The following is a 223,223-nucleotide window of genomic DNA, read 5'->3' as shown; positions in this document are numbered from 1 at the left end:
GGGGTTCCTGGCAGTGGGATTCCCAGCAGATTCCCAGCAGTGGGATCCCCGGCAGATTCCCGGCAGTGGGATTCCCGGCAGTGGGATTCCCGGCAGTGGGATTCCTGGCAGATTCCCAGCAGTGGGATTCCCGGCAGATTCCCGGCAGTGGGATTCCCGGCAGTGGGATTCCTGGCAGATTCCCAGCAGTGGAATTCCCTGCAGTGGGATTCCCCGCAGTGGGATTTCTGGCAGTGGGGTTCCCGCAGTGGGGTTCCCGGCAGTGGGATTCCCGGCAGTGGGATTCCCGGCAGTGGGATTCCTGGCAGTGGGGTGGTGTGAAGCGGAGGAAGACAGAATCCCGCAGCCATAGAACGGCGCGCCGCCGAGAATCCCACGGCAGCGGGATCGAAAATGCCGCCCATTATTGACAGCTAGAATGGAATACATTAAAAATATATATAAATATAAATATATATAAATATACAAATAAATATATCAAGCATGTGTCCCCATCATGTTCTTATACTTATCTTTTCCAAATAAAGTTGAAACATTAGTTCTCACTTGGAGGCCTGCTGTAGCATTTCTGTTCTTGATGGTAAAAATGATGCCAGGCTAAGTCCATAATAAAAGGAGGCAAGAAGGGTGCTTTCGGGGGTGCTGCTGGGGGTATATTTCGGGGTATATCTCTCCGAAATATACTGGGAGATGAGAGAAGAGGGGGAGGAGCTGGTAGAAGAACTGAAGGGATAATGGGAAGAAGAGCTCGGGGAGGAGATTGAGGAGGGTTTGTGGGCTGATGCCCTAAGTAGGGTAAATTCCTCTTCCTCGTGTGCCAGGCTTAGCCTGGTCCAATTTAAGGTGCTACATAGAGCACACATAACGGGAGCGAGGTTGAGCAGGTTCTGCGGAGTGGAGGACAAATGCGGGAGGTGCGGGGGAAGCCCGGCGAACCACACACATATGTTTTGGTCGTGTCCGGCACTGGAGGGGTTTTGGAGGGGAGTGGCAGGAGTGATCTCGAAGGTGGTGAAGGTCCGGGTCAAGCCAAGCTGGGGGTTAGCTATATTTGGGGTAGCGGATGAGCTGGGAGTGCAGGAGGCGAAAGAGGCCGATATTGTGGCCTTTGCGTCCCTAGTAGCCCAGCGTAGGATTTTACTCGTGTGGAAGGAAGCGAAACCCCCTAGCGTGGAGGCCTGGATAAACGACATGGCAGGGTTCATAAAAGTGGAGCGGATGAAGTTTGCGCTGAGAGGATCGGCTCAGGGGTTCTCCAGGCGGTGGCAACCGTTCCTCGACTATCTAGCGGAATGTTAGGGGGGAAATAGATAGCCAGCAGCAGCCCGGGGGGGGGGGGGGGGGGGGGAGGGGGGAGAAGGGGGGGGGGTAAATTGTTTGTGTTCTAGATGGGGTGAGGGGACGGGGGGAGCATTATTTTGTGTTATTTGGTTAGTTTACTATATTATTTAAACAATGTCATATATCAGTTATCATGTTACCGTTTTTGTTGATTTGTAAGGGGGAAAAATAGTGTTTGAAAACTTTAATAAAATATATATTTTTTTAAAAAAGGAGGCAAGAAACTGTCAAAATTAGTTCAATGGTCTGGCAGAATGCACACGCCCAATTTCCTCTGATGCGGAATTCCCAGTTACACCGGGACTAGGAGCTGGAATATCAGCTGGATTCTAACTCACTGGAATTTGATCTCACTTGGATCAGCCATTTGAGCATATCTCTAACCGAGTGGGCCAATCAGCTCCTGGAGCCTGCTCCACCATTCAATATGGTGCTGGCTGATTGGGTTCTTTCAGCTCCAAACGGCCTTGCACGTCTCCTCTAAACTTTGCCCCACGGACCTTAAATCTATGCCCCCTGGTGACTGACCCCTCCATCCTGGAAAAGAGTGCCTGCCCATCCACTCTATCCATGCCTCTCATAATCTTGTTAACATCTGTCAGGTCACCCCTCAACCTCCGTCGTTCTAATGAAACGAGTCCGAGTCTATTCAGCCTCTCCACATAGCTAACACCCTCCAGATCAGGCAACATCCTGGTAAACCTCCCTCTGCACCCTCTCCAAAGCCTCCACATCCTTCTGGTAATGTGACGACCAGAATTGTGCACAATATTCCAAGTGCGGCCTTACCAAGGTTCTATACAACTGTAGCATGACTTGCCAGTTTTTATACTTGATGCCCCGGCCAATGAAGGCAAGCATTCCGTATGCTTTCTTGACTACCCTGTCCACTGGTGTTGACACTTTCAACGATCTGTGAACCTGAAGGCCCAGATCTTCCTGACTTTCTATATTCCCAAGAGTATAGCCATTTACTGTATATTTCCCCTCTGTAATAGACCTACCAAAATGCATTACCTCACGTTTGTCTGGATTAAACTTCTTTCGCCATTTCTCTGCCCAAGTCTCCAACCTATCTATGTCCTGCTGTATCCTCTGACAATCCTCAACACTATCTACCACTCCACCAACCTTTGTGTCATCTGCGAATTTACTGATCAGACCAGCTATATTTTCCTCCAAGTCATTTATGTATACTCCAAACAACAGAGGCCCAAGCACTGGTCACAACCTTCCATTCAGAAAAACACCCTCTACTGCTATCCTTTGCCTTCTGTGACTGAGCCAGTTCGGTATCCATCTTACCACCTCACCTGTGTGTGACCCATCTTTTGTACCAGTCTGCCATGAGGCACCTTGTCAAAGGCTTTGCTGAAGTCCACGTAAACAACATCCACCATCCTCCCGCATCAATCATCTTTGTCACCTCCTCAAAAAACTTGATCAAGGCTCACCGGCCTATAGCCTCCTGGATTATCCCTGCTTCCTTTCTTGAACAGCGGTATCACATTAGCTATTCTCCAGTCATGTCCAGTCCTCTGGGACCTCAGCTGTGCCTAATGAGGACAGAAAGATATCAGTCAATACCCCAGCAATTTCCTCCCTTGCTTCCCTCAGTATTCTAGGGTAAGCCCACCAGGCCCAGGAGACTTATCTACCTTAATGTCTTTTAAAAGACCCAATACCTCTTCCTTTTCGATGTCAACATGACCCAGACTACCCAAGAATCATCTTCCACAAAGCCCTTGGTAACACTGATGCAAAGTCCTCATTTAGTACCTCGCCCATTTCCTCAGGCTCAACACATAGATTTCCCCACTGCCCTTACGTGGTCCAATCCTTACCCTGGCCATCCTCTTGCTTTTTACACATGAATAAAAAGCTTTGGTATTCGCCTTAATCGTACTTACCAAGGACTTTTCATGACCCCCGGCCAGCCCGCCTAATTTCCCGCTTAAGTACCTTTGTTGCTCTCTTTGGTTGGCTTTGAATATGGTGGTCAATATGGTCACCTTCCTTAATCCTAATTACATTTGTTCTACAGTCGCCAGGTATCTCTCGATACCGCCACAAAGTTCAAACCCGAATACTGATCAAAGACTCGATACACCAGTTAGTTAGTTCAAAGTCAATGCTTATTTATTTACACACACAGTTAAATCTACTCATGCACAAACTCTACAGACTAAACTATCACTACTGCTAAAGCCTATACTTAGCTTCGGGCGCCCATTCAGTCAGAGGAACAATGGCCGTTGTTCGGTTCTGAGGCTGCTGGGGTCGATGTGGTGAAGGGGAACAGCTAAGGTCGTCCGTATGGTAGACAGCGTTGACCTTGGACTTACTTGTTTCTGGTGTAGCTGGTGGACGGGTCTCTCCGCTGTGAGAGCCAAGTCCAAGAGAGCGATTCTCTCTTGGGGCCTTCTTCTTATACCCAAAGGGGCTTCGCGCTCTTTTGGGCGGGCCTTGAACTTGGCCCCAATCAATTGGGCTGTTTCTTGATCACTGCAGTTTTGGTCTTGTCTGGGAGCTGCGGCTCCAATATACAGACAAGATCTGAACCTGCCTGCTTTCTCAGTACTGTGCATTTTCCCTGCAATCTTTGCAAAGTGTCCATTTTGTAATCGGGAAGTGGCCATCCCAGATGGCTACACCTTCCTACTTTTTTTATACTCCTCAAGGGCTTTGACTGTCCTCACCCTTCTAGACTGTGCAAAATGCTTCCACCCAAATGGATTCAACCTTTTTCTCCATAGAACCTATATAATCTCTCACTACCGCCCTTCTGTCATCCTTAAATATCCAGGATATGGTTGACAGACAGATGATAGGGCAAAGTTGAACTCAGTTGGATGGGTTAAAGTGTGTCTGTTTAAATGCAAGGAGTGTCAGGAATAAGGGAGATGAACTTAAGAGCATGGATCAGTACTTGGAACTACGATGTTGTGGCCATTACGGAGACATGGATTTCACAGGGGCAGGAATGGTTGTTAGATGTTCCGGGGTTTAGATGTTTTCAGAAGAATAGGGAGGGAGGTAAAAGAGGAGGGTGAGTGGCACTGTTAATTAGAGAGTGCATCACAGATGCAGAAAGGAGGTAATCAGAATTGTTGTCTAACGAGTCAGTATGGGTGGAAGTCAGAAACAAGAAAGGAGCAGTCACTTTATTGGGAATTTTCTATAGACTTCCCAATAGCAGCAGAGAGATGGAGAAACAGATTGGGCGGCAGATCTTGGAAAGGTGCAGATGTAACAGCGTTGTTGTCATGGGTGACTTCAACTTCCCTAATATTGACTGGAACCTCCTTACTGCAAATGGTTTGGATGGAGAAGATTTTGTCAGGTGTACAGGAAGGATTCCTGACTCAAAATGTAGATAGGCCGACTAGGAGGGAGGCCATATTGGATTTGGTGCTTGGCAACGAACCAGGCCAGGTGTCAGATGTCTCGGTGGGAGATCATTTCGGTGACAGTGACCACAACTCCTTGACCTTTACCATAGTAATGAAGAGGGATAGGAACAGACAGTATGGGAAGGTATTTAATTGGGGGGAGGGGAAATTATACTGCTATTAGACAGGAGCTGAGGAGCATAAAGTGGGAACAGTTCTTGGGGAAATGCACAACAGTAATGTGGGGGTTGTTTAAGGAGCACTTGCTGCGAGTGCTGAATAGTTTTGTCCCACTGAGACGAGGAAGGAATCGTAAGGTGAAGGAGCCTTGGATGACAAGAGAAGTGGAGCTTCTAGTCAAGAGGAAGAAGGAAGCTTACGCAAGGTTGAGGAAGCAAGGATCTGGCATGGCTCCAGAGGGTTACAAGGTAACCAGGAAGGAACTCAGAAATGGACTTAGGAGAGCTAGAAGGGGGCATGAAAACACCCTGGTGGAAAGGATTAGGGAAAACCTCAAGGCGTTCTCACTTATGTGAGAAATAAGAGGATGATCAGAGTGAGAGTAAGGCTGATCAAGGAGACTGGAGGGAACTTGTGCCTAGAGTCTGAGGAGATGGGGGAGGCCCTAAGTGAATATTTTCCTTCAGTATTCACTAGAGAGTGGGACCTTGTTGCTCATGAGAATAGCGTGAACTAGGTTAATAGACTCGAACAGGTTGATATTAAGAAGGAGGATGTGCTGGAAATTTTGAAAAGCATCAGGATAGATAAGTCCCCTGGGCCTGATAAGATATACCCAAGGTTACTGTGGGATTCGAGGGAGGAGATTGCTGCGCCGTTGGCGATGATCTTTGCATCCTAGCTCTCCACTGGAGTAGTATCAGATGATTGGACGGTGGCGAATGTTGTTCCCCTGTTCAAGAAAGGGGATAGGGAAATCCATGGGACTTACAGACCAGTCAGTCTTACGTCTGTGATGAGCAAAATATTGGAAAGGATTCTGAGAGATAGGATTTATGATTATTTAGAAAAACATAGTTTGATTTAAGATAGTCAGCATGGCCTTATGAGGGACAGGTCATGCCTCACAAGCCTCATTGAATTCTTTGAGGATGTGATGAGACGCATTGATGAAGGTCAGGCAGTGGATGTGGTGTATATGGATTTCAGCAAGGCATTTGATAAGATTCCCCATAGTAAGCTCATTTAGAAAGTTAGGGGGCATGGGATACAGGGAAATTTCGCTGTCTGGATACAGAATTGGCTCGCGAAAGAAGACAGTGTGTGGTAGTGGATGGAAAGTATTCCACCTGGAGGTCGGCGACCAGTGGTGTCCCACAGGGATCTGTTCTGGGACCTCTGCTCTTTGTGGTTTTTATAAATCACTTGGATGAGGAAGTGGAAGGGTGGTGTGATGAAGCCAGGGGAGTCCAACGAGCTTCTTAAATGTCCTTTACTTCAGCAACAGCATCATACATGCACAGGGCCTGGTTACCTTTCACCGGGTCCTCATTACTTTTTAGCTAGCTCTACAGCTGCCTGCTTTTTATGCTAGTGCTGGGTTAACTCAGTCCAATTGAGCACGGAGAACAATCATCCCCAGCTGGATGAGTCCTTTGCAGGTTACTACAGATTATTACAGGTGGTTAGTAAATTTGCCGATGACACAAACGTTGGTGCAGTTGTAGATATTGTTGAGGGCTGTTGCAGGTTACAAAAGGACATCGACAGGATGCAGAGCTGAGCTGAGAAGTGGCAGATGGAGTTCAACCTAGATAATTGTGAAGTGATTCATTTTGGGAGGTCGGATTTGAATGCTGAATACAGGGTTAAAGGGAGGATTCTTGGAAGTGTGGAAGAATAGAGGGATTTTGGGGTTCATGTACATAGATTCCTCAAAGTTGCCACTCAGGTTGATAGGGTTGTTAAGAAGGCATATGGTGTGTTGGATTTCATTAACGGGGGATTGAGTTTAAGAGCTGCGAGGTTTTGCTGCAGTTTTATAAAACCCTGGTTAGACCACACTTGGAATATTGTGTCCAGTTCTGGTTGCCTCATTATAGGAAGGATGTGGATGCTCTGGAGAGGGTACAGAGGAGATTTACCAGGATGCTGCCTGGACTGGAGGGCATGTCTTATGAAGAAAGGTTGAGGGAGCTAGGTCTTTTCTCACTGGAGCGAAGATGGAAGCGAGGGGACTTGATCGAGGTGTACAAGGTGATGAGAGGCATGGATAGAGTGGATAGCCAGAGACTTTTCCCCAGGGCTGAAATGGTTGGCACGAGGGAACATAATTTTAAGGTGATTGGAGGAAGGTATAGGGGAGATGTCAGAGGTAGGTTCTTTACACAGAGAGTGATGGGTGTGTGGAATGCACTGCCAGCGGAGGTGGTGGAGTCAGAGTCATTAGTCATTAGGGACATTTAAGCGACTCTTAGACAGGCACATGGACAGCAGTAAATTGAAGGGGTGTAGGTCAGGTTGATCTTAGATTAGGATAAATGGTCGGCACAACATTGTGGGCCGAAGGGCCTGGACTGTGCTGTACTGTTCTATGTGTCACAAATTAGAAGCTCATCAATTGCAGTAATAACCATACCTCCCACCTCCCCATTGTGCCCTATCATCATAGACCACCACAGTGCAGGAGGCCATTCAGCCCATCGAGTCTACACCGACCATCCGAAAGAGCCCCCTACCTAGGCCTGCTCCTCTGCTCTATCCCAGTAACCCCACCTAACATTTGGACCCTAGGGGGCAATTTATCATATCCAATCCACCTAACCTGCACATCTTTGGACTGTGGAAGGAAACCGGAGAACCCGGAGGAAACCCACGCAGACACAGGGAGAGACTCCGCACAGACAGTGACCCAAGGTTAGAATTGAACCCGGGTCCCTGGCGCTGTGAGGCCGCAGTACTAACCGCTGTGTCACCATGCCACTCAAGCATTAGTGTTTCATTATTGTTTGATACTGCACTGCGCAGAATAAAGTATTTGAATTGAAAGCTAAAACAACAGCGACAGATTCAGAATCAATGTGTATTGATCAAGGCCTTTGGTAAATACAGCACAAATACATTTTATGAAATTATATATTGTTAGATGCTGTTGACAATTTGGGGTCTTATCTTCAATGTTAAGACAAGATTAATGGTTAAACATGGCAGTAATCATTTTCAAAGTCAGGAAGCAGTCCTATTACTTTAAGCAGCTACCTGTAAAAGCTCGATTCAGAGCAATCAGCTGCATCATTTACACCTGGGTCATTGCATCAGAATCAGATATTTCTGGGATATTATCATTCAGTTGGTGCAGTGGTGTCATCAGGGGCTTCACCAGCCTCAGGTACCTCTTCAGTGGTGGCATCAGGGGCTTCACCAGCCTCAGGTACCTCTTCAGTGGTGTCATCAGGGGCTTCACCAGCCTCGGGTACCTCTTCAGTGGTGTCATCCGGTGCTTCACCAGCCTCAGGTACCTCTTCAGTGGTGGCATCAGGGGCTTCACCAGCCTCAGGTACCTCTTCAGTGGTGTCATCAGGGGCTTCACCAGCCTCGGGTACCTCTTCAGTGGTGTCATCAGGGGCTTCACCAGCCTCAGGTACCTCTTCAGTGGTGTCATCCGGGGCTTCACCAGCCTCAGGTACCTCTTCAGTGGTGGCATCAGGGGCTTCACCAGCCTCAGGTACCTCTTCAGTGGTGTCATCAGGGGCTTCACCAGCCTCGGGTACCTCTTCAGTGGTGTCATCAGGGGCTTCACCAGCCTCGGGTACCTCTTCAGTGGTGTCATCAGGGGCTTCACCAGCCTCGGGTACCTCTTCAGTGGTGTCATCAGGGGCTTCACCAGCCTCAGGTACCTCTTCAGTGGTGTCATCAGGGGCTTCACCAGTATCGGGTACATCTTCAGTGGTGGCATCAGGGGCTTCACCAGCCTCAGGTACCTCTTCAGTGGTGGCATCAGGGGCTTCACCAGCCTCAGGTACCTCTTCAGTGGTGGCATCCGGGGCTTCACCAGTATCGGGTACCTCTTCAGTGGTGGCATCCGGGGCTTCACCAGCCTCAGGTACCTCTTCAGTGGTGGCATCCGGGGCTTCACCAGTATCGGGTCCCTCTTCAGTGGTGGCATCCGGGGCTTCACCAGCCTCAGGTCCCTCTTCAGTGGTGGCATCCGGGGCTTCATCTGGAGCCTCAGTAGTGGTTATTTGTTGTTCATCTGTGGGAGCCTCCACATCCACCAAGTCAGAAGATTCAATAGCAGCGGTACTAGGCACAACAGATGGAGTTTCTGAAATAGGTAGTTCCTCTTCTGTAAATGGAAGTAAATTAATAATTACATTTGGAATTCAATATTCAAGGAAAATTGATTCTGCAAGACAAATAAGTATACCTTCTGGTTGTTTCTCACAGGGTTAGCCCTGTAAATCATAGAATCCCTACAGTGCACAAGGACGCCATTTGGCCCTTTGAGTCTATACTAACCCTCTGAAAGAGCACCTTACCCAGGCCCACTCCCCCACCATATCCCCGTAACCCCATCTAATCGTTGGACAATAAGGGGCAATTTATCATGGCCAATCCAACTAACCTGCACATCTTTGAACTGTGGGAGAAAACCGGAGCACCCGGAGGAAACCCACGCAGACACAGGGAGAACATGTAAACTCCACACACACAGTCACCCAAGGTTGGAATTGAACCCAAGTCCCTGGAGCTGTGAGGCAACAATGCTAACCACTGTGCCACTGTGCTGCCCACTGACATATTTTTACAACCCAGCCCTAGCAGTCCAACCACATGGATTTGTGAAAAGGAAGTCATGTTTGACAAATTTATTAGGGTCTTTGAGGATGTAACAAGCACAATGGGTAAAGGGGAACCGATAGATGTAGTGTACTTGGATTTTAAAAGGCATTCAGCAAGGTGCCACATAAAAGGTTACTGCCTAGGATAAGCGCTTATGGTGATATGGGTATAGATTAACTTGGATAGTGGAAATAATGGTCTGGATTGTCCGCCACCCACTGCCAGTAGTGTGGTTCCCGATGCAGCGGAGTACCGAGCTTTTGGCTAAAAATGGGATTGGTGCTGTTCCGATGCTCTGCCACCCCCCCCACCCCCATCCCCACCGGCGGTGGCAGCCAGCACCACGCCCCACTCTGACAGGAAGATGCAAATGGGTAATATCCGATTACAGAATAATAGTGCAGAAGAGGCCCTTCGGCCCATCAAGTCTGTGCCGACCCATGAAAAACAACTGACCTGTCCACCTGGAATCCCGATTTTCCATCCCCTCTGATGCTCCAGCCCTCTCAGCTGGGATTCACGCGGGCGTGGATTGGTGTAAGTGTGGCCCTGACACAGTGGACCCCGCAGTGCACCAAGAAGGTAAGTAAATAATGTAGGTGCCCCCTAAAGTCCATCGGAGTGCCCCCCTCTCCCACACAACACAAATTCTGCCCACCCCATCTCCTAGTCCCCTACCATATCCCCAGAGCCCTTCCATCAGACCCCCAACAGAGACCCTCTCATCAGACCGCCAAAGGAGACCCTGAACAGAGACTCCCCCATGAGACCCCCAACAAAGACCCCTCCATCAGACTCCCAAAAGAGATCCCCATCAGAATCCCATCAGAGACCCCTGCCTGAAGGAAGCACTTAGCTGCCTTTGATGTGGTGAGGGGCTGTCAATGTGAAAAGCCCCTTGTCGCCACATTCCGGCGTCTGTTCGGGTACACAGAGGGAGAATTCAGACAGACCAAAGCACCTAAAAGCACGGGCAGGATTCTCCGACACCCCGCTGGGTCGGAAAATTGCCGGGAGGCTGCGTGAATCCCACCCCCGCCGGCTGCCGAATTCTCCGGCACCGGAGATTCGGCGGGGGCAGGAATCGCGCCGGTCAGCGGCCCCCCCCCCGGCGATTCTCCGGCCCGCAATGGGCCGAAGTCCCGCTGCTTCTATGCCGGTCACGCTGGCGTAGTTTGAACCAGGTCCCTTACCGGTGGGACCTGGCGGCGCGGGTGGGCTCCGGGGTCCTGGGGGGGACGTGGGGCAATCTCGCCCCAGGAGGGGCCACCACGGTGGCCTGGCCCGTGATCGGGGCCCACCGATCTGCGGGAGGACCTGTGCCGTGGGGGCACTCTTTTCCTACGCGTCGGCCATGTAGGCCTCCGCGATGGCTGATGCGTGGTGACCCCTCCCTGCGCATGCGCGGGGATGACATCAGCAGCTGCTGGTGCTCCCGTGCATGCGCAGACTCCCGCCGGCCGGCAGAGTCTCTTCGGCCCCGGCTGGCGTCGTGCCAATGGCCTTCCATGCTAGCTGGCGGGGCGCCAACCACTCTGGGGCGGGCCTAGCCCCTAAAGGTGCGGAAGAATCCACACCTCTGGGGCAGCCCGACGCCGGAGTGGTTCACGCCACTCCGTCCCGCCGGGAGCCCCCACCCCGCCGGGTAGGGGAGAATCCCGCCCCACATCTTTCAGGACTTGTGAGAGGAAACCGGAGGACACAGAGGAAACCCATGCAGGCACGGGGAGAACGTGCAGACTCCGCACAGACGGTGACCCAATCCGGGAATCGAACCTGGGATCTTGGAGCTCTGAAGCAACAGTGCTAACCATTGTGCTACTGACGGCTGCCATGGGGGATCCTAAGGGTGGGAACTGCAGCAGGCCGCCTCCACCCCCGATATACCGCCTGGGGAACCATCTAGATGCACCTAGGGCCATAAGGCCAGGAAGGTAGACACCAGTTAAGTTGCCATGGGTGCAGCACATTGGATAGCGTTAGGGGCCAGGGCACAAAGCTGTATATAAATGTTGACTTGTTTACATTTTGAAAAATAAATTGAGAGTACCCAATTTTCTTTTTCCCAATTAAGGGCCAATTTAGCGTGGCCAATTCACCTACCCTGCACATCTTTGGGTTGTGGGGGTGAGAACCACGCAAACACAGGGAGAATGTGCAAACTCCACACGGACAGTGATCCGGGGCCGGGATCAACACCCGAGACCTCGGCGGCGTGAGGCAGCAGTGCTAACCACTGTGCCACTGTGCCGCCCCACACTTGTTCACATTAAACACATGCACAATGGTACATCCTGCCTCGGTACTCTGTCAGAAGGTTGTGTGGGATGGGCTGGTCTGGGCTGGCTGCTGAGGGGGCACTGGAGGGGTGACGGGTGGACGTTGGGTGTGGGCTTGGCCCAATGTCCCCAATTCAGCCAGTGCCCACCACTCTGGTGTGCCCCCCTCTCCCGCTCGTCCCCACCATGCCCCGGGCCCACCTCTGCCACCCCAAAGGTTCAGTGCGACCGTGTGATGGAATGGCCAGCTCACATGCATGAATCATCCAGGTGGACGGTGGGAAGTGCTCCGGTGGGCAGGAGACAGACATTGTCAAACAGTACGGAGCATCAGAGCTCACCCCAGAGAGAATTGTCACCATCCTCCATCCCATGGACTGGACCCGCTGTTACTGCTAACTGAGGGCCCACACCCCGTAATGCGGCAGGTAGGAATCTCAGATGGGGGGCGATGTCGGGGTGGATGCGATGTCCGTGCAAATGGCCAGGCCCCTAGTCGGTGAACCTGGAGGCAATTAGAGAGTCCCGTGTGCGTCGGCTCAGGCACACACATTGTGCAGCCTCCGGTGCTTGCCTGGGCCCCATGTCCTGCCCATCCTCCCCCTCCCCCTCATCCTCCTCGTCAGACGAGGCCTAGCGTTCATCCACCTCGTCCAGCACGCTGCCCCTCTGCTGCGCGATGCTGTGAAGGTCGCAGAAGGCCACCACGATCTGGGAGACTCTCCTTGCGCTATACTGGAGGGCCCCTCCAGAGTGGTCCAGGCACCTGAATCACATCATCAGGATGCCGAAACACCACTCAAGCACGCCGCGGGTCACTGATTGGCCATCGGTGTAACGGGTGTATGCATCTGTCTGATGCCTCCGCATAGGCGTCATCAGCCACGACTACAGCGGATAACCCCAATTGCCCAGGAGCCAACTCATCAGCCGGGGTACACCTTAAAGCTGTCAGGAATCATCGAGTGTGCCAAGATAAAGGTGTCGTGCACACAGCCCGGGTATCGGGGGCAGACGTGCATAATGCTCATCTGATGGTCACACACCAGCTGCACATTCATCGAGTGGAACCCTTTTCGGTTTGTGAAGACCGCTCCCTCATGGGCCGGTGCTCGTAGGGGGACATGCATCCCGTCGATCGCCCCCCTGGACCTGGGGCATCTCAGCAATGACGGCGAACCCCACTGCCAGGGCATCCTGGTAGGCCCAGTCATCATTTAATTTGATCTATTGTGCCAAGCGGGCAGCTAGGGCCCCTGTTACTATCATGGATACACCTGTGCACCGAGGTCTGTGGGATCCCGGACAGGTCCCCACTCGGCGCATGGATTAAAAGTTCAGGGCAACCGTCACACCGGGAGCGGGTGTCCCCCATTCCCCCGCGGTGACAGATGTGCCACGATCTGGCAGATATGTCTCACAATCCCTCTGCTCAGCCGGAGTCTTTGATGGTATGCCCGGTCCAGCAGGTCCTCGAATGACAGGCGCTGTCAGTACATTTGGAGCCTGATGCAGCGCCTCATGGCATGTTGGGCCGCTGGCTCTACATTCATCCTCATTGTCTGTCTCGTGTTCCTCTGGGGACAGTTCCGCAGCTGCAGGGTCCCCCTCGAGCAGCTGCTGATTTCACAGCCTCAATTCACCACTCGGGCGTGGCGACTATGATGAAGGCCACCATTCCTGGTTAAATTCCAAAGTCCAGTGTCTGCAGGGGGGAAAGTCAGGCATGTTAGCATGTTGAATACCTCCATGCCCAACCAGGTCCAACGGGCTACATGGTGGCCCATGGTCTGCACTCTGGACTCTCCCACCCGCATGTCCAACCCCCACCCCCGGCGTTCCCAGGCACCCTGCCCTTCGCACCATTAGTCTCGTCGGTGCCTGGAACTGCGGGGGCCCCTGGTCCTGGCACCTGTCCTTGCTTCCAAGGATACTGGTGGATATGCCAGAGGTACACTCTAAGGCACCCATCCGGCGCCCTCCTGCCGGGGCTACTGTGGACATTGTCCTTGGGGCCATGTGCTGCCCCACCAGGGGTGCCGCCCATTTGGAGACGGGGAGGAAGAGTTGGTGGGCTGGGGCATGGAGTGGTTGACTGGACGGTGGGAGCTGGGGTGCAAAGGCTGAATGCGGCAAGGGGGGGTGGGGGCACCCACAAGCCAGTATCACAACCACAGGGCATGGTGGGTGGTCAGTGGTGTAATGATATGCAGTAACAGTGTATATAACAGTGCACATAACGAGTGTATATGACAAGTGTGTATAGCCTCTGACCACCAGGTGGTGGAATCATGCAAGAGGAACAGGACACTGGAACCAGCCAAAACCCAGTCAGAGTTACAGGAGCTGTTAACAGCATGGTTAGAAGCTCCACAGTTTGGTTCGCAATCATTTAGTCTACTCATAATTTATTCAACATGAAATAACTAGTCTTGAACTAGATGTTCTGTCGCCATTGGTGTTGTGGTGCACTTTGAAAAGAAACGTGGGGCGGGATTCTCCACGAACCGTTGGGGCGGGCCACTCCAGCGCTGAGGACTGGCATGAACCACTCCGATGTCGGGCTAGGCCGGCGCTGGAGTGTTTGGTGCCATGCCAGCCGACACGGAAGGGCTTGGCGCCATGCCAGCCGACACGGAAGGGCTTGGCGCCATGCCAGCCGACACGGAAGGGCCTCTGCCGGCCAGCACGAGTTGGCGCATGCGCGGGAGGGCCAGCATGTGCTGGCGTCATCCCAGCGCATGCGCAGGGGGGTTCTTCTCCGCACCGGCCATGGCGGAGGTTGACAGCGGCCGGTGATGAGGGAAAGAGTGCCCCCACAGCACAGGCCAGTCCGCGGATCGGTGGGCCCAGATCGCGGTGCAGGCCACCGTGGGGGCACCCCACGGGGCCAGATCCGTCCGCACCCTCCCGAGGACTCTGCAGGCTGCCAGTGGAGCCAGGTCCCGCCGGTAAGGATATGTTGTGATTTACGCCGGCGGGACCCGCTAAAAACGGGTGGCCACTCGGCCCATTGCGTGCCGGAGGATCGCCGGGGGGGTGGGGGGCTGCTGCTAGCAGCCGCCGACCGGCGTGCCGCGATTCCCACTCCTGCCAAAATCCCGGCGCCGGAGAATTCTGCAGCCGGCGAGGGCGGGATTCATGCCAACCACCGGCGATTCTCCGACCCAGCGGGGGGGGGGGGGGGGTCGGAGAATCCCGACCGTGGTCTCAGCAGGCATTCTAAACGGTCTGAACATACAGCCATTGCATGTAAACGATGTGGTTACCAAGGCAATGTCCAGCTTTTGGCAAAATGTGCACAAAGTGCAAAGGGAAAAATCACTTTGTGAAACACTATTTCTCAAATAAGAAAATTAATGCAGGGCAGTCGATTAACGTGATCGATGACACTAAGTTAAGTGACGCATTTTTTGTTGGTCTGGTGTTGGATAAAGACACTACAAATGAAGCCATATCGAATAAAATGCCGCCCACAAGGATAAGGAGTGCTGAAAGTGATATTGCAGCAGTAACAAGAGACAAATGGACTGTACCTTTGATTATCAAACGATCGTTAAATACTGTTAAATTAAATATTGATGCGAAGGCAAACCTAATCAGTATAAGTGATATTAAGACCATGCAGCTAAAGCTGAGAATTCACAATAAGCCGATCTTACTTAAACATTTGTAAGAAGATTGACACTTTGAGTATATGCAAATTAAACGTGCAAGTAAAAAACAAAGTGCACAAGTTGAAGTTCTCAATTGTTGCTGAAGGTCATTAATCATTATTGGGTGATGAAGTGTGTGAGGCCCTGGAATTAGTGTGAAGAGTCTATCGCACTGACTGTGCATTCAGTACACACAGTGGTTTAGTGGAGTCCATTGTACAGGCCTTTCTGGAAATATTCAAGGTCTTTAGTGTCCTGCCTTCCACATATAAAATACAATTAAGAGAGCATGCACAACCGGTGATACGCGCTCCTCGAAGAGTTCCAGCACCATTGCGTGACCACCTCAAGGCAGAGTTAGACAGCATGACACAACTTGGATTCATAAGGAAAATAGATGAGCCTACAGAATGGGTCAACTCAATGGTCTATGTGAAAAACAAGAATAACAATCTCAGGATTTGAATGCAAACATCAAAATTATCAAATTCCAAAGGGGGATGAGATCACAAGCGAGATGTCTGGTGCAAAATTTTTTACCAAACTCGCTGCATCGCAGGGATTAGGCAGCTCAAGCTTGATGAAAAAAGTACCAAGTTCTGCACATTCAATATTCCTTTTGGCAGATATTTTCTTTGCATGCCCTTTGGCATTATATCTGTGTCCGAGATATTCCACAGAGCTATGGAACATATCATTGAGGGCATTGAGGGGGTTTGGGTCTATGTGGACGACATCATCGTATGGGGTTCCACCTCAGAGGAACACAATGATAGACTGATCAAGGTCTTACAAAGCATAAGGCAGACTGGACTGAGGCTTAATAAGGCCAAATACCAGTTTGGAGTACAAGCTTTCTGTTCACGCAATAGAGCCAGATGAAATGAAGATTAATGCCAGACTACACATATCCCGACCCACGGAAAAAAAGGATTAGTACGAATAATGGACAAGATCAACCTCATAGGGAAGTTCATTCCTAATCTCTCAGCCAAAACAGCTTGTCTCAGAGACATCCTATGAATGATTTCACTTGGGCAGAGCAGCTTGAGCAGGAGTGGCTCCAGCTAAAGAAAGTTCTTACACCCATGCCTGTGCTGATGTTTTTTGATCCAACAAGGAGCACCAAAATATCTACTGATACATCAAAGGATGGTATAGGTGCAGTATTGCTGCAACAGGAAGATAGAAACAGCTGGAAACTTGTGGCCTGTACTTCACGGTTAATGACGGAGTCTGAGTGCAGATATGCACAGATTGAAAAAGAATGCCTGGGACTGGTAGTTGGCTTGGGGAAATTCCGTATATATATATATGGCCTACCCACATTCACCATTGAGACGAATCATCAACCACTGGTTGCAATCATTAAAAATAATCTCAATGAAATGTCTCCACAAATACAGCGTCCCATGATGAAGCTTCAAAGGTATGACTTTGAGTTGATATACACGCCTGGCAAACATATAGCGGTAGCAGATGCGTTATCCAGAGCTCCAGCAGCACACAATGTAAGCTCTACTGCAGAAGATGTACAGGCTCATAGAGACATGATCACTGATGCACTGCCAGTATCAGACGCAAAGTTGAAATGAATTGTGGAAGAAACAGCAAAAGATGAGGCATTACAGATGGTAATACTAAACCTTAACAATGGTTGGCCTAAAGGTTCATGCACAAAATATCATGAAATCAGATCTGAGCTGGGTGTAGTAAATGGGCTACTATTAAGGCAAGAAAGAATTGCAATTCCGCAGTCTCTATGCAGCGATTTGCTAAAACAAATTCATGAAGGTCACCTCGGGATTAAGAAGTGCAAACGGAGAGCCAGAGATACTGGCTGGGATTCTCCGACCATCCCCGGGGGGAGGCGCACATCCCGCCCCGCTGCCCCGATGCCAGCTGCCCTATTCTCCGGCGCCGTTTTTCGGGGGCCCGTGGGATTCTCGCCACGCCAGTCGGGGGCCGTTGACAGCAGCCCCCCCGCCCAATGGGTCGAGTGGCCGTCCAGTTTTGGCCAGTCCCGCCGGCATGAATTACTCACCTCACGCAAGGCGGGACCTGGCAGGTAAGTGTGCGGAGGCTGTTCTGGGAGGGGGGGGATCCAACCCTGGGGGGGGGGGGGGGGGCCACGGTGGCCTGGCCCGCGATCGGGGCCTACCGATCCTGCGGGCGGGCAGTTTTCGTGGGGGCCTTCTTTCCTCCGCGCCTGTAGGGCTCCGCCATATTGCCCAGGGGGCGGCGCGGAGAAGAGAACCCCCGCGCATGCACGGAAATACGCCGGCCAATCCGCCGGCGTGGGGACAGTCCACAGAAGGGAGAACCCCGTCCACTGTGTATTCCCGTGGTATAAACAAGGATATACAAGACATAAGAACATAAGAACTAGGAGCAGGAGTAGGCCATCTGGCCCCTCGAGCCTGCTCCGTCATTCAATGAGATCATGGCTGACAGAGAAATGTGAAACATGTCAAAACTATCAGCACCGGCAAGCGAAAGAACCAATGAAGGTAGCTGAAATACATCAACTACGTGGAAAAAAGTTGGAATGGATTTATTCTATCTCAACGGCAGGGAATATCTGATAGTCGTTTCCAGCAATAGTCCTTCTGTCAAGCTCCGAGAGTAAGGAGAGGGTTCCTGGAATGCAGTAGGGACTGAGGAGGGTTGGCGCTGCCAAACCTGGGAAGCTACTATTGGGCAGCAAATGTGGCGATGATCCGCAAGTGGGTTATGGAGGGAGAGGGGTCGGCATGGAAGAGGATGGAGATGGCGTCCTGTAAAGGAACGAGCCTGGGGGCGTTAGTGACGGCACCGCTGCCGCTCTCGCCGACAAAGTATACCACGAGCCCGGTGGTGGCAGCAACGCTAAGGATCTGGGGCCAGTGGAGACGGCACCGGGGTGCAATGGGAGCATTGGTGTGGTCCCCGATCAGGGGTAACCACTGGTTTGTCCCGGGGAAGACGGATGGGGGGTTCCAGAGCTGGCATCGGGCGGGGATTGGCAGAATGGGGGACCTGTTCATCGACGGGACGTTTGCGAGCCTAGGGGCACTGGAGGAGAAGTTTGAGTTACCCCCGGGAAATGCCTTTAGATATATGCAGGTGAGGGCTTTTGTGAGGCGACAGGTGAGGGAATTCCCGTTGCTCCCGGCACAAGAAGTTCAAGATAGGGTGATCTTGGGTGTATGGGTCGGGGAGAGCAAGGTGTCGGAAATACACCAGGAGTTGAAAGAAGAGGGGGAAGCGCTGGTAGAAGAGTTGAAGGGTAAATGGGAGGAGGAGCTGGGGGAGGAGATCGAGGAAGGTCTGTGGGCTGATGCCCTAGGTAGGGTTAATTCCTCCTTCTCGTGTGCCAGGCTCAGCCTGATACAATTTAAGGTGGTCCACAGAGCGCACTTGACGGGGGCGAGGTTGAGTAGGTTCTTTGGGGTAGAGGACAGATGTGGGAGGTGCTCAGGGAGCCCGGCGAACCATGTCCATATGTTTTGGTCATGTCCCGGCACTGGAGGGGTTCTGGAGAGGAATGGCAGGAGCAATATCTCAGGTGGTGAAAGTCCGGGTCAAGCCAAGCTGGGGGCTAGCAATATTTGGAGTAGTGGACGAACCGGGAGTGCAGGAGGCGAAAGAGGCCGGCATTCTGGCCTTTGCGTCCCCAGTAGCCCGGCGAAGAATCTTGCTAATGTGGAAGGAGGCGAAGCCCCCCAGCCTGGAGGCCTGGATAAATGATATGGCTGGGTTCATAAAGTTGGAGAGGATTAAGTTCGCCTTGAGAGGGTCTGCGCAGGGGTTCTACAGGCGGTGGCAACCGTTCCTAGACTATCTCGTGGAGCTTTCGAGGAAGGTCGGTCAGCAGCAGCAGCAACCATGGGGGGGGGGACGTCCTGGCAGGGCGGGGGGGGAAAGGGGGGACGGCCTGGGAGGGTGGATGAGCAAGAGATAACATGAAGGATTGGGGAAACTGGCACGTACAGTGTACAAAGCTGTGTAAATATATAATTTTACCATGTATATATCTTGCTCTGCGCGATTTCTCGTTTTCTTTTGTTACGGGGGGGGTTATTGTTTGTAAGTGAGAAAAATTGTGTTAAAAAACTTTAATTAATATATTTTTAAAAAAAGAAGGCAAATGGAATTTTGTCCTTCATTGCTAGAGGGGTGGAGTTTAAGATTAGGGAGGTTATGCTGCAATTGTATAAGGTGTTAGTGAGGCCACACCTGGAGTATTGTGTTCAGTTTTGGTCTCCTTACCTGAGAAAGGACGTACTGGCACTGGAGGATGTGCAGAGGAGATTCACTAGGTTAATCCCAGAGCTGAAGGGATTGGATTACGATGAGAGGTTGAGTAGACTGGGACTGTACTCGTTGGAATTTCGAAGGATGAGGGGGGATCTTATAGAAACATATATTATTATGAAGGGAATAGACAGGATAGATGTGGGCAGGTTGTTTCCACTGGCGGGTGAAAGCAGAACTAGGGGGCATAGTCTCAAAATAAGGGGAAGTAGATTTAGGACTGAGTTTAGGAGGAACTTCTTCACCCAAAGGGTGTGAATCTATGGAATGCCTTGCCCAGTGAAGCAGTTGAGGCTCCTTCATTAAATGTTTTTAAGATAAAGATAGACAGTTTTTTGAAGAATAAAGGGATTAAGAGTTATGGTGTTCGGGCCGGAAAGTGGAGCTGAGTCCACAAAAGATCAGCCATGATCTCATTGAATGGTGGAGCAGGCTCGAGGGGCCAGATGGCCTACTCCTGCTCCTAGTTCTTATGTTCTTATGAACTTTCTCCAAAGGAATGCATAGCTAAGCAAGTAAACCTGTTTTGTTAACTTTATTTATAAGTTTTAACTACATTGGGTGGCTTAATTGGAGTTAGCAGCATGTATAGATAGTCAGTTTAAGTTTGTCCTTGTGTTTGAGAACTTTTTAACTGATTATTGTAAAACTATTTTTTTAGATGTTAATGTGGCTAATTCTGTGTTTAACTGAAAGATTGTTTTAACATAAAAAGATACCTATTGGTCTGAGTCATCACTCACAGTTATACAAGTTAAAAATTATTTAGGTCTCGTCCGGTATCCTAACACCTACTGAGTACAACATTTTCTGGTTAGAATAATGCAACACACATCCCCATTTTATCAGTTGTCAAATGGAAATAAGTGCAGGATACTTCATCACCTGACTGCAGATATCTGCAGAGTGGCGTTTAATTCCCTTTCCTTTTGTTTATTGTTTCTTGACCTGCTCCTCACTTCAGCCTGGACAAAGGAGCCCAAAGGGCTGAATTATCTTTTGAGCTAGGATTCTATCCCCCAATTCTGTTATGTGCCTTGACTTGCCTGCATCCCTGTAAATTTCACATGCACCTCCTTCTGCACTGTAAATTCTATATGATTCACACTGTTTTCTGGTCTCAATGGCATAAATCAGTGGTTACTAATCTGTCCCACCACTAGGGTGCCCCCTGGTACCTTGCGTGTAATTGGAGCTATGAATGAGTATATACAACAGATTGATTCTGGAAATTGAGTGCAGTGGTGCGTTCAGGCGATAATTGCAATTATTCTTACATTTTGAACTGACATACATGAAAATTGGCTGCTACGGTTTAGAAAGTTAGTGCAACAAATTCTTGAAAATGGATTATGCCTTGTTTTGGAATCGAGCGAAAACACAATAACAAATTTGACTTGGAAATATTATGGAATTACCTAGGTGAACTCCAAATGAATCCAGGAATGCATCTCCAAAAAATAACATAATGTGGTGCTTCGCAAGTTTTACAGTGGAGGGGCTGTGAAATCCATTCTGTGAAATACTGATGTCCAACTGAGCTCGAATGGAATTTGGAAAAGATGCCTTTGCCAACTCATGGTCCACAGGGCCCATCAATTCCATCCATTCCTTAACAGCATTCTCCTTAGTAAGAATCATCATCACTATTGGAGTCCTGAAATAACAGAAGGAAAATTGTGAACAATTATGTCTTCCAAAATGTTACATACGGCCTGATTGGAGCGGTGTTTGTGTTAGAGATTCGCACTGGATGATCTTTGTGAGGGGTTTCCAGGATAGAAGGCATAGTGATCACAAAGATACAGAAAGCTCTTTTGAAGAACTAAACTAATTTTATTAACACTACTAAATTTGGGTTCGACACTTATTCTGAAGAGCAAACATACATGTAACAATTAAACTACACTCACTAACACTATCTCTATCTACTAATTATAACTATTATATCTTAACTTTGCAAGACACTATGAATCTTGTCTTGTTCAGCTTCAAATCTAATTTCCTCCCCTTAGCTTAAGTGCCAGTGCAATTTATAGTACTGTTCCTTGGCTCAGTTTAGTGGCTCGGCTTAACAAAACAATAACTCTTCACATGCTGTACATTTGTATAATGTCACATGCACTGTAAACCAGTTGTGTTGGTTGGTCAAAAAGAAACCCTGTCATGATCTAAGAGAGAAGGTTTGTAGACATCCACCTTGTCTGTGGTAACGTCGCGCGCAATTCTAACAGCGCCCTCCAGCTATTCCTGGAAAATAGTGGAAAACCCCTAACAGAGCACGATGCTCACAGCCCCAGGCACCTGATACAATAATCAATTGAGTTTTAAACTCATTTAAATATGCTCAGCCCGTTCAAAGCCTCCGGGAATCATCGCACCTGCAGGCTCTGCATGAGGTCGGAGGCTCCAGTATTCACCGCTCCCCCAGGCACAGCGTAAGGTCGGAGTCTCCGGGATTCACCGAACCCGCACGTGCAGCGTGAGGTCAGAGTCTTCGGGATTCACCGCTCCCGCAGGCGCAGCGAGAGGCCGGAATCTCCGGGATTCACCGCTCCCGCAGCGAGAGGCTGGAGTCTCCGGGATTCCCCGCTCCCGCAGGCACAGCGAGAGGCCGGAGTTTCGGGGATTCATCGCTCCTGCAGACATAAACTTTATTCCCTCTATACTTGAGAATGCCCCTGGGCCTGAACCCCGGCAGTGCCAACATGGCACCTGGGCACCTTGGCATTGGTAGGGTGACAGGCTGGCAGTGCCAAGGTACCCAGGTGCCAGGGTGAGTGCCTGAGTTCCACCCTGCCATGCCCTGACCTCCCATGGGTCTCCTGTAGCCTGGGAACCCTCCCCCAGTTGCCGTTACACCCGGTCCATGTTTATGTGGACCAATATTAAACGTCAGCCTGGCGAGGCCTCTCCCAGGCGTGGCTGGTAACATCTGAGTGTCAGGTGAATCTGGCGTCCTGGTATTTAAATAAACTGTGAGGCTCATATAAATATTCAGATGAGGATCTCACCCAGCAAGGCGCCTGGCGCGGAGCCCAATTTGAGGCTTGTGCGCAATTCATCCGTTCTGCCCGGTGCACAATGGGATCACTGAATTGCCCCATCTTTATTTCTTGTGAACACCCTTTACTGAGCAAAGCAGAGCTGCAGCCTGTCTGCCCTCACTGAACAGAGCCATGCTGCAGCTTGTCTCTGGAAAGTCCATTTTATCCCATTTGAAGTTTCCACTTTGTTCTTGCTGTTTAAAGTCTAGTTCAGCTCCCTTGAAGTTTCAATAGGCTCTGTGGTTGCAATGTTAGTATGCCTTATTTTCTACCTATGTACTTGGTTCCATTTCACACCCCAGCGACTGTGACAAGCCTCTAGCTTGACAGCTGAAGGCTAACTCAAAGGAGGAATTGGACTTGTTAGCTGTGAAAGCATTTGATGGTCCCTGAACTCTGAAATGCCTCCTCGAAAGGTCAGGGGCATGATTCAGCAGCCTCGTGGCATGCAACATGGTGTCAGGACATGGCCATTGAATCTAACAAGAGGCCTCTCACAAGATTTGCAGTGCACAAAACATCTTAGGTGATCCAACAGAATCTAGCGAGACGTCGTGATCTGAATCTGACCCTCACTGGGCACAATGCAGATCAGTATATTTTGGCTTATTTAAATATACGTTCGCCAGATTCTCCTGGCTCCTGGTACTCAACAGCTGCCCGAGCGAGACCTCACCCAGGCTGCTGTTTAGTATTGGTCCACACAAACGTGGACCAGGCGTAATGGCACCTGGGGGGGGGGGGGGGCTCCCAGGCCATTAGAGACCCCCGGCTAGTCGAGGACAGGGCAGGGTGGCACCCTTTCACTCCCACAGGGACCTGGGCACCTTGGCACTGCCGGCTTGGCACCCTGCGCAGTGCCACCTTGGGTGTCAGGGATGGGCCCGTGGGGCCTCCCTATGGTTGGGGGTGAGGGGGTGGAATGATTGGGGCAGCCAGACAAAATGTCTCCCCCTGGCCAAAAGAAAAGGCAAGTGCCATTGAATGACAATGTTTGTTGGCACTGGAGCCACTGAGAAACACCCAGCTAAACGCAGCCGAACCCAGACACAGAAAGGTTTTGGGTGAATCGCACCCCAGGTGCCCTGCCTGAGAGAAAGTGTTCTAGACTGGGTGCCCTGCAACCTTTGATGATTGAACAGCATGGCTGCACTGTTGCTGCATCAATACCATCGAGGCAGCGAGCAGCACTCATGCATTAAAGAACAGGGCCTCATCACTGAGCATCGTCTCGTGGCCAAGGGGTAAGTACCTGGATGAGCGGAAGGCAGCTGAGCACAACCACCCTAATGTTGCGGGGCTTCAGGCGGCCACTGTAGCCCCTACGAGGGCACCGGGCAGGGGCTGCGGAGCGTACCGCTGGCAAGGGCAATGCCAGCCGACAATAGCCCTGGCATGAGGTCAGAGGCCCGCACGGTGCTGGGCAGCGACGGGGCCAGGGGTACGGAAATGGTGGGCTGGGGGGAGCAGCAATAGAGGGTGATTCAGAGTAACAGGAGGCAGTCAACCAGGTTGGAGAGACAGTCGCCCAATAGGCCGACGAGGAGGAGCTGCTGATAATAATAATGATCTTTATTGTCACAAGTAGGCTTACATTAACACTGCAATGACGTTACTGTGAAAAGCCCCTAGTCGCCACATTCCGGCGCCTATTCGGGTACACAGGGAGAATTCAGAAATCACCGCTCCTGCAGGCACAGCGAGAGACCTGAGTCTCCGGGATTCACCGCTCCCGCAAACACAGCGTGAGGTCGGAGTCTCCGGGATTCACTGCTCCCAAAGGCACAGCGTGAGGCCGGAGTCTCCGGGATTCACCGCTCCCACAGGCGCAGAGTGAGACCATGTCTCCGGGATTCCCCGCTCCTGCAGACACAGTGTGAGGCCGGAGTCTCCGGGATTCCCCGCTCCCACAGGCACAGTGTGAGGCCAGAGTCTCTGGGATTCCCCAATCCTGCAGGCACAGCGTGAGGCCGGAGACTCCTTCACAGCGCCAGGGACCCGGGTGCGATTCCCGGCTTGGGTCACTGTCTGTGCGGAGTCTGCACGTTCTCCCCGTGTTTGCGTGGGTTTCCTCCGGGTGCTCCAGTTTCCTCCCACAAGTCCAGAAAGATATGGGGCTCTATTCTCTGATTCTGAGGCTTTATCCTCACGCCAGAGTGGCAACGGTGGAGTTTTATGCCCGAAAATTCAGCGCGAAATGGCCACCGATCCTCCGTGTAGCTGGCGCCAGCATGCCGGCAGCGTAGAGTACCCAGCTCTAGCTGCCGATGCGGCCAAGAGAATTGGCGGGTCCGTGGCCGGGTTTGCGCAAGACTGCCCAAGTCCTTAATTTGCACAATCTCCCGGAAAGCAGCCTGGAGCCTCAGCTGGTGAGCTAAAAGACGACTGCCCTTCTCCCCATGCTCATAAAATGCCTCCCTCGAGTGCCCCAATTGTCTCACCACTCTATCTGAATCAAACTGAATCTGCAACATTTTCCTGCTCTCAAGTAACTTCGGGGTAGGGGCAAGCAAGTACTGATGGTCCACCTCCAGGAGGGGATCCACCAGGCTCTGCTGCTTCACCCTCACAGTGCTTTCCATGTGTGCCTTGTACAAAATTATCTCCCCCTACTGACCACATTAAGGGCCTACCACGCTGTAGAGGGTGGGATAGACTCACTTTTATTGAATTTGATATACTTCCCAATAGCGGAGGATATACGATCGCAAAAATCTTTGTCTGCCAACAGCGCCGTTGGGAGGGACTTGACTCTCGGGCCAAATCCATGATCCAAAATTACAATTTCTGAATACCTGAATACCAGGACACAGTTTAAGTCCCCCCCCAAGATTAGCTGATGCAAGTCCAATTCAATTGTTTATTGTCATGTGTACCGAGGTACAGTGAAAAGTATTTTTCTGAGACAGCTCAAACAGATCATTAAGTTCATGAAAAGAAAAGAAAATACATAATAGGGCAACACAAGGTACACAATGTAAATACATCAAAAAGATTAGTACGATTATACGAGATGTAAAAAGAGGATCTGTTTGGGAGAGCTCGCAGAGAGTCGTCACGCTCTGGCGCCATCTTGGTTTCTTGCAGGAGAAAGTCACACGTTGGGTGGCTCCTGCTCGAGGCTTGGTTTTTTTAGAACTTAATGGCCAGTTCCTGGGGCAGTTTTTCTACGAATAGGTGCAAGAAGAAATAAGGAAGGAGGGGGAGGTCCAAAATCAGAAGAAAACCGTTGTGAAGAAGGGGGCGAGTGAAGGTTCACCATCGAGTGAAATGGTCAGCCTGGCAACTGAAAGGAGTGGAGGAGGGGCGCTGAGTGTGGCCGCACCGTTCACGGCAGAAAAGATGACCGAGGTGACGGCCGTGGAGTTTGAAAAGCAGATTGCTAAGCACATGGAGGTGATAAGGAAGAAGATAATGGCGTCAATGAAGGTGCTGATGAAGGAGTGTAGCCACCTGGGTTGGCCACTTCCCGACTTAAAATGGAGGTCCGGAAAGAATGCAGGGAAATTCAGCTAACACAGGCAAAAACTAGCAGGTGCAAAGTTTCCTGTATCAGAACTTGCAGGAACCCAGACAGCACTGAAACTCACAGCCATCTGCATACTGATGAGTGATCCCCGGGAACAATTGAAACAAGTAAGGTGAATAAGGCCAAGCCAGACTCCTCGGCGCCAGCAGGAGCCAAGACAAAGGAAGGCCAACGGACACTCAGGGACTCCCCAGCGATCAGGGAACGGCTCCAGTATTGGAGAAATCGATCCAAGTGATCGGAACGCAGTCCAATTACTTGGAACCAGATACGGGGTCCGCCCCGAACGGCGCGAAGCCCCTGGGGACTATAAAGTAAAGCCCCCAAGTTCAAATCGTCCTTCTTGGCAGGGTCACTCAGCAGCGCGAAACAACCCTTGACAGTGACCTGCCTAGTAGCTACACCAACCAAGTAAGTCTCCAGTCAACACACGCTACAGGGCTATAATGTCAAACTGATAGATTTTGTTGCGAAAAACTGTCGGAAGTTTGTATTCCGGAAAATAGCGAACGCCATACCTGTGTTTACAGCACCGCCTTAGTACCCCTCGTTCCAAATTTTAAAAGAGCTTCCGACAGGAAAATGGCAATGAAGATCGAGAGAGAGAATATAGATTTGAGAAGGAGGTTGGCAGCAAAGGGTGGAGAGGTGGATGATGCTAAGGGAGCACACCAGTCTTGTCTAGCGCATCTGAGCAGCTTCCAAACCCAGTACGATAAGGCTTATCAGGACACGCTGGTAAGAGAAGAGACAGAGAAATAGGTAGAGCCATTGCAAAGGCAGTGCAGCGATCTAAAAGCAGCGTTGGCACTCCATACTGCCACCACGGAGCACAGACAAAGCTCAGTGGATCATGCAAAGTGCCGGAAGCAGATTGCGGAACTGCAGTCTTTGCTTTCAGTGCAAAATGGGTTTCAAAGCACCTTTTGATCCCAATTAGATGAAGAAGACGGCCCTGATTGGCAAGCACTAAACAAAACCGCGCATAGGTATGTACAGGGAACATGTGCGCAAGGAAAGCCCCAAAGGAGAAAAGCACCCCAAACCCCACAGAGCAGATAGATCAGGCACCCATGAATCCAGTCACTACCCACCGCACAGTCACATCGGAAGGAGACGCGGAATTCCTTTACACCACCCCCTTAACCGTGACCCAATTACGGGACGCGTGCGAGAAGATCACACCATTCCTCCCCACCTCAGACCCCCACCACTTCTTTGCTAGAGTGAAGCAGCAGGCGACCATGTATGGCCTGGATGAGCGACAGCAAGTGAAGCTCACAGTTTTAAGCTTTGACCCTTCTGTTGTAGCAGTCCTTCCCGACCCACAGAATGTAGGAGGAGGCACCCTTGCAGAGATGCACACGGCGATCCTAGATATGATCGGTAATAACAGAGTTGACCCAGTAGAAGGCCTGAATAAGTGCAGGCAGAAGAAAACAGAACACCTCACAGCGTTTGCTGGACACCTGTGGATCCATTTTACAGCCGTTTTCGGAAACTTAGACCGCGCCCATTTGTCCCCAGACAACGTGGCCAAATGGACCCGCACCCTTATCTCCCATGCCACAGAGGCAGGACAAAAAGCTTGTACTAACTATGACCCCTCGGAAGAAGCGCTCAACTAAAAGTGGGTTTTAAAAAGGTTGTCCCGCCCCTGGGGAGCAATCTGTCCAAAACAAACCCGCAATTAGAAAACCCGAAGAATAGCAGGCAGAGGCAGATATTCAAGCAGTTAAAGTGCACCAGAACCCCGCATGGGTGAACGAAGGCAGGAACAGCCCCCCACAGAAACCACAGGAGTGTTACAACTGTGGACAATTAGGTCACTTTGCACGAGAGTGCAATGCCCCACGAAAGCCACAGAGAGCCCAGTAGGCAGGCACTCTGAATAGAAACAGGACAGAGCCCATACACAGTGTAAGCACCCGTTCAGACCAGACAGACAAGAACGGAACTGACTGACGGTGTTCGGGCTTCCCCACTTGGGTCTGCGACACCCTTTGGGATAGGTCCGGCCGACCAGTCGATACAGCGAAAATACGGGGACAGCCCATCGAATTTCTCTGGGACACAATCACCCTCAGCGGCTTCACAGGCCACTCACAACAGGGACACATCACAGCCCCTGTACCCATTCAAATTGGCAATATTACCACAAAACACCCCATAGATTTGGTCGATCTGGACCACACAGCAGAACACATTTTGGGCATTGATTTCATGAACTCCCACAACCTTTCATTTGACCCAGTAAATCAATGTGTCTGGAAAATGACAAAGTCAGCAACGCTCACAGTAGGTGAGTATGCTAATAAGATTACCGCAGTCGGCGATTTTTGGTTTGACCCGACCACGATTAGTGCAGACAAACAGGTTAGGGCAGTCCTTCAGAAAAACAGGACCGCATTTGCAAGTAATAAACATGACTGTGGCAGGATGGCTGGTTCGGTTCAAATAATAGGACCTGACCCTAGACCCCAGAAGCAATATGGTTTTCCCCAAGAGGCAGAGGGAAAAATCTCAAAGGTTATTGATAGCTTATTAGAACAAGGTGTACTTAGATCAGTAGCCTCTACTAATAATGCCCCGATTTGGCCAGTGAGAAAGCCCGATGGAGCATGGCGACTGACCATCGATTACTGGGAACTCAACAAAGTCACCCCCGCAGCAGCCCCCACGGTAGCCACAAGTCCCGAGACCATGCTCAAACAGGGACTCAACTCACGATATTTTACGGTTTTGGACATCAGTAACAGATTCTGGTCCATTCCATTGGCAAAAGCGTGCCAGTACAAATTTGCCTTCACTTTTAAAAATCAGCAGTACACGTGGACATACCTTCCACAACTCCCCCTCATTTTCCACCGACAGCTGGCAAATGGATTATCAAAATGTTCTTGCCCTGAATGTCTGATCCAGTATGTGGACGACCTATTACTGCAGACAGACACCAAGGCAGAGCACATCGAGCTTCTGGCCGAACTCCTGGAACTCCTACAGCAGATAGGATGCAAAGTGAACCCCAAAAAGGCCCAACTTTTGAAAGACAAAGTGGTATATTTGGGAACGATTATCACGCATGGTAAACGCGAGATCGAGCATAAAAGTATTGACTCGATTGTCAAATTGCCCCTCCGGTCGTTTTTAGGACTGGTTGGCAACTGCCAAAACCATATTGACGGTTTCGCCACCAAAGCAGCACCCCTCTCGGAACTCATAAAGAAAGGAGCCCCTTGTGAATGGCTTCCGCAGCACACGGATGCCGTAGATACTTTAAAGCGTGCACTCATTGCAGCCCCCGCATTACAGGTTCCAGACCCGCTTTCCCCCTATGCTGTGGAGAAAGCTCGCACAGACCGCATCCTTTCGGCCGTGCTCCTCCAGGAACGGCACGAACAGTTAAGACCCTTGGCTTACACCTCCAGAGTTTTAGATTCTGTGGAGCAGGGATTTTCGGCCTGTGAAAGGCACCTGCTCGCAGTTTTCTGGCCAGTCCAATATTTTTCATACATCACCGGACTAAACCCCATCACAATCCTCACGGAACACACCCCCACCCAACTTTTACTAGACGGATGACTTTGGGACGGTACAGCAAGCCAGATTAAGGCAGCCAGATGGACCCTTCTTTTGCAGGGACGGGACATCACTGTTAAAAGGACCAAGACCCACACTTTCCTAGCCGACAACCTTCAGTACCCAGGCACCCCCCACGAATGTGAAATCATCTCACCGTACCACAACACAGGCCCCTTTATCGAACCCCCCCCCCCCCCCAGAAAGATAGGTAGTTCACCCCAGAGCCCCTAGCACACAGACATGTGTGCACCTTTGAGAATATATGTGGATGGTTCTTCCACTGTATTAGACGGGAAGCACATTACAGGATGCGGCATCTATGTTGAGGACATGCAGGGACGCGCCCTAGAAGAAATCTCCTTGAAACTACCAGGACACTTAGGCGCGCAGGCGGCAGAACTAGCAGCCATTGTGTACATTATAGATCACCCAGATTCCTTCCCCAGCCCAGCAGACATATACTCGGACAGCCTCTATGTCTGTAACAGCCTCACAGAATTCCTACCCCTGTGGAAAGCAAGAGGATTTGTTTCCGCGGACGGAAAACCTCCCTTCAGCCCCATTGCTCCGGCACATTTTGGACAAAGCACAGGACAAGATTTTTGGCATTATTAAAGTCCGAAGACACCACCGTTCCTTCCCACCTGGAAATGTAAAAGCCGATGTACTGGCTAAAGCAGGTTCCAGATTGTAATGACCTCCAATTGGCATTATTGGTTGGCCAATTGGAGTATGAGCTCCCTCAATGATAGCTCATTGAGGGGGCCCATATAAGCACCTGTGTAGGCTTTGTGAGGCAGTCTTAAGTTGACTGGAATGCTAGCAGCTCTGTTTGGTGCTGCTCTTGTATATAGTTATTGCAAATAAATACTGATGTAGTGACGGTACCCCAGCCTCCTGTAGATTATTACAGTGGCGACGAGGTAAACAAAGTACCTTGTGGAGACCAGCTGCCGCACTCGGAGGGTAATCCTTGCTATTTCAAAAATGCCATTTTGGGGGAAGTTAGATGCATTTGACCCGACTATTGAGGACTGTTCCCAGTATGTGGAGAGAATGTGTTACTTCTTCCAGGCCAATGAGATAATACAGGACGAAAGGAAACGGGTTATACTGCTGTCGGCGTGCGGACCCTCAGCCTTCGCCATTATACGTAGTCTAACTTATCCCGATACGCAGTACACGATACCTTTCCAAGAATTAACAAAATTGGTGGAAGAGCACTATGGCCCAAAACCACCCCTCATTTTGCGTAGGTACAGATTCTACACAACGAAGCGGGAAGACAGAGAGTCAGTCACAAATTTCTTGACCCGCCTGAGAAGGCTGGCGGAAAAATGTGAGTTCGGGCCGACGCTAAATGAAATGCTTCGGGACTGGTTAGTGTGTGGCATAAACAACCTCACAATACAGAAGCGCCTGTTGGCGGAAACGCAGCTAGACTGCAGGCAGGCGTTACAGCTCGCACTGTCCCTAGAAAAGGCAGCAAGTGGGGCACAGGAACTACAGGGCACGCCAATGGAGGTAGATACCTGTGAGAGGGACTACCACAACGGGTCCAGCTACCAGATAGCCACCCTCAGGAAAAGCCTGAGGAATAGAGGGTCAAAGGAAAACCCCAGAACTGCCCCCAAGTCTGCTAGGACTAACTGGAGACAGAGGGAACTACCGGCTGAGGCTCCCCCAACAGAGAAGGACCGTTTATGGCACCAGACAGAGTGGGGAAACAGCGACAGAAACCCTAGAAGGAGGTGGCAAAAGAGGAATAGCAAGTGGGGACGCAGGGAAGTACACAACCTAGACGCCCCATCCTCCTCCGAAGGGGAACAGTTATATAATATTACGACGAAGAAAGCAGAACCTATTAAGATTACCCCATGGGTGAACGGTCGGCCGACAATAATGGAAATAGATAAGGGTGCGGCCATATCAGTAATGGGAGTGGCAGAATTTTAAAAAAATCAAAGATGGACTCCAGCCACTAACCCTAACAAAAACATCGACAAAACTTAAAACCTACACGGGGGAACCCCTGGAAGTTCTAGGCACGACTCAGGTACCCGTGGAATATGACAAACAATTGCTCAGATTACCATTGACGATAGTCGAGGGCTCCGGACTGAACTTAATAGGACGGAACTGGCTGAAAGACCTAAAGGTAGCTTGGATGAAAATTTTCCAGAGTGGAAGTGGGCAGTTGAGTGGAGTACTCCAAAAATACCCAGAGGTCTTCCAAGAAGGTTTGGGGGAAATTATAGGCGCCAAAGCAACTTTGCATGTGGACCCAGAAGCCCTTCCGAAATTTTGTAAGGCCAAGCCGGTACCTTTTGCATTAAGGAAGAAAGTAGATAGAAAGGTTACGGCGCAACGGCATTATCAGACCAGTACAGTTCTCGGAATGGGCAGCGCCGGTGGTACCAATTTTGAAGCGAGACGGCTCGATACGTCTCTGTGGAGATTTCAAACAGACGGTAAACAAATACGCACTGCTGGACAAATACCCGATCCTGAAAATAGACGACCTATATGCCAAATAGGCAGGTGGGCTTTTGTTCATGAAACTGGACATGAGCCACGCCTATCTGCAGTTAAAACTGGACAAGGACTCCCAGAAGTTCGCTAAGATCAACACCCTGAAGGGACTTTTTCGTTATACGAGGCTACCTTTCGGAGTGTCATCAGCCTGCGCTATATTCCAGCGTACGATGGAAAATATTCTGCAGGGACGACCGCAGGTGGCAATTTATTTGGACGATGTCTTAATCACGGGTAGGACAAACAGGGAACACTTAAGGAACCTGGAGGAAGTGCTCAGGCGTTTCGCAAAGGCAGGCGTACGGCTGAAAAGAGAAAAATGTGTTTTTCTGGCCCCACAAGTGACGTACCTGGGATATAAAGTAGACGAGTCGGGCTTACACCCATTGGAAGACAGAGTAAGGGCAATAAAAGAAGCCCCAGCTCCCACCACGGTCCAGGAGCTACGATCATTTCTAGGGTTGGTAACCTATTATGGCACATTTATTGAAAATAGGGTGTCCATCCTAGAACCCGTCCACCAGCTACTAAAAAAGGGACAAGAATGGAAATGGTCCGCCCGCCAAAACCGAGCATTTAGGGACATTAAGGAACAGCTGTCATCCGAAAATGTCCTCGAGCATTATGACCCAAGGAAGGAGTTGGTGGTCACGTGTGATGCATCACCTTACGGGGTAGGAGCCGTCTTAGCCCATAGAGGAAGGAATGGGGAAGAACGGCTAATAGCCTATGCTGCGAGGACCTTGGCGATGGCTGAGAGAAAGTACGCCCAAATCGAGAAGGAAGGACTGGCGGTGATATTTGCAGTAAAAAAATTTCACCAGTATCTGTACGGGTGGAAATTCACCATAGCGACGGACCATAAGCCGTTATTAGGGTTATTAAAAGAAGACAAGTCAATACCCCCGATTGCATGAGCGAGAATCCAACGCTGGGCGTTGCTACTGGCGGCGTATAGGGACGTTCTGGAGCACAGACCGGGAACGCGAGTAGCAAATGCAGATGCTTTGAGCAGACTTCCCCTCCAAGATACCCCGCCGCTAATACCGAAAGTAGAGGAGACAGTAATGGTGTTTGCCCTGATGTATGACCCACAATCTCGCCGGCTGCAGCATCCCAAATTTGACTTTCTTCCTATGGAGCACCGCCTTGACCCGGTTGAAACTCGCCCTCCTTCTCGCCACCTCCGCACTCAAGTCTTGATACACGCGTATCACCGCATTCTCCCACTTGCTACTCTGTGTCTTCTTAGCCCAGCTCAGGACCATCTCCCTGTCCCTGTAGCGATGGAACTTCACCACTATTGCTCTTGGTGTTTCACCTGCCTTTGGTCTTCTCACGAGGACCCGGTACGCTCCCTCCACTTCCAGGGGGCCCGTTGGGGCCTCAGCTCCCATTAGAGTATGGAGCATCGTACTCACATACGCCCCAGCATCAGCTCCCTCTGCTCCTTCGGGGAGACCTAAAATCCGTAGGTTCTTCCTCCTCGAGCTGTTCTCCAGGGCTTCCAGCCTTTCTATGCACCTCTTGTGTAGTGCCTCGTGCGTCTCCGTTTTTACCACCAGGCCCTATATCTCGTCTTCGTTCTCGGCTGCCTTTGCCTTCTCTCCACAGAGCTCCATCGCCTGGACCTTCTGTGTTTCCTTTAGTCCCTCGATTGCCAGTAACATCGGCGCCAGCACCTCTTTCTTGAGCTCCTCCACACATCGTCGGAGGAACTCCTGCTGTTCCGGGCCCCATACCATCTGGGCTCCCTCGGCCGCCATCTTGCTTCTCTGCCGCTGCTCCAAAGGATCCTCCGCAATCTGGCCACTACTGTCGCTCCTTTCCATCCACACCTGGGGGAACTCCTTCCTTTGTCACCTCACACTGGGTTTGGCCGCAAAAAATTTCCGTTGGGGCTCCCGATAAGAGCCCAAAAGTCCGTTGAAACGGGAGGTGCCGAAACGTGCGGCTTAGCTGGTCATCGCCGCAACCAGAAACCTCTAGAGGAGACAGTAATGACTCTAAATTTTTTGGACACCCTACCAGTGGACGCACAACATATTCGGTTGTGGACGCGAAAAGACCCAGTTTTAGCCAAGGTGAAGCATTTACTGCTAACAGGGGAACTGGAGAGACCAGTGGAGCCCCAGATGCACCCATACTGGAGCAGAAGGGACCAAATAACCATAGAAGACGGTATCCTATTATGGGGAGCCCGGGTAATAGTCCCAGCTCAGGGCCGTCGGGCAATCTTAACCGAGTTACATCACGGACACCCAGAGGTGTCTAAAATGAAGATGCTAGCTCAAAGCTACGTTTGGTGGCCAGGATTGCACCTGTGGGAATGGCCAGGCAGACCGTGGACCCGCCTGCATATTGACCACGCCGGCCCTTTCATGGGCTCAATGTTTTTGGTGATAGTGGACGCCCACTCCAAATGGTTGGACGTCCACCGGGTAAACGCGGCAAGCACAGCATCGACAATTGAAAAGCTCAGGGCCTCGTTTGCAACACATGGACTTCCGGAGGTATTGGTGTCGGACAACGGAACGGCATTCACAAGTGAGGAATTTGAAAAATTCCTAAAGGGAAACGGAGTCCGCCACATCAAAACGGCCCCTTACCATCCAGCGTCCAACGGCCTGGCAGAGAGAGCGGTCCAGACACTAAAAGCGGGACTCAAGAAGCAGCCGGCAGCGTCAATGCACACAAAGCTCTCCCGCTGGCTGTTTGATTACAGGACCACACCGTGTTCCACAACGGGCATACCGCCAGCTGAACTCTTAATGGGAAGGCGGCTGCGAACGAGGCTGAGTCTCCTTTTCCCAAATTTAACGGGGAAAGTGGAGAAACAACAGGAGGCCATCGCAGGGGGCATGGTAATAATTGGCAGCAGAGACATTTCCTGGTGGGGGCACCGGTGTGGGTCAAGAATTACGGGAATGGACCAACGTGAGTCTAAGGCACGGTGGAATCCCAAACAGGGCCCATATCCTATAAAGTTTCAATAGGAGGTAAGGTGATGAAGAAACACCGAGACCAAATAAGGGCAGCAGAACCACACCTGGAGGCAGGCGAAGCAGGACCGCCTCAAGCTGGGATAGCCCAGATGGAAAAGATACCCACACCCCAGCCCTGAGCAATTTCTCCAGACCCCGTCATCCAGTCGTCAGAGTCGGAGATGGACACGTTTGACGAGGCCGCCACGACGCCTCTCCCCGAATAGCAGGAAGAACAACTTCCAAGGAGGTCATCAAGGAAAAGACGGGAACCTATAAGGTACACCCCACCCACGTCGGAGAATGACCCGGCGGACGACACAGAGGTGACAGACTCGGACATGAGGAGCAGGAAGAAGCTCAGAGGAATGCCAGCTGGCAGGAATTCCTCGGACCTTTGGGGGGGGGGGGGAGGGGTGTAATGACCTCTAATTGGCATTATTGGTTGGCCAATTGGAGTATGAGCTCCCTCAATGATAGCTCATTGAGGGGGCCCATATAAGGACCTGTGTAGGCTTTGTGAGACAGTCTTAAGTTGACTGGAATGCTAGCAGCTCTGTTTGGAGCTGCTCTTGTATATAGTTATTGCAAATAAATACTGATGTAGTGATGGTACCCCTGCCTCCTGTGGGTTATTACACAGGCATGGACATTTTTTGAACGCCCCCGAGAGCGCCCCAGTGCATGCAGTTCAGGTCTCACAGGCCAATATCAAAGATTTAGTGCAGGCCCAGAAGCAAGATAGTAATCTCAGGGAGATTTTAAAAGGAAAATTTCCAGCCCCATACAATAGGTTTAAAAATGCACTGACCACACATGACGGTGTGATCCTAAAAGACAACCTTTATGTGGTTCCTGAACAGGACAGGAATTAGCTTATTTGTTTGTTCCATGATAGTCATGGGCATCAGGGAATTGACCCCACTACAGCCCACCTCAGGCAGCTCTGTTGGTGGCCGAATTTAAAGGAAGACGTCACACACTATCTGTGCCCAAAACAATCCGGACAGATATGCAAAGAAAGCTCAGCTTAGCCACACCCGCCCTGTTAATGGCCCCTGGACTAACCTCCAGATTGATTTTATAGGACCATTGCCCCCTAGCAGGAATGGTCACAAGTATGTCTTAGTTGTGATCGACACATTTACAAAATGGGTAGAAGCATTCCCATCTAGAATGAACACGGCAAAGACTGCCGCTAAGATTTTAACCCACCACATCTTTACGAGATGGGGACTCCCCTGCAGCATTGAATCCGATCAAGGTTCCCATTTTACGGGACTTGTCATGAAGAACGTCCTCACGATATTTGGCATTACCCCAAAATCCCACATCGCATACCATCCCCAGTCAAGTGGTATCGCGGAGCGAATGAATCGGACCCTAAAAGCAACCCTCAGGAAAATGGTCCAACAACACAGCACCACTTGGGATTCAGTCCTCCCTTTTGCATTAATGTTTTTGCGTAACACTGTTTCAACATCCACAGGATACACCCCACACACTCTCATGACCGGACGACCCATGAAAGGCACAGAATTTTTATTAGGACTTGACTTGACCAGCCCCGAAGTGATGTCCCTCACACACGAGAACGCAGTCAAACAATTAGTGGAAAATGTAAAAACGTCTCAGCTAGCAGCCGCAGTAAAATTAGGCACCAGGAAGAAACAGAGCAAGGCCTGTTTCGACAAGACAGTGCATGCGACTGAGTTTGAAGTAGGACAGCAGGTCATGCTCTTCATTTACAACCCCAGCACGTTCCTGTCACCAATGTATTCGGGTCCGTACTCCGTTGCGGACAAAGTAAGCCCCTCAGTGTATAAAATTAAGTACCCCAACGGGAAGACCGCGTGGTTCCAAATTAACCAATTCAAGGCACATGGCTCGCAGTCTAACCACACACACGTCATGCTCGACGCAGCAGACCTCGCCCCGCCCACAGCCCACGTATCCCCACCCTCCCCCAACACGTCCACCCCATCCACGGACTCGACCTCGACTCCACCCCCGAACTCTAGACTCCGCCCCGGAACGCCCACAGACAGCAGCAGCAGAGACAGCGACTGTGACACAGGCAACAGCCACAGCACGCCTCCCTACTATCCCCATGCAACAGGACCCACACCCAGCGAATCTGAACACGATTCAAGTGATCCCTTCCTGATCATATTCCTCAACAAACCTCACCAAAGACCACCGCCCTACGATGACGACCCCGACTCCGTCCCCACAGAATTAGATACAACTTTTTGGCACTGTGACAATTCATACAGGCTCGTCCGAAACGACGAGATGGACCCTAAGTCACACCAAGCAGCTTTATCAACCCTCATCCATTCCAGAGTATGGCATCCGGGAGAAGAGGATGACTTTGAGTCTGACTCCCAAAACGAGAACCCCTTTGTGACCCTGTTCGCAACCGATAACTGAGGTGTCCAGATGATGTTTTAAATGGAACCGCTTGGGAGAAACGGTGTCCTTTCTGATGGAAGCTGCACGATATTCGTTGCATGTTTGTTTGTTTATGTTTGCCTAATGTTCTTTGTTTCAGTTTAAACCGCTTCCACGGCCACACGCCATATTTGTCGGCAGAAACCTGTGAAAACTTGCCAGCACGCTTATCGGCAGAAACCGCTGAGAGCTTGCCAGCCCCCGTTCATGACTGCTCTTCTGGTTCGACGGTAGAACCTTTACAGCAACCCCTCACGACGACCACATTCTTACCCGTCTTGCCGGTTGCTCAGGCAGTGGAGAAACGGCATTGGTCTCTGCCCTGCCTGAGGACCCCCCTCTGGTCAACTACGCTCGGGTAGAGCACATACGGCATTGATCACCGTCCTACCCGGGGATTCCATCCAAATCTTACCCACCGCGGCCCATACGCATCCCATTTTGGCTCATTATGTTCAAAATTCTTTTGTTTGGTTTTGGCAACCTATGGTTGCTTCCCTCTGCTATTTACATCCTCAAACACTGGGATGGTAAATCACACAGGCTGCGAGACGGCTCGCTGTACGGCAGTATTTTCTTAGATGTCTAGTCCAAATAAATAGTCCAAAAAAATAAATAAAAATGAGGGAGTCACACATGGTGACCAATTATAAAGGGAAATTGGCACTAAAAGACAGACATGCCAACATTCAAGATATTACACAAGATAGTAACAGATATTATACTTGTGCCCATAGAACTCCAGAACCTCAGGAACTCCAGAGGAAGGAAAAGAAGAGAAGAAAGAAGAGAACAATGAAGACGTCATATGTGTTTTTCGTTGTTATTGTAATTTGTATCCGGTTCCGCGCGGACGCGAACCCCCTGACCCCAAACCCCCCGGCAGTCAATGATTCACTTCCCCATAGCACCCAGAGCCCAGTGACAAGTAACAACACACCATCATGGTGTGATCAGTTTATAACATGGTACTCCCTTTCATACGTAATTGAATCATTTCTAGTACTGGCGATATTCTGCAGCATCGTGCAGACTATCCGCATGAGAAAATGGCAAAGGAGAGCCTACCGCTCTCGCACCCCGGTATACAGGATGAGATCCCCTATTTTCGGTTTTCACCAGGCCCCCGAACCCCGTGATCTACAATAAAAGGACATTCGTTCGCCGTCATTTTGTGAATAAAGACAACTGAGAGAATGTAAACCTCTGTGCTTGACTGCCAAGCCAGAGGAACTTGTGTTGCTGCTATTTGTACATTTAAAGTGTTGTAGATTATTTTTGATTGTTTGAGTGAGGATAGTTTATTGAGGATAGTTAGAGGTACCGTTTTTTTAATGTTGTAATGCATGCCCCTGTTGTGACATAGTGCTACTTAGAATTGTTAGTTAAAAATTTTCATACATAGTTATGGTCAGTGTAGAGGCCATGGAAGAGTGCTCGCTGGGTCAGGACATGAAGACGATGCAGTTATGTGATCCTTCACGCTTCGCGTTAGGGATCACAAGGAGGGAATGTAGCCACCTGGGTTGGCCACCTCCCGACTTAAAATGGAGGTCCGGAAAGAATGCAGGGAAATTCAGCCAAGCCAGGAAAAACTAGTAGGTGCAAAGTCTCCTGTGTATTAGAACTTGCAGAAAACCAGACAGCACTGAAACTCACAGCCATCTGCATACTAATGAGCGAATCCCAGAAACAATTGAAACATGTAAGGTGAATAAGGCCAAGCCAGACTCCTCGGCGCCAGCAGGAGCCAAGACAAAGGAAGGCCAACGGACACTCAGGGACCACCCAGCGATCAGGGAACGGCTCCAGTATTGGAGAAATCGATCCAAGTGATCGGAACATAGTCCAATCACTTGGAACCAGATACAGGGTCCGCCCCAAATGGGGCAAAGCCCCTGGGGACTATAAAGTAGAGTCCCCAAGTTCAATTCGTCCTTCTTGGCAGGGTCACTCAGCAGCGCGAAACAAGCCTTGACAGTGACCTGCCTAGCTGCCGCATCAACCAAGTAAGTCTCCAGTCAACGCATGGTACGAGATAGGCGCTCCTAGCTACCAATCTATACCAGCTTTTGAATCCTGCAGACTCAGAATCGAACGAAAGGCCATTTGTTCCCCGACCTGGTGGGCCAGTTCCGAAGGTAAGTATAGGCCTTTTAGTGTTAGAGATAGTCTAGTAAGTAGAGTTTTATGCATGAGTAGTGATTGACTGTGTATAATAAATGTGTTTTGATTCGAATCTTACTAATTGGTGTGTTGAGTTATTGATCAGCACTTGAACTTGAACCTCATGGCGGTATCATAAATGTACCTGGCGACTCTAGAGCAAAGGTTACAGAAACAGAGCTAATTCAGTAAAGACACAAGGAGCAACAAATTAAGAGCCAACCAAAGTTAGCAACAGGAGGCAATTGTCCCGGTAAAGGCGGCGGTGTCGAAAACATCGCCCGAGGTGCGGGAGCAGGGTGAGAAACTGAAGGGGGTGGAGGAGGCCTTATCGCTGCACAGCGAACTGCTCACCTTGATGGATGTGGAGCTGCAGAGGGTGGTGGAGGCCAACAAAGGTCTGAGAACGAAGGTGGAGGAATTGGAAAACCAAACTAGCCGGCAAAATTTCAGAATCGTGGGCCTGCCCGAAGAGGTGGAGGGCCCGAGGCCGACTGAGTATTTTGCAAAGATGTTGGCGGAGCTGTTACAGGAGGGGAAGACCCTTCTCGGTATGAACTGGATTGGGCTCATCGGTTGTTGAGGCCTAAACCGAAGGCAAATAAGCTGCCAAGAGCGGTGATTATTTGTTTTCACAGGTATCACGTGAAGGAGAAGGTCCTGAGTTAGACAAACCCGAAGCAGGCCATGCAGTGGGCTGGAGCTGGTAAAAGCATATACCAGGACGTAACCGTGGAGTTGTTGAGGAGGTGGGCAGCCTTCGGCCGAGTGAAGATGGGGGGCGTAGTGTATCCAGCTAAGTTGAGGGTGACCTACAATTCCAAAGACGTTTGCTTTGAGATAGTGGAATCAGCGGAGGTGTTTGTGAAGGCAGAAGGATTGGGGCAGAAATGAGAAATGGGACTTGAGGATTGGTCTTGGACTGAGGATAGGGGGGATGGAAGATTGTATATTGTTCTATTTTTATTTCATGTTATATGTGTCAAATGGGGTGAATCTGTTTGGGTGAGGTAGGAGTTGGGATTTTTTGCAATGACGGTTTTCTGGGGTTTGTGTGTTTGCATTGAGTTTGTTTGTTTGAAGGGGATTTATTTGTTTTCCTGGGACTGGGTAGTGGGGAGGGGATTGGAGGGGAGTGGGACCTGGGCAGGGGCTTCCACACTAGCAAGCTCAAGCTGGCTTGCGGACGGGGGGGTGGTGGGGGGTGCTGATCATTGGAGCCTGATCGAACAGGTTCGATGAGCCTAGGGGGTGTGAAAGGTGGGGGGAAGGGACCGATACTGGGAGAATGTTTTTGACAGGGAGTGGATGGGGGGATTCTGGGAAGGGGGGGGAAGGGATTTGACAGCACCAATGGGGGAGGGGCCAGGCCCAGTGGACAGGGCCCAGAGTTATGGTGATGGCAGCTAGGAGGGGAGGTGGGGTGAGAAACCACCGGTCAGAATGGTTGCGTGGAATGTGAGGAGCTTGGGGGTGCCAGTGAAGAGGTCGAGTGTTTGCGCATCTAAAGAGCTTAAAGGCCGATGTTGTCATGCTGCAAGAGACCCACCTGAAGGTGAAAGAACAGGTGAGGCTCAGGAAGGACTGGGTGAGCCAAGTATTTCATTTAGGACTCGACAGTAAGGTGCAGGCGGTAGCGGTCTTGGTGGGTAAGAGGGTGAGGTTCCACATGGAAAAGCTGGTGACGGATCAGGGGGGCAGATATGTGATAGTAACAGATGCATTGGAGGGGAGGTTGGTGGTGTTGGCAAGTGTGCATGGCCGTAACTGGAATGATGCAGGATTTGTGAGGGAGGTATTTGGAGCCATTCTGGACTTGGATTTGCACAAGCTAATAGTGGGAGGGGATTGGAATCTGCTACAAGTGCCAAGGATGAATAGATGACAGCCACGCTCGCTCATCCAGTAGGTGGGGGCGAAGGCGTTGACTGGGCTTATGAGGGAAATGGGAGGTTCCGTGGAGGTTTTTACACCCGAGGGAGCGGGAGTATTTTATTTTCTCCCTGGTTCACAAGGTTTATTCGAGGATAGACTTTTTCGTAGTAGAGAAGGTGTTGCTGGCTTGGTTAGGGGATCAGAGTATTCAGCTACAGCGATCTCTGATAACGTGTCGCACTGGGTAGACCTGGTCCTGGAAAAGGGGGTAGCGCGGAAGCTGGGGTGGAGAATGGATGAGGGCTGCTGGGGGACCAAAGTTTTTGTGAGAAGATGGGGAAAGTGATTGAGGAGTACTTGGGCTTTAACTGCACGGAGGAAGTATCGCAGGCGGTGGTATGGGAGGCCCTGAAGTCGTTAGTGAGGGGGGAAGGTGATATCATTTAAGGCCAAGGTGGATAAAGAGGAGAGGGAGGAGCATCAAAGCCTTATAGAGGAGATGTTGGAGGTGGACAGGACCTACGCGGGGTAGGCAGATCGGGCCCATTTGGATAGAAGGAGGGAGCTTCAGACTAACTGTGATCAGTTATCCACAGGGAAGGTGGTATGCCAACTGAGGCGGGGGAGGGGGATAATTTATGAATATGGGGAGAAGGCTGCATGCTGGCAGGCCAACTTCAGAGGGAGGCGGCGGCGAGGGAAATGGTCCAGGTGCGGGATAGGAGGGGAAATTGGTGGTGGTTCCGGACCAGATTAATGAGGTGTTTGAAGAGTTTTATGAAAAGCTGTATAGGTTGGAGCAACCCGGTGAGGATCAAGAGATGAGGGAGTTCCTGAGTGGATTGGAGGATCTGAGGCTGGAGGAGGAAGACAGGGCCAGACTGAATATGTCGGTTGGGGAACAGGAGGTGAAGGAGGCAATTAGGAGAATGCAATCGGGGAAGGTGGCAGGGCCAGGTGGGTTCCCAGTGGAGTATTACAAGAAATTTAAAGTCAAATTAGTGCTGCTGATGGTGGGGATGTTCGAGGAGGCGATAGGGAAAGGGTTGCTACTACAAACATTGGGACAGGCTTCGATTTCCCTTCTGTTAAAGAAAGACAAGGAACCGACGGAGTGTGGGTCGTATAGTCCTTTATCGCTACTGAATGTTGTTACGAAGGTACTGCCGAAGGTACTACCGGCTACGTTGGAGCGGTGGCTCCCGAAGGTGATAGAGGAAGACCAGAAAGGGTTTGTGAAAGGAAGGAAGCTATTTTTGAATATCAGGACGTTACTAAATGTAATCATGAAGCTGGCTGAGGGTATTTGCACTGGATGCAGAAAAGACATACAGATAGGTAATGGCACACTGTCGCAGCATCACTGGGTTCCCTAATCACCCCTGGTTATTGGCACTGTTCTGGTGTCACATTGCAATGATGTATCAGTACTTGAACCAAAAAATGGAACAAACATTTAGCTCAGATGCCTCAGGTAAGAAAAATCCAAGGGGAGGTCAGAAGCAACTTTGTATGTGGATGAATAAATATATCTGAAAAGCGAGGAAGCTGACAATACATTATGTAATCAAAGATTCAGCCATGTCTATAACATCCACATTAAAATGAAGAATAGGTAATTGTGTAGATATGAGGCTTTGTCTTTGGACTTAATTTTGAGGTAAGGTTAGAAGAAAACATAGAGTATGTTTTACTAATGTGCCTGCCCAGTCAGGGGTTTTGCACCCTGACAATGCGTATCAGAAACTTGGGCATGGAGGCGAGTAGACTCCACTCCTACGATTAATGAAGTCTTGTTCTGTCAGGGACAGATGAGAAACTAATTAAAACCATTGGTTTCCTGGTAGAAACCTGCTGGCAGTTAAAGCTCCTTCTCATCTCCATTGTTATGAAGGCATGTATAAGGACTATATTAAAATAACTGGCGACAGTCGTACAGGCAGTTTCAAAGTGCAACCAAAATAATTTTGCTTGATTTTGATAACTTCGCCCTCATTTTTGTGGCCTATTTACTGCAGAGGTTGATAGGGAGTATTCTTTTTGAGGACTTCAAATGCATGCTATTAAGGTGGTTGAGTTATAAATGAAGAACAACATTTCTATGGTACAATGCTCTGGATAATAGTGAAACATTCCTTGAATTTGGCTCTGCCAAACCCCCTAATTTATGAGATTCATATTTCTATGACCTAAAGTTTTTCTATGAGAAAGACTATTTACATCATGAATAGAGTTACCAAATCTACTTCATGTAGAACCCTTACACCTTGGAGAGTTAACTTTCAACAATTTTCATGAAGGGAGACGATTGTGTTCTCCAATCTCATGATGTGATTATGAAGGAAACACTAGAGGAGAGGCAAAAATGCTTATTTATGCTGTTCCTCTGGACTTCCTGGGTGCGGTTTTCTGGTCCAGAGATTAAGTGCTCCCACCATTGGGGAGGTGCAATTCCATCCATGCAAATGAGCTATCATGCTGCCCATGTGCATCCTGCCCAAGTCCCGATTCCCCAGCTGAGTGATTCACGGAGGTCGGGAATCCCATTGTTAGCTTGACAAGCTGGAGCAGATTTTAAGTGCTCCACTCACCCCAGCCAAGAAGATGGCTGCAAGAAGATCTGCACCACGCTTCTATGAAGCAGGCGTCCACAGGATGTTGGACGCCGTTGAGGAGAGGAGGGCCACCCTCTTCCCCAGGATAGGATGGTGACACCAACCAGCTGTAATGAATCAAGCCTGGAATGAGGTGACAGACGCAGTGAGTCCTGGCAGCCTCACCAGGAGGACCAGAATGCAATGCAGGAAGAAGGTAAATGACCTCCTTTGAGCTGCTGGGGTGAGGAACCACCTTTGTGACCCTAGCATCACACCCGTTCTTGACCCCTTATATCTGCCTGCAAACCATTATATGCGAGTAATACTCCACCTACTAGCATGTCCCTCAGAACCCACCCTCTTTGGCCAGGCAGATTGTCCACAAATGCTACCAGCTAGAACTGCACCCCTAAAACTGGCGTACCAGCATCTCACTACGTTCTTACTATGTCTCCAAGGATAAAGTGGACCATAATCGAAGAGAGTGTCAGGTGGGGCCATACTCGAGATATGGGTCCACGCCCCCGGAGACGGGGGGGTGGGGGGGGGGGGGCGGTCTGCTGCCTGGCGCTATCCTGTTTTTGGGCCAGCAAGGGATTCTCCACCTGATCAGAGGCCGATATCCGGCGGGCCGTACTGGTGACAAAGAGCGGCGTGAATCACTCCGGCGTCGAGCCGCCCAGAAGGTGCGGAATCCTCTGCACCTTCGGGGGCTAGGCCGACGCTGGACTGATTGGCGCCGCGCCAATCGACGGTGAAGGGCCCCCGCCGGCCAGTGCGAGTTGGCACAGGCGCAGGTGCGCCAGCGTGTTCCAAGAACCGCAGGTGTGATTCCTGCGCATGCGCAGTGGGTTTCTTCTCCGCTCTGGCCATGGCGGAGCTTTACAGCGGCCGGCGCGGAGGGAAAGAGTGCACAGGCCCACCCGCAGATCGGTGGGCCTCGATCGCGGGCCAGGCCACTGTGGGGGCAATCCCCCAGGGCCAAATCCCCCCGCTTCCCCCCCGAAGACTCTGCAGGCCACCCGCAGAGCCAGGTCCCGCTGGTACAAACCTTGTGTAATTTACGCTAGTGGGACTGGCTGAAAACGGGCACCCGCTCGGCCCATTGCGGAGTGGAAAATCGCCGGGGGGGCTGGCGCAGGAGAATTCGGCAGCCGGCGTCGGGTCTCCGGCCCGGCGGGGTCGGAGAATCCTGCCCTAAGTCCCCACGCCGTCGGGAAGACTGTGGTGCGGGATTCTCCCCTATCCGGCAGGGCGGGCCGTACCGGCACCGAGGAGTGGCGTGAGCCACTCCGGAGTTGGGCCGCCTGGAAGGTGCGGAATCCGCCGCATCTTCAGGAGCTAGGCCAGCGCCGGCAGGATTGGCTTGGCGCCGCGCCAACCGGCACCGAAGGGCCTCTGCCGGCCGGTGCGTGTTGGCGCATGCGCAGGAGCTGGTGTCATCCCAGCACATGCGGGTGGGGGTTCTTCTCCGCGCCGGTTATCGCGGAGGTTGACAGCAGCCGGCGCAAAGGGAAAGAGTGCCCCCACGGCACAGGCTTGCCCACGGATGGGTGGGCCCCGATCGCGGGCAAGGCCACCGTGGGGGCACCCCCCGGGGCCAGATCCCCCCCCCCCGAGGACTCTGCAGGCCGCCCGTAGAGCCTGGTCCCGCCGGTATGGACCTGGTTTGATTTACGCCGGCGGGACTGGCTGAAAACAGGCGGCCACAAGGCCCATTGCGGGCCAGAGAATCGGCGGGGGGGGCCGCTGCTAGCAGCCGCCGACCGGCGCGGCGCGATTACCGCCCCCGCCATAACTCCGGAGGATTCCACACCTACTGGGCGGCCCGACGGCGGGGTGGTTCACGCCACTCTTTGCCGCTGGTCGGCCCGCCCGCCGGATACTGGAGAATCCCACCCTCTCCAAAACGGAGAATCCAGCTCCTGGCCTTCGTGGCGGGGAGCGGAGAATACCACCCAATGATGCACTGAAGACAAGGCAGGAATATGGAAATCCCCCATGAAAACATTTTCACGATACTGGCCTACACTGGATTCCAATTAATATTCATTAGACCATGGCCTTCTCATTCATCTAATTATCTAACAATACTACATTTACCAAAGATGTACTGGAAAATTTTGGGAGTACTAAGGGTGTGCATCTTTTCAATAACATTTGGGATTTTTACTACCCACAGAAAGTGGGTGAATTCAGTTTCATCAGACAAGGACTATCTGCTTACTTAGACATATTTACTACGAGTTGGTTGAAGAATGGCTCTTCTTCATAATCTTTGTAGAACTCTGCTGCAGTCTCTTGGGACATCTCAACTGATTTAATTGCAGAGATTGTAAAGCTTGCTTGTTGAATCTTGATTATGATAGCATCTAGGGTTAAAAAGAGATCATTTGAGAGTTCTTTTCATGTTGTTCCTAATAAGTGTAATATATATGTGCCAATGTGTCAATGAACACAGCTCCAGATATTTCATTTGAAAAACAAAGGGCGGGAATCTGTGAAAACCGGCAGGGCGGGCAACTCTGGCGCGAAGGAGTGGCGTGAATCACTCTGGCGTTGGGCCGCCCCGAAGATGCCGAATCCTCCGCACCTTCAGGGGCTAGGCCGGCACCGGAGTGGTTTGCGCCCTGCCGGCCGGTGCGGAAGGGGCTTGGCGCCATGCCAACCGGCGTCGAAGGGCCTCCGCTGGCTGGCGTAGGTTGGCACATGCGTGGGAGCACCAGCGGGTGCTGGCGTCATCCCAGCGCATGCGCAGGAGGGGTTAGGCGTTTTAGTTGCTGTGAAATGAAGAGTCTAAAGTTCTTGTTCCTTTTCACCAAACACCATTTATTTCACTTCCACAGCCTTTGCACAAAACTCTTAACAACACACCACCTGACAGAGGCCACTTGAAGCCCCTTTACATATCAGTGTCAATTAATGGATACTTAACATAAATGAGACAACTAATTGCAATGTCTCTTAACCCATTACTTAACAGGGTTCATCTCCGCGTCGGCCATCGCGGACTGTTACAGCGGCCGACGTGGAGGAATAGAGTGCCCCCACGGCACAGGCCCGTCCGCGGATCGGTGGGCCCCGATCGCGCGCCAGGCCACCATGGGGGCACCCCCGAGGCCAGATCCCCCCGCGCCCCCCGGAGGCCGCCCGCGGAGGCAGGTCCCACCGGTAAGTACCTGTTGTAATTTACGCCGGCGCGACCAGCCGAAAACGACGGCCACTCGGCCCAATTGCAGGCCGGAGAATCGGCGGAGGGGCCACTGCCAACGGCCCCCGACCGGCGCGGCATGATTCCCCCCCCTCGCCAAATCCCCGGCGCCAGAGAATTCGGCAGCCGGCGGGGGCGGGATTCATCCGCCCCCCGACGATTCTCCGACCCGGCGGGGGATCGGGAAACCCGCCCAAGATTATGGATTTTAATTACACAATTTCTTAAGTTTCCTTAAATTAAATAGCTTAAACGATGTAGAGTCGAGAGGAGCAGACTCTCAGCTCAAGGTCAATTACAATGCCAAGATTGCAAATGGTCTGGTTTAGCCTCACTTCGCTGCCAGAGAGGGAGAGAGAGAGTGAGAAAGGGAACACAGTTGTGGTGGGTGAACATAAACAATTGGGCGGGGTTCTCCACCCCGCCACACAGATTTCTGTTGCGGCGCGCCCCCGGGACTCTCCGTCTTGCCAGCCAATGAGTTTCCCATTGTGGGCAGCCCCTAGCTGTTGGGAAATTCCCGGGTTGCCAGCGCAACAGAGATCCCGACAGCGGAGAATCCCGACAGCGGAGCATCCCGACAGCGGAAAAAGCCCGACAGCGGAGAATCGTGACAGCGGAGAATCCAGCTGGCTTTGGTCTTCCCATTATTTAATTTTAAAGAGCGGGATTCTCCCGTACCCGGCGGGGCGGGGGATCCCAGCGGGACAGGGTGGTTTGAACAACTCCGGCGTTGGGCCGCCCCAAAGGTGCGGAATCCTCTGCACCTTTAGGGGCTAGGCCCGCCCCGGAGTGGTTGGCGCCCCGCCAGCTGGCGTGGAAGGCCTTTGGCGCCACAACAGCAGGGGCCGAAGGGAGCAGACGTCATCCCCGCGCATGCGTAGGTGGGGTTCACCTACGCGTCGGCCATGGCGGAGGCTGATATGGCCGGCACGTAGGAAAAGAGTGCCGCCACGGCACAGGCCCGCCCGTGGATCGGTGGGCCCCGATCGCGGGCCAGGCCACCGTGGGGGCACCGCCCGGGGCCAGATCGACCCTCCAGGACCCCGGAGCTCGTCCACGCCGCCAGGTCCCTCCGGTAAGGGACCTAGTCCAATTTACGCCAGCGGGACTTCGGCCCATCGCGAGGCGGAGAATCGCTGGGGGGGGGGGGGGGGGGGGCCCGCCGACTGGCGCGGCATGATTCCCGCCCCCACCGAATTCGGTGGCCGAATCCTGCCCCCCGCTGATTCTCCGACCCGGCGGGGGGGGTCAGAGAATCCTGGCCAAAATATTCAGGGCTGGATTCTCTGATTTTGAGGCAATGTCCGGAGGAAGTGTCTAGTTTTGCAATGATAAAGTCGGTGCCACCCCTGCATCGATGGTCCGCCCAATGGGGAGCTAGCAGCCACGCCACGTAAAACTCCCGGTGTTCCCGACATAAACGGCCAGAGAATTGCTGGGTCCGTGGCTGCGCATGCGCACTGTAGCCATCTGGGATGGCCACTTCCAGAATACAAAATGGACATTTGCAAAGAATGCAGGGAAAAATGGACACTGTTAAGAAAGCAGGCACAGAGCCTGTCTGCATATTGGAGCCGCAGCTCCCAGACAAGACTGAAACTGTCGGCCCATTAGCATATGGATGGCCCATCTCCGGGAACAAAGGGAGATACTCAAGTAACCGATCTGGCTCCAGACCTCGCGGCACCAGTTCCCCAAACCAAAAGCAGAAAACAAAGCCAGGCCAACGGCCACCTAGGACACGCCCGGCCATCAGGGCACCCACCCCTTTATTGGTCAGGATCAATACGAGTGATCAAGATATGGACCAATTGATTGGGGCCAAGTTCAAGCCCAAAAGCCCACAAAATCCTTTCAGGTATAAGAAGAAGGCCCCGAGAGAGAATCGCTCTCTTGGACTCGGCTCTCACAGCGGAGAGACCCGTCCACCAGCTACACCAGAAGCAAGTAAGTCCAAGGTCAACGCTCGCTACCAGACGGACGACCTTAGCTGTTTCCCTTCACCACTTCGACCCCAGCAGCCTCAGAACCGAACAACGGCCATTGTTCCTTAGACTGAGTGGGCGCCCGAAGCTAAGTATAGGCTTTAGCAGTAGTGATAGTTTAGTCTGTAGTATTTCGTGCATGAGTAGATATTACTGTGTAAATAAATAAATAGTATTGACTTTGAACTAACTAACTGGTGTATTGGCTCTTTTGATCAGTATTCGGGTTTGAACCTTGTGGCGGTATCGAGAGATACCTGGCGACTCTAGAGCAAACATAATTAGGATTATGGAAGGCGATCATATTGACAGCCATATTCAGAGCCAACCAAAGAGAGCAACAGCACGGTACAACATGGCGCCAGACGTGTGCAGACTTGGCCGGCCAAATAGTGTTCCTCCAGCCAGCAGCACGGCTCCCACCTGACTGTGGCGCGCTGGACACTGTCCGCGCCGCCACACCGGGTTTACAAAAACTCAGACCACATGCGACTCGTGCATTCGGGAACTCGGTCCATCAGGAGTGGGCCTCAAAACGACACGCTGACGCCTCGATGATGCCGATTTTGAGGGATATTGAGGGAGCATCATAAAAACTGCGCCAGCCCCGATTTGGTCGCAAACGGGGGTTCTCCGCCCGATCGCCGAATGCGATTTTGGCGTTGGGCAACAGAGAATCCCTCCCTCAGCATTTTGACCAGGATTCTCCATTCTCCACCACTGTGATTGGGTCTCACGATTGGGTGGAGAATAGAGCCTCCCCAAAAACGGTTTTGGCACCAGGCACCAGATCCGTTGCCATTTTCATAGAATCATAGAATATTACAGTGCAAAGGTGGCCATTGGGCCCATCAAGTCTGCACCGGCCCTTGGAGAGAGCACCCTACTTAAGACTATGCCTCTACCCTATCCCCATAACCCCACCTAATCTTTGGACACTGAGGGACAATTCCACAGCCCTGCCGCTGACCGAAGAACGCTACCCACCCCACGCCAGGGAGATCAGGTAAATCAATGTCAAACATGCATATGCATGCAATTAAAGGGTTTCCAGCCTGAGTACCCCCTCCCCCCACCATGATGCTCCAACCCCCACATCGGGAACTCACCCGGGCAGGTTTTGGTGTGAGGTTGGCCAAGCGCTGCCCTGCCGCGGTGGAGCCTGAGGGAGTCAAGGCACTAATAAAGTGCCCCTCTGCCACTGCCAGGCTTCAGAAGGGGGGTCCTTCAAGGGTCCTGGGGGTTGGGTCCCGCCCAGACCCCCAATAACCTTCCCATTTGACACTCCCATCAGACCACCTGTCTGAAAGCTGAAGGGCAGTCCAGGCAGTAGCGTGAAAGGTTACTGCAGAAACACTTTGGGCGGGTTTCTCCGATCGCCGATGCCAAAATCGCGTTCGGCCTGAGAAACCATTACTATGCCGGAATCGGGGCAGCGCCATTTTTCCGATGTTCCGCCCCCTCAAAAACAGCGTACACGAGGAATACGCCCCCACGCCATTGAGACGGCCTCAGGACATCACCTGAGGCCCTCTCCTGATGCTCTGCCCCAGATGAGCAGAGTCCCCGGCGGCGTGGCAGCTTCAGACTGTGTCCACGCTGCCACAGTCGGGGGGAGCCATTCTGCTGGCAGGGGCGGCTTCAGCGGGGTGTGGGGAACTGGTGGGGGATGGTCCAGGGGTGGCGGGGCTGCTTACAGGGGGGCAGTTTTTGGCAGGCCGGGTCTGTGAGCAGCCGGCGCAATGTTGTACGGCGCGGCTGCCGCTGTGTGCTTGCACGGCCACGGACCTGGCAATTCTGCGTCCGTATCGGCAGGTAAAGGGGGGCTTTATGTGGTGCGGCTGCTAGCCCCCCACCAGGCAGAGTATTTGGTCGTAAGACCAGACGGATCCTGGTCGCAGAATTGGAGAATTGCAGCCCAGAACCTTTCTTAATATCTGCTACCACAGACAAAAGCCTTTAAACCAGCAGTTGTTACCAGTGTCAGAGGCTAAAGACCCTGAAAGGGCTTCAAAACCCCATAAAACCTTTGAAATTCAAAGCTCCCATTCAATTTCACTGAGACAAACCTTTCAGTAGCTTGTGATTGACACTTTCATAGGTCAGGCACAGCTGCTCGGGGGATTATTCCATTGATCTTTCCCTTCATACTTGAATGCATCTCGTATTGTTTTGATGCCAACAATGTTTAGAAACACTCTTGCTATGATTGACAGGTCCTCACCACATCAAAAGAAGCGAAGTGCTTTCTGCTGTGAGAAAAGAGGAAGTGAAAACTCTTAGCTCTATTTGATGCGGTTAGGAGCTACCAATCATAGCAAGAATGTTTATAAACATTGTGGGGGACATACAATAAGGCAGGTGGACACCCCATAAGATCATAAGACATAGGAGCAGAATTAGGCCACTCGGCCCATCGAGTCTGCTCCGCCATTCAATCATGGCTGATATTTTCTCATCTCCATTCTCCTGCCTTCTCCCCATAGCCCCTGATCCCTTATTAATCAAGAACCGATCTATCTCTGTCTTAAAGACACTCAGTGATTTGGCCTCCACAGCCTTCTGCGGCAAAGAGTTCCACAGATTCACCACCCTCTGGCTGAAGAAATTCCACCTCATCTCTGTTTTAAAGAATCATCCCTTTAGTCTGAGATTGTGTCCTCTGCTTCTAGTTTTTCCTACAAGTGTGATAGAAATTGACAATTCTAGTCAGATATAAGGGGCAGGATTCTCCGACGCCCGCCGGCTGCCAAATCCTCTGGCGCCGGAGATTTGGCGGGGGCAGGAATGGTTGGCGGCCCCCCCCCCCCCGGCGATTCTCCGGCCCACGGTGGGCTGAAGTCCCGCCCGTTCTATGCAGGTCCCGCCGGTGTAAATTGGAGTTGGTCCCTTACCGGCGGGACCTGGCGGCACGGGCGGTTTCCGGGGTCCTGGGGGGGCGGGCGTGGGGTGATCTGGTCCCGGGGGGTGCCCCCACGGTGGCTTGGCCCACGATCGGGGCCCACCGATCCACGGGCGGGCCATGTAATCCGCGGTGGCCGGCGCGAAGGTGAACCCCCACCCTGCGCATGCGCGGACCCCCGCCGGCCGGCGGAGTCCCTTTGGCCCCAGCGGGGCGCAAACCACTCCGGCGCCGGCCTAGCCGCTGAAGGTGCGGAGGATTCGGCACCTATGGGGTGGCCCGACGCCGGAGTGGTTCCCGCCACTCCACTGCACCGTTTCTGCCTGGCCCGCCGATTCCCGGAGAATCCCGCCCAAGAGGTTTATATGAGCTCATTCAGTGCAACTATAGCTGGGAACCAGCTAAGGGTTAATCCAGATAACACTCTCTGGATTCTTTCTCAGGTTTTAAATTTTGCAAACAGCCAGAGACTGAAGGTCAATGACGCCAACTAGCAAAAAGACCCTATTGTATGTTACTGCTTTCCCAGCCTGGACAGTTCCATTTCCATGGTAATACACAGTCTAAGGTCATAAAGCCCTGAAGGCTGTGTTGTTTTCTAAGTAATGTTGAGATGGAGGTGTCGATTATTTGGAAAATTGGCAAGCGATGGAATGGAAAATTCGCACCAACTTATTCAAATACGTATCTCTCTGAAAATTGACAGACAGACACTTTGGTCGAATTGAGTGAATTATAAATTAGTTAAAGTCAATTAGAGATGAAAAGAAGGTGAGACTTTAAGATAATAATCTCCTTAAAAATCACCTGTCGGGTTGGCAAAATCCATTCTGGAATCAATCTATCTCTTTCTGAAACCTATTTCCTTACTGCTGCTTTTGCCATTTTTCTTTTGTTTAAATCAATCAGTAATTTTGCACTGTGTATCATGATTTGAAGAATTACCAAGATTGGTAATTGTATTTTAAACTCAACTACTGTATTCGCTAAAGCCAATCAATCTGACCTAAGTTTGTATTTTAACCAAGTTCACCAAGGAACAAAGAACAAAGAACAGCACAGGAACAGGCCCTTCGGCCCTCCAAGCCTACGCCGACCATGCTGCCCGTCTAAACTAAAATCTTCTACATTTCCGGGGTCAGTATCCCTCTATTCCCATCCTATTCATGTATTTGTCAAGATGCCCCTTAAACGTCACTATCGTCCCTGCTTCCACCACCTCCTCAGGCAACGAGTTCCAGGCACCCACTACCCTCTGTGTAAAAAACTGTGTAAAAAACTTGCCTCGTGCATCTCCTCTAAACTTTGCCCCTCGCGCCTTAAACCTATCCACTCTGTCTATGCCCCTCATAATTTTGTAGATCTTTCTCAGGTCGCCCCTCAGCCTCCTTCGTTCCAGTGAGAACAAACCGAGTTTATTGAACCTCACCTCATAGTTAATGCCCTCCATACCAGGCAACATCCTGGTAAATCTCTTCTACACCCTCTCTAAAGCCTCCACAGTCTTCTGGTAGTGTGGCGACCAGAATTGAACACTATACTCCAAGTGTGGTCTAACTAAGGTTCAATATAGCTGCAACATGACTTGCCAATTTTTATACTCAATGCCCCGGCCAATGAAGGCAAGCATGCCGTATGCTTTCTTGACTACCTTCTCCACCTGTATTGCCCCTTTCAGTGGCCTGTGGACCTGTACACCTAGATCTCTCTGACTGTCAATACTCTTGAGGGTTCTAACATTCACTCTATATTCCCTACCTGCATTAGACCTTCCAAAATGCATTACCTCACATTTGTCCGGATTAAACTCCATCTGCAATCTCTCCGCCCAAGTCTCCAAACAATCTAAATCCTGCTGTATCCTCTGACAGTCCTCATCGCGATCCGCAATTCCACCAACGTTTGTGTCGTCCGCAAACTTACTAATCAGACCAGTTACATTTTCCTCCAAATCATTTATATATACTACAAACAGCAAAGGTTCCAGCGCTGATCCCTGCAGAACACCACTGGTCACAGCCCTCCAATCAGAAAAGCACCCTTCCATTGCTACTCTCTGTCTTCTATGACCTAGCAGTTCTGTATCCATCTTGCCAGCTCACCTCTGATCCCATGTGACTTCACCTTTTGTACCAGTCTGCCATGAGGGACCTTGTCAAAGGCCTTACTGAAGTCCATATAGACAACATCCACTGCCCTACCTGCATCAATCATCTTTGCGATCTCCTCAAAAAACTCTATCAAGTTAGTGAGACACGACCTCCCCTTCACAAAACCATGCTGCCTCTCGCTAATGCATCCACTTGCTTCCAGATGGGAGTAGATCCTGTCTCAAAGAATTCTCTCCAGTAATTTCCTTACCACTGACGTAAGGCTCACCGGCCTTACGGATTATCCTTGCAAACCAGTAGACACTAAAGCTGACAAATAAAGTTCAACAAACTTTGCAAAAAGAACAGCCCAAATCTCTGTTATTTGGGAACTAAGAAGGGATAACGCATATCCAGTGTTCCCCATTGACACAGAGATCCATCAAAGTGGAACATCCTCTATACGTCCACTCTATCCAGGTCACGCAGTATCCTGTAAGTTTCAATAAGATTTCCCCTCATCCTTCTAAACTCCAATGAGTACTGACCCAGAGTCCTCAACCGTTCTTCATACGACAAGCTCTTCATTCCTGGGATCATTCTTGTGAACCTGCTCTGGACCCTTTCCAAGGCCAGCATATCCTTCCTTAGATATGGTCACGATACTCCAAATGAAGTCTGATCAGAGCCTGATTGAGCCTCCGAAATACATAGAACATAGAACAATACAGCGCAGTACAGGCCCTGCGGCCCACGATGTTGCACCGAAACAAAAGCCATCTAACCTACACTATGCCATTATCATCCATATGTTTATCTAATAAACTTTTAAATGCCCTCAATGTTGGCGAGTTCACTACTGTAGCAGGTAGGGCATTCCACGGCCTCATTACTCTTTGCGTAAAGAACCTACCTCTGACCTCTGTCCTATATCTATTACCCCTCAGTTTAAAGTTATGTCCCCTCGTGCCAGCCATATCCATCCGCGGGAGAAGGCTCTCACTGTCCACCCTATCCAACCCCCTGATCATTTTGTATGCCTCTATTAAGTCTCCTCTTAACCTTCTTCTCTCCAACGAAAACAACCTCAAGTCCATCAGCCTTTCCTCATAAGATTTTCCCTCCATACCAGGCAACATCCTGGTAAATCTCCTCTGCACCCGCTCCAAAGTCTCCACGTCCTTCCTATAATGCGGTGACCAGAACTGTACGCAATACTCCAAATGCGGCCGTACCAGAGTTCTGTACAGCTGCAACATGACCTCCCGACTCCGGAACTCAATCCCTCTACCAATAAAGGCCAACACTCCATAGGCCTTCTTCACAACCCTATCAACCTGGGTGGCAACTTTCAGGGATCTATGTACATGGACACCTAGATCCCTCTGCTCATCCACACTTTCAAGAACTTTACCATTAGCCAAATATTCCGCATTCCTGTTATTCCTTCCAAAGTGAATCACCTCACACTTCTCTACATTAAACTCCATTTGCCACCTCTCAGCCCAGCTCTGCAGCTTATCTATATCCCTCTGTAACCTGCTACATCCTTCCACACTATCGACAACACCACCGACTTTAGTATCGTCTGCAAATTTACTCACCCACCCTTCTGCGCCTTCCTCTAGGTCATTGATAAAAATGACAAACAGCAACGGCCCCAGAACAGATCCTTGTGGTACTCCACTTGTGACTGTACTCCATTCTGAACATTTCCCATCAACCACCACCCTCTGTCTTCTTTCAGCTAGCCAATTTCTGATCCACATCTCTAAATCACCCTCAATCCCCAGCCTCCGTATTTTTTGCAATAGCCTACCGTGGGGAACCTTATCAAATGCTTTGCTGAAATCCATATACACCACATCAACTGCTCTACCCTCGTCTACCTGTTCAGTCACCTTCTCAAAGAACTCAATAAGGTTTGTGAGGCATGACCTACCCTTCACAAAGCCATGCTGACTATCCCTGATCATATTATTCCTATCTAGATGATTCTAAATCTTGTCTCTTATAATCCCCTCTAAGACTTTACCCACTACAGACGTGAGGCTCACCGGTCTATAGTTGCCGGGGTTGTCTCTGCTCCCCTTTTTGAACAAAGGGACCACATTTGCTGTCCTCCAGTCCTCTGGCACTATTCCTGTAGCCAATGATGACATAAAAATCAAAGCCAAAGGTCCAGCAATCTCTTCCCTGGCCTCCCAGAGAATCCTAGGATAAATCCCATCAGGTCCCGGGGACTTATCTATTTTCAGCCTGTCCAGAATTGCCAACACCTCTTCCCTACATACCTCAATGCCATCTATTCTATTAGCCTGGGGCTCAGCATTCTCCTCCACAACATTATCTTTTTCCTGAGTGAATACTGACGAAAAATATTCATTTAGTATCTCACCTATCTCTTCAGACTCCACACACAATTTCCCATCCCTGTCCTTGACTGGTCCTACTCTTTCCCTAGTCATTCGCTTATTCCTGACATACCTATAGAAAGCTTTTGGGTTTTCCTTGATCCTTCCTGCCAAATACCTCTCATGTCCCCTCCTTGCTCGTCTTAGCTCTCTCTTTAGATCCTTCCTCGCTACCTTGTAACTATCCATCGCCCCAACCTAAACTTCACACTTCATCTTCACATAGGCCTCCTTCTTCCTCTTAACAAGAGATTCCACTTCCTTGGTAAACCACGGTTCCCTCGCTCGACGCCTTCCTCCCTGTCTGACCGGTACATACTTATCAAGAACACGCAGTAGCTGATCCTTGATCAAGCCCCACTTATCCAGTGTGCCCAACACTTGCAGCCTACTTCTCCACCTTATCCCCCCCAAGTCACGTCTAATGGCATCATAATTGCCCTTCCCCCAGCTATAACTCTTGCCCTGCGGTGTATACTTATCCCTTTCCATCATTAACGTAAACGTCACCGAATTGTGGTCACTGTCCCCAAAGTGCTCTCCTACCTCCAAATCCAACACCTGGCCTGGTTCATTACCCAAAACCAAATCCAACGTGGCCTCGCCTCTTGTTGGCCTGTCAACATATTGTTTCAGGAAACCCTCCTGCACACACTGTACAAAAAACGACCCATCTATTGTACTCGAACTATATCTTTTCCAGTCAATATTTGGAAAGTTAAAGTCTCCCATAATAACTACCCTGTTACTTTCGCTCATATCCAGAATCATCTTCGCCATCCTTTCCTCTACATCCCTAGAACTATTAGGAGGCCTATAAAAAACTCCCAACAGGGTGACCTCTCCTTTCCTGTTTCTAACTTCAGCCCATACTACCTCGGAAGAAGAGTCCCCATCTAGCATCCTCTCCGCCACCGTAATACTGCTCTTGACTAGCAGCGCCACACCTCCCCCTCTTTTGCCTCCTTCTCTGAGCTTACTAAAACACCTAAACCCCGGAACCTGCAACATCCATTCCTGTCCCTGCTCTATCCATGTCTCCGAAATGGCCACAACATCGAAGTCCCAGGTACCAACCCATGCTGCCAGTACCCCTACCTTGTTTCGTATACTCCTGGCATTGAAGTAGACACACTTCAAACCACCTACCTGAACACTGGCCCCCTCCTGCGACGTCAAATCTGTGCTCCTGACCTCTATACTCTCATTCTCACTTACCCTAAAACTACAATCCAGGTTCCCATGCCCCTGCTGCATTAGTTTAAACCCCCCCAAAGAGCACTAACAAATCTCCCCCCCAGGATATTTGTGCCCCTCAGGTTCAGATGTAGACCATCCTGTCTGTAGAGGTCCCACCTTCCCCAGAAAGAGCCCCTGGTTCATCCCTGGTCTTGTATTCTCGCCCTCTCGACATGAATGCTAACATTGCATTTGCCTTCTTAACTGCCGACCGAACCTGCACGTTAACCTTAAGAGAATCTTGAACAAAGTCCCTTTGTGCTTCTGATTTCCTGAGCATCTTCCCATTTAGAAAATAGTCTATGCCTCCATTTCTCCTTCCAAAGTGCATAACCTCACACTTTTCCACATTGTATCCCATCTGCCACTTCTTTGCCCACTCTCCTAGCCTGACCAAGTCCTTCTGCAGCCCGCCTACTTCCTCAATACTCCCTGTCCCTCTACAGATCTTTGTATCATCTGCAAACTTGGCAACAGTGCCTTCAGTTCCTTCTTCCAGATCATTAATGTATATTGTGAAAAGTTGTGGTCCCAGCACAGACCCCTGAGGCACACCACTAGTCACCAGCTGCCATCCTGAAAAAGACCCCTTTATCCCCACTCTCTGCCTTCTGCCAGTCAGCCAATCCTCTATCCATGCCAGGATCTTACCCTTAACACCATGGGCTCTTAACTTATTTAACAGTCTCCTATGCGGTACCTTGTCAAAGGCCTTCTGGAAATCTAAATAAATCACGTCCACTGGTTCTCCTTTGTCTAACTTCCTCGTTACTTCCTCAAAGAACAGATTTGTCAGACATGACCTCCCCTTGACGAAGCCGTGCTGACTCAGTTCTATTTTATCATGCACTTCCAAGTACTCCGCGATCTCATCTTTAATAATGGACTCTACAATCTTACCAATGACCAAAGTCAGGCTAACCGACCTATAATTTCCCATCTTCTGCCGCCCTCCCTTCTTAAACAGCGGTGTTACATTCACCACTTTTCAGTCCTCTGGGATCCTTCCTGCCTCCAGTGATTTCTGAAAGATCATCACCAATGCCTCCACAATCTCCTCAGCTATCTCTTTTAAACCCTGGGTGCATTCCATCCGGTCCAGGTGATTTATCCACCTTCAGACCTTTCAGTTTTCCCAGAACCTTCTCCTTAGTAATGGTCACTGCACTCACCTCTGCCCCCTGATTCTCCTGGAGCTCTGGCATCCCACTGGTGTCTTCCACCATGAAGACTGATGCAAAGTAACTATTTAGTTCCTCTGCCATTTTTTTGTTTCCTATTATTACTTCTCCAGCCATATTTTCCAGTGGTCCAACGTCTCTGTTACCTTTTATATATTGAAAAAAACTCTTCCTATCTTCCTTTACTAGCTAGCTTGCACTCCTACTTCATCTTCTGCCCCTTATTGCTTTATTAGTTGTCCCCTGCTCGTTTTTAAAGGATTCCCTATCCTCTGTCCCCGATCAATTGGGATTTTTACTAAGCAAATGGGCCACTATAATATGTTGCCCAAGACATAAAAGGGGTGGCTTGGGGAGACAGATGAGGGTGTGCATCCAGATTTTTAAAATACATTTCAACGGGTGGGAAAGAAAACGGGGGGGGGGGGGGAGGTGGGCTGGTTTCGCACAGTGGGCTAAACAGCTGGCTTGTGATGCAGAACAAGGCAGCAGCGCAGGTTCAATTCCCGTACTGGCCTCCCCGAACAGGTGCCGAAATGTGGCGACCCCGGGCTTTTCACAGTAACTTCATTGAAGCCTACTTGTGACAACAAGCGATTATTATTATTATTATATCTTTGGGGCATGTGCTTTACGGGTCGGGAGGGCATGACCCCACCTAAGGAGGAATCCTTCCTCACTTCCTGCCGCCTTCGACATTAAACCCACCACCTCCATCAACCACCTCTCTCTAACATGCCTAAACCGTCTCTGTCCAAGACCCCAGACTTCCCCACCTCCGGGATCTATTGGGACATATTTCTTTGTTGCAATCCCAGCAGTGCCCACTAATGTGCTCTGCTGCTGGGACTGATGAAGCTGCCAACTTATTAGTTTGGTCATCAGCTCCCTCGGGCAGGACTTCATTCCCAGTTAGGAGTGGGAGTCCTACACTACCTTTTGGCTGCCCACTGTGCATCATGTCTGTGGGTTGACCTGGCGCCACACTGAATTTGCTGGTAAATCCCCATCCCGATAGACCAATGTCCCATTCGCCTGATTGATCCTCTCCCGGTTTAAACCCTGCTTTCCTCGTTACTCTCTTCCTGATTGCTTCCCTCTCCTGGTTGTTCCGCATCCTTCCACATTCCTTTATAACTAACCCACTACAATTAATGCAGCCACCCAAAGACCAAAGTCTTGTCACCAGCCAGGTGACAAGTTCATGAATCTTGTTTAAAAGAGACCCAAGACCTAATGTCGAGTCATTGGGTGTCGTCACATTTGGGGGGATTCTTCGCCACCAGCCGTGGAGTTCCTGATCAGCTGGAGAATATTGGGTTGTGAAAAGAACAGGGTTGGCGCCGGTGCCCCACGCCAGCAGGAGGATGCAAATTGGTCATTTGGAGTAATTTTCATCCTATTAATGGGCTGGACACTGCCTCCATGATGCTCCAGGCCTCTGGGCTGGGATTCACACAAGTGTAAATTGGTGCTAGTATTTGCCAGTGTGGCCCTGGCGCGGTGGATCACACGGTGGGCCAAGGGGGTAAGTATTTAAGGTAGGTGCTCCCAAAGTTCATCGGAAGGGCCCACCCCCACAACACAAATCCTACCCCACCCTCAGCCTCCCCCCACAGAACCACATCAGAGACCCCAACATCAGAGGCCCCCCATATTAAAAGCTGCCTCCATATCAGAGACCCACACTCCCCCATCAGTCACCCCTGCCTGGATGCCACAGAGCAGTCCTCACAGAGATAATGAGAAATCAATGCTTTCACTTACCTGTCCCTTACACCTCCTGCCTCTGACAGAGGTGTAGAAAGCTGCAACTATTATTTTGTAGAAAGTCCAAACACAGCACAAAGCATTAAACCCCCTCAGACCCTTTGATCTGCAAGGCTTCTATTCACTTTCAAAGATAAATAGCTGGATGTTTATAAACATTGTGGTTAGATTTACAGCGGGGCACTTAAGATTCATTCAAGTGTGAAGGGAGATGAAAATAAACAATCCAGACAGCTGGCTGTCTGGAAGCTAATACCCTGTCAAGGAACAGCCTAGGGCGTCATTCTCCGACCCCCTGCCGGGTTGGAGAATTGCCGGGGGCTGCCGTGAATCCCGCCCCCGCCGGTTGCCGAAGTCTCCGGCACCGGATATTCGGCGGGGGCGGGAATCGGGCCGCGCCGGTTGGCGGGCCCCCTCACTCGATTCTCCGGCCCGGATGGGCCGAAGTCCCGCCGATAAATTGCCTGTCCCGCCGGCGTGGATTAAACCAACTTTTGAACGGCGGGACAAGGCGGCATGGGCGGGCTCCGGGGGGGTATTGTATATCCTGGGCATGTATATCCCACCTAGCCATTCTAATCCCATTTATATCCCACTGAGCCATTCTAATCCCATTTATATCCCACCTAGCCATTCTAATCCCATTTATATCCCACCTAGCCATTCTAATCCCATTTATATCCCACTGAGCCATTCTAATCCCATTCATATCACACCTAGTTATTCTAATCCCATTTATATCCCACCGAGCCATTCGAATCCCATTTATATCCCACCGAGCCATTCTAATCCCATGTATATCCCACTGAGCCATTCTAATCCCATTTATATCCCACCTAGCCATTCTTATCCCATTTATATCCCACTGAGCCATCCTAATCCCATTTATATCCCACGTAGCCATTCGAATCCCATTTATATCCCACTGAGCCATTTGAATCCCATTTATATCCCACCGAGCCATTCTAATCCCATTTATATCCCACCGAGCCATTCGAATCCCATTTATATCCCACCGAGCCATTCTAATCCCATTTATATCCCACCTAGCCATTCTAATCCCATTTATATCCCACTGAGCCATTCTAATCCCATTTTTATCCCACTGAGCCATTCTAATCCCATTTATATCCCACTGAGCCATTCTAATCCCATTTATATCCCACCGAGCCATTCTAATCCCATTTATATCCCACTGAGCCATTCTAATCCCATTTATATCCCACTCAGCCATTCTAATCCCATTTATATCCCACCGAGCCATTCTAATCCCATTTTTATCCCACCAAGCCATTCTAATCCCATTTATATCCCACCTAGCCATTCTAATCCCATTTATATCCCACCGAGCCATTCTAATCCCATTTATATCCCACCTAGCCATTCTAATCCCATTTATATCCCACCTAGCCATTCTAATCCCATTTATATCCCACTGAGCCATTCTAATCCCATTCATATCACACCTAGTTATTCTAATCCCATTTATATCCCACCGAGCCATTCGAATCCCATTTATATCCCACCGAGCCATTCTAATCCCATGTATATCCCACTGAGCCATTCTAATCCCATTTATATCCCACCTAGCCATTCTTATCCCATTTATATCCCACTGAGCCATCCTAATCCCATTTATATCCCACGTAGCCATTCGAATCCCATTTATATCCCACTGAGCCATTTGAATCCCATTTATATCCCACCGAGCCATTCTAATCCCATTTATATCCCACCGAGCCATTCGAATCCCATTTATATCCCACCGAGCCATTCTAATCCCATTTATATCCCACCTAGCCATTCTAATCCCATTTATATCCCACTGAGCCATTCTAATCCCATTTTTATCCCACTGAGCCATTCTAATCCCATTTATATCCCACTGAGCCATTCTAATCCCATTTATATCCCACCGAGCCATTCTAATCCCATTTATATCCCACTGAGCCATTCTAATCCCATTTATATCCCACTCAGCCATTCTAATCCCATTTATATCCCACCGAGCCATTCTAATCCCATTTTTATCCCACCAAGCCATTCTAATCCCATTTATATCCCACCTAGCCATTCTAATCCCATTTATATCCCACCGAGCCATTCTAATCCCATGTATATCCCACTGAGCCATTCTAATCCCATTTATATCCCACCTAGCCATTCTTATCCCATTTATATCCCACTGAGCCATTCGAATCCCATTTATATCCCACTGAGCCATTTGAATCCCATTTATATCCCACCGAGCCATTCGAATCCCATTTATATCCCACCGAGCCATTCGATTCCCATTCATATCCCACTGAGCCATTCTAATCCCATTTATATCCCACCTACCCTTTCGAATCCCATTTATATCCTACTGAGCCATTCGAATCCCATTTATAGCCCACCGAGCCATTCGAATCCCATTTATATCCCACCGAGCCATTCGAATCCCATTTATATCCCACCTAGCCATTCGAATCCCATTTATATCCCACCGAGCCATTCGAATCCCATTTATATCCCACCGAGCCATTCGAATCCCATTTATATCCCACCGAGCCATTCGAATCCCATTTATATCCCACCGAGCCATTCGAATCCCATTTATATCCCACCGAGCCATTCGAATCCCATTTATATCCCACCTAGCCATTGGAATCCCATTTATATCCCACCGAGCCATTAGAATCCCATTTATATCCCACCGAGCCAATCGAATCCCATTTATATCCCACCGAGCCATTTGAATCCCATTTATATCCCACTGAGCCATTTTAATCCCATTTATATCCCACCTAGCCATTCGAATCCCATTTATATCCCACTGAGCCATTTGAATCCCATTAATATCCCACCGAGCCATTTGAATCCCATTTATATCCCACCGAGCCATTCTAATCCCATTTATATCCCACCGAGCCATTCGAATCCCATTTATATCCCACCTAGACATTCTAATCCCATGTATATCCCACTGGGCCATTCTAATCCCATTTATATCCCACCGAGCCATTCGAATTCCATTTATATCCCACTGAGCCATTTGAATCCCATTTATATCCCACCGAGCCATTCAAATCCCATTTATATCCCACCGAGCCATTCGAATCCCATTTATATCCCACCGAGCCATTCTAATCCCATTTATATCCCACTGAGCCATTTGAATCCCATTTATATCCCACCGAGCCATTCTAATCCCATTTATATCCCACTGAGCCATTTGAATCCCATTTATATCCCACTGAGCCATTCGAATCCCATTTATATCCCACCGAGCCATTCTAATCCCATTTGTATCCCACTGAGCCATTCGAATCCCATGTATATCCCACCTAGCCATTCTAATCCCATTTATATCCCACCGAGCCATTCTAATTCCGTTTATATCCCACCTAGCCATTCGAATCCCATGTATATCCCACCTAGCCATTCTAATCCCATTTATATCCCACCGAGCCATTCTAATCCCATTTATATCCCACCGAGCCATTCTAATCCCATGTATATCCCACCTAGCCATTCTAATCCCATTTATATCCCACTGAGCCATTCTACTCCCATGTATATCCCACCTAGCCATTCTAATCCCATTTATATCCTACTGAGCCATTCTAATCCCATTTATATCCCACCTAGCCATTCTAATCCCATTCATATCCCACCTAGCCATTCTAATCCCATTTATATCCCACCGAGCCATTCTAATCCCATTTATATACCACCGAGCCATTCTAATCCCATTTATATCCCACCGAGCCATTCTAATCCCATTTATATCCCACCGAGCCATTCGAATCCCATTTATATCCCACTGAGCCATTCTAATCCCATGTATATCCCACCGAGCCATTCTAATCCCTTTTATATCCCACTGAGCCATTCAAATCCCATTTATATCCCACCGAGCCATTCGAATCCCATTTATATCCCACCGAGCCATTCTAATCCCATGTATATCCCACTGAGCCATTCTAATCCCATTTATATCCCACCGAGCCATTCTAATCCCATGTACATCCCACCGAGCCATTCTAATCACATTTATATCCCACTGAGCCATTCTAATCCCATGTATATCCCACCGAGCCATTCTAATCCCATGTATATCCCACCTAGCCATTCTAATCCCATTTATATCCCACTGAGCCATTCTAATCCCATTTATATCCCACCTAGCCATTCTAATCCCATTTATATCCCACTGAGCCATTCTAATCCCATGTATATCCCACCGAGCCATTCTAATCCCATGTATATCCCACTGAGCCATTCGAATCCCATTTATATCCCACCGAGCCATTCTAATCCCATTTATATCCCACTGAGCCATTTGAATCCCATTTATATCCCACCGAGCCATTCTAATCCCATTTATATCCCACTGAGCCATTTAAATCCCATTTATATCCCACTGAGCCATTTGAATCCCATTTATATCCCACCGAGCCATTCGAAACCCATTTATATCCCACCGAGCCATTCGAATCCCATTTATATCCTACCGAGCCATTCTAATCCCATTTATATCCCACCGAGCCATTCGAAACCCATTTATATCCCACCGAGCCATTCGAATCCCATTTATATCCCACCGAGCCATTCGAATCCCATTTATATCCTACCGAGCCATTCAAATCCCATTTATATCCCACCGAGCCATTCTAATCCCATTTATATCCCACCGAGCCATTCTAATCCCATTTATAAACCACCGAGCCATTCTAATCCCATTTATATCCCACCGAGCCATTCGAAACCCATTTATATCCCACTGAGCCATTCGAATCCCATTTATATCCTACCGAGCCATTCAAATCCCATTTATATCCCACTGAGCCATTCTAATCCCATGTATATCCCACTGAGCCATTCTAATCCCATTTATATCCCACGGAGCCATTCTAATCCCATTTATATCCCACCGAGCCATTCTAATCCCATTTATATCCCACTGAGCCATTCTAATCCCATTTATATCCCACCGAGCCATTCTAATCCCATGTATATCCCTCCTAGTCATTCTAATCCCATGTATATCCCACCGAGCCATTCGAATCCCATTTATATCCCACCGAGCCATTCGAATCCCATGTATATCCCACCGAGCCATTCTAATCCCATTTATATCCCACCTAGCCATTCTAATCCCATTTATATCCCACTGAGCCATTCTAATCCCATGTATATCCCACTGAGCCATTCTAATCCCATTTATATCCGACCGAGCCATTCTAATCCCATTTATATCCCACTGAGCCATTCTAATCCCATTTATATCCCACTGAGCCATTCTAATCCCATTTATATCCCACCGAGCCATTCTAATCCCATTTATATCCCACTGAGCCATTCTAATCCCATTTATATCCCACTCAGCCATTCTAATCCCATTTATATCCCACCGAGCCATTCTAATCCCATTTTTATCCCACCAAGCCATTCTAATCCCATTTATATCCCACCTAGCCATTCTAATCCCATTTATATCCCACCGAGCTATTCTAATCCCATGTATATCCCACTGAGCCATTCTAATCCCATTTATATCCCACCTAGCCATTCTTATCCCATTTATATCCCACTGAGCCATTCGAATCCCATTTATATCCCACTGAGCCATTTGAATCCCATTTATATCCCACCGAGCCATTCGAATCCCATTTATATCCCACCGAGCCATTTGAATCCCATTTATATCCCACTGAGCCATTCTAATCCCATTTATATCCCACCTACCCTTTCGAATCCCATTTATAGCCCACCGAGCCATTCGAATCCCATTTATATCCCACCGAGCCATTCGAATCCCATTTATATCCCACCTAGCCATTTGAATCCCATTTATATCCCACCGAGCCATTCGAATCCCATTTATATCCCACCGAGCCATTCGAATCCCATTTATATCCCACCGAGCCATTCGAATCCCATTTATATCCCACCGAGCCATTCGAATCCCATTTATATCCCACCGAGCCATTCGAATCCCATTTATATCCCACCTAGCCATTGGAATCCCATTTATATCCCACCGAGCCATTAGAATCCCATTTATATCCCACCGAGCCATTCGAATCCCATTTATATCCCACCGAGCCATTTGAATCCCATTTATATCCCACTGAGCCATTGTAATCCCATTTATATCCCACCTAGCCATTCGAATCCCATTTATATCCCACTGAGCCATTTGAATCCCATTTATATCCCACCGAGCCATTTGAATCCCATTTATATCCCACCGAGCCATTCTAATCCCATTTATATCCCACCGAGCCATTCGAATCCCATTTATATCCCACCTAGACATTCTAATCCCATGTATATCCCACTGAGCCATTCTAATCCCATTTATATCCCACCGAGCCATTCGAATCCCATTTATATCCCACCTAGACATTCTAATCCCATGTATATCCCACTGAGCCATTCTAATTCCATTTATATCCCACCGAGCCATTCGAATCCCATTTATATCCCACCGAGCCCTTCTAATCCCATTTATATCCCACCGAGCCATTCTAATCCCATTTATATCCCACTGAGCCATTTGAATCCCATTTATATCCCACCGAGCCATTCTAATCCCATTTATATCCCACCGAGCCATTCGAAACCCATTTATATCCCACTGAGCCATTCGAATCCCATTTATATCCTACCGAGCCATTCAAATCCCATTTATATCCCACTGAGCCATTCTAATCCCATGTATATCCCACTGAGCCATTCTAATCCCATTTATATCCCACGGAGCCATTCTAATCCCATTTATATCCCACCGAGCCATTCTAATCCCATTTATATCCCACTGAGCCATTCTAATCCCATTTATATCCCACCGAGCCATTCTAATCACATGTATATCCCTCCTAGTCATTCTAATCCCATGTATATCCCACCGAGCCATTCGAATCCCATTTATATCCCACCGAGCCATTCGAATCCCATGTATATCCCACCGAGCCATTCTAATCCCATTTATATCCCACCTAGCCATTCTAATCCCATTTATATCCCACTGAGCCATTCTAATCCCATGTATATCCCACTGAGCCATTCTAATCCCATTTATATCCGACCGAGCCATTCTAATCCCATTTATATCCCACTGAGCCATTCTAATCCCATTTATATCCCACTGAGCCATTCTAATCCCATTTATATCCCACCGAGCCATTCTAATCCCATTTATATCCCACTGAGCCATTCTAATCCCATTTATATCCCACTCAGCCATTCTAATCCCATTTATATCCCACCGAGCCATTCTAATCCCATTTTTATCCCACCAAGCCATTCTAATCCCATTTATATCCCACCTAGCCATTCTAATCCCATTTATATCCCACCGAGCTATTCTAATCCCATGTATATCCCACTGAGCCATTCTAATCCCATTTATATCCCACCTAGCCATTCTTATCCCATTTATATCCCACTGAGCCATTCGAATCCCATTTATATCCCACTGAGCCATTTGAATCCCATTTATATCCCACCGAGCCATTCGAATCCCATTTATATCCCACCGAGCCATTTGAATCCCATTTATATCCCACTGAGCCATTCTAATCCCATTTATATCCCACCTACCCTTTCGAATCCCATTTATAGCCCACCGAGCCATTCGAATCCCATTTATATCCCACCGAGCCATTCGAATCCCATTTATATCCCACCTAGCCATTTGAATCCCATTTATATCCCACCGAGCCATTCGAATCCCATTTATATCCCACCGAGCCATTCGAATCCCATTTATATCCCACCGAGCCATTCGAATCCCATTTATATCCCACCGAGCCATTCGAATCCCATTTATATCCCACCGAGCCATTCGAATCCCATTTATATCCCACCTAGCCATTGGAATCCCATTTATATCCCACCGAGCCATTAGAATCCCATTTATATCCCACCGAGCCATTCGAATCCCATTTATATCCCACCGAGCCATTTGAATCCCATTTATATCCCACTGAGCCATTGTAATCCCATTTATATCCCACCTAGCCATTCGAATCCCATTTATATCCCACTGAGCCATTTGAATCCCATTTATATCCCACCGAGCCATTTGAATCCCATTTATATCCCACCGAGCCATTCTAATCCCATTTATATCCCACCGAGCCATTCGAATCCCATTTATATCCCACCTAGACATTCTAATCCCATGTATATCCCACTGAGCCATTCTAATCCCATTTATATCCCACCGAGCCATTCGAATCCCATTTATATCCCACCTATACATTCTAATCCCATGTATATCCCACTGAGCCATTCTAATTCCATTTATATCCCACCGAGCCATTCGAATCCCATTTATATCCCACCGAGCCATTCTAATCCCATTTATATCCCACCGAGCCATTCTAATCCCATTTATATCCCACTGAGCCATTTGAATCCCATTTATATCCCACCGAGCCATTCTAATCCCATTTATATCCCACTGAGCCATTTGAATCCCATTTATATCCCACTGAGCCATTCAAATCCCATTTATATCCCACCGAGCCATTCGAATCCCATTTATATCCCACCGAGCCATTCGAAACCCATTTATATCCCACCGAGCCATTCTAATCCCATTTATATCCCACCGAGCCATTCTAATCCCATTTATATCCCACTGAGCCATTCTAATCCCATTTATATCCCACCGAGCCATTCGAATCCCATTTATATCCCACCGAGCCATTCGAATCCCATTTATATCCCACCGAGCCATTCGAATCCCATTTATATCCCACCTAGCCATTGGAATCCCATTTATATCCCACCGAGCCATTAGAATCCCATTTATATCCCACCGAGCCATTCGAATCCCATTTATATCCCACCGAGCCATTTGAATCCCATTTATATCCCACTGAGCCATTGTAATCCCATTTATATCCCACCTAGCCATTCGAATCCCATTTATATCCCACTGAGCCATTTGAATCCCATTTATATCCCACCGAGCCATTTGAATCCCATTTATATCCCACCGTGCCATTCTAATCCCATTTATATCCCACCGAGCCATTCGAATCCCATTTATATCCCACCTAGACATTCTAATCCCATGTATATCCCACTGAGCCATTCTAATCCCATTTATATCCCACCGAGCCATTCGAATCCCATTTATATCCCACCTAGACATTCTAATCCCATGCATATCCCACTGAGCCATTCTAATTCCATTTATATCCCACCGAGCCATTCGAATCCCATTTATATCCCACCGAGCCATTCTAATCCCATTTATATCCCACCGAGCCATTCTAATCCCATTTATATCCCACTGAGCCATTTGAATCCCATTTATATCCCACCGAGCCATTCTAATCCCATTTATATCCCACTGAGCCATTTGAATCCCATTTATATCCCACTGAGCCATTCGAATCCCATTTATATCCCACCGAGCCATTCGAATCCCATTTATATCCCACCGAGCCATTCGAAACCCATTTATATCCCACCGAGCCATTCTAATCCCATTTATATCCCACCGAGCCATTCTAATCCCATTTATTTCCCACTGAGCCATTCTAATCCCATTTATATCCCACCTAGCCATTCGAATCCCATGTATTTCCCACCTAGCCATTCTAATCCCATTTATATCCCACCGAGCCATTCTAATCCCATTTGTATCCCACCGAGCCATTCTAATCCCATGTATATCCCACCTAGCCATTCTAATCCCATGTATATCCCACCTAGCCATTCTAATCCCATTTATATCCCACCGAGCCATTCGAAACCCATTTATATCCCACCGAGCCATTCGAATCCCATGTATATCCCACATAGCCATTCTAATCCCATTTATATCCCACCGAGCCATTCTAATTCCATTTATATCCCACCGAGCCATTCTAATCCCATGTATATCCCACCTAGCCATTCTAATCCCATGTATATCACACCGAGCCATTCTAATCCCATGTATATCCCACTGAGCCATTCTAATCCCATTTATATCCCACTGAGCCATTCTAATCCCATTTATATCCCACTGAGCCATTCTAATCCCATTTATATCCCACCGAGCCATTCTAATCCCATTTATATCCCACCGAGCCATTCTAATCCCATTTATATCCCACCGAGCCATTCTAATCCCATTTATATCCCACCGAGCCATTCTAATCCCATGTATATCCCACCTAGCCATTCTAATCCCATTTATATCCCACCTAGCCATTCTAATCCCATTCATATCCCACCTAGCCATTCTAATCCCATTTACATCCCACCTAGCCATTCTAATCCCATTTATATCCCACCGAGCCATTCAAATCCCATTTATATCCCACCGAGCCATTCTAATCCTATTTATATCCCACCGAGCCATTCTAATCCCATGTATATCCCACCTAGCCATTCTAATCCCATGTATATCCCACCTAGCCATTCTAATCCCATTTATATCCCACTGAGCCATTCTAATCCCATGTATATCCCACCGAGCCATTCTAATCCCATGTATATCCCAACTAGCCATTCTAATCCCATTTATATCCCACTGAGCCATTCTAATCCCATTTATATCCCACCGAGCCATTCTAATCCCATGTATATCCCACCGAGCCATTCTAATCCCATTTATATCCCACCGAGCCATTCTAATCCCATTTATATCCCACCGAGCCATTCTAATCCCATGTATATCCCAACTAGCCATTCTAATCCCATTTATATCCCACTGAGCCATTCTAATCCCATGTATATCCCACCGAGCCATTCTAATCCCATGTATATCCCACTGAGCCATTCGAATCCCATTTATATCCCACCGAGCCATTCTAATCCCATTTATATCCCACTGAGCCATTTGAATCCCATTTATATCCCACCGAGCCATTCTAATCCCATTTATATCCCACTGAGCCATTTGAATCCCATTTATATCCCACTGAGCCATTCGAATCCCATTTATATCCCACCGAGCCATTCAAATCCCATTTATATCCCACCGAGCCATTCGAATCCCATTTATATCCCACCGAGCCATTCTAATCCCATTTATATCCCACCGAGCCATTCTAATCCCATTTATATCCCACTGAGCCATTCGAATCCCATGTATATCCCACATAGCCATTCTAATCCCATGTATGTCCCACCTAGCCATTCTAATCCCATGTATATCCCACTGAGCCATTCTAATCCCATTTATATCCCACTGAGCCATTCTAATCCCATGTATATCCCACTGAGCCATTCTAATCCCATTTATATCCCACCGAGCCATTCTAATCCCATTTATATCCCACCGAGCCATTCTAATCCCATGTATATCCCTCCTAGCCATTCTAATCCCATGTATATCCCACCGAGCCATTCGAATCCCATTTATATCCCACCGAGCCATTCGAATCCCATGTATATCCCACCGAGCCATTCAAATCCCATTTATATCCCACCGAGCCATTCTAATCCCATGTATATCCCACCTAGCCAATCTAATCCCATGTATATCACACCTAGCCATTCTAATCCCATTTATATCCCACCGAGCCATTCTACTCCCATTTATATCCCACCTAGCCATTCTAATCCCATTTATATCCCACTGAGCCATTCTAATCCCATTTATATCCCACCGAGCCATTCTAATCCCATTTATATCCCACTGAGCCATTCTAATCCCATGTATAGCCCACCGAGCCATTCTAATCCCATTTATATTCCACCGAGCCATTCTAATCCCATTTATATCCCACCGAGCCATTCTAATCCCATTTATATCCCACTGAGCCATTCAAATCCCATTTATATCCCACCGAGCCATTCGAATCCCATTTATATCCAACTGAGCCATTCTAATCCCATGTATATCCCACTGAGCCATTCTAATCCCATTTATATCCCACCGAGCCATTCTAATCCCATGTATATCCCACCTAGCCATTCTAATCCCATGTATATCCCACCTAGCCATTCTAATCCCATGTATATCCCACCGAGCCATTCTAATCCCATTTATATCCCACTGAGCCATTCTAATCCCATGTATATCCCACCGAGCCATTCTAATCCCATGTATATCCCACCTAGCCATTCTAATCCCATTTGTATCCCACTGAGCCATTCTAATCCCATTTATATCCCACTGAGCCATTCTAATCCCATTTATATCCCACCGAGCCATTCTAATCCCATGTATATCCCACCTAGCCATTCTAATCCCATGTATATCCCACCTAGCCATTCTAATCCCATTTATATCCCACTGAGCCATTTTAATCCCATGTATATCCCACCGAGCCATTCTAATCCCATGTATATCCCACCTAGCCATTCTAATCCCATTTATATCCCACTGAGCCATTCGAATCCCATTTATATCCCACCGAGCCATTCTAATCCCATTTATATCCCACTGAGCCATTTGAATCCCATTTATATCCCACCGAGCCATTCTAATCCCATTTATATCCCACTGAGCCATTCTAATCCCATGTATATCCCACTGAGCCATTCTAATCCCATTTATATCCCACCGAGCCATTCTAATCCCATTTATATCCCACCGAGCCATTCTAATCCCATGTATATCCCTCCTAGCCATTCTAATCCCATGTATATCCCACCGAGCCATTCGAATCCCATTTATATCCCACCGAGCCATTTGAATCCCATGTATATCCCACCGAGCCATTCAAATCCCATTTATATCCCACCGAGCCATTCTAATCCCATGTATATCCCACCTAGCCAATCTAATCCCATGTATATCACACCTAGCCATTCTAATCCCATTTATATCCCACCGAGCCATTCTACTCCCATTTATATCCCACCTAGCCATTCTAATCCCATTTATATCCCACTGAGCCATTCTAATCCCATTTATATCCCACCGAGCCATTCTAATCCCATTTATATCCCACTGAGCCATTCTAATCCCATGTATAGCCCACCGAGCCATTCTAATCCCATTTATATTCCACCGAGCCATTCTAATCCCATTTATATCCCACCGAGCCATTCTAATCCCATTTATATCCCACTGAGCCATTCAAATCCCATTTATATCCCACCGAGCCATTCGAATCCCATTTATATCCAACTGAGCCATTCTAATCCCATGTATATCCCACTGAGCCATTCTAATCCCATTTATATCCCACCGAGCCATTCTAATCCCATGTATATCCCACCTAGCCATTCTAATCCCATGTATATCCCACCTAGCCATTCTAATCCCATGTATATCCCACCGAGCCATTCTAATCCCATTTATATCCCACTGAGCCATTCTAATCCCATGTATATCCCACCGAGCCATTCTAATCCCATGTATATCCCACCTAGCCATTCTAATCCCATTTGTATCCCACTGAGCCATTCTAATCCCATTTATATCCCACTGAGCCATTCTAATCCCATTTATATCCCACCGAGCCATTCTAATCCCATGTATATCCCACCTAGCCATTCTAATCCCTTGTATATCCCACCTAGCCATTCTAATCCCATTTATATCCCACTGAGCCATTTTAATCCCATGTATATCCCACCGAGCCATTCTAATCCCATGTATATCCCACCTAGCCATTCTAATCCCATTTATATCCCACTGAGCCATTCGAATCCCATTTATATCCCACCGAGCCATTCTAATCCCATTTATATCCCACTGAGCCATTTGAATCCCATTTATATCCCACCGAGCCATTCTAATCCCATTTATATCCCACTGAGCCATTTGAATCCCATTTATATCCCACTGAGCCATTCGAATCCCATTTATATCCCACCGAGCCATTCTAATCCCATGTATATCCCACCGAGCCATTCTAATCCCATGTATATCCCACCTAGCCATTCTAATCCCATGTATATCCCACCTAGCCATTCTAATCCCATTTATATCCCACTGAGCCATTCGAATCCCATTTATATTCCACCGAGCCATTCTAATCCCATTTATATCCCACTGAGCCATTTGAATCCCATTTATATCCCACCGAGCCATTCTAATCCCATTTATATCCCACTGAGCCATTTGAATCCCATTTATATCCCACTGAGCCATTCGAATCCCATTTATATCCCACCGAGCCATTCGAATCCCATTTATATCCGACCGAGCCATTCGAATCCCATTTATATCCCACCGAGCCATTCTAATCCCATTTATATCCCACTGAGCCATTCTAATCCCATTTATATCCCAACTAGCCATTCTAACCCCATGTATGTCCCACCTAGCCATTCTAATCCCATTTATATCCCACCGAGCCATTCTAATCCCATTTATATCCCACCGAGCCATTCTAATCCCATGAATATCCCACCTAGCCATCCTAATCCCATGTATATCCCACCTAGCCATTCTAATCCCATTTATATCCCACCGAGCCATTCTAATCCCATGTATATCACACCTAGCCATTCTAATCCCATTTATATCCCACTGAGCCATTCTAATCCCATGTATATCCCACCGAGCCATTCTAATCCCATGTATATCCCACTGAGCCATTCTAATCCCATTTATATCCCACTGAGCCATTCTAATCCCATTTATATCCAACTGAGCCATTCTAATCCCATGTATATCCCACCGAGCCATTCTAATCCCATTTATATCCCACTGAGCCATTCTAATCCCATTTATATCCCACTGAGCCATTCTAATCCCATTTATATCCCACCGAGCCATTCTAATCCCATGTATATCCCACCTAGCCATTCTAATCCCATTTATATCCCACTGAGCCATTCTAATCCCATTTATATCCCACCGAGCCATTCTAATCCCATGTATATCCCACCTAGCCATTCTAATCCCATTTATATCCCACTGAGCCATTCTAATCCCATTTATATCCCACCGAGCCATTCTAATCCCATGTATATCCCACCTAGCCATTCTAATCCCATTTATATCCCACCGAGCCATTCTAATCCCATTTATATCCCACCGAGCCATTCTAATCCCATTTATATCCCACTGAGCCATTCTAATCCCATGTATATCCCACCGAGCCATTCTAATCCCATTTATATCCCACCGAGCCATTCTAATCCCATTTATATCCCACCGAGCCATTCTAATCCCATTTATATCCCACTGAGCCATTCAAATCCCATTTATATCCCACCGAGCCGTTCGAATCCCATTTATATCCAACTGAGCCATTCTAATCCCATGTATATCCCACTGAGCCATTCTAATCCCATTTATATCCCACCGAGCCATTCTAATCCCATGTATATCCCACCGAGCCATTCTAATCCCATTTATATCCCACCGAGCCATTCTAATCCCATGTATATCCCACCGAGCCATTCTAATCCCATGTATATCCCACCTAGCCATTCTAATCCCATTTATATCCCACTGAGCCATTCTAATCCCATGTATATCCCACCGAGCCATTCTAATCCCATGTATATCCCACCTAGCCATTCTAATCCCATTTATATCCCACTGAGCCATTCTAATCCCATTTATATCCCACTGTGCCATTCTAATCCCATTTATATCCCACCGAGCCATTCTAATCCCATGTATATCCCACCGAGCCATTCTAATCCCATTTATATCCCACCGAGCCATTCTAATCCCATGTATATCCCATCTAGCCATTCTAATCCCATTTATATCCCACCGAGCCATTCTAATCCCATTTATATCCCACCGAGCCATTCTAATCCCATTTATATCCCACCGAGCCATTCTAATCCCATGTATATCCCACCTAGCCATTCTAATCCCATTTATATCCCACCAAGCCATTCTAATCCCATTTATATCCCACCGAGCCATTCTAATCCCATTTATATCCCACCGAGCCATTCTAATCCCATTTATATCCCACCGAGCCATTCTAATCCCATTTATATCCCACTGAGCCATTCTAATCCCATGTATATCCCACCTAGCCATTCTAATCCCATTTATATCCCACTGAGCCATTCAAATCCCATGTATATCCCACTGAGCCATTCTAATTCCATTTATATCCCACAGAGCCATTCAAATCCCTTTTATATCCCACTGAGCCATTCTAATTCCATTTATATCCCACTGAGCCATTCTAATCCCATGTATATCCCACTGAGCCATTCTAATCCCATTTATATCCCACCGAGCCATTCTAATCCCATGTATATCCCACTGAGCCATTCTAATCCCATTTATATCCCACCGAGCCATTCTAATCCCATTTATATCCCACCGAGCCATTCTAATCACATTTATATCCCACCGAGCCATTCTAATCCCATGTATATCCCACCGAGCCATTCTAATCCCATTTATATCCCACCTAGCCATTCTAATCCCATTTTCCAGCACGTGGCCCATAGCGCAGCCGGAGCGAGCTCTGAAGGCTCTGCCGTCACCTGGTGCTGCCAGTCCTGGAGGGCCGCTCTCATCTCTACCAGGGTCTCAATGCTCGCAGCCATGGAGCACAGGGACAAGGCCACGTCCCTCTGGGACTGCAGCACGTCATTCAGGAGCTGAGCCAGGACTGGCGCACATGGTTGGCATCACTTCCTGCGCCTGCAGGCAGTTGGACCAACAGGTGCTGGATGGTTGCTGACACCCGTCATGTGGTCCCAGCTCTGTGTCTGCATCTCCAACATGGATGGGACCGCCCTTTCCAGAAGCCTGAGACCCGCCTGGACCCTCGGGTCAGGCCGCCCTCTGACCGCCCGCCCGCTCGGGGGTTCCTACCTCCATATGATGTACCGCAGCACACATATGGTGCATACCAGTTACTGCCCAGGAGCCTGTTCACTGAATACAAGGTGAGTATCTCTGGCATTGTGACGGTGTCAGCAGGGACGGAAAGTCAGTGTCGTACCCGGACGTGCTCCGGGGTGTCGCGAGTTGCAGCGGTAAGTGCGCGTCACCAACAGTTCCAACCTTGTCACCAGGTGAGCTGTGGAGGCGAGGCATGCCAGATGGACGGTGGCACAGCGGTTAGCACTACTGCCTCACTGCTCCAGGGACCCGGGTTCAATTCCGGCCTTAGGTGACTGTCTGTGTGGGGTTTGCACTTTCTTCCCGTGACTGTGTGGGTTTCCTCCGGGTGCTCCGGTTTCCTCCCACACTCCAAAGATGTGCAGTGTCATGAGAATGCTGCTTTAAGAAATGTTTGGCTGCTCATATTACTGCAGTGATGTCAGAGTGTGGGTGGAGCTGGGCTGGTGTCAGCTTTTTACTTTTGTTTTAGGCTCTTTGCTGCAGTATGTGTTTCAGCTTTGTTTTCAGTGTGGGAGCTGAAGCCAGACAGAGCAGGTGTACTGTTGATCACTCTGCCATGAAAAGACTATCTCTTGATCATTTGGTGAATTCAGAATTATAAATGTTCTCAGTAGTGAATGTAAACCTGATGTATTTCTATTAAAAGGTGTTTTTTTTGTTTTCTGGATTTTGTTTGGGAAGTTATTAAGGATTACTTAGTGCTGTATACTTTGGGGGTTGTATTTGAATTAATAGTTGCTAAAATGTTCACTGTATGTTTTAAAAAGGTTAAACACTGTTTTGCTTCAAAACATAATTTTCATTTCTGCTGTCCCACACCTGTAGAGTGGGCCTTGTGCTCCCCATACCACAATCTATTGAAAGTTGTGGGTCAGGTGAACTCCATGATACACTTTGGGGTTCTCTAAACCCTGGCTCATAACAGCAGGTTTGGTGGATTGGCCATGATCAATTTCCTCTTAGTGTCCAAAAGGTTAGGTGGTGTTACTGGGTTACAGGGATGGGGTGGAGGCGAGGGCTTGGATAGGGTGCTCTTTCCAAGGGCTGGTGTAGACTTGATGGGCCAAATGGCCTCCTTCTGCATTGACAAATAGTACATTGACAAATAGTGATTGGTTACAATGCGGAACAAGGAGCCACGCAAAGCAAAAACATGGCAAGAGCAGCATAGGACACTGTAAACAGTGTTCCTACAGGGAACAGATCAGTATGAGGGAGAGTATTTGAGGAGTCTGGTAGCTGTGGGGATGAAGCTATTCCTATGTCTGGATGTGCAGGTCTTCCAACTTCTGTACCTTCTGCCTGATGGAAGGTTCTGGAAGAGGGCAAAGCCTGGGTGGGAGGGGTCTCTGACAATGCTGTCTGCCTTCCTGAGGCAGCGAGAGGTGTAGACAGAATCAATGTGCGGGTGGCAATCTTGTGTGATGTGTTGGGCTCAGTTCACCACACTCTGTAATTTCTTGCGAGCTTGGACTGAGCAGTTGCCATACCAAGCTGTGATGCAGCCGGATAGGATGCCCTCTATGGCACACCTGTAGAAGTTTGTGAGAGTCGATGCAGGCATGCCGAATTTCTTTAGCTTCCGGAGGAAGTAGAAACGTTGCTGGGCTTTTTTTGTGAGGGCCACGAAAGAATCCAGCACAAGTTTTAAGGATACAAAGAAATAACATTTATTTACAATAACGTATAGATACAACAGCAGCAGCAACTTTGCTTGCTGCTCACTCCTTCCTGGCTGGTTCCAAACTGGCCAGCTTTATTTATACAGGGAGTCTGCTAATGATTTCTCCGCCCCCCTCATTGGGGAAGCTCATACTCCCACAGGATTGTGGGATTGCAATTAGTCCCCAGCCAATGGTAAGAAGGCAGGTTACAACAGCTTTCTTGACTGTTGCATCAATGTGAGTGGACCAGGACATGCTGTTGGTGATGGTGACCCCCGGGAACGAAAGTCGATGATCAGTTCCTTTTGACATTTAGAGAGAGGGTGTTTTTGGTACACCATGCAACCAAGTGATCGATCTCCCTTGAATGAGACTGGCTTTCCCTGAATATCTCTTTTAAGTTACCAAAGCCGGTCGCCACAACCTGTTTACTTCTGGAACAGTTTTTAAAATGAAAATAGAGAGAGAGAGACAGGCCAAAACACTTCTTTCTCCTTGTCTGCAGTCCACAGCACTCAAAAACTGAAAGCGAAACCAAAAACCTCACACAGCCACAGCCCAGCTCCACCCACACAATGACATCACTGAAACCATGTGATAAGACAAACACCTTTCTTAAAGGGATACTCACATGACAATGTGTCATGGGGGCTCCCTGCTCCCCCCTGGCCCACCCAGCCACTGCACAACACCCAGCCCGCCCTCCACACCCGTCAGACAGAGGTTAGAGGCAAATTGGACTGGTGAAGAAAGTGTTTAATGGTGACTATCTATGAAATGTGTGCCCTTCCCCGTTACTATCTGCTCTCTACTACACCCGGGCCAACTTAAGCCATCTACTTTTCTTATCTTCTATGTGTTTCCCCAGACAGCACATCAGGAGTGGAATGACTTCCTATTTGTCTTGCCGTCTGCTCGGTCATGGCCTTGGCACTCATCCTCTGGATGGACTGGCCAAACGTTGGGTATCAAAGGTGAAGACGTGGCATTCTGTTGTGCCCACTGCCCAGCAGATACCCCGTGCCCTCCTCCTGCATTACTAGGTGCATTCCAATGCACTTGCCACTCTTTGATGTGGTTGATGTTGGTATACAATTGGGGTTTCAGCACTTAGAATTACTCATCCATGAAGTGAAATGAATGAATGAAGGCTGCGGCTGTTTTGTGGAAGCTGTCAATCACAGTCCACTACTGTAAACGAATGAATGGCTTACAGCTAATAATAATAATCTTTATTATTGTCACAAGTAGGCTTACATTGACACTGCAATGAAGTTACTGTGAAAAGCCCCTCGTTGTCACATTCCGGCGCCTGTTCGGGCACACGGGGAGAACTCAGAATGTCCAATTCACCTAACAGCTTTTCTACTGCCTCTGGCAGCTTGTTCCAGACACTCATCACCCTCTTGTGAGAGGAAACCGGAGCAACCGGAGGAAACCCACGCAGACACGGGAGAACGTGCAGACTCCGCACAGACAGTGACCCAAGCCGGAATCGAACCTGGGACCCTGGTGCTGTGAAGCACAGTGCTAACCACTGTGTTACCTTGATGCCCATACTACAGGATCACAGGTCACAGCTGTTCTCCTTCCAGAAATGGACACTTGGTGCTTCCAGGTTAGTGTTACACCTGTAATTTATTTCATGGCCCTCCCTGGACTACTCTCTAGCTTCCAGACAGGGTCTCATTTCTGGAGTGGGGGGCTGTGGAGGTCCCTCCAATCAGGAGGTCCCTGAGGGGGTCCTCCTATTAAAGGGGCCTGGGGGGTGGGGGGGGGTGGCCATAGAGTCATAGAGGTATACATCATGGAAACAGACCCGTCAGCCCAACTTGTCCATGCCACCCAGTTTTTACCACTAAGCCAGTCCCAACCGCCCGCATTTGGCCCATATCCCTCTATACCCAGCTTTCCCATATAGCTGTCTAAATTCTTTTTAAAAGACAAAATTGTACCCGCCTCTACTACTGCCTCTGGCAGCTCGTTCCAGACGCTCATCACCCTCTGTGTAAAACAAATAATAAGGGAGTCCCTGGGGTGTTGGGGTCTCCTTATTGAGGGGGTCCCGGGTGGTCTCCCTATTAAGGGGGTCCCCTGCTTTTGTGATTTTAAAAAGATCCTGTGCCTCCGGCCTCCCAGCCGCATGCTCTTGGCAGCGGGAGCTGGAGTGCCGTTGGCTGGGGGTGGGATTGTCTGCTTCCACTGGGAATTCGCATTGGAGCCATCCCGCGCTGCCTGGAAACCCGTCAGGGAAGCTGTGCTGGGGGCAGGACTAGTGAACCCCACCAGCATGAACGGCCAATTAATTCCAGCCATTGTATTTCATCTATGTTGTTATTATTCTACTTAACGTACCTTTGCATTCCCTTAAAGCAACAGCTTTTACTGCCACCAATGTGTGTTCAACCGGAAAGAAAAAGTGCAACTCTTTCCTTGCATTTTCATCATCATGACTCCCATGTAGCTGGTTAAATGGAACATCTTCTATTGCAAATCTTGCACGCAAGCTAAGAAATAGAACAAGGAGTATATATGTCAATATCTTAGCCCAGACTTTACAGAAACAGCCCAACTGAAATATTTTTTGCTTTGCTGAACTTGCACAAGGAAAGCTTTTAAACTCTGTGGTGCTCTTTGTGATTCTTGTTCTCAGGATGGATGTTGTAGTGTTCACAAAGACCACAGAAGCTAAGTTCATTAACCAAGCTAACATCTATTTACACTACTTATTAAAGCTCGACCACTTACTCCTATAGTAAACAATAATCTAGTGATCTACAATCTACACTCAATTAACACTAGTCTCTACACTCTATCTATAACTGTAGTCTGATCTCTCCTCACTGCTCCTATGCCCTCCTCTCGAGCCTTCTCCCAGAAGTCTGTGAGTCCGTGCTTTATATAGTTCTACATCTAGCTCCATCTAGTGGTTAATTCTGATACAACATTAACCCTTTGTATTCTGAACATTTCCCATAATGGCACATTCCCCCTTCCTTTGATAAAAATTTTGAAATTCTTTCTAACATTTTTTACATACATTGTCGAGAATGCTTTCATACTGTGCATGCTGAATGTTCTGTTACATGTCATAACTGGAATTACAGAGTTGCAGTCCTTAGTGTTTTACAAAATTTAGTCAATTAGGTGGTTTTCTTGTCCTTTTTGACCTTGCAGTGTCATTAGAATTTTCTGTTGACTGTTCCGTCTGTGTATTTGATAACAACGCTGGTCAGTCAATGTTGCAAAACATGGTGGGCGGGATTCTCCTTCTGCCAACGCTGAAATCGCGAAACGTGATTGGGCGGAGAATAGTCTCCGACGCCAAAATTGCGCTAGGCGCCGGTTTGGTGCCAAATCCCTGTCAGCAGGGACGGGCGCTAGGACCAGGGGCACCGATGGGGCTGGGGGTGGGGGACATGCGGAGGCAGAGCCCACACTGCCAACAGGGCCACAGTATAAACCATGGAACCTGGTTGGGCACGGGAGTATGCGCCATGCTAACATGTTGGCCTTTCACCTGCTGCAGACAATGGCATTTGGCATTGCACCAGCAATGGTGGCCATCCTGGTGATGGTCGCAGCTCTGTGAGATGCCCTGTGGCTGTGTGAGCAGGAACCGCTCGAAGAGGAGGGGGAAGCTGCAGCAGCGGAGCGGGCAGCAGCGGAGTGGGCGGCAGCGGAGTGGGCAGCAGCGGAGTGGGCGGCAGCGGAGTGGGCTGCAGCGGTGCGAGCAGCAGCGGAGTGGGCGGCAGCGGAGTGGGCGGCAGCTGAGCCGGCAGCAGCGGAGCGGGCAGCAGCGGAGCGGGCAGCAGCGGAGTGGGCAGCAGCGGAGCGGGCAGCAGCGGTGTGGGCAGCAGCGGAGCGGGCAGCAGGGGAGTGGGCAGCAGCGGAGTGGGCAGCAGCGGTGCGAGCAGCAGCGGAGTGGGCGGCAGCGGAGTGGGCAGCAGCAGAGTGGGCAGCAGCGGTGCGAGCAGCAGCGGAGTGGGCAGCAGCGGACTGGGCAGCAGCGGAGTGGGCAGCAGCGGAGTGGGCAGCAGCGGAGTGGGCAGCAGCGGTGCGAGCAGCAGCGGAGTGGGCGGCAGCGGACTGGGCAGCAGCGGAGTGGGCAGCAGCAGAGTGGGCAGCAGCAGTGCGAGCAGCAGCGGACTGGGCAGCAGCGGAGTGGGCAGCAGCGGAGTGGGCAGCAGCAGAGCGGGCAGCAGCGGTGCGAGCAGCAGCGGAGTGGGCAGCAGCGGAGTGGGCAGCAGCAGAGTGGGCAGCAGCAAAGTGGGCAGCAGCGGCATGGGCAGCAGCGGAGTGGGCAGCAGCAGAGCAGGCAGCAGCGGAGTGGGCAGCAGCGGAGTGGGCAGCAGCGGAGCAGGCAGCAGAGGAGTGGGCAGCAGCGGAGCGAGCAGCAGCGGAGTGGGCAGCAGCGGAGCGGGCAGCAGCAGAGTGGGCAGCAGCGGTGCGAGCAGCAGTGGAGTGGGCAGCAGCGGAGCAGGCAGCAGCGGAGCGGGCAGCAGCAAAGTGGGCAGCAGCGGTGCGAGCAGCAGTGGAGTGGGCAGCAGCGGCGTGAGCAGCTGCGGAGTGGGCAGAAGCGGAGCGAGCAGCAGCGGAGTGGGCAGCAGCGGAGTGGGCAGCAGCAGTGCGAGCAGCAGCAGTGCGAGCAGCAGCGGAGCGGGCAGCAGCAGAGCGGGCGGCAGCGGTGCGAGCAGCAGCAGAGCGAGCAGCAGCGGCGTGAGCAGCAGCGGAGCGGGCAGCAGCAGAGCGGGCGGCAGCGGTGCGAGCAGCAGCGGAGTGGGCAGCAGCAGAGCGAGCAGCAGCGGAGCGGGCAGCAGCAGTGCGAGCAGCAGCGGAGTGGGCAGCAGCGGAGCGGGCAGCAGCGGAGCGGGCAGCAGCAGTGCGAGCAGCCGCGGAGCGGGCAGCAGCAGCGTGAGCAGCAGCGGAGTGGGCAGCAGTGGCGTGGGCAGCGGTGGAGTGGGCAGCAGCGGTGTGGGCAGCAGCGGAGTGGGCAGCAGTGGAGGGGGCACCAGTGGAGGGGGCAGCAGTGGAGCGGGCAACAGCGGAGGGGGCAGCAGCGTAGCAGGAAGCAGCGGAGCGGGCAGCAGCGGAGGTGGCAGCAGTGGAGCGGGCAACAGCGGCGTGAGCAGCAGCAGAGTGGGCAGCAGCAGTGCGAGCAGCAGCGGAGCGGGCAGCAGCGGAGTGGGCAGCAGCAGTGCGAGCAGCAGCAGTGCGAGCAGCAGCGGAGCGGGCAGCAGCAGAGCGAGCAGCAGCGGAGTGGGCAGCAGCAGTGCGAGCAGCAGCGGAGTGGGCAGCAGCAGAGCGAGCTGCAGCGGAGCGGGCAGCAGCAGAGTGGGAAGCAGCAGAGCGGGCAGCAGCAGTGCGAGCAGCAGCGGAGTGGGCAGCAGCAGAGTGGGCAGCAGTGGAGTGGGCAGCAGCAGAGTGGGCAGCAGCAGAGCGGGTAGCAGCAGAGCGGGCAGCAGCAGTGCGAGCAGCAGCGGAGTGGGTAGCAGCGGAGTGGGCAGCAGTGGAATGGGCTGAGATGAACGGACTAAAGAGGGGCAGGAGGCAGCTGTAAAGGCTGGAGAAAGGGTCCAGAAGAGGTTCACAAGAATGATCCCTGGAATTAAGAACTTGTCATGTGAGGAACGGTTGAGGATTCTGGGTCTGTGCTCGTTGGAGTTTAGAAGGATGAGAGGGGATGTTATTGAAACTTACAGGATACTGCGAGGCCTGGATAGAGTGGACGTGGAGAGGATATTTCCACTTGTAGGAAAAACTAGAACCAGAGGACACCATCTCAGACTAAAGGGACGATCCTTTAAAACAGAGATGAGGAGGAATTTCTTCAGCCAGAGGGCGGCAAATCTGTGGAACTCTTTGCCGCAGAAGGCTGTGGAGGCCAATTCACTAAGTGTCTTTAAGGCACAGACAGATAGGTTCTTGATTAATAAGGGGATTGGGGTTATGGGGAGAAGGCAGGAGAATGGGGATGAGAAAAATATCAGCCATGATTGGATGGCGGAGCAGACTCGATGGGCCGAGTGGCCTAATTCTGCTCCTATGTCTTGTGGTCTTATGGAGGGCCGGCTGCCCAACAGGCTGAGGAGGAGGAGGTGCCAAGGAGGCGCTGCATGAGGCCTCGTGTATACCGGCAGCGCCTGTCATTCGAGGACCTGCATATGCCTTCGGAGACACCGGCCGAGCAGAGAGAAGCAGTGCGACACGTATGATGGCGTTCTGGGACCGCGGGCGTATGACCCGTGACTGTCAAGGTGATGGTCACCCTAAACATCTATGCAACCTTCCCCACCGAATGGGGACTTGCCTGGGATTTCACAGACCTCGGTGCACGGATGAATCCATGCCATCACCGAGACCCCACATGCCCAGGTACATAAATACATCCATTTCCATGTGGACGGAGCCCATCAGGATGCCCGGTTAGCGGGGTTCGCCGCGATTGCCGGGATGCCCCGGGTCCAGGGGCGAGCACCAGTGGAAAACAGGCCGCTGTACACAAACCAAAAGGGGTACCACTCAATGAACGTAAAGCTGGGCTGTGACTATCAGCTGCGCATTGTACACATCGGCGTCCGATACCCGGGCAGTGTGCATGATGCCTTCGTCCTGGCACACCCGGGATTACTGCCATGTACAAGCGGCACCTCCCCCGGCTGAGGGGTTCCCTCCTGGGCGACAGGGGTTACCCGCTGCGGCCGTGGCTGATGACGCCTATCCGAAGACCACAGACCGCCGCGGGCATCCGCTGCAACAACGCGCATACAGAGACTACGAATGTGATTGAGCAGAGCTTCGGCCTCCTGAAGATGCGGATCAGATGCCTGAACCTGACGCTGAGAGGGTCGCCTGCATTGTGGAGGCCTCCCGCATCCTTCACAACATCGCGCAGCAGAGGGCGATGTGCTTGTGGAGGAGGATGAGGAGGAAAGGCAGGCTTTGTCCGACAAGGAGGATGCAGGGGAGTGGGAGGATGAGCAGGACAGAGGAGGCCGCACGACGTGTGCGCGCACGGGACGCTCTGATCGCCTCCAGGTTCACCGACTAGGAAGGAGGTGGAGAGGGGGGGGGGGGGGTTGCTGGCCGGGGGACGGACACCACATCCCAACCCCACACCCCCTCACTTCCCACCCCGCCAAACTGCCTGCTTGGACACCCCTCCCTTATACATACCTGCAGCACTACGAGGTAGGGGCCCTGGGTTGGCAGTAACAGTGGGTCTGGTCCATGGGGTGGAGGATGATGACAGCCCGCTCTGCGATGTGCTCTGTTGCTCCGCATCGTCTGACAACGTCTGATTCCTGCCCACGGTAGCAACTTTCACCAGGGTGTTCCCTGCATGCAGGCTGGCCATTCCTGTCAAATCCCTGGGGTGGTGACGCTTGGGTTGGGTAGGGAAGAAGGGGGGAGCACAGTCCTACCTCAGTGCCCCCACCATGGAGCACAGGAAGTGGACCAACTCCGTCTGGGACTGCACCACATCATGCTGCGACTGTGCCACCACCCTGTGCATCTGTGCCACATCAGCCAGTGAGTGGGCCACCTTCCTCTGGGATTGGTCCACTTCCCTCTGGGACTGGGCCATGCTGAGGAGCGCCGCTGCAATGTCCAGCTGGCTCTGGCACATGGCTGCCTGTGAGTGGGCAGCCCTGTCCTGGGCCTCGGCCACTGCCTGCACAGATTAACTCAGGCCTTGGATACGCTGATCCATAGCTGAAACCGTCGCCCCAATGCCGTGCGGGGATGGCTTGGGTGGCACACATGGCTGGCACTGGCCTGCACTGCATAATGATGCAGTTGAATTTTGCTGTACGTCACAGAAGATGCGTTTCAGGTGCCTGGACCTCTCTGGGGGCGCCCTCCAGTATCGGTCAGATAGGGTCGGCCGCATCATTGTGGTGTGCTGCATCCTGCACAATATAGCCCAGCAGAGGGGCGATGTGCCGCAGGCAGAGGAGGGCAGAGTGGAGGAGCAGCAGGAAGAGGCCCAGTCCTCCCCAGATGAGTGGGATGGGGGCAATGGTCAGGGCAGACGGGGTAGACACAGGCGGGTGGCTGTCCACCGTTACCGGCTGGCCCAGCGGGCACGGGACAGACTGATAGCCGCCCGCTTCACTGACTAGATGGGCGTGGGAATCGGGTAGTATGGCCACAGACCGCACACCATGGCAACAGCCGACCACCCACACCCCCCACCCATCCACCCACCCAGCACCCTCACCCCCCTCCCCAACCCCACACACCCCACCCGCATGCACACCACCCCCGCATTGCCGATCCACCTGCGGCACAACAGGCTGGGCTCACACAGTTGCGGGTGGACGCGTGTCTATCGCAGGCCATGGAGGATGATGACAACCCGCCCTGTGGTGAGCTCCTGGCTCCACATCGTTGGACTATGTCTGACCCATGGCCACAGTACCACCATCCACCCGGACCATCCCTGCATGCGGCTGTGACACTGCAGCACACGGTCCCGTCCTCTGCCCGGGGGGATGTTGATGGCGGCCCAGGGGGAAGGGGGCAGACTCACCTGGGGCTGAGGTAAGACCACCCCTCACACACACACTTGCGCTCAACGTACATGACACCCCCACACGCTTTGGACAGAGCACAAAGGCAGCTTCTGTCGGTGTAACATTGACTTTAATAACGAAAGGAGTTCATGCACGTGTCCTAGCCCCTAAAACTCATCTGTGTCCTGCACCATTGCCAACTTACTCAGTGTCTAATTGTTTGGCCTTACGGACCCTATGACTACGTCTACGTGGTTCCCCAGACGGTACAGCAGAACTGGAGGTGGACTCCTGTGATTCCTGCCCTCAGACACGGGATCCCTTTGGTGGCCGTTTCCTGGGGCGTCCTGGCCTAGATGGGCCAGGCTGCGGCCCGGGCGACTGGGATGGCGAGCTGCCAGCCTGTCCTGCCCGTTGCCCACCCGATGCACCTGGGATGGAAGGGGGGGAGTCCGAGGTGTTGAGGTGTTCTGGGACCTCCCCTACAATGGGACCCGGAACAGGCCCCACCACCTCCTCCTCCCTCGGGGTGCCCGATGGCCCCCAGGCCTCTACATGGGTGGGGGATGCGAACGGACTGGCAATCCGACGCCCCCCCGACATCTGGCGCTGCCAGTCCTGGAGGCCTGTGCTGGTATCGACAAGGATCTGCAGGTTTGCAGTCATGGAGCTCAGGGAGTTGGCCATCCCTGTCTGTGTCTGGGCGATGCCGGCTAGCACATGGGCAATGGCACCGATGCCCTCAGCAATGGCCTGCTGAGACTGGGCCATGGCCTGCTGAGACTGGGCCATGGCCTGCTGAGACTGGGCCATGGCCTGCTGAGACTGGGCCATGGCCTGCTGAGACTGGGCTATGGCCTGCTGAGACTGGGCCATGGCCTGCAGGGATTGGGCCATTGCCTGCTGAGACTGGGCCATGGCCTGCTGAGACTGGGCCATGGCGTTGAGCGCCTCTGCCATCAGCCGCTGGCGCTGGCTCATGGCCTCCTGTGAGAGGGCAGCCATGTCCAGGGCCACAGACGCTGCCTGCACGGAAAGCCCCAGGCCTCGCAAATCGCTCCCCATGTCTGACACTGTCGCACCCATTGCCTCCACCGCGGACGCCACCCGTTCTGTGTCGGCCTGGGTGGCACGCATGACCGGCACCACTGCCAGCTCCTGGACGCGGGTGGACTCCTCCACCTGCGACTGCAGCCGCCGCAAGCTGGCCGTCACCCTCTTCGCTCGTCTCAGGTTCGGTGGTTGCATCGGACCTATGGGTGGGTGGGCTGGGCTGCCCTCCGACCGCCCTGCCCCTCTGCTGCTCCTACCTCCACCTGCTGTACCGGGACGGCTGTGTTGTGCGCACCAGTGAGTGTACCAGACGCCTCATCACTAAAGTGCACAACCGAGGTGAGTGTTTCTGCGATGGTGGAGGGTGTTGGTGACAGCAGTGGCGTTGTGTCGTGCTCTTCGTCCCACTCTGAGTCCATGGCACTTTGGGGTGGCGGTTCGTCTCCGTCCATCCAATCTGTGTCACTGTCCAGTATTTCAGTTTCCTGGGTAGTGGTGTCCTGGGTAGGGGAGTCCTGGGTAGGGGTGTCCTGGGTTGTGGTTTCGTGGCTCGGCCGTGACGAGGGCCTGTGGCTGCCCCTCTCGTCGCTGGGTGGCACGCGCCTGCGTCGTCGCACCCGCACGAGACGGGGGTGTTGTCTCTCTGTTGCTCCAGGTCTCTCCATCTCCAGTGGTCTCCGAGGGGCATCCTGCGGGCATTGCATGCCGGAGGGTCGGGGTCTCTCCGTCTCCAGTGGTCTCCGAGGGGCATCGTGCGGGCGTCGCATGCCGGGCGGTCGGGGTCTCTCCGTCTCCAGTGGTCTCCGAGGGGCATCGTGCGGGCGTCGCATGCCAGAGGGTCCGGGTCTCTCCGTCTCCCGTGGTCTCCAAGCGGCATCATGTGGGCGGTCTGCATCTGCGGGGATGGGTGCCTCGACGTTTGCTCCTGCGATACACAATGAAGCATGCATGGTTAGACACGCAGGCAGTGATCAGGTGATATGAGGGAGGGGGGATATGGGGGAGGGGGGATATGGGGGAGGGGGGGATATGGGGGACATGGGGGAGGGGGGATATGAGGGAAGGGGGATATGGGGAGGGGGATAAGGGGGAGGGGGGATATGGGGGAGGGGGATATGGGGTCGGGCTGTCGGTGGCTCACTTGCTGGTGGGCCCCCGACCTCTGCATCAGCAACCTCCCGTTCCTCAGGTCCGCCAGCCAGTTCCAGGGCCCTTCCCTCATGTTCGGTCAGTGGCCTCTCATCAGCGGGGCCTCCTCCAGTCCTCACATGCTCCCTGGTGTTGTGTGCGCGCTTCTCCTGTGGGGGGTGGTGGCAGGGATAAAAGGCAACAGTGTTAGGCAGGTATACGAATGCACGCCATCGGTTGCGCGTGTATTGCAGAGGTTAAGGTTCGGGCTGGATTCACTTGGGGAAATGGGGGAAGGCGGATATGGGGGAGGGGGGATATGGGGGAGGGGGGATATGGGGAGGGGGATATGGGAGAGGGGGGATATGGGGGAGGGCGGATATGGGGAGGGGGGATATGGGGAGCGGGATATGGGGGAGGGGGGATATGGGGGAGGGGGGATATGGGGAGGGGGTATATGGGGAGGGGGGATATGGGGGAGGGGGGATATGGGGAGGGGGATGTGGGGAGGGGGGATATGGGGGAGGGGGTTATGGGGAGGGGGATATGGTAGAGGGGGGATATGGGGAGGGGGGATATGGGATGGGGGATAAGGGGAGGGGGATATGGGGGATATGGGGGAGGGGGGATATGGGGGAGAGGGGATATGGGGGAGGGGGCATATGGGGGATATGGATATTGGGCAGGGGGGGAGGCTCACCCTGGCTGCTAGATGAGGTCGTTCACCTTCTTGTGGCACTGGGTGCCTGTCCGTGGTGTCAGGACCACAGCGGTGACGGCCTCTGCCACCTCCCTCCACAGACGCCGGCTGTGGCGTGGGGCGACTCTGCGGCCGTGACCGGGATACAGGGCCTCCCTCCTCTGCTCCACTGCGTCCAGGAGCGCACGGCGTGAACCACGTGAGCCAGCGCGGATAGTGTCACGTCGCTGCTAGCCCATTCCGGGCCGGAGACTTTGGGACGTTTGGGGCGATGCAATGCAGGTGGGATTTGCGCCGGTCGGCGGACATCGCGCCGATATCGGAGAATCCCGCCCAGGGTGTCCTTATATCCCGATGACTTGTCATTGTACATGTCGAAACCGAGTATATCAGTAGGGGGACTACTAGAGCTGCTTCGGGTGTTTGGGTCCTTCTCGGTACAAATTAAATCTAGACAAGAGTGAATATTTTGTGGTGCCTCGGCCAGCGGGGGAGCTGCCATTCCGTAAGGCAGTGACTCACTTTAGATACCTGGGGTTGCAGGTTGCTCGGGATTGGGGGGGCTCCGTAGGTGCAACATTTCTAGTTTGGTGGGGAGGGTGTAAGCTGACCTGGCAAGGTGGGATGGTCGCCCTCTGTCACTGGTGGGTCGGGTACAGGTGGTTAAAATTAGCCTGTTGCCGTGATTCCTGTTTATTTTCCAATGCCTGCCGAAGGCATTTTTTGAGAGATTGAAGGGATGATTACCTCGTTCATATGGGGAGGGAAGGTGGTCAGAATTAGAAAGGTGCTATTACAGAGAGGAAGGCAGAGAGGGGGTTTGGCTCTTCCAAATCTGATGTATTATTACTGGGCGGCGAATGTGGAGAAGGTGTGGAGCTGGGTCAGAGGGATTGACTCCCAATGGGTCAGAATGGAGAAGAGTTTGTGTAGGGGGTCGGGAATGGAGGCGCTAGCAACACCGCCGCTCCCGACGAGATACTCATCTCGTGAGCCACGTGAGCCAGCTGCTAGCCCATTCCGGGCCGGAGACTTTGCGATGTTTGGGGCGGCGTGATGCAGGTGGGATTTGCGCCGTTTTTGGCGCCGGTCGGTGGACATCGCGCCGATAACGGAATCGAACCTGGGACCCTGGAGCTGTGAAGCAATTGTGCTATCCACAATGCTACCGTGCTGCCCGATTCCGGCTTGGGTCACTGTCTGTGCTGAGTCTGCACATCCTCCCCGTGTGTGCGTGGGTTTCCTCCGGGTGCTCCGGTTTCCTCCCACAGTCCAAATCCTCCCACAATCCTCCGCATCATGGGGTCCGGGCCCTCACCTTGAGGGGCTAGGCCCGCGCCGGACTGATTTCCACCCCGCCAGCTGGCAGAAGTGTCCCGCCAGCTGGCGCGGAAATGACATTGCCGGGCGGCGCATGCGCAGGAGCGTTAGCGGCTGCTCACGGCATCCCCGCGCATGTGCAGTGGAGGGAGTCTCTTCCTCCTCCGCCATGGTGGAGACCGTGGCGAAGGCGGAAGGAAAAGAGTGCCCCCATGGCACAGGCCCGCTCTCGGATTGGTGGGCCCTGATCGCGGGCCAGGCCACCGAGGGGGCACCCCCAGGGGCCAGATCGCCCCGCAACCCCCCCCAGGACCCCGGAGCCCGCCCACGCCGCCTTGTCCCGCCGGTAAGGTAGGTAGTTGAATCCACGCCGGCGGGACAGGCATTCTAGCAGCGGGACTTCGGCCCATCCGGGCCGGAGAATCGCGGGGGGGGGGGGGGGCCCGCCAAGCGGCGCGCCGCGATTCCTGCCCCCGCCGAATCTCCGGTGCCGGAGAATTCGGCAACCGGCAGGGGCGGGATTCACACCAGCCCCCGCCGATTCTCTGACCCGGCGGGGGTCGGAGAATCTCGCCCCTGGTGCCTCATATAATTCAGCCCATTTGTCATTGGTACAAAACATAAAATCATCTGATCAAATATTCTACCTTAATGGATAAACCTCCTTTGCTGTCTCGAGATCATGAGGTCCCAGTAAGCTCCTCCAATGTTTTATTGCATTGTCTCTCGTCAAAACTAAGACCAATATTGGACCACTGTAATATAAACAAATTAAAAATGTCTACTTATTGACGTTGAGGAATATAAAAAACCTTAAAAAACAGCAACATGTTAACTCGTACTTTAAATTCACTAAGATGTCCATGTATTTACATTGTGTATTTATCGTATGTCCTATGATTTTTGATGTATGGACTGTACGCAGAACAATACTTTTCACTGTACCTTGGTACAAGTGACAATAAATCTAAATGATACCAGAAATAGCCTTTCATTACATTTTTAGATGAGAGAATTGGCATCCTTGTCATTAAGAAAAGATGTGGAGATGGCGGTGATCATCCGCTTCATTCAGGATCACAACGTCTTCACCTTCGACAACAAGTTCTTCATCCAGACACACGCAACAACCATAGGGACCAAATTCGCACCTCAATACGCCAACAGCTTCATACACAAGTTTGAACAAGACCTCCTCACCGCACAGGACCTTCAACTGATGTTATACACCAGATACATCGACGACATTTTTTCCTTTGGACCCATGACAAAGAATCACTGAAAGGACTACATGATGACATCAATGAGTTCCATCCCACCATCAGACTCACCATGGACTACTCTCCAGAATCAGTTACATTCTTGGACACACTCATCTCCACCAAGGACGGTCACCTCAGCATTTTGCTTTACCGCAAGCCCACGGATAACTCACGATGCTCCACTTCTCCAGCTTCCACCCGAAACACATTAAAGAAGCCATCCCCTATGGACAAGCCCTTCGTATACACAGGATCTGCTCAGACGAGGAGCATAACAGACATCTACAGACGCTGAAAGATGCCTTCGTACAAACAGGATATGGCGCTCGACTCATCGATCAACAGTTCCAACGCACCACAGCAAAAATACACACTGACCTCCTCAGAAGACAAACACGGAACACAACTGACAGAGTACCCTTCGTCGTCCAGTACTTCCCCGGAGCGGAGAAACTACGACACCTTCTTCGCAACCTTCAACACATCATCGATGAAGACGAACATCTTGCCAAGGCCATCCCCACACCCCCACTACTTGCCTTCAAACAACCGCGCAACCTCAAACAGACCATTGTTTGTAGCAAACTATCCAACCTTCAGGGGAACAGCGACCACAACACCACAACCCTGCCATGGCAATCTCTGCAAGACGTGCAAGATTAGCGACATGGGTACCACCATTACACGTGAGAACACCACCCACCAGGTACGCGGTCCATACTCGTGCGACTCGGCCAATGTTGTCTACCTCATACGCTGCAGGAAAGGATGTCCCGAGGCGTGGTGCATTGGCGAGTGTTATGGGCCAGAGTTTAGAGAACCCCAAAGTGTATCATGGAGTTCACCTGACCTACAACTTTTAATAAATTGTGGTATGGGGAGCACACGGCCCACTCTACAGGTGTGGTGCAGCAGAAAGGGAAAAATATTTTTTAAAGCAAAACAATGTTTATTCTATGAACTCTAGTTAACCTTTTTAAAACATACAGTGAACATCTTAGCAACCATCAATTCAAATACAATCCCCAAAGAATACAACACTAAGTAATCCTTAATAAATTCCCGAACAACATCCAGAAGACAAAAGAAACACCTTTTAACAGAAGCACATTAGGTTTAAATTCACTACTGAGAACATTTATAATTCTGAATTCACCAAATGATCAAGAGATAGTCTTTTCATGGCAGAGAGAACAACAGTACACCTGCTTGGTCTGGCTTCAGCTCCAACACTCAAATGAAACCAAAAAAACACAGACACAGTCAAGCTTTTCTCAAAGTGAAACTAAAAAGCAGAGCCAGAGCTCAGCTCCACCCACACTCTGACATCACTGCAGTAACATGAGCAGCCAAACATTTCTTAAAGCGACATTCTCATGACAAGAGACCATGCAGACTCTGCGCCAATGGATGAACGGACATCGCGCAGCAATCACCAGGCAGGAATGTTCCCTTCCAGTCAGGGAACACTTCAGCAGTCAAGGGCATTCAGCCTCTGATCTCCGGGTAAGCGTTCTCCAAGGCGGCCATCAGGACGCGCGACAATGCAAAATCGCTGAACATAAACTGATAGCCAAGTTTCGTACACATGAGTACAGCCCCAACCGGGTCCTTGGGTTCATGTCGCATTACATTCACCCCCCACCATCTGGCCTGGGTTTTCAAAATCCTACCAACTGCCCTGGCTTGAGACAATTCACACCTCTTTAACCTGCGATTATCACTCTCCAGTCACACCGTCTGGACCTGGGAAGACTTGATTACCTGCAAAGACGTGCATTCAAAGTATCGTGTTGCATCATTGACTTTGTCTATATATGTGTTTCTGGAACCCACCTCTTGATTCACCTGAGGAAGGAGCTGTGCTCCGAAAACTAGTGATTCAAAACAAACATGTTGGACTTCAACCTGGTGTTGTCAGACTTCTTACTGATTAAGAAAAGATTAATGGCAATTTGATAAAGACATTGAAAATGATGAAACATGTCAATAAAGTAAATAGGGACAGCAATTTTCTCTAGTAAAATAGGTAACTTTAAGAATACAGATTGAAGATCTTCCCGTGGGACTCGTCCAGGTCAGGGACGGAAGCCGCCCACCGGGAGTTCATTAAGACTACACATAAAAGCTGGCCTAAGGAGGGCCCAGTGTGGTTAGTTTTCCCAGGAAGGACTGGACTGAGAAAATTAATGCTGTGGGCAGAATATTGTATATAGTTCAATCAATCTTTGTTCCGCTGGCTTCCTCAAGTTACTAAACTGGCGACAAGGACAAATTAAACTCCAAACTCACATGTGGAACCACCTACCTACCCGGTCAATTACTATGACACAATGTGTGGGCAGAAAGGTTAAACATATGACTGTTGGGTAAGCTGGAGGCCCATATGGTGAATGCATGCGGCACTTCTTCAAAACAAACGGTATTTTGGGTGTAGGCAGTAAGAAGGTCATTCTCCTGACCACCTGCTGGACCCTGACTTTTGGAATCATAAGTGTAACTTACCCAGATGCAATGGACTCCATGTTGTTTGATGAGCTGGTCAAGCATTAGGGAATGTTATGACTTCCATGATGATGCAGTGATATAGATTTAATACAACAATGTGGTATCCAGGTGGATTGGTCACTGACTTCTTGACCCGCCTGAGGCATCTCGCTGAGCATTACGAGATTGGGCTGTCACTCTCCAAAATGTTGAGGGTTAGGCTGGTTTGTGGGAGATGACTGTGTTGGGGAATGCAGTGGCAGCCAATGTCATGGCACCATGGGTGGGTCTGCTGTAGAAGAGGTGAGGAGGAAGAATGTCAGGGCTATAGTGGTTGGGGATTCAATTGTACCGGGAACAGACAGGCGTTTCTGTGGCTCCAAAAGGGATTTGAGGATGCCTTCCTGGTGCCAGGTTCAGGGATGCAGTTCATACTGAAGGGGGAGGGCAAACAGACAGAAATTGTGATACAAATTGGTACCAAAGATATAGGCAGAAAAAGGGACAAGGTCGTGAAAGCAGAATTTAGGGAGCTAGGAGTGGATTTTCAAAAAAGGACCCAGAAGGTAGTAATCTCTGGATCACTTCTGGTGCCACGTGCTTGTGAGTATCGAAATAGGAGGTTAGTCAAGGTGAATGTGTGGCTGGAGAAATGTTGCAGGAGAGAGAGATTTTGATTTCTGGGACATTGGGACTGTTTTGGGGGATGGTGGGACCTGTACAAGGTGTACAGTTTGCACCTGAACCAAAATGGGACCAGTGTCCATGCAGGAAGGTTTGCTAGTGCTGTTGGGAGGGTTTAACTAACATGGTAGAGGCCTGCGATCCTGGGAGAAGGTTCAGCAGAGATAGATGCGCAGCCAAAATAGAGGAAACATCAAGTAAGTCAGGAAGGTATAGAATGTCTAGACCAGTTAAGTCACAAGGGCGGTTTGCAAATTGGATGGTGTTTATTTTAATGCGAGGAGTCTGACAAACAAGCCAGATGAATTGAGGGCACAAATTTAGAAATGGGGATATGATGTAATTGCTGTCACTGTGTCTTGGTTGCAAGAGGGGCAGGATTGGAAGCTCAATATTCCAGGATACAGAATCTTCAAGCAAGATAGGGAAGGAGGTAAAAGAGGGGGTTGACGCATTTTTGATCAGTGAATCAATTAGAGCAGTAAGGAAGGGCGACATATGTTTTTCATTTACAGGTTGCGGGTGTAGCTGGTTATGCCATCATTTATTGCCCATCCCTAGTTGCCCTTCAGAAGGTGGTGGTGAGCTACCTTCTTGAACCGCTGCAGTCCCTAAGATGTAGGTTCACCCACAGTGCTTTTGGGGAGGGAGTTCCAGGAATTTGCTTCCCAACAATGAAGTAATGGTGGTATATTTCCATGTCAAGGTGAAGAGTGACTTGGAGGGAAACCTACAAGTTGTGGGGTTCCCAGGCATCTGCTGCTCTTGTCCTTCTAGATGGTAGCAGTAGTGGGTTTGGAAGGCTTTTCAACTGAAGCCGTATGGGTAGAACTTAAAAACCAAAAAGGAGCAATCACATTGCTGGGAGTGTTCTCTATGCCCCCTAACAGTCCAAGAGAAATAGAAGAGCAGATATGTAGGCAAATTTCCGAGAAGTGTAAAAGTAATCGGGTAGTGATAGTGGGGGGCTTCAACTTCCCCAATATTAACTGGGGTAGCCATAATGTGAAAGTTTATAGGGAGCGGAATTCTTAAAATGCATCCAAGAGAACATTTTAAGTCAGTACGTAGAAGGACCAACAAGAGAGGGGACGGTCCTGGACTTAATTTTTGGGAACAAAGCTGGGCAAGTTGTTGAAGTATCAATGGGAGAGCATTTTTCAGACAGTGATCATAACTCCATTAGATTCAAGATTGTGATGGAAAAGGACAACAAACGGCCTGAGATCAATTCTTTTTAAAAATAAATTTAGTGTAGCCAATTATTTTTCTTTTCCAATTAAGGGGCAATTTAGCGCGGCCAATCCACCTAATCAGCACATTTTTGGGTTGTGGGGGTGAAACCCACGCAGACATGGGGACTGAGATCAATTCTAAGTTGGGGGATGTCTGATTTTGCCAGAGTGGACTGGGAGCACACGCATTTAGGTAAATCTGTGACAGAAGAATCACATATAGATCTTGGGGCTAAAGGGATCTGGAGGGAAGGCGGAATCAGGGTATTGAACTTGATGATCAGTCATAATCATAATGAATGGCGGAGCAGGCTCGAAGGGTTCCCTGGCCTTCTCCTGCTTCCATTTTCTATGTATGTTTCTATGGAGAACAATGGGATTAATTCAAGAAGGAAATAGGGAGAGTACCGGGCCAACATATTCCAATCAAGAAAAAGGATGGGACCAACAAATCCAGTGAACGCTGGATAGCGAGGGACATACAGAATTGGATCAGGAGAAAAAGGGAGGATTATGGCAGATATCGAGGGATCAAAACAGCAGCCCTGGGTACATATAGAATGTGCAAGAGGGAACTTAAAAAGGAAATTAGGAGAGCAAAAAGTGACATGAATGGATACTGGCAGGTAAAATAAAGGAAAAACCTCAGTTGTTTTTACAAGTACATTAAGGGTGAAAGGATAACTAGGGAAAGATTTGGGCCATTAAGGACCACAGGGGTAATTTGTGTGTGGAGCTGGAGGATGTAGGTAGGGTTCTAAATGAATACTTTGTGTCAGTGTTCACTCATGAGAGGAATGGTGTGGTTACAGAAATCAGGGAAAAGGACTGTAATAAAATTAAAGTGATTAACATAGACAGAGAGGTATAGTGCGGGGCAGATAGAGCATAGGGGGCAAGATTCTCCGACCCCCCACCGGGTCAGAGAATCGCTGTGGGCCGTCGTGAATTCCGCCCCCGCCGAATTCTCTGAAGGGAGAAAAGTCGGCGGGGCGTCAATCACGCCGCACGCCTCGGAGAATAGCATGGGTGGGCGCGAGGCAATGGATTTCGGGGCTGTCGATATTCTCCCGTCCGGATGAGCCAAAGTCCTGCCGACGTGACCACGGGTCACATCGGTGTAAATCAAAACACCTTTCAATCGGCGTCAACCAATGCTCAAGGTTGACGCCGACCAGCGTGGAGGTGGGTGACGGCCTGGGGGGTTGGCCGCTGAAGAGGTGATGGCGTGGCCGCAGTCTGTATGTGTGGGGGAGAGGTGTGTGTCGGGTTTTGTGTGTGTGTGTGTGTGCGGCGGGGGGGGGTTAGAGTGGGGTGGGCTCCGGGGGACTGCCGGGAGGGGGATGAGTGCCGGGGGGGGGGGGGGTCTGTGCCGGGGAAGGGGACGGGGGGGGGTCCGTGCCGGGGGGGGGGGGATCTGTGCTGGGGAGGGGGACGGGGAGGTTCGTGCCGGGGAGGGGGACAGGGGGTCCGTGCCGGGGAGGTGCGTGTCGGGGAGGGGGATGGGGGTCCGTGCCGGGGAGGAGTTCGGGGGGGGGGTCCGTGCCGGGGAGGTGCGGCCGGGGAGGGGAACGGGGAGGTGCATGCCGGGGAGGGGGACGGGGAGGTGCGTGCCGGGGAGGGGGCCGGGGGGTGGAGGGGTCCGTACTAGGGAGGGGGACAGGGAGGTGCGTGCCGGGGAGGTGGCCGGGGGGGGGTCCGTGCCGGGGAGGGGGACGGGGAGGTGCGTGCCGGGGAGGGGGGGCGGGGAGGTCCGTGCCGGGGAGGGGGGATGCGAGGGCAAGTGAGTTGGTCCATCTGGCCAGGTGCCAGCCTCCAACAGTCGGATCCATGCGGTCCATGCCACCTGGCTCGGGGGAGGAGGGGATATGGGCAATGATGACATGTCGTCGTTCCCCTCACCCCCCACCCACAGGCCGTCATGTTTTCCGGTCAGCCAGCGATGTTGGCCGCCGTGGCGGCAGCCGCTAATGTCCATGTTGCCCTGGATGAGGAGGAGGAGGAGCGTGCCAGAGAGCGGCGCAGGCTGCCGCAGAGGGGCAGGCGGCAGCCGCCCAGGCTGGAGGGACACCTGACCGACAGGACGAGGAGGGGGAGGAGGACGTCGCGGCCCCACGGCAACGGAGGCACCCAAGGACGCCCCGTGTGTACCGGCCCCGGCTGTCGTACCAGGACCTCACGGACCGGGAATGCAGGAGGTGACTCCGGATGAGCCAGGAAACCGTGGCACACATCTGCCACCTGCTGGCACACCTGTCACCGCATGGCACTGGCAGGGGACACCCTCTCCCCGTGTCCATCAAGGTTACGGTGGCCCTGAACTTTTATGCAACGGGGTCATTCCAGGCACCGAGTGGGGACCTGTCCAGCATATCACAGACATCGGTGCACCGGTGCATCCGGGCAGTGACAGATGCCCTATATGCCATGGCGCACCGCTACATCCGCTTCCCCGTGGACCGGGCCAGCCAAGATGCCCAGGCCGTGGGCTTCTCTGTCGTGGCCGGGTTCCCCATGGTCCAGGGCGCGATTGATGGGAAGCACGTCGCCGTGTGGCCACCTACAGATAACAGGGCCGTGTTCACCAATAGGAAGTGGACCTATTCGAACATGCAGGTGGTCTGCGACCACCGCATGATGATCCTGCACGTCTGCGCCCGTTACCCGGGCAGTGTACACGACTCATACGTGTTGTCGCGTTCATACATCCCCGGCATGTACGAGGGACGCCATCCCCGGCTGAGGGGCTGGTTGCTGGACGACAGGGGCTACCCATTGCGATCGTGGCTGATGACGCCTACACGGAGGCCACGCAATGAGGCGGAGAACCGCTTCAATGATGCCCATGTAGCGACAAGGGGAGTGATAGAGAGGTGCTTTGGCATGCTGAAGATGCGTTTCAGGTGGCTGGACCTCTCTGGGGGCGCCCTCCAGTATCGGTCAGATAGGGTCGGCCGCATCATTGTGGTGTGCTGCGTCCTGCACAACATAGCCCAGCAGAGGGGCGATGTGCCGCAGGCAGAGGAGGGCGGAGTGGAGGAGCAGCAGGAAGAGGCACAGTCCTCCCCAGATGAGTGGGATGGGGGCAATGGTCAGGGCAGACAGGCTAGACATGGGCGGGTGGCTGTCCACCATTACCGGCTGGGCCAGTGGGCACAGGACAGGCTGATAGACGCCCGCTTCACTGACTAGATGGGCGTGGGAATCGGGTAGTATGGCCACAGACCGCACACCATGGCAACAGCCGACCACCCACACCCCTCACCCATCCACCCACCCAGCACCCTCACCCCCCTCCCCAACCCCACCCACCCCACCCACATGCACACCACCCCCCCATTGCCGATCCACCTGCGGCACAACGGCCGGGCTCACACAGTTGCCGGTGGACGCATGTCTATTGCAGGCCATGGAGGATGATGACAACCCGCTCTGCGATGAGCTCCTGGCTCCACATCATTGGACGATGTCTGGCCCATGGCCACAGTACCACCATCCACCCGGACCATCCCTGCATGCGGCTGTGACACTGCAGCGCACGGTCCCGTCCACTGCACGGGGGGATCTTGATGGTGGCCCAGCGGGAAGGGGCAGACTCACCTGGGGCTGAGGTAAGACCACCCCTCACACACACACTTGCGCTCAACATACATGACACCGTGCACGCTTTGGACAGAACACAAAGGCAGCTTCTGTAGGTGTAACATTGACTTTAATAACGAAAGGAGTTCATGCACGTGCCCTAGCCCCTAAAACTCATCTGTGCTCTGCACCCGTGCCAACTTACTCAGTGTCTAATTGTTTGGCCTTACGGGCCCTTTGACTACGCCTAGGTGGTTCCCCAGACGGTACAGCAGAACTGGAGGTGGACTCCTGCGATTCCTGCCCTCTGACATGGGATCCCTTTGGCGGCCGTTTCTTGGGGCGTCCTGGCCTAGATGGGCCAGGCTGCGGCCCGGGCGACTGGGATGGCGAGCTGCCAGCCTGTCCTGCCCATTGCCCACCCGATGCACCTGGGACGGAAGGGGGGGAGCCCGAGGTGTTGAGGTGTTCCGGGACCTCCCCTACAATGGGACCCGGAACGGGACCCAGCACCTCCTCCTCCCTCGGGGTGCCCGATGGCCCCCAGGCCTCTACATGGGTGGGGGATGCGAACGGACTGGCCATGCGACGCCCCCCCCCCCCCCCCCCCCCCCCCCCGACATCTGGCGTTGACAGTCCTGGAGGCCCGTGCTGGTATCGACAGGGGTCTGCAAGTTTGCAGCCATGGAGCTCAGGGGGTTGGCAAACCCTGTCTGTGACTGTGCGACGCCGGCTCGCACATGAGCAATGGCGCCGATGCCCTCAGCGATGGCCTGCTGAGATTGGGCCATGGCCTGCTGAGACTGGGCCATGGCCTGCAGTGACTGGGCCATGGACTGCTGAGACTGGGCCATGGCCTGCAGTGACTGGGCCATGGACTGCTGAGACTGGGCCATGGACTGCTGAGACTGGGCCATGGCCTTCAGAGACTATGCCACGGAGTTGAGCCCCTCTGCCATCTGCCGCTGGCGCTGGCTCATGGCCTCCTGTGAGAGGGCAGCCATGTCCTGGGCCACAGACGCCGCCTGCACGGAAAGCCCCAGGCCTCGCAAACCGCTCCCCATGTCTGACACCGTCGCACCCATTGCCTCCACCGCGGACGCCACCCGTGCGGTGTCGGCCTGGGTGGCACGCATGACCGGCACCACTGCCAGCTCCTGGACACGGGTGGACTCCTCCACCTGCGACTGCAGCCGCCGCAAGCTGGCCGTCACCCTCTTCGCTCGTCCCAGGTTCGGTGGTTGCATCGGACCTAAGGGTGGGTGCGGTAACTCCAGGAACCCGGGATCCATCTGGGCGGCAGATGTTCGCATGCGCCGGGCTGCCCTCCGACCGCCCGGTCCCTCTGCTGCTCCTATCTCCACCTGCTGTACCGGGACAGCTGTGTTGTGCGCACCAGTGAGTGTACCAGACGTCTCATCACTAAAGTGCCCAACCGAGGTGAGCTGTTGGTGTTGGTGACAGCAGTGGCGTTGTGTCGTGCGCATCGTCCGACTCTGAGTCCATGGCACTTTGGGGTGGCGGTTCGTCTCCGCCCATCCAATCTGTGTCACTGTCCTGTATTTCAGTTTCCTGGGTAGTCCTGGGTAGGGGTGTCCTGGGTTGTGGTTTCGTGGCTCGGCTGTGACAGGGGCTTGTGGCTGCCCCTCTCGTCGCTGGGTGGCACACGCCTGCGTCGCCGCACTGCATGAGATGGGGGCGCCGTCTCCCTGTTGCTCCAGTTCTCTCCGTCTCCCGTGGTCTCCGAGGGGCATCGTGCGGGCGTCGCATGCCAGAGGGTCCGAGTCTCTCCGTCTCCCGTGGTCTCCGAGGGGCATCGTGCGGGCGGTCTGCATCTGCGGGGATGGGTGCCTCGACGTTTGCTCCTGCGATACACAATGAAGCATGCATGGTTAGACACGCAGGCAGTGATCAGGTGATATGGGGGAGGGGGGATATGGGGGAGGGGGGATATGGGGGGGGGGGGTTATGGGGACGGGCTGTCGGTGACTCACTTGCTGGTGGGCCCCCGACCTCTGCATCAGCAACCTCCCGGTCCTCAGGTCCGCCAGCCAGTTCCAGGGCCCTTTCCTCAAGTTCGGTCAGTGGCCTCTCATCAGCGGGGCCTCCTCCAGTCCTCACATGCTCCCTGGTGTTGTGTGCGCGCTTCTCCTGTGGGGGGTGGTGGCAGGGGTAACAGGCAACAGTGTTAGACAGGTATATGAATGCACGCCATCGGTTGTGCGTGTATTGCAGATGTTAAGGTTAGGGCTGGATTCACTTGGGGATATGGGGGAGGGGTGATATGGGGAGGGGGGATATGTGGGAGGGGGATATGGGGAGGTGGGGTATGGGGAGGGGGATATGGGGGAGGGGGGATATGGGGGAATATGGGGGAGGGGGATATGGGGACGGGGGATATGGGGAGGGGGGATATGGGGGAGGGGGGATATGGGGGAGGGGGGATTTGGGGGATATGGATATCGGGCGTGGGGGGCTCACCCTGGCTGCCCTGACGAGGTCGTTCACCTTCTTGTGGCACTGGGTGCCTGTCCGTGGTGTCAGGGCCACAGCGGTGACGGCCTCTGCCACCTCCCTCCACAGACGCCGGCTGTGGCGTGGGGCGACTCTGCGTCCGTGACCGGGATACAGGGCGTCCCTCCTCTGCTCCACTGCGTCCAGGAGCGCCTTAATGTCGCGGGACTGGAACCTCGGGGCTGAGCAGCGGGCGGCCATCCGATCGGGTCTTCTGGTCGGGTGGGGGGAGCAGCGCGTCTTATGAGCCGTCACGCCGCACGGCGTGAACCACGTGAGCCAGTGCGGATAGCGTCATGTTGCTGCTAGCCCATTCCGGGCCGGAGACTTTGGGACGTTTGGGGCGGCGCAATGCAGGTGGGATTTGCGCCGTTTTGGGCGCTGGTCGGCGGACATCGCGCCGATATCGGAGAATCCCGCCCAGGGTGTCCTTATATCCCGATGACTTGTCATTGTACATGTCGAAACCGAGTATATCAGTAGGGGGACTACTAGAGCTGCTTCGGGTGTTTGGGTCCTTCTCGGTACAAATTAAATCTAGACAAGAGTGAATATTTTGTGGTGCCTCGGCCAGCGGGGGAGCTGCCATTCCGTAAGGCAGTGACTCACTTTAGATACCTGGGGTTGCAGGTTGCTCGGGATTGGGGGGGCTCCGTAGGTGCAACATTTCTAGTTTGGTGGGGAGGGTGTAAGCTGACCTGGCAAGGTGGGATGGTCGCCCTCTGTCACTGGTGGGTCGGGTACAGGTGGTTAAAATTAGCCTGTTGCCGCGATTCCTGTTTATTTTCCAATGCCTGCCGAAGGCATTTTTTGAGAGATTGAAGGGATGATTACCTCGTTCATATGGGGAGGGAAGGTGGTCAGAATTAGAAAGGTGCTACTACAGAGAGGAAGGCAGAGAGGGGGTTTGGCTCTTCCAAATCTGATGTATTATTACTGGGCGGCAAATGTGGAGAAGGTGTGGAGCTGGGTCAGAGGGATTGACTCCCAATGGGTCAGAATGGAGGAGAGTTTGTGTAGGGGGTCGGGAATGGAGGCGCTAGCAACACCGCCGCTCCCGACGAAATACTCAGGGAGTCTGGTAGTAATAGCTTTGTTGAGAATTTGGAGGCAGTTTCACCAGCACTTTGGGTTGGGGGCAGGGTCAAGGGAAATGCCGATTCGGGGGAACCATAGATTTGAGCCAGGGAAGGGGAAGGAAATTTTCAGAAATGGGAGGAGAAAGGAATTAGGACACTAAAAGATTTGTTTCTTGCGGGACGGTTTGCAGGATTGAAGGAGCTGGGAGCGAAGTGTGGGCTGGAGCAGGGGGGGAATATTTAGATACATGCAGGTTCGAGACTTTGCCAGAAAGAAGGTACAGAACTTCCCAGTAGAACCAGCTTCCACATTGCTGGAGGAGGTGCTGACAACAGGGGGACTGCAGAAGGGGGTAGTGTCAGCGGTTTACGGAGCTATTTTGGAAGAGGAGAAGGCACCGCTGGAAGAGATCAAGGCAAAGTGGGAGGAAGAGTTAGGAGAGGGTATGAAGGAGGGGTTCTGGTGTGAGGTGCTCTGGAGGGTGAACACCGCCACCTCGTGCGCGAGGTTGGGGCTGATACAGCTGAAGGTGGTGTACAGAGCGCACCTTGCAAGGGCAAGGATAAGCCGGCTCTTTGAGGGGGTCGAAGATGTGTGTGAACATTGCGGGTTAGGTGTCCAAAAAGGTGGGGTGGGGTTACTGGGCTATGGTGATAGGGTGGAGGTGTGGGCTTGGGTAGGGTGCTCTTTCCAAGAGCTGGTGCAGACTCGATGGGCCGAATGGCCTCCTTCTGCACTGTAAATTCTATGATTCTGATTAAACCACGTTCATATGCTTTGGTCCTGTCCAAAGCTGGAAGATTACTGGAAGGAAGTTTTTAGGGTAATCTCTAAAGTGGTGCACGTGAAACTGGGCTCGGGAGGCCATATTCGGGGTGTCGGACCAGCCGGGGTTGGAAACGGGTGCGGAGGCAGATGTTGTAGCCTTCGCCTCGTTGATTGCCCGAAGGCGGATCCTGTTAGGGTGGAGCTCAACCTCTCCACCCTGTGCCTTGGTGTGGCGGGGGTGTAGCCACCTAAAATGGCTGATTCCCGATTAATTTGGCCAAAACCCGATTTAAAATGGCTAACCGAAAAGGCTGATGGGAAAAGCAGCCAACAGGACACAAACGGACAGCTGCAGACAGAATAGCGTATTCGGCTCTGGGGAAGTCGGCCCAGACAGATACCTGCGACCATTAGCAGCACATCAACCCAGACATCTGCAGTTTAATCGGCTATCCCCGGGAACAATTGCAACATATTAGCAATTGAATGCCGGGCCAGACCTGTCGGCGCCTGCAGTGGCCGAAACAAAGACAGGTGAACGACCACCCCCCGATCAAGGAGTCGCCCCATTATTGGAACATATCAAACCCAGTGATTGGGAACAAGTCCAATCACTTGGGACCAGGGTCAAGGTCCGCCCCGAGAGGCGGGAAGCCCCCGGGAACTATAAAAATAGGGGCCAAGTTCAGATCGACCCTTTTCTCCCTTCTTCTCCTGCTCGCAACCTTCGCAAGAACCATCGACCAGCAACCGTAAGTTTGACTCCAGCGATCGCTACCCGATAGAGACTCCTAGCCATCGACCCGTATCAGCCTTTTGAATCCCGCAGGCCAGACCCAATTCGATAAGCCAATCATTTCCCTGACCTGGTGGGCCTTTCCTAAAAGTTAAGTATTGGCCAGTAGTGGCAGGTAGTGATATAGAAAGTAGGATTATTGTGTAAGTATTTATTGCTGTATATAATAAATGACCGTTGATTCAATCTTACTAAGCGGTGTGCTGTCTTATTAATCATAACTAGAGCTTGAACCACGTGGCGGTATCAGAAAGATACCTGGCGACTCGTGAGCAAAGGTGACAGAATTAGAGCTAATAAAACTAAGGCTAATAAGAGCAACAGGGGGGCCTGCTCGAATTCTTGACTCTTGAGAAGGTCAAATTTGAACTGAGGGGAAGGATGGAGGGGTTCTACAATTCATGACGTTATTCATTATGCACTTTCAAGAATTGGATTACATCGAACATATGGGGAGGGGGCTGGGAGGGTTGGGGGGGGAGACCGTATGTATTAATGGTGACTATGGGTGATTCCTGATTCCTTTTAGTCATTTGTTTATGTTAACATGTGGGCCAATGTCTGGGGTTTGGTGGGAGGATGGGATTGTTGTTATTGATATGGGGATTGACATTACATTTGTTAATGATTGTTGTTTATTGTTGGGTGTAAATTTGGGAGAAAATGTGAAAAGGAGAATAAAAATATATTTTTTAAAAACATAGACAGAGAGGAGGTAGTGAGTGGTCTGACAGATATCAAGGGTCAGATGAAATGTATCCCAGGCTTTTGAGTTGGACAAAGGAGGAAATAGCGGGGCACTGGCAATAATTTTAATTTCCTCTCTGGTCACAGGAGAGGTGCTGGAGGACTGGAGGATAGTCAATGTGGTTCCATTATTCAAGAAAGGAGGAAGGGATGAACAAGGAAACAACAGGCCAGTCAGTCTAACCTCAGTGGTGGGGAAACTACTGGAAGTAATTCTGAGGGACAGAATTAATCTGCATTTGGAGGCAGGGATCAATCAAGAACAGTCAGCATGGTTTTGTTGAGGGGACGTCATGTCTGACCAACTGGATTGAATTTTTCAAAGAGGTGACCAGGTGTGTAGATGAGGAAAATGTACTTGTAGACTTGTAGTCTACTTCGACTTCAGCAAGGCTTTTGATAAGGTTCCCCATGGGAGGCTGTTAGCGAAGGTAAGATCCTATGGGACCCAAGGAAATTTGGCAAATACGATCGAAAATTGGCTGAGTGGCAAGAAGCAGAGGGTGATGGTCGAGGGGTGTTTTTCTGACTGGAAGCCTGAGACCAGTGGTGTCCCGCAGGGATCAGTGTTGGGGCCCTTGCTATTTGTGGTTTATATAAAAGATTTAGACATGAATGTAAGAGGGTTGATCAGTAGGGTAGTAGTCATGGGCGACTTTAACTTCCCAAATATTGAGTGGAAACTCTTTAGATCAAATAGTTTGGATGGGGTGGTGTTTGTGCAGTGTGTCCAGGAAGCTTTTCTAACACAGTATGTAGATTGTCCGACCAGAGGAGGGGCAATATTGGATTTAGTACTGGGTAATGAACCAGGGCAAGTGATAGATTTGTTAGTGGGGGAGCATTTTGGAGATAGTGACCACAATTCTGTGACTTTCACTTTAGTAATGGAGAGGGATAGGTACGTGCAACAGGGCAAGGTTTACAATTGGGGGAAGGGTAAATACGATGTTGTCAGACAAGAATTGAAGTGCATAAGTTGGGAACATAGGCTGGCAGGGAAGGACACAAGTGAAATGTGGAACTTGTTCAAGGAACAGGTGCTACGTGTTCTTGATATGTATGTCCCTGTCAGGCAGGGAAGAGATGGTCGAGTGAGGGAACCATGGTTGAAAAGAGAGGTTGAATGTCTTGTTAAAAGGAAAAAGGTGACTTATGTAAGGCTGAGGAAACAAGGTTCAGACAGGGCATTGGAGGGATACAAGATAGCCAGGAGGGAACTGAAGAAAGGGATTAGGAGAGCTAAGAGAGGGCATGAACAATCTTTGGTGGGTAGGATCAAGGAAAACCCCAAGGCCTTTTACACATATGTGAGAAATATGAGAATGACTAGAGCGAGGGTAGGTCCGATCAAGGACAGTAGCGGGAGATTGTGTATTGAGTCTGAAGAGATAGGAGAGGTCTTGAACGAGTATTTTTCTTCTGTATTTAAAAATGAGAGGGGCGATATTGTTGGAGAGGACAGTGTGAAACAGATTGGTAAGCTCGAGGAAATACTTGTCAGGAAGGAAGATGTGTTGGGCATTTTGAAAAACTTGAGGATAGACAAGTCCCCCGCGCCTGACGGGATATATCCAAGGATTCTATGGGAAGCAAGAGATGAAATTGCAGAGCCGTTGGCAATGATCTTTTCGTCCTCACTGTCAACAGGGGTGGTACCAGGGGATTGGAGAGTGGCGAATGTCGTGCCCCTGTTCAAAAAAGGAACTAGGGATAACCCTGGGAATTACAGGCCAGTTAGTCTTACTTCGGTGGTAGGCAAAGTAATGGAAAGGGTACTGAAGGATAGGATTTCGGAGCATCTGGAAAGACACTGCTTGATTAGGGATAGTCAGCACAGATTTGTGAGGGGTAGGTCTTGCCTTACAAATCTTATTGAATTCTTTGAGGAGGTGACCAAGCATGTGGATGAAGGTAAAGCAGTGGATGTAGTGTACATGGATTTTAGTAAGGCATTTGATAAAATTCCCCATGGTAGGCTTATGCAGAAAGTAAGGTGGCATGGGATAGTGGGAAATTTGGCCAGTTGGATAACGAACTGGCTAACCGATAGAAGTCAGAGAGTGGTGGTGGATGGCAAATATTCAGCCTGGATCCCAGTTACCAGTGGCGTACCGCAGGGATCAGTTCTGGGTCCTCTGCTGTTTGTGATTTTCATTAATGACTTGGATGAGGGAGTTGAAGGGTGGGTCAGTAAATTTGCAGACGATACGAAGATTGGTGGAGTTGTGGATAGTAAGGAGGGCTGTTGTCGGCTGCAAAGAGACATAGATAGGATGCAGAGGTTAACGGTAGAGTTCTTGGCAATGTGGAGGAGCAGAGAGATCTTGGGGTCTATGTTCATACATCTTTGAAAGTTGCCACTCAAGTGGATAGAGCTGTGAAGAAGGCCTATGGTGTGCTAGCGTTCATTAACAGAGGGATTGAATTTAAGAGCCGTGAGGTGATGATGCAGCTGTACAAAACTTTGGTAAGGCCACATTTGGAGTACTGTGTACAGTTCTGGTCGCCTCATTTTAGGAAGGATGTGGAAGCTCTGGAAAAGGTGCAAAGAAGATTTACCAGGATGTTGCCTGGAATGGAGAGTAGGTCTTACGAGGAAAGGTTGAGGGTGCTAGGCCTTTTCTCATTAGAGCGGAGAAGGATGAGGGGCGACTTGATAGAGGTTTATAAGATGATCAGGGGAATAGATAGAGTAGACAGTCAGAAACTTTTTCCCCGGGTGGAACACACCATTACAAGGGGACATAAATTTAAGGTGAAAGGTGGAAGATATAGGAGGGATATCGAGGTAGGTTCTTTACCCAGAGAGTAGTGGGGGCATGGAACGCACTGCCTGTGGAAGTAGTTGAGTCGGAAACATTAGGGACCTTCAAGCAGCTATTGGACAGGTACATGGATTACGGTAAAATGATATAGTGTAGATTTATTTGTTCTTAAGGGCAGCACGGTAGCATTGTGGATAGCGCAATTGCTTCACAGCTCCATGGTCCCACGTTCGATTCCGGCTTGGGTCATTGTCTGTGCGGAGTCTGCACGTCCTCCCCGTGTCTGCGTGGGTTTCCTCCGGGTGCTCCGGTTTCCTCCCACAGTCCAAAGATGTGCGGGTTAGGTGAATTGGCCAATGATAAATTGCCCTTAATGTCCAAATTGCCCTTGGTGTTGGGTGGAGGTGTTGAGTTTGGGTAGGGTGCTCTTTCCAAGAGCTGGTGCAGACTCAAAGGGCCGAATGGCCTCCTTCTGCACTGTAAATTCAATGATAATCTATGATTAATCTGGGACAAAGGTTCGGCACAACATCGTGGGCCGAAGGGCCTGTTCTGTGCTGTATTTTCTATGTTCTATGTTCTATGTACTGGCATGACACCATTCACGACAGCGTCACCTGTCACGGACACGCGTGGCGTCACTGCACAAAAGGCGCCCTCCCCTCCCGGAGACCTGGCAAAATGGCCGCCCGCCGCGCAGCACCAAGTGAGACCCCCCACTGCCTGACCACCTTTCCCCCTTATCCCCCCTTTCCCCATATTCCCCTTCCCTCATATCCCCTTCCCCCATATCCCCCTTCCCCCATATCCCCCAAATCCCCTTCTCCCATATCCCCCCTTCCCCCATATCCCCTTCCCCCATATCCCACCTTCCCCCATATCCCCCTTCCCCCATATCCCCCAAATCCCCTTCTCCCATATCCCCCCTTCCCCCATATCCCCTTCCCTCATATACCACCTTCCCCCATATCCGCCTTCCCCATATACCAAATTTCCCATATCCCCGTTCCCCCATATCCCCCCTTCACCATAACCCCCTTCCCCCATATCCCACCTTCCCATATCCTCCTTCCCCCATATACCCCCTTCCCCCATATACGCCCTTCCCCCATATCCCCCCTTCCCCTATATCCCCTTCCCCCATATCCCACCTTCCCCATATCCCCCTGCCCCATTCGTCCTTCCCCCATATCCCTCCGTCCCTCAAATGCCACCTTCCCCATATCCGCCTTCCCCCATATACCAAATTTCCCATATTTCAGTTCCCCCATATCCCCCCTTCCCCCATAACCCCCTTCCCCCCATATACCCCCTTCCCCCATATCCCCCCTTCCCCCATATCCACCTTCCCCCATATACCACCTTCCCCCATATCCCTGTTCCCCCATATCCCCCTTCCCCCATATCCCCCTTCCCCATACCCTCCTTCCCACATATCCTCCCTTCCCCCATATACCCCCTTCCCCATATCCCCTTTCCCCATATACCACCTTCCCCCATATCCCCGTTCCCCCATATCCCCCTCCCCATATCCTCCTTCCCCCATATCCCCCTCCCCATATCCCCCTTCTCCCATATCCCCCTTCCCCCATATCCCCCCTCCTCATATACCCCCTTGCCCCATATCGCCCATTCCCCCATATCTGCCTTCCCCTATATCACCCCGTATCCCCCCTCCTCACATCCCCCTTCCCCCACATCCTCTTCCCTGTATCCCCTTCCCCCATAATCCCCCATCCCCCCATATCCCCTTCCTCCATATCCCCTATCCCCTCATATTCCCCCTTCCCCCATATCCCCCTTCCCCCATATACCACCTTCCCAATATCCCCGTTCCCCCATATCCCCCTTCCCCCATATCCCCCTTCCCCCATATTCCCCCTTCCCCCTATCTTCCTTCCCACATATCGAGAGTCCCTGTTGAAGGACCTGCACAGTGGGTGCCTCTAAGATGAGGATGTTGGCCTGTAGATATGTCTGGTGGCCTGGTATTGATAGGAACATTGAGAGGGTCATACACAGTTGCCTGGCATGCCACGACGATTAGAAGTACCTGCCAGCGGCCTCCTTTCATTCATAGGAATGTCCAGGATGCCCATGGGTGCGACTGCATGCGGATATCGCAGAGCTGTTCATGGGGTCCATGTTCCTCAACGTCGTAGATGCCCATTCGAAGTGGCTTGACATGTACAAGATGGCCTTGATGACGTCCAGTGCCATGGTAGAAAAGCTCCCGTGCTCATTCAGCACTCATGTGATCCCTGAGGTCCTGGTGACAGATAATGCGATGACCTTCGATGAGGGTTTTCCACGTTTATAAAACGAACGATATATCAAAAACGCCCCATACCATACCTCATCCAATGGCCTGGGGGATAGGGTGATCCAGACTTTCAAAAGGTGTATAAAAAAAACAAGCCACGGGTTCCATTGACAATTGGCTGGCGCAGTTCCTTTTTAAATACCTCACGATGCCACATGTAACAGCGGGAATTGCCCCTGCAGAATGCTGGGCTGATGGCTTAGAACCTGGTTGAATCTCACATTTCCCAACCACGGCGTGAAAATGGAGGTGCAGCAGGAGGCGCAGAAGCGGCACCATGACTTGAGGATGCCAAGGCGGCAGTTCCACTCGGCAGTTGCATCTATGGCAGCAACTTTGGAAATGGGGCACTTTAGCTCTCAGGTGTTGGGACCGGTCTCCTACGAATTCAGGGGAGAATTCAGCGGAAGCATGTGGACGACCTCAAGAAGCGGGAGCCTGCCCTTCACAACGCCCAACCAGCAGCATTGGCATCCCCTCCGTGCCAGGAACCGTTCCTCATCCAGGGGATCCAGCCATCTGTATCCCAGCGCCCAGTCCAGCAGGAGGAGGATACCTCCAGCTCGGAAATGGGCACGAGAGTGTCCCTGTACATGTGTATTGTGTTTGGAACCGAGGTCCTGGCAATAACACTTTGGACGTCGGCCAGAAAAAGGTGGGTGACAAACTGATATACATCACCCGACTGAGAGCCACCACGAGGTGAAGGACAGCCTCAGGCAAAGCGGCGCAGAAGGTCCCCACCATTGGCAGCTGAAGGGGAGCTTTCAAGGGAAGGGTGTTATAACCCCCACGGGAAAACCATTGTTGATCTCCCAGTGGGACGTGTGGAGTACGAGCTTCCCAGGTAGGGGACGGAGGCCACCCAGCTGGAGCTCATTAAAGAATACACATAAAAGCGTCCCAAAGAGGGCCTGATGCGCTTAGTTGTCTCAGCAAGCATTGGACTGGGAGAGAATTACTGCCGTGGGCAGAATATGGTATATAGTTCAATAAATCTTAGTTCCAGCACCGCTGGCTTCCTCAAGTTACTAAACATTCCTACTCTGTTTCCTGTCTGCACTCCATAACAAGGCGCCCCAGTGCACTTTGAACCAGGAGGGGGGTGAGACCTTGGAAGGACACTGCTCACTGGAAAAGGAGGAATAGGACATGGAAGAGAAGAAGGAAGAGGTAGGAGAGATAAAGAAGATGCACAACACATGTGCCCCAGCTGCACAGGGAGGTGGCCACTGATGAAGTCGAAGGTCTCAGCAGAATGCCTTCAATGTCAGGGATCATCTTATTCAGGTATTTCTCACTTGAACCCTTCTAACCCAGGAAAACAGCTCATTTTGAGCTCACTGAGAATACTTCTATTGAAGATGCAGCCTGGAATAGACCCATATCTACCGCCAATGAAGAATGCACATCTGTCCAGACGTTACACAGACTTGAGAAATGTAGGGCTGAATTCTCCATTCTGGAGACTAAGGGCGGGATTCCCCGAGCCGCCGCCGGACCGGAGAATTGCTGGGGGGGCGGCATGAATCCCTTCCCGACGCTGGCTGCCGGATTTTCGGCGGGGGCGGGAATCGTGTTGCGCCAGTCGGGGGCCGTTGGTAGCACCCCCACCCCCCCCGGCGATTCTCTGCCCCGCGATGGGCCGAGTGGCCGCCCGTTTACGGCCAGTCCCGCCGGCGCTAATCAAACAAGGTCCTTACCAGCGAGACCCTGCTCTGCGGGCGGCCTGCGGAGTCCTCGGGGAGGCGCGGGGGGACGTGGCCCCGGGGGGAGGGGGGGGCACCGTGGCCTGGCCTGCGATCGGGGCCCACCAATCCATGGGCGGGCCTGTGCCATGGGGGCACTCTTTCCCTCCGCCCCGGCCGCTGTAACGGTCCGCCATGGCGGCACGGAGAAGAACCTGTCTGCGCATACGCTGAGATGACGCCAGTACACGCTGGCGCTCCTGCGCATGCCCCAACTCGCGCCGGCCCTTCAGCACCGGTTGGCCTGGCGCCAACCCTGCCGGCGCCAGCCTAGCCCCTGAAGGTGCGGAGGATTCCGCACCTTCCGGACGGCCCGCGCCGGAGTGGTTCACGCCACTTCTCGAAGACGATACGGCCCGCCCTACCAGATAGCTGTCGTGAAAACGTGGGAGTTTCATGATGGTGTCTTCAAGTCCACAGATGTGGTGATTCAACAGCTATCAAGGAGCTAGAACGTGCATAATGTGAAACACCTCACTCCGTTAACGAACCGGCGGCCAAAAAGCATATTCATAATTTGGATTAAGAAAGGCGACCTTATTAACCGCCACATTTATAGCAAGTAAACAGAGCAACATTACTGGTGACATCTGACGGGACTCGACCTAGAAGTGGCTTTGTCACTCCAAGAGAACCCAAATTTGAATTAGAAACCCAATTGGAAAAAGTAAAAACCACAAGCGTAAGACCAATATCGATCAAACCACCAAGATTCGGAAATGTGTTATTTGCATGCGTACTAACAAGGTATATGAGGTAACCTTGATAGATTTTGTTGCGTAAAACTGTCGGGAGTTTTGTAGACCGGAAAATAGCGTACGCTGTACCTGTGTTTACATCACCACTTTATTCCCCCCTGTTCCAAATTCGGTGGAAACCCATAGATAGCAGTAGAGATGGCAATGAAGGCAATGGAACGCCTTATGAACACCCAGGAATTCGAGGTCGCAGCGACCAATAGGGCACGGCAGTGTCCCATATGGGAAGAGGAAATTTGGAAATATCTAAAAGGGAAAGGATGGCCCCTTTGGAGCGAATTTTGTGCTAACGACAAAACAGGTTCCGGAAGTAGAGGGCATACTTGGTGGGAGAACCTGACCGAGATTCATAAGAAAAGCTTCGGGAAAGCTCGTAAGCCGATGGCAATCGTGTCCTGCTTGGCACCAGCAACGGTGCATTGGATAAAGCGTGCCAATATAAATTTGCTCTCACCAGCCAGGCTCAGCAATACACGTGGACGTACCTACCACAAGGCTTCCACAACTCCCCCTCCATTTTCCACCGACAGCTGGCGAATGGATTAGCCAAATTTTCCCGACTGATTGCCTTGTCCAGTATGTAGACGACTTACTTCTACAGACAGACACTAAGGGAGAGCACATTTAGCTCCTCAACGAATTATTAGGACTCCTTCACGAAATTGGATGTAAGGTAAACCCCAAAAAGGCCCAGATTCTACAAGAAAAAATAATTTATTTAGGCACAGTGATCACCCATGGCAAACGTGAGATTGTGCAGAAACGCATTGACTCCATTTTCAAATGACCCTTGCCCCAAATGTCACAGCCCTCCGGTCATTTCTAGGACTGGTTGGCTACTGCAGGAACCACACAGACAGTTTTGCCACAAAGGCAGCCGCCCCTCTTTCCGAACTCCTAAAAAAGCAAGCCCCATGGGAATGGCTTCCACAGCACACGGATGCCGTGGATGCATTAAAACAATCCCTCAGCACAGTTCCCGCATTACAGGTCCAAGACCCACTCTCCCCATACGCAATCGAGGTTGCAACCACTGACCCTTTCGGCCATGCCCCTCCAACAAAGACACAATCGTTTAGGCCCCATAACACGCCTCACGAGTTCTCGATCCAGTAGAGCAAGGATTTTCTGCCTGCGAAAGGCACCTGCTCGCAGTTTTTTGGGCTGTTCAGTACTTCGCCTACATAACAGGACTCAACCCCGTAACCATTTTAACAGAGCACACCCCAACCCAACTTCTTCTAGATGGTAGACTAAGGGACGGCACAGTCAGCCAAATTCGCGCAGCACGATGGACCCTACTCTTACAAGGACGGGACATTACAGTTAAACGGACTAAGGCACACACGTTTCGCGCAATTAATTTACATTACGCAGGCACCCCACGAGTGTGAAATCACCACCACCAGGCACAATACAGGACCCTTTGTACCCAAGTCAGCTCCCCGAAACCAGGTATTACACCCCAGAGACCCCAGCCCATAGGCACAGACACAGCTCTAAAGATTAATGTGGATGGCTCCTCCACAGTTTTGAACGGTAAACAAATCACTGGTTGTGACATTTATGTAGAGGACGCGCAGTTAGAGAAGATAGCATTGAAATTGCCCGGACATCTAGGTTCGCAGGCAGCAGAATTAGCAGCCGTGGCATATATTGTAGAGCACCCCGACTCGTTCCCGACCCCAGCCGACATATATACTCTGACAGCCTATATGTCTGCAATAGTTCAACGCAAATCCTACCCCTGTGTGAATCTAGAGGTTTTGTTTCCGCGGATGGAAAACCCCTACCCTCAGCCCCATTACTCCAGCATATTCTCAGGACAGCTAAAGATCGCAAATACGGTATCATTAAAGTTGGTAGCCGCCATCGTTCTTCCCCCCATGGTAACGTTAAGGCAGACGCCCTATCAAAGGCAGGTTCCAGACACGGTCACTTTTGGAATCCCCCCGAGAGTGCCCCAGTACACGCGGTCCAGGTCTCACAGACCAATATTCAAGATTTAGCTCAGGCCCAAAAGGAAGACGCACAGCTCAGAGAAGTTTTAAAAGGTAACTTCCCAGCACCCTACGATAAGTTCAGAAACACTTTAACGACACACGACGGCATAATTCTAAAAGATGGTATTTATGTGGTCCCCACCCAAGACAGAAAACAAATTATCTGCCAATTCCATGACAACCATGGACACCAAGGGATAGATGCAACCCTTGCCCACCTCAGACCTCTCTGCTGGTGGCCTGATTTGAAATCCAATGTAACGCATTACATTGAAAACTGTTTAATTTGCGCCCAGAACAATCCAGACAGGTATGCGAGGAAAGGTCAGCTCAGTCACACCCGCCCTGTTAATTTGCAGATTGATTACATAGGACCCCTACCCCCCCTGCAAGAATGGTTTTAAGTATGTGTTGGGAGAAATCGACACCATCACGAAATGGGGGAAGCTTTTCCATCTAGAACTAACATGGCAAAAACGACAGCCAAGATCCTAACGCAGCACATCTTCGCAAGATGGGGACTTCCCCGTAGTATAGAGTCAGACCAAGGCTCACATTTCACAGGACGCGTCATGAAAAATGTCCTCACAATTTCACATTGCCTTGCACACCCAATCAAGCAGAATCGAAGAGAGAATGAATAGAACCCTCAAGGCAACCCTCAGGAAAAAGGTGCAACAGCACAATACCACATGGAACATAGTTCTCCCCTTTGCACTAATGTTCATAAGGAACACGGTATCCACTTCAACAGTATACAACTCCCACACCCTCATGACCGGGCAACCCATGAAGGGAACAGAATACTTGTTAGGACTTGATTTGGCCAGCCCCACAGTCACCGCCCTCACGCATGAGAAATCAGTACAGCAGATTATCGATAATGTTAAAACAGCCCAGCTCACTGCAGCTGTTAGACTTGGGACACGAAAGAAGCAAAGTAAAGTTTGTTTTGACAAAACGGTACACGCCACAGAGTTTCAGTAGGGCAGCAGGTCACGCTCTCCCTATACAACCCCAGTTCATTTTTTCCCCCCAAAATTCGCAGGACCCTACTCCATTTCAGATGAAGTCAGCCCCTCCGTGTATAAGATCAATTATCCCAATGGCCAGTCAGGATGGTTTCACATAAACCAGCTTAAGGCTTATGGCACACAGAGCAACCACTCAGACCACATCTCCCTTGCAGCAGCAGACGAACACGCCCTGCCCACCAATGACCTATTCCTACCCTCCCCCAACCAATCCAGCCCATCCTCGGACACCACTTCGACTCCACCCCCAGAACATAGAACATAGAACATTACAGCGCAGTACAGGCCCTTCTGCCCTCGATGTTGCGCCGACCTGTGAAACCACTCTAAAGCCCATCTACACTATTCCTTTATCGTCCATATGTCTATCCAATGACCATTTGAATGCCCTTAGTGTTGGCGAGTCCACTACTGTTGCAGGCAGGGCATTCCACGGCCTTACTACTCTCTGAGTAAAGAACCTACCTCTGACATCTGTCTTATATCTATCTCCCCTCAATTTAAAGCTATGTCCCCTTGTGCTAGACATCACCATCCGAGGAAAAAGGCTCTCACTGTCCACCTTATCCAATTCTCTGATCATCTTGTATGCCTCAATTAAGTCACCTCTTAACCTTCTTCTCTCTAACGAAAACAGCCTCAAGTCCCTCAGCCTTTCCTCATAAGATCTTCCCTCCATACCAGGCAACATTCTGGTAAATTTCCTCTGCACCCTTTCCAATGCTTCCACATCCTTCCTACAATGCGGCGACCAGAATTGCACGCAATACTCCAAATGCGGCCACAGCAGAGTTTTGTACAGCTGCAACATGACCTCATGGCTCCAAAACTCAGTCCCTCTACCAATAAAAGCTAACACACTGTACGCCTTAACAACCCTCTCAACCTGGTCTCCTCCAGGTCATTTATAAAAATGACAAACAGCAGTAGCCCCAAAACAGATCCTTGTGGTACACCACTAGTAACTGGACTCCAGTCTGAACATTTCCCATCAACCACCACCCTTTGTCTTCTTCCAGCCAGCCAATTTCTGATCCAAACTGCTAAATCACCCTGAATCCCATGCCTCCGTATTTTCTGCAGTAGCCTACCGTGGGGAACTTTATCAAACGCTTTACTGAAATCCATATGCACCACATCAACTGCTTTACCCTCATCCACCTGTTTGGTCACCTTCTCAAAGAACTCTATAAGGTTTGTGAGGCACGCCCTCCCCTTCACAAAACCATGTTGACTATCTCTAATCAAATTATTCCTTTCCAGATGATTATACATCCTATCTCTTATAAACCTTTCCAAGATTTTGCCCACAACAGAAGTAAGGCTCACTGGTCTATAGTTACCGGGGTTGTCTCTACTCCCCTTCTTGAACAAGGGGACAACATTTGCTATCCTCCAGTCTTCTGGCACTATTCCTGTTGACAAAGATGACTTTAAGGTCAAAGCCAAAGGCTCAGCAATCTCCTCCCTAGCTTCCCAGAGAATCCGAGGATAAATCCATAAGATCATAAGACCATAAGACATAGGAGCGGAAGTAAGGCCATTCGGCCCATCGAGTCCACTCCACCATTCAATCATGGCTGATTTCAACTCTATTTACCCGCTCTCTCTCCATAGCCCTTAATTCCTCGAGAAATCAAGAATTTATCAACTTCTGTCTTAAAGACACCTTAAAGAAATCTTAAAAGAAATCTTTAAAGAAAGACGTCTTAAAGAAATCCCATCCGGCCCAAGGGACTTATCTGCGGAACCGGCATAGAAGCAGCGGGACTTCAGCCCATCGTGGGCCGGAGAATCGCCGGGGGGGTGGCCCCGCCGACTGGCGCGGCGCGATTCCCGCCCCAGCCGAATCTCCGTTGCCGGAGAATCCCGTCCCAGGTGACAATTCTAATGGGCAATTGATAATAAAAGGACAGACAGACAGACATACGAGATCTTATACAAGGTAATAACAGATATTACGCTTGTGTCCACAGGAAATCCAGAACAACAGAAGACAAAGGAAGACCAAGAAGGAAAATGAGAACATGAAGACAGACATCATGATCTACTTTTGGATCTTCGTGGGATCACTACAGTTGCGCGCAGACGCGACCCCCCTGGCCGTGAATGTTTCCCATCCCTGCCATTCACCACACCCAGATACAGCCACTAATACACCAACCTGGTGTGACAACTTTATCAAATGGTATTCCCTGTCATACATCGTAGAAGCACTGTTAGTCACAGCAATACTCTGCAGTGTCATCCCGACACTGAGACTTCTGAAATGGTGAAGGAAAGCGTCCCGCACTCCGGTATATACACTCAGACCCCCTATTTTTGGACTCCATCAAAACCCCACTCCCTCTAAGTAAATAAATTGCATCGCCTAATTTTTTTGTTTGTTCTAATAAAAGATGTGAAATTCTGTATTTGACTGCCAAGATACAGAGAAATGTAATACTGCTATTATGTAGTTTATACTGTTTGTAAATTCTTTTGATTGACTAAGGATAGTTTAGAGAAGAATAGTTAGAGCTTCCCGTGTTTTAAATGATAAAGAAATGTAATGCATGCTTGAATGTCATAGCGCCCCTTAGAATTTTATAATAATTTGATGTACATAAAGCAACTTAGGTAAAGGTTCCAATCAATAGGACAGAGTATAATAGAACCTGTCCTTGATTGCGGGTGCTCGACTTAGGCAGAGAACAAAAAATATTCAGTAATATGATCCTTCGCGCTTCGCGTTGAGGATCACAAGGAGGGAGTGTAGCCACCTGGGATGGCCACTTTCAGTATACAAAATGGACACTCGCAGAGCCTGTAGGGAAAAATGGACAATACAAAGCAACAAGCAGGCACAGAGCCTGAATGTATATTTGGAAGGCAGTTTGCAGATGGAATCGAAACTCTGGGTCGATTTACATATTGATGGCCCATCTCCAAGGAACAAGGACTAATGCTCAGGTAGCCAATACTGTCTCAGACATTCCGGCGTCACTACCCCAACAAAAGACACAAACAAAGCAAGGCCAACGGCCACCTGGGACACGCCCGGCCATCAAGGCACCCGCCCCTTTATTGGTTTAGATCGATGACAATGATCAAGAAGCTGCCCAATTAATTGGGACCAAGTTTAAGGCCCACCTAAAAGCGCGCAAAGCCCCTCCAAGTATAAGAAGGAACCCCCCCGAAAGGTTCAGCCTCTTGGATTCGGCTCTCAAAGGAGAGACCCTTCCACCAGCATCACCAGAAGCAAGTAAGTTCAAGGTCAACGCTCGCTACCAGACGGATGACCTTAGCTGTACTCCTGTCTCCTCTTCGAACCCAGCAGCCTCAGATCCAAACAACGGCCATTGTTCCTCTGACCTAAGTGGGCACCCGAAGTTAAGTATAGTTTAGCCTGTAGTATTATTGTGCATGAGTAAATCATACTGTGTGTAAATTAAGTAGTATTGACTTTGAACTAACTAACTGGTGTATTGGCTCTTTGATCGGTATTCGGGTTGAACCTTGTGGCGGTATCGAGAGATACCTGGCGACTCTGAAAGCATATTCATAATTAGGGTTAAGAAAGGCGACCTCATTAACCGCCATATTTATAGCAAGTAAACAGAGCAACAACGGTATGACCCAGGACAGTACGACCCAGGACAGTATGACCTTGGATACTACGACCCAGGACACTACGACCCAGGACAGTACGACCCAGGACAGTACGACCCAGGACAGTATGACCCAGGATACTACGACCCAGGACAGTATGACCCAGGACACTACGACCCAGGACAGTACGACCCAGGACAGTACGACCCAGGACAGTATGACCCAGGATACTACGACCCAGGACAGTACGACCCAGGACAGTACGACCCAGGATACTACGACCCAGGATACTACGACCCAGGACAGTACGACCCAGGACAGTATGACCCAGGATACTACGACCCAGGACAGTACGACCCAGGACAGTATGACCCAGGGTACTACGACCCAGGACAGTACGACCCAGGACAGTATGACCCAGGATACTACGACCCAGGACACTACAACCCAGGACAGTACGACCCAGGACAGTATGACCCAGGATACTACGACCCAGGATTCAATTCTGGTCGCCACACTACCAGAAGGATGTGGAGGCTTTAGAGAGGGTGCAGAAGAGATTTACCAGAATGTTGCCTGGTATGGAGGGCATAAGCTATGAGGAGCGATTGAATAAACTCGGTTTGTTCTCTCTGGAACGAAGGAGGTTGAGGGGCGACCTGATAGAGGTCTACAAAATTATGAGGGGCATAGACAGAGTGGATAGTCAGAGGCTTTTCCCCAGGGTAGAGGGGTCAATTACTAGGGGGCATAGGTTTAAGGTGAGAGGGGCAAGGTTTAGAGTAGATGTACGAGGCAAGTTTTTTACGCAGAGGGTAGTGGGTGCCTGGAACTCGCTACCGGAGGAGGTAGTGGAAGCAGGGACGATAGGGACATTTAAGGGGCATCTTGACAAATATATGAATAGGATGGGAATAGAAGGATACGGACCCAGGAAGTGTAGAAGATTGTAGTTTAGTCGGGCAGTATGGTCGGCGCGGGCTTGGAGGGCCGAAGGGCCTGTTCCTGTGCTGTACATTTCTTTGTTCTTTGTTCTTTGTTCAGGACAGTACGACCCAGGACAGTATGACCCAGGATACTACGACCCAGGACACTACGAACCAGGACAGTACGACCCAGGACAGTACGACCCAGGACAGTATTACCCAGGATACTACGACCCAGGGCACTACGACCCAGGACAGTACAACCCAGTGTTGCTAACTTTTGATTGGTTCAATTGGCTCTGTTTTATAACCTTTGCTCTTGAATCGCCAGGTATCTTTATGATACCGCCACGAGGTTCAAGTTCAAGTAATGATCAATAACCCAATACACCAATTAGTAAGATTCAAATCAAAGCACATTTATTTACACACAGTCAAATCTACTCATGCATAAATTCTACTTTCTAAGCTACTTCTGCAACTAACAAGCCTATACTTAGCTTCGGACTGGCCCACCAGATCAGGGGAACAAATGGCCTTTCGTTCTGGTTCTGAGTCTGTGGGATTCAAAAGCTGGTATGGACTGGTAGCGAGGAGCGCCTATCTCGTAGCGATCGTTGACTTGAGACTTATGGTCTTTTGGCGGCAGCTGAACAGGTCACTGTCAAGGGTTGGTTCGCGTTGTTGAGTGACCCTGTCAAGAAGGACGATTTGAACTTGGGGGTTTTACTTTATAGTCCCCAGGGGCTTCCCGCCTTTCGGGGCGGACCCCGTACCTGGTTCCAAATGATTGGACTTGGTTCCAATCGCTTGGTTCGATTTCTCCAATATTGGAGCGGTTCCCTGATTGATGGGCGGTCTTGAGGTGTCCGTTAACCTCTTTTCTGTTGGCTGCTGCTGGCGCCGAGGAGTCTGGTTTGGCTTTGTTTATCTCAAATGTTTTGATTGTTCCCGGGGATTGCTCATTAGTGTGTAGATGGCTTGTATCGATGCTGTCTGGGCTTTTGCAGAGTTTAAATCACAGTAAACTTGCACCTGCTAGTTTCTGCCTGTGTTGGCTGAATTTCCCTTCAGCCTTTGCTGTTCTCCCTTTTACGTTGGGAGTTGGCCAACCCAGGTGGCTACACCAGGACACTATGACCCAGGACACTACGACCCAGGACAGTACGATCCAGGACAGTACAACCCAGGACAGTATGACCCAGGATACCTCAACCCAGGATACTACGACCCAGGACACTACGACCCAGGACAGTACGACCCAGGACAGTACAACCCAGGATACTATGACCCAGGACACTATGGCCCAGGACAGTATGACCCAGGACAGTACAACCCAGGACAGTATGACCCAGGACACTACGACCCAGGACACCACGACCCAGGACACTACGACCCAGGACACTACGACCCAGGACACTACGACCCAGGACAGTACGACCCAGGACAGTACAACCCAGGACAGTATGACCCAGGATACTACGACCCAGGACACTATGACCCAGCTCACTACAACCCAGGACACCACGACCCAGGACACTACGACCCAGGACAGTACAACCAGGACACTACGACCCAGCTCACTACAACCCAGGACACTACGACCCAGGATACTATGCTCCAGGACACCACGACCCAGGGCACCTTGACCCAGGAGACCCCAGAGTTTGGGTCAGAGGAGGACACTGACTTTCTGTCACAGCTATCTCCAACACCCTCCACCATCTCAGAGACACCTCGGTTGGGCAATTTAGTGAAGAGGCTTCTGGGACACTCACTGGTGCGCACCACACAGTCGTTCCAGTACAGCAGGTGGAGAAAGGAGCAGCTGAGTTGCCGGACGGTCGGAGGGCAGGCCAGCCCCACCAACCAGCTGCCGCCCAGACGGGGTCCGGGCTCCTGGAACATCCAGTCCTACCCATAGTGCAGGTGCAGGCAGAAACCCAGGTACTAGAGGAGGCGATGACGGACGGCTTCCAGCACCTGCAGGGGCAGGTGGAGGAGTCCATCCACCTCCAGGAGCAAGGAGTGGTGCTGGTCATGCGTACCACCCAGGCTGAAACTGCATGGGTGGCGTCCGCGGTGGAGGCAACGGAGGCGACGGTGTCGGACATGGGTCAGCGCTTGCAAGACCTGGGGCAATCTGTGCAGTCGGGGGCCATGGCCCAGGTCAGGGCTGCCATCTCACAGGCAGCCATGTGCCAGAGCCACCTGGACATTGCAGCTGCGCTCCTCAGTGTGGCCTAGCCACAGTAGGCCATTTCTGAGAACATCGGTCACATTGCCCAGGCGCATGCCGGCGTCGCACAGACACGGAGGGTGGTGGCACAGTCCCAGATGGAGATGGCCCGCTCGTTGTACTCCATGAGCGCTAACGTTCATCCCTTGTCGATATCAGAGCGGGCAACCAGGACTGGCAGCGCCAGGTGTCATGGGGGCCTCGGGGGATGGTCCGCTCGCACCCCCATCCCATGGAGAAGCCCGGTGACCATCGGGCACCACATAGAGGAGGAAGTGCTGGGGCCCGTGCCGGTGACTCCTGCAGGGGAGGTCCCAGAACACTGCAGCACCTCGGACTCCCCCTCCCCCCTCGGGGCGCCCGAGGAGCAGCCCGGCCTATCCTGGTGGGGCCGCCCCAGGTGACGTTTGCCAACGGGAACCCTCGTCGCAGGGCAGGGGTCACAGCAGTCCACCTCCACTCCTGCTGTACCGTCTGGGAACCACAAAGACGTAGTGGTAGGGCCCGTAAGGCTAGAAAGTTAGACACCAGTTAAGTTGGCATGGGTGCAGGGCACAGCTTAGTTATAGTGGCTAGGGCACAGACTGTACATACCTCTTCACATTAAACACCTGCTAACACCGTTGAAAGCTGCCGCTGTGCTCTGTCTGATGGGTGAAGGGTAGGTGGTCAGCGATGGGCCACTGGGAGTGAGGGGTTGGTGGATGAGTGAGGCTCTGTGGGTGGACTGCACAGCACCCCCTCCCCTGACAGTCCCCATCATCCCCCTCCTCAGCTATTCAACAGGGCCGTGTGATGGACTGGCCAGCTCACATGCAGGGATCACCCAGGTGGAAGGTGCTACTGTGGGCATGAGTCAGACATTGCCTAATGATGTTGAGCATGGAGCTCATCGCAGAGCGGGCTGACATTATCCTCCATGCCATGGACCAGACCCGCTGTCACTGCCAACCCAGTGCCACTGGCATGTAGTGCCGCAGGTATATATAACGGAGGGGTGTGTGCATGGGGGATGGGGGGTGGGGGTGGGAGATGAGGGTGGTGTGGGTTTTCGGTGATGAGGGAGGTGAGGGTGGTATGGGTGGCGTGGGGGATGAGGGTGCTCGGTGGTGAGGGAGGTGAGGGTGGTGTGGGTGTTCAGTGATGAGGGAGGTGAGGGTGGTGTGGGTTTTTGGTGATGAGGGAGGTGAGGGTGGTGAGGGTGGCGTGGGAGATGAGGGTGCTCGGTGGTGGTGAGGTGAGGGTGGTTGGTGGTGGGGAGGTGAGGGTGGTTGGTGGTGGGGGAGGTGGGGGTGTTTGGTGGTGTGGGTGATGAGGGAGGTGAGGGTGTTCGGTGATGAGGGAGGTGAGGGTGCTTGGTGGTGTGGGGGGTGAGGGTGGTCGGTGGTGTGGGGGGTGAGGGTGGTCGGTGGTGTGGGAGGTGAGGGTGGTCGGTGGTGTGGGGGGTGAGGGTGGTCGGTGGTGTGGGGGGTGAGGGTGGTCGGTGGTGTGGGGGGTGAGGGTGGTCGGTGGTGTGGGGGGTGAGGGTGGTCGGTGGTGTGGGGGGTGAGGGTGCTTGGTGGTGTGGGGGGTGAGGGTGGTCGGTGGTGGGAGAGGTGAGGGTGGTCGGTGGTGTGGGGGATGAGAGTGTTTGGTGGTGAGGGAGGTGAGGGTGGTGTGGGAGGTGAGGGTTCTCGGTGGTGAGGGAGTATTGTGATGTCCGCGCCCCTGCCCAGCAGTGCCCCCCCCCCCCCCACCAACCCTCACCCCCAGCCCTATAGTACTAAACCAGCCACTTCAATTAGGTCTCCCTAAGCCTCCTCTGTTCCAAAGAAAACAACTCTATCCAATCTTTCCTCATAACTAAAATGTTCTAGTCCATGTTACATACTCCTCTGTACACCCTGTCAATGCAAGATCATTTTCTAAAATGCAGTGATCAAAACTGCATACTCTAACTGTAGCCTAAACACGGTTTTATACAGTTCCAGCATAATCCCCCATTTATTATATTCCATTGCTCAACTAATAAAGACAAGTATCATGTGTGTCTCCTTGACCAACTTATCTATCTTTTAGAGACTGAAGTGACCACAACTGCATTCTCTGGCTGTAGCCTAACCAGTGCTTCATACAGTTCCAGCACCATCACCAGGAAAGGTTCAGCAACTCGAGCAAGCAAAGAGTGACAGTTTTGTGATTTTTTTTGCATTGTCGCAGTGGGCATGAAACATGGGGTGAAAGCCGTATTATAGGGATCTTAGTTAAAAGAAAGTTAAGCGGCTGGCCCAATATCAGGATGCTTCCCGCGATCACCCCCTCTTCACAGAGTCCCTCCCCCATGAAATTCCCTCACCACAAAGCTCCCCACCTCCTCCACGGACATGGAACACCCCCCCCAACCACGGAACCCCTCCCCCCAAGCAGTGCCAGGGAGCAGTGCCGGGACAGTGCCAGGGCACTGCTCGGGCATGGCCATCTACCCCCGTGGGCTGTACTCACCTGTGCACTTCCAGCGGGTTCTGCTCACCAGTTGCACGTTATGGGGGAATTGTTGTGATCCACGTTGGTGTGAATGAACAACTTAACCGGGAGGGGGGGGACGGTGGTTAGGGTTGACATTCAATGTCGGGATATCCGTTATGCCATAACAGGAACCATGCCGGCATAAAATTGCATTTTGGGACTCTTGTGGGAATTTTGGCTCCCGCTGCCGATTTGGCCCCCAAAAACAGGAGTGGAAAATCCCCCTGGAAATAAGATTTCAAGTCAAATATGGGACTGGATTCTCCGCCGGCGGAATGCTCCGTTATGCCGGCCAGTCAATGGGGTTTCCCATTGTGGGGCAGCCCCACGCCGTCGGGAAACCCCCAGGCTGCCGGCGGGGTGAAACAGAAATGTGGTGGGGCGGAGAATCTTGCGCAGGATTCTTCTTCGGAACTGTTACTTTGGATTTCCAGCATCTGCCATATTTTACTTTTACTTATATTCTTATACTCCCAAAGCCTGTCCACCATCTACAAGGCACAAATCAGGAGTGTGATGGAATTCTCCCTGTGACAATATGTACATTATATAGTAAATGAAGGGTTAACAATTTGATGTGAATGCTTCCAACCACTAGATGGTGATCAAGAGCACAGGTGTAAATCACGTGATACCTTGATTCTGAGAATAGGTGATTCGGCGGGTTAGAGAGTGATCGTGTTTTCAGAAGCTTTGTAGATAGAAGCAAAGTCTTTGTGTATTTTCTAATATTTGTATCTTAGTAAGTTGGTTCGAATCTAGTTTAGTTGTAGTGTTAATAAATAAGCTTTGTTTGAAACATAGCTTGATCTTATTTGTAAGACAATACACTTCAAAGCCATCACCATCCACAAAGCAAAGAATATTGCCTAGATGAGCGCAGCTCCAACAACACTCAAGAAGCTCAACACCATTCAGGACAAATCAACCCGCTTGATATTCCACAAATATTCACTCCCTCCACCTCCGACGCACAGTATCAGCCGTGTGTACCATCTACAAGCTGCACTGCAGTAATTCACCAAGGCTCTTTAGGCAGAATCTTCCAAACCCACGACCACTGCCATCTAGAAGGAAAAGGGCAGCAGCTAAATTGGAACATCACCACCTGGAGGTACCCCTCCAAGTCGCTCACCATCCTGACTTATCGCCATTCCTTCAGTCTCTGGGTCAAAATTTTGGAACTACCTTCCTAACAGCACAGTGGGTGTACCTACACCACATGGACTGCAGCGGTTCAAGAAGGCAGCTCCCACCACCTTCCCAAGGACAATTAGGGATGGGCAACAAATGCTGGCCTAGCCCGTGACACCGACATCCCATACAAATGAATTAAAAAAATAAATTGTATTCCTCAGCTAATAAAGATAACTATCTCGAATGCCTTCTTGACCAATGTCCAATGTCCTGTCCAACTTTCAGGGATTTATGGATATGTACAATATGTTCCTTTACCCTTCTCAGGAACCTACCATTTATTGTGATTCCCTTGCATTGTTAGCCTTCCCCAAATGTAAAATCACACACTTCTCTCGATTGAACTCCATTTGTCTACCACTTCAGAGCCTTAGGAGGTTCAGTTTTTATAACACAAAATTACCTTATCATGTATTCGACAAATTCTCGGGGCAAGCTGATTTCCTCATTTAGTGAGTAAAATTTTGTCATTTGTTGTTCTGTGAGTTTTATTTCTTTTTGTCGTCCAATGGTAAATCTCGCATTCGTGATCTCCTCCAAAATTTCACCTAAAAACAAGAATGCATAAATCATTAAATAAAAAACATAATTGTACAAAAAGGCAGAGTACACTGGGCATATTTTACACACTTCTAGGTTCAGTATTAATGTTTCTCAAATATCAGTTGTATTCCAAGTGCTATAGATGAGGGTTTTAATTATAAAAATATTAAAGCAAGGTTCCTGCATTTCACCTTCGCTACATTTGATAATTCCTTTTGGTAATGCCAAGCTGGCAGGAGCACTGCCATGGTGACATTGCAAGGGTGCCTGGATGGCACTGCCATGCATCAGGTCCCGAGGGGGGTCATATCCATGAAAGGAGGGTGGAGGGGGGTATGGAGGTTGGGGGGGTGGGTGCAGGGCAGGTAATATTGAGGAAGCAGACGGGCTGCAGAAGGACTTGGACAGGCTAAGAGAGTGGGCTGCCATCTCGAAAAAGACCCCTTTATCCCCACTCTCTGCCTTCGGCCAGTCAGCCAATCCTCTATCCATGCCAGGATCTTACCCTGAACACCACACCATGGGCTCTTAACTTATTTAACAGTCTCCTGTGCGGCACCTTGACAAAGGCCTTCTGGAAATCTAAATAAATAACTGAAAAACAGTTGAGGACTCTGGGTATGTACTAGTTGGACTTTAGAAGGATGAGGGGAGATCTTATTGAAATTTACAAGATACTGCGAGGCCTGGATAGAGTGGCCGTGGAGAGGATGTTTCCACTTGTAGGAAAAACTAGAACCAGAGGACACCATCTCAGACTGAAGGGATGATCCTTTAAAACAGAGAAGAGGAGGAATTTCTTCAGCCAGAGGGTGGTGAATCTGTGGAACTCTTTGCCGCAGAAGGCTGTGGAGGCCAAATCACTGAGTGCCTTTGAGACAGAGATAGAACATAGAACATAGAACGATACAGCGCAGTACAGGCCCTTCGGCCCACGATGTTGCACCGACATGGGAAGTCAAAAAACAAAAGCCATCTAACCTACACTATGCCATTATCATCCATATGTTTATCCAATAAACTTTTAAATGCCCTCAATGTTGGCGAGTTCACTACTGTAGCAGGTAGGACATTCCACAGCCTCACCACTCTTTGCGTAAAGAACCTACCTCTGACCTCTGTCCTATATCTATTACCCCTCAGTTTAAGGCTATGTCCCCTCGTGCTAGCCATTTCCATCCGCGGGAGAAGGCTCTCACTGTCCACCCTATCTAACCCCCTGATCATTTTGTATGCCTCTATTAAGTCTCCTCTTAACCTTCTTCTCTCTAACGAAAACAACCTCAAGTCCATCAGCCTTTCCTCATAAGATTTCCCTCCATACCAGGCAACATCCTGGTAAATCTCCTCTGCACCCGTTCCAAAGCTTCCACATCCTTCCTATAATGAGGTGACCAGAACTGTACGCAATAGACAGATTCTTGATTAATAAGGGATCAGGGGTTATGGGGAGAAGGTAGGAGAATGGGGATGAGAAAATATCAGCCATGATTGAATGGCGGAGCAGACTCGATGGGCCGAGTGGTCTAATTGTGCTCCTATGTCTTATGGTCTTATGCAGCCAGATAGGATACTTTCTATTGTGCATCTGTAACAATTTGTAAGAGTCGTTGTGGACATGCTGAATTTCCTTAATTTCTTGAGGAAGGATAGGTGTTGTTGTGCTTTCTTGGTTGTAGCGTCAACGTTGGTGGACCAGGACAGATTGTTGGTAATGTGCACACCTAGGAACTTTAAGCGGTCAACCATCTCCACCTCGGCACCATTGATGCAGACGGGTGTGTACGATACTTTGCTCCCTGAAGTCAATGACCAGCTCTTTAGGTTTGCTGACATTGAGGGAGAGATCGTTGTTGTTACACCACTCCACTAGGTTCTCTATCTCCCTCCTGTACTCTGACTCATCGTTGTTTGAGATCCAACCCACTACGGTCGTGTCATCAGCAAACTTGTACATTGAGTTGGAGCCAATTTTTCCACACAATTGTGTGTGTATAGGGAGTATAGTAGGGGGCTAAGTACGCAGCCTTGTGGGGCCCAGGTATTGAGGGCTATCGTGGAGGAGGTGTTGTTGTTTATCATTACTGATTGCGGTCTGTGGGTCAGAAACTCGAGGATCCAGTTGCAGAGCAAGTCCTAGGTTTTGGAGTTTTGATATGAGCTTGGCTGGGATTATGGTGTTGAAGGCGGAGCTGTCGTCAATGAACAGGAGTCTGACATAGGTGTCCTTGTTGTCAAGATGCTCCATATATATAGGGCCAGGGAGATGGCATCTGCTGTGGATCGGTTGTGGCGGTCGGTGAATCCAGTGGATCAAAGCAATTGGAAGGTTGGAGTCGATGCATCTCATGGCTAACCTCTCGAAGCACTTCATAATAATAGATGTCAAGGCCACCGGTCATTAGGCATTGAGGCACGTTGCCTGGTTCATCTTTGGCACCGGTATGATCGTGGTTTTCTTGAAGCAGGTGGAAACCTCGGAACGGAGTGGGGGGAGGTTAAAGATGTCTGTGAATATACCTGCCAGTTAGTCCGCGCAGGGTTTGAGTGCACAACCAGGGACTCTGTCAAGACCCATTGCTATCCGTGGGTTCACTTTCGAAAAGACTAATCTAACTTCTGAGTCTATAATGGTAGGAATGGGTGTGTCCAGGGCTATTGGGTCAGGTGACATCGGTTTGTTAGCTTCCTGCTCAAAACAAGCATAGAATGCATTGAGTTCATCGGGGAGGGGTGCTCTGTTGCTGGAGATTCTACTCAGCTTTGCTTTGTAGCCAGTTATATTGTTTATTTTCTGGTGCCACCCTGGTCATGAGTACCTATAATGGGGGCAAACCCAGCCCCTGACTGTCTGTCCCACCAACCATTCATAACTCCCACTGACAGTGGCGGCCTCTGGGCACGTGGCTGAAGACTATTGCTAATAGTGAATTGGCAATCGCAGTTAAGTGAATACTTCACACACCACAGGTGGATTCCTGTGGATGGGCGAGCCATGTAGCATGTGGGAGTTATTGCCTAGCAACCCAATCAGGTTGGGATGCATGGACAGTGTACATGGACACTGCGGGCGGCAACATTACATGTGCAGCAGCCAAAATCCGAGCACCCAGGGGATGGGCCACAGCACCTTGGACATTTCAGTGATGAGAAGGTGGGTGAGTGCACCGGGAGGGGACTAGCACCCGGTCTAGGTACAGGATCTGTGGTCCGGTGACCAAGGGCCCCCTCTGCGGCCGGCGAGCGTGGGCAGGGACTGTTGGGTGGCAGGGGATGGGGGTGGGGGAAATATGGGAATGGAGGGTCCCGGGGTGGAAGACACCATTGGTTGTCAGTCTTTCACCTTCTCCAATTTCTTACACATATTACACGGGATGATGGATAATATCTTGGACCCTGCGGAGGCTGCCCTCGCGTTGCTGTTGGCAGGCCAGATGCGGCAGGAAGCAACTTGAGGCGGTGGCCCATGTGCAGGGCTGCGCCCCATGCCCTGAGGACCTGGCTGCCCATGAGACCAGGGAGGAACCCAGAAGGGGAGGTCGGCAGCAGCCCAAGCTGTCCAAACATCGCTGGTCTTTCAAACAGATGTCGAACAGCTTGTGCTGCAGGAGGCTTCGCCTCAACAAGTGTAGCACCTGTTCTTTAAATTTACTGATCACAGGCACTTTGAAAATGAAACAGAGGTTGTCAGCAACTTCTCTTTCAACCGAACTGTAGAAGCCGTACAGAGTGTGGATGCGTAGGATGTAAAAGTAAAGGTTTATTGATAGGTAAATTAATTACTCCTCTCCCTGAAGGGAGTCCCTGCCTCGAACTACACTATTCTCGGGGTTTTTATACTCAGTGGGCTCCTCGCGTTCAAGGGGAAGCCCTGCCCCATTACTGGGGAGGTTCGTACTCTGTTGAGGTCACAGGGAAATAGATGGTGCACACCCTGTGACCTCCGGGGGGACCTGTAACACTCGACCCTCGCCAAGTCATGAGCGACGTCTGTGTCTGCGGACTGGCGTGAGGACCCCCCTCATCCTCTTTGCCCGGGGAAGGTGCTCGGGGGTCGTCTGCTTGGAGAATGTCCTGCAGACTCTGATAGTCTGGCGCTGCCTCATCATCCTGTCCTCCTCCTTTCCTCCTTGGAGGTGGGCACATGTTCCTCATCCCCAATCTCCAGCACACCACCCCGTTCCTGCGCCAGGTTGTGGAGGACACAGCAGACTGCCACAAAGCAGGCGACCCTCCGGGTGGTGTATACAGAGCACCACCGGAACGGTTGAGGCATCAGAACCGCATTTTGAGCAGTCTGATGCACCACTCAATGATAGCCCGAGTGGCCACATGGACCTTGTTGTATTGGGTCTCCGCTTCGATGTCCGGCTTCTGTACAGGTGTCATTAGCCAGGTCTGTTGTGCCGGTGTTCGATGCCTAGCAAGGAATCCACAGACCTGCTTGTGACTTGTCCAAACCAGGATCTTTATTAATTCACACGCGGTAAGGTAACGATCAAATATAGAACAAATAATCATGTTGTTTCTTTACAGTCCCCTGGAACTACCCAGATGCACGACTGTCCTTATGTATGTCTTATCACCATCTGAGGATCACCGGATCTGCCCTGACTTATATCTGAGTGCCTTGTCACATGACCACTAACTTGTGACAGCATGGTGGATCTGCATCACCACCTGCTGGTTGGAGGTTGCACCACCAACTACATGCAATATTGTTTATCACAGATATCATAGAATTTGCAGTGCAGAAGGAGGCCATTCGGCCCATCGAGTCTGCACCAGCTCTTGGAAAGTGCACCCTACCCAAGGTCAACACCTCCACCCTATCCCCATAACCCAGTAACCCCACCCAACACTAAGGGCAATTTTGGACACTGAGGGCAATTTATCACGGCCAATCCACCTAACCTGCACATCTTTGGACTGTGGGAGGAAACCGGAGCACCCGGAGGAAACCCACGCGCACACGGGGAGGATGTGCAGACTCCACACAGACAGTGACCCAAGCCGGAATCGAACCTGGGACCCTGGAGCTGTGAAGCAATTGTGCTATCCACAATGCTACCGTGCTGCCCTTTACAGGCATATCAACACACGATTCTCAGCGGGTACCCTTTATCCCCCAAGAGTCAGCCGCCCATTCTGGGGTGGACCTCGAAGAGGCCATGGATGACCGACTGCCCCAGGATGTAGCTGTCGTGGACACTCCCTGGGAAGTATACACACACGTGAATGGTCATCATGTGATGGTCACACACGAGCTGTATATTCAGAGAATGTAACCCCTTTCTGCTAATGTAGGGCCCCACAGATGGCCCGGTGAGTGCAAGGCGATATGCGTGCAGTCTATCAGCCCCTCAATATGGGGCATCCCAGCGATGGTGGAGAATTCTGCTGGCGGGGCATTCTGTTCGGCTTGGTCCATTCAAAATTTATTTAGTTTTCCAACCGGGCAAACAAGGCATCCATGAGCTGCACTTGTGGGCTGAGGCCTGTGAGATGCCGCACTAGTTCCCGCTTGAGCACTGCAAGGATCCTGAGGCATAAAAGTTCAGGGATGCAGTGAGCGACCCCATATCCAATGGCCTCCCGTGATGAGGGCATTGATGAGGGGAGGGCAATGGATGTTGTTTACATGGACTTCAGTACAGCCTCTGACAAGGTGCCTCATGGCAAACTGGTACAAAAGGTGAAGTTACACAGGATCAGAGGGGAGGTGGCAAGATGGATACAGAATTGGCTCGGACACAGAAGGCAAGGGTAGCAGTAGAAGGGTGTTTTTCTGAATTGAAGGTTGTGACTAGTGGTGTTGCACAGGAATCTGTGCTGGGGCCTCTGCTGTTTGTTGTAAATGTGCATATTTCCTTGCAAAGTTCAGAACAAAAATTCCCAAATGTCAATAATTCTTCAGAAATTTACAGATAGATAAATAACTTTGTATACCTTTTTGTTGTTGAAGAAGTTGTGGTCTGATGATAGCTAGTGTCTTTTCAGTTTTCTTAAACTTTTCATAAACCGTGGGAAAGAAGAAGCTGAATAACCTGTAAGCTAGTTCTCTAATATCACTGGGGGAGAAACACATTTAAAGCTTTTTATTTTCCCGGAAAATTGTACAAATATCTTAACCCCAAATCTGCTGCTTCTTGGGGTGAAATTCTGGTGTACTGGAGGTGGAGGAAGTGGGAAGTGAAAGGAGCAGTTGAAACGAGGACCCAGAGGCAGGAACCACCACCTTGAAGAGCAAATGAATGAAGACACTCTGCCATGGGGTCCCTGGGGGCTCCAGAGTAGAGTGGCTGCATCCTGTGGCACAGTGGTTGGCACTGCTGCCTCACAGTGCCAGGGACCCGGCTTTGGGTGACTGTCTGTACGGAATTTGCATGTTCTCCCCATATCTGTGTGGGTTTCCTCCCACAGTCCAGAGATGTGCAGGTTAGGTGGGCTTTTGGGGATAGGGCGCGGCCGGTAGATTCCGGGTAAAGCCCACTGAGTCGAACGGTGATAGGTGGTTAGAACCACACCATCGGGAATTCGGCCGGTTGGGAGTAAAGGATTGCTGGGTGGGCCTCTGGCAATGGCCCCCCAGCCTCGTGGAGTACTCCGCGAACACGACGATTCTCGGGTCCCGGAGAATTGTTGGACCGGCGGTGGGCTGGATTCTCCTCCCCCGCACCAAACGTGATTTTGGCACGGAGCTGCGGAAAATCCAACCCGTTATCTTCTTCACATGTCGTTACAAAATTCTGTAGCTTAATTTGGATCCATTTCTACGGAAATAGCCATGATGTTGGACTGAGGTGGGCACAGTAAGAAGCCTTACAACACCAGGTTAAAGTCCAACAGGTTTATTTGGAATCACAAGCTTTTGGAGTGTAGCTCCTTCACCAGGTGAGTGATGAAGGAGTTTTGCTCTGAAAGCTAGTGATTCCAAATAAACCTGTTGGACTTTAACCTGGTGTTGTAAGACTTCTTACTGTACAGAAGTAGTGATAGTAGTGCGGTGAAAAGGTAGGTGACCATTAGACATTATGGTTGGTGGGTTGTTTCTTCTGACAATTGGTAAGCTGTCAAGGAAAAGAACAATATTGTAAAAGAATAAAAGTCTTCAGATGCATTTGAGAAGCTATCCATTGGATAAGGTGCTTTTCTGCTTTGTACAATATGGAAAGGCTAGGCCAGTTTGCAATCCAGAGCTGATTGTGTGAAATCTTTCCATGTTTTTACTTTTTGTTTGAAGCTCAGCTCATCACTTGTTTGGTTGTTTCAAAGTGTTGCCGGCTGTCTAAGTATTTGGCTGTCTTTAAAGGCAGCAATGGATTCTGTTCAGCAGGATTTATTGACTCAGTTGTGTTAATGGTACGTTAATTAGATCATGCACAGGTGAAAGTCATTGATCGATTAATTATCATGAGAAAATATAAAGAAAGACTAATCTCATAAACCAATGTTGTAAAAAGTCTAAGTTTCCTTCAGTAATTGGGCTTGTGTTTCAGTGCCCATTTAAGGGACTATCACCTCCCAACTTAGTTAATTTTATTTGGTTACTTTTGTTTTATTTGGTTAAATGTATTTAATCATTGCTTTAAGAGTATAAAGACTAACCCCTTTAAGGAGCTTAATAGTACAAAAAAAAGAAATGGTACTGTAATGATAATGGGCGAGATCTCCGGCTTTTCACACTGGCAGGACCTTCTGGTCCTGCCAATGGATGGAGGGTGAGAGGATTTGAAAGGCGTTAAGAGGATTGAGAGGGCATAGGGGAGTGAGCAAGTGGTGTTTAGGATGGCCTCACATTGATATGTAAAACTGGGCCAATGTCTCTGTGAACAGAGGTGGGTCCTTTACCCAGTTGCCTTGGCGTTGATCTGTTTCTGGCAGATGGCACCCCAACACCAGGTCATCCTAGCCTTCAGCACAGACAGAAGAAAAATATATCAACCAGTATTCCAGATAGGAGACGTGGTCACAATGTTGGCAAATATTCCTGACTCTAAATACCTTCTCAAACATGATAATTCATGGCGGAAAGAGTGAAGCTCTACACTGCCTTTTTAACAGTACAAAACCAGATGTTGGACTGCGTTTCCGGAGAAGATGGTGCTGGGCATGTCCAATCGTTAATGGACTTAGTGATTAGTCATTTTAAGCTAACATGCAGGTGAGGGTTGCAAGTAAGGAGCCAACAAGAAAATTAGGAAGAGGGCTTTAGGGCAGCACAGTAGCTCAGTGGTTAGCACTGTTGCATCACAGCACCAGGGTCCCAGGTTCGATTCCCGGCTTGGGTCACTGTCTATGTGGAGTGTGCACGTTCTCCCTGTGTCTGTGTGGGTTTCCTCCGGGTGCTCCGGTGTCTCCCCACAAATCCCAAAAGACGTGCTTTTCAGATGAATTGGGCATTCTGAATTCTCCCGTAGTGGCAAAAAGGGAGATTTTCACAGTAACTTCATTGCAGTGTTAATTGCAGTGTTAATGTCAGCCTTCTTGTGACACTAATAAAGATTATTATTATTGAATGTAAGATTTATGAGGTCTGAATGAAGCTCATAGATCATAGAATTTACAGTGCAGAAGGCCATTCGGTCCATCGAGTCTGCACCGGCCCTTCCAAAGAGCAACCCACTCAAGCCCACGTATCTACCCTATCCCCGCAACTCAGCAACCCCCACTTAGCCTTTTTGGGCACTAAGGACAATTTATCACGGCCAATCCACCGAACCCGCACATCTTTGGACTGTGGGAGGAAACCGGAGCACCCGGAGGAAACCCACGCAGACACGGGGAGGACGTGCATACTCCGCACAGACTTTGACCCAGCCAGGAATCAAACCTGGGACCATGGAGCTGTGAAGCAATTGTGCTATCCACTGTGCGACCGTGCTGCCCCTTGATTAAAGCCTTTGGCAGAACTCATGATCTGCTTGTATTAGTTTTCCAAAATCCCCTTGATTCAGTGATGGTTCCATTAGATTGAAAACTGGGCTGGATTCTCTGTTTGGGAGACTATGTCCCCCACGCCGGTGTGAAAACGGTGAGGGCGAGCAGCCAGGCAGCGTAGAGCTCCCAGCTCTAGTTGCCCATAGGGCCTGGAGCATTGCCGGACCGTGGCCGCACATGCGCATGGCGGCATCCTGCAGCGGCCGAGCCGTGATTCATGGCGGAAACAGCCGTGGACCCGGACCGCAAAAATAGTCCCCCCCTCCGTCGGCCGCTCATGCCCCTCAGGCCCCCCCCCCGCCCCCACTGCCTCCAACCCCGAATAAAGCCCCGCCCCTGCCTGCGGATTGGCCCTCCCCTGACTGTGGTGGCGCTGGACTGAGTCCGCAGCCACCACGCTGAGTTCCCGACGGGTGAGACCACGCCGTTGGGAACCTGGCCAGTCGGGGACGGAGCATCACGGGGCGGGCCTCAGACAATGGCCCGAGGCCGTGGATACAGCGTGCGGTACTCCTAGAGTATGCCGCTTTTCAGGGGGCGGAGCATCGCGAAAGCGGCGCCGCCCCCGATTTCGTCGTCAACACGATTTCGCCTTCGGGGATCGGAGAATCCAACCCACTGAGTGTAATTCCTTCATTCAAAAAGGGAAAAGCAGGTAACTACATGTCAATTAACAGAGATGATTTGGAGTTGGGGACCAAGGGCAATGTGTCCAAGCTTGCAGCCGACACTAAGGTGAGTGGTAAAGCAAAAAGTGCAGAGGATACTGGAAGTCTGCAGAGGGATTTGGACAGTTTAAGTGAATGGGTTAGGGTCTGGCAGAGGGAATAAAATGTTGACAAATGTGAGGTTATCCATTTTGGTCGGAATAACAGCAAAAGGGATTATTATTTAAATGATAAAATATTAAAACATGCTGCTGTACAGAGTGATCTGGGTGTGTTAGTGCATGAGTTGCAAAAAGTTGGTTTACAGGTGCAGCAGGTGATTAAGAAGGCAAATGGAATTTTGTCTTTCATTGCTAGAGGGATGGAGTTTAAGACTAGGGAGGTTATGTTGCAATTGTATAAGGTGTTAGTGAGGCCACACCTGGAGTATTGTGTTCAATTTTGGTCTCCTTACTTGAGAAAGGACATACTGGCACTGGAGGGTGTGCAGAGGAGATTCACTACGTTAATCCCAGAGCTGAAGGGGTTGGATTACAAGGAGAGGTTGAGTAGACTGGGACTGTACTCGTTGGAATTTAGAAGGATGAGGGGGGATCTTATAGAAACATATAAAATTATGAAGGGAATAGATAGGATAGATGCGGGCAGGTTGTTTCCACTGGCGGGTGAAAGAAGAACTAGGGGGCATAGCCTCAAAAAAAAAGGAAAGTAGGTTTACGACTGAGTTTAGGAGGAACTTCTTCACCCAAAGGATTGTGAATCTATGGAATTCCTTGCCCAGTGAAGCAGTAGAGGCTCCTTCATTAAATGTTTTTAAGATAAAGATAGTTAGTTTTTTGAAGAATAAAGGGATTAAGTGTTATGGTGTTCGGGCCGGAAAGTGGAGCTGAGTCCACAAAGGATCAGCCATGATCTCATTGAATGGTGGAGCAGGCTCGAGGGACCAGATGGCCTACTCCTGCACCTGTTCTTATGTAATTAGCTGAAAAGCTGTAATCGGGAATATATTAGAAACAATGATCAAAAACGTTAAGCAGGATACTTGGAAAATTCAGGGTATCAGGCAGAGGGTGCACGCTCGAATGAGAGAACAACGCGGCTGGAGAATCCGGGAGAGGCTTCCAGCCGACCACCTGACAGGCTCCGCGCTTTGCAGAACTCACCGAAGTCCCACGAGACGTCGGAGTCGGAACTCTGCCCAAAATGGGAGGGACAGAATCACGCTGGTGGAAGTAGGTCGTAAACCTATTTATGAGCTACTTGCCTGGGATCCACTGGCCCCGCTCGATTTTCCATCTTCCCCAGGGAGGCTGCAGCCAGGCGCCGATCAGTGCTGGTCCACACAAATGTGGACCAGGCGGAACAGCATCCTGCCAAGGTGCCCGGGTGACACTGCCAAACCGCCAGGAGCACTGCAGTGGGTGCCAGGGTGGCAATGCAAGGGTGCCTGAGAGCCAGGGTGGCGCTACCAAGAGTCAGGGGCCGAGGGAGGGCCACACCCATGAAATGAGGGTGGAGGGGTGGTTTCATGAGTGGGGGCGTGCAGGGCAGGTAAGTAGGGGCCTCCGGGAGGTTGGGGGCTTGACAGGTGGGAGTCCTGGAAGGGAGAGGGTGCTGTAAGTGTGCTTGAGGGGGACCTGAAGAGGCAAACCCCCAGGGAACCCATAGTGAGGTGTCCTCACTTGGGGGAGGGGGGGGTGGGGTAGTGTCCATGTGTGTTGGGGGGTGACATTGCCCATGGATAGGGGGTGTATACGCTCACTTAGAGATTGTGACATGCTTTCAAAGTGGCTGCACGATCTCTGAGTTCAACTCCCCAGTGCTAAACCGGTGAGAAACTCCCCAGCGCCCCCAAAAATGACTAAATGCCATTGAATAGAGGTGGGGAACTCGTCGAGAGAGCTGGCAGCAAACTCCCTAAAAAACGCAAAGAGGCATACAAAATGATCAGGGGGTTAGATAGGGTGGACAGTGAGAGTCTTCTCCCGCGGATGGAAATGGCTAGCACGAGGGGACATAGCCTTTAGCTGAGGGGTAATAGATATAGGACAGAGGTCAGAGGGGTAGGTTCTTTATGCAGAGTGGTGAGGCTGTGGAATGCCCTACCTGCAACAGTAGTGAACTCGCCAACATTGAGTGCATTTAAAAGTTTATTGGATAAGCAGATGGATGATAATGGCATAGTGTAGGTTAGATGGCTTTTGTTTTTTGACTTCCCATGTAGGTGCAACATCGTGGGCCGAAGGGCCTGTACTGCGCTGTATCGTTCTATGTTTTATATGGATTTAAGTAAAGCGTTTGATAAGGTTCCCCACGGTAGGCTACTGCAGAAAATACGGAGGCATGGGATTCAGGGAGATTTAGCAGTTTGGTTCAGAAGTTGGCTAGCTGGAAGAAGACAAAGGGTGGTGGTTGATGGGAAATGTTCAGACTCAAGTCCAGTTACTCGTGGTGTACCACAAGGATCTGTTTTGGGGCCACTGCTGTTTGTCATTTCTATAAATGACCGGGAGGAGGGCGTAGAAGGATGGGTGAGTAAATTTGCAGATGACACTAAAGTCGGTGGAGTTGTGGACAGTGCGGAAGGATGTTACAGAGGGACATAGATAAGCTGCAGCGCTGGGCTGAGAGGTGGCAAATGGAGTTTAATGCAGAAAAGTGTGAGGTGATTCATTTTGGAAGGAATAACAGGAAGACAGAGTACTGGGCTAATGGTAAGATTCTTAGCAGTGTGGATGAGCAGAGAGATCTCGGTGTCCATGTACATAGATCCCTGAAAGTTGCCACCCAGGTTGAGAGGGTTGTTAAGAAGGCGTACGGTGTGTTAGCTTTTATTGGTAGAGGGATTGAGATTCGGAGCCGTGACGTCATGTTGCAGCTGTACAGAACTCTGGTGCGGCCGCATTTGGAGTATTGCGTGCAATTCTGGTCGCCGCATTATAGGAAGGATGTGGAAGCATTGGAAAGGGCGCAGAGGAGATTTACCAGAATGTTGCCTGGTATGGAGGGAAGATCTTATGAGGGAAGGCTGAGGGACTTGAGACTGTTTTCGTTAGAGAGAAGAAGGTTCAGAGATGATTTAATTGAGGCATACAAGATGATCAGAGGATTGGATAGGGTGGACAGTGAGAGCCTTTTTCCTCGGATGGTGATGTCTAGCACGAGGGGACATAGCTTTAAATTGAGGGGAGATAGATATAGGACAGATGTCAGAGGTAGGTTCTTTACTCAGAGAGTAGTAAGGGTGTGGAATGCCCTGCCTGCAACAGTAGTGGACTCGCCAACACTAAGGACATTCAAATGGTCATTGGATAGACATATGGATGATAAGGGAATAGTGTAGATGGGCTTTAGAGTGGTTTCACAGGTCGGCGCAACATCGAGGGCCGAAGGGCCTGTACTGCGCTGTAATTTTCTATGTTCTAGGTGGTCAATCGAGTATCCTCCGCCATTCAATGAGATCATGAATGATCTGATCTGATAATTCTCAACTCTGCTTTCCTGCCTTATTCCCATAATTGTTGATTCCCTTACTGATTTTTCAAAGTACATTTATTCAACAAATTTTCAAGAGTTTTACAATATAAAACCCCATAAAACTCCCCAACCCACTCAAACCTCCCCCTCAACAGTCAATGGTAACCACCTTCTGAAAATGCATGATGAACAAACCCCAACAATTGTACAACCCATCACTTGCCCCCCTCAGAGCAAACCTCACCTTTTCCAGAGTCAAACACTCCAGCAAGAACCTGCCATGCCGATACACAGGGTGGAGAAGCTGACCTCCACCCCAACAGGACTAGCCTACAAGCAATCAGCAAGGCGAAAGCTAAAACATTTGCCCCCGCACTCGCCTGCAGCTCCGGCCAATCTGACACCCCCAAATATGGCTTCTAGGGGACCACCTCTAGCCCCACCCCAACTCCTCCTCCCACTTCACCTTACCCTTCCATGGATACCTCGTCCTCCTCCAAGATCCTCCCATACAACGTCGCGACAACCCCCCTCTCCGAACCTCCCGCTGACAGCACCGCCTCTGACAGCGAGGGTGCAGGCGCTATCGGCAAGGTTCCTCGCAAAGTCCCGCACCTGCACATCCCTGAAACATTCGCCCGCACCAGCCCGATTTTTTTGCCCAACTCCTCCAAACTCTCAAATTACCCTCCCAGAAACAAATCCTCCATTTCCTTAAGCCCCCTCTCTTCACCTTCCAAGAAACCTCGCATCCACCTTCCCCGGCTCAAACCCATGATTCCCCCTAATTAGCAACCCCCCGACCCTACTCCCAACATAAAATGCTGTCTCAACAGCCTCCAGATCTTCAATGTGAGCACCACTACCCGACTCACCATATATTTCCCTGGGGCCATCAGGAGCGGTGCCGTTGCCAGCACCAGCAACCCCCTGCAGGAGCCTGTTTCCATCCTCACCCACAAAGCCCCCCCTCCCTGCTCCAACCCTGAACCCACCCAATAATAATACAATAAATTTGGGAGGCCTAGCCCCCCGCCCTCTCCTCTGCAGTATCACTTTCTTAATCCTACCCGCTTTCCCTTCCCAAACAAACAAGACCTGCTCAGTTAATGTTAGTGTGTTGGGAGAGTAATAGAACAAAGAAATCCACGAGTACAGGTTCATAGCTCCTTGAAAGTGGAGTCACAGGTGGACAGGGTGGTGAAGAAGGCATTTGTCATGCTTGGTTTCATTGGTCAGAACATTGAATACAGGAGTTGGGACGTCTTGTTGAAATTGTACAAGACATTGGTAAGGCCACATTTGGAATACTATGTACAGTCCTGGTCACCCTATTATAGAAAGGATATTATGAAACTGGAAAGAGTGCAGAAAAGATTTACCAGGATGCTACCAGGACTTGATGGTTTGAGTTATAAGGAGAGGCTGGCTAGGCTGGGACTTTTTCCCTGGAGCGTGGGAGGTTTAGGGGTGAACTTATAGAGGGTCTATAAAATAATGAGGAGCATAGATAAGGTAGATAGTCAACATCTTTTCCTAAAGTTAGGGAAGTCTAAAATTAGAGGGCATAAGTTTAAGGTGAGAGATACAAAAGGGTCAAAGAACAAAGAACAAAGAACAAAGAAATGTACAGCACAGGAACAGGCCCTTCGGCCCTCCAAGCCCGTGCCGACCATACTGCCCGACTAAACTACAATCTTCTACACTTCCTGGGTCCGTATCCTTCTATTCCCATCCTATTCATATATTTGTCAAGATGCCCCTTAAATGTCCCTATCGTCCCTGCCTCCACTACCTCCTCCGGTAGTGAGTTCCAGGCACCCACTACCCTCTGCGTAAAAAACTTGCCTCGTACATCTACTCTAAACTTTGCCCCTCTCACCTTAAACCTATGCCCCCTAGTAATTGACCCCTCTACCCTGGGGAAAAGCCTCTGACTATCCACTCTGTCTATGCCCCTCATAATTTTGTATACCTCTATCAGGTCGCCCCTCCAGAGGGGCAATGCTTTCAGAGACGGTGGTGAAAAGCACTTACCTTTACAGGAGCAGCCCTTTGGATTTCGGCGGGAACCGGAAGTTCGACCTCTGGCAAGCCCCCCCCCCCCCCCCCAACCAATAAATTCTGGTGGAGAGGAAACCCGAGACACTACACGTGTAGTGTCTCCCACCCGCCCTCCTCCTCTAACCTAATAATAAGACCCATTGGTGTAAGGTAAGTGCCATATTATATTATTATATTATTAGCATTGTGCAGGTCAAGGATTGGAGGTGGAGGAGCAGTCTCTGTCAGCGAGAGAACCTGAGAACATCTCAGAAGGTAAGCAAGTGATTTTTACTTTTATACCTGTTTTTCAAATTGTGTGTGTCGGGGGGAAACTGAAGTGACATCACAGAAAAGCTGTGACCTGAGTGGCTGGTTGGGATTCTAACCTAAATTTTTTTGAGTATTTGGGAACTAATTAAACATAATAACTTAATTATAATTTAGAGGATATCTAAGCCAGAGATCGGAGAATATTATAGTTAGCTATCGCATTTCTATTAGAAATCTAGTGCTAGGAAACAGATAGTTGACAGTAACTTTGAAATTTAAAAAAAGTATTTATAAAAAAAAAAAAGACAAATTTTAATTTTAATTAATTGACGCAATGTCAGTTAGAGGGGTGCTGTGCTCTGACTGTGAGATGTGGCAGGTCCGGGAGGCTTCCAGCGTCCCGGATGGCTTCATCTGCAGAAAGTGCACCCAACTGCAGCTCCTCACAGACCGCATGGTTCGGTTGGAGCAGCAATTGGATGCACTTAGGAGCATGCAGGTGGCGGAAAGCGTCATAGATCGCAGTTATGTAAGTGTGGTCACACCCAAGGTGCAGGCAGAGAAATGGGTGACCACCAGAAAGGGCAGGCAGTCAGTGCAGGAATCCCCTGTGGTTGTCCCCCTCTCGAACAGATATACCCCTTTGGATACTGTCGGGGGGGGATAGCCTATCAGGGGAAAACAGCAGCAGCCAGAGCAGTGGCACCACGGCTGGCTCTGATGTTCAGAAGGGAGGGTCAAAGCGCAGAAGAGTAATAGTTATAGGGGACTCTATAGTCAGGGGCACAGATAGGCGCTTCTGTGGACGTGAAAGAGACTCCAGGATGGTATGTTGCCTCCCTGGTGCCAGGGTCCAGGATGTCTCCGAACGAGTAGAGGGAATCCTGAAGGGGGAGGGCAAACAGGCAGAGGTCGTTGTACATATTGGTACTAACGACATAGGCAGGAAGGGGCATGAGGTCCTGCAGCAGGAGTTCAGGGAGCTAGGCAGAAAGTTAAAAGACAGGACCTCGAGGGTTGTAATCTCGGGATTACTCCCTGTGCCACGTGCCAGTGAGGCTAGAAATAGGAAGATAGAGCAGACAAACACGTGGCTAAACAGCTGGTGTAGGAGGGAGGGTTTCTGTTATCTGGACCACTGGGAGCTCTTCCGGGGCAGGTGTGACCTGTATAAGATGGACGGGTTGCATCTAAACCGGAGAGGCATAAATATCCTGGCCGCGAGGTTTGCTAGTGTCACACGGGAGGGTTTAAACTAGTATGGCAGGGGGGTGGGCACGGGAGCAATAGGTCAGAAGGTGAGAGCATTGAGGGAGAACTAGGGAATAGGGACAGTGTGGCTCTGAGGCAGCGCAGACGGGGAGAAGTTGCTGAACACAGTGGGTCTGGTGGCCTGAAGTGCATATGTTTTAATGCAAGGAGCATTACGGGTAAGGCAGATGAACTTAGAGCTTGGATTACTACTTGGAACTATGATGTTGTTGCCATTACAGAGACCTGGTTGAGGGAAGGGCAGGATTGGCAGCTAAACGTTCCAGGATTTAGATGTTTCAGGCGGGATAGAGGGGGATGTAAAAGGGGAGGCGGAGTTGCGCTACTTGTTCAGGAGAGTATCACAGCTATACAGCGAGAGGACACCTCAGAGGGCAGTGAGGCTATATGGGTAGAGATCAGGAATAAGAAGGGTGCAGTCACAATGTTGGGGGTATACTACAGGCCTCCCAACAGCCAGCGGGAGATAGAGGAGCAGATAGGTAGACAGATTTTGGAAAAGAGTAAAAACAACAGGGTTGTGGTGATGGGAGACTTCAACTTCCCCAATATTGACTGGGACTCACTTAGTGCCAGGGGCTTAGACGGGGCAGAGTTTGTAAGGAGCATCCAGGAGGGCTTCTTAAAACAATATGTAAACAGTCCAACTAGGGAAGGGGCGGTACTGGACCTGGTATTGGGGAATGAGCCCGGCCAGGTGGTAGATGTTTCAGTAGGGGAGCATTTCGGTAACAGTGACCACAATTCAGTAAGTTTTAAAGTACTGGTGGACAAGGATAAGAGTGGTCCGAGGATGAATGTGCTAAACTGGGGGAAGGCTAATTATAACAATATTAGGCGGGAACTGAAGAACATAGATTGGGGGCGGATGTTTGAGGGCAAATCAACATCTGACATGTGGGAGGCTTTCAAGTGTCAGTTGAAAGGAATACAGGACAGGCATGTTCCTGTGAGGAAGAAAGATAAATACGGCAATTTTCGGGAACCTTGGATGACGAGTGATATTGTAGGCCTCGTCAAAAAGAAAAAGGAGGCATTTGTCAGGGCTAAAAGGCTGGGAACAGACGAAGCCTGTGTGGCATATAAGGAAAGTAGGAAGGAACTTAAGCAAGGAGTCAGGAGGGCTAGAAGGGGTCATGAAAAGTCATTGGCAAATAGGGTTAAGGAAAATCCCAAGGCTTTTTACACTTACATAAAAAGCAAGAGGGTAGCCAGGGAAAGGGTTGGCCCACTGAAGGATAGGCAAGGGAATCTATGTGTGGAGCCAGAGGAAATGGGCGAGGTACTAAATGAATACTTTGCATCAGTATTCACCAAAGAGAAGGAATTGGTAGATGTTGAGTCTGGAGAAGGGGGTGTAGATAGCCTGGGTCACATTGTGATCCAAAAAGACGAGGTGTTGGGTGTCTTAAAAAATATTAAGGTAGATAAGTCCCCAGGGCCGGATGGGATCTACCCCAGAATACTGAAGGAGGCTGGAGAGGAAATTGCTGAGGCCTTGACAGAAATCTTTGGATCCTCGCTGTCTTCAGGGGATGTCCCGGAGGACTGGAGAATAGCCAATGTTGTTCCTCTGTTTAAGAAGGGTGGCAGGGATAATCCCGGGAACTACAGGCCGGTGAGCCTTACTTCAGTGGTAGGGAAATTACTGGAGAGAATTCTTCGAGACAGGATCTACTCCCATTTGGAAGCAAATGGACGTATTAGTGAGAGGCAGCACGGTTTTGTGAAGGGGAGGTCGTGTCTCACTAACTTGATAGAGTTTTTCGAGGAGGTCACTAAGATGATTGATGCAGGTAGGGCAGTAGATGTTGTCTATATGGACTTCAGTAAGGCCTTTGACAAGGTCCCTCATGGTAGACTAGTACAAAAGGTGAAGTCACACGGGATCAGGGGTGAACTGGCAAGGTGGATACAGAACTGGCTAGGCCATAGAAGGCAGAGGGTAGCAATGGAGGGATGCTTTTCTAATTGGAGGGCTGTGACCAGTGGTGTTCCACAGGGATCAGTGCTGGGACCTTTGCTCTTTGTAGTATATATAAATGATTTGGAGGAAAATGTAACTGGTCTGATTAGTAAGTTTGCAGACGACACAAAGGTTGGTGGAATTGCGGATAGCGATGAGGACTGTCTGAGGATACAGCAGGATTTAGATTGTCTGGAGACTTGGGCGGAGAGATGGCAGATGGAGTTTAACCTGGACAAATGTGAGGTAATGCATTTTGGAAGGGCTAATGCAGGTAGGGAATATACAGTGAATGGTAGAACCCTCAAGAGTATTGAAAGTCAAAGAGATCTAGGAGTACAGGTCCACAGATCACTGAAAGGGGCTACACAGGTGGAGAAGGTAGTCAAGAAGGCATACGGCATGCTTGCCTTCATTGGCCGGGGCATTGAGTATAAGAATTGGCAAGTCATGTTGCAGCTGTATAGAACCTTAGTTAGGCCACACTTGGAGTATAGTGTTCAATTCTGGTCGCCACACTACCAGAAGGATGTGGAGGCTTTAGAGAGGGTGCAGAAGAGATTTACCAGAATGTTGCCTGGTATGGAGGGCATAAGCTATGAGGAGCGATTGAATAAACTCGGTTTGTTCTCACTGGAACGAAGGAGGTTGAGGGGCGACCTGATAGAGGTATACAAAATTATGAGGGGCATAGACAGAGTGGATAGTCAGAGGCTTTTCCCCAGGGTAGAGGGGTCAATTACTAGGGGGCATAGGTTTAAGGTGAGAGGGGCAAAGTTTAGAGTAGATGTACGAGGCAAGTTTTTTACGCAGAGGGTAGTGGGTGCCTGGAACTCACTACCGGAGGAGGTAGTGGAGGCAGGGACGATAGGGACATTTAAGGGGCATCTTGACAAATATATGAATAGGATGGGAATAGAAGGATACGGACCCAGGAAGTGTAGAAGATTGTAGTTTAGTCGGGCAGTATGGTCGGCACGGGCTTGGAGGGCCGAAGGGCCTGTTCCTGTGCTGTACATTTCTTTGTTCTTTGTTCTTTGAATGTCTGGAACGAGCTGCCAGGCACAGTTGTAGAGGCGGGAACACTTTTGGCATTTCAAAAGTATTTAGACAGTGATATGGTATAGATGGTAAGATGGGTATAGAGGGATCTGAGCCAAATGTGGGCAATTGGGACTGGCTTAATGATAAAAACTGGGCGCCATGGACAAGTTGGGCTGAAGGGCCTGTTTCCATGCTGTAAACCTCTATGAGTCTAAATTAGGAGATCAGCCTGTACACCCCCCTGTAAAACACCTTGGGCAAAAAGACCGGCAGACATTGAAATAAGAACAGGAATCGCGGCAAAACATTCATCTTTACTGCCTGCACCCGGCCTGCCAACGACAGCGGGAGATTGTCCCACCTCAGCAAATCAGCCTTCACCCTCCCCACCAAACTAGTGAAGTTAAACTTCTAAAGCCCTGCCCAATCCCAGGCCACCTGCTCCCCCAAATAATTAAAATGCAACGCTGCCAGGCAAAATGGCAGCCCCCCACCCCCAGAGGGGAGACCACAAAATATTCACTTTTCCCTAAATTCAATTTGTACCTGAAAATGTCCCAAATCACTGGAGCAACCCCATTACATTCCCCACCGAAGAGTTTGGCTCCAAAATATAAAGCAACAAGTCATCTGCATACGAGGACACTCTATGTTCCACCCCCACCCACCAACTATCCCCTTCCATCACCCCCAGCTGCTTAGTGCAATAGCCAAGGGCTCTATAGCCAATGCAAACAGAAGGGGGGAATGTGGGACATCCCTGCCTCGTACCCCGGTGCAATGCAAAATACCCTGAGTTCATACTGTTTGTGCGCACGCTTGCCATCGACTCCTTATATAGCAGCTGCACCCACCCCTCAAACTCTCGCCCAATCTCAAATTTCTTCACTACGGCCATCAAATAACTCCACTCCACCTGATCGAAGGCCTTCACCGCATCTAACGCCACCACCACCTCCGTCTCCCTCCCTTCAGCCGGAGAAAGCATCACATTCAGCAACCTCCTCACATTCAAGGACAACTGTCTTCCCTTTAAGAACCTCGTCTGATCTTCCCCAATCACCTTTGCGAGGCACCCTTCTAACCTTAATTCCAACACGTGGGCAGCACGGTAGCACAAGTGATTAGCACTGTGGCTTCACAGCGCCAGGGTCCCAGGTTCGATTCCCCGCTGGGTCACTGTCTGTGCGGAGTTTGCACGTTCTCCCCGTGTCCGCGTGGGTTTCCTCCGGGTGCTCCGGTTTCCTCCCACAGTCCAAAGACGTGCAGGTTAGGTGGATTGGCCATGCTAAATTACCCGTAGTGTCCATAAGGGTTGGGAGGGGTTATTGGGTTGCGGGGATAAGGTGGAAGTGAGGGATTAATGTGGGTCGGTGCAGACTCGATGGGCCGAATGGCCTCCTTCTGCACTGTATGTTCTATGTAATCTATGTAAACCTTTGCCAGTAAATTGGAGTCTACATTCAGCAGAGATATGGGCCTATAGGACTCAGACTCCACCGGATCATTGTCCTTCTTTAGCAACAGCGAGGTGGAAGCCTGCCCCATTGTTTGCAGCAAGACACCCCTAACCATCGCGTGCTCAAACATCCCCACCATCAACCTATCCTTAAATCTTTCAGAAAATTGGACCGGAAATCCGTCAGGTATCGCCGCCTTCCCTGCTTTCATCCTCCCAACCGCCAGCTTCACCTCCTCCTTCTCCTCTGACTCCTCCAACCCTGCTCCCTCCACCTCCCCCACCTCGGGCACTCCAGCACACCCAAAAATCCCCTCATCTCCCGCTCCTCCTTCAGTAACTGACTTATACAGGTCCCTATAGAACTCCTCGAACACCTCAATAATCCAGAGCCACCACCAACTCCCCCATCGTGCCCTGCGCCCAAACTACCTTCCTCTCCACAGCCTCACTCTGGAGTTGATCAGCCAATCTACGCCCTGCTCTGCCCCGGACTCATCGACGTGCCAACCCTCACCCTTCTCAACTGCCGCGCCACTTTCCCTGTGGACCATAGGTCTAACTTCGCCTGCAGCTCCGTCCTCTTTGCCAGGAGACCCGATCGGGTCTTCCGAGTACCTCCCATCAACTTCCAAAATCTGTTCTATCAGTCATCAGCAATCCTTCCTCTCCATCTTAGCCTTAAACAAAATCATCTCCCCCTCACCACTGCCTTCAGAGCCTTCCAGACCACTGATGGTGAGACCTCCACCGTGCAATTATACCCCACATACTCCTCAATCACCTTCCCTATATTGACAGAAAAGCTCCCGTCCGCCAGTAATCCCAAATTCTTTCGCCATCCCAGTCTCTGGACTGTCCCCTTCTCCAAAACCACATCCATCCAATACGGAGTTGATCCAAGGTTAAAATTGGCAAGTACTCCGACATCTTAACCCCAGCCAGCAGCGTCTTTCCCACCACAAGAAAGTCAATCCTCGAACACACCTTGTGCACCGGAGAGAAATACTCCCGATCCCTTGGGTGTATAAATCTCCACGGTCCACTCAGCCCATCTTCCTCAAGGGCCAGCCAACACCTCTGCCCCCACCCCTTGTCCACCTTTGGTTTCAGCACTAGGTTCCAATCCCCCCCTATCAGCTCTTGGGTATCCAGATCCGGGATGGCACCCAACGCTCTCTTCACAAGCCCCGTATCGTCCCATTTGGGGCCATATGTGCATGCCAACGCTACCAACCTCCACTCCAACGCACCCATCACTATCATGTACCTGCCCCCCGATCAGCCACAACCTTATGAAACCTCACCCTCTTACCCACCAATATCACTACACCCCTCCCCCTTGAGCCCTACTGTCGAACCCCGAATTAAACACCTGACTCACACACCCCTCCTAAGCGTCATCTGATCCTTCACCCTCAAATGCAGCCTCCTGCAGCATCACCATGTCAGCTTTTAAACTCTTCAAAAGCGCAAAATCACTCGCTCACTTCACTGGTCCCCCAACCCCCTCACGTTCCACGTCAGTATTCTGGCCGGGAATCTCTCAGACCACCACCTTACACCCCGCCCCTCCTATCCGGCATCACCGTTACTCCGGGCCCCACCCATCTAGTCAGGCCCGTGCTATCCTTTTGTTACTGTTGAACCCCTCCCCTCTGCCCCAGAATCCCCCCCATCCACTTACTCTTGCAAACACCTGACCCAGAATCGATCCCCTCCCCCCACCATTCACACCTCCCAGGTCCATCGAAACCTGCTCGACCAGGCTCCAGCTACCCCGGCCTCTCTTTCCACCACACTCCCGTTCACTAGCCCTCGTTTGCTAGTGCCAATGCAACTGACCATTCCTCTCCTCAGTAACGTGGTCCCACGTGGCTAAACACCCACCCCCCTTCAGCCAAAGAACAATACAGAACCACAGAACCACACCCAGAGAGAAACCCAGAGTAAAGAACAATACAGAACCACACTCTGAGAGAAACCCAGAGAGCAAAGAACAATACAGAACCACACCCTGAGAGAAGTAAGAAATCCAAAACAGAGAACATAAGAACTAGGAGCAGGAGTCGGCCACCTGGCCCCTCGAGCCTGCTTCCCCATTCAATGAGATCATGGCTGATCTTTTGTGGACTCAGCTCCACTTTCCCGCCCGAACACCATAACCCTTTATTCCTTTATTCTTCAAAAAACTATCTATCTTTATCTTGAAAACATTTCATGAAGGAGCCTTAACTGTTTCACTGCGCAAGGAATTCCATAGAGTCACAACCCTTTGGGTGAAGAAGTTCCTCCTAAACTCAGTCCTAAATCTACTTCCCCTTATTTTGACCCCTTAGTTCTGCTTTCACCCGTCAGTGGAAACAACCTCACTGCACCTATCCTATCTAGTCCCTTCATAATTTAATATATTTCTATAAGATCCCCCTGCATCCTTCTAAATTCCGAGTACAGTCCCAGTCTACTCAACCTCTCCTTGTAATCCAACCCCCTCAACTCTGGGATTAACCTAGTGAATCTCCTCTGCACACCCTCCAGCGCTAGTATGTCCTTTCTCAGGTAAGGATTCCAAAACTGAACACAATAATCCAGGTGTGGCCTCACTAACACCTTATAGAGTTGCAGCATAACCTCCCTGGTCTTAAATTCCATCCCTCTAGCAATGAAAGACAAAACTCCATTCATCTTCTTAAACACCTGTTGAACCTTTAATCCAACTTTTTGCGACTCATGCATGAGGACACCCAGGTCTCTCTGCACAGCAACATGTTTTAATATTTTATCATTTAAATAATAATCCCTTTTGCTGTTATTCCTACCAAAATGGATAACCTCACATTTCTCAACATTGTATTCCATCTGTCAGACCCTAGCCCATTCACTTAAACTGTCCAAATCCCTCTGCAGACTTCCAGTATCCTCTGTACTTTTTGCTTTACAACTTATCTTAGTGTCGTCTGCAAACTTAAGACACATTGCACTTGGTCCCCAACTCCAAATCATCAATATAAATTGTGAACAATTGTGGGCCAACCAGAGAAACAGCCATTAATCCCCACTCTCTATTAATTAGCCAATCCTCTGTCCATGCTACTGCTTTCCCCTTAATGCCATGCATCTTTATCTTATGCAGCAACCTTTTGTGTGGCACCACATCCATTGGCTCCCCGTTATCTACCGCACTGTTAATGTCATCAAAGAATTCCACTACATTAGTTAGGCACGACCTGCCCTTTATGAACCCATGCTGCGTCTGTCCAATGGGACAATTTCCATCCAGATGCCTCGCTATTTCTTCCTTGATGATAGATTCCAGCATCTTCCCTACTGGCCTAAAGCTAACTGGCCTATAATTACCCGCTTTCTGCCTACCTCCTTTTTCAACAGTGGTGTCACGTTTGCTATTTTCCAATCCGCCGGGACCATCCCAGAGTCTAGTGAATTTTGGTAAATTATCACGAGTGCATTTGCAATTTCCCTAGCCATCTCTTTTAGTACCCTTGGATGCATTCCATCAGGGCGAGGAGACTTGTCCACCTTTAGCCCCTTTAGCTTGCCCATCACTACCTCCTTAGTGATAACAATCGTCTCAAGGTCCTCACCTGTCATAGCCTCATTTCCATCAGTCACTGGCACGTTATTTGTGTCTTCCATTGTGAAGACCGACCCAAAAAACCTGTTCAGTTCCTCAGCCATTTCCTCATCTCCTATTATTAAATCTCCCTTCTCATCCCCTAAAGGACCAATATTAACTTAGCCACTCCTTTTTGTTTTATGTATTTGTAGAAACTTTTACTATTTGTTTTTATATTCTGAGCAAGTTTACTCTCACAGTCTATCTTACTCTTCTTTATAGCTTTTTTAGTAGCTTTCTGTTGCCCCCTAAAGATTTCCCAATCCTCTAGTCTCCCACGAATCTTTGCCACTTTGTACTGATTTATGCACAAGGACCCCCAAGTACCTCTGTGCTGTAGCTTTCTGCAGTCTTTCTCAATTTAAATAATATTTAGCTCCTTTATGCTTCCTAGCAATGTGCATAAGTTCACAGTTTCTTTTTTTCATAATCTTTATTGTCAAAAGTAGGCTTACATTAACACTGCAATGAAGTTCCTGTGAAAAGCCCCTAGTCATCACACTCCGGCGCCTGTTCGGGTTCACAGAGGGAGAATTCAGAATGTCCAAATTACCTAACAGCACGTCTTTCGGGACTTGTGGGAGGAAACCGGAGCACCCGGAGAAAACTCACGGAAACACTGGGAGAACGTGCAGACTCCGCACAGACAGTGACCCAAGCCGGGAATCGAACCTGGGACCCTGGCGCTGTTAAATTATAGTGCTAACCACTATGCTACCGTGCTGCCCACATTATACATTATATAATATTTTTTATTCCATCTGTCAAGTTTTTGCCCACTCACCTAACATGTCTACATCCCTCTGTTGACTCTTTATACCTCATCATCATTTGTCTTCCCACCCATTTTTGTGCCATCCGCAAACTTGTCAACAGTACATTAATTTCCCTAGTCCAAGTCAGTAATACATATTGTGAATAATTGTAATTAACACCTGTCATTGGGAAAAAGCTACAGCACAGATGTATTTGGGGGTCCTTGTGCATAAATCACAGAAAGCTAGCAGGTAATCGAGAATGTTGGCCTTTATTTCAAAGGAAATGGAGTGTAAATATAATAAGGAAATCCTGCTAACACTATGCAAGGCACTTGTTATCTACACCTTGAACACTGTGAACAGCTTTGGTCCCCTTATCTCAGCACTGATCTCTGTGGCACTCCGTTAGTTACAGGTGAAATCCTGAAAAAGTCCTTCTTATTCCAACTCTTTGCCTTTTATCAGTTAGCCAATCCTCCATCCATGCTAATACACTACCCCCAACACCATAGCCTCTTATCTTATTAAGTAGCCTTGTTTGTGGTACCTTATTGAATGCTTATTGACTCCAGCGTGCGATTCTCCGAGGTGCAGAAAATCAGCGGCATTTGCGCCGGCATGTTTGGCGCGGCACCGGTTGCGAGCCACTGTACGAGGCCGGGCCGCCGATTCTCGGTCCGGATGGGCCGAGCCATCACGCGGAAAAAGCAGAGTCCCGCCGGCGCCGTCCACATGTGGTCGCTGCCGGTGAGAACTCTGCGTGAAGGGTCGGGGGGCGGCCTGCGGGGAGGGAGGGGGTTCTGTCCCCAGGGGGGGCCTCCAATGGGGTCTGGCCCGTGATCGGAGGGCCGGCCTCTCCCCCTCCCTCCCCCAGGCCTACTTAGTTGCGCGTCTGGCCCCAGAAACCCCGCGCCATGTTGCGTCGGGGCCAGTGCATTCTGTAAAGCCACCACGCATGCACCGATTGGCGCGTCACCATCGCGCATGCGTGGGTTGGCGCGTCGTCACCGCGCATACGCGGGTTGGCGCCACCCCCAGTGCGCGCCAGGAAGTGAGGCTGGAGCGGCGTGACCGCTCCAGCACCGTGCTAGCCCCCTGTGGGGGACTGAATTGCTAGTGCCCGCGCCCGTTTCACGCTGTCGTGAAACGCGCCGCCGTTCACGACGGCACAGACACTCTGTCCCGCGATCGGAGAATCGTGCCCCACACCTGTACTGGTTCCTCTTTATCTATCCTGCTCATTGCCACCTCAAAGAATTCTAATAAATTTGTCAGACAATATTTACCCTTCGTGAAGCAATGCTGACTCTGCATGATTATATTATGTATTTCTAAATGCTCTGCTATTGCATCCTTTATAATGGATTCTAACATTTTCCCAGTGACAGGTGTTAAGCAAAATGGCCTACATTACCTTTTATTTGTCTCCCTCCCGTTTTGAATAAGGGTGCTACATTTGCAATTTTCCAATCCTCTAGGACTTTTCCAGAATTTAAAGATTCTTGGAAGATTACTACCAGTATGTCCAGTATGCCTGTTGCTATTTCGTTTAATATCCTCGGATGCAACCCATCAGGTCAAGGAGACTTATTGGTCTTTCGCCCCATCAGTTTCCCTAGTACTTTTTCTCAAGAGATAGTTGTTTACTTCCTCCCCATGAGCCCCCCACCCCACCCCGCCCTTGACTCTTGATGATTTAATATTTTGGGGATGTTATTAGTGTCTTCCACTGTGAAGACAGATGCAAAGCATTTGTTTAACTCCTCTGCCATTTCTTGGTTCCCCATTATCATTTCCCCAGTCTCATTCTCCAAGGGCCAATGTTTACTTTGGCCTCTCTCTTCCTTTTTATTTATTTAAAGATGCTCTTGCAGTCCATTTTTATATTATTTGCTAGTTTACCATCATAGTTATTTTTTCCTTCTTTATTTTTTTTGTTCATCTTTTCTTGGTGTTTAAAACTTTCTCAATCCCCTGATTTACCACTAATCTTTTGCCACATTATATGTTTTTTCTTTCAGTTTAACAATACCCTTCATTTCCCTAGTTAACCATTGTGGATTTATCCCCTTCCTAGAATCCTTCTTCCTCACTGGGATATATCTTGGTTGTAAGTCATGAACTATTTTTATAAAGGTCTACCATTTCTGACCAACCATCTTTTCTGCTATAAAAGCAAATTACTGCGGATGCTGGAATCTGAAACCAAAGAGAAAATGCTGAAAAATCTCAGGAGGTCTGGCAGCATCTGTAGGGAGAGAAAACAGCTAACGTTTCTAGTCCAATTACTCTTTGGACAAAGAGTCATTGGACTCGAAACGTTAGCTCTTTTCTCTCCCTACAGATGCTGCCAGACCTGCTGAGATTTTCCAGCATTTTCTCTTTGGCATCTTTTCTGCAACTCCTTTCCCAATCCACTATCCATCTCTGCCCTCATTACTTAAGTTTAGCACAGCTGTTTCTGATCCAAGTTTCTCACTCAAACTGAATGTTAAATTCTAAGATGTTATGGTCACTGTTTCCTAGGAGATCTATTACTCTGAGGCTGTTTATTAAAACTTCCTCATTACACATTACCAGATCCAAAATAGCCTGACAGAATAGGCTGGCACCTAAGCGGCACTGCCAGGGTGCCAGGCAGGCAGTACCAGGGTCCCAGGCTGGCAGTGCCAAGATGCCCAGGTGGCACCAGCAATTCCAGGGTGCCACCCTGCCTGGTGCCCAACCACCCAGGGCCTCCAATAGCTTGGGAGATCCCCCATGTGCCATTCACACCTCTTCCAAAGTTCAATGTCCTCCTTCTCCTGTCAATCCATTGCCCCTCAGAAATTCCGTCGCCTTCTCTGGCGTTCCAAAATAATGTTCCTGGTTCTGGAAGGTCAACATCCCGAACTTCACCCTCTTCTAAATAGGGCAGCCTTGACTGGTTAAACCCGGCCCTCCTCTTCGACAGTTCTGTGCCCAGGTCCTGGTACACGCACAGTTCGTTCCACTCCCAGATATACCTCCTTGTCTGCCTTGCCCATCGCAAAGCCTTTTCCTTGTCCATAAAACGGTGCAGCCACACTACCATTGCCCTCGGCGGCTCACCTGCCTATGGCTTCCTCATCAGCGTCCTGTGCGCTCTTTGACTTCCAGTGGCCAGTCGAAGGCCCCCTCCCCCCATCAGCTTTTCCAGGACCTTGGCCACATACTTGCCGGCGTCCGCTCCTTCGATGCCTCCGGGCAGTAGTCAAGTTCCTCCACCTTCTCCTTCAGCAGCTTTTAGGTCTCTTGCATCACCCCCATCTAGGCCGGCAACGAGGCAAGCTGCTCCTCGTGCTCACCCACTGTCTCCGCCACTCTTTGAATCGCCTGACCCTGGGACTCCAGCCTCTGTTCCACGTGGTCAATCCCCGCTTTCAGAGTTCCAACACCCTGGCCAGGTCCTTTTGGGTTTCCCTCCTCTGCTAGCTGAACTTCTCATTTCAGAAGGCTAGCGGCTGCTCTGTTGAGCACTAAACGGGCTAGACAGGCCATTTACCCTCCACCATCTTGACCTGTGGTGCATGAAGATTCTCCTGCTCCAACAGCTTCCTTCTTTTCAACTCACTTCTGGTCCTTGGATCCATCCACCAGCCCCACCAGTGGAGTCTCGATTTCTCCAATCGCTCCTGCACCCTTTTTCATCCAAACCTCCACCCAATAAACGTGGAAAAGATCCCAAAAATCCACCTTGAGCGGGAGCTGCCAAATGTGCGACCACTCACTCCATGGCTGCCACCGAAGTCCTCTGTGAACATTTACAGGACACAGTGAGCAGTCAGCAGAGTGAGCAGCCAGCAGAGTGAGCAGCCAGGAGCCTGCAACTTCTACCAAATGGGTGCATTTAAAACAATACTGCAGCAATGGCGGTCTGACCCTTTCTACCCCAATCCCGAGGGGGACATCCCAATCTACAGAGCTGTCATCAAGTTACTCCCCTCTACTCCCCCAGCCCTGGCAGCCACTCCCAACAAGAACCACAATTCTTTTTGTTTTATAAATTTAGAGTACCCAATTATTTATTTATTTTTTTCCAATTAAGGGGCAATTTAGCGTGGCCAATCCACCTATCCTGCACATCTTTGTGTTGTGGGGGCGAATCCCACGCAGACATGGGGAGAATGTGCAAACTCCACACGGACAGTGACCCAGAGCCGGGATTCGAACCTGGGTCCTCAGCGTCGCAGTCCCAGTACTAACCACTGTGCCATGTGCTACCCGGGCAAGCAGCGCAATTCTTAACAGATTTTAGAAATTTACTTACCTTCTCTCTCCCCCTCAGCATCCACAGTGCCCAGTCCTCACCTGTTAATACCTGTAGTAAATCATGCCGGTATGACTTCTGCCTGAGAGGGGTAGAGCGTCATGGAGGCCCGGAGTATACTGGGTCGAATGTGCTACTGACATGTAAATTAATGTAATTGCGGGTTTTGCATGCTGCTGCCACTGCAGGGCGCAAACCTCGTTATCGCCACCAGCGAGGGACCGGAGCACAGTGTTCAAATTGGCGGCAGGCACGAACCTTGACCTTGTCCGGACACCCGATTCTCTGGACAATTGTGATTAGCATTTCCAGCGTTGTGGGGCAGAGAATCCAAGCCATAGTGTTTAAATTTAAGTAAGTAAGTCATGAGATTTGAGTGGAATAAAGATGATGTAAGCAATGAGAAGAGGTAGGTCTGTTGTTTAGTTTCTGGAAGTTGTGTGCTGAACAACAGGTTATACAGAAGGCAGTCAGATTCGGGTTCTGCAGGCTGTTTACTGAAAGGATCTCTCTCTCTCTTCAAACAGTCTTTCAAATAACTTTCTATCCAGAACAGCAAGTAATCCTGTGTTTGCTAACTCTATTTAAAAGTGTTTTTTGACCTGTGATGGGTTTTGCTTGATCGGAGATAAAGGAGGTATCAGTTAGGCGCTAAAGTATTTCATTTTATTGTTAAGCATTATTTAACTGGTAATTGTAAGCTACATTTCTGTGATGTTAAGATAGTTTAATACTGTGTTGATAATAAAGTTTGTGAAAAGATATTTTAAACCATTTTACAGGGAGATTTAAAAGTTATAGCAATTACATTAAATAGAAAAAACATAAAAATAAAGCTTTAAATATAATTTTGAGAAGGAATGGGAAGAGAGAATAGAAGGATAGAAACAGATTACTCAAATTGTTGCTCATAGTTAATATTGCACTTTGAAGCATTTATTTTAGTACTTTAGGTTAATTAATTTACTCAGAGAATTTGAATAGTTTTATCATTGTAATATTTTAATACAATGTGCATGATAAAATCCTTTGAAATCAATAATTTATGGGAGGATGCTAGTAATGACCAATATTAGTAGTTAGCCAAATACATTTCTAAGTGTTAATAACTATTGAACAGCTCATACCTGTCTTCATCATTTGTTTTTACCATTTCGGCTTCTTGCACATCAAATTCATGCTCAAAATCTTTCATTTCGCCTTCTTCAGATAATAACAGTATATCACAAACACCACTCGACATTGTTTGCACGATTTCCTCAAAGTTACGCTAATTAACAAATTGATTTATTATGAGAATCGGTAAGATATCATTTCACATCTATCGACTGTCATAGAACTTTGATGTTTGAGATGATTAGACAATCTTGACTTTAACAGTGATAGTAAGGAAACTGAAAACCAATTGTCTACAATCCCTCTTGCCTCTTCTTCAAAATCCTCTTTGTTGGCCAGCCTCCTGCAGGTTTGATCACTGAAAACTCTCATCGATTTTTCTGGGCTCTGCAATGTAATTCCTCATCTGCAATGACTTCAAAAATGTCTAATGTTCCCTCTCCCTCTGATTTCTTTGTCCTCAGCTAATTCCATAAAAACCATTAAATACTTCTGTCGGTAATTTGATGTCACATGAATAGTTTCAGTGTATTGTAATGATATATCAACATACTATTATGATACCGATTAAACTTGTGGTGAGTTTTAGCATGTGTCTATTCTTAGCTTCACTTTATAGGATGTTGCATCTTGGGATTTTAGACAGAATAAAGCTAACTATGGAGAGCTAATCACAGATATGGCCTGAAGAGGGCCCTGTTGTAAATTACTGCCGGAGCGGGTTGCCTTCAAGGTTGAATGGGCAGCTCACATGGAACTTATGGGTGCAAGAGAAGGAAGTACAACAGCAGATGTTCTTTACATTAGTTTAGCTCATAGGTTTTCAGAAGAAGCAATTACCTTTAACTTTGTATCATAATTAAACTTAGTGACAGTATGTGATTAGTTGTAATTGTGCAATTCCTTACATCATTAATATTTAACAACAGGTATTGACTAAATGTATAAGGACACTGCTTTAGAACATCACATTTACACAGTGACTATTGCTATATTGTATATTCATTCTGTATACCTTTAAGAACAACGTGCATTGTAACTTTTCATATTAGTACTTTAGTATTCTGTACTATATATGCATAGTTTTAAGTTGTAAGCAACTTTACCACTTTAGTCTTTGTTCGGACATTGAAGTGACTCATTTCAAACCCCAACACCCTCAGAGTGAAGGACAGGACCTCTAAAACAGTCACTGATGAGGATTTAATTTAATGAGGAGCTTGCACCAATTCAGAAAATCCCAAAATGACACGCTCAAGGCATGAGTCATGAGGATAAGACAGCATACATCCTCTCACCCCAAACGAATGAGCAAGGAAGATACCATAAAACATCTTAGCAAGAAGCAAACTTTAATGAGTGATGGTCCCACAAGTAATTGATACTTTAGAAGGCCAGTCAGAGGACAATGGGAAATGACATCAATAGATGACCATCACCCTTGAGAAACCAATTAGAAACTGATCATGCCCGCCTAGACCAATCACAGATTGATCACGCAGTGGATTGTAGCGTGGAAAGGGTTAATAAACAGCAGCTTTCAGTGAGCAAGATGTGCACTAAGTTTGAAAGTAAAGCAGGGAAGCAGAAGACCCACAGAGGTTACGGGAGAGAAACAAAGCCGAGTGTTAGGGTTAGGGTTAGGGAAACAGGAAAGCGACAGCTGTAGTACGACATCAATTCACTGCCCGTCTTTGTTAAGTATTAATTCATAACTTAAGTAAAGTTTCATAGAATTTACAGTGAAGGAGGCCATTTGGCCCATCGAGTCTGCACCGGCTCTTGGAAAGAGCACCCTACCCAAGGTCAACACCTCCACCCTATCCCTGTAACCCAACCCAACACTAAGGGCAATTTTGGACACTAAGGGCAATTGATCATTGGCCAATCCACCTAACCTGCACACCTTTGGACCGTGGGAGGAAACCGGAGCACCCGGAGGAAACCCACGCACACACGGGGAGGATGTGCAGACTCCGCACAGACAGTGACCCAAGCCGGAATCAAACCCGGAACCCTGGAGCTGTGAAGCAATTGTGCTAACCACCATGCTACCGTGCTGCCCCAAGTTTCCTGAATTATTTCACTGGATTGGCTCCTGTTGCTATTTTTGGTTAAAGTCTCAAATGAACTAAATTGAGTTTGAGTTCAAATAATACCCAGACCTCGCACTACAAAATTCTGGAACTCCCGATTTAACAGCATTCTAGCAGTACCAACATCACATGGATTGCTGCAGTTCAATTAATCTTTGGAAATAAAATGGGTGAGCACACTTTCCAAGAGAAATTATGGATGAGCAATAAATGCCCTTGCCAGCAATGTCCATATCTTATAAACAAATACAAAATGGTAGAGTAGGAATCATATTGGTGTTGTTTTTCAATTACATGAGATTATGATGCATTTGTTAAATTAATTCTTGGGATGTGGGAGTCACTGACACAGCCAGCACTTTCTTCCCATCCTGAATTTCACTTGAGAAAGTGGTGAGCTGCCTTCTTGAACCAGTGCAGTCCATGTGGAAGGCTTTCTTTCTATACTGTCACGTTCCAGGATTTTGACCTGGTGATGATTAAAGAATGGTAGTACAGTTCAAAGTCTGGATGGCATATGATTTGAGGGTATAATGTTCCCAGAAGCTTGGATCCCTTATCCTTCTAATTGATGGAAGTTATGGGTTTGGGTGATTATGTTGAAGAATACTTGGTAAGTTGCTTTATTGCAGATATTACGTAGCCAGGGTACACCAGAGGTGGATATATGACCAATCAAGTGGATTGCTTTATCCTGGATGCCGTCCAGCTTCTTGAGTCTTGCTGTAACTGCACCCAACTGGGTAAGGGAAGAGTATTTCAACACACTGTTGTCTTGTAGGGTGTGGAGAGATTTGGAGAGTCAGGCGGTGAGCCATTAATCACAGAATATCCAGCATCTGATCTGCTCTAATAGCTTTAGCATTTATTTGGCTAGTCCAGTTGGATTTCTGGTCATTGGTTGCACCTAGGATGTCTGTAAATGGAGATTCCCCTTCTATAATTTAACCAAGGCAATTGATCCTGGGCGCGATTCTCCGCTCCCGCGCCGGTTGGGAGAATCTCCTGGCGCGCCATTGTTCCCCGCGACGCCGGTCCGACGCCCTCCCGCGATTCACCCAAGCGGCGTGAATGGCCCCGTCGAGTTCTGCGCGGCGCAGGCCGGAGAATCGCCCGGGACACACAAAATGCCGATTCTCCGCTACACCCGCTATTCTCGGGCCTTGATGAGCCGAGCGGCCTGCCCAAAATGATGGCTTCCGCCGGCGCCATCCACACCTGGTCGCTGCCGGCGGGAACAGCGCGGGGACGCTGGGGGGGGCGGCCTGTGGGGGGTTCTTTCCACCGGGCTAGGACTCAAAAGGGGTCTGGCCCGCGATAGGTGCCCACCGATCGGCGGGCCGGCCTCTCTGAAGGAGGACCTTCTTTCCTCCGTGCCCCGCAAGATCCATCCGACATCTTCTTGCAGGGCGGCCTCAGGGAGGATGGCAACCACGCATGCGCGGGTGACGGCAGTTACGCGGCGGATGACGCGCCGCCGCTTTTATGCGGCGCCAATGCCTGGCGCGCGCTGGCAATGCTGCTTTCGTGACACGCCCGAGTTTCTCGCGGCCCCGATCCTAGCCCATTTTCGGGCCCTGAATCGGTCGAGAACGGGGCCGTTTCGTGCCGTCGTGAACCTCAACGGCGTTCAAGACGGCGTGGGCACTTAGTCGCGGGAGCGGAGAATCGCGCCCGATCACATCCAGCAGTATGTGCAGAATGACTAATGGCAAATTCTCATATTTGAGACTGTGACAGGGGCAAGGACAGGGAGCGTTTTTCACTGCAGTGACCGACAGGAAGCCACAGCATATTTACCGGCCAGGAGTTTATTATGCATTCAGGTGTTTTGCGCCATGTTTCATGGTGCATAAGGTTGATGCGAAGCATCCTGCTGTCATATCTGGGTGACGTATTTAAAATGTGCCCTGACCTACTGTCAGCATTTACCTATTAAAAAGGAGAGGTGAATGTCCGGCACCCAAATTTAGTGATACCTCCCGACACATCCTCTTCGATCATGACATGGCCAGGAGGGATGTCCTGCGTCACAGCCTCAACTCAGCACATCCATACTGTGGTGGAGTGACCACTTTGTCTCCTTCACTCTTAAGCAGGCATGGGATGCCGCATGGAGCGGGGATGGGGAGGTGGGTGGTGAGTGGGTTGGGGGAAAGGAGGGACCCAGCAAAGGGACAGAGAGTATTGCTGAAAATAAAATGGTGTTGGGGTAATATTGGCGCATCTAGCTAACAGAAAACAGAGTTGGCATAACTGGGTCTTTTTCTGGTTGTCGGAATGTGACAAGTGGTGTGCCACAGTTATCAGTGCTGGGGCCTCAACCTTTTACAATTTACATAAATAACTTGGATGGAGGGACTGAAGGGATGGTTGCTAAACTTTCTGACAAAGGTAGGAAAGTAAATTTCAGAAGAGTCTACAAAGGGGCATTGATCGGTTAAATGAGTGGTCACAAATCTGGCAAATTGAGTATAATATGGGAAAATGTCCATTTTGGTGGGAAGAATAAAAAAGCTCATTATCTAAATGGCGTGAGACTCTGACATGTGTCCGAATATATGAAAAAAGCTAGTACACAGATACAGCAAGTAATTAGGAAAGCTAATAAAATGTTATTCTTTATTGTGAGGAGAATTGAATATAAAAGTTGAACAGGGCATTGGTGAGACTACAACTGGAGTGTTGTTTACACTGGTCTCCTCGTCTAAGGAAAGATGTAAATGCACTAGAAGCAGTTCATTGAAGGTTTACTAGACTAATAACAGGAATGGACAGTTTGTCTGATAAGGAAAGGTTGGACAGCCTAGGATTGTATCCACTAGAGAAGATTAAGAGGCAACTTTTTATTGGCGTTTTCTAGTTTAACAAAGTAACAGCTCATGTGTATCTGCTATTTACAAACAAATTTGTGTCTTATTTACACCGTTATTTACATGAGCCCCCCCCCCCTCGTTGGTGGTTAAATTCCCCTCATAGTGTTTTTATTGTTGAGGGGGAGAGCCTGACTGGCCCTTCCCCTCCTCCCCTTGTTTCGTTTTATGCTTCCATTAGGTTCCCTTATCCCCCCTCCTCTTGTGTGTGTTTTCCTTTGTCTTCCTCCCTCTCACCCCCCCCCCCCCCCCCCCCCCTCACCCTCATCTCTTCATCTCACCATTGGCCTCAACCAGGTCTAGGAACAGGCTGATGAATGGCCCCCACACTTTGTGGAAGCCCTCGTCCGACCCTCGGATGGTGTACGTGATCTTCTCCAGGTGGAGAAATTCCGTCAGGTCTGCCAGCCAGTCCGCAGCTGTGGGTGCTGCTGATCACCAACCGAGCAGGATTCTCCGGCGTGCGATCACGGATGCAAAGGCCAGTCGGTCCTCTTCCCCATATGAAGGTCTGGCTGGTCCAATACCTCAAAGACTGCCACTCTCAGGCATGACTCCACCCTCACCCCCACAATCCTGGACATTGCCTCGAAGAAGACTGGCCAAAATCCAACAAGTCTGGGGCATTCCCACAACATGTGGGCGTGGTTGGCCGGGCCTGGGCACCGTTCACATTTGTCCTCCACTTCCGGGGAAGAACCTGCTCATTCGGGTTCTAGTTAGGGGGGCTCTGTGCACCACTTTCAACTGCATGAGGCATAGCCTAGCGCAGGAGGAGGTGGAGTTGGCCCTGCTCAGTGCTTCGCTCGAGTCCCCAACCCATCTCCATCCCTAATTCGTCCTCCCATTTCCACCTAGCTTCGTCCAGTGGTAGTCTTGCCCTGTTCAGCAACTGTCAGTATTGTCATATTACGTTATCATAATATCTTGTTACTCATTTGCTTACGTCCAGAATGGTCTGATGGTTGACATTCAGTACAACTCTGTCTTCAAATTAAGCTAATACTGTTTATTGAGTAACGATTATAAATTAACTATGAGTTTGTTCACGATTCTACAACTATAACTGAAGATTAAATAAGATTAAGTACATACAATGTTTAACTACACCTGCTCACTAAGCTATATCTCTAACATTCTGTTTACTAGTCACTCGTGATACAAATTTTAATTCGCTTGAAGTTTGCAGTGGTCATCAAATTTGCTTAGTATTACGTCGAATTTGCTTTTGTCCTGACCTTCAGAATATAGAAATGAATTATATATTTCAATAGCAAGCTGTCCTGCCAGTGATAGAAGCAATGCAATTTTCCTAGCATTAGTAGCAGTGGTTAAATCAGTAGCTTCTAGGTAAATTTGAAATTGATGCTTGAACAATTTCCAATTAGAATTTAGATTACCGGTTGTCTTGAGTCGACGCGGAGCTTGTGTGTGGTCCATCGAGGTGGTTTTCTGTGAAGGATACGATAGCTGCGAAGCATCCCCAGTTGAATAGCTGCTACTAATTTCTTCTTTTCTTGATTTTCCTAATCTATCTAGTTAGTTTTTCCAAAGCCAAGACCTGGTACCATGTTATATTACAAATCCTGGTAGCCTGTTATATTACGTTATTGTAATATCTTGTTACTCATTTGCTTATGTCCAGAATGGTCTAATGGTTGATGTTCAGTAAAACACGCAATCTTCAAATTAAGCAAATACTGTTTATTGAGTAACGATTATAAATTAACTATGAGTTTGTTCACTCTTCTACAACTATAACTGAAGATTAGATAAATAAGATTAAGTATATATAATGTTTAACTACACCTGCTCACTAAGCTATATCTCTAACACTCTGATCACTAGTCACTCCTGATACGAAGAGGTGGGAATCTCCTCTGAGTGTAGCTTTTATACATAGATCTGGTGCTGCCATCTAATGGTTGTCTAGCACTTACTTACTGATGTTGACCCCTTACATACCAGCAAATATACAGATCACTACATCCCCTTTTTTTAACACATTTTCTATGCCATAGAGAAAATTGTATAACAAACAAGTAAAAATCATGAGATGTATATCTGTACAAACATAAATTGAATAATGACTATACACAGTATAATATTTATAAGTTCAGTCTGTTAGGTTTTCTTCGCCTTCGTGTCGACCTTCTTAACTGATGAAGTGGTGACTCTGAAACTTTGACAGTTTTGGGCATGTCATCTGATTTTCTGGTATGCAGTGAATCACTGAAGTTTAGGGTTGGAAATATTGGTTGTTGAAGCCTAATTTTCTGCAAAGCACGTCTGTCGCCTCGGAAAACCGTGCCTTCTGCAGATTTGACTATATAGGATCATGGAGCTGCTTGCCTAATGATTGTAGCTGGAGCAGATCATCCTCATTCTGGATTCGTGATTCTGACACAGTCATCCTTTGTCAGTGGTGCTAATTGAGCTGTATGTTGGTCATATACAATCTTTGTTTCGAACGTTGTTCTTTCATTTTCTTCATAACAGGCAGATAATCCGGATTTGCTGATCGCTGGTGAGGTAGTCCTGAGATCCCTGTTGAATAACATTTGAGCCGACGAGAGTCCTGAAGATAGCAGAGTAGCTCTGTATGACAGTAAAGCAAGATGAATGTCTGACATTGAGCCGTTTGCTTTACTTATCAACTGTTTAATTATGTGAACACCCTTCCCTACCTTGCCATTGGATTGAGGGTAGTGAGGACTGGATATCACATGCCTGAAATTATATCTCTTCGAGAATTCTGACCATTCCAAACTTGCAAAACATGGATCGTTGTCCGACATTACAATTCCAAGTCTTGAGAATGTTTCTTTACACGTTTTCATTACTGAATTCGATGTCAGGCCTGGAAGTTTCATAACTTCTGGGTAGTTAGAATAATCCATTATCAGAACGTAGTCTCGACCAGTTGCATGGAAAAGGTCGATCCCTACTTTTGTCCAAGGAGATGTGATCAGTTTGTGCTGTTGAAGGGTCTCCTTGCATTGTGCAGGTTGGTGTCTTTGACAGGTTTTGCAGATTATTATCATGTCAATGATGTCGCTGTTTATCCCCAGCCAGTAGACTGCCTATCTTGCTCTTCTTTTACATTTTTCGATACCGAGGTGTCCCTCGTGAATTCTCTCTAAAATGTCGGATCGAAGACTTTGCGGGATGACAATTTAGTCTTGTCTCAACAATAGACCATTAACTATTGTCAAATCTAATTGTATGTTGCGGTATTGAGGACAATGCCCCTTCGGGCCACCCATGCTGTAGATGGCGCATTGCCCTCTGAAGAGTTGCGTCCTTCTTCGTTTCTTGCTTTATAAATTGCAGTTTTTCATCTCAAAGTTCTCCATGCATAGTTGAGCTTGAGCTTCGATATCTCTTCTGAATTCCATCAGTGTGCTCTCTGTTGCAATGGAACATGTCTGTAATTATTAGCTCTTTCCCAGCTGTATAAATTAATTTCAAATCAGACCTTCGTAATTTCATCATTATACGCTGGAGTCACGCGTTTAGATTTTTTTCAATGATGTGGACCAACGGCATGTGATCCGTCTCCACAGTGAAGGTTGGAAGTCCGTAGACATAGTCATGGAAATTGAGTATTCCTGTAAATAAACCTAGACATTCCTTCTCTATCTGTGCCCATCTGCATTCAGTTGCTGTCATTGCTCTTGAAGCATATACTACAGGATCCAATCAGAATGTTCATCATGTTGTTCGAGAACTGCGCCTATTCCATCTGGACTTGCATCAGTGGATATTTTAGTTGCTCTTTTCGGATCGCAGAAAGCGAGTATCGTTGCAGTCATAAGTTGTGTTTTTAGATCTGTCCACTCTTTCTGATAACTCTGCGTCCATTCAAAAGTAGTTGATATTCTGATTAAATTTCTCAATGCAGTTGTCCTTGATGACAGGTTTGAGATAAACTTGCCAAGAAAACTGACAAAATCCAGAAACCTCCGAACAGCTTTCTTATCTTCTGGAATTTTCATGTCTTGTATTGCTGCTATCTTTGTGTCATCAGGTCTGCCACCTTGATGAGAAATAGTGGGCGGGATTCTCCGCAATTGGTGCGATGTCCGCCGACCGGCGCCAAAAACGGCACGAATCAGTCCGGTATCGCGCCGCCGCAAAGGTGCGGAATTCTACGCATCTTGAGGGGCCGAGCCCTCACCTTGAGGGGCTAGGCCCGCGCCGGACTGATTTCTGCCCGCCGGCTGGCAGGAAAGGCCTTTGGCGCCCCGCCAGCTGGCGCGGAAATGACTTTGCCGTGCGATGCATGCGTGGGAGCGTCAGCAGCCGTTCACGGCATCCCTGCGCATGCGCAGTGGAGGGGGTCTCTTCCGCCTCCGCCACAGTGAAGACCATGGCGAAGGCGGAAGGAAAAGAGTGCCCCCATGGCACAGGCCCGCTCACGGCTCGGTGGGCCCCGATCGCGGGCCGGGTCACCGTGGGGGCACCCCCCGGGGCCAGATCGCCCCGCGCCCCCCCCAGGACCCCGGAGCCTGCCCGCGCCGCCTTGTCCCGCCGTTCGAAAGGTGGTTCAATCCACGTCGGCTGGCGTGGGTTGACAGCGGCGGGATTTCGGCCCATCGCGGACCGGAGAATCGCCGGGGGTGGGCCCGCCGAACCGGCGCGATTTCCGCCGACCGGCGCTTTGGTATGGGATTGTGTTCCCTTCATATATGCTTATTGAGATCTTTAGGATCAATGCAGATGCCAAGATCGCCAGACGTTCTTTTAACGCAAACCAATGAGCTGACCCAATCAGTCAGTTCTGTGACTCCAGGGGCGAAATTCTCCCCCAACGGCGCGATGTGCGCCGACTGGCGCCAAAGACGGCGCCAATCAGACGGGCATCGCGCCGGCCCAAAGGTGCGGAATGGTCCGCATCTTTGGCGGCCTAGCCCCAACATTGAGGGGCTAGGCTGACGCCGGAGGGATTTCCACCCCGCCAGCTGGCGGAAATGGCGTTTGTTGCCCCGCCAGCTGGCGCAGAAATGCGGCGCATGCGTGGGAGCGTCAGCGGCCGCTGTCAGTTTCCCGTGCATGCGCAGTGGGGAGAGTCTCTTCCGCCTCCGCCATGGTGGAGGCCGTGGCGGAAGGGAAAGAGTGCCCCCATGGCACAGGCCACCCGCGGATCGGTGGGCCCCGATCGCGGGCCAGGCCACCGTGGGGGCACCCCCCGGGGTCAGATCGCCCCGGCCCCCCCCAGGACCCCGGAGCCCGCCCACGCCGCCTGGTCCCGCCAGTAAATACCAGGTTTGATTTATGCCGGCGGGCCGGGCAATTTCTGGGCGGGACTTTGGCCCATCCGGGCCGGAGAATTGAGTGGGGGGTCCCGCCAACCGGCGCGGCCCGATTCCCGCCCCCGCCCAATCTCCGGTACCGGAGACTTCGGCGGGGGCGGGATTCACGGCGGCCAACGGCCATTCTCCGACCCGGCGGGGGGTCGGAGAATGACGCCCGAGATATAATGGGCGGGATTCTCCCAGCCCTGGGCCAGGCCGGAGAATCCCCACGACTGGGCCACCTGGCCCGACGCCGGCACGTGATTCTCCGCAGAGCGCAGAATCGGCGCCATTGGCGACAGCGTGGTTGCCGCGGCGCCGGTCATGGGCTGCTCTACCCAGTCCCCCCCACGATTCTTCGGCCCGGATGGGCCAAACGGCATTAAAAAAAACGAGTCCCACCGGCGCCGTTCTAACCTGCTTTGAGCCAGCGGGACCTCAGCGTTGCAGGGTCTGACCCCGGGGGGGCGGGGGGGGGGGGGGGGGGGGGCTCCGATGTGGCCTGGCCCACGATCGGGGCCCACCTTTTGGCGGGCCAGCCTCTCTGGCTGGGGGCTTCCTTTCCTATGTGTCGGCTCCTGTGGTCCTGCGCCATGTTGCGTCAGGGCCAGCGCGTTGAAGGAGGCCACTGCGCACGTTGGCGCCAGCGCCACTGTGCATGCCCGGATCCCGCGGTGCAGAATTCGCGCCGGGATCGGCAGCTCGAGCGGCGCGAACCGCTCCAGCGCCCTGCTGGCCCCCTGTAGGGGCCAGAATTAGTCCTGGCAGCGGCCTATTGACGCCGTCGTAAAACGTGATGGCGTTTACGACGGCGTGGACACTCTGCCGCGGGATTAGAGAATCCCGCCCCGTACCTTGGGATTGATGTCGGTCAAGTTCTAGTCTTTTTTTATAAATGTTTTTTATTGGGTTTTTGAACAAAGTATATATACCGTTATGTACACAGAATAAGATATATATATAGAAGAGAAGGGCACACACAAACATACCAATAAATAGAGGGGGGGGGAGAGACTGGGGAGGTAGATATACATTTGGGTGCCGGAGAAACAATTACAGAGGGCAATACGTGAATGGGTCTGGTGTTGGTCAAGTTCTAGTTTTAACCTTTATCGCAAAGGAGCAGGAATTCTCCTCGGTGGATGAATAACTGGCTTGGCATCCTTCCTAAATAAACTTTTATACTTGAACGGTAATGTGCCCATACCTCTGAATACTTCAGGATACTGTTGTAAGATTTGTTGGATTTTTTCATCCATGTTTGGTGTAGCTTTAATTGCTATGTATAATCTTTGGACAAGCTGCAAGTCCTTGCATGCTTGTGTGCCTAACAATGAGGATTTTTCATTTGTAACAATCTCAAATCGTAGTGTCTTTTTTATTTGTATGTTGGTGACTTTCAAATGGCAAGATCCTGTTGAAGTGATCTGGTTGCCCTTGTAGTCCTTCAGTCTACATGCAGCTGGAAGTATCTCATGTTCCCCTGGAATGTTACTGAGATCCAATCTTGACAGTCGATTTGCTGAAGCTCGTGTGTCAAGTATAAACAGTATGAGATGATTGTTAACTCGAACTACAGAATTCCATTCATTGTTAGTGTTGATTAGATGAGGATTGCTTGCCGTTGCTTGAGGTTCCCTCACTTCTTTCAATCATTCCCACAAAAAATGTATTTTCAAGTGAAAAATTATCATGTCATGAAAGATTCTGTTTCCTTTTTTTCTCCGCTAAATCCACACTCCGAACGTTGATGTTCCTGTATTTTTGTTTAGGGGTTTGAAATTGGAATGAAGATCTACATTGTGAAGCATAATGATTTGAAGTATATGTTCCCACAGTTCCCCCACTCTTTACTGTCTGTGTTGATTTGTTCCTCCTGTAGTGTGTTTCTCGGGGCCCTGGGTTCTTTGCCGTTTCCTTGGGGAGAAAGTGTTTAATTTGGAGGTGGCTGAGATCTTGTCCGTCAGCAGGTCCAAGTCCTCCGTTAGCTCATCCAAGGTCGCGCGTCTGTCCCCTATGTAAAGGTCCCTGGGCGTCATTCTCCGCAGGCGGGAGTCTCCGTTTTGCCGGCGCCGGGGGGTTTCCTGACGGCGTGGGGCTGCCCCACAATGGGAAACCCCATTGACCGGCCGGTGTTACGGAGACTCCCGCCGGCCGGTCGGGGCAGAAATGTGGCGGGGCGGGTAGGAGAATTTCGCCCCCTAACTGCAAGCGTCCCTCCATCCTATATCCACTTTTTAAAGGTGGCGTCAAGCATTGCTGGTGGGAATTTGTGGTTACTGCAGATGGGGGCCATGGAAGACATCTTGGTTAGACCAAAATGCTGCCTCATGTGGTTCCATGTCTTCAGTGTGGCTACCATCACTGGGCTGGATGTGTACTTTGATGGGAGGGGGTGGGAGCGCTGCCATGGCGAGGGCTCGGAGGGTCATTCCCTTGCAGGAGGACTCCTCGAGTCTCACCCTTTCTGTGTTTGGCTCTCGTATCCACCTTCTCACCCTCTCAGCTGTGGTCGTCCAGTGGTAATACTGTAGATTTGGCAAGGCTAGACCGCCCATGTTTTACCTCCTTTGCAGTGTCAACTTGGGGACCCTCTGGTTCTTACCCACCCCACACAAAGAGGCAACTTGATTGAAACTTTAAGATCCTGAGGGTTTGACGGTAAATGTGAAGCAGACGTTTCCTCTTGTTGAATAGTCTAGGGGCGGAATTCTCCCCCTCCACGCCGGGTGGGAGAATCGCCCGGGCACCGCGCGAGTCCTGCCACGCCGCCCCGATGCGATTCTCCCCCCCCCCACCAAACCGTCGCGGCGAGAATCACGGCTGGCCGCTGGGAGAATCGGCGCTCGCCGTTGGTAATTGACGAGCGGCGCTTCTCCGGCCCGGATGGGCCGAGCGGCCTGCCCAACACGACAGGTTCCCACCAGCGCCATCCACACGTGGGGCGAAATTTTCCGGTATCGGCGCGATGTCCGCCGACTGGCGCCCAAAACGGCGCAAATCAGTCGGGCATCGCGCCGCCCCAAAGGTGCGGAATGCTCCGCATCTTTGGGGGCCGAGCCCCAACCTTAAGGGGCTAGGCTGGCGCCGGACGAATTTCCACCCGCCAGCTGGTGGAAAAGGCCTTTGGTGCCCCGCCAGCTGGCGCGGAAATGACATCTCCGGGCGGCGCATGCGCGGGAGCGTTAGCGGGTACTGACGGCATTCCCGCGCATGCGCAGTGGAGGGAGTCTCTTCCGCCTCCGCCATGGTGGAGACCGTGGCGAAGGCGGAAGGAAAAGAGTGTCCCCACGGCACAGGCCTGCCCGCGGATCAGTGGGCCCCGATCGTGGGCCAGACCCATTTTGAGCCCCCCCCCCCCCCGGTGCAGGAACCCCCCTTGCTCCCACACAGGTCGACCCCCCAGCGTTCCTGCTTAGGTGGGGACGGGAGAATAGGGGGCTGGGAACGGCCTCCGACACCCGAGTGAAACACTCCGGTTTTCACTCTGGCGTCGGGACTTAGTCTCCCGATGGGAGAATTGCACCCTAGATCTACTGGACACTGTTTATAAATAAGGGGATCGATCATTTCAGATGGAGATGAGGAGAAATTCTTTCTCTGAGAGGGTCATGAGACTCTGGAACTCTCTTCCGCAAAAGGCAGTGGACGCAGAATCTGTGAATATATATATGGCTGAGCAACATTGTGATGAATGCAGGACTTTAGACATATTGGATTATAAATATTTGGCAATTTAAGGGTTAAAAGCCATGGGTTAGAATGTGTTTGACTGCAGTAGTCATATTTTAAAAAATAATCTGCTTTTTGCAAGACTAGAAAGCTTTTATGAACCAGAAGTGAAATTGATCAAAGTAATGTGTTTTCAGCCTGGGCTAATGCAATGTAGTTTGACGAAGGGGAGTCACTGGGGAGTTAATTTGTTTTCAGCTTGGGGAGATGATGTTATTGCTGGGTGGAACTAAGATATTAAGACATTTTGAGAAAGCGTTTTGAATTGAGTTCTGATCTGACTAACCCTTTACACCACATGCAAGGTCTTTTATTCCCAGTAGGATTGTTAAAAAAGAGTAATAGTTTTTAAAGTAGAGCAGACTTGTCTGAGAACAGGGGGAAGCTGAAACAAACTAGTTGAAAGTTTTTTGAAGACATCCAGCCAGAGTCTGCAGGGGTTCTAACAGGAGGCAAAGCAAGTGTTACTCTGTACCATTGGGATGTGGGATGGATTGAGAGCTGTATGTTTTTCCTTTCTTGTTGTTTAATTGGGAATAGAGATAGTAATTAAGGGTATTTACTGTATTGAGTAGTACTGTTTAAGGGGTAGTTGTAAGCTATTTTTGGGTGTGTTATTAAAAATTTTAATACCGTATCAATACATTTTTACAAAAATAAACTAAAATATTGGGGATTGGATCCATTATCCTAGCACTGTTGGGGTCTGGTCTGGGGTCGTAATAAGATAGATTCTTGATTCATAAGGGGGTGAAAGGTTATCGGGGTAGGCAGTAATATGGGGTTGACGTCACAATCAAATCAGCCTTAATCTTATTGAATGATGGAGGAGGTTCAAGGGTCCGAGTGGCCTTCTCCTGCTACTAATTTGTTTGTAACAGCCTCCACATCACATGCAGATATGAACCTTACCCTTGAGTGTGGATGTGCTCAGTGCTCTGGAGGGAGCTGGTCTACAAGCCTTCTGCCAGAATTGCACCAGTGATGACCTGCCACACAGATATGGGCTATCTTACAAGGGGATGAATGAGGAATGGTCCAAAATCCAAGTGGCATTGGAGAAGACTGGGGGATGGTGGGGCTGGTGGAGGCACCACACCGGAGGGCTCTCACAGACTTTGAAAGGGCTTCAGAGCTCACGTGGGTTTAGCGGGATAGAGCCATCATCACTGGGGAGCTTGGCCTCAGTAGTCCACTTCGGATTCATCCATTCAATGCAAACTTGAAGGTTGAACGTGCCTCCATCTTGGAAGCAGCTTTTGCTGTCACTTGCACTCTCCTTTCTGACTTGCAAGTGCCTCCAGGAAGAGATTGAGGCCAGAGGAGGAGGAAGGCTCCCTTTCCAGCCCCAGCCCAGAAAGGAGACAGAAGGGAGTTGAAGAGGAGAACGTCATTGCACTTACTTGCACCCTACAGAAGCTCAGGTGCACCCACCTAAGTGGGTATTAGTGGTAGTTCAAGGAGGGTTGCACAATCTGGTGGTCACCACATGGACATGTGTCCACAGCAGGAAGAGGTAAGTTCAGCCAAGCACCCTGATTCTCAGAGGATAGCTGGGAAAGAATCTGAGTCTGATGACGAGCCTTTGGAATTGTCCTTCCAACTCATGGTGGAATGTCAGCAATAAGCAGGGGAATATCACCCACCACTGAGGTCATAGAGTCAGAGATGTTTACAGCATGGAAACAGGCCCTTCGGCCCAGCTTGTCCATGCCTCCCAGTTTCTATCACTAAGTTAGTCCCACTTGCCCACATTTGGCCCATATCCCTCTATACCCACTCTGCCCATGTATTCTAACTGCTTTTTAAAGGACAAAATTGTACCTGCCTCTACCACTGCCTCTGGCAGCCCGTTCCAGATGTTCACCACACTGTGTGAAAAGATTTCCCCTCTGGTCTCTTTTGTATCTCTCCCCTCTCACTTTAAACCTATGGCTTCTAGTTCTAGACTCCTTTACCTTTAGGAAAAGATGTCGACTATCTACCTTATCTATGCTCCTCATTATTTTATAGACCTCTATAAGATCACCCCTAAGCCTCCCATTCTCCAGGGAAAAAAGTCCCAGCCTAGCCAGCCTCTCCTTATAACTCAGACCATCAAGTACTGGTAGCATCCTCATAAATCTTTTCTGCACTCTTTCTAGTTTAACGATATCCTTCCTATAATAGGGTGACCAGAACTGAACACAGACCATGTGTGGTCTTACCAATGTCTTGTATAACTTCAACAAGACGTCCGAACTCCTGTATTCAATATTCTGACCAATAAAACCTAGCATGCTGAATGCCTTCTTCACCACCCTGTTCACCTGCGACTCCACATTCAAGGTGCTATGAACCTGTTGTTGCTAATTTTTGGTTGGCTCTTAATTTGGCTCTATTTAATTACGTTTGCTCAAGAGTCGCCAGGTATCTTTCGACACCGCCACAAGGTTCAGAACCGAATACTGATCAATGACTCGATACACCAGTTAGTAAGTTCAAAAGCAATGCTCATTTATTTACACAGTCAAATCTACTCATGCATAAACTCTACGAACTAAACTACCACTATTACTAAAGCCTATACTTAGCTTTGGGCGCCCACTCAGTCAGAGGAACAATGGCCGTTGCTCGGTTCTGAGACTGCTGGGTTGAGCTGTTTACAGGGTAGCAACTAGGAGCGTCTATCTCGTAGCGTGCGTTGACTTGGGACTTACTTGGTCTGATGCAGCTGCTCGGCTGGTCTCTCTCTTCGGTGAGAGCCAAAGCCAAAGGAGGAGGATTCTCCCTTGGAGGATACCTTTTATACTGAAAAGGGCTTCGCACTCTTTTGGGCGGGCCTTGAACTTGGCCTCAACTAAGTGGGTCTTTCTCAATCAGCTGTATCGATTTTCCTCCAATAGAGGGGTGGTTCCCTGATTGCTGGGCGTGTCCTGGTGACTGTCAGTCTGCTTTGTCTTAGTGTATCAAAATGTTTCCCTTTTGTCCCCGGAGATGGCTCATTAACATGTAGATAGTTTGGTAGTTTCTGTCCTGTCTGAGCGTTTAAGGTTCTAATCACCAGACAGAGCTTGCACCTGCTTGTTTCTTAGCATTGTCCAATTTTCCCTGCATTCTTTGCGGGTGTCCATTTTGTAATGGGGACGTGGCCATCCCAGGTGGCTACACTGTCTCCTTGTGATCCTCAATGCGAAGCGTGAAGGATCACATTACCATGGCGTCTTCATCCTCTGATCCCCGGGGCAACCATGCTTAGGCTCTAAACTGTCCTATCCTATGCAACACAATTTTACCTAAACCTTTTTGAATACATTCATTATCATAAAATTCTACGGGGCGCTATGTCATTAATACATGCATTACAGAAAAATTAAAAAACTGGAACCTCTAACTATTCTCAATAAGCTATCCTCATTCAAACAATCCAAAAATACAAATAATCCAAAAATAATCTGTACATCTTAAACTGTACAAAATAGGAGCACTCAAATTTCTCTGGCCTGGCAGTCAGACACAGAGGTTTACATCTCTTTATTCCATAGAATACATTAAACAAAATGGATGCTCTTTAATCCGTCCCAATGGGTTCGGCGGTCTGGTGAAATCTGAAAATGGGGGACCTAAATTTGTATACCTGGGTGCGAGAGCAATTTGCTCTGTTTCGCCATTTCCTGACTCTAAACGTTTGCACGACACTGCAAAGTATTGCCAGCACTAAGAGTGCTTCGACTACATATGAGAGTGAGTACCAGGTGATAAACTTATCACACCAGGTTGGGGTATTGCTAGCTGCCGCTGGGCTAGTTATCTCGGGGTTCTGTGTATTACAGGGATGAGAGGCATTTATGGTTTGTGTGGTAGGCGTAAAGGGGGTAGCGTCCGCGCGCAACTGAAGGGATCCCGCTAAGATCCATGCGAACACGAAGGCTGTCTTCATCCTTGTCGGACTTCTTCTTTGTCTTCCTCTGTGGTTCCTGGGTTTCTGGGGTTCTGTGAACACAAGCACAATTTCTGTTATTATCTTGCTTAAGATCCCGTATGTCTGTCTGTCTGTCCTTTATTGCCAATTTCCCTTTATAATTGGTCACCATCTGTGACTCCCTCATTTTTTAAAAAAAAACGAATATTTGGACTAGACATCTAAGAAAATACTGCCGTACAGCGAGCCGTCTCGCAGCCTGTGTGATTTACCATCCTAGTGTTTGAGGATGTAAATAGCATAGGGAAGCAACCTAAGGGTTGCCAAAACCAAACAAAAGAATTTTGAACGTAACGAGCCAAAATGGGGTGCGTATGGGCCGTGGCGGGTAAGAAATGGGTAGAATCCCCGGGTAGGACGGTGATCAATGCCGTATGTGCTCTACCCGAGATTAGCTGACCAAAGGGGGGTCCTCAGGCAGGGCGGGGACCAATGCCGTTTCTTCACTGCCTGAACAACAGGCAAGAACGGGTAGGAATGCGGTCGTCGTGGGGGGCTGCCTCTCGAATTAGGAGAGCAACTATGAGTCGGGTTCTGTCGACAAACTAGTTCCTCTGAACTATTGTCTGGGGCAAACTTGTACAGAGCAAGGCTCTGTCGACAAACTAGTTCCTCTTAACTATTGTCTGGGACAAACTTGTTCCATTAACAGCCGGGGGTGTTAAAGGAATGGTGACGTGGGGCCGTGAAAAAACTTTCCGAGTTTACACACACTTAACGATAACACCAACGAACAAACATTCAACAAACATGGTGCAGGTTCCATCAGAAAAGACACCGTATCTCTCCAGCGGTTCCTTTTTCTGCATCATCTGGACACCTCATTGCTCAAAAGCGAACAGGGTCGCAAAGGGATTCGTTTGGTGGGTGTCAGACACTAAGTCATCATCTTCTCCCGGCTGCCAAACTCTTGTCTGTAGTAACTGTGCTAAAGCTGCTTGGGGCGAATTGGGGTCCATCTCACCATTCCTGATGAGCCTGAATGAATTGTCTCGGTGCCAGAATCGTATGTCGAGGTTGGAGCTACTATGCTTCAATCCGTAATCGTCGGGCGGTGGGTCTGGGTCAGGGGCTTTGATATAAGTGATTTCAAATGGGTCTGTGGAATCATGCTCAGATTCGCTGGGAGTGGGACATGGTGCAGGGGTGTAGTCGTAACGTGGCTGTGGCTGTCGTCGTCGTGATCGCTATCACTGTCGCTGCTGGTTGAGGGAAGGGACAGGCGGAGTCGTGCCTCTGTGGGGTGGAGTTGAAGTTGTGTCTGAGGGCGAGCTGGAGTCGTTGGGGGAGGGTAGGAATATGTCATCTGTGGACGGTACGCCTTGATCCAACAAACTCTCTATTACTTTGGAGATTTCTCCCTCTGCTTCCTGGGGAAATCCGTACTGCTTCTGGGGTTTAGGGTCGGGACCTGTAACGTTCACAAAGCCAGTTAAACTGCCACAGTCGTGCTTGTGCTGTGCAAATGCTGCTTTGTGTTCCTGCAGGACTGCCCTAACCTGTTTGTCTGCACTAATGGCTCGAGGGTCGAACCAGGGGCGAAATTCTCCGTTATCGGCGGAAACTCCGCCGATCGGCGCAAAAAACGGCGCAAATCCCACTTGCGTCACGTCATAAAAATGGGCCGATAGTCTGCGGCCCGAAATGGGCTAGCAGCGACGTAACGGGATCCGCGCTTGCGCAGTGGTTCACGCCGTGCAGCGTCATATGCGCTGCACGGCGTGACGGCTCATAAGGCCGCGCAGCTCCCCCCCACCCGACCGGAACAGCCGACCGCAACACCCGACTTGATGGCTGGCCGTCGCTCAGCCCCGAGGTTCGAGTCACGCGATGTGGAGGCGCTCCTGGATGCGGTGGAGCAGAGGAGGGACGCCCTGTATCCCGGGCACGGCCGCAGAGTTGCCCCACGCCACAGCCGGCGTCTGTGGAGGGAGGTGGCAGAGGCCGTCACCGCTGTGGCCCTAACACCACGGACAGGCACCCAGTGCCACAAGAAGGTGAACGACCTCGTCAGAGCAGGCAGGGTGAGCGTCCCCCATATCCCCTCTCCCCCAAATCCCCCCCTCCCCCATATCCCCCCCTCCCCCATATCCCCCCTCCCCCATATCCCCCCTCCCCCATATTCCCCCTCCCCCATATCCCCCCTCCCCCATATTCCCCCCACCCCATATCCCCCCTCCCCCATATTCCCCCCTCCCCCATATCCCCCCCTCCCCCATATTCCCCATATCCCCCCCTCCCCATATCCCCCCTCCCACATATCCCCCCTCCCCCATATTCCCCCCTCCCCCATATCCCCCCTCCCCAATATTCCCCATATCCCCCCCTCCCCATATCCCCCTCCCACATATCCCCCATATCCCCCCTCCCCCATATCCCCCCCTCCCCATATCCCCCATATCCCCCCTCCCCCATATCCCCCATATCCCCCCCTCCCCCATATCCCCCCCTCCCCCATATCCCCAAGTGAATCCAGCCCTAACCTTAACCTCTGCAATGCACGCGCAACCGATGGCGTGCATTCATATACCTGCCTAACACTGTTGCCTTTTACCCCTGCCACCACCCCCCCCCCCAGGAGAAGCGCGCACACAACAATAGGGAGCATGTGAGGACTGGAGGAGGGCCCGCTGATGAGAGGCCACTGACCGTACACGAGGAAAGGGCCCTGGAACTGGCTGGCGGACCTGAGGACCGGGAGGTTGCTGATGCAGAGGTCGGGGCCCCACGAGCAAGTGAGCCACCAACAGCCCGTCCCCATATCCCCCCTCCCCTATATCCCCCTCTCCCGTATCACCTGATCACTGCCTGATGTCTAACCATGCATGCTTCATTGTGTATCGCAGGACCAAACGTCCAGGCACCCATCCCCGCAGATGCAGACCGCCCGCAGGATGCCCCTCGGAGACCACGGGAGACGGAGAGACCCGCACCCTCCAGCATGCGACGCCCGCAGGATGCCCCTCGGAGACCACGGGAGACGGAGAGACCCGCACCCTCCAGCATGCGACGCCCGCAGGATGCCCCTCGGAGACCACGGGAGACGGAGAGACCCGAACCCTCCAGCATGCGACGCCCGCAGGATACCCCTCGGAGACCACGGGAGACGGAGAGACCCGAACCCTCCAGCATGCGACGCCCGCAGGATGCCCCTCGGAGACCACGGGAGACGGAGAGACCTGGAGCAACAGGGAGACGACACCCCCGTCACGTGCGGGAGCGACCACCCAGCGATGAGGGGGGCAGCCACAGGCCCCCGTCACATCCGAGCCAGGACACCACTACCCAGGACACCACTATCCAGGACACCCCTACCCGGGACACCACTACCCAGGACACCCCTACCCGGGACACCCCTACCCGGGACACCACTACCCGGGACAGCACTACCCGGGACAGCACTACCCGGGACAGCACTACCCGGGACAGCACTACCCGGGACAGCACTACCCGGGACACCCCTACCCGGGAAGACGAAATACCGGACAGTGACTCAGAGTGGATGGGTGGAGACGAACCCCCACCCCAAAGTGCCATGGACTCAGAGTGGGACGAAGAGCACGACACAACGCCACTGCTGTCACCAACACCCTCCACCATCGCAGAAACACTCACCACGGTTGGGCACTTTAGTGATGAGGCGTCTGGTACACTCGCTGGTGCGCACAACACAGCCGTCCCGGTACAGCAGGTGGAGGTAGGAGCAGCAGAGGGACCGGGCGGTCGGAGGGCAGCCCAGGCCAAGCGAACATCTGCCGCCCAGATGGATCCCGGGTTCCTGCAGTTACCACACCCACACATAGATCCGATGCAACCACCGACACGGAGACGAGCGAATAGGGTGACGGGTGGCTTGCGGCGGCTGCGGTCGCAGGTGGAGGAGTCCACCCGCGTCCAGGAGCTGGGAGTGGTCCCGGTCATGCGTGCCACCCAGGCTGACACCGCACGGGTGGCGTCCGCGGTGGAGGCAATGGGTGCGACGGTGTCAGACATGGGGAACGGTTTGCGAGGCCTGGGGCCTTCCGTGCAGGCGGTGTCTGTGGCCCAGGAAATGGCTGCCCTCTCACAGGAGGCCATGAGCCAGTGCCAGCGCCAGATGGCAGAGGCGCTCAACGCCATAGCCCAGTCTCAGCACGCCATAGCCCAGTCTCAGCAGGCCATGGCCCAGTCTCAGCAGGCCATGGCCCAGTCTCAGCAGGCCACAGCCCAGTCTCTGCAGGCCATGGCCCAGTCTCTGCAGGCCATGGCCCAGTCTCAGCAGGCCATCGCTGAGGGCATCGGCGCCAGTGGCCATGTGCGAGCTGGCGTCGCACTGTCGCAGACAGGGTTCGACAACCCCCTGGGCTCCATGGCTGCAAACCTGCAGACCCCTGTCGATACCAGCACGGGCCTCCAGGACTGGCAGCGCCAGATGTCGGGGGCGCGTCGGATGGCCAGTCCGTTCGCATCCCCCACCCATGTAGAGGCCTGGGGGCCATCGGGCACCCCGAGGGAGGAGGAGGTGGTGTGGTCCGTCCCGGCTCCCTCTGTAGGGGAGGTCCCGGTACACCGCGACACCTCGGACTCCCCCCCTTCCGTCCCAGGTGCATCGGGTGGGCAACGGGCAGGACAGGCTGGCAGCTCGCCATCCCAGTCGCCCGGGCCGCAGCCTGGCCCATCTAGGCCAGGACGCCCCAGGAAACGGCCGCCAAAGGGATCCAGTGTCAGAGGGCAGGAATCACAGGAGTCCACCTCCAGTTCTGCTGTACCGTCTGGGGAACCACGTAGACGTAGTCAAAGGGCCCGTAAGGCCAAACAATTAGACACTGAGTAAGTTGGCACGGGTGCAGGGCACAGATGAGTTTTAGGCGCTAGGGCACGTGCATGAACTCCTTTGGTTATTAAAGTCAATGTTACACCTACCGAAGCTGCCTTTGTGCTCTGTTCAAAGTGTGCGGGCGTGTCATGTACGTTGAGCGCAAGTGTGTGTGTGAGGGGTGGTCTTACCTCAGCTCCAGGTGAGTCTGCCCCCTTCCCCCTGGGCCGCCATCAACATCCCCCGGGCAGAGGACGGGACCGTGCGCTGCAGTGTCACAGCCGCATGCAGGGATGGTCCGGGTGGATGGTGGTACTGTGGCCATGGGTCAGACATAGTCCAACGATGTAGAGCCAGGAGCTCATCGGAGGCGGGTTGTCATCATTCTCCATGGCCTGCGATAGACACGCGTCCACCCGCAACTGGGTGAGCCCGGCCCGTTGTGCCGCCGGTGGATCGGCAATTGGGAGTGGGGGGGTGGTGTGCATGCGGGTGGGGTGTGTGGGGTTGGGGAGGGGGGTGAGGGTGCTGGGTGGGTGGATGGGTGGGGGGTGTGGGTGGTCGGCTGTTGTCATGGTGTGCGGTCTGTGGCCATACTACCCGATTCCCACGCCCATCTAGTCAGTGAAGCGGGCGTCTATCAGTCTGTCCCGTGCCCGCTGGGCCAGCCGGTAACGGTGGACAGCCACCCGTCTGTGTCTACCCCGTCTGCCCTGACCATTGCCCCCATCCCCCTCATCTGGGGAGGACTGGGCCTCTTCCTGCTGCTCCTCCACTCCGCCCTCCTCTGCCTGCGGCACATCGCCCCTCTGCTGGGCTATGTTGTGCAGGACACAGCACACCACAATGATGCGGCCGACCCTATCTGACCGATACTGGAGGGCGCCCCCAGAGAGGTCCAGGCACCTGAAACGCATCTTCAGCACGCCAAAGCACCTCTCGATCACTCCCCTTGTCGCTACATGGGCATCATTGTAGCGGTTCTCCGCCTCATTGCGTGGCCTCCGTATAGGCGTCATCAGCCACGATCGCAATGGGTAGCCCCTGTCGCCCAGCAACCAGCCCCTCAGCCGGGGATGGCGTCCCTCGTACATGCCGGGGATGGATGACCGCGACAACACGAATGAGTCGTGTACACTGCCTGGGTGACGGGCGCAGACGTGCAGGATCATCATGCGGTGGTCGCAGACCACCTGTACGTTCATCGAATAGGTCCCCTTCCTATTAGTGAACACGGCCCTGTTATCTGCAGGTGGCCGCACGGCGACGTGCATCCCATCGATCGCGCCCTGGACCATGGGGAACCCGGCAATGGCAGAGAAGCCCACGGCCCGGGCATCTTGGCTGGCCCGGTCCACGGGGAAGCGGATGTAGCGGTGCGCCATGGCATAAAGGGCATCTGTCACTGCCCGGTTGCACCGATGCACCGATGTCTGCGATATGCCGGACAGGTCCCCACTCGGTGCCTGGAATGACCCCGTTGCATAAAAGTTCAGGGCCACCGTAACCTTGACGGACACGGGGAGAGGGTGTCCCCCGCCAGTGCCACGCGGTGACAGGTGTGCCAGCAGGTGGCAGATGTGTGCCACGGTTTCCCGGCTCATCCGGAGTCTCCTCCTGCATTCCCGGTCCGTGAGGTCCTGGTATGACTGCCGGGGCCGGTACACACAGGGCGCCCTCGTGTGCCTCCGTTGCCGTGGGGCCGCGACGTCCTCCTCCCCCTCCTCGTCCTGTTGGTCAGGTGTCCCTCCAGCCTGGGCGGCTGCCGCCTGCCCCTCTGCGGCAGCCTGCGCCGCCTCTCTAGCACGCTCCTCCTCCTCCTCCTCCTCATCCAGGGCAACATAGACATGAGCGGCTGCCACCACGGCGGCCAACATCGCTGGATGGTCTGAAAACATGACGGCCTGGTGGGGGGGGAGGGGAACGACGACATGTCATCATTGCCCATATCCCCTCCTCCCCCCAGCCAGGTGGCATGGACCGCATGGGTCCAACTGTTGGAGGCTGGCACCTGGCCAGGTGGACCAACTCATTTGCCCTCCCATCACCCACCCCGGCACGGACCCCCCCCCCCCCCCAACCTCCACCCCGGCACGGACCCCCTCCCCAACCCCCAACCTCCACCCCAGCACGGACCCCCCCCCAACCTCCACCCCGGCACAGACCCCCTCCCCAACCCCCAACCTCCACCCCAGCACGGACCCCCCCCCAACCTCCACCCCGGCACGGACCCCCTCCCCAACCTCCACCCCGGCACGGACCCCCTCCCCAACCCCCAACCTCCACCCCAGCACGGACCCCCCCCCAACCTCCACCCCGGCACGGACCCCCTCCCCAACCCCCAACCTCCACCCCAGCACGGACCCCCCCCAACCTCCACCCCGGCACGGACCCCCTCCCCAACCTCCACCCCGGCACGGACCCCCTCCCCAACCTCCACCCCGGCACGGACCCCCTCCCCAACCTCCACCCCGGCACGGACCCCCTCCCCAACCTCCACCCCGGCACGGACCCCCTCCCCAACCCCCAACCTCCACCCCAGCACGGACCCCCCCCCCAACCTCCACCCCGGCACGGACCCCCTCCCCAACCCCCAACCTCCACCCCAGCACGGACCCCCCCCCAACCTCCACCCCGGCACGGACCCCCTCCCCAACCTCCACCCCGGCACGGACCCCCTCCCCAACCTCCACCCCGGCACGGACCCCCTCCCCAACCCCCAACCTCCACCCCAGCACGGACCCCCCCCCAACCTCCACCCCGGCACGGACCCCCTCCCCAACCTCCACCCCGGCACGGACCCCCTCCCCAACCCCCAACCTCCACCCCAGCACGGACCCCCTCCCCAACCCACAACCTCCACCCCAGCACGGACCCCCCCCAACCTCCACCCCGGCACGGACCCCCTCCCCAACCTCCACCCCGGCACGGACCCCCTCCCCAACCCCCAACCTCCACCCCAGCACGGACCCCCCCCCAACCTCCACCCCGGCACGGACCCCCTCCCCAACCCCCAACCTCCACCCCAGCACGGACCCCCCCCAACCTCCACCCCGGCACGGACCCCCTCCCCAACCCCCAACCTCCACCCCAGCACGGACCCCCCCCCCCAACCTCCACCCCGGCACGGACCCCCTCCCCAACCCCCAACCTCCACCCCAGCACGGACCCCCCCCAACCTCCACCCCGGCACGGACCCCCTCCCCAACCTCCACCCCGGCACGGACCCCCTCCCCAACCTCCACCCCGGCACGGACCCCCTCCCCAACCCCCAACCTCCACCCCAGCACGGACCCCCCCCCAACCTCCACCCCGGCACGGACCCCCTCCCCAACCTCCACCCCGGCACGGACCCCCTCCCCAACCCCCAACCTCCACCCCAGCACGGACCCCACCCCAACCTCCACCCCGGCACGGACCCCCTCCCCAACCTCCACCCCGGCACGGACCCCCTCCCCAACCCCCAACCTCCACCCCAGCACGGACCCCCCCCCCAACTTCCACCCCGGCACGGACCCCCTCCCCAACCCCCAACCTCCACCCCAGCACGGACCCCCCCCCAACCTCCACCCCGGCACGGACCCCCTCCCCAACCTCCACCCCGGCACGGACCCCCTCCCCAACCTCCACCCCGGCACGGACCCCCTCCCCAACCTCCACCCCGGCACGGACCCCCTCCCCAACCTCCACCCCGGCACGGACCCCCTCCCCAACCCCCAACCTCCACCCCAGCACGGACCCCCCCCCAACCTCCACCCCGGCACGGACCCCCTCCCCAACCCCCAACCTCCACCCCAGCACGGACCCCCCCCCAACCTCCACCCCGGCACGGACCCCCTCCCCAACCCCCAACCTCCACCCCAGCACGGACCCCCCCCCAACCTCCACCCCGGCACGGACCCCCTCCCCAACCCCCAACCTCCACCCCAGCACGGACCCCCCCCCAACCTCCACCCCGGCACGGACCCCCTCCCCAACCCCCAACCTCCACCCCAGCACGGACCCCCCCCCAACCTCCACCCCGGCACGGACCCCCTCCCCAACCTCCACCCCGGCACGGACCCCCTCCCCAACCTCCACCCCGGCACGGACCCCCTCCCCAACCTCCACCCCGGCACGGACCCCCTCCCCAACCTCCACCCCGGCACGGACCCCCTCCCCAACCTCCACCCCGGCACGGACCCCCTCCCCAACCCCCAACCTCCACCCCGGCACGGAGCCCCTCCCGGCACTCCCCCGGAGCCAAGCCTACTCTAACCACCCCCCCCCCCCCCGCCGCACACACACACAAGCCGAGACACACCTCTCCTCAGGCAATCAGTCTGCGGCCACGCCATTTCCTGCCCAGAGCCAACCCCCCAGGCCGTCACTCACCTCCTCGCTGGTCGGCGTGAGCCTGGAGCACCGGGTCACGCCGATGAAAAGGAGGCCCATCCGGAAGGGAGAATATCGGCAGGCCGAAAATCGGCTGCCTTGCGCAGACCCGTGACATTCTCCGCGGCAGCGGCGCCATTAACGCCCCGCCGACTTTTCTCCCTTCGGAGACTTCGGCGGGGGCGGGGGCGGGATTCACGGCGGCCAACGGCCATTCTCCGACCCGGCGGGGGGTCGGAGAATGACGCCCCAGAAGTCTCCTACTGAGCTAATCCTCTTTACGTATTCTCCTACTGTGAGCGTGGCGGGGGCTCGTGCTGCCTTTGCCATTTTCCAAACACACTTGTTAACTGGATCAAAAGAAAGGTTATGGGAGCTCATGAAATCGATCCCAAGGATATGTTCTGCTGTCTAGGGCAGATCAACTAAAACCACGGGGTGCTTGGTCACAATGTTCCCTTTCTGTATTGCTCTAGGGGCCGTGATGTGTCCCTGTTGTAAATGGCCTGTAAAGCCGCTGAGTGTAATGGTGTCTGTTGTGGGCCACGTGTCTCGCTGGAACACCATGGAGGAATTGAGTGTGGTGCGGGACCCTCCTGTGTCCCAAAGAAATTCTACGGGTTGTCCCCGAACATTGCCTGCTACTACTATGAGAAATGAGCATTTTATGTTGTTTTCACATGAATAACTCTGGCTCACAAATAATAGGGCTTGATGGGAAATAGGATGTCAAGTCGGGTTTTGTGTAAACTGCAGTGCCAAAGTTTTGTAACTGTGTACGTGACTGACCTTCGGGATGAACAGAACTTGCAATAACAAGATGCAGGTGGGGATAGGTTCCTCATTCTAAAACATAACAAGTTCCAAATGAGGAATAACTAATAAGGAAACTGCCAGCAAGGCAGAGGGCGGGGTGTGTTTAGAGATTGTATATATGAACTAATGCTGTGTCTGCTCGGTGTGCCTGCTAATGTTGACGGGCGGCACCCGTTCTTGCAAGATCGACTGAATAAAATACTTCTTCAGAATTTGGCTAAGTGTAAATTATTATCAAGTGAGCGGTGTTTCTCACACTACCGGTTTACCGGACTTGTCCCAAAGGGTGTCGCTGACCCAAGTTGGGGAGCCCGAACACCGTCAGTCGGTGCCGTTCATGTCTGCATTCTCTGAACGGGCGCTAACGCTATGGATAGGCTTTGCCTTATTCTTGTTTAGGGTGCCTGTCTGTTGGTTTCTCTGCTGCTTCTGGGGCGTGTTGCACTCTCGTGCAACGTGTCCTAGCTGTCCACAATTATAACATTCCTGAGCTTTGGGCTGGGCTTGGCTGTTCCTGCCCTCATTTACCCATGTGGGGTTCTGGTGTGCTTTAACTGGGTTCATTTCTACCTGCTCTTCATCGGGTGTTATAAATGCGGTTTTGCCTGCAATTGATTGCTCCCAAGCGCGGGACAAACTCATTTTTCATTGTGGGCCTCATCTGAGGGGTCATAATTTGCGCAAGCTTTTCGTCCTGCTTCTGTGGTATGGGAGACTAGAATTCGGGTCCATTTGGCCATATTATCTGGAAACAAATGGGCGCGTGCTAACTCTCCAAAAACTGCGGTAAAGTGAATCCACAAACGTTCAGCAAATGCTGTGGGGTGCTCGGTCTTCTTTTGCCTACACTTACTTAGGCCTTCTATGGGGTCTCCTCTGTTAAAGCCGATCGCATCTAGGATCGCTGAGTGCATCTCTTGGAGTGTGCCTCCTCCTACATTCTGTGGGTCGGGAAGGGCTGCTACGACTGCAGGGTCGAGGCTTAAAACTGTGAGCTTCACTTGCTCCTTTTCGTCCAGGCCGTACATGGTAGCCTGTTGTCTGATTTCGCAAAAAATTGGTGGGGGTTGGAAATGGGGAGGAACGGTGTAATTTTTCCACACGCGTCCCGTAATTGGCTCACGGTTAACGGGGTTGTGTAAAGGAAATCTGCTTCTCCTTCACCTGCGGCCCTGCGGTGTGTGGTCACAGGATTCATGGGGGTGTGTTCTGCCTGTTCGGTTGGGGGTTGAGGCGCTTTCCTTTTCTGGGGTTTTTCCTGCGTACATGTCCCATGTATGTATCTATGGGCAGTCTCGTTCAATTCTTGCCAATCGGGGCCGTTTTCTTGATCTAATTGGCGTCCGAATGTACTCTGAAATCCATTTTGCACGGACAGCAGAGATTGCAATTCTGCAATTTGCTTCCGACACTTTGCGTGGTCTACTGAGCTCTGCCTTTGTTCCGTCGTGGAAGTATGGAGCGCTCGTAGGGCTGCTTTTAAATCATTGCATGTTTTTGCAATTTCTCAACTTGCTGTTCTGTTTCTTGTCTTACCAAGACCGCACATTGCGTGTCCTGGTAGGCCTTATCGTATTGCGTCTGAAAACTGTTCAAATGCGCGAGACAAGACTGATGTGCCCTTTTGGCATCATCCACCTCTCTGTCCCTCACTGCTAACTGCTCTTTCAGATCTCGATTCTCTTTCTCTACCTCACTCACGTCTACCTCACTGGTTCTGCCTCTCTCCTCTATCTCGCTTCGGAGCGTCAAACAACCTCCTCTGTGCCTTGCAATTGTGCCAACCAGGACACGATTGCCATCAGCTTGCAAGCTTTCCCTAAGCTCTTCTTGTGGATCTCTGACAGGTTCTCCCACCAAGTATGTCCTATACTCCGGGGTCCTATTTCCTCATTATCACAGAATTCACTCCAAAGGGGCCATCCTTTCCCTTTGAGATATTTCCTGATCTCTTCTTCCCAAACAGGACTCTGTCCTACTCTACTGGTCGCTGCGACCTCGAATTCCTGGGGGTTCATAAGGCGTTCCATTGCCTTCATTGCCATTCTCTCTACTAGGATCTCTACCGAATTTGGAACAGGGGGTGATAAAGCAGTGATGTAAACACGGGTACGGCTTATGCTAATTTCAGGCCTACAAAACTCCCGACAGTTTTACGCAACAAAATCTCTCTGGTTTACCTTATATCCCTGTTAGTACCTATGCATTAACACACTTCCGAATCTCAGAGGCTTGATCAGTACTGTTTTGACGCTTGTGGTTTTTCTTTCTGTTCCCAATTGGATTATCAATTCAAATTTTGGGTTCTCTCTGAGCGGTTAGGCCACACTTCTAAATCGAGTTCCGTCAGATGTCGCCAGTAAATGTTGCTAACTTTTGGTTGACTCTTAATTTGGCTCTATTTAATCACGTTTGCTCTAGAGTCGCCAGGTATCTTTCGACACCGCCACAAGGTTCAGAACCGAATACTGATCAATGACTCGATACACCAGTTAGTAAGTTCAAAAGCAATGCTCATTTATTTACACACAGTCAAATCTACTCATGCATAAACTCTACAAACTAAACTACCACTATTACTAAAGCCTATACTTAGCTTTGGGCGCCCACTCAGTCAGAGGAACAATGGCCGTTGCTCGGTTCTGAGACTGCTGGGTTGAGCTGTTTACAGGGTAGCAACTAGGAGCGTCTATCTCGTAGCGTGCGTTGACTTGGGACTTACTTGGTCTGATGCAGCTGCTCGGCTGGTCTCTCTCTTCGGTGAGAGCCAAAGCCAAAGGAGGAAGATTCTCCCTTAGGTGATACCTCTTATACTGAAAAGGGCTTCGCACTCTTTTGGGTGGGCCTTGAACTTGGCCTCAACTAATTGGGTCTTTCTCAATCAGTTGTATCGATTTTCCTCCAATAGAGGGGTGGTTCCCTGATCGCTGGGGGTGTCCTGGTGACTGTCAGTCTGCTTTGTCTTAGCTTCTTCTGGCGCCGGGGAGTCTGTCCTAACATTGTGTATCTAAATGTTTCCCTTTTGTCCCCGGAGATGGCTCATTAACATGTAGATCGTTTGGTAGTTTCTGTCCTGTCTGAGCGTTTAAGGTTCTAATCAACAGACGACAGAGCTTGCACCTGCTTGTTTCTTAGCATTGTCCAATTTTCCCTGCATTCTTTGCGGGTGTCCATTTTGTAATCGGGAGGTGGCCATACCAGATGGCTACACTGTACCCCTAGATCTCTTTGTTCTCTAACTCGCCCCAACTCCCTACCATTAACTGAGTAAGCCTTGCCCTGATTTGATCTACCAAAATGCATCAGCTCACATTTATCCAAATTAAACTCCACCTGCCATTCATCAGCCCACTGGCCCAATTGGTCAAGATCCTGTTGCAATCTTATATAACCTTCTTTATTATCCACTCTGCCACCAATCTTGGTGTCATCTGCAAACTTACTAACCATGCCTCCTCCTACATTCTCATCCAAATTATTAATATATATATAACAAATAATAGTGGATCCAGCACCGGTCCGAGGCACACCACTGGTCACAGGCCTCCAGTTTGAAAAACAACCCTCCACAACCACCCTTAGGCTTCGGTCGCCAAGCCAATTTTGTATCTAATTGGCTGCCTCACCCTGGATCCCGTGAGATTTAACTTTTTGCAACAACCAACCATGCGGTACATTGTCAAAGGCCTTGTAAAAGTCCATGTAGACAACGTCAACTGCACTGCCCTAATCTACCTTCTTGGTTACCCCTTCAAAAAACTCAATCAAATTCATGAGACATGACTTTTCCCTTACAAAGTCATGCGGATTTTCCCTAAATAGCCCTTGCCTGTCTAAATGCCTGTAGATCCTGTCCCTCAGAATACCTTCTAACAATTTACCCACTACAGAAGTAAGGCTAACCGGTCTGTAGTTCCCAGCTTATCCCTACAACCCTTCTTAAACAAGGGCACAAAATTTGCTACCCTCCAATTTTCAGGCACCTCTCCTGTGGCTATCGATGATTCAAATATCTCAGCTCGGGGGCCGGCAATTTCTTCCCTAGCCTCCCACAACGTCCCACAATTTCATGAGGTCCTAGGGGATTTATCTACCTTGATGCGCTTTAATACCTCCAGCACCTTTCTCTGTAATATGTGCAGTCCTAAGCCATCACTATTTATTTCCCCAATTTTCCGAACATTCTTGCCTTTCTCAACAATAAATACTGACAAGAAATATTCATTTAGCTGGGTGCACCTAAACTATTGGATGTATTTAGCAATGTTGAATGTCGGTCAGAGGAGTCTATACGTCTACTCTATGATGAAGTGATTCCCCTCCTTTCTCCACCTGCTCCATCATCCTTGTAATTTCTCCATCACCATTACCCTCCCTGGCATCACCTTTGACCTCCCCTCCATTACCCTTCAATCTCAACCCTTCATCGACAATGTCAAGGTGCATATTCCTTACCTCCCTGAATACCCCACCCTCTCCACACTTCCATGGGTCCATGTCTGCCTCTGAGACCCACCGCCTTTTTCCGGTACAGAAGCATCCTCATCCTCCCACCTATCAACTCCCTTTGCTCTCTCTCAAACTCACCATTCCTTACTACCTTCCTTCCATGCTCACCTTCAGTTCGCTTCCCAGAGGCAGTCATTGATTCCTCAAACCCTTTCCTTGCATGTTCAGCAGGACATTCCTCCCTCCACACCTACTCCTTCGCTCCTCCAAACTCCCTTCCTTCGTCCTTCATGCATTATTACCCCCTGCTCCCTGGGCTCCAGCCCTCCAAACTCCCTTCCCAACTTCTTCATCTCCCATAACACCTAGCTCCTTTACTCTTTTATCCCTTCAAACTCCTTATTTTCTCTCCTTATTTTCTTCTCCTTTATCTCTTTTCCTGCTATTTTTTCGTGCTTATTTTTTCTAGTTTTCAATCTGCTTCCCTTACCTTCTCTCTTTTATTGCTTGTTTATTTTCCTCCGGCCTTGATAACACAGTTACAATGTGCAGATAATTATAATAATTGCTTATTGTCACAAGGAGGCTTCAATGAAGTTAGTGTGAAAAGCCCCTAGTCGCCACATTCCAGCCCCTGTTTGGGGAGGCCTGTACGGGAATTGAAGCCGCACTGCTGGCATTGTTCTGCATCGCAAGCCAGCTATTTAGCCCACTGTGCTAATTCAGCCGTATTATTGTTTGGCAGTCAGATTTGGTTTTAATTATACTTATTTTTTCAAACTTAAATTTCCAAACTTAGAGTATGATAGGATGCGAATGACATTTAAACACAACACTGGCTGGCACAACATGCTTGTGATTTTCTGGAAAATTCTAACCTGATGCTTTTTGTGTTCATACAGTTCTTTGGCTTCCTCTTCTGTCAAATGTACCATTTCTTCTGCCATAATTTGGAATCCTGCTTCACTAATCTTTGGAGAATATAATCAACAAATGCTAATTTCTTCATTTTCTAAAAATGTCTGAACTGAACAATGTTTCATAAATAAGCTTTGATATTACTTACTTGTTCTTTGATAACATTGTCATTTCCAGTAATGAGCGTATTTGGTTTTATAACCAAAACTCTAAATAACTTGTCTGCAATAAATAAAACAATAAAAAATGTAACTTCAACATCAACTGGAAATTTCTTTCAACTCAGTCACTAGTAAACAAATTGCTTGCAACTATCAACTGCACAGTAGGTTAATTAGGTGACTAGGTAGAACTATTTTGCTAGCCAGTAGCGGTTGACTCATATCTTTGGATCCAGCTACTATAAATAAAGGAGGGTCTTGCTCATGCATGAAAGAAGTAGCTTGGATTGATAAAGTACAGCTTCAATAAAGTACTGAACTTGGAAATTTAGTAAGTGAGGGAAGTTGGTACAGCAAAGGAAGAGGTGCTGCTTTCATCTTTAACAGGAGAGGCCTGAGAGAGAGATTGGACACAGTGTTGACTTCTATCTTTATTAATACCACAAGATGCGAGTATGTTCTGTGTATTGGACAAATGACTTAACTTTACTTAACTTTCAAGTGACCAGCTCTGTGCAGGTTAGATAAGGCCTTTATCAGGTTCCCCACATGTGGAGGCTAGAAGTGGTCAGGTACGTCTGGGCTGAGGCTCGTCGTTCTGGTAGCGATCGCGGGTCCTTGAACTTGGCTGCTTGAAGTGCTGCAGTTGGTGGGGCACGGTTCCAAAAGAGACAGAGCGTTGGTCGCGCAGTTCCTCTTTTCCTCCGATCTTTCTCGCTCCTTTGGGTGGTCCCAACTCGGGATCCAATGGATCGATAGGATTTTGATCACCCTAATCGATTCTGGCCAATTAGAGGCAGGTACCTTGATAGTTGGGCGGGTCCTGGTTGTTGTTGTTCCAAGACACGTATGCACTCCCAAATAAGGTGAATCAGCACCCCCGAGTCTGTTACTACTGTTATGTTTCAATCTGAGTCCCATTGTCCTGGGGAGATCTGTGATTGACCTCTAGCAGGTGCAAATTTCTGTATAGGTCTGGGTTGCGTTTGCCAAGACACACAAGTTGTGCCTTGTCTGTATCCCAGCCTGACCACAATTCCCATTATCCTTTGCGGGTGGCCATTTTAGATGGCCACAACAGTGAGACCCAATAATAATAATCTTTATTTTCACAAGTAGGCTTACATTAACAATGCAATGAAGTTACTGTGAAAAGCCCCCAGTGGCCACATTCTGGCACCTGTTCAGGTACACTGAGGGAGAATTCAGAATGTCCAATTCACCTATCAGCACATTTTTCGGGACTTGTGAAAGGAAACTGGAGCATCCGGAGGAAACCCACGCAGACACAGGGAGAACGTGCAGACTCTGCACGGACAGTGACCCAAGCCAGGAATCGAACCCGGGACCCTGGTGCTGTGAAGCTACAGTGCTAACCACTGTGCTACCATGCCCTGAGAGCTGAAGTCAAGAAGCATTAATTATACTTCCAGGTAGGTGATTGGTTGATGAGGTTAAAGTTCATTTTTTCTCTCTCTGAACAGGGTCATTAGTAAATTAGTGTGTGGTGATACACCACTGTACCTCCCTACCATTGTACATAGTATATAATAGTTGTGCGTAACGTGGCCCTGTAATACTGTGTATTGTACTGTAACTCTGCAGAGGTTCGGTCACTGGTAGGTAACCCGACCTGGCCACGGAGAGCTCCGCCTTAGCCACTCCCCCGGGAGTCAGTATAAGAACCTCTTCTGGGACAGCCCCCATTCTTTCTGGGGTCGTCTGTGTCGGGTAAGCCTCCCATGTAGTATATTAAAGCCTGAGTTAAAGTCTCACATGTCTTTGTGGTTCTTGACGCTTAGCGCATCAATTTAATATACTTGTGCGTTGGCATCCGTGACATCGCTTCCATCCTGGCTCCTGTCCCCGCGAGACGTCCTGCTCCGCAAGCACGTGCGGACCTCTAAGGCGGAGCCCCTGGTGGAGAGAGTCCGTCTCCTCCACGCCAACCCACAGTACGCGTACATAGCGTACCCCGACGGGCGTGAGGAGACCGTCTCCATCAAGGACTTGGCCCCCTCTGGGACCCCTGCCGCCCTCGCCCCGCAACCTCCACCCCACTCCCTCTCTGCTCCCGTCGATCCCTCGGCCTGTTACTACTCCGTGCCAGCCGCTGTCATCCCGCAGTTTCGCCTCGAGCCAGCCGAAGCGGTGGGGGAAGTCATGCCGCCTCGCGAACCAGCACCACCGACCGCACGGATACCGCCGGACACTACCTCAGCGCCGCAGCTCCGACGTTCAAAGAGATCGACCAAACCCATCGTTCGTCTCGACCTTTGACGACACGGAACCTCCTGATGGACTCTGTTCACTGCTCCAAATTTTCACCCCGGACTTCCTTCTAAACAAGGGGTGAATGTGGTGATACACCACTGTACCTCCCTACCATTGTACATAGTATATAATAGTTGTGCGTAACGTGGCCCTGTAATACTGTGTATTGTACTGTAACTCTGCAGAGGTTCGGTCACTGGTAGGTAACCCGACCTGGCCACGGAGAGCTCCGCCTTAGCCACTCCCCCGGGAGTCAGTATAAGAACCTCTTCTGGGACAGCCCCCATTCTTTCTGGGGTCGTCTGTGTCGGGTAAGCCTCCCATGTAGTATATTAAAGCCTGAGTTAAAGTCTCACATGTCTTTGTGGTTCTTGACGCTTAGCGCATCATAGTGCTAAGGAGCTATAGGTACTGCAGTACCTTTATAGCTCAATTAGTTAAACTACTTAATATAACTACAAATAATTGTTCAGTGATTTCTAAACTTGAAGTGCTAATTAGTTAAACCAAAATACAATAAAGATGCCATGGCAGGTGATTTTGCAGCTGTAGCTTGTTGGTTCCACAGCAATCACATCTTCAGTAAACATTTGCAGCTTGAGGAATTTTGCCTCAGTTGATAGGCTGGAGTCAGAGCTTTGAGCACTGATGCATCGGGGAGAGGGAAAGGCCCAGTCCCAGGAGACAGTCACACTCTAGGTTTGGTTAGTTACTTAAGACTTGACCTGGGTTCAGAGACGGAGGGTGTAATTATGAGTGAGGCAGGTATGGATCCAGAAGGTAGTCCTGGAGCAGCCTCAGCCTTTGCATTTTTCCAACAGGTTTGAGATTCTTGCAGCCTGTGTGGATGAAAGTGTATTGGTGATGTCAAGGAGATTTTTCCTTCATGTTGGTTCTCACCACTCACTGCAGGCCCAATCTGGTAGATGTCTCCTTCAGGTCTTCAGTGATATTACTGAACTATTCATGGTGATGGAGATGTTCCCACCCAGAAGTACATTTTGTACACTAACTACCCTCAATGCCACTTTCAAATGATGCCCAATGTGGAGCAGTATTCATTCATCATTTCAGGTAGAGTGGTAGGTGGTTAGCAGAAGGTTTCCTTGTCCGTGTTTGGGCTGATGCCATGGAAATTCATGGGTCGGGAGTCAATGTTGAGTACTTCTAAGGCCACTCCCTCCTGAGTGTCTACTACTGTGCCACCACTACTGTGGTAAAGGACATTGAAATATGGTGAGTGTTATGACCCCCAAAGGGGCTTGAACCTGCATAGTATTAAATTCCCCTCCTACAGGTGATATGGGGACGGAGTTTCCACGTAATTGGAGGCTCTCCACAGGATATAAACCTTGGCCTGGGAGCAGGTCGGAGAAGAGGACACTGAGGGAGAGTGGAGAGAGAGAGTATTGTGTTGAGAAGTAGTAGAATAAACCTAGTTGTATCCTGTCTGCCTGGCTATGTGTGGAGTCCTTACCTTCAGTCACATCACTGGTGATGAGGATTAAGTGGAGCTGCTGCAACCACAGGACTCTGCGTCTCCGGCCTACCTTAGTGGGGCTTGGAGTGGCCTCCGCCGCAGACAAACCAATCACGCTCATCGGCAAGCTTGAAATCTTTGACGCCGATACTGACGATTGGGCCCAGTAAATGGAAAGGGTGCAACTGGTTTTTTGAACTAATGCCATCGCGAACAGCGAGTGTCGGACCGTGACTTTGCTAACCACTGTTGGTGGCCCTACTTACATTTTGATTAAGAACCTTTCTTACCCGGACAAGCCTGAAAAACTAGCATTCGATATGTTGGTTGATCTGGTCAGCCGTCACCTGAACGTCACCTGAATCTGCAGCCCCCTATCATTGTCCGCCGGTCCCGGATTCATACAGCTTCACAGGCCCGACGGAATCAAACGGGGAGCATTTGGTGCACCAACGGTCTCGCCGCCACCTACAGGTTCCGAGCCTCCCTGACTGAATCCCTAAAAGACCGCTTCCTATGTGGGTTGCAGGAACGGGAGACGCAGCGGAAGCTGCTGATGGAGTTGCCCCTAACTCTCCAGCGGGTACTTTCCCAGGAGAGTGCCGAACCCGGGCTCCAGGGCATGGCAGTCCTCAACATCGGACGCCGGCGGAACCGGCGGCTACGAAAAAATGAGCAATCGGTTTCATCACATAGTGGGGGCCATCGCAGGTCACAAAATCACCACTGAGACCTGCCTCAAAGCAACCCAGTTCCTTCTTCCAAATCACTTGTGTTGTGTGCCAACGGTATCTGGATGGAATCACCTTCACTGTTGATGCTACCAGCAAGATTCACTGCATTTAGGATTTCCTAATGCAGCACGCTTGTTTCCAGTCTCAATCTGACACTCTGGCCGGAACTCTCTGGCCCTTCATGCGAGCGGGATATTCCCGATGATGAGGAGTGTCATCAACGGGACTGGCCCATGGCGGGCCACCTCAGCCAAACATGCGTGGGCTGCACGGTAAATCTCACCCTCTGACAAATTTTGGGAAAAGTCCACCCTAAGTGTTTCTCAATTTCATCATAAAAGTTTTGATTAAATTTTTAAACCATTCAACCTAGTCCTTGACACCCCAATTATTGGAAATAGTTTCTCACAATCTACCCTATTTGTTCCCCTTAATATCATGACTATTTTGAAAAGCAAAATATTGTGGGTGCTGTAAACATGAAATATAAACGAGAAAATGCTTAAAAAATAGTCAGCAGCATTTGATAACCCTTCGGGTCACTGCCATTTTACCTATTTATTATTTGTGTATATAAACAACATTTGGATTCCCTCTTATTTAATTGCTGGTTTATTCTCATTCTTGCGATGTTTAAAATAATCAAGAATACAGAGATTCTCTGGGAAAAGTCCATCAGATTAACAGATCAATAGATTTTAATTGATATCATGGAACATGGACACATGGCAGGTAAATCAACTTGTGGCACAGATCAGCCGAGACTGTCAATATTTTGAAAACTAAAGTCTGATTTATTTTTTTTACGGATATATGGGCCTGCAGTGCGAGAAACATCCCGTTATTCAATGGTACTTTGCCGTTCTTTTTGGCCTCAGGTAAATTCTCTCTGCCGAGGCCGCACTCAGAGGGATTACCTGTTGGAAAGGCTCAACAGCTGGAAAGGCAGATCAGAGCGCCATTTTGGAAGGCTGTCCCGATCCCCCCCTCCCCCACCCCCCTCCCCCGCTTTTTGAGGCAATGCCAGGGTTCCAGGATGCCCGGTTGACAGTGCCAAGGTGCCAGAGGGAGTGCCAGAGTGCCACCCTGCCCTGTCCCCAATCACCCCAGGGCGTCCAATGGCCTAGGAGACCCCCACTGGTGACGTAAGGCTAATTTAAATATTCAGATCTGGATCTCGCCTAGCGAGAGCAAGATCCAGATTGCGACACCTTGTGAGATTCACTGTTTTGAACGTCACAAATCACGTGAGTGTCCTCTCACGAGATTCAACGGCCTTGTCCTGACACCAAATCGGGTGCAACAAGGCCACTGAATCACACCCATGTTATTTCTGAAGTATCACTCACCAACTTGTTTGGATATTGCCGCTTGCATAAAATCTTCCATTTCATCTTCCACATCATATAACTGAATTGTTTCGACCTGGTTAAAAATAAAAGGCATTTAATCCAATAACAAAATTCAAGAAGCCTTGACCATACTAAATCTCGTCAGTCTCCTAGGTTTGGTTGGGTGCATCTGGTAACATGAAAATTTCATGATGTGTAAAGTCCTCACCTCTATGGTAAATTATACCATAGGGGGAATTTTGGAATCGTGACAGGCTGGGACTTTAAATTTGGTGTGATTGTAAAGTCAGTTTCCCGCCGGCAGGAAATTTGTTCGAAATTTTCTTCCGTCATTGACAGCAGGTTAAAAGCAAATTGAGTTTCCCACTGATCTCCGGTGAGAACGACAGATAGAACAGCGAGAAGATATATAGTTTTTTGAAGAATAAAGGGATTAAGGGTTATGGTGTTCGGGCCGGAAAGTGGAGCTGAGTCCACAAAAGATCAGCCATGATCTCATTGAATGGTGGAGCAAGCTCGAGGGGCCAGATGGCCTACTCCTGCTCCTAGTTCTCATGACATTTACATCCATTTATCCTCGGCTTTTGTGTACCAAATGACATAATCTGGTGCTTGAGTTTTTCTTATATATTTTCTGTATGCTCAAATGCTACTCTAATTCCATAATCAGAACATATGAATTCAACATATGAATTCAACTAAACATCTTAAAAGCTAAACAATGTATTTTTGTAACTAGAATAAGTTGATAATACTTACTTCTTGTCGTTCAACTCCTTTCTCATAGAATTCAATTTCATTTTCCAAAAATGCAACTATTTTTTTGTTAATAACCGGTGCATTGACACCCTTTACGTAATCAGCAATCTTACCAGCCTGAGAAGAAGAAATTTCATTTAGAATTTGAGAATTCTGTATTTTGCTTTCAGTATTCCTCCTGTTATGCGTGAGGCGTTTTCAGAACCCCAAAATGTATCATGGAGTTCAACCAACCTCCCCCTTTAATGTATTTGTTGCTTTTCCTAGCACACGGCTTGCTCCCTAGGTGTGGGATTACAATTATGGACACGTGGATTTTTAAACACAAAACAATGTTTATTCCATTAACTCAACTTAACATCTTAACTAAACATTGGATCTCTTAACACCCCTTACTTCAAAGATAACTTCGAAAATATTACAACAGTAAATAATTCCTCAAAATGTTCCTCAAACTTCCAAGAGACTTAACACCTTTAAACAGAATCACATCAGGTTAAAGGCTTTACTATTATGAGTTTAAATCACCCAAATGATCCAGAGATAGTCTTTCATGACAGAGATCACAGCAAATCCAGCTCACTGCAAAACACAGACACTCCCCAAGCTCTTTTCCTCTAAACTGAAACTTCAAAATGGCTGACCTGAGCTCAGCTCCCCCCACTCTCTGACATCACTGTTTTCTTAAAGGTACATTGCTTAAACATCCATGTCTTAAAGGTACTCTCACAGGACACCTCACCCCAAGAAAAAAAAATAAACCATCAACTTCAAGATAGTTTCATTTTTCACTTTTGCACCATCCACTAAGAAATGTACACAGTAAATATACCTTTTCGTTTTTAAAAAAAAAACAACACACGGAAACAGGTATAATAATCTAGTCCATTTTTCTTTGTTCTTCTTCCTCCAACCGAAATCCTTCTCGATTGACAGTCTCTTTGAACAAAATCTCTGCACGATCCATCCATTCCTCTACTCCTCGGCATTTCCCTTTAGAATCAGATACTTTAGTTCAATCTGACCACAGAGCCCCTTGCAATTCTCCAATACAGGAGCATTGATGATCACAGCTTTCAGGCAGTCAAATGCCTGTTGAAAGTCTGCTGTCCCTTGAAATTTTTGACGTTTCTTTAGCATGTCCATCAGTGGAGTAATCACGCCACAAAACCTTTGCACAAATGTTCGATCGAATCCACTCATGCTAAGAAATCGCATTATTTCCCTTCGTCTTGAGGGTATCGGAAACTCCGCAAGGAAAGTGATTCGGACTTCACCAAATTCACTTTCGGCTAGGTTCATCACCAAACCTGCCGCCTGAAGTCAATTGAAGAACTCCATACGATGTTTAAAATGTTCTTTCCATGTTTGGAAGTTGAAAATAAAAGCAGATTGTCCCACTTTCTCAATGCAATCCTTCAAACGTGGGATAGGGTAAGAGTCCGTTCTTGTAACTGCATTCACCTTTCGCTAGTCCACACTCAACCGTTGGGTACCGTCTGGTTTAGGTACCATCACTATGGGTGAGCTCCACTGGCTGCAACCCACTTCAATTATGCCATTTTTAAGCATACTCTCAATCTCTCTGTTAACCTGTGCCAATTTTAAAGGATTAAGTCTATATGGATGTTGTTTGATAGGAACAGCAATTCCCACATCTACATCGTGTATAGCCATTTTAGTACTTCCCAATTTATCTCTACAAACTTGCCCATGTGATATCAATAACTCTTTCAGGTCAGTTTGTTTTTCCTCTGGAAGGTAACTTAACAATTCATCCCAATTTTTAAGAACATCCTCATTATCCAATGTAATTTGAGGTATGTCAAATTCACAGTCATCTGGATTTGGTTCGTCACTTTGGAGTTAGAATCATTAAAACCTCCTTTTTCTCTCCTTCCCATTCAAAGTACCTTTTAAGCATATTCACATTACACACTTGCTGAGTCTTCCTTCTATCTGGTGTTTTTAACCACATAATTCACCTCACTTAATTTCCTTTCAATCTGATAAGCTCCAAAAAGACTGGCTTTTAAAGGTTCACCTACCACTGGTAACAATACTAAAACTTTATCTCCACTGGCAAAACTACGAACTTTGGATTTCTTGTCCGCGACCCGTTTCATCACATTTAGTGCAACTTTCAAATGTTATCTAGCCAATTCACCTGTTCTATTTAATCGTTCCCTAAAATTTGGCATGTAATCCAATAGTGTAATTTCCGATTTCTCACCCACCAATTTTTCCTTAATCAATTTAAGTGGTCCTCCAACCTCATGACCAAAAATGAATTCAAAAGGACTAAATTTGGTAGACTCATTAGGTGCATCCCTAATTGCAAACAATACGAATGGGATTCTTTTATCCCAATCCTCTGGATAATCTTGACAATACGCCCTCAACATTGTCTTTAATGTCTGATGCCACCTTTCTAACGCTCCCTGTGATTCTGGATGGAACGCAGTTGATTTAAATTGTTTTATTCCTAAGCTATCCATAACTTTTTTGAATAACTTTGAAGTAAAATTTGATCCTTGAACCGATTGAATTTCTGTGGGTTGTCCATATCTAGTAAAGAATTCAAGTAACTCCTTCACAATCCTTTTAGCTGTAATATTACGTACTGGAATGGCCTCTGGAAACCTAGTAGACACATCCATTATAGTCAAAAGATATTGATGCCCACTTTTTGTTTTAGGAAGCGGTCCTACACAATCAATTATGACCCTCGTAAAAGGTTTCTCAAATGCTGGAATGGGTATTAAGGGTGCTGGTTTTATCACTGCTTGAGGTTTCCCTATCACTTGACATGTGTGACATGATTGACAAAATTTAACTACATCTTTATGTAGTCCGGGCCAATAAAAATGTTTCTAGATTTTAGCTTGAGTTTTCCTTATTCCCAAATGACCTCCCACTGGTAGCAACTCGCAACACCTCCTTTCTATACCCTACCGGCAATACTACTTGATGAACTTCTGCCCACTTTTCACCCGCCTGCATATGTACAGGTCTCCATTTTCTCATCAAGACATCATTTTTACGGTAATAACACTCTGGTATACTCTCAGATTCCTCTTCCGTATATGCTTTCTGATATATCCGTTTTATTTCTACATCTTTCTGTTGTAACTCCGCCAATTTTCCTGAACTAAAAATATCCACCTCATCCTCCACCTGTTCTTGTTCTTTTTCAACCACCTGATCAAAAATCGTTTCTGATAATTGCACTTCAACTTCATCTTCACTCTTTGATTTCTCCTCTTGTCTTAACCTGTGACTTTGCGACCTTGTTATTACACAATCCGGAAAAATCCCAGGATATTCGTCCTTCAACCCTTCAGTTGTCTGATTTTCCACTGGCTTATCAACCACAGTAGACATCACTCCCACCTGCAATCCAGTTATATCATTACCCAAGATAAACTGTATTCCTGGACAAGATAGTTTATCTGTTACTCCTACTACCACTTCACCACTCTTCACTGGACTTTCCAACCTTACTTTATATAATGGAACGCTACTCCTCTCACCCTAAATTCCACATATCACCACCTTTTCTGGCAACATTCTTCCCAAACTACATAATTCCTCATCTCTTACCATTAAAGATTGACTAGCCCCTGGATCTCTTAAAATTGTGACTTCTTTACCTGCTCCTCCTGATACACATGAGTAAACTTTACCCACACAAGTAAATTCTTTAAATACATTTGGCACCTTCTTAACAATTACTTCTTGAACAGGCTGTACAATCGTTTGCACCCCCTTCGCTTCCCTTGGGCTTTCCTTTACCACTCTAACAAACCCCACTGTCTTATCCTGTTTTACCACATCAGCCTCCCCAGTGCTTTCCTTCAGCCACCAACACTGTGACTTTACATGGCCAAGTTTATTACAGTGAAAACATCTGAAACTTTTCATTTCTTTTCCACCTTCCTGGATTTCTTTTTAAATCTGAGGTACACTCTCTTTATTGTCTCCCATCAGATCACCTTTACCTTTACCACTTGAGTATTTCTCATGTCCCCAGTTTCTATCCCTCACCGGCTGAAACTGGTGTCGGAAACCAATCTTTGATTTATGAACTAATTCATAATCACCTGCCATTTCCGCTGCTAATCTCGCAGTTTTAACCCTCTGTTCTTCCACATGAGTTCTCACGACATCAGGAATTGAATTTTTAAACTCCTCCAAAAGTATAATTTCTCTGAGAGCTTCATACGTTTGGTCTATTTTCAAAGCCCTTATCCACCTATCAAAATTACTCTGTTTGAGCCTTTCAAACTCCATGTATGTTCGACCAAATTCTTTCCTTAAATTTCTGAACCTTTGTCCGTAAGCTTCAGGCACTAGCTCATATGCACTTAAGATGGATTTCTTCACCTCCTCATACATTCCATATACCTCCTCCGGTAGTGATGCAAACACTTCACTAGCCCTACCTACCAGCTTTGTTTGAATCAGTAATACCCACATGTCCTGTGGCCATTGCATTTGTTTAGCTACCTTCTCAAATGAAATGAAAAAGGCTTCTACCTCCTTCTCGTCAAACCTTGGCAATACTTGGACATATTTAAATAGATCCCCACCACGTCTTCGATGATGATGCTCTGTCCTATTATCCTCATCCATCTCCTCTAACTGTACGTGTCCCTTTGCGTCTGCCAATTTTAACTGATTTTCATGTTTCAGAGCCATTTTCCGAAGTTCAAACTCTCTCTCTTTTTCCCTTTCCTCTCTATCTCTTTCTTTGTTTCTTTCTTCTCTCTCCTTTTCTTTTTCCTCTCTATCTCTTTCTCTTTCTTTTTCCGCTCGCTTTAAATCTTTCTCATGTTCCATTTGTTTAATTTGCAACTGAATTTTTGCCATTTCCCCTGAGTCAAACTCTATCTCAGGCAACTTTAAATGCTTAACCACCGCCATAATTACCTCACCTTTTTGCATTTTGTCAGGTAATGTTAACTACAATATTTTTACCAGACCCAACAGTCTGCTTTTCATCTCTGTCCGTAAAGTACTACGTGAGACAGTCTCCACCTCCAAAAACTTCTGAGCCTCTGAAAGAGCCATTGTCCACAACACACTCCCCACTTAAACTAAAATACCACACCGGAAAAGCAACAATCCTTCACTGTCTTTAAGTTCACAAAAGCCCATCCAATAGATAGACTTTTATCCCCCTTGAGCCCCCAATTGTTATGGGCGAGGCATTTTCAGAACCCCAAAATGTACCATGGCGTTCAACCAACCTCCCCCTCTAATGTATTTGTTGCTTTTCCTAGCACACGGCTTGTTGCCTAGGTGTGGGATTACAATTATGGACACGTGGGTTTTTAAACACAAAACAAAGTTTATTCCATTAACTCAACTTAACATCTCAAAGAAACATTGGATCTCTTAACACCCCTTACTTCAAAGATAACTCCGAAAATATTACAACAGTAAATAATTCCTCAAAATGTTCCTTCAAACTTCCAAGAGTCTTAACACCTTTAAACAGAATCACATCAGGTTAAAGGCTTTACTATTATGAGTTTAAATCACCCAAATGATCCAGAGATAGTCTTTCATGGCAGAGATCACAGCAAATCCAGCTCACTGCAAAACACAGACACTCCCCAAGCTCTTTTCCTCTAAACTGAAACTTCAAAATGGCTGACCTGAGCTCCGCTCCACCCACTCTCTGGCATCACTGTTTTCTTAAAGGTACATTGCTTAAACATCCATGTCTTAAAGGTACTCTCACATGACACTCCATATATTTAACTCACCACAATGAATATGAAGGCAGGTTCACACTTTCCTTCAAATCCTTTTAACAAAGGAATGAGGCTTGATTCAACCTGGAAATAAAATTAAGTTACAACAAATAACACCTGTGTTGAATGCATTTTTCAAAATAATCTGCTTTATACTTCACAAATACTCACTGTATGAAAATGTAACAGTTCATCTCCAAAATCCATTTTCAATTTTCTGAACACACCTGCGATTGATTTACATGGTCCACACCAGCCTTGATGAATATCCACGACTGAAATATTGTACATTAAGTAGCCATTTATTTCCAGAACAACTTTATTGTTAATGTTAGAATATTTGGTGAAATAACAATGCATAATCATTACTATCACTTTTAATCTAGTGATAATTTGTAAGCCATAATGCACAATAGCTGTGATAAATTAAAAGTAAATGTTATGTTACAAGAGTATAATGGCTCAATAATCCCATCCGACAATAAGACCATAAGACATAGGAACAGAATTAGGCCACTAGGCCCATCAAGTCTGCTCCGCCATTCAATCATGGCTGATATTTTCTCATCCCCATTCTCCTGCCTTCTCCCCATAACCCCTGATCCCTTATTAATCAAGAACCTATCCATCTCAGTCTTAAAGGCAGCCTTGACCGCCACAGCCTTCTGCGGCAAAGAGTTCCACAGATTCACCACCCTCTAGCTGAAGAAATTCTTCCTCATCTCTGTTTTAATATTGTTTTTGTGAATCTATTTGAGACAGTTTACCTTACAGATAATGTCCCAGATACTACCATCATCATTCCTGTGTATGTCCTGTCTCACTACCAGGACAGACTCAGCAGAGGTGGCAGCACAGTGGTATACAGTCGGGAGGGAGTTTCCCTAGCAGTTCTCAACATCGACTCTGGGCCCCATGAAGTCTTATGGCACCAGGTCAAACATGGGAAAGGAAACGTCCTGTTGATTACCACATACCATTCCCCCTCTCAACTGATGAATCATAAGAACATATGAACTAGGAGCAGGAGTAGGCCATCTGGCCCCTCGAGCCTGCTCCGCCATTCAATGAGATCATGGCTGATCTTTTGTGGACTCAGCTCCACTTTCCGGCCCGAACACCATAACCCTTAATCCCTTTATTCTTCAAAAAACTATCTATCTTTATCTTAAAAACATTTAATGAAGGAGCCTCCACTGCTTCACTGGGCAAGGAATTCCATAGATTCACAACCCTTTGGGTGAAGAAGTTCCTCCTAAACTCAGTCCTAAATCTACTTCCCCTTATTTTGAGGCTATGCCCCCTAGTTCTGCTTTCACCCGCCAGTGGAAACAACCTGCCCGCATCTATCCTATCTACTCCCTTCATAATCTTATATGTTTCTATAAGATCCCCCCCTCATCCTTCTAAATTCCAACGAGTACAGTCCCAGTCCACTCAACCTCTCCTCGTAATCCAATCCCTTCAGCTCTGGGATTAACCTAGTGAATCTCCTCTGCACACCCTCCAGTGCCAGTACGTCCTTTCTCAAGTAAGGAGACCAAAACTGAACACAATACTCCAGGTGTGGCCTCACTAACACCTTATACAATGGCAGCATAACCTCCCTAGTCTTAAACTCCATGCCTCTAGCAATGAAGGACAAAATTCCATTTGCATTCTTAATCACCTGTTGCACCTGAAAACCAACTTTTTGCGACTCATGCACTAGCACACCCAGGTCTCTCTGCACAGCAGCATGTTTTAATATTTTATCATTTAAATAATAATCCCTTTTGCTGTTATTCCTACCAAAATGGATAACCTCACATTTGTCAACATTGCATTCCATCTGCCAGACCATAGCCCAATCACTTCGCCTATCCAAATCCCTCTGCAGACTTCCAATATCCTCTGCACTTTTTGCTTTACCACTTATCTTAGTGTCGTCTGCAAACTTGGACACATTGCCCTTGGTCCCCAACTCCAAATCATCTATGTAAATTGTGAACAGTTGTGGGCCCAACACTGATCCCTGAGGGACACCACTAGCTACTGATTGCCAACCAGAGAAACACCCATTAATCCCCACTCTTTGCTTTCTATTAATTAACCAATCCTCTATCCATGCTACTACTTTCCCCTTAATGCCATGCATCTTTACCTTATGCAACAACCTTTTGTGTGGCACTTTGTCAAAGGCTTTCTGGAAATCCAGATATACCACATCCATTGGCTCCCCGTTATCTACCGCACTGTTAATGTCCTCGAAAAATTCCACTAAATTAGTTAGGCACGACCTGCCCTTTATGAACCCATGCTGCGTCTGCCCAATGGGACAATTTCCATCCAGATGCCACGCTATTTCTTCCTTGATGATAGATTCCAGCATCTTCCCTACTACCGAAGTTAAGCTCACTGGCCTATAATTACCCGCTTTATGCCTACCTCCTTTTTTAAACAGTGGTGTCACGTTTGCTAATTTCCAATCCGCCGGGACCACCCCAGAGTCTAGTGAATTTTGGTAAATTATCACTAGTGCATTTGCAATTTCCCTAGCCATCTCTTTTAGCACTCTGGGATGCATTCCATCAGGTCCAGGAGACTTGTCTACCTTCAGCCCCATTAGCTTGCCCATCACTACCTCCTTGGTGATAACAATCCTCTCAAGGTCCTCACCTGTCATAGCCTCATTTCCATCAGTCACTGGCATGTTATTTGTGTCTTCCACTGTGAAGACCGACCCAAAAAACCTGTTCAGTTCCTCAGCCATTTCCTCATCTCCCACTATTAAATTTCCCTTCACATCCTCTAAAGGACCAATATTTACCTTAGCCACTCTTTTTTGTTTTATGTATTTGTAGAAACTTTTACTATCTGTTTTTATATTCTGAGCAAGTTTACTCTCATAATCTATCTTACTCTTCTTTATAGCTTTTTTAGTAGCTTTCTGTTGCCCCCTAAAGATTTCCCAGTCCTCTAGTCTCCCACTGATCTTTGCTACTTTGTATGTTTTTTCCTTCAATTTGATACTCTCCCTTATTTCCTTAGATATCCACGGTCGATTTTCCCTCTTTTTACCGTCCTTCCTTTTTGTTGGTATAAACCTTTGCTGAGCACTGTGAAAAATCACTTGGAAGGTTCTCCACTGTTCCTCAACTGTTTCACTATAAAGTCTTTGCTCCCAGTCTACATTAGCTAGTTCTTCTCTCATCCCATTGTAATCTCCTTTGTTTAAGCACAAAACACTAGTGCTTGATTTTACCTTCTCACCCTCCATCTGTATTTTAAATTCCACCATATTGTGATCGCTCCTTCCGAGAGGATCCCTAACTATGTCCCTAACTAAATCCTGTCTCATTACACAGGACCAGATCTAGGACCGCTTGTTCCCTCGTAGGTTCCATTACATACTGTTCTAGGAAACTATCGCGGATACATTCTATAAACTCCTCCTCAAGGCTGCCTTGACCGACCTGGTTAAACCAATCAACATGTAGATTAAAATCCCCCATGATAACTGCTGTACCATTTTTACATGCATCTGTTATTTCTTTGTTTATTGCCTGCCCCACCATAATGTTACTATTTGGTGGCCTATAGATTACTCTTATCAGTGACTTTTTCGCCTTACTATTCCTGATTTCCACCCAAATGGATTCAACCTTATCCTCCATAGCACCGATGTCACCCTTACTGTTGGCCGGATGTCATCCTTAAATAACAGCGCTACACCACCTCCCTTACCATCCACTCTGTCCTTCCGAAAAGTTTGATACCCTCGGATATTTAACTCCCAGTCGTGACCATCCTTTAACCATGTTTCAGTAATGGCCACTAAATCATAGTCATTCACGATGATTTGCGCCATTAACTCATTTACTTTATTCCGAATACTAACTTACCTTATTCCGAATCGCTAACTTCTGCATGTTGAAGACCACTTGCAGGAAGCACTGGGCGTGGAAAGGACACATAATGTGCTCTGGCTGGAAAACTTGAAAGTCTATCAGCAAGAGTGGCTCAGTGGTACCATCACAGACAGAGCTGGCTGGAGATTAAAGGGCATAGCTGCTAGCCTGGGACGATAGCTGGTGATGAGGGAACCAACAAGAAGGATAACCGTACTTGACTTCGCTCTCAGTAATCTGCGGCTGCAGATGCATCTGTCCATGACAGTAGAAGTGGCCACTGCACAGTCCTTGTGGAGACAAAGCCCCTTCTGCACATTGAGGATTCGCTCCATCACCTCCCACAAATAGTCCCACTCCACCCAGTTGAAGGCATTCTCTACTATCTCCAAAGGTCGTCCCACCGGGGGCATCATTATAACATTTAACAACCGCCTGATGTTAGCCGACAGATGCCTCCCCTTTACCATAGAATTTACAGTGCAGAAGGAGGCCATTCGGCCCATCGAGTCTGCACCGGCTCTTGGAAAGAGCACCCTACCCAAAGTCAACACCTCCACCATAACCCCACCCAACACTAAGGGCAATTTTGGACACTATGGGCAATTTATCATGGCCAATCCACCTAACCCGCACATCTTTGGACTGTGGGAGGAAACCCACGCACACACGGGGAGTTTGTGCAGACTCTGCACAGACAGTGACCCAAGCCGGAATCGAACCTGGGACCCTGGAGCTGTGAAGCAATTGTGCTATCCACAATGCTACCGTGCTGCCTGTCTTATCCTCCCCTATCACCCCCAGCTCACAGTCTTCAATACGTGAGGCCAGGATCTTGGCCAGCAACTTAGCTTCCACGTTTAGTAATTGGCTGGTAAGACATACACTGCTCCGGATCCTTATCCCTCTTTAAAATTAAGGCGATCAAGGCCTGCGATAACGTAGGGGGGAGCACCCCCTTCCCCTTATTGAACATCCTTACCAGCAGGGGCCCCATGTCCCCTGAAAACCTTTTATAAAATACCACCGGGAATCTTTCCGGGCCCAGGGCCTTCCCCGCCTGCACCAGCCCCATACCATCCTGTACCTCTACCAGCTCAATGGGGGCTCCCAGTCCCGCCACCAGATCCTCCTCCACCTTAGGGAACTCCAGCCCACCCAAGGAACGCCTCATTACCTCCACCCCGGCTTCTCCCTCGCCGCCTCCTGCTTCCTCAGTAAGTGAGCCAACATCCTACAGGCCTTTTCCCCGTCCTCAACTGCCCTACCGCCTTACCCATGGATATTAGTCCAAACTCCATCTGGAGTTTCTGCTGCTCCCTCAACAACCCCGCTTCCAGGACCTCTGAATATCTCCTATCCACCTGCAGAATCTCATCCACTAACCACGCCATCTCATCCCGCTCCATCTTTTCTCTGTGCATCCGTATTGAAATAAAGTCCCCCTCACCACTGCCTTCTGCGCCTCCCCAACTGCTCCACATATCCCCAAAAAGCAGCCCTCATCCGCTCACAAACGTCCTCATCTGCCAACAGTCCCACATCAAACCAGCACTGCTGGCACTGCCCCTGCCCACCGCCCCTACCTCCACTGCGGACACCCCTCTCTGATTCACCTGCAAGTCCACCCAATGCAGCCCGTGGTCCAAAACCACAGTCGCTGAGTACTGTGAGCCGACCACCTCCGCCAACAAAGTCCTGACAATCACAAAATAGTCGATCCGGGCATATGCCCAATGTACATGGGAGAAAAACGGAAATTCCTTCGGCCTCGGCCTACCAAACCTCCACGGGTCGACTCCTCCCATGCGTTCCATAAACCCTTTCAATTCCCTCGCCACCGCTGATACCCTCCCCAACCTCTGACTCGACCGATCCAATTTTGGCTCAAGAACTGTGTAAAAATCTACCCCCCCCCCCCATTATCAGCAAGTGTGAGTCCAGGTCCGGGGTCTTCCCCAGCACCCACCTCATAAACTCTACATCATCCCAGTTTGGGACGTAAACATTCACCAACACCACCGGTATCCTTTCCAATTTCCCACTCACCATAACGAACCTACCCCCGGAGTCTGCCACTATGCTCCCCACCTCAAATGCTACCCGTTTATTAATCAAGACCGCCAGCCCCCTTGTCTTAATATCTAATCCTGAATGAAAGGCCTGACCTACCCACCTTTTCCTTAGCCTGGTTTGATCCCCAATCTTTGGTGCGTTTCCTGCAGGAATGTCACATCGGCCCTTAAGCTTCTCAAATGAACAAACACGTGGGACCTCTTGACCGGCCCATTCAACCATCTCACTTTCCATGTGATTAGCTTGGCCGGGGGACTCCCCGTTTCCCCCCACCCCCCTCCCCGGCCGATCAACCATAGCCCTTCCTGGACCAGCCTCCAGCCCGTATCCCACCAGGCCCGCCCTCGGATGCCCACCTTCATCAACCCCCCCCATACCATATTTCAAAAGCTCCTCCCCCTGACAGCAGTCGCCCCCCCCACCCCCCCCCCCCCCCACACACACAGAGCACACAATCCCAAACCCCATCAACACATTAACCAGCTACTCACCCTCCAATGCGCTTCCGTGAACTAGCCCACCCAGCTAGCCTGGCAGCCCCCACCCATGGCGCCTACATCATACCCGCCACTGATTCCCATCCGCCTGCTCACACATTACCTTACTGCAAACAACAATATCAACAATCAAAGACAGAGAAAAAAACCCAGAAGAACAAAGGACAATATCCCCCAGAGAAAAAACAGAGCCCAATGCACTCACCCACGAGCACCCCCCCCCGATCCCCTCAAAACAGCCCCGAGTGCAGTCAACAAACAAAAAAAGACCCATAAAAGGCTCCCCCCAAACCATTCCCCGGGAGACAAGAACATTGCAGCCATAACATTCACCTGAGAAAAATCAACAGCATCCCGCATCCAAAGGGAAAAAACAAAAAAGTGGGGGAGAAAATCCCAAATCTCGACCAGGGGGACAGGGAGAACCAACCTCCCCAAACACCTCATCCAAAGTTAAATGTCCTCCTTCTCCTGTCAGTCCATTGTCTCTCACAAACCCCATCACTTCAAAGAACAAAGAACAAAGAAAAGTACAGCATAGGAACAGGCCCTTCGGCCCGCCAAGCCTGCGCCGACCATGCTGCCCATCTAAACTAAAATCTTCCACACTTCCGGGGTCCGTATCCCTCTATTCCCATCCTATTCATGTATTTGTCAAGATGCCCCTTAAACGTTACTATCGTCCCTGCTTCCACCACCTCCTCCGGCAGCGAGTTCCAGGCACCCACTACCCTCTGTGTAAAAAAACTTACCTCGTACATCTCCTCTAAACCTTGCCCCTCGCACCTTAAACATATGACCCCTAGTAATTAACGCCTCTACTCTGGGAAAAAGTCTCTGACTATCCACTCTGTTTATGCCCCTCATAATTTTGTAGACCTCTATCAGATCACCCCTCAACCTCCTTTGTTCCAGTGGGAACAAACCAAGTTTATTCAACCTCTCCTCATAGCTAATGCCCTCTGTAGCCATCTGGGATGGCCACGTCCCGATTACAAAACGGACACTTTGCAAAGAATGCAGGGACAATTGGACAATACCGAAAAGCAAGCACGTGCAGGGTTTGTCTGTTGATTAGAGCTGAAGCTCTCAGACAAAACCGGTACTGCAGAACCATCTACATACCCCGGGAACAAAAGGCAACATTTAGGTAAACAATGCTAAGACAGACACCCCGCGCCAGAGGAGACTAAAACAAAGCAGACCAACAGCCACCTAGGACACGGCCAGCAACCAGGGAACCCACCCCTCTATTGGAGGAAAATCGATAAGGACAATTGGGAAACGGCCCAATTAATTGGGGACAAGTTCAAGGCCTGCCCAAAAGCATGCGAAGCCCTTTTGGGTATAAAAGGGACTCCCCAAGAGAGAATCGCTCTCTTGGCCTTGGCTCTCAGTGAGGACAGACCTGCCAAAGCTACGCCAGACCAAGTAAGTTCCGAGTCAACGCAAGCTATGAGATAGACGCTCCTAGTTGCTATCCTGTAAACAGCTCGACCCAGCAGCCTCAGAACCGAGCAACGGCCATTGTTCCTCTGACTGAGTGGGCACCCGAAGCTAAGTATAGGCTTTTAGTAATCGTGATCGTTTAGGTTGTAGAGTTTTATGCATGAGTAGATTTGACAGTGTGTAAATAAATGAGCATTGCTTTTGAACTTACTAACTGGTGTATCGAGTCTTTGATCAGTATTCGGTTTTGAACCTTGTGGCGGTGTCGAAAGATACCTAGCGACTCTTGAGCAAACGTAATTAAAAAGAGCCAAATTCAGAGACAACAGCAAGTTAGCAACATTTACCGCCGATATCTGACAGGACTCGACTTACCACTCTGAGAGAACCCAAATTTGAATTGAGAATCCAATTGGAAACAGAAAAACCACAAGCGTAAGAACAGTGCTGATCAAGCCTCCGAGATTCGGAAGTGTGTTAATGCATGCGTACTAACAGGGATATAAGGTAAACCTGAGAGATTTTGTTGCGTAGAACTGTCGGGAGTTTTGTAGGCCGGAAATTAGCGTAAGCCGTACCCGTGTTTACATCACCACTTTATCACCCCCTGTTCCAAATTCAGTAGAGACCACAGAGATAAAGAAAAATGGCAATGGAAAGCCTTATGAACTCCCAGGAATTCGAAGTCGCAGTGACCAGTAGAGTAGGAGAGTGTCCCGTTTGGGAAGATGAGATCAGGAAATATCTCAAAGGGAAAGAATGGCCCATCTGGAGTGAATCCTGCGCCAATGACGAAACAGGACCCGGGAGTATAGGACATACTTGGTGGGAGAACCTGTCAGAGATACACAAGAAGAGCTTAGGGAAAGCTCGCAAGCCGATGGCAATCGTGTCCTGTTTGGCATGTAGCCACCTAAAACGGCTGATTCCCGATTAATTTGGCCAAATCCCGATGTAAAATGGTGAACTGAAAAGGCTGATGGGAAAATCAGCCAACAGGGCACAAACGGACAGCTGCAGACAGAACAGTGTATTCGGCTCTGGGGAAGTCGGCCCAGACAGATACCTGCAACCATTAGCAGCACATCAACCCAGCCCTATGCAGTTTAATCGGCTATCCCCGGGAACAATTGCAACAAATTAGCAATTGAAAGCCGATCCAGACCTCGCGGCGCCTGTAGTGGCCGAGACAAAGAAAGGTGAACGACCACCCCCCGATCAAGGAATCGCCCCATTATTGGAGCATATCGAACCCAGTGATTGGGACCAAGTCCAATCACTTGGGACCAGGGTCAAGGTCCGCCCCGAGAGGCGGGAAGCCCCTGGGAACCATAAAGATAGGGGCCAAGTTCAGATTGACCCTTCTTCTCCTACTCGCAATCTTCGAGACCCTTCGACGAAAGAACAAGTAAGTGTTACTCCAGCGATTGCTCCCAGAGAGGTGTTCCAGACTATCGACCCGTACCAGCCTTTTTGAATCCCGCAGGCCAGACCCAATTCGATAAGCCATTCGTTTCCCTGACCTGGTGGGCCATCACCAAAGTTAAGTATTGGCCTTTAGTGGTAGGTAATAGTCTAGAGGTAGGATTATTGTATAAGTATTTATTGCTGTATATAACAAATGATCGTTGATTTAACATTGACTAAGCGGTGTGCTGTATTATTAATCATTACTTGAGCTTGAACCACGTGGCGGTATCCGAAAGATACCTGGCGACTCGTGAGCAAAGGTGACAGAATTAGAGCTAATTAAACTAAGGCTAATAAGAGCAACATTTTGGCGACATCCTGACGGGACCCGGTCTAGAAGTGGAAAACCACTCCGGGAGAACCCAAGAAATTTGAATAGAATCCAATTGGAAACAAAAACCACAAGTGTTCAAGCAGTTCTGATTAATAATTCATAATTCGGAAGTGTGTGTATGCATGCGTAACTAACAGGGCTATAAGGTAAAACTGACAGATTTTTGTTGCGTCAAAACTGTCGGAAGTCTGTATTTTCGGAAATTAGCGCAAGACGTACCCGCATCTACGACACCGCCTTAGCCCCCTGTTCCAAATTTATCCGAAGCAAGCAGATAGGAGAGATGGCCATGCAGGCAATGCAACGCGTCATGAACCCCTAGGAATTTGCGGTCGCAGCGACCAGCAGCAGTAGAGTGGGACAGTGCCCCACTTGGGAAGAGGAAATTCGGAAATACCTCAAGGGCAAAGGATGGCCCATGTGGAATGATTTCTGTAATAATGACGACTCAGGTCCCGGAAGTATAGGGCATACTTGGTGGGAGAACATGAGTGAATTCCACAAAAAGAATTTAACAAAAGCTCGCAAGCCGATGGCAATTGTGTCCTGTCTGCCACAATTGCGAGGGACAGAGGAGGTCGTCAGGACGCTCCGCAAAGAAGTAGCGGGCATACATCGCATGAGTAAAGTCAATGTATACGAGGTTGAGAAAGAGAATTTAGAGTTAAGGAGGAAATTGGCAGCAAAGGATGAAGAGGTGGCTGACGCCAAACGGGGTCACCAGTCTTGTCTGGCACATTTAAGCAGTTTCCAATCCCAGTACGAAAAGGCTTATCAGGACACGCAGCATGCAGTCCTGGTAAAGAAGGAGACAGAGAAGCAGGTGGAGATGCTACAGAAGTGATCTCAAGGCAGCCTTGAGAGCGCTCCATGCTGCAACCACGGAACAAAGACAGAGCACCATAGACCATGCGAAGTGCCGGAAGCAAATTGCAGATCTGCAATCACTGCTTTCTGTCCAAAAGGGATTCCAAGAAACCTTTGGGGAAAGTTTAGAACAGGAAGACGGCCCTGATTGGGAAGAATTGCAGGAAACAGCGCAGAGATATGTTCAGGGAACATGTGCGCAGGGAAAGCCCCAAAGGAGAAAAGCACCCCCACCCCCCACACAGCAGGTAGTTCAGGCTCCCATGAACCCTGTAACAACCCACCGCACAGCCACATCAGACGAAGCGGAATTCCTATATTCCACCCCCCTCACAGTGACCCAATTACGGGATGCATGTGCAAAAATCACATAGTTCCTCCCCGCTTCAGACCCACACCATTTCTTTGCCACCGTCAAACACCAGGCGACCATGTATGGCCTGGATGAGAGAGAGCATGTAAAGCTCATGGTTCTAAGTCTAGACCCATCGGTAACAGCAGCCCTTCCCGACCCACAGAACGTAGGAGGAGGCACCCTTGCAGAAATGCATACTGCGATCCTGGATGCGATCGGGTATAACCGGGGTGACCCTGTAAATGGCCTGAATAAGTGCAGGCAGAAGAAGTCTGAACACCCCACAGCGTTCGCAGGACACTTGTGGATTCACTTTGAAGCCGTTTTCGGAAACGTAGACCGTGCCCATTTGTCCCCAGACAATATGGCCAAATGGACCCGCACCCTTATCTCCCATGCCACAGAGGCAGGACAGAATGCCTGTAGTAGTTATGATCCCTCGGAGGAGGCTCATAACGAGAAGTGGGTGGTTAAAAGATTGCCCCGCGTTTGGGAGCAGTCTGTTCACAATCGACCCGCCGCTAAAACCACCGAGGAAAAGCAAGCCGCCGCAGACATGCAGGCAGTAAAAGCCACACCTCACAACCCCGCCTGGGTAAATGAGGGAAAGAACAACCCCCCAACAAAACCGCAAGAATGCTACAATTGCTGACAGTTGGGACATTTTGCCAAAGAATGCAATGCCCCTAAAAAGCCACCGAGAGCCCAACAAACAGGCACTCTCAGTAAGAAAAAGGCAGAGCCCATACATAGCGTTAGCGCCCGTTCGGATCAGACAGACTTGACCGGAACGGACTGACGGTGTGCAGTTGGGTCTGCGATACCCTTTGGGATAGGTCAGGACGACCCGTAGTCGCAGTGAAAATTCGGGGACAGCCTATCGAGTTTCTTTGACATCGAAACAAACCTGTTGGACTTTAACCTGGTGTTGTAAGACTTCGTACTGTGCTCACCCCAGTCCAACGCCGGCATCTCCACATCAGAGTTTCTTTGGGACACAGGAGGGTCCTGCACCACCATAAATTCCTCCACCCTTTGTCAGGTCACGTGGACAACTACAGCCACTATCACCCTCAGCGGCTTTACAGGGCACTCACAGCAGGGACACATCACAGCCCCTGTACCCATTCAAATAGGAAACATGACCACAAAACACCCTGTAGTTTTAGTCGACCTGCCCCACACAGCAGAACACATTCTGGGAATCGACTTTAGGAATTCCCACCACCTATCTTTCGATCCAGTCAACCAGTGTGTCTGGAAGATGGCGAAATCCGCTAGAGCCCCCGCAACACTCAACATAGGGGACTATATGAACAAAATTAGCGCAGTAGGCGAGTTTTGGTTCAACCCCACCACACTCAGCACGGACAGGCAGGTTAGGGCAGTCCTGCAAAAGAACAGGGCAGCATTCGCGACCCACAGACACAACTGTGGACGGATGACTGGCTCCGTACAAATAACAGGACCGGACCCTAGACCCCAAAAACAGTACGGATTCCCCCTAGAAGCAGAGGGAGAAATCCTAAAAGTTATAGAGAGCTTATTAGAGCAGGGCGTACTAAGGCCGGTAGCCTCTACTAATAATGCCCCGATTTGGCCAGTGAGAAAGCCCGACGGATCATGGCGCTTGACCATTGATTATCGGGAACTCAATAAAGTCACCCCCGCAGCAGCCCCCACCGTAGCAACAAGTCCCGAGACCATGCTCAAACAGGGACTCAATTCCCGATATTTCACGGTTTTGGACGTCAGTAATGGATTCTGGTCCATCCCATTGGCAAAGGCGTGCCAGTATAAATTTGCCTTCACTTTCAGAGCGCAGCAGTACACGTGGACATGCCTGCCACAAGGCTTCCAAAACTCCCCCTCCATTTTCCACCGACAGCTGGCAAATGGACTAGCAAAATTTTCTCGCCCTGAATGTCTGGTACAGTATGTAGATGATCTACTACTGCAGACAGACACCAAGGAAGAGCACATTGAGCTTCTGTCCGAACTCCTGGAATTGTTACATTCCATTGGCTGTAAAGTAAACCCCAAAAAGGCCCAGATTTTGGAAGAAAAAGTGGTATATTTGGGTACAATTATCACACACGGCAAACGCGAGATCGAGCATAAAAGAATTGACTCGATCGCTAAATTGCCCCTTCTCCAGAACGTTTCAGCCCTCCGGTCGTTTTTAGGACTGGTTGGCTACTGCCGAAACCACATTGACGGTTTCGCCAGCAAGGCAGCGCCCCTCTCAGACCTCCTAAAGAAAGGAGCCCCCTGGGAGTGGCTTCCGCAGCATACGGATGCTGTGGAATCATTAAAACAGGCGCTCATAGCCGCCCCCGCACTACAAGTTCCAGACCCGCTTTCCCCTTACACCATAGAGGTAGCGACCACAGACCGCACCCTTTCGGCCGTGCTCCTGCAGGAACGGCATGACCAGCTAAGACCCGTGGTTTATGCCTCCTGAATTTTAGATGCTGTGGAGCAGGGATTTTCAGTCTGTGAGAGGCACCTGCTCGCAGTTTTCTGGGCAGTCCAGTACTTTTCATACATTACCGGACTGAACCCCATCACCATTTTGACCGAGCACACCCCCACCCAACTTTTACTGGACGGACGACTTAAGGATGGTACCGTCAGCCAAATACACGCAGCTAGGTGGACCCTTCTCTTGCAAGGACGGGACATCACAGTCAAACGGACAAAGACCCACACCTACTTAGCGGACAATTTACAGTACCCCGGAACCCCCCATGAGTGTGAAATCATCTCTCCACACCATAATACACGCCCCTTTATAGCTAAAACACCCCCCAGAAAATTAGCAAATCCATCTCAGAACCCCCCTCACCCGGACACGTGTGACCCCATTAAGATTTATGTGGATGGATCTTCCACAGTCTTAGATGGGCAACGCATAACAGGTTGCGGGATTTATGTGGAGGACGCGCAGGGACGCGCCCTCGAGGAGATAGCATTAAAACTCCCCGGACACTTAGGCGCGCCGGCAGCAGAGCTTGCGGCCATCGCGTACATTGTAGAGCACCCAGATTCCTTCCCCAGCCCAGCAGACATATATTCAGACAGTCTATATGTCTGCAACAGCCTCACAGAATTTCTGCCCCTGTGGGAAACAATTACTCCGCCATATTTTGCAAAAAGCCAAGGACAGGACTTTTGGCATTGTAAAAGTCCGCAGCCACCATCGTTCCTCCCCCCCCTAGAAATGTAAAAGCTGACGCACTGGCTTAGACAGGATCCAGGCATGGGTACTTCTGGAAACCCCCCGAAAACGTGCCAGTGAGTACGCCAGTGAGTGCAGTTCAGGTCACGCAGACTAGGATCGCAGATATAGTAGAGGCCCAGAAGCAGGATAGCGCTCTCACTGAGATCGTGAAAGGGAAGTTTCCAGCCTCCTATGAGAAATTCAGAAATACACTGACCACACATGACGGTGTGGTGTTAAAGGACACCCTTTATGTAGTTCCTGAGCAGGATAGGAACCAATTAATCTGTTTATTCCATGATGGTCATGAACACCAGGGAATCGATCCCACCACAGCCCACCTCAAACAGCTTTGTTGGTGGCCAAATCGCAAGGAAGATGTAAGCCATTACATTGAGAATTACCTTATCTGTGCGCAGAACAACCCCGATAGATATGCCAAAAAGGCCCAACTCAGCCACACCCGACCCGTTAACGCCCCTGGACTAACCTCCAGATTGATTTTACAGGTCCATTGCCCCCTTGCAGGAATGGCTATAAATGTGTTCTGGTGGTCATAGACACTTTTACAAAGTGTGTGGAAGCATTTCCAGCCCGCACCAACACCGCGAAAACCACAGCCAAGATCCTAACCCACCACATCTTTACAAGATGGGGACTCCCCCGCAGTATTGAATCGGACCAAGGTTCTCACTTTACGGGACGGGTCATGCAGAACGTCCTCACGATATTTGGCATAACCCAAAAATTCCACATTGCGTACCACCCACAGTCGAGTGGTATAGTGGAGCGCATGAATTGGACCCTAAAAACCCCCCTTAGAAAAATGGTCCAGCAGAACAACACCACTTGGGATTCGGTCCTCCCTTTTGCGCTGATGTTTTTGCGTAACACTGTTTCCACCTCCACAGGTTACACCCCACACACTCTCATGACCGGACGCCCCATGAAAGGGACAGAATACTTGTTAGGTTTAGACCTGACCAGCCCTGAAGTTATGGCCCTCACCCACGAGAAAACCGTTGAGCAATTAGTTGCGAATGTAAAAACGGCTCAGTTAGCAGCCGCAGTTAAATTGGGCACCAAAAAGAAGCAGAGCAAGGCCTGTTTTGATAAGGCAGTACATGCAACGGAGTATGATATAGGACAAGTGATGTTGTCTGTATATAACCCCAGCACATTCCTGTCTCCAAAATACTCGGGTCCGTACTCCATTACGGATAAAGTAAGCCCATCGGTATATAAAATCAAATACCCAAATGGTAAGACTGCGTGGTTTCACATAAACCAGTTAAAGGTTTATGGAGCACAGTCAAACCACGCCCACCAAGTCATGCTTGATGCAGCAAACCACACCCCGCCCACAGCCAACATAACCCGACCAACCCCCACCACGTCCAGCCCAGCCACGGACTCGCCCTCGACTCCACCCCCAAAATCTACACTCCGCCCCGGAACGCCCACAGACTGCAGCAGCAGAGACAGCGACTGTGACTCTGACGATAGCCACAGCAGCCTCCCTACTATCCCCATACAGCCGGACCCACACCCAGCGACTCCGATTTCAACTCCAGTGATCCCTTCATGATCACTTTTCTAAACAAATCCCACCACCGACCACCGAACCACACGGACGACCCCGACTGTGTCCCCACACAACTCGACACAACTCATTGGCACCGCGACAACTCCTACAGACTCGTCCGCAACGACGAAAGCAACCCCAACTCACACCACGCAGCCCTTTCAGCCTTAATTCACTCCAGAGTTTGGCACCCGGGAGAAGGGGACGACCTCGAGTCTGACTCCCAAGCCGCCAACCCCTTTGCGACCCTGTTCGCACCAGAAAACTGAGGTGTCCACATGATGTTTAAAGGAAACACTTGGGGGAAGTGTTGTCCTTCCTGATGGAACCTGTAGGATGTTTTATGTTGTTCATACGTTTGTTTTATGTTGTTTGTCCGACAGGAGAATTTTTCTCACTGTCACACACCCATTCACCTGAAACTTCTGAGCTCTTGCCCTCAGAGACCCACCGCGGCCAGACGCTTGTTCAGCGGTACCAACTTGTCTACAGATACACAGTCAACAGACCAGACGCTTGTTCAGCGGAACTAGCTTTTCAGCAGATACCTGCTCACCAGACGCCCGATCGTAGCTGCTCTTGTGATTCAAGGATAGAATCACTGTAGCAGCCCCACCACGATGACTACATTTTTGCCCGTTCTTGTCGGTTGCTCAGGCAGTGGAGAAATGGCGTGAGACCTGCCCTGCCTGGGGACCCCCCCGTTGGTCAAACACGCTCGGGGAGGGGAGATACGGTATTGGTAGCCGTCCTACCCGGGGACTCCATCCAAATCTTACCCGTGGCGGCCCATACGCACCTCATTTGATATTTTCATTTCAAAAAGTTTTTATTTTGTTTAGGCGACCTTTAGGTTGCTGCCATATGCTATTTACATCCTGGAACATTCGGATGGTAAATCAGCAATGGTCCGTCATTGGGAAGTGTGCCGTGTCCTAAAATTTGTTTTGAAAAAAAAAATGAGGGAGTCAGACATAGTGACCAATTGTAAGGGTATAATTGGCCCAAAAAAGGACAGACACACTAACACACCAGATATTAAACCAAGGTAGTTACAGATACTATGCTTGTTTTCACAGAACTCCAGAGGCTCCAGGACCGGAGAAAACAAAAGAACACAAGAAGGAAAAGGAACGGGGACAGCCAGGACAGCCATGAGGACTTCTTTCATCGTGCTCAACATCGTTTTTCTGAACATTTGGTTACGCAGGAACGCGGACCCCATTACTCCAAACCTCCCTGCTGTTACTGTTTCACTGCCCCGCAGTACCCAAAGCCCAGTCACCAGCCACACTGCATCTTCCTGGTGTGCCAGATTCATAACCTGGTACTCCCTGTCCTACGTAATTGAAGCACTGTTAGTGTTGCCGATACTCTGCTGTGTAGTGCAGACTATGAGCCTCCGCAAATGTAGAAGGAGAGCGTACCACGCTCGAACCCCGGTATATCGGATCCGATCCCCTATATTCGGT

The 223,223-nt window shown here is 50.2% G+C and overlaps 1 protein-coding gene across 1 annotated transcript; it reads right to left on the bottom strand.

The window, feature by feature from the left end:
* Nucleotides 1-7,794: 7,794 nt before the first annotated feature.
* On the bottom strand, nucleotides 7,795-211,175 carry LOC140386076 (thioredoxin domain-containing protein 6-like). The gene is made up of 15 exons (XM_072468653.1): nucleotides 211,172-211,175; nucleotides 206,177-206,421; nucleotides 206,018-206,089; nucleotides 200,244-200,360; nucleotides 199,482-199,557; nucleotides 193,632-193,705; nucleotides 193,444-193,536; nucleotides 160,184-160,326; nucleotides 135,184-135,305; nucleotides 129,095-129,239; nucleotides 93,092-93,199; nucleotides 82,080-82,231; nucleotides 46,764-46,908; nucleotides 21,186-21,424; nucleotides 7,795-9,039 (listed from the first exon to the last, which is right to left on the bottom strand). The coding sequence occupies exons 1-15, from the start codon at nucleotides 211,173-211,175 to the stop codon at nucleotides 8,036-8,038; spliced, it is 2,739 nt and encodes a 912-aa protein (XP_072324754.1). The 3' UTR covers nucleotides 7,795-8,035.
* Between the last annotated feature and the right edge of the window lie 12,048 nt (nucleotides 211,176-223,223).

This window comes from Scyliorhinus torazame, chromosome 11 (assembly GCF_047496885.1).
Source record: "Scyliorhinus torazame isolate Kashiwa2021f chromosome 11, sScyTor2.1, whole genome shotgun sequence".
Taxonomy (NCBI): domain Eukaryota; kingdom Metazoa; phylum Chordata; class Chondrichthyes; order Carcharhiniformes; family Scyliorhinidae; genus Scyliorhinus; species Scyliorhinus torazame.
The sequence above is the reverse complement of the archived record's forward strand: the minus strand, read 5'-3'. Positions and strand labels throughout refer to the sequence as shown.

What these genes read in the sequence shown, in the direction of transcription:
- LOC140386076 (XM_072468653.1), bottom strand. An exon ending in ACTTCTTCAACAACAAAAAG is followed by an intron (nt 129,240 to 135,183) that starts GTATACAAAGTT and finishes TCTTGTTTTTAG; the next exon opens with GTGAAATTTTGGAGGAGATC. An exon ending in AAGGAGGTTTATCCATTAAG is followed by an intron (nt 82,232 to 93,091) that starts GTAGAATATTTG and finishes TCTATTTCTTAG; the next exon opens with CTTGCGTGCAAGATTTGCAA.